This window comes from Lithobates pipiens, unplaced genomic scaffold, assembly GCF_037356315.1.
Source record: "Lithobates pipiens isolate NorthernLeopardFrog02 unplaced genomic scaffold, aLitPip1_a1.2 Scaffold_16, whole genome shotgun sequence".
Classification (NCBI taxonomy): Eukaryota; Metazoa; Chordata; class Amphibia; order Anura; family Ranidae; genus Lithobates; species Lithobates pipiens.
In genome coordinates, this window is record NW_027507748.1 from 387,279,647 (window position 1) to 387,519,056 (window position 239,410).

Below are 239,410 nucleotides of genomic sequence, written 5' to 3' on the forward strand. Positions count from 1 at the left end.
CAGAAATGACACTTCGTGCAGGGACAGTTCTAAGCACGGGAAACATGTGCCCCTTCACAGGCATACTATACACACCTCCCAGGTACGAAATTTAAAGGAATATTACACTTTTTATTGTTTCACTTTAATCATCTTTAAAATAACTGCTCCTGAAAAAACTGCAGTTTTTAAAACTTTTTTTTGCATTGATACATGTCCCCTGGGTGAGGACCCAGGCCCCCAAACACTTTTTAGGACAGTAACTTGCATATTAGCCTTTAAAATTAGCACTTTAGATTTTGAGCGTTCGAGTCCCATAGACTTTAATAGGGTTCTAAAGTTCACACAAAGTTTAGGTCTGTTCGCAGGTTCTGGTTGCGAACTGAACCGGGGGGGGGGGGGGGGGGGGTTCGGCTCATCCTTAGTATATACAATACGTATCCAGTATGTTGTGATTATTGGCGCATGTACAGGTGACTGCATGGAGTGTGCTGTGTATATAGTATCACGTATGTGTGACTGCATGGAGTGTGCTGTGTGTATGCGTGACTGCATGGAGTGTGCTGTGTGTAAAGGAGTGTGTATGCATGGAGTGTGCTGCCCTTAGAAGGGAGTATATGAAAACAAATATGTGTGCAGTGTTTATAGGAGATTGTATGGGGACTGCATGGGGTTTGCTGAGTTTATAGGAGAGTGTATGGGGACTGCATGGAGTTTGCTGCATTTATAGGAGTGTATAGCAGGGGTAGGCATAGCTCCCAAGTTTCCCCGATTTCAAGGGACTGTCCCTGATTTGGAGCAATGTCCCTCTGTCACTTGTTCCCCCTCATTTGGGTCTGATCTAAAGAGTTGTATATAAAATGCACTTTTTATCTTTCAAAAAGTGTTTCCCATTGCTAAACCTTTCACCCAATTTCTAAATGGCTGCATTTGTACATTTTAAAAGCCAATATAAAGGAATAGTAGTGGTTAAAAGAAAGTCCTTGTGGATTTAATTAACCTTTTTTTTGGTAAATTCTCCTTTAAGGGGGTGTGGCAGGGGGGTGTCCTATGCTTACATACATTTGTTAGTAGGTGTCCCTCATTCCCATTTCAAAATGTTGGGAGGTATAGGTAGGCAACCCCCGACACTGGTGCAGCGAATGGTACTTGAAGCCTCTTTTGCTGGCACTCGACACCCTCCCCATCAGCAGAGAAGTGCAGGGAAGTGTCGGGAGACACATATGCATTCCCTGTTTCCAGGAGGAGGAGGAGGACTGTCATTGGCCACTGCTGAAGCCAATCACAGTCATGCTAGCCCCATCTACCAACTGGTAGAAGATGACTCGCTTGGTTGCCACTATCAATCTCAGAATGAAGGGATTTCCCTGTGATTGGTAAAACCACAATCATGTTACAGTTTGTCGAATTACCGCTGAGCTTCTGGGAACTTTGTTGAAATTATTTCTTTGCATTTTTCATTTTTTTATAAACAAAAAAAGAGCAACAATTTTGAAAAAAAAACACATTATTTTTTACATTTTGCTATAATAAATATCCCCCAAAAATATATTTAAAAAAAAATTTTTTTTTCCTCAGTTTAGGCCGATACATATTCTTCTACATTTTTTTGTAAAAAAATCGCAATAAGCAATTATTGATTGGTTTGCACAAAAGTTGTAACGTTTACAAAATAGGGGATAGTTTTATGGCATTTTTATTAATATTTTTTTTTTACTAGTAATGGAGGCGATCAGTGATTTTTATCATGACTGTGACATTATGGCGGACACATCGGAAATTCTTTACACATTTTTGGGACCATTGTCTTTTATACAGCAATCAGTGCTATACAAATGCGCTGATTCCTGTATAAATGAAACTGGCAGTGAAGGGTTTAACCACTAGGTAGCAGTGTAGGGGTTAAGTGAGCCCTGGGGAGTGTTTCTAACTGTGGGGGGGCATAGCTGTGTATGACACGTCACTGATCTCTGCTTCGATCACAGGGAGCAGAGATCAGTGACACTGTCACTAGGCAAAATGGGGAAATGCTTGTTTACATTAGCATCTCCTCGTTCTTCCTCCCCGTGAGATGATCGCAGGTATCCCCGTGGCAACCGAGTCCGGCGGGACCCGCGATCGGACTCATGGAAGTCCCGACCAGTGCACACACGATGGCACGGCAGCAAATTTAAAGGGACGTACCTGTACTATCATTTGCCTGTCCATGCCATTCTGCCGACGTATATTGGCGTGCGCCGGTCAGCATGTGGTTAAGCCACAGCCAGTATTCAGCACAATGAAAATCCCACCCAACTTTTGCTGCGGCGCAGAGCGCTGAACTTTTTCTCAGCTGCAGCGGCCCAACTGTGGGGGACATAAGAGCAGGGGGGTACAGTAATAGGGCAGATAAGCAGGAGGGTTCGGTGATGGGACAGATGAGATGAGGGTTACAGTGCTGGGACTGATGAGCAGGGGGGTTCAGTGTTGGGGCAGATGAGAAGGGGATTCAGTGGTGGGACAGAAAAGCAGGGGGGTAGAGCAGAGTGGCAATTGTGAAAGGAGGTGTATTGGTGGGGCAGAAGAGCAGGGAGAACAGAGGTTGGGCAGAAGAGCAGGGGTTACAAAGGTGAGACATATGTGTCAGAGGTACATTGGTGGGGCATATGAGAAAGTGGGTTACAGTGGTGGGGCAGATGGGTTCACTCTGTTAGGACAGATGAGAAGGTGATTCAGTAGTGAGACAAAAGAGCATGGGGATCCGTCGGTGGAGCAGATGTGCAGGGTTGGACATTGATGGGTCAGATGAGCAGCGGAGTTACAATGGTGGACAGCGGTGGGACAGAAGAGCAGGGGGGTACAGCGGTGGGGCAGATGTGAAAGCAGGTGCATTTGTGAGACAGATGAGTACGGGGTTACAGTGGTTGGGCAGAGGGGCAGGGGGTGCAGAGGTGGGGCAGATGTACAGGGGGGTACAGTGGCGAGGCAGAGGAGAAAGGAGGTACAGTGTTGGGACAGATGAGCAGGGGGAACAGAGGTGGGACAGATTTGTAGGAGGTAAAGTGGTGGGGCAGATGAGCAGATAAGTTTAGTGTTAGGACAGATGAGAAGATGGGTTATTGGCGAGACAGAAGAGCATAGGGATGCGGTGGTGGAACAGATTTGCAGGAAGGTACCGTGGGGCAGATGAGAAAGGGGGAACATTGGTGGGGCAGATGAGCAGGGGGTTACAGGGGGAACTCCGCAGGGAACACTGATGTAAGGGAGAACTCCGCTGGGAACATTGAGGTAAGGGAGAACTCAGCTGGGAACACTGAGGTAAGGGAGAACACCGCTGGGAACACTGAGTTAAGGGAGAACCCCGCTGGCAACACTGAGTTAAGGGAGAACTCTGCTGGAAACACTGAGGTAAGGCAGAACTCTGCTGGGAACACTGAGGTAAGGCAGAACTCTGCTGGGAACACTGAGGTAAGGCAGAACTCCCCAAGGAACACTGAGTTAAGGGAGAACTCATATGGGAACCCTGATGTAAGGGAGAACTCCGCTTGGAACACTGATGAAAGGGAGAACTCCGCTTGGAACACTGATGTAAGGGAGAACTCCACTTGGAACACTGATGTAAGCAGCAGCACTGCATCTAACTCCGCCCCTAAACTGCTCTAGAGACAGGGGATGAGCCCCGTGCATAAGCAGTGTATTTGTCAGGGGAGCTTGCATTGACACAGTGGTGCCAGTGGGAGAGCCAAGGTCTGTTATTCAAGAGGGGGGCAGAGCCGTGAATAGCTATGTATGTGTAAGTGACCTACACTGCATTTTAACCCTTTAAAGTCCACATTTTTCATTGACTTAGCATGACTCAAAATGTGCGCTACCAAACGGTAGAGCAGAAAGTTAAAGGGTTAAGAAAGCCCATCAGAGATCCCCGTTCCCAAGAGCTTGCAATCTATTAAAATGCCATAGAGTTTATCTCTGTTTACTCTTTGTTCTTTTAACAAGTGTGCTTTAGATAGAGCATGTCAAGCCGTAGCTGTGCTCCATGGTGATATGCTGATCGCCCATACGTGCTGCTGCTGGATGGAGCCTAGGTGACCATGAATGAGGGCCCTACAGACTTGGTCATGGGGAGTGACCAAGTCACCAAGTGGTATATCCCCCACACCATTCCATACTCCACTCCATCTCCCCTGGGGACAGGGACCCTCTAGGCCACTAACCTGGGGAAAGGAACCACCCTTCTCTTCTGCCCTGGGGACTGGTATCCCTTCTTCCCTGGGGACAGGGACCCATTCTCCCCTGTGGACAGGGACCCCTTCTCTCCTGGGGACTGGGACACCCATCTCCCCTGAGGACAGGGACCCCTTCTCTCCTGGGGACTGGCATCCATTCTCTCCTGGGGACTGGCATCCATTCTCTCCTGGGGACTGACATGCCTTCTCTCCTGGGGACAGGGACCCCCTTTTCCCCTGGGGACTGGATATATCCCCCACACCATTCCATACTCCACTCCATCTCCCCTGGGGACAGGGACCCTCTAGGCCACTAACCTGGGGAAAGGAACCACCCTTCTCTTCTGCCCTGGGGACTGGTATCCCTTCTTCCCTGGGGACAGGGACACATTCTCCCCTGTGGACAGGGACCCCTTCTCTCCTGGGGACTGGGACACCCATCTCCCCTGAGGACAGGGACCCCTTCTCTCCTGGGGACTGGCATCCATTCTCTCCTGGGGACTGGCATCCATTCTCTCCTGGGGACTGACATGCCTTCTCTCCTGGGGACAGGGACCCCCTTTTCCCCTGGGGACTGGGACCCCTTCTTACCTGGGGACTGGGATCCTATCCAGCCTGGGGAAAGGGAAGCCACCTCCACTAAGAACAGGAACCTGATCACCCTGTGTGTGCCAACCTCACCGCCCTGCCCGATCACCCTGTGTTTGCCAACTTCACTGCCCTGCCCGATCACCCTGTGTGTTCCAACCTCAATGCCTTGCATGATCACACTAACTGTGCCAACCTCATCACATTGTCTGATGTGTCCTGTGTGAGGGCCCTCCTGTGACAGCTCTTATGACTTTACCCCACTGTGTGCTCCTCCTACATGGATACATGGATGTGCTTCCACTACACAACTGACCCCTCTGTGTGCTCCTCCTACATGATTGATCCCTCTGTGTGCTCCCACTACATGTCTGCATACTCTGACCACCTCCTGTATCATGTGCGCATATTCTGACCACCTCCTGTATCCTGTGCGCATCCTCTCACCTCCTGTATCCTGTACACATGTTCTGACTGCCTCCTGTACCATGTCCGCAGCGTCTAACTACCTCCTGTACCATGAAAAACAAAGAAAATAAATTTTTGTGGGACTTTTTAAGTGCCTACATATACAAAAGAAGAAATATATATAGAAAAATATAAATTTTATTCAATTAAAAAATCTATAAACAAGGATAAATTGATCAGTAACAGACACCACTATACGTGTAAATTGTTAAAATGTTAAGGCTTCCTCAGGAGATTCTTTTACAATGAACACTGTAGGTATGGACTGATCACTACAATAAAAAAGATGTATATCAAAACAAACAATAAAGCCCCAAACACACTATCAGTTTTTCTGCTGAGTTTTTCCTTCAGGTTTACCAAAACCATGTAGTGCAAGGGCCTGCCTGATTGCATACACATTGAAATGCCTAAGGTTTGACCTCATATTATATGGTTTTGGTAAATCTGAAAAAAAAAAACTCAGCAGAAAAACTGATAGTGTGTATGGGGCTTTATACAAAGTAAATACATGTAAAAAAAACAACAAAAAAAAACAAATTGAATACATAGTTTAATACAGGACTGTGTGCTAACAAACAAAATGCATGCTCTGATCTGGTACCAACCTTAAAAAGTTCAATGATCATTCAAAACTCTGGAAAAGCAAGGCAGGACCATTTGACAGCATCATAGAGAGGGACAGAAAGGTGTTCTATGACTTTGTCAAGTGTGCCACATGTTGGGTGCTGACTTTGTTCATTTATATCTGTCCTGTGTGTTACAGATTGTACCCCACACTACATTCACAGCAAAGTCACCTGTACTGTGTCTGCAGCCTCTAACCACCTCCTTTCTGCCATCTCTGACTATCTCCTGTCTTTCATCATGTCTACATTCTCTGAGGTGAAGTCTGGCGAAGAATCAAGATTAAGAGCGCCACTGGGATGGGGGATATGGGCAGAGTCAGATGTGTATGGACTGTGGAGAAGAGACTATAGAATAAAACCAGAGCCACCAACTTGGAGCCATCTAACTGAGCCCTGCACAGTACATCTGAGAGGAGGTCAGTGACAGTGTCATCAGACCAGTCAGTCTGAGGTGGGGGGGATCACTGATGTAAGGAGGTAGTGAATACAAAAATGTAAGGGATCACTGATATAAAGGTTTCCCCTTATATAAGTAACCCCCCCCCCCCTTACTTTAGTGTATTCACTCTGCGGAAGGTGGTCTCTGGTCACCAGAGTCCCCCCTCCCACATTAGAGTTCCCAGCATTTCCCTTTACATCAGAGTCTGCAGGATTCCCCCTTACAGTGGAAGGGAACTCAGATGTAAAGGAAAAGGCTGCAGAGTATGATCTGAGGAGGAACTCTAATGTAAGGGGTGCTCTGGTCACCAGAGACCACCTTATATCAGAGTCCACTGCATTTACATCAGTGTTCCCCTTTACATCAGGGTTCGCAGTGTTCCCCCTTGCACTGTAAGATTAAAAGGCATGGAGGCCCAGAGACATGTCCAGGGAATACAGAAGATACATGGGTTAGAAGGGATGAAGGCCCAGACAGTGTGCCATCTTAATAACATCATGGGCCCCTGGGCAAAGTAATGCAATAGGGCCACGCCCAGGGAGATGGTGACCTGTGGCACGCTATGTGCGTGGTGGCAAGGAGAGGGTGTGGCAAAATAATGCTACATAAAGTGTCGCCTATGGAGATTTTTAAAAAACGTTGTTTGTCGACATACCGCAAGTGTGCACAATTTTAAAGCATGACATGTTAGGTATCAATTTGTTCGGCGTAACATCATTCAAATTATACAAAACATTGGGCTAACTTTACTGTTTTTGTAAGTATATTTTTTCCAAGAAAATTGCGTTTGAAAGGCCACTGTGCAAATATAGTGTGACATAAAATATTGCAACGATCGCCATTTTATTCTCTAGGGTCTCTGCTAAAATATATATATATATATATATATATATATATATACACACACACACCATTTGGAGGTTCTACGTAATTTTCTAGCAAAAAATACGGATTTTAACGTGTAAGCAACAAATGTCAGAAAAAAGGCTTAGTCTTTAAGTTGTTAAAGTAAAAAAATATATATATATATATCTTTTACAATTTTCACATTTTCACAAATACCACCAAAAGAAAGCTCTATTTGTGTGAAAAAAAATGATATAAATTTCATTGTGCAGCGTTGCATGACCATGTAATCGCCAGTTAAAGTAGCACAGTGCTAAACAGCAAAAAATGGCCTGGTCACACAGGGGGTAAAATCTTTCGGAGCTGACAAGAAGATTTAAACAGTGATCAAAATCCAGCCAAACCACAGTATGTGTTATAAATAATGTAAGGCTTCCAGCTGAGAAGTATGTTGTAATAACAAACATGCACCGTGTTGAGCACTGTGTTCTCTATAGAGTTTATACAACACTCTGCTGCGTCACCGCATGACCTTCACCTCGGCGACAGCGAAGACATTTTCTAGAAGCCCGTACGTCATTGTGCGCCGAGACGTTCAGGGGGCGTGGTAGCAGTGATGCGCCAGAGGTTTTAAAAGCGCGAGTCGCTCAAGCTGACGCAATCACTTTGACATAGCCGTGTTGAAGGGCGTTTGTAGCATAGTAATAGTACGACAATGCCTAGAGGAAGCCGAAGCCGTACCTCCCGGATGGCCCCGCCAGCCAGGTATGTGTTGTAGTTTGCTTCTTTTCCGAGGACGCTTCGTTACTAGGTCAGTGAGGAGAATAAGCCGGTGTATGTTTATGAAGTCACGTGTGACAGAAAACATGGCTCCTTCACTAGGACTTGTGTATGTATTCCTCTGTGGGCATGGCGCAGGAGAGGGCAGAGCCAGTCTTCCCCCACATGCTCTCACCGTCTGCAGACACTTGTCGGTTGCTGGAATTGTCCATTGGGTTTTAGCATTATCGAATGCCTGTGCTACTCCTCTTCTCAATAGTGGAACTAAACCTTTACTAATAAACATAAGCAGAAAAGACCTGCTATTCTCTTCTGCAATTAAACAATTGTATCTGCTTGTTTGCAGTGTTCTTTAGAACGTTCACGCTGAGCTGTGTGTGCGCAAATTCACATTTGTTCCTGGCATGGTGCCAGTGTTCTATCAGAATTCCGCTACCCATCAGAAAATGTAATGGATGTGACGTTCCGACTAAAAATGCTTACTGCGCATGCGTTCCAACATGGCCGCTATGCGTTCCAGTAGGTTTCCTAATGACAGAATACGAAGGCAGCAGCGGACATCTTGTTACACCCAGCTACGTCTTGTATTTCACACTTATTTTAGCAGCGTACTCACCTTATATCAGGGTGGATTTGATTTAACTGCTTGCCCCGACCAGCCGCTGTCACACTGTGGCAAGGTGGCTTGTTCCCGCTAGTTGCCGTATGTGTACGTCGTCGGCTCATGAACTAAATTTCATGGGCGTGCGCTTACATTGGCCAGTGGGGGAGCCAATCAGTGGGTGCAGCAAACTCGATGTATACCGGCCACCTGCGATAGTTTCCCGTAGTGACAGAACGGGGATCCGCCTGTGTAAACAAGGCAGATATCTGTTCTGATAGGGGAGATCACACAGATCCTGTTTTTCAGCTAAGCAGGAAGATGGATCTGTGTGTTTCCCTAGTCACACAGTCCTCCATACAGTTTGAACTTTCACTTTAATGGGATGGCTGGTAATGCGGCAGTGACATAAGGTAAGGGACGTGACAGCAGCAGGTAAGTGGATGCCCGCTAACAGGCACTGCCATGATGGATCTGAAATGACAGGCGCTCTTTAAAGCGGAGTTCTGCATGCAAAAAAAAGGACACATACCTGTCCAGTGCACCTGAGATGTCACCTGAAGCCGACTCGTCCCACGGCACCGAATGGAGGTGTCGGCATCTTAATTAAAGGAATCAGGAAGTGAAGCCTTGAGGATTCACAGCCTGTTTTCCTATTACGAATGCGCAAGTTCCTCTGCACATTCTGACTGGTCCCTGCTGTGTTCTGGGACCTGTGTGTGTGTGTGTCCCAGAAGACAGCAGGGGGCGGGGAAAAGGAGGGGCCGGACATGGCAGTATCCACAGCAATATTTCGGCAGAAGTGGGAGCAAATACCTGTATTAGGTATCCGCTCCCCCCTAAAAGGTGACAAATATGGGGGGGGGGGTGATGACTGGGTAAGTGGAAGGTTCATTTCTTTGTGGAGCTCCACTTTAAATGTAAGGACTCATTCTTGATGGTAGTTAAAATCTTTAATATTTGCAAACAAAATAAAGGTTTCCTATCTAGAATAATAAGCTGTCAGGTTAGTAAAACATTGATATCAGAACCGATTCAAAAATACAATTTGGAGCGTACATAGATTTGCAAAACAATGAGATAAAATAATATTCCTGAACTTTGTTTTTATCTCATGGTTACTGTGAAATTGTGTGAATGCATCATTGCAGTGCATGTTATCTCAGCTTGCAGAGCTTGGATTCATTGAATGAACTCATTCAATGAATGTAAATATTGCAGAATATACAGCTTCATGCTATATAGCTAAGCCACTTTTCATGCTGAATAAACTAAATTATGTATCTTAACTATAAAACTATAGATAGATTTTTACTCTAAAAGCATTTTCTTAAAATTGATAATCAAAAAAATCTAATTTTTTTTAAATCATTGCTTTCTTTTTCCACCCTGCCTTATATACTGAAATACAGTACTTTTAAATCACTTACTTAATTACACTTTTTTGATTATGAATTTGAAAAGCAGCGACAAGCCTGCATTGAGAAGGTGGCGACAGCCATCTTGGTACGCTCCGCACAGCGCCAAACTGATGAGCATTAAGGGAAGAGGGACATTTTTCGACACCCTCACTCGGCCATGGTGAAATGGTCTGTTTCTGTATATGAGGTGAGTTTACTGCTAAAATAAGTGTCAAATTCAAGACTTGCCTGGGTGTAACAAGATGTCCGCTGTGGCCTTTGTGTTCTGTCAGATTAGGAAACCTTTTGGAATGCATAGCAGTCATGTTGAAGCGCAATAAGCAAATTTTGTTCGCATTGTCACATCCATTGCATTTTCTGATGGGTAGCGGTATTCTGATAGAACACCGGGACAATGACTCCTATGTGCATGCGTCACGTCATCCCTGCTAACCAATCAACAGGTTGGTGGAGTAGTGGTGAGTATTTTGCCCACTGTAGTTCCACTTTATTGCAGAACTGAAAGTGATAAAGTCTTTTTTTTTTTTTCTTTTTTTTTTATAAAAAAAAAAAACATGTTATTACCTGCTCTGTGCAGTGGTTTTGCACAGAGCAGCCCAGATCCTCCTCTTTTCGGATGCCTCTTCTGTGCTCCTAGCTCCTCCCTCCTGTTGAGTGCCCCCAAAGCAAGCGGCTTGCTATGAGAGGAAGCCAAGCCACAGCTCCCTGTGTTCATTCAGACACAGAGCCACAACCTGGCCTCGTCCTCTTTCTCTCCTCATTGGCTGACTGACTTTGAAAGCAGCATGAGCCAATTGCGCCATGCTGCTGTCTCAGCCAATAAATAGGGGAATCCCAGGCAGCCGAGACACTCCTCCAACATCGCTGGATCTAGATGGATCTCAGGTAAGTATTAAGGGGGGCTCAGGGGGCTGCTGCACACAATCGGCTTTTTATCTTAATGCATAGAATGACTTTACAATCAGTTGAAGTTGTACTTTAACCACTTGAAGACCAGGTTTTTGCTGTCACTTTTTGTTTATAAGTTTAACCACTTCAGCCCCAGAAGATTTTACCCCCTTCCTGACCAGAGCACTTTTTGGGATTCGTCACTGCGTTGCTTTAACTGACAATACCACGGCCGTGCGACCTTACACCAAAACAAAATTGATGTCCTTTTTTTTTTCCCCCCCACTAAGAGCTTTCTTTTGGTGGTATTTGATCACCTCTGCGTTTTTTATTTTTTGCAATATAAACAAAAAATATCCTCCAAAAATATATATAAAATTATTATTTTTTCCCTCAGTTTAGGCCGATATGTGTTCTACATATTTTTGGTAAAAAAAATTGCAATAAGTGTATATTGATTAGTTTGCACAAAAGTTATAGCGTCTACAAAATAGGGGATAGTTTTATGGCGTTTTTTTTATTTTTTATTATTATTATTAGTAATGGCGGTGATCTGCAGTTCTTATCATACCAGAGACATTATGGTGGACATATAGGACACTTTTGACACTATTTTGGGACAATTATCAATTATACAGCGATCAGTGCTATAAAAATGCACTGATTACTGTGTAAATGGCACTGGCAGGGAAGGGGTTAAACACTAGGGGGAGATCAAGGGGTTTAGTGTGTCCTAAGGAGTGATTCTAACTGGGGGGGGGGGGTGGGCTACCACTGACATGACAGCGATCACTGCTCCAGATGACAGGGAGCAGTGCTTTGTTTACCCGCGGGCATGGTCACGCTGTACACGGCGGCGGGCATGTGTGCCTGCTAGCCCTGACAATTAAAGGGGACGTACAGGTATGCCCATGTGCCCACCGCTGCCATTGTGCTGACGTATATCGGCGTGCATCGGTTGGCAAGTGGTTAAATCTGTATTTGCTAGAAAATTACTTATAACCCCCAAACATATTTTATATCTATCTATCTATATATATATATATATATATATATAAAATTTGTAGCAGAGACCCTGGGAAATAAAATGGTGATTGTTGCAAATTTTTATTTCACATGGTATTTGTGCAGTAGCTTGTCAAACATAATTTTTTAAGAAAACATATGCTTTAATTAAAAACATATAATATATACCCCAATGTTTTTGTAAAATGTGAAAGATGTTACGCCAAGTAAATAGATAACTAACATGTCACACTTTAACCACTTTCAGACCGGACCATTTTGCTGGTAAATGACCAGAGGTCTTTTTACAATTTGGCACTGCGCTGCTTTAACTGGTAATTGCGCGGTCATGCAATGTTGTACCCAAACGAAATTTGCGTCCTTTTCTTCCCACAAATAGAGCTTTCTTTTGATGGTATTTGATTGCCTCTGCGATTTTTATTTTTTGCGATATAAATGGAAAAAGACCGCAAATTTTGAAAAAAAATGATATTTTCTACTTTTTGTTATTAGAAAAATCCAATAAATTCAATTTTAGTCATACATTTAGGCCAGGCATGTCCAAAGTCCGGCCCGCGGGCCAATCGCGGCCCGCAGTCCGGTTTTGAACGGCCCGCCTGGTGTGCTGCGGGATCAGGGCTGTCAAATGAGCCGATCCCCGGCACTGTGTGAAGCTCCGTCGGCTTCAAAAGTGAAAGTAAAGTGCAGAGGAGTGTGCTGTGCTCTCTGCTTCCCCCTACAGTGCAGTACCCGGCTGAATGAGGAAATGGAATGGAAAGGTACTGTACTACAAGCTAGATTCGTTTTAAAAAGGCTTTATTTATGTGTATGTGTGTGTGTGTGTGTGCATGTGTGTCTGTATGTATGTATGTGTGTGCATGTGTGTCTGTATGTATATGTGTGCATGTCTGTCTGTATGTATGTGCATGTCTGTCTGTATGTATGTGCGTGCATGTGTGTCTGTATGTATATGTGTGCATGTCTGTCTGTATGTATGTGCATGTCTGTCTGTATGTATGTGCGTGCATGTGTGTCTGTATGTGTGTGTGTGTGCATGTGTGTCTGTATGTGTGTGTGTGTGCATGTGTGTCTGTATGTGTGTGTGTGCATGTCTGTATGTATGTATGTGTGTGCATGTCTGTCTGTATGCATGTGTGTGCATGTGTGTCTGTATGTATGTATGTATGTATGTGTGTATGTGTGTGTGTGCATGTGTGTCTGTATGTATCTGTGTGCGTGTGTGTGTGTGTGTGTGTGTGTATGTATGTCTGTGTGTGCGTGTCTGTATGTATGTATGTATGTATGTATGTGTGTATGTATGTGTGTATGTGTGTGTGTGCATGTGTGTCTGTATGTATCTGTGTGCGTGTGTGTGTGCATGTATGTGTGTTTGTATGTGTGTGCAGCATGTGTGTCTGTATGTATCTGTGTGTGTGTGTGTGTGTATGTATGTCTGTATGTGCGTGTATGTCTGTATGTATGTATGTATGTATGTACGTGTGTGCATGTGTCTGTATGTATGTAAGTATATGCATGTGTCTGTATGTGTATGCATGTGTCTGTATGTGTGTATGTCTGTGTGTATGTGTATGCATGTGTGTTACTTTTAATCCAGACCCCCCCCCCCCCCCCCCATTCTTGTACCATCAGAACTGCTTTTGTGGTGCTTGTGTGTGTGATAGCAGCCAGGATTGCTGCTCCTCTGAAAAGCAATCCATATACAGATCGCTTTTCAGAGGCATTTGAAAGGTGGTAAAGAGGCATTATGTTGCCTCCTCACCACCTGTTTTAAGCCCGTATATGTAGCATCACTATACCGCAACTGTGCAGTCTACACAGTTGCGGGGTAGTTGCAGTGCAGGCCCATTCACCCTGAGCATACCTCCAGCTGCAGCCACAGCATGTGTACACCCCCAGCTGCTCCCTCTGCAGCTAAAGGGGGAGAAGTTGGGGGTGGTAAAAACAGCTTAACCATGTAGTTTTACTGCCCCTCCAATAAGCCCTTGGTTCACATCTGCATGGCTGCATGCTGTGTGTAGGGCAGCCCATGCATTTCAATGGGCTTCCATACCCACAAAAATGCAGGGAAAGAAGTCCCAGAGCTTTTTTTTTTTTTTAATTGCGCTGCACCAAAAGCACCCCATGTTTCCAATGTGTGGGGTACCATTAAGACTTAACGGTACCCCTAAAGAACAGAGCATTCGTCTGTGTGTCAGGCAAACGAGCGCGACAAAGGCACGAGAATTTTTGTTGGGCCAGGTATGAGTGCTCGAATGACCGAATTTTAATGGTTCAAAGAATGTCAGGCAAAATGGTCGGCCCTCACACATGTTCACTTCATCGAATCTGGCCCTCTTTGAAAAAAGTTTGGACACCCCTGATTTAGGCCAAAATGTATTCAGCCACATGTCTTTGGTAAAAAAAAAAGTCAATAACTGTATATTTATTGGTTTGCGCAAAAGTTGTCACATCTACAAACTAAGGTACGTTTTCTGGAATTTACGCAGCTTTTAGTTTACGACTGCCTATCTCATTTCTTGAGGTGCTAAAATGGCAGGGCAGTACAAAACCCCTCCAAATGACCCCATTTTGGAAAGTAGACCCCCTAAGGAAATTGAAAAGTGGCATGTTGAGCCCATTGAATATTTTATTTTTTTGCCTCAAGCGATTGAATAATGACAAAAAAAATTTTTTTTTATTTTTTTACACAAAGTTGTCACTAAATGATATATTGCTCACGCATGCCATGGGCATATGTGAAATGACACCCCAAAATAAATTCTGCTGCTTCTCCTGAGTACAGGGATACCACATATGTGGGACTTTTTGGGAGCCTAGCCACGTACGGGGCCCCGAAAACCAAGCACCGCCTTCAGGCTTTCTAAGGGCGTTACAGTTTTGAAGGCCATAAAATGCCAAGATGGCACAACCCCCCCCCCCCCCCAAATGACCCCATTTTGGAAAGTAGACACCCCTAAATTTAGGGGTACACTAGTGAGACTAGGTAATAAATGGCGGGTGCCCTGAAACTATAAAAAAATAACTAACCAACCAGCGTCACCTGTAACAGTTATATGGTGATCACTGGTGAAAGGGTTAACTAGGGGGCAATCGGGGCTTTATGCGGTAGTATATGGGGGTCCCTGGCGCTATAAAAAGCTGCGGCGAACCTAAATACCTACCTGCCTAACTAGCGTCACCTGTGACACTAATACAGCGATCAGAAAAACGATCGCTTATTAGGCTGGGTTCACACTGGAGCGATGCGGGAACGCCACGAATCCGCGGCGGGTTCCCGCATCGCATGCCTCCCGGCGGCAGTTCACACTGCCCTATGCGAACTGCTGGGAGTGTCAGTGAAATGTTAATGACACCCCCAGATCAGTTCGCCTATCGCAGTGTGATCTGCAAACTCGGATCGCATGGTGTGAACACCCATGCGATCCGATTCTGCTGCGGACCAAAAAAAGGGTCCCGTGCGAATTTGCGACGTGTGCGGCGCGAATTCAGTATGGCTGAACTCGAATCGCACAGAGATCGGATGTGATTTGCACTGCAGTGCGGTGCGAATCACATCCGTTCTCATAAGCCGCTGCAATGTGAACCCAGCCTTAGTGACACTGGCGACGGGGGGTGATCACGGGGTTAAACCTTTATTGGGGGGGATAGGGGGGTACCCTAGAGCTAAAGGGGGCTAACCTTAACTGCCCTAACAGTTATTACAGTCACAAATGACACCAATGCAAAAAAAAAAAAAATGCTATTGGTGTCACTGTGATTGGGGGGGTGATCGGGGGGTGAAGGGGGGTTGTGAGTGTGCCTGGCATGTTCTACTGTGAAGTGTCGTGTTGGTGCAACTCACCGATCCTCTCTCCTCGGTGCCGGAACGAAAAATACCGACACCGAGGAGAGATTACATCACTTCCTCTCCTGTGTTTACATTACAGGAGAGGAAGTGATGTCATGCCTCACTTCCATTCGTCAGGAGCGATCGAGAGGGGGTGGCCATGAATGAATGGCCGCCCCCTCATCCCGGATCGCTTCTGAAGGCACCGGGGCACCGGGGGGGGGGCCCGATCGGGCCCCCCACCCGCGGGAAGGCAGGGACGTACATGTACGCCCATATGCCTGCCCGTGCCATTCTGTCGACGTACATTGTCGTGAGGCGGTCGGCAAGTGGTTAAAATTGCGCACACTAATCGAATAGCGACAAAGTATGGTACCTAAAAAGCTCCATAGGCGACACTTTAAGCGCCTTTACAGGTTACCTGTTTAGAGTTACAGAGGTCTAGCGCTAGAATTATTGCTCTCGCGCTAATGTTTGGGGTGGTACCTCACGTGTGGTGCAATACCATTTACTTATGCCTACACTCCCATCTGCACACAAGCACGGAGAGATGGAAGCATGTTACATTTTTTTTTCTTTATTTTACTTTTGTTTTTTACACTGTGCCATTGTCCCTTTATTTTTTTTGGTCACTTTTATTCCTATTACAAGGAATGTAAACATCCATTAGAAATCAGGATGTGACAGATCCTCCTTATGGAGAGATCTGGGGTCAGAAAGACCCCAAATCTCACCTTTACCTTCAACCACTTTCCCACTGGGCACTTATACCCCCTTCCTAACAAGGCCGTTTTTCAGCCTTAAGTGCTATCACACTTTGACAATTGGCCAGTCATGCAGCACTGTACTCATATGGCATTTTTGTCCTTTTTTCCCCCCCTCCCCCACAAATAGAGCTTTCTTTTGGTGGTATTTAATCACCACCGGTTTTGGGGGTTTTTTTGCGCTATAAATTAAAAAAGACCGTAAATTTTGTTTAAAAAAAACATTTTTCTTTGTGTTAAAAAAATTTGCAAATTAGTTATTTTTCTTCATAAATTTTGTCCAAAATTTATACTACTATATATCTTTTTTTTTTTTATTGAATACTGCTACATATCTAAAATCAGTGTATATTATTTGGTCTGTGTGAAAGTAGAGTCTCTACAAACTATGGTGCTCATCACTGAAAATTGATCACATCTGAAATCTCATTTCTTGAGATGCTAACAAGCCAGGAAAGTACAAATACCCCCCAAATGATCCCTTTTTGGAAAGTAGACAATCCAAGGTATTTAGTAAGAGGCATTGTGAGTTTTTTCATTTTCTAATTTTGTTTCGCACAATTCTTTGCAAAATTAAGATTTATTTTATTTATTTCACCACAAAATTGCCGTATTAACAGGTTATTTCTCACATGGCATATTCATACTTGCAGCTTTCTCCCTTTATAGCACCTTTCAGCTCCTGTTTGGAAATGTTATACACGGATCCTAATGCGAGTGCTGTTTGCCACTTTAAACAAGCTGCTAACAGGCTTAAGAAGCTTCAGGTGGTGCTGAAGCCTGCTAGCAGTTTTTTTTTTTTTTTAAGTGGCAGTCAGCATTCTTATTGGGATCGGTTTTCAGCATTTATAAACTGGAGCGGAATGGTACTTTAAAAGCGTCAACAAAGCTTGCTTAACCACTTCAATACAGGGCACTTAAACACCTTCCTGCCCAGACCAATTTTGAGCTTTCAGCGCTGTCGCACTTTGAATAACAATTGCGCGGCCATGCTACACTGTACCCAAATGAAATTTTTATCATTTTTTCCCCACAAATAGAGATTTCTTTTGGTGGTATTTGATCACCTCTACGGTTTTTATTTTTTGCGCTACAAATAAAAATAATACCAAAAATTTTGAAAAAAAATGTTTTTTTTTGTTTCAGTTTCAAAACTTTGTAAATAAGTATGTTTTCTCCTTCACTGATGGGCACTGATGGGGCTACACTGATGGGCACTGATAAGGCGGCACTGATGGGCACCAATGAAGTGGCACTGATGAGGTGGCATTGATGGACACTGATATGTGGCACGGATGGGCGGCACGGATGGTGTGGCACGGATAGCTGGCACGGATGGGCGGCACGGATAGCTGGCACGGATAGCTGGCACGGATAGCTGGCACGGATTGGCACGGATAGCTGGCACGGATAGCTGGCACGGATTGGCACTGATAGCTGGCACGGATTGGCACTGATAGCTGGCACGGATTGGCACTGATAGCTGGCACGGATTGGCACTGATAGCTGGCACGGATTGGCACTGATAGCTGGCACGGATTGGCACTGATAGCTGGCACGGATTGGCACTGATAGCTGGCACGGATTGGCACTGATAGCTGGCACGGATTGGCACTGATAGCTGGCACGGATTGGCATGGGTGGGCGGCACGGATGGGCACGGGTGGGCGGCACGGATGGGCACGGGTGGGCGGCACGGGTGGGCGGCACGGATGGGCACGGGTGGGCGGCACGGGTGGGCGGCACGGATGGGCACGGGTGGGCGGCACAGGTGGGCACGGGTGGGCGGCACAGGTGGGCACTCATAGGCGGCATTGGTGTTATACTATAGTAATGGATGCCAATCAGTGCCAAACAATAATGCATGCCAATCAGTGATGCCCATTGTGGGCACTGATTGGCATCCATTGTGCTGACTGGCATCCCTGTGGTCTAGGGAGGATTACCTTTTCCCTGGTGGTCTGGTGGCGTCCCTGGTGGTCCAGTGTGGGCATCCTCGGGGGGGCTGTGCTGATAATCGATCAGCACAGACCCCCCCTGTCAGAGGAGCAGCCGATCGGCTCTCCTCTAATCGCGTCTGACAGACGCGAGTGAGGGAAAGCCGATCACCGGCTCTTCCCATTTACACTGTGATCAGCCGTGATTGGACACGGCTGATCACGTGGTAAAGAGTCTCCGTCGGAGACTCTTTACCGAGATCGTAGTTGCCGGGTGTCAGACTGACACCCCGCAACAACAGGAGCTGAAAGGTGCTGTAAAGGGAGAAAGCTTCTTGAAAGATTGCTTAAAGTTTTATAAAAGCTTGCTGTCCACACTGCTCTTTTACAAGCTGAAACTTTGGCTATTGGCTCCTGCTGCTGTCAGAGACGTCTTCTAGTAAGATCAGAATCTACACTTTCTGTGACCATCTAGGACCCAGGACCACCTAAATCAACCCACAAATGGTGTTTACCTAAAATATATAAAAGTAGTTCTAATTTTGCATGGTTGGAAATAGAGCTGCACGATTCTGGCCAAAATGAGAATGACAATTTTTTTTTCCTTGGAATAAAAAGATTGCGATTCTCGACGTAAAATCTTTCACAAAAGGGTTAACTTTACTGGTTAGTTTTTTCTTTTTCATTAAACCACCAACTTAATTTCTAGGGCAGGGCTCGACAAACCCCGGGCACCAGGTCACATTTGCGACTAGAATTAGTGACCTGGGGCAGCACAGCTGGGGGTATCCTGTCTCCGTGCAACACCCCCCCCCCCCCCACCGGTAATTGAGGCCGCGGCTTTGAGGCCTTCTGCGGTCCTATGCTTCCTTCTGGAATCTGGTGCCCTCTTGTGGTGGCTGTTGGTATGACGACCAGCAATGCTAATGGAGCTTCCCCTGCTTGTTTCACAGCCGATCACTAAAATGTAAATAAACCGCGATAATGAGATGTTACCGGGTTCTCCTCCTCACCCACCGATCGCGCGTGAGGAGGAGATTGCGGTAACCTCTCGTTACCGCTCACAGTGTACACCAATCATACTGATTACACCAATGACCCCTCATAGTACCTGTCACTGCTGTGTGTTAGAAATATCTTATAAATTGACAACTTTGTGTAAAAAAAATGCTTTTTAATTTTTTTCCACATTTTTTTAAAACTTCTGGAAAAAAATGAACCGTTCAAAAGACTAATTATGACTCACAAATTATACCTTGGGGTGTTTGCTTTCCAAAATGGGGTAATTTTATGGGAAATTCCATTATCCTGGTAATCCAGGGCCTTCAAAAGTGTAATACGTGGTTGAGAAATGAGATGCGTCATTTTTGCTCGTAGAACATCTGAAGGTACTACTTCAATGTTGGTGCTCTGTATGTGGCCAGGCTGTGTAAAAGTCTCACATATGTGGTATCACCATACTCGGGAAAAGTAGAAAAATTTATTTTGGGGTGTAATTTGTTGTATGCATATGCTGTGTGTGCGAAATAACCTGATAATGACAATTTTGTAAAAAAAAAAAATAATAATAATAAAAATCTTCATTTTGCAAAGAATTGTGGGAAAAAATAACTTTAAAAAAACTCACCGTGCTACTTAATTAATACCTTGGAATGTCTACTTTCTAAAAAGGGGTTATTTGTACTTTTTCTGACTTTTTCTGACTTGTTAGTGTCTCAAGAAATGAGATACACCTGATGTACTGAAGGCCTGATCAGATGTGATCAATTTTCAGTGATTGGCACCATAGTTTGTAGACTCTATAACTTTCACAAAGACCAAATAATATACACTAATGTGGGTTATTTTTAACAAAGATATGTAGCAGTATAAATTTTGGCCAAAATTTATGAAGAAAAATTTGTATTTAGCAAAAAATTATTACAGAAACAAAGAAAAAGCAATTTTTTTCACAAAATTTAAGTTTTATTTATAGCACAAAAAATAAACCCACTAGTGGTTAAATACCACTGAAAGAAAGCTCTATTTGTGTGGAAAAAAGGACGCAAGTTTCATATGGGTACAGTGTTGGATGACTGAGTAATTGTCATTCAATCTGTGAGAGCGCTGAAAATTGGTCTGGTCAGGAAGGGGGGTGTAAGTGCCCTGTATTGATGTGGTTAATGAATGGTGACAAATTTTTACCCTTTAAAATCTCCATAGGCGACGTTTAAAAAATTCTACAGGTTGCATGTTTTGAGTTAAAGAGGAGGTCTAGGGCTAGAATTATTGCTTTCGCTCTACCGATCACGGCAATACCTCACCACGTGTGGTTTGAACACCGCTTTCATATGCGGACGCTACTCATGTATGCGTTCGCTTCTGAACACAAGTTTGGTGGGACAGGGCGCGTTTAAAAAATTTTTTTCTTATTTTAACTTTGATTTTTAATTTTTTTCACTGTTCTTTTAAAAAAATTGTTGTCATTTTTATTTCTATTACAAGGAATGTAAAAATCCCTTGTAATAGAAAAGGGCATGACAGGTCCTCTTAAATATGAGATCAGGTCAGAGAGAACTCAGATCGCATATTTACAATAAAATTTAAAAAAAAAAATTCATTTTTGAAAAAAATTAATAAAATGTCCCTCTAAGAGCTATGGGCAATGACTTGGAGACAGGTGTGGGGGGGGGCTGGCTATCTTCCCCTCACTCGTCTCCATGTCAGGCCAGGGACAGGTCCGGATCGGCGTTGCGGACCTGGCTCCTAACTTTTTAGCTGGCACCTAGATTCCAAGCAATTTGTCAAGCCCTGCTCTAGGGTGTCTACTAAAAAAAATATAAAGAATGTTTTGGGGTTCTAAGTAATTTTCTAGCAAAAAGAAAATGATTTTAACTTGAAACCAACAAATGTCAGAAAATGGTTTAGTGTTTAAGTGGTTAAACTTTTTTCACTTACCGTATATACTCGAGTATAGGCCGACCCGAATATAAGCCGAGGCCCCCAATTTACCCCCAAAAAAACTGGAAAACTTATTGACTCGTGTATAAGCCGAGGGTGAGACATGCCTGTCCATCCCTGTGTGTGTGTCCGTCCATCCCTGTGTGTCCGTCCATCCCTGTGTGTCCGTCCATCCCTGTGTGTCCGTCCATCCCTGTGTGTCCGTCCATCCATCCCTGTGTGTGTGTGTGTCCATCCATCCATCCATCCCTGTGTGTGTGTGTCTCCATCCACCCATCCATCCATCCCTGTGTGTGTGTGTCTCCATCCATCCATCCATCCCTGTGTGTGTGTGTCTCCATCCATCCATCCATCCATCCATCCCTGTGTGTGTGTGTCTCCATCCATCCATCCATCCATCCATCCCTGTGTGTGTGTGTCTCCATCCATCCATCCATCCATCCCTGCGTGTGTGTGTCTCCATCCGTGTGTGTGTGTGTGTGTGTGTGTGTCCAGCCTACCTGTGTCCCGAGCCTTTGTCCCGAGCCTCCGTCCCGTGTCGTGCCTTGCCGTCGTGCCTTGCTTTCGTCCCGTCCTGTCCCGTGCCGTGCCTTGCCTTGCCTCCGTCCCGTGCCCTCTTCGTCGGCGGCCATTGTAAAATTCAAAAGCCGCGCCTCCTCCTTCGCCTGTGATAGGCGGAACACTGAATTTCCCAGCAGCCTGTGTTCCGCCTATCACGGACGTCGTATCATCCTCGTCCGTAGTACGAGGATGAGAAGATGCCCGTGATAGGCGGAACACAGGCTGCTGGGAAATTCAGTGTTCCGCCTATCACAGGCGAAGGCGGAGCCGGAGGCGCGGCTTTTGAATCATAGAATGGCCGCTGTCTGTCTGCTCGACACGCTGATCGAGCGGGCAGACAGCGATGACTCGAGTATAAGCCGAGGGGGGCACTTTCAGCCTCAAAAAAGAGGCTGAAAATCTCGGCTTATACTCGAGTATATACGGTAGTCTATTCAGTTGACAAATTGTTACAATATTTATACTTAAGTTCAACTGATAAAGAATGTTTTGATTCTTGGCAGACTGCCCAGTTTTCTTTTCATACACCAGGGGACACAGAGCCATTTTAGTTACTATGTGGGTTATAGGCCACCTTCAGGTGATGGATATTGGCATGCCCTTAGACCAGAAGTGCACTCTCTATATAACCCCTCCCACTACTGGAAGTACCTCAGTTTTTTCGCCAGTGTCTGAGGTGTTGGTCACGAGTAAACGTGTGCTGAGCTCCACTGGAGCAATCCTTGTTGGGGCTAGCCATGTTGACCGGATCCATTCAAAGTGTCTTATTTTTGGCCTGATTGAATGGGACCCAGGCCTTGTATCTGAAGAAACTAGGTTTTGCCTGTGAATGCTTCTCTTTTTAGAGAGCTGCACCCAGGGATCCAGTACTTTTTGGTAGTGAAGCCATACATTTTTAATGGCAGGGTGCTGTTGCAGGTCCAGGTTTGTGGGTTTCCTCTAGGATCCCCTACTCCTGAAAGTTTAACTGAACCCACCGTGAAGGGTGAAGATTGGGTCTGTTGGTTTACCACAGAAAACCCTGCGGTGGGAAAGGTAAGTGGAGTTTTCTAAGAAATATTTTGAATTTTCTTATGAATGTCTATTTAAAAATAATATTGTCATGCCTATGTCACCGCTGGGGGCTGTATTGGGCACTCACCGCCTCATGCTGGAAACAGCGCTGTGTCAGGAGCCAAATACTTCTTCCTCCAGCTGAGCAGCAGATCCTCTGGTAAGCCTAATGGAGGGGGGGGGGGTATTATCTCCCTGACTGTTGCCCCCCTATGCTGCTATTTTTCCCTCAGAGAAGGGGAGAAAGCGATCAGGGATTCGTTTAAAAAAAAAAAGGAAAGCACGATCAGCAGATGCTCGACGGCTTGTAACCCCCACCCACCGCCATGCTCTCTCTGGGTGTGAGAGGACCTGTAGTCCACCGCTCGCGCGGGAAACCTCTTCCTTCATACTGGTGGAGCCGTAGGCAACGTGGGGGTGGTGAGGCTTAACGGCGATACCAGGTGCACATGGAGCCAAGTTTTTAAAAGCACACTATGTGCTGCTGCAGGCTGTGGATGGACACGAGCAAAGAGGTGGCATTACCAGGTTTGGTGACACAGGCATTTCCTTTGACACATTGTTACTGCTTCAGGCTGGGCAATTAATAGCAGCAATTTTGCTCGACTATAGCCCTAGCAGTGTGTGCATTCCTTCTGGTAGTGCCTCTGCTTTGTGCATCAGGCTATGAGTGGAACGGGGACAAGGAACACCTCAAAGGGTTCTAAAGGATCGATTGTTTTGCTACAACCTAAATCCATGTCCAAGAAAATGTCACCCTCCTCTGAGAGTGATGCGGCTGGTCAGAGTGAGCCGTCAGGGGGGACTGGTGTTGCAGCAGCGCTGGACACTTCAGCCCCTTTATTACTCAGGAGGTTTTTTTCTTCTACCATTTTAAGTTTGGAACAGAAGATTGATGCTATGGTCGCCTTCCATAGTGGGTCCAAGCGTAGCAGATCCCCATCCAGTGCTCAGGACCCTCATACTGAGGAGCAAGGGGCAGGGGATCAGGAAGTTTTTCCAAAAGATCAGGAAGTTTTTCCAAAAGATCAGGAAGTTTTTCCAAAAGATCAGGAAGATGCTGATATCTCCTTTTCCAAGGATCCTAATATGGAGGGAGCGGACTCGCAAGAAAGACTGTTGGTACACTCTCTTACTAAGTTGGTTCGCTCAACTTTTCTGCTGCCTGTAGCGCAGTGTATTGATGAGCCCACCTCTGGTTTGGGATCACTAAAGCCTCCCCAATTTGGAGATGCCTTTCCTAGCCATTCATGGCTAAAAAAGCTGATATATTCTGAATGGGAACACCCAGATAAGCAGTTTTTTTTTCCAAAAAAGTTTTCTATACTTTATCCTATGGAGGAGGAATTCTATAAGAAATGGGGGGTTCCAGCAATCGATGCTGCGATAGCCTCGGTTAATAAAAACCTCACTTGTCCTGTAGATAATGCGCAAATGTTGAAGGATCCAACAGATAAAAAGTTGGAATTTATTTTTAAGAACAACATTTTTCTTGCATGTTCAGTGGTGCAGCCAGCTCTTGCGGCGATTGCAGTATATCAGTCCATAAAGGACAAGTTTGTGGAGATATTAATATTATTCCTGATCAGCAGGCTCAGCAATGGGCCGGCATATCAGAAGCACTGTTTTACGGTGGATGCTATGAAAGATTATATTATTCAAGCCTCATGGCTTATGCTAGGACTGGTACATGCACGTAGAATCCTATGGTTGAAAAATTGGTCAGCCGAAGCGCTGTGTAAAAAGCTCTTAGCCAGTTTCCGGTTGGAGACGATTTAGATAAATATATCCAAAGGATTTCACTGGTAAAAGAGAACTTTTCCCATTAGAAGAAGTTTTAAGCATTTTTTCTTTAAACGTGCATCTTCTCCATTGCCAAGAACATCTGCCTTCAGACAGTCTCGACAGCCTCCACCGTCGAGCTCAAGAGGAAGACCTCAGGGGCAGTTCCAGGACTAAAAGAGGACTTGCGGCAGGAAGCCCGCAAAGCAAAATACTAGCCTCCTTATGAAGGGGTGCCCCCGCTCGCTCGGGTGGGGGGAAGGCTTCTACAATTTTCAAAGATCTGGCAGGAACTTTGTCAAGACAGATGGGTGGCTACCTCAGTTTCTCTAGGTAACAAACTAGAGTTCTGAGAATTTCCATCTCCCCATTTTTTAAAATCAAACGTTCCCAGAGATCCAGGGAAGAGGGGAGGTATTTCTTTCTAGCTCTGGATCATCTCTTGTTCTAGAAGGTGATATCAGAGGTTCCCACAGAAGAGCAGGGTTCAGGGTTTTAGTCAAACCTTCATGGTTCCAAAACTGAACGGGGAGGTAAGACCCATTCTAGATCTCAGGGATCTGAACCGGCACTTGAATATCCATTCCTTTCGCATGGAGTCAGTCCGATCGTAGGGGAATTTTTGGCATCAGTCAATATCAAAGATGCCTACCTCCACATGCCGAAATTTCTACACTTCGAGGTAGAAAATTGTCATTTTCAGTTTGTGGCTCTGCCGTTCAGTCTAGCCACTGCACCAGCGCCTCCTTTAGCCAGGTTAAGGGCCCAGGGTGTAACAATTCTCGCCTATCTAGACTATCTGCTTTTAGTAGATCAATCAGTCACCAGTCTAAACCAAAGTTTAATCTCAGCTGTAAGCTACCTGGAATTCCTAGGCTGGATTAAAACCGTCAAGGAGATTACAGTACTTGGGGCTGATCATAGATACCGTTCAAAAGAAGGTATTCTTACCCCAGGCAAGAATCAGCTCCATAAAGGAACTGATTCAACTTGTAAAAACAAAGAGAAGTCCTTCCATTTGGCTGTGTTTGAAATTGTTAGGAAAGATGATGGCCTCCTTCGAGGCCATTCCTTATGCGCAGTTTCATTCAAGTCTGCTGCAAAACACCATTCTGTTGGCCTGGAACAAGAAAGTCCAGGCTTTGGACTTTCCAATGTGCCTATCCCCCGTTGGTATCGAGCAACCTTCAATGGGAAATCCTTTCTACCAGTATCCTGGAAAGTGGTAACAGTGAATGCCAGCCTTCTAGGCTGGGGAGCAGTCCTGGAAGAAACATCTGTCCAGGGGAAGTGTTCCAAGTCAGAAATGACCTTGCCCATCAGTATTCTATAAATTTGGGCAGTACGTCTGACCCTAGAGGCCTGGACGCTCAGACTACGAAATTGTCCTATCACCAAGCGAGCACGAGAAGTTATACAACCCAAAAAGGTGAATCATGTTCTAGCTTGGGCAGAAAGCAACATTCCTTGCCTATCTGCGATTTTCATTCCAGGAATAGAAAATTGGCAGACTACTTGAGTCGCCAACAGTTATTTCCGGTTGAATGGTCCCTTCACCCCATCTTTCTGTCGATATGTCAAAAATTGTGTTTTCCAGATGTGGATCTGTTCGTATCCAGATTCAACAACAGGGTTGACAACTTTGTGTCAAGGACGAGGGATCCGCTGGCATGCGGAACAGATGCCTTGGTCTTTCCATGGGATCCGTTCTTACTGATCTATGCCTTTCTGCTGCTTCCGCGCATTCTCCGCAGGATCAAGCAGGAATGGAAAAGGGTCATTCTGGTGGCCCAGAAGATCTTGGTTTGCCGAGATCATAAAGATGGCCGTAGGGAACCCTTGGAACCTGCCATTGTGGACAGACCTTCTCGCACAAGGTCCAGTATACCATCCTACCTTACAAATGCTAATTTTAATGGTTTGGCTATTGAAACCCACCCTCTAAAGGACCGTGGGTTTGCTCCCTCTGTAGTGTCTACTTTGGTTAATGCTAGGAAGCTGGCCTCCAGAGTCATATACTATCGAGTCTGGATATGTCTCCTGGTGTGGATCCAGGGGTTGGCACCCCAGGAAGTATGTCATACTTGCTTTTCACTCTCTGGTGCGTAGCTTTATTCAGGGGGTAACGCTGATTAATCCTCCCATCAGGGCACCCCTGAAGCCTTGGGATTTTAATTTAGTCTTGTTGGCTTTACAGAAACAGCCTTTTGAGCCTATATGGGAAATTCCCTTGGTTCTTTTTTATGAGAAAAATCTTTTTGGTTGCCATATCCTCTGCCAAAAGGGTATCGGAATTGGTGGCTCTGTCTTGCAAAGAGACATATTTTATTATGCATAAGGATAAGGTGGTATTGCGGCCTCATCCTGAATTCCTACGAAAGGTAGTGACAGGTTTTCATTTAAACCAGGATATTGTTCTGCCTTCCTTTTTTCCCAGAGCCTCGATCTAGGGAAGAGAAGTTGCTACATTCCCTTGATGTAGTGAGAGCAGTCAAGGTCTATTTAAAGGAGACCGCTCAGATTCGTATAACAGATGCTTTGTTTGTACTGCCAGAAGGTCCTAAAAGAGGAGCAGCATCAAAATCTACTATTTCCAAGTGCATTTGTCAAGTGATTGTTCAAGCTTATGGTCTAAAGAAGAAAATTTTCTCCTTTTCATGTTAAAGCGCATACCAACAGGGCTGTTAGTGCCTCTTGGGCGGTGCATTTCCAGGCCTCCATGGCTTAGATCTGCAAGGCCGTAACTTGGTCTTCAGTCCATACATTTACCAGATTTTATCAAATCGATGTAAAAGGTCATGGATATAGCCTTTGGGCATAGTGTACTGTAGGGCGTAGTGTACTGCAGTATAAGTCCTCTAGTCCAGTGGTCATCAACCCTGTCCTCAGGGCCCACTAACAGGCCTGGTTTGCAAGATAACTGAAATACATAACAGGTGATATCATTTGCTGCTCAGTGATTGCAGTATTCTAGTCTGCATCTCTCCAAGGTAATACATAAAATGGGCCCTGAGGACAGGGTTGATGACCACTACTCTAGTCTCTTAATGCCCTACCTTTTTTGTCGTGTCTCCCTCCCTTCAGTTGCCATTGCTATGGGACATCCCACATAGTAACTACTATGGCTCTGTCCCCTGATGTATGGGAAAAAAAACTGCTTACCTGTAATATCCTTTTCTTTGAAATACATCAGGGGACACAGAGGTCCCTCCCTTCTTTGGTATACAAGTATATTGCTTGGCTACAAAACTGAGGTACTCCCAGTAGTGGGAGGGGTTATATAGGGAGCGCACTTCTCATCTTAGTGTGCCAGTGTTCATCACCTGAAGGTGGCCTATAACCCACATAGTAACTACTATGGCTCTGATGTAGGGCTGCAACTAACGATTATTTTCATAATCGATTAGTTGGCCGATTATTGTTTCGATTAATCGAATAATCGGTTAATGACCTAAAAAAAGTAATTTTGCTGCAATTTGCATTTTTACATATTTTTTTGGCCAATTTGTTGTTGGGTAGATTAAAAAAACACAAATTGCTTCAAAAACGCATTATTACATGCTTTTATGCAGCTTCTCCATTGAAGTATATTGAACCAAAAAAACAAAATAGCACAGTTTTGCGTTAAAAAAAAGTATTTTCCAAATACGCAGCAGCTGAAAAAATCATGGATGTGAACGTGTCCCATAGGAAACCATGTAAATGAACTGTAGTGTTTCTGCAAAAAAGCACCAAAAACAGAGGTGTGACCCAGGCCCGATATGTTTAGTAACATAATGGGGTTAAAAAACTAAAATTAGTACAAAGCGCAAATAATCGCTACTGTAAGGGGTTAATTTTTTACTATGGGACAGTGAAAGTAATATTTACAGTAGCGATTTGCTATTTTTGTACTATAAAGGGCTAATTTTCGTTTTTTGTTAACCCCATTATGTTAGTGGCCGATTATTCGATTATGAAAATAGTAATCGATTAATCTCATCGATTAGTTGTCGATTAATCGATTAGTTGTTTCAGCCCTACTCTGATGTACTTCAAAGAAAAGGATTTTACAGGTAAGGTGTTTTTCTCTGCTCTTCTGAAGCCATAGCCCTCAAAAGAAAGGTAGAGAGAATTCTTGGCATAGAAAGAATTGTGAAACATTTTAGTCAAGATCTCGATAAAGATTCTTGACTATTGTGCAGCTCTAGTTGGAAAGAATTCTGGGGTCATGGCAATAATTCGCATTACATTTTTTTTCTAATAGAAGTACAGCCCAAGCTCGTTGGGCTGTACTTCCCCTGTGCATTACAGGAGTGCTGTCGATTCTGCACTCCTGTGACTCGTTTCCAGCAGACAGAAAGCTGAAGCCCACTGTCGGCTGATGTCAGAGCTGGTCCAGGCTGGGAAAAGGTTGCGACAATATGGTCGTAATTCACCCACAACCCTGGACCAGCACCTGGCTTAGCCTCTCAGCAAGCCGCTGAGAGCCTGAGCTGGCTGCTCCCTCCACAGCCCAGCGCTCCAGTGAGTGCAAGGGGCAGAGCAGACAGCATTGACTGACAGCAGCTCTCTGCTCATAAACACTGCCGAAAGTTCGATTCTCAGTGCTCTGATTGGTTCTCAGTCTTGGAGTCGTAGGGGGACAGTTGCAGCATTGGACCCATGCTGCATCCACCTAGGTAAGTGTGATTTTATAAAAATAAAAAAAATACTTCTCTAATTCCAAGTCTCCACTAGATAAATTACAGGGTTACTGTGACTAGCACAGGCAATTCTAATAAAAATGTAATTCTCATGGATACACAGATGGATCCTGTGTTATCTAGATGGATGGAACTGTATGATGAAATGTAGTTGCAATACAAAAGTAATGATGATTCACCGAAGCAGAGTGTGTCAAACTCGTAGTTCAATTAATTTGCATTATTAATACCCATAAAAGTAATTTTAAGCACTTTCATGAACGTTTGTATAACATTAGTAAAACATTCTGTAAAGATAATGTATTACTGACAGTTTTTTCAGTCCTGTATGACTTTTATTAAATAAGCAAAGCTGCTTACATTTCATTTTGCTATGTGACTGTAAAGCTTGAATTGATGGCTCATGAACTGTGACATTCAATTATATGTAAAGTTCATTACTTTTGACAAGTCTGGTTTTGCTTTGCAGCCGAGCACCGGTAATGAGGTCAGCACCACCTCGAGCGGCACACCCACCTGCTGCTGCGGCCCCATCCGCCGTTGGACCTGTAGCAGCCCCTAGACAACCTGGTCTCATGGCACAAATGGCTACTACAGCTGCTGGAGTTGCAGTTGGTTCTGCAGTGGGACACACTCTAGGACATGCGATTACTGGTGGATTTGGTGGTGGCAGTAATTCAGAGCCTGCAAGGGCAGATGTTACCTACCAGGTAAAGGCTGTGATTTTGTTTTTTAATATTGTTCAAACATATGACTTTTTTTTTCTTTCTTTGCCTTTGTTGGGAAGTTTTTCTGTAATTTCACATGAGACCTCTGGATGAAGGGTGAGGATGGGAAGTAAAAGGTCTTTATCACAGTATAGACAAAGTAATAACTTTGTGGAGAATCTAAAAGCACATTAAAACGTATTTGACTGAGGTTGGGCTTTAACCCTTTCACTGCCAGGTCCGTACACACCTGACAGCAGGGGGTGTTACACACAATTTGGTGGCTGCAGCCAAGCAGACTATTGCCTGTCAGGTGGATGCATTTGGGCGGCTGCGCTGCTGCCTGATTGCCTCTACATACTCTCGGTACTGGTGGACCCCCCGCCTTGGAGGTAGGAGAGCAGTCAGCGTCTGTGTCCCTGACTGACGTAGCTGGACTTTTTTGTCCCCTATGTAACACAAAAAAGTGAAAGGGCTTGTAAAGATTCCGTTTTTTTTAGAATTAATGTAAAGGAAAAAGTGTGAAAATATGACAGCGATTGGAAGTCCAAAATAATTATATATATTATATAATATATATATATATTATATAATATATATATATATATATATATATATATATATATATATATATATATATATATATATATTATATAATATATATATATATATATATATATATATATATATATATATATATGTGTGTGTATATATATATATATATATATATATATATATATATATGTGTGTCCTCTGGTATCTATTTGAATCCAAGGGGTCTGATCATCCGGTATCCAAAATTACGGCAACTCTTGCATGAAACTGCTATAGCATATTAAACAGAAGATGGGTACTCTTACCAAGTGTGTTGTACACATCTACCCTATGGCAATGCGTCATGAGCTTGTAACGGCTATTGGACATCCAGCTGATTCTTCTCCCCCTCCAAATGGATCCAATCTTTAACTCTCCCATTAGAGGTCCATGGCTCCAAGTGGCAGGTGAATCCACAGCTTAAGGCTCCAACTTACAAGGCCCAATCCGCGAGGATTCAGTAAAGATCAGAGCATAAAAAAGAGAAGCACATGACGGCGCTCCACATTATGTAGATTAACCAATGAAGGTTTATTATAGAAATTGTAATTCCAGCTTTAAAAAAACACCAAACAGCTGGTGATACAAGATAATAAGCACGTGATATAAAATAAAAGAAAAAGCAATATGGGGAGCAGAGTGTGCTTTCTAGGGCTGAAACAACTAATCGATTAATCGACAACTAATCGATTATGAAATTAATCGATTAATCGGCCAGTAACATAATAGGTTAAAAAAAAACAAAAATGAGCCCCTTATAGTACAAAAAGAGCAAATAATCGCCACTGTAAATATTACTTTCAGTAGTGATTATCTGCTTTTTCTACTATAAAGGGCTAATTTTAGTTTTTTTTAACCTCAATATGTTACTAAACTTGTTAGATCTAGTTCACATCTATGTGTTTTTTGGTGCTTTTTTGCAGAAATGCACTACAGTTCATTAGCATTTTTTTCTATGGGACACGTTCAAATCTGAAAGGGTCAGGGACTTTTAACGCAAAATGGTGCTTTATTGGTTCAATATACTTCATTGGAGAAGCTGCAGAAAAGCATGTAATGAGTTTTTGCAGCAATTTGCATTTTTGCATTTTTTTCGGGCAGATTAAAAAACACAAAGTGCAGTAAAATCACGTGTGCAAAAATCAAAACGTACAGCAAAAGGCACTGCAGAAACAGATCAAAAGCAAACTGCATAGGTGTACCGAGCCTTATGCTGGCCACACAGATCAATTTTCAGATGAGAATATTCAGACGAAAAATCTTTGTACATTCGCTGAATGAAAGAATTTTGTTTGAAATTTTCACTTGTTTTTAAAATGAATGTAATATCTGAACGAAAACCACATACACTGTCTGAAATTTCCTTTGACTAAGACGTTTTCTGTTATTTCAAAATTTTCCCGTCACTGTGGTTGAAAATGAACTTCAATTTGACCCACTTTTTTATTTTATTTTTTTTTTTATTTTATTTTTTTTAGGTTATTAACCGATTCATCGATTAATCAAAATAATAATCGGCCAACTAATCGATTATGAAAATAATCGTTAGTTGCAGCCCTAATGCTTTCCCTACGTGTTTCGACCGGAAAGTCTTTTACTGAGGCATAACCTGACCCCCCCCCCCCAAATATTGCTAATATATATATAGATTTAGACTAAACAATTGAAATGGTATTTGGAGCACCTGAGGGACCGCCCCCACATGGCTGACCCGGAAGTGCACCAACATAACAATACTGACTCTGTAGTACATAATCGAACAAAAGCATTACCGTATTACAGTGCATCATGAACTTGGAACTCATTTTTGACGTATCCAAAACCCAGAATTCGACCATTTAACACACAAGGCATAGCGGGCAGTCTATGGCCTATGGTTTAACGCAAGCAGATAATGACTTGTAAGATGCAATATGTAGTCCATACTAAAAGGTCCTTCTCAGTTCGTGTGAATGAACATATTGCAAAGATTAAGAAGGGTTGTGACAAACATACGGTCCCCCGACATTACTTGGAGCATCACGAAAAGGACCCAAACGGAACCTTATTCCAAATGATCGATACATTTTCTCCACATTGGAGGGGTGAACCTCTTGTCAGAGGGGTTTCGCGCCTTTAAACCTACTGGATACACAAGCTGAGGTGCTACTCGCCCCACGGCATGAACGTTGATTGGGATATCAACTCTTTCATAGACCTGGCGTGAGTGGCACCTCGGCTCCTCTCCTTTAGGTCTCGGGCCTGGTAGATGCCCCGGTTAATTATAGGGTGTCTCCTTTTCATTTCTATGGATAATTGTTCCTGTGGTATTATTTCCTCAGTATTGGGTTTTGATGCATAAATGTCCCTTCATTTAGAAGGAGACATCACGACACAAACTGATGATGTGAGTGGCGTATTATTCCTGCAGATAGATTAGATACTTTACAGGGATTGTCCTATTTTAGTATCATTTTTGCAATGTTAAGTTTGGTTTTCTCTATTACAATTCCTAGTAATGCCCTTGAGGAGGTTTTTACTATGGTGCCCCATGGAGTGCTGTTAGTGGCGCATGAGCCGCTTTATCCATCCATGGGCAGTCCTTCCTGATATAATTTTACATTTTTCTTTATGTACATAAACAAATCCTGGATAGTATCTATGTGCCCAGCTCGGTGTATTGTTTCCATTTGGGAGGCAGGATATTTTTTCACCCCGTCGGTACATTGTTTACATTCGGGAGCCATTATCAGACTTCTGATGTAAACATCCGGTTTTGTGAGCGGAAGTGACCAAGAGCGTCACTTCCGCGTTCCATTTCAGTTTGGATGCGCCTCAGCACGTCATATACGTCCGGAAGTGACGTTTTCGTCGCTTCTAAAAGTGAGGCTTGAGACGCGGGTTGCGCGGACTGTCCACCGCACGCCCGCACAATTGCCCGAATATGAGGCATTATTATGTTAAAGCTGGAGAACAAATATGACACATATATATCGGGAAATTGGATGTGATCTAGGGTTTATGGTGTGATAGATACAGGGAGAGGATAGTCCTGCTTCCGGTTTGAGGGGTGGAGTGCAGGCAGAGTGAACATTTTGTCCATTAGTCGTTACCATAGCCGTTACAAGCTCGTATGACGCATTGCCATAGGGTAGATGTGTCAAACACACGTGGTAAGAGTACCCATCTTCTATTTAATATGCTATAGCAGTTTGATGTAAGAGTTGCCGTAATTTTGGATAAAAATAACAAACATGACTCTTACCTGTTCTGTGCAAGGTTTTTGCACAGAGCAGCCCCGATCCTACTCTTCTGGGGTGCTGCTTTTCCTGGGGGCACCCATGCGGTCGCGCTCCTGTCTGTATCAATGGACGCAAAAGCAGGACTCAGTCCCGTGGGAACTTTACAATCCCTTTTAGGCAAGAAAAACAACGTCGAGGCCCCTCCCCACATATACCAGGGTTAATATATAAGGTTTGGGTTAAATGAGTTAGTGTAACTAAAGGCAACACTTTTATTTTTCATTTTGGATAGAGTAAGGGAGGGCTATAAGCCCTGCCAGGTTTATTTCCCATCTGTGTGTCATCATTGGGGAGATCTACCTTCACTTCCTGTCCTATAGCCAAAACAGGAAGTGCAAAGAAGTTCCTCAACAGTGAGGGAATCCCCAGGTCACCAGAACTAGTGTCCCCATTGAAAGATTTCCCCTCTATTACTTTTCTGGGGACAACAGAATTATTATTTTTTTTTTTTTTAACTTTCATTAATGGTAAACAGAACAAATAGAGGGGGTGAATTTCCCTATTAGGGGCACAGACAGCGATAAAAAAAAAAAACTATCAGATGTTCTAATCCATCTCCACTATATCCAAAACAAAAAAAAGCTTTCTCTTTAGTTACACTTTAAGTGACCAGCCCAGCTGAGGTGTAAGGTTAGGGATCAGTGGCCAGAAACCACAAAGTATGAAAATTAGTTAAATTAAAGCTGTAGTAAACCTTTAAATAAAAATCAAACAAAATTGATCCTGCAAGGCAATATAATGTGCTAGTATGCATCACATACTAGCACATTATGAAGGACTTACCTGGAAGCAAAGCACACTCAGTGCACAGTCACCATTTCCATCTTCAGCTTGTCTTTCTTTCAGTTTCGTGATTTAAAAAAAAAAAAAAAAACATAGGTGGATGCACAGATGCTGCATCTGTCCCCTGCCGCCTCTAAGCCTTTGTACACACGGTCGGACATTCCGATGGAAAATGTCCGATTGGACCGTGTTGTCGGTTAATCCGACTGTGTGTGGCCTCCATCGGACTGTTTCCGTTGGAATATCCGACGGACAAAGTTTGAGAGCTGGGCTATAAAACTTTCCGACAACATGATCCAATCGGACTTTGTCTGATTGTGTGTAGAGAATTCCGATCGGACAAAGTGCCACACATGCTCAGATCAAATTCCTAGACCAAAGCTATTGGCTACTAGCCTGAACATATTCCCGTCTTAACGAAATAACGTCATCACTTTACGTACGATCAGATTTTCCGACAACTTTGTCCAACCGTGTGTATGCAACACAAGTTTCGGACAAAATCCGATGGATTTTGTTGTCGGAATGTCCAACCGCGTGTACAAGGGCAAAGACCGAGAACAGAGTGATCAGATCTTGGTCTTCATTGAGCAGAGAGTGGTGTCTGTCCGTCATCAACTCTGTGCTTTGCCCCTCCAGCACTCATTGGCGCACCGGGCTGTGGGTGGAGGGTGGTAGCGGTTGGCTCACTTAGATGAGAGGCTGAGCCAGCCAATCCTGACATTTTAAGGTTGGGATCCCTCTGGAGCCTTGATGGGCTGAGTGACCTCGGCCAACAGCGAACTTTAGCCTGCTGTCGGCTAAATAAGGGTCACAAGATTGCGGAGCCAAGTGAATTCCCACAGAAAAAGTAAGACCAAGAGAGCTATAGCTATGTTACTTTTATGCAGTAAGGGCTCATGTAGACAGGCATCATTGTTGTACCCTGTCTTTGTATGCAAACACATTGCTGCTCAAACACATGCATTTGAAAGCGCCATAGGGTTATGGCGTATTTGGTTAGCCAATAGAAAGCGCTGGGGGGGGAATTAGGGGTGCAGTGCTGCTGTTTGAGCAGAAAATACATGTCAACATGCTTATAAAATGTTCAAGCCACACATTCGCAAGCATTTTTCTATGGAAGTCTATAGGGCCAAAAACACTTGTAATCTGCCAAAAAGAAGCTTGTGTACTTTTTTGAGTGACAGGCATTTTGCTTCAGGTGACAGAACGCTCATATGTGAACAGGGACCATTGAAATTAATTTGATTTGGCTTGTTGAGCATTTTAGTGTCACAAGCTTCAAGCAGAAAATCGCTCAGGTGTCTAATCCAAACTGAAACATTGAAGTAAATGGGAATCTGCAACTTGAGTTCGGGGAATGCATTTATTTTAACATTTAGGGCAGCTCTTCAATGGATGTCCTTTGATGGGCACAGTGGCAAGTTTTGTCAATTGTGCCTCTTAACCACTTCGCGCCCAGGCCAATTCTGACATTTCTCTCCTACATGTAAAATTCCTAATTTTTTTGCTAGAAAATTACATAGAACCCCCAAACATTATATATGTTTTTTTTAGCTAAGACCCTAGAGAATTCAATGGCGGTCGTCACAACTTTTTATCTCGCACTGTATTTGCGCAGCAATTTTTCGAACACGTTTTTTCATGCTTTAAAAAAAAAAACAGTAAAGATGGCCCAATTTTTTTGCATAATGTGAAAGAGGAGGATACGCCGAGTAAATAGATACCCAACATGTCACGCTTCAAAATTGCACGCGCTCGTGGAATGGCGCCAAACTTTGGTATTTAAAAATTCCCATAGGCGACGCCTTAATTTTTTTTACTGGTTACATGTTTTGGGTTACAGAGGAGGTCTAGAGCTAGAATTATTGCTCTCACTCTAACGTTCGCAGCGATACCTCACATGTGTGGTTTGAACACCGCTTTCATATGTGGGCGGGACTTACATATGCGTTCACTTCTGTGTACGAGCTCACGGAGACAGGGGCGCTTTACGTTTTTTTTTTTTTTATTATTAATTTTATTTTTATTTTTTTAGTTTGACACTTAAAAAAAAATGTGATTTTTATTCCTATTACAAGGAATGTAAACATCCCTTGTAATAGGAATATGGCATGGTCGGACATATTTACAGTGAGATATGGGGTCAATAAGACCCCATATCTCACCTCTAGGCTGGGAAGCGTAAAATAAAAACGATCCTGGCTTCCTAGTCAAAACGGCGCGGTTAATTTGAATACAGAGGCCGGGCAAGACGTCATAACATCGCGCCCGGCCTCCGAACGATCATAGAGACTCCGGGGACGATCTGGTCTGCCGGAAATCTCTATGGTAACTTCCAGGGGCCGGCGGATCCTGTGACCGACTCACCGATGGAAACGGTGAGTGGCTACAAGCACCGGCGGGAGGGGGGGTCCCCCACCGCCCGTAAGAACGATCAACCGGCGGAACAGCCGCTATGATCGTTCTTATGGTGCAGGGAATCACCGGCTGGGCTGAAAACGCCGATATCTGAATGATGTCTGTGGCCTCAGGCATCATTCAGATATAACCACCGAAAGCCCATGACGTCAATAGACGTAGTATGGGTGCCAAGTGGTTAAGAAAGTGAGAATAGTATGCGCTTTGTATATATTCCAACTGAAATGTTTCTTTTTCATACATCATGGGACACAGGCTAATGGTCATTACCTACTGGGTTATACGCCATCTCTAGGTGATGGGCACTGGTAGACAGTCTTAAGAAGTGATCCCCTATGTAACCCCTCCCATACAGGAAGTATATCAGTTTTTTTTTTACCAGTGTCTGCAAGGTGGATGGGCTCTCTGAGCTCTAGGACTCTAGTGCAACAGACGGTTCTTAAACGAATCAAGGGATTTACAGATCGGATCCATTTGACACAGGCTGTATATGCTTAGATAAATGGTACCCAAGCCTCGCAAAGAAGACACAAGATCCTGCAAGGTTTTGCCTGTAATGTGTCCTCCAGGCGCTGGACCCTGCGAAGTGGAAAATTGGACACCACAGGGCTAAGGCATAACTGCGGGGTGCTGTAGAGGTCCAAAGGCGTGGACCCTAAACATTAAAAGGTAGGGGTGTGCACTGAATGGGTTTTTTAGTGCCGAACCCGATACCGAAAATTAAAAATACACTAGGCCGAAAAACGACACCGATCCTGAAAATGACTGTTTTTAAAAAATATTTTTATACAGGAGATGGTCAGAGACTGGGGACATAGTACAAGAGATGGTCACAGACTGGGGACATGGTACAGGAGATGGTCAGAGACTGGGGTCATGGTACAGGAGATGGTCAGAGACTGGGGTCATGGTACAGGAGATGGTCAGAGACTGGGGTCATGGTACGGGAGATGGTCAGACTGGGGACATGGTACGGGAGATGGTCAGAGACTGGGGACATGGTACAGGAGATGGTCAGAGACTGGGGACATGGTACAGGAGATGGTCAGAGACTGTGGACATGGTACAGGAGATAAGCGCAGCCAGTGTTGTCCCCAGCGCAGGGAAGAGAGGAGAGCCGCCTCCGCCGCCTGGTTGAATAGAGCGCCAGGAACATCACAGCTTTAATTTCAATAGCTGTGTGTTCCCGTCGTGCGGTGTCACATACAGCCCCTCCCTCTTGTCCGGGCACTTTGATAGACCGATCACCCGTCCAATCCTTTATCACCAAGGTTGAACTGTCCTCAGCCCTAGCCGGGTTGGAGCACTGGATTGCTGGCATGATTGCTTCCATCCCACAGGGTGACAAGAAGCGTGACAGATCCCCCTGCCCTGAGCCTCTGAGTTTGGAGCAGGAATGGGTTGAGGATGGGGAAGATCTAAAAGCTCAGGATTCTGTGGAGGGCCTGGTGGATGAGTCTGCTTCTGAGCAATTAAGACAAGAAGATATCTAGTTGGTGTCTGATTCTCAGTCGCAGAGGCTTTTGATCCAGACTCTTACTGAGATGGTTCATTCTGCCATTACGTTGCCTCTTGCAGAGGTTACTGAGCCCCCCTAGTCCTCTCTGAGGTCCCTGAGGCCTCTTCAGGCCACACAGGCTTTCCCTTTACACCCACTGTTGGAACAAGAGGTGTATGCTAATTGGGAACATCCTGGCAGGATTTTTAGCCTTAAGAGGTTTTCTCTTTAGAATACACACACCCGCAATGTATTCATTAAGGGGATAGACCGTAGATGAAAGTCAAACAGCATTGCGGGAATAGGAGAGGAGCGGAAGGGGGGGTTAGAGCACTCAAAGCTTTCAGACAGCATGGCGTGTTCAGGCCCGGCGATCCCTCTGATCAATCCAGGTGGACACCAGTTCGGGGTCCTCGAAGAAATGGGTTTGGCCGTCGCACTCCACACGGAGCTTCGCAGGATATAACATGGCATATTTGAGGTGTAGAGCGCGGAGGCGACGTTTAACTTCCTGGAACCTGGACCTTTGTCGCTGCACCTCATTGGAGAAGTCCGGGAAGACGGCCACATGAACGTTGGCATGGGGGATATTCCCCTTCTCTCTAGTCAAGCGGAGGATCTTGTCGCGATCTTTGAAATTTAAGAATTTCGCTATCAGAGTACGCGGCGGAGCTCCTTGGGGAGGAGGACGGGCAGGGATGCGGTGAGCTCTCTCGACTGCAAACATCACAGAGAATGCCTCTCTACCAAAATTGGTTGTCAGGAAGTTCTCAAGGAAGCTTGCCGGGTCGTTGCCCTCAGCATTCTCAGGGAGACCGATAAAGCGGAGGTTACATCTCCGAAGGCGATTTTCCATGTCGTCCTGCTTTGCACTAAGCTGCTGTAGCTGACGACGCACCTCATCAGTGGTATGTTGCAGGGGGTGTAAAATATCTTCCGCTCTGCTGATGCGGGTCTCCGCCTCCACACGATCCCGCAGGGCGGAAAGGTCTTGTCTGATAAGAGAAACATCAATTTTGACCTCCTCGATTTTGGTGGTAAGCGTGCTCTGGCACATGGCAATGGCATCTAGGACCTTGTTAGTGGCCGCTTCGGATCATTCCATATCCGAGGATGCGCCTGCGCCGTCTTTATCCCGCAGGTCTTCTCCAAGCCTGCGGTACTTGGCAAGTTTGTCAGCGGCTTCAGAGCTCTTTTTTGGTGGAGACATACTGCAGGAGAAGAGCAGGAGAATTCCCGGGTGTACCAAGATGGCTGCTGTTCACCAGGCAGGATCTTTAATATCCCCCCTAGGTTTTCTCTTTTATATCCCATGGATGAAAAATTCATTAAGAACTGGAGCATGCCAGCAGTAGATGCAGCAGTCTCTTCCTTAAACGAGAATTTAAAGTGGTTGTAAACCCTTACAAACCACTTTGACTTACAGGTAAGCCTAGATTAAGGGACAGAAGCCGCCCTTTATGGATTTCAATTTTGTGTTTCCTGCCTCTAGAGATAGAGCCTATCTCTCTAGTGCTTACCTGGATAACTCCTAGAAACAGTTAGCAGTAAGTCTAACTCTGGTTTTCAACCTCATCAGAGGTCCCTGCGATTTGCAGTAGAGGAAAGTTATTTTCAGTTTGTGGCTCTACCCTTTGGGCTTGCCACAGCTCCCCAAATGTCATAGCCACCAGTACTGGATCTTTTAAGGGACCAAGGGATCTTGGTGCTCGGGTATCTGGATGACAACCTGCTCAGAGTTCACTCACTACAGGCTCTAGAACAGAGCATAACCTACACAGTGCAATATTTGGAAAGCTTAGGCTGGGTCATAATTACCAAAAAGTCAGCCTTGAGACCAGCTTAAATTCTTAAGTATTTAGGTCTGATTCTAGATACAGTCCAAGCAAGGGTATTTTTGACACCCGGAAGGATCCGTGCCCTGAAGGTTCAGGTGCGTCAGATAAGGGGCACCAGACAACCCTCCATTCGGCTCTGTATGAGTCTTCTAGGGAGGCTGGTGTCTTCCTTCGAGGCAGTGCCCCATGCCCAGTTCCATTCCAGGCCTATACAAAAAGACATCTTGTTGGCTTTTAACAGGAGATGACAAGCCCTGGATTATCCCATGGCTCTGAAAAGATCCCGACCATATGGTTGATATCCACCTAGAACCGACACCTGCTCAGCCTTTCAGAAAGTCGCTGAAAGCCTGGGCCAGTCATTCCTGCCGCCTCCACAGCCCAGCGCTCCATTGAGTGCTGAGGGGAGGAACAGAGAGCTGGTGACTAACAGTAACGAGACTGCTCAGAACAGAGGGGAGAACTGAACGATTAATGTTTGATTGCTCAGTTCTCACTACAGAGCCTCAGAGAAACATATGTGGCATCTGATTGATACTCCATCCACCTAGGTGAATATACATATTTTTTTGTTTAAGTCTATACTAAAGGATAAGTTTACTTTTTTGAAAAAAGAAATGCACTTTTTTTTTTTTTTTTTTGCGGGTAAGAAAATGTGCATTTTCTATTTTTTGTTGCAGGGGCCAGGAAAGCATTGCACCAGCGATCAGCAAATCTGATGTCATGCAGGTCTTCTGCACACTTTTAGTGTATTGGCTCACCCATACATCCCATACGGGTAAGCCGATACTCCCTGACCAGAAGATTCGATGAACTACTACTGCGCTCCACAGTGCCATGGTAGTTCATTGTGAACTTCAAGGCAACGGCCGCTAAGGATTTCAGGGCCTGTAGTTCATTCAGACACATGGAGCTGTGTCTCTGAATGACACGGCTGTGTGGACAGAGCCCCACATGGCTGCGCTATATTCAAATAGTGGCAACTAGTAAAGGGAACTTCTCCCTGTACTGCTTCCGGTTGGGGGGGGGGGGGGGGTTGTTATTGGGTAGCGGCTGTAGCATTGTTCTACCCTAAAAATGTGTGGAACATGTAACATATTCCCAGTGGTGAAATGTACAGTATCCTTTTTTTTTTTTTTTTTTTTTATGCAAGCAGTGTAAGTGCCTGAATCTAATGCCGGCCATACACGGTTCGAATTTCGAAAGAATTTTCTTTCGAAAATCGTATCTAAGAATTTTCGTATGAATTTCGCACCATTAGTGGGCTGCAGCAACAGCCGATTTTCGTGGGGAAATAAAATTTGAGGAATCGGACATGTTGGAAATTTTTAGAAAAACAAACGATTTTCTAATCAATGATGGGAGAATTGTGCGAGAAACGTAATAAGAAAAGAAAATGTACGGAGATAAAAGAAAATGTACGGAGATAAAAGAAAATTCCCAGCCAAGAAAATTCTTTTATATAGCAACATGAGGTGAAATTGAAGGCTTGGTCGGCCGAATTTCGAAAATCAATGGTGGCATCATTGGATCACAAAAAAAATGAATTTTCTGATTTTGAAAAGAAAATTTGTTCGAAATTCGACCGTGTATGGCCTGCATAAGTTTGTATCTGCTTCTTGCCATCCTGTACAGCAGAGCTTTTCCTTCTTGTTTTGTCCTGTCTCAACCTGGAGGAGAGACTGGACCTGTACATGATTATTTACCTGTAGAGGAGAAAGAAAAAGACAGAGCTGCTTAAACCTCAGGAGTTAATGTACAGAAATACCAATTGTTGGGCAGGTAAAATAGCTCCATTATATGTGTTGCTTCTGTTTATTGAGCTGTTTTTCTGGAGTTCAGTTATAACCTACATGAAGAAAAACTGCCTCATTACATATATATATATAAGTACTGACACTTGATAAAGTTACTAACACAGCTGTTGTCTCAAATGAGCACTAATATTTTTATATATTTTTTTTTTTTTTTACAATGCTAGGAACCTGCAGCTCCACAGTCAGCTTATCAACAACAGCAGACTCAGTACACACCATGCCAGTATGAGATGAAACAGTTCTTGGAGTGTGCTCAGAATCAATCTGACCTCAAGCTCTGTGAGGGCTTCAGTGAGGTACTCAAACAGTGTCGATTCGCAAATGGTATGTTCCCTACTTTTCTTGCAGATTTGAATTGCAAGTTGTAATTTTCTGTTGCTTGTGATTAAAGGTAAACTGTGGTGTTTTAAATATGTTGCATTGGTGTGTGTTATAAGGAGATTTGAATGTAAATCCAAATATTAATGTGTTAGAAGATTTTATGAAAATCATTAAATGTAGTTTTACAAACAGCTAACATAAGTACCTGGTCTCTTGTAATCTTCTGCACAGCAGCATTTAGTTTGGGAGATGTAGGGACAGTTATTGCTTATAGAGATGTTTACAGGAGGTAAGAGCCAGGTGCCAACCTCCATAAATCTGGTGGTCAGCAGGCTGTGATCAGGTAAGTGACTAAGCAGCCTTGCTTGACTGCCCTTGAGGAAGTTTCCTCCCTGGCTGTCTATCACAGAACTGACAAAAATAAATGCAAACCTCTGGACTTTGTAAACTGTTCATATATAACATAATACCTATTCATACTCATTGAACTGTTTGCCTGAAGCTCAACCTTAACCCCTTTGTTGCCACTGGCAAAAGGCCTTATGTTAGCCTCAGGAGGTAATTGCACACACATAGAGTAGCCAGGAGTTTGTGTATATTTGTTAAGCCATCTGTCGGCTCTCTGGTGAATTTTCACCCAATCACTTTCACAAGCACAGGAAAGTACCCTTATCCCATGTATCATAGGCGCGACGGGTGTCACTGGGAAGAGCGCAGCTGTGAATGAACTTGGAAATTAGATTTATTATGTAATTTCATGGTTCAAATCTGCATAGGTGTCCATGGGTTAGGGATCTAATGGACTTCTGATTTCAGCAGCAGGATATTGCCCTCCTATGTGATAGCAATAAAGTAAAAAAAAATGAATACAGATCCCCTATAAAGACTTTTAAATCGTTCGCTATGGACAGTGTTGGGTATTCATTTGTTGCTGTTTTAGTGGTATGCACCGTTTTAAAGCTCCAGATATTTTATTGCATAGTTACATTGGTACATGTTAGACCAATGTGAGTCCGCATATGCCATACCTGAGGGATCACTGTTGTAGTCTGTGCTACTACAGCAATTGTCATTGACTTCTGTTTTCCATACTGAGTGGCTGCCCAGCTGCATTTGTTACCACAGGGAGTTACTTGCTCAGCATGGTCAGTAAGCATGGTGTCCAGACTATATGGGCTTTAGCAGTTTGTTTTGAATGACCAAGAATACTTTCCTGAATGTAGAGTACGGCACACAGACTCCTTTAATCACTTTCAGACTGGACCATTTTGCTGGCTTAAGACCAGACCACTTTTTGCGATTCAGCACAACTTTTTGCGATTGTCACTTTAACTGACAATTGCACAGTCGGGCGACGTGGCTCCCCAAAAAAAATTGACGTCCTTTTTTCCCCACAAATAGAGCTTTCTTTTGGTGGTATTTAATTACCCCTGCGGCTTTTATTTTTTGCGCTATAAACAAAAATAGAGCGACAATTTTGAGAAAAAACACTACTTTTTGCTATAATATCCCCCAAAAATATATAAAAAAAACATTTTTTTTCCTCAGTTTAGGCCAATACGTATTCTACTACATATTTTTGGTAAAAAAAGTCGCAATAAGTGATTATTGATTGGTTTGTGCAAAATTTATAGCGTTTACAAAATAGGGGATAGTTTTATGGCATTTTTATTAATTTTTTTTTTTTACTAGTAATGGCAGCGATTTTTATTGTGACTGCGACATTATGGCGGACACATCGGACATTTTTGATACATTTTTGGGACCATTGTTATTTATACAGCAATCAGTGCTATACAAATGCACTGATTCCTGTGTATATTACACTGGCAGTCAAGGGGTTAACCAGGGGGTGGCTGTGTGTCCTAGGGGCGTGTTGCTTACTGTGGGGGGCTGGGCTGTGTGTTAGTGAACACTGATCTCTGTTCCAATCACATGGAGCAGGAAATCTGATATATACTGTTGAAATTTTAGATCTTCCAAAATATTATTAGCTCTGTTCAGGTGGCTGTGATTTCACACCTCAGCCACATTACACAATCAGGGATTGCCTACCTCTGTGTCAACTGCACACTCAGCTAGTAAATAGTTTAAAGTGATTGTAAAGTCATAAGTTTTTTTTTATCTTAATACGCTATCAAAGTCATTAAGCCAATTAGGGGACAGGGCCGAACCCTGGCTCCATGTCTGAATGGACACAGAGTAGCGGCTTGGGTGCCCCCATAGCAAGCTGCTTGCTGTGGGGGCACTCAGCAGGAGCGAGGGGACAGGATCACCAAAGGAGGACCCGAGAAGAGGAGGATCTGGGCTGCTCTGTGCAAAACCATTACACAGGCCAGGTAAGTATGACATGTTTGTTATTTTTAAAGGAAACAAACTGAGACTTTAGGATCACTTTAAGGGTTTATTCACAGCAGTTGAGGTTGGCAAAACTCTGCAGTTGAGCTGCATTTTTTTTGCCTCCCAACTGTTCCCTCTTTATCTGCAGAGGCTGTGGCCAGGGTTGTACACCTTCAGTGCCCGCAATACTTTGCTTTGAGGCTGTAGCAGGCTGCTCTGCAAGCGTACGTGGTTGCTGCAAGCTAGTTTAACATTCAAGGGGTTAATAAATTACTGCTTGCCAAATATTCTCTAAAGAGTGATCTGAACACTTATCGCTCTTCAGATAAAGGCTAATTCCAAACCCATATTTTGGTGAACTTAATGATGCTACTTTGCTTTCCCATAAGCTGGCTGGAGAGGGATGATGTTACTGGAAGCTGTTAAACTAAACCGGGTCAACAAGTGTCTAATGCCTAGCTGTGTGATGCTTACAAAAGCGGCTTAACAGTTCAAGTAGATTGCCTTCTGTGTCCCATAGGGAGATTTTCCCTTCAAGAGGAGCTCCGGGTTCCTGCAGAGAAAATTAAGTCAGCCACTACAAATATTGTAGCTGCTGGCTTTTAATATTAGGACCCTTGTTTAGGAATTCAGCTGTGTCTTCATCCGAGCTGATTTTTCAATCAGCTATTGGATGCTGCCACTGCCGCCATCTCCACTAAGGGAAATTTTCTATACAGCTGGTTTCCTACTGTGCATGCGCGAACCACGCTGCACTCTCTGATTGGACCAGCTGCAGGGGGAGGAGGAGGGGGCCAAACATCCGGCTGAGTTCGCTACGACAAACTCAGCTGGAAGCAGGCACCTGTCATCACCAGGTACCTGCTCCCCCCCCCCCCAAAAAGAGATGGCAAATGTGGCAGTGTAGGGGGGAAAGGAGGCAGATAAGCGGAGCTTCCCCTTTTGGGTGGAGCTCTGCTTTCACTTCTTGTCCCATAGCCAAAACGGAGACAGAGGAAATCCTTCCAAAGTGAGGGAATCCCAGGTGTGTTGCAATAACTAGTGTCCCAACTGGAAGATTTACCCTCTATTGCTATTTGTGATTTTCACTTTTAATGATGAGGGTAAACAGGACAAATTGGCTGAATCTCCCCTAAAGAAAGGGGGGGTACAGATAGCAGGAAAAACTGACAGGTGTTCTAATCCCTCTCTACGCTATCCAAAGCTAAAAATGTTTTGTCTTTAGTTACGTTTTCATGTACAGGTTTCCCTAGAGTTCCATGCTGCAGAAAATGCAGTGCACTCGGTGTGATTTCTTGTTTATTTTTCTCATATACCTTATTACTTGGGTGACATTTCTGCTTTTTTTTTTTCCTGATTGATTCTGTTGTAGATTTTGTGCTCATGAATATATAGTGTTCCAGTGACCTAAATTGGTTGTAAAGTCAGAAGGTTTATCTTAATGCATTCTGTGCATTAAGATAAAAAGCCTTCTGTGTGCAGCAGCCCCTCTAATACCTGAGCCCCATTTCTGTCCAGCAATGTCCATGTGTGTCTTGGTCGTCCAGGACACTCCCTCCTGATTGGCTGAGACACAGCAGCAGTACCATTGGCTCCCGCTGCTGTCAATCAGTCAGTTAGCCAATCCGAAGACAGGGGGTAGGGGCGATCCGCAGCTTCGTGTCTGAATGAACACATGGAGCTACAGCAAGCTGCTTGCTGTGGGGCCACTCAACAGGAGGGGCCAGGAGCACAGAAAAAGCACCTGAGAAGATGACGATCTGCGCTGCTCTGTGCAAATCCACTGCATAGAGCAGTTAAGTATAACATGTTTGTTGTTTTTATTTAAAAAAAAAAAAGAGACTTTACGATCACTTTAACCACCTCAATATTGGGCCAATTCTGACACTTCTCTAATGCCTGTAAAAATCTACTTTTTCTTTGGCTAGTAAATTACTTGGAGCCCCCAAATATTATATGTTTTTTAAACAGAGGATCCACAGAATAAAATGGTGGGTGTGGCAATTTTTTATGTCACACGGTTTTTGCTCAGTGGTTTTTAAAACGCAATTAATTTGGAAAGAATACATTTTAATGGAAAAAAAACAAACGTGAAGTTAGCCTAATTTTTTTTGTATAATATGAAAGAAGATCTTACATTGAGTAAATAGATACCTAACCTGTCTTGCTTTAAAATGGCCCGCGCCCATGGAATGGGAACAAATTATGGTTCTTGAAATTATCAATAGGGTCTGATTGGATGCAGCCAGTAAAAGATCGGGAAGCAGTTATGATGTCACACAGTGGGTGGAACAGCTTCAGTTCCTCTCGCTGTGAGGCCAGAGATGGATGCTGCATCGATACTGGGTTTCCCAAATGCTCAGGAGAGCCCGGTAATGGAGGTCGGTCTGACCCCTTTACGTCACCTGTAAAAGTAATCAAGTTGCTGCCCAGCCGCTCTGATTACTTTTATCGGAAAGAGAATCACCGGCTGTAAAAATAAAAAAAAAATAATTACACCAGGATCATGGTTGTAGCCTTAGCCATGATCCTGATATAAACGCCTCCCTGGCGCAACGTGTATATATACTGTTGCCCGTAGGGAAGCGGTTAAAGGATTATAGGTTCTAGAGTTCTTTAACAAGCTATCCCTCTGATCCTCTATCTAGAGACCATGAAACAATGTTTTTCGTGTTGAATGTTATGACAATTTTGCAAGACTGAAAAAGGGCTGCTTTAATGGGAGGGTCACAGTACTGAGCTCAGAAAGCTCCATGGTGATTATATTACTGGTATATCACTTGGCAGAGACTGGAGACACTACATGAGGCAAGTATGGATTGCTGTTGAGAACCATTTAGCATTTCATTTCCCCAGTATAGACTGCTGGGGGTCCAAGGGCTGCCCAACACTGCATGTGGCCCCTAGGTAATATGCAAATGATTGAGCTTAAATTTAGTGACAGAGCATTGTTTTTTAACAAATCTTTTAAGGTTTAGTCAAAGTGATGTATGTGCTAGTTAAAAATTATAAATATCGCAGTTTTCATTTTACACTTAAATTTTTTTTGTTTTTTGTAGGATTACCATGAGTGTTTTCTTCAACATAACATCAAATTCCTGGGTTGAATGTGCTTCACTTGCAGATCTTCAGAAACCATCATGAAACAGCTGATGATTTCTTAGAGGATTTACTCTTCTAGTGTTATATGCTAATCTGTCATTAGTCATGCCTTTCCAAAACAAACAAAAAATAAAGGTGACACAGAAATTACTACTTGTGATCCACGTCCAGTTCTTGCCATGAGAGGATGTTTAGTCTGCTAATAGTTTAATATTTTTATTGAAATAAATGATTTACAAATCTGGAATGTTGTTGTTGTTGTTGTTTTTTTTTTTGGGGGGGGGATTTCTGCAAACTAGCATATTTTAACACCTTCCTACCCAGCCTATAGCAAAATTACGGTCGGGTGGGGGTTTCATTGTTCTGACTGGACGTCGTTTGACGTCCCTCAGAAAAAAGCTGCTTGTGCACGCCCCCGGGGGCATGCAGCACGGCAATCAGTAGGTGCTGTGTGTCGCTTGGACACAATTAATCTCCAGTCATGGTAAACAGCATATGACGATGGTGTAACTAGGAAGAGGCAGCTATTGGCATGGGGGGGGTCTGCGCTGATACCCAATGCATTTCTTTTCAGTGCAGTCCCACCAGTGCTGCCTGTCGATGCCTCCTTATCAGTGATCCCTATCGGTGCCCATGAAGGCTGCATGTTTGTGAAGCCACATCAGTGAAGGAGAAAAATGACTTTACAAAATTTTGAAACTAAGAAACTTTTTTTTTTTTCAAAATAATTAATCTTTTGTTTTATTTGTTTAGCAACAAATAAAAAAAAAAAACTGTGGTGATTAGATGCCAGCAGATGTTTCTAAAATGGAGTTAAGGAGGAAGTAAACCCTGTTGAGTTTACTTCCTCTTTGATTCCCTGCAAAGGTAAAGGGTAATGGACCACTATGCATCACATAGTAGCCCATTATGTGTCACTTACCTGACACAGGAACCAGCCAAGTCACCGCTGTCCCCTGTAGTCTGGAGCATCCATCTTCTCGGTGGGTCTCGCTGCTCCGCCGCTGTCATTCGGCGAAGCCGCGATGATGTCAGTCCGTGCATGCGCACGGGAGCCGCCACTCGTGGCATATCGCCGTTGACAGCGGCGTGCTCAGTGCGCCTGCGCGCCGCTGTCTACGGCGCATGCGCCCTAGACAGCGGTGCCTGTCTTTCGGCAAATATCTCCTAAACCGTGTAGGTTTAGGAGATATTTCTTGGACCTACAGGTAAGCCTTAATCTAGGCATTTGACAGGCAGTAAGTAGGCATAGTATTGCCTTGTCACTGCCTGTTTTAACCCTCCAAATACTGAACAACAATGCTGTAATAGCACATGTTGCATTGCAGCTCCATTCACTTGATTGAGTTGCGCTCGGTGGGTGTTACTACCTGCTGAAGACAACGGGGTATAACACCTACCACAATGCAAAGCAATGTATGGCAGCTATGGCATATGTAGACCCCAGCCTCTGCCGCAAAAGAACAATTAAAGTTGTTGTAAACTGCTGAAGAATTAAAAAAAGAAAAAGGCTGTAAGACAACGGCATAATGTGCTAGTATGCATCGCATACTAGCACATTATGAAAGACCTTAGAACAAAGCCCTTCCAGTGGTGCCCGCTCACCTCTGAGATGGCTGACATCTTTCCCCTGTGTTTTTTTTCTCAGGAGCTTCTGTTTCCGTCAAGGGCTCTGATGGGTCCAGCACTGTAAGCGGGACCTTCAGAGCGCATGCGCCAATGATGTCATCAACTGCATGCACTCTGAATATATCCTAAACTGTTTAGGAGATATTCACAGTACCTACAGGTAAGCCTTATTTATAGGCTTACCTGTACGTGTAAGTACAAGTGGTGTAACAGAGTTTACAACTACTTTAAGGGGGTGGTAAATGTGCGACTCAACCGTGAGTATTTACTGCTCCACTATTCCATGTGTAAATGAGCCCTTAGGGATATAACGTGCTCAGTCATGTGCTGTAGCTATTATGTCCCATATACTTCATCTCTTCAATAGAGTCCTTTCTGCCTGTTTTATCAAAGACAAACTGAAGTCAAAATGTTTATTTTTTACATAGGATGTGGAAGGGTTGGCACCTGTGTTTATTTTATTTTTTTTGCCATCCCTGGCCCACTTTTGTAAATCTCTACATTGGGTTGACTTGACTGAAAGACTCCTGGGTTACACTGTTGTCTGCAGAGGGATTTGGACACTTGGAAGCAAAAAAATACTGCTAGTGCCAGCCCAGTAAAACCCCCTGCCCCCCCTTACTCCCAGCATGCCTTCGTTTTTTACTAGTGTTCTTGGAACATCTTTTCTCTACTGAGCAAAGTTTAATTTTTTTTGCTATCTAATAATTCTTTAACAAAGATCTTTTTTTCATTGATGTCCCTCTACGTGCTTCGTGAGCTAGTCTCTACTCAGTTATTTGGTGCAGCGTTACCCTAGAAGTAGCTTTGGACACTGTCCCCAGATGCATCAATACTGGACAATCGTGGGGCTTGTCTGCCCTTCAGGCACTGCACTGAGTCCCTTCCCAGACCCAAGTGTACTGTGTGTGTTGACAATGGAGTATTTTTTTGGGTCCAAAGCTTGTGCTGTGACTCTGTCTCTGAAGATTCACTTTGTGAGTAGGCTAGTTGAGTTGAGCACTGGGAGCTACCAAGGTCCTTTGGGCACCTTTCAATTCACAATTTTGTGTTGGTTTACCACAGAAAGCATTAAGATTAAGGGACTGGGTATTCGCATCATCCACTAAGTTGAGTGTGGTCCGGGTGCAGGAGCTATGCTCTTCTCTCACCTAGTCAACATTGGAGAGACGCTTTCCTGCTCCTGATCACGTTTGACCTAGATTATCCTTAATTGGTCATTGCTGCCCCACCTATAAGTGACCTAGTCACCTCCAAACATCCTAACACCTGATTTGTGGGTGTTCAGGCATAGGCTTGTACCCTAAACTTTGTTCCTGACTTGTCAAAAGCCAGATACATGGGGAATAGGTTCTCCAGCACAAGATCCTCCAACAGTCAGGACCAAGAACCAGTTTACCATCCTGCGTCATAATCGCTGGCTATTTTTAAAAATGGAATGGAAATGGGTTGGGGTCCTTCCACTTTACAGGGAGACAGGTTTTGGCCACGTTCAAGAGACAGCGGACCACAGTAACAAGAAAAAGGTTGAACAATCTGTCAAAGGGAAGTTCATACATTTTTGGGAGATGCTCCTAACGTCTACCCACTAAGGGGCAGGACCAGAATATATGTAGAATCGTATCCTTGGCCTTTGAACACCTCCAACAAATGTCTGGGGATTCTGGAAATTGTTCATGGAGTATTACCTGTGTTCTATACCACCTAGATAGTAATTTGAATTTTTTGTAGGGAGGAGGTTAGATTTAGGTCCTGTTTTCATCCAGAGCCCTGGCAGATGAGCATATAAGAATGGACCGTGTTCAGTACACAAGGTCTCAAAGAAAGTGAGGGGTCTCATGGTCTTCAGGAGGAGAGAAGGTAAAAATAATGTGGCATAGTTGCAAGGTTTTCCACAGGTAAGCCCATATCCATCATGAGGGCCAACCTCTGTTCATTATAAAATGGATGGCTTGAAAGATATTTCTATCTAAAAAATCACAAAGTGGACCTGGGTATGTGCTATCAGAAAAGGAAAGGTTGCCCAGGACTGGATAGAGTGGAGAAGGAGCAGGAGAGAGGTTGTATTGCAACAGGGTGGTTTGAACTGTATTTGAAAGCAGGCCCAGATGGTCAGGTGCATTTTGAGGTGTGGGGAACACAACATGGGAGGTGGTGTAAGAGAAAAGGCGTGGGCACTCTTTCTATTGAAGCCCAGCCTTTTAAGCCCTAATGCCTGTGCCAGTCCAGTAAGCAGGTTAAGTGTGCTGCGGCATGATATTTTTGGATATTGGGGAAATGTACCCTTGGCAGTGATGTAAGCAGGTATAGAAACTTTAAGAGTATTGGTATTTCTTTTCATACATAAGGGGACACCGAGCCATAGTTATTATGTGGGATATAGGCCACCTTCAAGTGATGGACACTGGCACGCCCTAAGACAAGAAGTGCACTCCCTATATAACCCCTCACACTACTGAGAGTAACTCAGTTTTTTCGTCAGTGTCTAAGGTGTTAGTCACGAGTAAAGATGTGCTGTGCTGAACTCCACTGGAGCAATCCTTGCTGGGGCTAGCCATGCAGACTGGACCCATTCAAAGTGTCCTTTTGGGCCAAATTGAATGGTACCCGGGCCTCGTATCTGAAGAAATGTGGTTTTCCCTGTGAATGCTTCTCTTTTTAGAGAGGTGGGCCCTGGGATCCAGTACTTTTTTAGTAGTGAGGACATAAAGTTTTTACTGGCAGGGTGCTGTTGCAGGTCCAGGATTGTGGATTTCTTCTAGGATCCCCTGCTCCTGAAGGTTTAACGGAACCCACGTGAAGGGTGAAGATTGGGTCTGTTGGTTACCACAGAAAACCCTGTGGTGGGAAAGGTAAGTGGAGTTTTCTAAGAAATCCTTTGAATTTTATTATGAATGTCTCCTTTAAAAATAATAATGTTGTCATGCATGTGTCACCACTGGGGGCTGTATTGAGCACTCACTGCCTCATTCTGGAAACGGCGCTGTGTCAGGAGCCGAACACTTCCTCCTCCGGCCCAGCAGCAGAGCCTCTGGTAAGCCTAAGGAGGGGTTTGTCTCCCCGCTTGTTGCCCCCCCTCCTGGGGTAAAAGCGCCCGGATTCATTTAAAAAAAGAGGGAAAGAGCAGCGCCATGCTCTCTCTGGGTCTGAGAGTACCTGTAGTCCGCTGCTCGTGCAGGAAAACCCTTCCGTTTGAAATAGGGGTGGAGCCATAGGCAACACGGGGGTGGGGCTAACGGCGTTGGTGTTCTCCGACACCAGGTGCATGTGGAGGCACAGGCTGTGGGGGGACACTAGCAAAGAGGTGGCATTATCAGGTTTTGTGACACCGGCATTTCCTTTGACACATTGTTACTGCTTCAGGTTGGGCATTAATAGCAGCAATTTTGCTTGACTATAGCCATAGCCCTTCTGGTAGTGCCTCTGCTTTGTGCATCAGTCTATGAGAGGAAGGGGAACAAGGAACACCTCAAAGGGTTCTAAAGGATCAATTGTTTTACTACAACCTAAATCCATGTCCAAGAAAATGTCATCCTCCTCTGAGAGTGATGCGGCCATCAGGGGGGGCTGGTGTTGCAGCAGCGCTGGACACTTCAGCTCCTATATATATCACTCAGGAGGTTTTTTCTTCTACCATTTTAAGTTTGGAACAGAAGATTGATGCTATGGTCGCTTTCCATAGTGGATCCAAGTGTAGCAGATCCCCATCCAGTGCTCAGGACCCTCATACTGAGGAGCAGGGGATCAGGAAGTTCTTCCAAAAGATCAGGCGCTTCCGAGGTTCCTAATATGTAGAGAGCAGTCTCACAAGAAAGCCTTGGTACACTCCCTTACTAAGTTGGTTCGCTCAACTTTTTTGCTGCCTGTAGCGCAGTCTATTGATGAGCCCACCTCTGGTTTGGGATCACTAAATCCTCCCCAATTTGGAGATGCCTTTCCTAGCCATTCATGGCTACATAGCTGATATATTCTGAATGGGAACACCCAGATAAGCTGTTTTTTCCTCCAAAAAAGTTTTCTATACTTTATCCTATGGATGAGGAATTCTATAAGAAATGGGGGGTTCCAGCAATCGATGCTGCAGTCTCCTCTGTAAAAAAAAAAAAAAAAACCTCACTTGTCCTGTAGACAATGCACAAATCCGAAGAGACGGTTTACAGCCTGCATGTGTGCTCCTGGAGTGGTGAGATCCCTTCTTCAGACAATGCACAAATGTTGAAGGATCCAACAGATAAAAAGTTGGAATTTCTTTTTAAGAACAACATTTCTCTGGCAAGTTCAGTGGTACAGCCGGCTCTTGCAGCAATTGGAGTATCTCAGTCCATAAAGGACCAGTTTGTAGAGATATTAAGATTATTCCTGATCAGCTGGCCCAGCAATGGGCTGGCATATCAGAAGCACTATGTTTTACAGTGGATGCTATGAAAGATTCTATTATTCAAGCCTCACGGCTTATGCTAGGACTGGTACATACACGCACAGTCCTATGGTTGAAAAATTGGTGAGCCAAAAGCTCTTGGCCAGTTTCCCATTTCATGATAAACGGTTATTTGGAGACGATTTACATAAATGTATCCAAAGGATTTCGAATGGGAAAAGTTCTCTTTTACCAGTGAAAAAGACGTTTAGGCATTTCTCCTTTAAACGTGCATCTTCTCCAGTGCCAGGAGCATCTGCCTCTAGACAGTCTTGACGGCCTCCACCATCGAGCGCAAGAGGAAGACCTCAGGGGCAGTCCCAGTTCAGATCTCAAGGATCTGAACCGGCATTTGAATATCCAGTCCTTTCACATAGAGCCAATCCGATCGGTTGTCTCCATTCTGCAAGGAGGGGACTTTTTGGCATCAATCGATATCAAAGATGACTATCTCCATGTGCCAATATTTCCCGCTCATCAGAAATTTCTATGCTTCGAGGTTTAAAAACGTAATTTTCAGTTTGTGGCTCTGTCGTTCTGTCTAGCCACCGCACCGCGTTTGTTCACAAAGATCCTGGCGCCTCCTTTAGCCAGGTTAAAGTGGTTGTATACCCACATTTTTAACTTTTACCTACAGGAAAGCCTATAATAAGGCTTACCTGTAGGTAAAAAAAATATCTCCTAAACCTGTACGGTTTAGGAGATATTCCCCTCGGTATGTGCCGCTGACTGCAGCGGCGCATGCGCACAAGGGGTTTCTCGCCGTCAAAATCCGGCAGCAGCCGAGCGGCCGGACTGAAATCTCCCGCGCGCATGCGCGGGAGTGACGATATCGCGGCTCCGGCCACTCACAGCGCCGGAGCTGCGATACCCGGAAGAAACGCCGAGGGAGCATGTCAGCTCCCTCGGCGTGGATCGGGCCAGATGTCGGGGCCTCGTTCTAAGGTAAGTATTTCATAATGAGCTAGTATGCGGTGCATACTAGCTCATTATGCCTTTTGCTTTGCAGGTTTAAAAAAAAAAAAAAAAATGTGCGGGTTTTCTACCGCTTTAAGGACTCAGAGTATAACTATCCTAGCCTATCTAGACGATCTGCTTTTAGTAGATCAATCAGTCACTGGTCTAAACCAAAGTTTAATCTCAGCCGTAAACTACCTGGAATTCCTAGGCTGCATTCTCAACCTAGAAAAATCCTCCTTAAAACCATCAAGGAGATTACAGTACTTGGGGCTGATCATAGATACCGTTCAAAAGAAGGTATTCTTACCCCAGGCAAGAGTCAGCTCCATAAAGGAACTGATTCGACTTGTCAAAACAGAGAGAAATCCTTCCATTCGTCTGTGCATGAAATTGTTAGGAAAGATGGTGGCCTCTTTCAAGGCCGTTCCTTGTGCGCAGTTTCATTCAAGACTGCTACAAAACACTATTCTGTAGGCCTGGAACCACAAAGTCAAGGCTTTTGTCAGGCTGGCACTTACCGAACCGATGAGTCCGCTTGGGCAGAGGGTGGTCTCCCGTACGTGTCCGACTTACAACCCCTGATAGAGCAGACAGGTGGCTGAGAGTGCGGAGTGGCCTGTGATATGGCTCCAGGAGCAGGAACTTGCAGGAAGCTTCCGGCAGCAGGTGTGTAGATAGGACACAGGCAAACTGGGTACAGAACAGGAGCAGAGCAGGCAAGTCCGGGTGCAGGCAGGGTACGGCAACAGGCGGGCAGCAGAGGCACAGAAGGAGCAGGCAAAAGAGAGGTCAAACAGGCCGAGGTCAGATGCAGGCAGAGGTCAGCGGTGTCAAGGGAAAGCCGGGTCGTCAGGAGATAAGCAACAGGAACACAGGATACGAACAACGGGACAGGAACCGAGAAGCTGTTGATCAGGCAGCACCTGGGAGATGTCAGTGGCAGACCTAAATAGGCCGTTTGGCGCCAAGCACTGCGCGCGGGCGCGCGCACCCCCGAACGCCGGCAGACACACCAGCGGTACCCGAAGTGCCCACCACAGCGCGCTGACGCGCACCAGCGCCAGCAGGGGCACGTGAGGGCACACACCGACGCGCACCAGCGCCCACAGGAGTGCGCAACACCGCACGCACAGGAACACGCACCCCAGCACGCACCGCAGGACATCGGCGCGCACCAACACGGGCAGCACCGCGACCAACCAGGTAACGACCCTGACAGCTTTAGATTTTCCATTGCGCTTATCCCCCGTGGTGCGTCAGAGCGTCAAATGGTGGTTGATATCCAGCAACCTCCAACAGGGGAAATCCTTTGTACCAGTATCCTGGAAAGTGGTAACAATGGATGCCAGCCTTCTAGGCTGGGTAGCAGTCCTGGAAGAAGCATCTGTCCAGGGGAAGTGGTCCAAGTCAGAAAGGACCTTGCCCATCAATATTCTAGAAATTCAGGCAGTACGTCTGGCCATAGAGGCCTGGATGCTTAGACTACGGAAGTGTCCTGTCATGATTCAATCCGACAATGCCACGGCTGTGGCCTACATCAATCACCAAGGGGCACGAGAAGTTGTGCAGCCCCAAAAGAGATGAATCATTTTCTAGCTTGGGCAGAAAGCAACATTCCTTGCCTATTTGCGATTTTCATTCCAGGGATAGAAAATTAGCATGCGGACTACTTGAGTCGCCAACAATTGTTTCCGGGAGAATGGTCCTTTCACCCCGACATCTTTCTGTCACTATGTAAAAGATGGGGTTTTCCGGACGTGAATCTGTTTGCGTCCAGATTCAACAACAAGGTCAACAACTTTGTGTCAAGGACGAGAGATCCGCTAGTGTGCGGAACAGACACCTTGGTCTTTCCATGGGATCAGTTTTCACTGATCTATGCGTTTCCTCCAGTTCTGCTTCCGCGCCTTCTCCGCTGGATCAAGCAGGAATGGAAAGAGGTGATTTTGGTGGATCCAGCGTGGACCAGAAGATCTTGGTTTGCTAAGATCATAAAAATGGCAGTAGGGAACCCTTGGACCCTGCCACTGTGGCCAGACCTTCTCGCACAAGGTCCGGTATTCCATCCTACTTTACAAATGCTAAATTTAACAGTCTGCCTGTTGAAACTCACATGCTAAAGGACCGTGGGTTATCTCCTTCAGTAGTGTCTACTTTGATTAATGCTAGGAAGCCAGCCTCCAGAGTCATATACTATAGAGTCTGGAAGGCATATGTCTCCTGGTGTAGATCCAAGGGTTGGCACCCCAGGAAGTATGTCATAGGTAGGATCCTTGAATTCCTGCAAATGGGATTGGAAATTAAGCTGGCCTTGAGTACTATCAAGGGCCAGGTCTTGGCCTTATTAGTATTCTTTCAATGGCCTCTTGCTTCTCACTCTGGTACGTAGCTTTATTCAGGGGTAACGCAGATTAATCCTCCCGTCAGGGCATCCCTGAATCCCTGGGATTTGAATTTAGTCTTGCCGGCTTTATAGAAACAGCCTTTTGAGCCCATATGGGAAATTCCCTTGGTTCTTTTGACAAGAAAAATAATCTTTTTGGTTGCCATATCCTCTACCAGAAGGGTATCGGAATTAGCGGCTCTGTCTTGTAAAGAGTCATATTTGATTATGCATTAGGATAATGTGGTATTGCGACCTCATCCTGAATTCCTACCAAAGGTAGTGACAGGTTTTCATTTAAACCAGGATATTGTTCTGCCTTCTTTTTTCCCAGAGCCTCGATCTAGGGAAGAAAGGTCACTACATTCTCTTGATGTAGTGAGAGCAGTCAGTCTATTTAACCACTTGCTTACTGGGCACTTAAACCCCCCTCAGTCCCAGACCAATTTTCAGCGCTGATGCACTTTGAATGACAATTGCGCGGGCATACAACACTGTACCCAAATGAAATTTTTATCATTTTTTTCCCACAAATAGAGCTTTCTTTTGGTGGTATTTAGTTACAGCTCGGAGTTTTATTTTTTGCTAAACAAACAAAAAAAGATGCAAAAAAAAAATAAAAAATCATGTTTTAATAGTTTGTTATAAAATTTTGCAAACGGGTCATTTTTCTCCTTCATTGAAGTGCGCTGATTAGGCGGCACTGATAGGCTGCATTGGTGGGCACTGATGGGCTGCATTGGTGGGCACTGATGGGCTGCATTGGTGGGCACTGATGGGCTGCATTGGTGGGCACTGATAGGCTGCATTGGTGGGCACTGATAGGCTGCACTGGTGGGCACTGATAGGTATAGTTAAGGCGGCACTAATAGGCACAGATAAGGCGGCACTGATGGGCAAAGATGGGCACAGATAAGAGGGCACGGATGGGTGGCACGGATAAGTGGCACGGATGGGTGGCACGGATGGGCACTGATAGGTACCACAGATAGATGGGACTGATGGGCACTGATAGTTGGCACTGATAGGTGGCTCTGATAGGTGGCACTGCTGGGCACTGATGGGCGGCACTGCTGGGCACTGATGGGCGGCACTGGGGTGCAGCACCTTTGAGGCAGATTGGGTGGCACTGTGGGTGGCACTATGGGCACTGACGGGGGGCACTTACTTTTGCTTTTACTTCAGGATGGCACTGCGGGAGGCAGGTGGGCACTGGCAGGTGGCAGGTGGTCCCTTGTATTGATGGCCGTGATCGGGACTGATGTCCCGATCACGGCCGCCGGTGATCGGCTTTTTTTTTTTCTCCTCGCGCTGTCAGCGCGAGGAGGAATAATAGCCGATTACCGGCTCCGTTCTATCACATGATCAGCTGTCATTGGCTGACAGCTGATCACGTGATAAGGGGTCGGGATCGACCCCTTGCACGGATCGGTGATCAGGCGAGTCTCATGGACTCGCCGATCACAGAGCGCGCCGCACGCGCCCCTCAGGGGGCGCGCAGGCCGCTCGTACACGGGACAACGTCAATAGACGTAGTCCCGGAAATGTAGGTCCGCGCTAATGCCGTCATTTGGCAATAGCGCGGATCCCAAGTGGTTAAAGGCGACCGCTCGGATTAGCAAAACAGATGTTTTGTTTGTACTGCCAGAAGGTCCTAAAAGAAGACAGGCAGCATCAAAATCTACTATTTCCAAATGGATTTGTCAAGTGATTGTCCGAGCTTATGGTCTACAGAAGAAAATTCCTCCTTTTCATGTTAAAGCGCACTCCACTATTGCCTTTGGGCGTAGTGTACTGCAGGCTGCAGTATAAGTCCTCTAGCCTCTTAATGCCCTACTTTTTTGTTGATGTGTCTCCCTCCCTTCAGTTGCCATTGCTATTCCATTGCCACATAGTAACTACTATGGCTCTGTGTTTTTTAAAAGCAGCTTACCTGTAAAATCCTTTTCTTTGAAGTGCACGTATATTGCTTGGCTATAAAACTAAGATATTCCCAGTAGTGGGAGGGATTATATCGGGAGTGCACTTCTTGTCTTAGGGCATGCCAGTGTCCTTCACCTGAAGGTGGCCTATAAACCACATAGTAACGACTATGGCTCTGTGTCCCTCGATGTACTTCAAAGAAAAGGATTTTACAGGTAAGCTGTTTTTAAAAATCCTGTTTTTAACCACTTGCCGTCCACCCTATAGGCAAATGACGGTGGCAAAGTGGTTTCAAAATCCTGACCGGACATCATATGACGTGATCAGGATTTTGAGCCGCTGTGCGCCCCCGGGGGCACGCATCGCGACGATCGTTGTTGCGGGGTGTCAGTCTGACACCCTGCAACTACGATCTCGGTAAAGAGTCTCCGAAGGTCTACGATCACAGTGTAAATAGGAAAAGCCGGTGATCGGCTTTTCCTCACTCGCGTCTGTCAGACGCGAGTAGAGGAGAGCCGATCGGCTGCTCCTCTGACGGGGGGGGCTGTGCTGATCGATTATCAGCACAGCCCCCCCGAAGATGCCGGATGCCAATCAGTGCCCACAATGGGCATCACTGTTTGGCATGCATTATTGTTTGGCACTGATTGGCATCCATTAGTACAGTATAACAATACAATGCCACCTTTCAGTGCCCATCCGTGCCGCCTATCAGTGCCCATCCACGCCCACTGTGCCGCCTATCCATGCCCATCTGTGCCGCCTATCCATGCCCATCTGTACCGCTCATCCATGCCAATCCGTGCCAGCTATCAGTGCCAATTTGTGCCACCTATCAGTGCCCATCCGTGCCGCCTATCAGTGCTACATATCAGTGTCCATCAATGCCACCTCATTGGTGCCACATCATTGGTGCCCATCAGTGTAGCCCCATCAGTGCCCATCAGTGAAGGAGAAAACGTACTTATTTACAAAGTTTTGAAGCTGAAACAAAAAAAAACATATTTCTTTTCAAAATTTTCTGTATTTTTTTTATTTGTTTAGCAAAAAATAAAAACCGTAGAGGTGATCAAATACCACCAAAAGAAAGCTCTATTTGTGGGGAAAAAAATTATAAAAATTTCATTTGGGTACAGTGTAGCATGACCGCGCAATTGTCATTCAAATTGCGAGAGTGTTGAAAGCTCAAAATTGGTCTGGGCAGGAAGGTGTTTAACCACTTGAGGACCGCCGTATTGCCATTGTACGTCAGCACAATGGCACAGGCAGGCACAATCACGTACATCTACGTGATTGCCTTCCAGCGGGTGGGGGGTCCGATCGGACCCCCTCCCGCTGTTTACGGCGGTCCGATTCGGTCCAGGAGCGCTCCGTGATGAGGGGATGGCCGTTGGTTTTCGGCCACCCCCTCTGGATCGCTCCTGGCCAATGAGAAGCTTCCTCCCCTGTGTATTGTTTACACAGGAAGGAGGAAGTGATGTCATTCTCCTCGGGGCGGTCTTTTTGACCGGACTACGAGGAGAAGAGTAAAAGTAAGTGTGCACCAACACTACACTGACATGTAGGTACACACAGGCACACAAACCCCCCCCGATCCCCCCCCCCGATCGCCCCCCGATCCCCCCCCCCGCCCCCCCTCCCCCCCCAGTCACAGTGTCACTGATTGCATTGATCATTTCTTTACTGATCAATGCATTCAGTGTCAGTTGTGACAGTAAAAACTGTCAGGACAGTTAGTGTTAGGTCCAGGGTAGCCCCCTATCACCCCCCAATAAAGATTTAACCCCCTGATTGCCCCTAGAGTTAACCCTTTCACCCCCTTTTGCCAGTGTCACTAAGCGATCATTTTTCTGATCGCTGCATGTGTCGCTAGTGTCGCTAGGTAGCTAGTTATTTTTTTAGGTTCACCGCCAGGTTTTTATATCGCTAGGTACCCCGATATACTACCCAATAATGTTTTTAACCCCCTGATTGCCGCTAGTTAACCCTTTCACCCCCTTTTGCCAGTGTCACTAAGCGATCGTTTTTCTGATCGCTGCATTAGTGTCGCTACAGTCGCTAGGTAGCTAGTTATTTTTTTAGGTTCACCGCCAGGTTTTTATAGCGCTAGGTACCCCGATATACTACCCAATAATGTTTTTAACCCCCTGATTGCCGCTAGTTAACCCTTTCACCCCCTTTTGACAGTGTCACTAAGCGATCATTTTTCTGATCGCTGCATGTGTCGCTAGGTAGCTAGTTATTTTTTTAGGTTCACCGCCAGGTTTTTATATCGCTAGGTACCCCGATATACTACCCAATAATGGTTTTAACCCCCTGATTGCCGCTAGTTAACCCTTTCACCCCCTTTTGCCAGTGTCACTAAGCGATCGTTTTTCTGATCGCTGCATTAGTGTCGCTACAGTCGCTAGGTAGCTAGTTATTTTTTTAGGTTCACCGCCAGGTTTTTATAGCGCTAGGTACCCCGATATACTACCCAATAATGGTTTTAACCCCCTGATTTCCGCTAGTTAACCCTTTCACCCCCTTTTGCCAGTGTCACTAAGCGATAATTTTTCTGAGCGCTGCATCAGTGTCGCTAGTGTCGCTAGGTAGCTAGTTATTTTTTTAGGTTCACCGCCAGGTTTTTATAGCGCTAGGTACCCCGATATACTACCCAATAATGGTTTTAACCCCCTGATTGCTGCTAGTTAACCCTTTCACCCCCTTTCACCAGCGATCACAGTATAAGTGTCACTGGTGACGCTGGTTAGCCAGTTAGTTATTTAGGTTCCCCGTCAGGTTTTTATATAGCGCCAGGGACCCCCATATACTACCTAATAAAAATTTGAACCCCCTGATTGCCCCTAGTTAACCCTTTCACCACTGATCACCGTATAAGTGTTACGGGTGACTCTGGTTAGTTTGTTTTTTATAGCATTTTATATTCAAATCCGGAAGGCAGTGCTTGGTTTTCGGGGTCCCGTACGTGGCTAGGCTCCCAAAAAGTCCCCCACATGTGGTATCCCCGTACTCGGGAGAAGCAGCAGAATTTATTTTGGGGTGTAATTTGACTTCTGCCCATAGCATGTGTGAGCAATATATCATTTAGTGACAACTTTGTGCAAAAAAAAAAAAAGTTTGTAATATTCCCGCAACTTTTGGCAAAATATAAAATATTCCATGGACTCAACATGCCTCTCAGTAAATAGCTTGGGGTGTCTACTTTCCAAAATGGGGTCATTTGGGGGGGGTTTGTGCTATTTTGGCATTTTATGGCCTTCGAAACTGTGATAGGTAGCGAGGAGTTAAATCAAAAATTTGCACCCTTAGAAATCCTGAAGGTGGTGATTGGTTTTCGGGGTCCCGTGCGCGACTAGACTCCCAAAAAGTCCCACACATGTGGTATCCCCGTACTCGGGAGAAGCAGCAGAATATATTTTGGGGTGTCATTTCACATATGCCCATAGCATGTGTGAGCAATATATCATTTAGTGACAACTTGGTGCAAAAAAAAAAAGTTTGTAATATTCCCGCAACTTGTGGCAAAATATAAAATATTCCATGGACTCAACATGCCTCTCAGTAAATAGCTTGGGGTGTCTACTTTCCAAAATGGGGTCATTTTGGGGGGTTTTGTGCTATTTTGGCATTTTATGGCCTTCGAAACTGTGATAGGTAGTGAGGAGTTAAATCAAAAATTTGCACCCTTAGAAATCCTGAAGGTGGTGATTGGTTTTCGGGGTGCCGTGCGCGACTAGACTCCCAAAAAGTCCCACACATGTGGTATCCCCATACTCGGGAGAAGTAGCGGAATATATTTTGGGATGCAATTCCACATATAACCATGGCATGTGTGAGCAATATATCATTTAGTGCCAACTTTTTGTAAAAAAAATTTTTTTTTTTTTTTTTTTGTCATTATTCAATCCCTTAGGACAAAAAAAATAAATATTCAATGGGCTCAACATACCCATCAGCAATTTCCTTGGGGTGTCTACTTTCCAAAATGGGGTCATTTGGGGGGGATTTGTACTGCCCTGCCATTTTAGCACCTCAAGAAATGAGATCGGCAGTCATAAATTAAAAGCTGTGTAAATTCCAGAAAATGTACTCTAGTTTGTAGACGCTATAACTTTTGCGCAAACCAAAAAATATACGCTTATTGACATTTTTTTTACTAAAGACATGTGGCTGAATAAATTTTGCCCTCAATGTATGACTAAAATTTAGTTTATTCGATTTTTCTTATAACAAAAAGAAGAAAATATCTTTTTTTTTCAAAATTTTCGCTCTTTTTCCATTTATATCGCAAAAAAAAAAAAATCGCAGAGGCAATCAAATACCATCAAAAGAAAGCTCTATTTGTGGGAAGAAAAGGACGCAAATTTCGTTTGGGTGCAATATTGCATGACCGCGCAATTACCAGTTAAAGCAGCGCAGTGCGAAATTGCAAAAAGACCTCTGGTCCTTAAGGTGTTTATTGGTCCGGAGCTGAAGTGGTTAAGTGCCCAGTATTGAAGTGGTTAAGTATGTTACACTGGCCCAACACCAAAAAAGGCTTTTGCCCCATTTATGGTCACTGGCTTTCATAGCATGGCTATTGAAGGCATACTTCATTTGATGTGGGGAAAGAAACTTTCATCCCTGAAAATTCTCAGTGGCACAAATCCAGATCTTTCTGAAGTCGAGTCTGGATCAACAATTGTCCCTGAGTACCATCAAGGCCCAGATCGCATTCTAAAGACCTCTAGCTTCCCTGTTTCTTAAGATGTTATTACAGGGTGTATCCTTTGTGGCTTGCAAGTGATTTTGGGGGATCAGATTTTGCAATTCAAAAAAGCTGCCCTTTGAACCAATTAGGGACATACCCTTTTCCACTCTCATAAGAATGTGTTTTTTGTTGCCATCGCCTCTGTGAGGCAAGTGCCTGAGCTGGTGACCTTATCCAGGTCAGTCATTTTTCTGTTCTTACACAAGGACAAGGTGGTGTTCAAGTCCAGCACTTCCTTCCTAAGGAAGTTTTGGTTTTTCCCCTCTAACCAAGAGATTGTTCTTCCTTTCCTCTGTCCTGCTCCAGTTCATCAGAAGGAGAGCTTCCCCTATTGACTGCATGTCTACCTCGCAACCACTTAAAATTAAAGACTGCTTCCTGTTCCACCATTTGTCAGTGGCTCAGACAAATCACCATTTAAGTCTATGGATTTAAGGTTTGGGTTTCACCCTCTCTTGTCAGGCCCCACACGGCTATATCTGCGATTGCTCCCTGGACTTTCCGGTATTAGGCTACTCTCATAGTTGAAAGGCTGCCATCTTGTTCTTTGCTCACTTGTTCTCCAAGTTCTGCCAGGTAGATATTTAAGCCTCTTCTTATGCTAGCTTTGGGTATACAGTCCTTCAGCTGCAGGTAGTCCCTTAGGTATGCATTTTTGGTAGGTCAGTTTTGTTTTTTGATGTTGCCCACCCCTCATTTGAACTGCATATTATTGTAAGGAAGGGTTAGAACTTTTGACAGTGCTTTTAACACCAAAACATTGACTAGGCACACAGTTAACCCTTTGATTGCCCCCTGATGTTAACCCCTTTCCAGCCAGTGTCATTAGTACAGTGGCAGTGCATATTTTTAAGCACTGATCACTATATTAGTGTAACTAGTCGTCAGAAGTGCCATTTAGTGCTGCAATATTGCAGTCCTACTATATGTTGCTGATCGCCACCATTATTAATAAAAATAAATAAATATGAATAAAAATATCCTATTGTTTGTAGACACTATAACTTTTGTGCAGACCAATCAATATATGCTTATTGGGATTAGCAGAATACATATTGGCCTAAATTTATGAACATTTCTTTTTTTTTTTAATTGTCGGTCTTTTTTGTTCATAGGGCAAAAAATAAAAAATACAGAGGTGATCAAATACCACCAAAAGAAAGCTCTATTTGTGGGGAAAAAGGACATCATTTTTTTTTTGTTTTATTATTCTTGTACAGTGTCGCACGAACACACAATTGTCAGTTAAAGTAATGCAGGGCCATATCAAAAAATGGCCTGGTCATGAAAGAGGAAAATCTTCCCGGAGGTAAAGTGGTTAAAAATTTTTTTTTTTTTTAAATAACCATTTCATATTTTTCTGCTCTGTGCAATGGTTTTGCACAGAGCAGCCCCAATCATCCTCTTCTCCCCTGCCAACGCTTCTTGCCCCTTTCCTGCTGTCAAGTGCCCCCAGAGCAAACAGCTCGGTATGGGATCCAAGCAGGCACGCTCCCGAGCTGCTGCTCTGCTTGTCCATTCAGACATGGAACTGCAGCTCAGCATCCCGCCCCTTCTCTCTTCTAATTGCCTGTCTGGATGTGATTGACGTCTCTGCCAATGAGGAGGGAGAGTCCAGAGGTCAGATGCTCACGTGCACATTGGTTCGAGAGGGAGTTCAGGTAATTACTGGGGGGGGGGGAGGTTTTTTACTTTCATGCATGAAGGTAAAAAAAAAAAACTTCAACCTTCAGAACCCCTTTAAAGTGACACTAATCCCTGGTTCATACTGGTGCGGCTGTGTGAAATTGCACTTCTTCAGCGCGATTTCAAAGCTGCAGATCAGTGCGATTTGGACCTCCGATTTCATTGCAGCATACATCTAACAGAAGTCTACACAAGTTGCAATGAAATCTAAAAAGTAGTGCAGGAAACTTTAATGTAAAAAAATATATATATTCTATTCAAGAATGTATTCTTAACCCAAAGAAGTATTTTCTACTGTCAGCCTCCTCCACACTTCCAAATTCCTTCTATTTTTCTTTGCTGTTATACGACTTCCTATATGAGGGTGGCCATATTAGTTAACTTTAAATAGAAAAAAATTATTGTGCACGTAGAAAAAAAAAACAAGTAAAAGTAAGCTGCTTACTTAGGGCTTTTGTTGCCAGCGGTTTAGACATGAATGGCTGTTTGTTGAGTTATTTTGAGGGGACAGCAAATGTACACTCTTATATAAGTGATATACTTACTACTTTACATTGTAGCAAAGTGTAATTTCTTTGGTGTTGTTACAGGGGGTGGCCAAAGCATGTGAGTGGATCCCAACTTCATTGTTGCAATCTTTTCACAGACTGGACTGGCTCTGTGACGCCAGCCGACAGCGCTCCGACTGCTACATATACATAGATACATAGTTACATAATAGGCAAAGTTGAAAAAAGACACAAGTCCATCAAGTCCAACCTATGTGTGTGATTTTATGTCAGTATTACATTGTATATCCCTGTATGTTGTGGTTGTTCAGGTGCTTATCTAATCGTTTTTTTGAAATGATCGATGCTCCCCTCTGAAACCACTGCTTGTGGAAGAGAATTCCACATACTTGCCGCTCTTACAGTACCCTCTACGCAGTTTAAGGTTAAACTGCTTTTCTTCTCATTTTAGTGAATGGCCGCGTGTCTTATTAAATTCCCTTACGTGGAAAAATGTTATCCCTATAGTGGGGTCACCAGAATGGTATTTGTATATTGAAATCATATCCCCTCTCAAGCCTCTCTTCTCCAGAAAGAAAAAGTTCAGCATTCGCAACCTTTTCTCATAACTAAAGTCCTCCAGACCTTTTATTAATTTTGTTGCCCTTCTCTGGACGCTCTCCAGTTCTAGCACATCCTTCCTGAGGACTGGTGCCCAGAACTGGACAGCATACTCTAGGTACGGCCGGACCAGTGTCTTGTAGAGTGGGAGAATTGTTGTTTTATCTCTGGAGTTAATCCCCTATTTAATGCATGCCAATATTCTGTTTGCTTGCAGCTGCTTGGCATTGCATGCCATTGCTAAGTCTGTCATCTACTAGGACCCCCACCTGGGGCACCCCACTACCCACCCCTGCCCATTCCGAGTACTCCCCATTTATCACCAACCTCTGAACTCGCCCCTGTAACCAGTTTTCAATCCATGTACTCACCCTATGGTCCATGTCAACGGACCTTACTTTGTACAGTAAACGTTTATGGGGAACCGTGTCAAATGCTTTTGCAAAATCCAGATACACCACGTCTACGGGCCTTCCTTTATCTAGATGGCAACTCACCTCCTCATAGAAGGTTAATAGATTGGTTTGGCAAGAACGATTCTTCATGAATCCATGCTGATTACTGCTAATGAATGATACAGTTGTGATTACTAAAATCTTGTATATAGTCCCTTATCATCCCTTCCAAGAGCTGCTGTGCAAATAATTATTTCCCCCACTGTAGAAAATAACTAATATTCTGGAATTCCTTTCAGTCTCACACTTATAACACAAACAACATTCCCCTGATTTATTTGTTTTTTTTTCCCCTTGCATTATATATTTTTTTCAGTCACAATCTATTCCACTATGTTCCCCCAGACAATGCTCTTGTACATATATTCATATTTCTAACTTTCTTTTGAGGTTTTTATACACGTTTTTCATACTATTGTTGGCATCATAGAGTTTTATTTTAAAAAATTTTTTATTTATTATGGGGAAACAAAAACAAAAAAAGAACCAAATGCAAAATGAAAAGAACTACAGATCCAAAATGGGTTACAAACTTGGACAGTACAGCAGGGTGGCATACCCCAAGCCCTTAGAATCTGGCTAGGTGGAGAAGATATAGAAAACGAAAAGGAGAGTAAAAAACCCCACAGAAGAGGGTTGGGGGGTGTAGATGAACTATCAAATCCTCCATTTTCATCATATGGCAGACCTCAACAACTCCTTCCAGAATCATGTTAGAGTGGCAGCATCTGGGAATAATGGTTCTGGATACAGAAAGGAGAATCTAAGTAGAGATATTTTTTTTTTTTTTAACCAGTGAAATAAAATAGGGGAACACAGAATATAACCAGTTCTGGAGTGCGTGTATTTGTAGATATTTGTCTCAGAAGAGTTTTTTTCAAGAATCATGCTTACATAGGTCAATGCAGCATTCTAGCCCCGCCTGCTCTTAGACTGAGAACTAAGCGATCAAACAGTGCTCGGTTCTCAGAGCTCTGTGAGCAGAAAGCTGAGTCACCACTATCTGCTCTGCAAACCACTCCCCCCCCCTCCCCCTTCTGTTGTGCTGACTTGAGTACTGGGCTGTGGAAGGGAGCTGGAGTGGCTGACTCAGGCTCTCAGTGGTTTGTTGAGAAACTTAGCCAGGTGCTGGTCCAGGGTTGTGGGTGGATCTCAACCATATTGTTGCGATCTTTCCCCAGCCTGGGCTGGCTCTGCTGCATCAGCCGATGGCAGGCTTCAGTCCACTGCTGAAAATGGGTCACAGGAGTGCAAAACGAACTGCACTCCTGTGATCCACAGAACAGCTAAATAAGCTCTGGCTGTACTTCTCCTTTAAAGTGTGAACTTATATATATCCCTATGCAGGGATGGATAATAAATTGTGTGGCACTGTGGCTTAGTTGGTTAAAGGAGAACTATGGGATTTCTTTTTTTTCCTCAAGAATCATACTTACCTAGGTGGTACTTACCTGCATCTGTCCTCTGCAAAACACCGCTGATTGCTCAGTTCTTAGAGCTCCATGAGCAGAGAGCTGGTGACTTCGCCACTGCTCTCTGCTCTCCCTCCCACATCTCTGCTCAGTGGAGAAGTGGGACTGGCTTGCTTAGGAGGCTGTGCCAGGTGTCGGTCTAGGGTTGCGGGTGGATCCCGACCATTTTGTCACAATCTACAGGTTGAAAGGACTCCTTTTCTTCAGTACTGGTCTGGGGATTTCACCTGAAAGGTACTGGCTCTGTCAGGATGAAGGGACTCCTCTTTGGTTTTGGTCTGGAGTGTTTACCTGAGAGCTACTGACTCTGTCAGGATGAGGGGACTCCTTTTCTTCCCTCCACTGTTGAGGTGGCACTGATGGGCACCGATACTTTACCGATTGGGCTGCACTGATAATTAGGGGCACTGATGATCAGTGGTACAAATAAATGGCAATTGCCCCAACCTATAACTGGGCTTAACAGCACGGAGCACATGAACGGGCGATACATGCCAAACAACAACAAAGAAAAATTCCTGCCTCAATTTACCAGCCAGCCCTCAACAATCTGAGTTATCCTGTCCAGTGTTGCCAACCGCTCGTGTTTTTACGGACAGACCGTAAAAACCCAAGCATTTTTTTCCTGCATGTAAAAGCCCGTAAAGTTTAAAGCCTGCCAGTAAAAAACAAGCTGTCGATCTGTGACGCTTCTGGCTTGGAACAGCGCATGTGCAGTTCCGGGCCGGAGCTGGTCGAGAGTCTCCAACCAGCTTCCTTTTCGATCTGAGTGCTGCTGCTATTCTACCATCCCCCTTTCCCACCCGGTGTGCCTTATTTGATTCATCACAGGAGCTGCTGGGAGGGGAAGGAGTGGGAAAGACAGTCTTCAATGGAGCACGGAGTGGAGAGAGACAGTGTAGCAGAAGCCGGTAAGCTGACTGGGCTCAGCAAAACTAAAAATGTGGTGCTCATGTCGGTGTTGGCTTGTAGTGGAGAGGGGAGAGGATGGGCTCTCTGTGGGTTTTCATTGTGCTCAAGGTCAGGTTTTGTCAGTGTTGCAGGGTGTGTTTGGAGTGTGGAACAGCGGGTTTGGCCTGTGTCTAAGGGTACCTGGTCTATCAAGAACAGATCGGCTAGGTAAACCATAATTGTTATACCTTGGGCCCTTAATCTGGCTGGAAGAGGGACCAAAACCTTTATAAACACTCAAGTTGCAGTAGCTGGACCGGAAGCAGAGCTACACACTGAAAATGAAGATTTTCCACCTTGAAAAGTAGATATTACTAGTGAGCGGGGAAATAGGCATATGGAGGTATGTATCGTTGATGTTGATTGACGGCAGAAGTTTTCCTCCTTGTGGAATGGAGGTAACTGATTTGGATTGAGTCCATATGAAAAAAGAGTGATTATATTCAGGAATTGAATTTAGATTTTTGAGATCCAAAATGTCCATTCGGATTTGGCACCGTGAAAAAAAAAAAAAGGTTTGAGTCAAACCCCAACCTCTGTTCTTACATGCGGACCCCTATGATCACCTATTTATTTTTCTCTGGATCCCTAGGAGCGTTTGATCTGAGAAAACGATGAGACGGGAACTCTTGGAACTCCAGTTTATACCCTAGAGCTATTGAGGAAGTCTCCTCAATTCGTCTTCCTGCCAGATCCTTGAGAACTGCAGAAGAATCCACCCTATTCGATTGAACCTGATGGTGGAAGCCGCCATGACTGCCTGAAGGCTGATGCCTCTGGCACAGGAGAAGGAGCTTTAAAACGAAAATACATGTACTCCTTTTCTGGCAAAAAGGGTGCTTTTCACTAGAATTTCTTTGGATGTATTATCCAAAACATCCCCAAATAGCTGTTTCACCGCAAAAAAGGAAGACTAGCCAGAAGCTTCTTACAAGGCACTTCGCAAAGGGTGCAAGGCCCGAAGGACAGAATCTCTCATAGTAAACATAAAGCTGCCTCCTGGGCCTGCTGAGCAGGATAACCTTGAAGACCTGTTTAAACTGGTCTCTCAATGATTAAGCAATTACTGTCAGCGCAGGCTGATAAACTCGATCTGCCAGAAAAAAAAAGTGCTTTGTTTTTTTTTCAATAGTAATTCCACCTTTTTATCCATTGGATCCCTAAGCATTTGAGCATTGTCTGCTGGACAAGTCAAACTTATTCACAGAGGATATAGCAGCGTTAATTGCTTTCCTTTCCCACCGCAGGGTTTTTCTGTGGTAAAACCAACAGACCCAATTTTCACCCTTCACGATGGGTTCGTTAACACACCTTCAAGAACCGGGGACCTTTGGGGTACTTACAATTCTGGACCTGTAATAGCACCCCGCCAGTAAAACTTTATGGCCTTAATACCAAAAGTACTGGATCCCGGGGTCCAGCTCTCTAAAAAGAGAAGCATTTACAAGCAAAACCTTGTTTCTTCGGATACGAGGCCCAGGCACCATTCAATTTGGCCTAAAAGGAATGGATCCAGCTGCATAGCTAGCCCCAGCAAGGATTGCTCCAGTGGAGCTCAGCACAGCACATCTTCACTCATGACCAACACCTTAGACACTAGCGAAAAAACTGAGATGCTCCCGGTATGGGAGGGGTTATATGGGGAGGCAACTTCCTGTGTCCCGTGATGTACGATTAAAGATTATATATATATATATATATATATATATATACACACACAGATGTTTTTTGTATTTATACACTCTCCTCTTCTTAGATCCAACATTGGATACGAATGTGGTGGGGATCCTCTATCCCTCAATGTCTGGAAGAGTGGGGCCCCTGGTGTCTTTTTCTTCCCCTTATGGTTTCCTCTGTGATACGCAGCAGCAAAGGATAAGGACCCTTCCTTCTTCTTTTAACCATTGATGTGATTTCATGCCTTTTTCCCTTGCCTTAAATGGGTCAGTGGATATATTTATACTCTTACTTTGTTACTGTGTAAAGAAAAAATATCACGTTTCTAATATCTTCTCTATTGTAGATAACTATGTTTTGACATTTTTTTTTTGCCCCCGAAGAAGAGAAAGCTATAATGTGTTAAATCTTGAAACGTGTTGGGTTGTCATTGTCTTCATCAGATCTGTATGTCAACTATATAAAATGGTTATCTGTATTTCAATTGCATTCAATTCCTTTTAACAAATTTTGTGTATGGAATATATAAACTCTTTGAAATGATAATTTTTTATATATATATATATATATATATATATATTTACTCTTTAATTTGTTAATGCCCTTTAAAGTCCCATTCAGTGGGGTTTGTATTTTGGGACAGGCAAGTAGAGGTAGAGACTCTGAACACAGCGTGATGACAGAGGCATGTAAACTGACCAGGGTATCATGGATCAGCAGCCATAATTACCATAGTCAGCATACTCAGGGGGGCACAGGAACAGGCAGGAGTAACCAGGTATTTTACAGTATAGAATGGGACAAATGACACTGCAGAAGCACTCTGCTGTTTATTGTGCTTTAAAGGAACAGGCTCTTGTTACCCCAACATTTCATATTTCTGTTATGTGCCTGTTTTACCATGTAGTTGTATTAAAAAGTATTCTGTTCTCTTTATATTGATTATTTTGTGTGGAATACAGTACATGGTGATCCTGCCAGTTCCTCTGCTTTCCCATTGCAGCCTAACCACACTAGGCATGGTAGCACATCTATCCCAGTGTGGTCCGTGTTCTGGCTGTGCTGAGTGCACAACCTGCTTGTCCTCTGATGACCAAGTATTTATAATGTGTGTGTGTGTGTTTATATATACAATACAGTTGTGGGTACTAGAGGACTGAGGTTGAGAACCACTGGTCTAAGGGAACATTTGAATAGTAAAGTTATGAGACCTGCTGTTATTGTCTTCCTGTCATCTGCAGGGCAGAGAGGATGGCAATGGAATACACACAATCATAAGTAAGGACTGAGGACACTAATCCACAGGGATTTTTTTTGGAGAATGTCTTTAAAGGTGAACTAGCCCTTTAACCACTTCAGCCCCGGAAGATTTACCCTCTTAACCAATTATGGAGTTGGTAAGTGGCAGTGAAATTAGAGATGGAAGTTATTCCTTTACATATCACGTTTCCTTGGGTGTACTGGTATAGATGCCACGTTGATGTCACTTTATTGGATGGAGAATTGATATTATTCACTCCGATTTTATTTAATGCTTTAATTGCTAGCGCAACTTATTTTTGATAAGTGTTTTCTACTGTGCAGAGTAGTAATCACTTTTCTTCTTTTTTTTTTTTTTGTTTATATTTTTTACTGGTAATGGTGGCGATATGCGATTTTTAGCAGGACTGCAACATTGCAGTGGACAAATCTGACCCCCAAGTGACACTTTTTGGGGACCAGTTACATTACAGTGGTCAGTGCTAAAAAAAAATGCAATGATCAATATATAAATGACACTGGCAGGGAAGGGGTTAACACTAGGGGGCGAGCAAGAGGTTAACTGTGTTCCCTGCGTGTGTTTTAACTGTGTGAGGATGGGCTTACTGAAACAGCACAGAAATCACTGTTCCTGATCACTAGAAACAGCAGATCTCAGTACTGTTCTGCCAGAATGGGGATGCGCATTGTTTACATAGGCAGATCCCTGTTCTGCCTCTCTGTACTCCGATCCCGGGTGGCCGGTGGAAAACGAGCGCCAACTGTATCTCATGCACCGACCAACGTACAGGTATGTTGGTTTGCGCAGCCAGGCCGCCCTGTCGCAGTATATGTCCGGTGGGCAGTCCTGAAGTAGTTAAGAGAGGACAATTGTCTATTACAACTTGTTTCTGTCCATCTTAGGTTTATAGGGAGCCCCGGCTGGCCACAGTGTAGGGCAGTGGTTCTCAACCTCAGTCCTCAAGTACCCCCAGCGGCTCATAATTTCAGATTTTCCTTTACTTTGCACAGCTGCTGTAAATCAATATCAATGACATGGTATTGATAAGAGCTATTTAAGGGAAAAAGTTCCCAAAACATGGCCCATTGGGGGTACTAGAGGACTGAGGTTAAGAACCACTGGTCTAAGGGAACATTTGAATAGTAAAGTTATGAGACCTGCTGTTATTGTCTTCCATGACAAGAGGAAACTAAGGCTGGGTTCACATACCCTGGCAGAATTTATGATTTCTTGGCCATTTTTCAGAGAATATGAATGATAACACAAACATTTCTTTCACGCATGGTTAGCGTTTGGCTGAAGCCATTTATTATCAATCAAATGTGTTTACTCTTATTAAATGATGATTGCAACAGAAACTACCCAAATGACCCTGATCAAAATTTGACATACCCTGGTGATATTGGGCATGCACACAAGTTGACAAAGGGGTTTGAATGGCTATTAAAGGTAACCATCCTCACCTGTTATCTGTTTGCTTATAATTAGTGTGTATAAAAGGCCAATGCGTTTCTGGTCTCCCGACAGACCCTTGCATCTTTCATCCAGTGCTGCACTGATGTTTCTGGATTCTGAGTCATGGGGAAAGCAAAATAATTGTCAAAGGCTCTGCGGGAAAAAGTAGCTGAACTATATAAAACAGGAAAGGGATATAACAAAAATATCTAAGGAATTGAGAATGGCAGTCAGCAGTATTCAAACTCTAATCAAGAAGTGGAAAATTAGGTGAAATTACAGGACTCTCTGAAAACATGTGGTGTGGCTGTTTCAAGATGCACAATAAGGAGATATTTGAAGAAAGATTGGGCTGCATGGTCGAGCTGCCAGAAGAAAGCCATTACTAATCAAATGCCACAAAGTATCCCGCTTACAATATGCCAAACAGCACAGAGACTCAAAATTCTGGCACAAAGTTATTTGGAGTGATGAGACCAAAATTTAACTTTTTTGGCCACAACTCCAAACGCTACATTTGGAGAGGAGTCAACAGGGCCTATGATGAAAAGGTATGGCGGTGGATTGTTGATGTTTTGGGATGTGTGAGCTTCAAAGGCACAGAAAATGTGGTCAAAATTGACGGCAAGATAAATGCAGTATGTTATCAAAAAATACTGGAGGAACATTTGCATTCATCAGCCAGGAAGCTGCGCATGGGATGTACTTGGACATTCCAACATGACAATGGTCCAAAACACAAGGCCAAGTCAACTTTATTCTGCTGTAGCCAATAACAGGTCAAGGTTCTGAAGTGGCCATCTCAGTCTCCTGACTTCAATATAATTTAGCCACTCTGGGGAGATCTCAAATGTTTAGTTCATGCAAGACAGCCCAACAATTTACAGGAACTGGAGGCTTTTTGCCAAGAGGAATGGGCAGCTTTACCATCTGAGAAGATAAAGAACCTCATCCACAAATACCACAAAAGACTTCAAGCCGTCGTTGATGTTAAAGGGGGCAGTACACTGTATTAAGAACTGAGGTATGTAAACTTTTGATCAGTGTCATTTGGGTAGTTTCTGTTGCCATTATGATTTAAAAAGAATAAACACAGTTGATTGATAATAAAAGGCTTCAGCCAAACACTAACCATGAGTGAAAGAAAAGGTTTTGTGTTATCATTTATATTCTGTGAAAAATGGCCAAGAAATCATAAATTCTGCCAGTGTATGTAAACTTATGAGCACAACTGTGTATGTGAGTTTGCCCACATTCAATTCACATGACAGGCAAGTGTGACCGGCTCTCAATGGAGCCAGTTTACACAGGACCGGGGCAGCCACGAAGCGGTGAAAGTGCAGTGAAAATTCAGACCTGACGCATACATGAACCGGTGAAAAGACACACAGCGGACCCAAGGCACGAACCCGTGGCCACACATATGTCAACCCGGCTGATATATGTGTCTGCTGTACCATGTACTTGTATGAGAAAATTATCCTGTTCTCTTTGTATTGCTTTCTTTGTGTGCAATCCCATGGTTTTCCTGCCAGTCCCCTTGCTTTAAAAAAAAAAAAAAAAAAACTTACCACACCAAGTAATAGAGCACAGGTGATAAATAATATATAGGGGGCACTATTAATTACAAAATTAGCTTGATTAAATTCACTATCCCTAATGATCAATAATCATTTTTACCACTAATCACCAAAATACAACTTATACAATGATCCATTAATGACTCCATTGGACATTCATATTTTTAAAAAAAAAACACAAAAAATCCATACAATAACACCCTGGTGACACCAGATATTACAATGTAAAAATAAAGTCCTTGTATTCCAAAGTGTTCCAATGTATAAATTCTTTAAGCGTAATGTGATTCATACACATAATAGAAGAATGACTCCAAGACCTTCCACGTTCCTCCACGACCTTCCACCTTCACCACAGCCTAGGTAATCGACACCCAAAAGTGACTGCAATATAGTTCAGCGTACCAGATGTTATTGACCACTTTACTGAAAAAGATCAATAATCGCCTCTGCAGGACTGTGCCTGCTCACATATGATGACCTGAAGATGGTTAAGACCTTCCTTCTCACAGACAAATATGGGATATGAAAAACAGATAGAGAGCCTCCATAGTGGAACAAAGTTTTAGTAAAAGTTTTAAAAATTGTTTAGCCAAATGGCTCCTTACTTCTAAAAGTGCTTTTTCCCCGGCACTGGGGCTGCTGTCATTTCTGGGACGAGCTGTGATGGAAATATTTCCGCATTTTCCTCCACGGATGGTGTGCGTTCACACGCTCATGCCACTAACCAAGGGAACTGGATATCCTGCAAAGTAATGTGACCAGGCACTGCCCCAACGTATGTTTTGTTGTTTAACATCTTCAGCAGGGGGGTGTGTAGAGCACAGGCGGTCAGTTATCTAGCTATACAGGGAACTCAGTGTACTCTCCTCCAATGATCAGATTAATTCTGACACGCCCCTGCTGCACAGCCATTCACTGGCAACCTCAGTGTGCTGCTGCTTCTCCTCCCCCAGCTCTTATACAGCTTAGAATAGAGGGAATGTGATCACTTATAAAAAAAAGGTATTTATAATGTTTTTGTTTTCTATCTGTACAGAAAGGTTTTGCCTTTCATTTCTATTTTAAACTGAATGGGTTGTTTTTGCAAAGGCATAGTTTACAATAACTTTAAGTGGCCTGCCAACACTACCTTCCTTGCCCCCCCAATTCCCATAAACACCTTTGATACCAGAGGCTGCCACAGCCTGTATGTTAGTTCAACCATCATAGGTCAATAGGAAAACAGAATGTGAATCAAACTAAAAAAACAGTCACAGTAATTAAGATCAGGCAAATCAGATCACATTAAATTGTTTCCTTACATAAAAAGAGAAGATTTCGATAACTAAAATATTAAATATTTTTATTTTTTGGTCTAAGTGAAATATAAAACATGCCTTTATAGGACTATTCACTACATACAAAAGTCTACTACAAGTATACAGTCAGATGCAGGTTATTACAACCCTTTCTATTGGTTAAAGCTCCAACAGCAGCTTCAGCTATGCAGCTGCAGCACACTCAATACATGCAGGAATCACAATGCCCTTTAGGTCCACAGCACTGCTTTGTGGAAAAACTAGAGAAGCATTCTTCCATAAGGTGAGGCCGGCGTCTCTCAGTTAACAGAACATCAAACATCAGAGGCAGGTCGAAAGGAGTATGAGCACAAGTCAAATACCTGGAAGAGAAAACGAAGCTTAAAAGCACATATAAACCAAATCAGTAAAATCCTATATACTGTAACTTAAAGCTGAATTATTTTTATAGTATACTGTAGTTATATTGATTATGCTTGGACCAATGCAAGTATGCATAAGCCATAACTGTGGAAGCTGCTATAGTAGTCTCTTCTACTACAGTGATCACTGCTATCTTCCGAGTCCTTTGCCAAGTGGCTGCCTTACTGTATAGTGAACAGGGGGGGGAGGATTCTATGAATCACACCACTGTTGAGTGAGTGACCCCCTGTGGTTGCTATGCAGCAAAGCAGTTGTTCGGCACAGGACCCAGAGGATAGCAGTGACTACTGAAGTAGCGGAGGCTACTGTAGTGATTTCCAGCTTCCACAGGGATCCCATATGGCATATGCATATTTTTTTTAATGTTATGTCAATGAACTGTGTTAGCTACTCTATACTTTGAAAATCCCAGCGCAGGTGGCAGCAAGATTCTTGTCCTTGGGTTCCAAGTTCGGCATGCCAATTATGGCTGGTATGAGAGGGTCCTTCTTCTGCTGGAAAGTTGGCAGAAAGAGTCAGGAAATATAGGATGGAGATCAGTGTTGGAATCCCCAAACAGTTTAAGAACCTGAAGATCCTTTTAAGGGCCTAGGTCATGAAAAAATTAGATATTCTGATAACCATGTCACATCAGAATGGTTCTGGCTTCTAAGCCATCTGTGTCACGAACAAGCATACAGATAGGGACTTTTGACACCCATTTACAGCATGAATATTCTCGATTTGTGACTCAAAAGTTCTTAAGTTGGCAGTGGCCGTTTACCACGTGATCGCTCCGTCAAATGATGGAGCGATCACTTGTAAACAAACCGAGGGGAGAGGGGGAGAGATTGCAGCAGCACTGTGGGCTGGATGTGTAGGGCCCACAGCGCTGCTCTGTGACAATATTCTGCCCATACTGTGCAATACAATACTCTGCAACACTGTGCCAATACTGTGCAACACTGGGCCAATACTCTGCAATGAATTTTAACAGGAACAAAGATTTTTTTTTTTTTACCGAATTTTCAGTCTTTTTTGATTTATAGCGCAAAAAATAAAAAACCCAGCAGCGATTAAATACCTTCAAAAGAAAGCTCTATTTGTGTGAAAAAAGGACAAACATTTCATATAGGTCCAGTGTTGCATGACTGAGTAATTGTCATTCAAAGTGTGAGAGCACCGAAAGCTGAAAATTGGTCTGGTTAGGAAGGGGGTTTAAGTGCCCAGTGGTTAAGAGGGTGTGGCAGGGGGTGTGTGCTATGACTACATACTTTTGCTAATAGATGTCCCTCATTCCCATCTCAAAATGTTGGGGAGGTATGTTTTAGTGCTTTTTGCAAATTTGCACTACAGAACGTGTTCCATAGGAAACCATGTCAAATGGACTGTAGTGCAAATCTGCAAAATGCAAAAAGGACAAACTGCATAGGTGTGAATCAGGCCTTAGAGAGCAACCTAAATGCTCCTCTGTGTCAGTGAGCAGCTGCTGTAGGAGATAGGAGGGAATGTCGACCAGGAAGAGGCAATGGAAGCTGGTGGGTGACATCCCAGCTCCCTGAATTCAGCCTCACTGTCAAGCGCTCCCTGACACTGGAGCCACCGGATCATAAAACTGTACCTATTGGAGAGAAAAAAGGAAGAAAGAAAAAAGGTATGCAGCTTGCGTATGGGGAGGGGTAAGGCAACATTTTAAAGAAAACTAGAGGTTATATACTGCCAGGCAACTAGTATTTTCTACAGGCCAACAATGGCCCACCCACTATAGTAAAAAATTATTTAATTCATATACTGAATTGTATTTTGTTTTTTTCCACAAGCCTTTATTTTTCTACACTTTGCATGCAAGCCAAAGTGCCTGGCAAAAGTGACAGTTGCGATAAGCCATTATATTGACAGGGGTGCTTATAACACTCAGCTGTCCATTATACGTTTCTTTCATTGAAAAGGAAATCACTAGGTTGCTGTGACTACTCTTAAGGGTCCATGTACACTGGGCTTAAAAAAAACTCTGGTTCTTTTGGCAGAAAAAAAAAAACACTTGTATAGAGAATTTTTGTACACACGTTTAAATTTCTTCATAAATTTATGTATTCTGCTACATGTCTTGGTAAAAAAAAAAAAAACAATAAAAGTGTATATTAACTGGTTTGCGAGAAAGATATAGCATCTACAAACTATGGTATATATATTGGAATTTATGCAGCTATAGACACTATACTGTAATGGCGGTGATCACCAACTGTGATAGTGTCTGTTAGCGCCAGATTGCCTGCCACCATGTCTGGGAGGGTCACTTATTGACACTGACATCGCTAGTGACACTAATACAGTGATCAGTAATACTGTACACTGACTGTACTGACACTGGCTGGGAAAAGGTTAACATCTAGGGGCAATCAAGGGGTTAACTGTGTCTAAATGTGTAATGTGTGCTGCTTTTACTTTACCATCTGGCTCTTTTTTCTTCCTGCTTTGCGTGGAGAAGAAAGCGCTTGCTATGGGGGCACACCTGCTCAATCCTAAACCGGTGCATCTATTGACACACATTCCATGGCTCAGCCCCACCCCCTGCTCTCTGCTTACAGGATTTAATTGACAGCAGCAGGAGCCAATGGCTCCCCCTGCTGCCTCTAGGAACAGAGAGAGGAGAGAGCCGCTGCAGACAGGCACAGAGCAGTTTTGCACAGAGCAGCCCCAATCCTCTTCTTCTGGGGTCCCCGCCAGTGCTCCTGGCTCCTCCTGCCCTCCAGGTTCCCCTGTAGCAAGCCATTAGCTATGGGGGCAAATGTGCAGACTTGATCCTGAGCTGGGCTGTGCACATCTATGGACACATGCAGCGTGGCTCAGCCCTGCTCTCAAGATTTGATTGACTGCCAGGCCTCCTGTGAGAAGAGGGAAGAGGTCAGCACTGCTGCAAACAAGCATAGTGCTGGATCGAGATCAGGCTCAGTTAACCATTTAGGGGGCTGGGGGGGAAGCTGAAATGGAAAGGTTTTTTTACCTTAAAGTTGAGTTCCATCCAAAAGTGGAAGCTCCACACTTATCTGACTCCCCTCACCCCCCCCCCCCCCCCCCCCAACTCCGATGTCACATTTGGCACCTTTCCGGGGGGGAGCGGGTACCTGTTTTTGACAGATACCCATCTCCATTTCATATAGATCTTGCCGCGGCGAGATCACTTGGAAGTTTGTCCTCCCGCAGCTGGGCCATTCAGAAAGCACAGCGCGCTTCACGCATGCGCAGCAGGGAACTGGCTTTGAAGCCGCAAGGCTACACTGCCGGTTTCCCTTACAGGCAATGGCAGCGGCAGCACCAGAGAGCTGATGGATGGGGTACTGACATTGCTGGATTCCAGGACAGGTAAGTGTCCTAATATTAAAAGTTAGCCGCTAAAGTATGTATAGCTGCTGACTTTTAATTACCACTAAAAGAAAGCTCTGTCTCAAAAAAAGGATCCAAAATGAATCTAAGGCCGCGTACACACGCGCGGACTGTTGGCCCAACTTTGTCCGTCCAACAGTTTGAGCGAACAGTCCGCTCAAACTTAGCATGGACGGACATGGCCACACACGACGGACGAACAGTTTGCTGAAACCGTGCGCGATGACGTGAACGGCACGTACGACGGGACGAAAAATACGACGTCCTATACACTGCATTATAGCTTTCGGCATGAAAATCCTTTCTGAGCATGCGCGAGACTTAGTTGGCCGAACAAGCCTACACACGAGCGGACAGTTTTTCGGAATTTCCGTAAGACCTTGTTCGTCCAACTGTCCGCTGAAACTGTCCGCTGAAGCCCCACACACGAGCGGACTGTCCGCCCAAACACTGTTCAGCGGACAAGGTTGGGCCAACAGTCCGCGCGTGTGTACGCGGCCTAAGTGCAGTATTAACTGAGAATCAGTCAACATATACTGGTACTGAAAACTGTGGCTTGGTACTTAAAGTGGTTGTAAATGTCAGACATGCAATATGAACAAAGCATATCCCTCTACAGTGTATACTTGTCTCGATCTAAAGCACTAAGTGTCATTCCTGTCAACTGCCTAATTTCTCTGCTATCAGCATGAATCACTTCTGACGAGTTTGTCTGACACCAAAAGAACAAAGATGACAAGGAAGGAATCCCCAGCACACAGCCTGTGATTGACAGCCTCAGCTCTGTTCCTATGATCTGTGTGAAGGGGTGTGTCTCTCCCCTCCAATCAGGTCTCAGAGCTCTCCTCAATCACAGAGTGTAATTCAGTTCCCCATCCACTCTTCTCTGACAGCTTAGACATGCTTTATAAATTGTATATTATGTAAGAGAATCTTTATCATCTCTGTGTATCACCCGAGGCTAGACATGCGTAATTAATTTAGTTCCAAATTGAAATTCGGACAAAATTTATGTTGTTCAAATTTCCGAATCGCAATAGTAACGAATTTTAATGAATCCAAAATAAATTAGACCGAAACAAAATTATCTGAATTCGAAAATAAAACATACTGCAATAATTACAGTAAGGTAAAAAGGATGAGGAATCGTACTTAGAGCCAGTTCACACAGGGGCAAATCGCGTCCCGTTCTGTACTATGGAATCGTTCTAATAGGAGCGACTCAAGTTGCTCCAACTTAGAAAAAGGTTCCCTGTACTACTTTTGGGGTGACTTCAGGTGACTTGCATTGATTTCTATACAGAAGTCATTTTGCAAGCCGCCGCTGAAGCTGTGTGCAGGTCGCCTGAGGCAGTCGCGCTGCCCCAGTGTGAACCGAATCTTAGGCTGCTTTATAAAATAGAATAAACTAAAACAGAATAGAAAATAAGGGAATAAAATAGAAGAAAATATAAAATATAGAAAAGAATAATAATAAAAAAAACATATAGAATTATAGAAAGAATATAGCTGTATTCCAAAATCCAAATTTCAAATAGATTTAAAAATAATGAATTTACAAAATAAATCTGAATATACGAAACAAATCAATCTAAAATAACGAACATGACTAACCAAAATTTTTTACTTAAAGGGTAACTCCACTTTAGAAGGAAAAAAAATATATAAAAAAAATATATAAATATAGCGTATACAATTGGAACTCAAATCTTATTGGAACTGAATATTGTTAAAAATTACCTTTCCTTTTTAACCTGCAGCGCTGTAATGTTCTGTAAAATGCAATATGGCTACCTGAAGGAGTTCTGTACATAGAGCAGGGCTTGACAAATTTGCTTGGAATCTAGGTGCCAGCTAAAAAAGTTAGGAGCCAGGTCCGTAACGGCGATCCGGACCTGTCCCTGGCCTGACATGGAGACGAGTGAGGGGAAGATAGCCGCCGCCCCCCCCCCCCCCCTCCCACCTGTCTCCAAGTTATTGCTAGCTCTTAGAGGGACATTTTATTTATTTTAATTTTTTTTCAAATGACAATTTTTTTTAATTGTATTTTAGTGTAAATATGAGATCTGAGGTCTCTCTCACCCCAGATCTCATATTTAAGAGGACCTGTCATTCTTTTTTCTATTACAAGGGATTTTTACATTCCTTGTAATAGGAATAAAAGTGACACCATTTTTTTTTTTAAGTTAAAATAAGAAAAAAAAAATTTTAAACTCGCCCTGTCCCGCCAAGCTTGCGTGCAGAAGCGAACGCATACGTGAGTAGCGCCCGCATACGAAAGCGGTGTTCAAACCACACATGTGAGGTATCCCCGTGATCGGTAGAGTGAGAGAAATAATACTAGCCTTAGACCTCCTCTAACACAAAACATGCAACCTGTAGAATTTTTTAAATGTTGCCTATGGAGATTTTAAAGGGTAAAAGTTTGTCGCCATTCCATGAGCGGGCACAATTTTGAAGCGTGACATGTTGGGTATCAATTTACTCGGCGTAACATTATTTTTCACAATATAAAAAAAAATTGGGCTAACTTTACTGTTGTCTTACTTTTTAATTAAATAAATTATTTTCCCCCAAAAAAGTGCGCTTGTAAGTCTGCTGCGCAAATACGGTGTGACAGACAGTATTGCAACGACAGCCATTTTATTCTCTAGGGTGTTAGAATAAAAAATATATATAATGTTTAGGGGTTCTAAATAAAGGGAAGGAGATAGGCAGGCAATGAAAATAGGGAGGGGAAGCTCCATTAGCATTGCTGGTTGTCATACCAATGGCCACCACAAGAGGACGCCAGATTCCAGAAGGAAGCATAGGACCGCAGAAGGCCTCAAAGCCGTGGCCTCAATTACCAGCCGACGGTGGCACGGCCCGACGCGATCACTCCGGGGGGGGTGCATGGAGACAGGATACCCCCAGCTGTGCTGCCCCATATATATATATGACGGCCTATCTCATTTTCTGAGGCTCTGAAATGTCAGGAAAGTACAAATACCCCCCAAATGACCCCTTTTTGAAAAGTAGACAGTCCAAGGTATTTAGTAAGAGGCATGGTGAGTTTTTTGAAGTTGTCATTTTTTCCCACAATTCTTGGGAAAAAGAAGAATGTTTTTTTTTGCTTTGTTTTTTTACAAAATTGACATAAGTTATTTCTCATACACAGAATATGCATACTTACAATTACACCCCAAAATACATTCTGAAGGGGGCGTGGCCTGGGCATGGAGAGATAAAGACGTTCACTTCTTGAGCTCCCGACCGCCTCTCACCTAATCTGATGACTTTTGCTGTCTAGGCACACTATGTACACCTCGAGAAAACGATCCACGCAGAGGAAAAGTAGACCCACCAGGCCCATGGCTCAAACTCCACAACCGGGGGAGATTGAACGGCTTTTTCAGCTTTCCCAACAAACTCCACCGGGACCCAAGATGGCGGCTACACGTCGCAACATGGAGAGAAACCGTCACTCGCCGGACTTGGGCATGGAGACCTCTCAAGCAGACCCTTATCTCGGCATCCCCCCGGATCTCCACCGGGACACCTCGGAGTACTCTGGGGTAGCCTCACAGACACTCCAGGTGGATGCGGAGCTGCGCTCTTTACTACAAGCTCTCCCCACTAAGGTGGATATCACGACCCTTATAGGCACGGTGGAGGCTGCCCACCGCAAAGAAATAGCCCTTGTGCGAACAGATGTGAAGGATCTTACCGATAGAGTTACGAATAGCGAGACTTCACTGTTGGCTCTAGAGCGATGAATGGCGGTGATGGAGGAGACCCAGGACACCCAGGCGGAGGCGCTGATAACGCAGCAGCTACAACCTACGACTGCGGGGACTACCGGAGGCGACGGGCCCAGAGGACCTGGCGGACACGTCCACAGAGATCTTCTGCAGCATACCAGGTGTTGACTTGCCGACCCACCTGGAATTTGATAGGATCCACAGGGCACTGGGCCCGAAATCCGCCGATCCTGCCAGGCCACGAGATGTAGTCTGCAGACTCCACTATTACAGACACAAAGAGGACATCCTGCGGAGATCCTGGGAGGCTCATGCCCTGGAATTCGATGGTGAAGCCGTGGAAATCCTCCCGGATCTCTCCTGCGCCACCTTGTACAGACGTGCTCTACTGAAGCCACTTTTGGAACTAGCCCGCTGCAGGGGAGCAACCTACCGATGGGGCTATCCATTGTCGGTCGCGTTCCGGAATGACCAGCGGTCCTTTACCCTTCGCAACCTCGAATCACTGCCTGATCTTTTTGCCTTCCTGGGCGCAGACCCTATTGCAGTACCGAACTGGCTAGCTTTTTTGCCCCAAGCTCAGGGATCTGATGCGGGGCAAAGACGCCGTGGAGATCTGCCACCCAGGCAGCAACCGAACCGCCGCAGACCCAGAACGCCCTCGCAGGAGGATTCCCAGGAACTGTAAACTGTAGCCTGCAGCCCTATGTCCCTCCGCTGGAGTCACTGACCATTGGATAACCCCTGGTAATCATGCCTGCTTGCACCACAGACTTGACTTGACTGTCTCCCCCTGTCCGATTCCCGGTAACACTGACCTGGACGGTTTCCCTCCGCAGTGCAGCTGTGAACGCGGCAGCCCTGCCCAGAAAGGTTTCCCTTCTTGTTAACCCAACAGGGGACCCAGCGGGAGTCGCCTCGCCACCACTCTTGCCTGGACTGCTCCTCAGTTAACACCCGGCTGGCCCTACTGCCCTCACGAGGACGTTCTATCCCGACAGGCACAATGGATCCCTCCAGACTTCACTCTTCTACTTGTCTACTCTTTGTGGTCCGGGTGCCTGGCTTTAAGCGCTCACTCCGGATCCTCTACAGACCCTGGGTTGGCGACTCCCTACAGATCCGGGACAGTGTCTTGCCGCCCAAAGCCTCTTCTGCCTATGGGGATGTGAGCGGACACCGACCCTGCTGTGGCGACGGAGAGCCGGGACCCCCAGCGCCGGCAATTCCAAGCCAGAGGACTGACCCAGGTAAGCCTGTCTCCCACAGCCTTTCCAGCCCAGATGTACATTGAATACCCATTGGGGACCGGACGCACCGGCCACTTGGCTGTGGGTGAGGAAGCCCGGGCATTTCATTTAAGGTACCTGACTCTGGAGAATACTAGCAGGCCTGTTGGAACTTCTCTATTTGCTGCTGTCTGCCCATGCCAGCGCCTCCCGGAATGGGGGGAACTGCTGACTCTGTGGGGAGGGGGAGAGGTTGGAGTGGTGGGGGGGTTCCCCCACTTTTTTTTTTTTACCGCGGGTTAATGTATTGACTTATTGCAAAGGTTATGATGGAGGGGAGGTGGGGGATTATTCCGGGAATGTTTAATATATGGGGACCTTCTGAGTATGTGCCGGAGATGGCGAACTGGGCCCACAATCTTAATGGGCGACATCCGCTCTCACTGAGTGGAGATGGACAGCCGGCGATAGTGGGGGAGCGAGTCCGGGAGATGACTGAAGTGATCACAGTCTGCAGGCAGGAACTAGTTACGCTACATGACTTCAGCGGTACATGGGTTATAGCGCGGCTGATCGAGGTTTATTGCACTTTTTATGTTTTCTTTTTTTTCACAATCAAAAGGTTTTATTGAGAGCATATTCAGGTTTACCTTTATGTTTTCTGACTTATCTATTCCTTAAAAGTTTTTTTTTTTTTTGTTTCTTAGTTATTGGATTGGAGGTGTGCATAGTGCACCAGATATTCTTAGAGGTGAGAGGCAGGAGAAGGGAGCTCGCTCTTCCGAATCTTGCCTTACTCACCCCCCAATAGGCTAGCATGTCTTGCTAGTGGGCACGGTTTTGCCCCCGAGGCACTATGTGCAAATAGTTACTATACAGGAGGACACAGGGCAGTAGGACCAATCCTCTACAACTGTTCTTTTACTTTCAACTCTCTCTTTCTCCTCCTCCTACCACTCTTTATTCTACACCCCCCTTTTTTCTCTTTCTTCCCCCCCCTTACCTAAGCCCCCCCACCCGCCCTTCCTCTTAACCTTCCCCCCCACCCGCCCCCCCCTTTCTGATTAACTATGGCATTGCAACATCTCAAAATACTATCGCTTAATGCGAAGGGCCTTAATACACCAGAAAAAAGACGTATCCTGCTAGATGACCTGAAAAGGTACCACGCGGACGTTGCTTTCATTCAGGTAACACATTTGAAACCCAATGCACTACCATATCTACGCAATAGACATTACCTGTTGACATACCACTCTGTTAACCCACTAGCTAAATCAAAGGGAGTCTCCATACCAATATCAGGAAAAATCCTGTGGCACTGCCAAGGCTCCTTGATAGATCCCACTGGCCGGTATGTTTTCCTGAAGGGCCTTATTGGCACTGTCCAAGTGACCTTGGCGACCATATATGCCCCTAACGAGCTTCAGGCCACATTTTTAGAGCAAACTATGGGGAAACTTCAGGATTTTAGGGCGGGACAGCTGCTACTGGGAGGAGACTTTAACGCCCCATTGATCCCTTCCGTGGACACTTCGATGGGCAAGACATCCCTGCCGGTGAACCAGCTCAAGCGGGTTGCGAAGACATTACATAACTCACAACTTATCGATGTCTGGAGGTTACAACACTCTGGGGAACGAGATTACAGGTTCTACTCGCCTATGCACAAGGTTTACACCAGAATTGCCTATTTCCTGATCCCCTGCACCCAGCTACACACGGTGGAGAGTACCTCCATAGAAAGTAGGACGTGGTCAGACCATGCGCCAATATTCCTGACATACAAGCTTTCTGACGTATCCTCCCCCACGCACAAATTTCGGCGCCTTAATGAAAGATTGCTGCAAACCCCAGAGGTGTTTGAGGAAGTGGTTGCGACCTTGCACCACTACTTCCAGGAAAACGATCTACCTGACTGCGAGCCGGGGATTTTGTGGGAGGCCCACAAGACGGTAGTGAGAGGGATCCTTATTAAGCATGGTGCCCGGATTAAAAGAGAACGCACTAAACAACTTGACCAATTGTTAGAGAAACTGCATGCTATTGAAGCTAGACACAAACACGCCCCCACGCAGTCCTCTGAAGCCGACCTGAGGGACACCAGGAAACAGATCACGGACATCCTCCACTATAGAACAAAAAGTAGAAAACACTGCGCTATTTCAAAAGTGAAAAAAGTGACGAGAAGTAGTGAAACTACAACATTTCTGTGAGGAGCACAGCCCAGCTGCTACCACACAAACAAACCAAGTTCACATTAACATATATAAATGAGTGCAGCGCTTAAAGGCACCTATTTCAATAGGTGAAAAAGAATGTGCATATCTGACAAAACAAGTGAATGGAAAAGTCCATAAAATATTTAAGAACAGTCCCAAAATTAATCACTCAGGTGCATCTAGAGCTTTATTAAAGTCCTCAGATGGCATTCAAGGCTAAATATCTTGTCACGTTCTCAGACTTCAAAGCCTCTTCAAAATGGATTATAGGCAAGTAGAGAAGGTAGATACTCTTACCAGATAGGTTGGACACATCCACCGTATAGTAATGTGTCTTACGAGCTTATGGGGGGGGCTCCAGCCACTCACCCCAATGTACCGACCAGATGTTATTTTCCTCTTAGGGTTCCTTAGGGTATCAAGATGGGGAAGATGAATAGGGTTTCCGTACCATGAATTACTGTAGAATTTGGTGCCAGAAGTCTCGTGAGGATTCACCATAAAAGGGACAAAACATAAAAAACGCCTCGCATGGTGAAATACAACCAATGATGGTTTATTGAAAAAAAATTCTGGTAGACAGAACTTAAAAAATATAAAATCACGTAATACATATAAATAAAAACAATTGCAATGTGGGGAGCAAACAAGTGCTGGCCCTACGCGTTTCGACCTCTAAGCCAGGAGCCTCTGGTATTCTTAATTATTTAGTTTATATATTGCAACAATGTGGGGGAGTCAAGCTATGCCCCTGTTGATGACTTAGAGGTCAAAACACGTAGGGCCAGCACTTGTTTGCTCCCCACATTGCAATTGTTTTTATTTATATGTATCAAGGGATTTTATATTTTTTAAGTTCTGTCTATCAGAATTTTTTTTCAATAAACCATCATTGGTTGAATTTCACCATGCAAGGCGTTTTCTATGTTTTGTCCCTTTTATGGTGAATCCTCACGAGACTTCTGGCACCAAATTCTTGGTCCTTCTTTTCCATTCACTTGTTTTGTCAGATATGCACATTCTTTTTCACCTATTGAAATATGTGCCTTTAAGCGCTGCACTCATTTATATATATCCTCCACTATAGGGCTAAGGTGGCCATACAGTTCTGTCGCAAGATGACTTATGAAGCAGGAGACAAATGTGGGAAATGGTTAGCAAGACTGGTTAGGGAACACAAACTATTGACATACATTCCACACATCACTACGGCGGGAGACCGGAAAGTTACTATGCCCACAAGCATCACACAAGAATTCAGAAACTTCCACTCCAGGTTATACAACCTCCCAGCACCGTCACCATCCCCCAGCAGATATGTCTGATTACATTGCGTCGTCCCAACTACCCTCCCTCACACCAGAAACCAGAGAGGAACTAGATTCCCCGATAACTTTACTGGAAATCCAAAGGGCCATAGGGACGATGACGCCAGGGAAGGCCCCGGGACCTGACGGGTATACCCTTTAATATTCTAAAAACCTATCCGCAATACTAGGGCAACACATGCTTAAGTTGTTTAATACAATAGGATCTGGCGGTGGTTTTGCTAGAGATTCCCTGAGCGCCCATATATTGGTAATTCATAAGGAAGGGAAGGACCCAGCGTCTTGTGGTAGCTATATGCCGATATCTCTTCTGAATATAGACCTCAAAATCTATACTAAGATCTTGGCTACCAGGTTGGCAAACCACCTCCATCAACTGATACACCTTGATCAGATAGGCTTCATCCCCTCTAGAGAAGCACGGGATAGCACCACAAAGGTACTAAACCTGCTACATGTTGTGAGAATCGCGGGCACTCCGTGTGTCCTGTTAAATACTTATGCCGAAAAAGCCTTTGATCGAGTGAGCTGCCCGTTCATGTTCTCGGTTCTCCGACATGTAGGTTTGGGAGAAAGAATGATTGATAGGATAGCTGGAGTATATTCTAACCCAACGGCCCAAGTGAAAGCCAATGGGATCCTGTCGGAGCCCTTCTCGATAACTAACGGGACGAGACAGGGGTACTCTCTGTCCCCTCTCCTGTTCGCATTATCCCTATACAAGGGGTGACTGTCGGGCAGTCGCAACACAAGATTTTGGCTTACGCTGATGACATGCTCTTTACGCTAACCAACCTGGGAGTGTCGCTACAGAACCTGATTAGAAAATTTGAAGCTTAGGGGAAATTATCTAACCTGAAGATAAACTTCTCCAAATCAGAGGCTATGGGACAATCAATACCACCACGTATACTCCCTACCCTACAATCTAATTTCCAGTTCAGATGGACATCCACCACCCTGACTTATCTAGGGACTAACATCCCGTCCGACCCCTAATGCCTATATGAGCGCAATTTCCCCCCTCTGTTGGCGAAGGTGAAGTCGCATTTAGACTCATGGCATAAGGGGACTCACTCCTGATTTGGAAGGTGTAACTTGCTGAAAATGAGCATATTGCCAAAGTTTTTGTATCTCTTCCAAGCCCTGCTGATTAAAATACCACCTGCATATTTTAAACAGGTACAAGCTCTGTTCACCCACTGTTTACCCCGGCGGCCCGCAGGAGCGGCGAAATACTGAGGATGTCATATGACGCCCATCTGTGGGTATCATTTGACTATGGCCCGGTATTGAAGTGGTTAAAATTGTGCCCGCTCGTGGAATGGCAACAAACTATGGTACTTAAAAAATCTCCATAGGCAACACTAAAAAATCTTAACGGTTACAGTTTAGAGCTACAGAGGAGGTCTGGTGCTAGAATTAGAATTATTGCTCTAACGATCGTGACGATACCTCACGTGTGTGATTTGAACACACATTTGTAAACGCGACTTACGTATGCGTTTTCTTATATGTGTGAGCATGGGGGGGGTGCTTTACAATTTTTATTTTATTTTTATTTTTTAATGTGATCACTTTTTTTTGTTGTCACAGGGAATGTAAAAACCCCTCCATTGCACATAAAAGCATTCAAAACGCCAAGTTTGGCTGTTTTAAATACTGTCAATTTTTAAATATGGTGCCATTAAGGCTTCAGTAAACTGGAAGTGATGTCATGACATTGCTTCCGGTTTACTAGATCCGAGACCCAAACAAAGCCGGTTGTGGCATTGTTCGGTTCTCCGGCCAGCCGGTGTCCTGTCAGAATAACGCTACCCATCAGAAAATGTAACGGAAGTAACGTTCTGAGCAAAAAGATGCTTACTGCGCATGCACCATGTAGTGAAATAGTCTATTTCAGTATATAAGGTGAGTTAACTCATAAAATAAGTGTGAAATTGAATACTTGCCTGGGTGTAACAAGATGTCTGCTGCCACCTTCGTGTTCTGTCACATTAGAAAATCTATTGAAACACATAGCAGCCATGCACGTCACTTCTCTTGCATTGTCTGATGGGTAGCGGTATTCTGACGTGTCGGCTTTTCGCTTGGGCATCCTGATGTGAAGAAAGAGCCTGGGCAAGTCACGGAAGGCAACGGGAGGGAGACGTCCCCTTCTACTGCTATTGGTAACAATTGAGCGGCTGCTTAGCCGCATCGATTGTTATAAGAAAGCCAACCATTGGCTCGGAAAAATGGTAACCTAAACAAAATTTTATATATATACTCATAAGTTTACATACCTTGGCAGAATTTATGATTTCTTGGCTATTTTTCAGAGAATATGAATGATAACACAAGAATTTTGCTTTCACTCATGGTTAGTGTTTGGCTGAAGCCATTTATTATCAATAAACTGTGTTTACTCTTTTTAAATCATAATGTCAACAAAAACTACCCAAATGACCCTGATCAAAAGTTTACATACGCCAGTGATTTTGGCCTGATAACATGCACACAAGTTGACACAAAGTGGTTTGAATGGCTATTAAAGGTAACTATCCTCTTCGGGGATCTCCTTGCTTGTAAATAGTGTGTGTGTGTGTGTGTGTGTGTGTGTGTGTGTGTGTGTGTGTGTGTGTGTGTGTGTGTGTGTGTGTGTGTGTGTGTGTGTGTGTGTGTGTGTGTATATATATATATATATATAAAAAGTCAATGAGTTTCTGGACTCCTGACAGACCCTTGCATCTTTCATCCAGTGCTGTACTGACATTTCTGGATTCTGAATAATGGGTAAAGCAAAATAATTGTCAAAGGATCTGCGTGAAAAGGTAGTTGAACTGTATAAAACAGGAAAGGGATATAAAAAGATATCAAATCAGCAGTGTTCAAACTCTAATCAAGAAGTGGAAAATAAGGGGTTCTGTTGAAACCAAACCAAGGTCAAGTAGACTAAGTAAAATTTCAGACACAACTGCCAGGAAAATAGTTTGGAATGCAAAGAAACACCCACAAATAACTTCAGGTGAAATACAGGGCTCATGTGGTGTGGCTGTTTGAAGATGCACAATAAGGAGGCACTTGAAAAAAGATTGGCTGCATGGTCGAGTCGCCAGAAGAAAGCCATTACTACACAAATGCCACAAAGTAAACCACTTACAATATGCCAAACGGCGCAGAGACAAGCCTCAACCCTGGCACAAAGTCATATGGAGTGATGAGACCAAAATTTAGCTTTTTGGCCACAATCATAAACACTACATTTGGAGAGTCAACAAGGCCTATGATGAAAGGTACACCATTCCTACTGTGAAACACGGAGGTGGATCGCTGATGTTTTGGGGGATGTGTGAGCTACAAAGGCACAGGAAATTTGGCCAAAATTTATGGCAAGGTGAATGCAGTATGTTATCAAAAAATACTGGAGGAATATTTGCACTCATCAGCCAGGAAGCTGCACATGGGACGTACTTGGACATTCCAACATGACAATGATCCAAAACACAAGGCCAAGTCAACCTGTCATTGGCTACAGCAGAATAAAGTGAAGGTTCTGGAGTTGCCATCTTAGACTCCTGACCTCAGTATCATTGAGCCACTCTGGGGAGATCTCAAATGTGCAGTTCAAGGCAGCCGAAGAATTTACAAGAACTTAAGGCTTTTTGCCAAGGGGAATGGGCAGCTTTACCATCTGAGAAGATAAAGAGCCTCATCCACAAATACCACAAAAGACTTCAAGCTGTCACTGATGTTAAAGTGGGCAATACACAGTATTAGAAACTGGGGTATTTAAACTTTTGATCAGGGTCATTTGGGTATTTTCTGTTGTGATTATGATTTAAAAAGAGTAAACACAGTTGATTGATAATAAATGGATTCAGCCAAACACTAACCATGAGTGAAAGAAAAGGTTTTGTGTTATCATTCATATTCTATGAAAAATGGGCAATAAATCAAATTCGACCAGGGTATGTAAACTTATATATATATATATATATATATATATATTATATAAAACACAACTATATATTTATTGTAAACAACAACAAAAAAACCCTGTCAGACTTAACGATAATGATTGCCTCTGCACTCCACAGGAAGCACAGATCAGACACAATTTAAAAGGCCCCTCCCTTGCCTCTGACCCTCAGTTGTTTGAAGATCAAGTAAACCAATTTCAAAGAGACCTCATCTAACGGTTCAAAGGGAGCTCTGCAGGGCTCAAGTCCTGCGGGAACTCATGGGAACGGAGTTCCTGTACTTTTTCCACAACAGGAACTCAGTTCCTATTAGCAGCTATGTCCTGCAAGACTTTGAAGTATGCAAGCTGTATGGCAGGTGCTACACTAGCAGCCGCCGACACAGCTCGCAATAGTAAGTGCCGCACACCTGACCATTCAGACATTGCCAGTAGGGGGCCCCATGACAGCTTCCACTTCGATCTACCTGTCAATCACAGCTAGCTAACGTGTAGATCAGGTCCCTGCTGCTAAGAGATTGTATTTAGTCAGACCTCTCGTGATGCGCTCCTCCCTGCCGGCCCCTCCTGATTTTCTGTCTCCTCATCCTCCCCCCCTCAGTCTCCTGCATAATTGCTCTGTGTGTCCCGCTGAATCCCCCCCTCCTCTATCTTCAGTGCCATATGATGAGAGAACCCAGAGGAGGCGCACAGCTATTCTGCTCACAGGACATGCAGGGAGAGAGGTGAGCTGAGGGAGGAACATCAGTTTGGGGTGGTAAGCTGAGATCAATACCTAGCAAAGTTTAATGCCAGGAGGGAAGTTTATGTGGAAATAAGTGAAGGGTTGGAATAGCAGCGAGTGTGTGTTGGAGCCCTGCAGAGTTTGCAGCCCCCCAAGCTAACATACATCTCCTAAGCAGGAACACATCACTATCTCCCCAAGCATTCTGTCCAGATAATGTGCAGTTCATTTATGACTTTTCCGTTTAACCCTGTGTTATCCAAACTCTGTTCAATGAAAAGTGTAAACTCACCACATAAACTCTCTATATACAAAATAAAATTCCCCAATAAAGATCAGAACACGATGTTCACATTTGCATGGAAGCACAATTGAATGAATGCTGATTAGACAGTGATTAGATTATAAGACAGTTAAGCTTCATACACACAATACGAAAATTGGATGAAAAATACCACTATTGAAGCGTTTGTGCATAAGAGCGTATCTTTTTTTTTTCTTTTGGTGGGGGAGTGGATCTTGGGTGGGAGTTCCCACACTTTTTCCCCAGGACTTGACCCCTGGAGCTCTGGTAAAAACCTTCAAAACTTAACGAGATAGCCCAGGGGAAAACCATTAAAACAACTTTGAGTGTACGTCTAGTTCTTGCTGAGAGAAATATTTTAATCAAAGGCTCCTCAGTTAGTCTTCTTTCCATGAACAGAGACAGGGCAGCAACCTGAACCCTAAGGGTGCTTACAGAAAGCCCTATTTCCACCCCTTGTTTTAAGAATGCCAGTATACAGGTGATAGAAAAGGAATCAACTCCTGCTTTCTTCTGCCAGGAAAACAAACGTCTTCCAAACTTTCCCTTAAATCTTTCTAGTGACTAACTTACAACTATCTAGAATAGTCTGACTAACTTTAACTTTAGCTGTAGGATGCGCCACTCAGCCTCCAGGCCATCAAAAGGTAGGTCTAAGGGATTGGATGGAGTACTGGCCCTTAACGGAGAAGGTCTCTTCATTCTGGCAGAGGCCGGGGGGGGGGGGGGGGGGGGAATCTATCGAAATTGCTCTCAGTGTGGAGAACTAACTCCTCCTGGACCACCAAATCCTGGGGCAAATCAGGACAACTTCTGCTAGTTCCTGAATAATCTTCTGAATTGCCAGGCGTAAGAGAGGGAATGGAGGGAAGGCATAGGCCAGAGTGAAATCCCATGGGAAAAAGTGCATCTGTCCCCAAGGACCCCGACTCTCTCGCCAGTGATAAGAAAGCTGGAAGCTTCCTGTTGAGACTGGATGTCCAAAGATCCACTTTGCATACACCCCACTCCAATATGGTCTCCTGGAAAGTTTCTTGGTACGGTACACAATTGCTGCAGCAAATACTTATTCTGCTCAAAAAGACTGTCAGAACCACATCTGCAGTCCCGCTGATGTGAACTTCCCTGACCGAATAAACATTGTTCTCTGTTTAGGTAAGAATCTGCTGGCTCAACAATAGAAGCCTATCTGAGTGAGTGTCCCCCTGCTCATTGAGGTATGCCACGGTTGTGGCATTGTCTGAAAAAAAAAAAAAAAGTTTCTTGCATTGGCTCTCACCTCCAGAGCTACTAAAGTCTTCCCCATGGTGAAAAGATCTCTGAAGTTTGACTGAGCTGCCTCCTCTGGCAGCCAGGAGCCCTCAACCTGCCAGTTTTCTGAATGAGCTCCCCACCTCCACAGGCTGGCATCTGTGGTAATTTATATTGGGGAATGCTGTGCCCAAGTTTCCCTCCCTGCAGATGCTCTGGCTGCTCCCACCAGGACAGATTGAGAAAATCTTCTCCTGGAAATTGAACAAGCTGATTGGAAAAGTCTTTTCTGCGATCCCAATGATGCAGAAGGCACGCCTGAAAGAGCCTGGAATGCAATTGGGCCCGTGGCACCCTTAGAATTGCTGCAGACATCTGCCTGCATTTGCCTGCAGGAGTAGCCTGAAACTCTGCATGGAGTGAAGAATGTTTGCTATCTTTTCCCCCCAGAAGAGAAAAACCTTTGGAGACTGAGTTTATCAAGTAACCCAAAAAAAGAGAACATTCTGGGAGGGAAGCAAGCAAGACTTCTTCAGGTTGACCTTCCAGCCCAACTTCTGAAAGGTCTGCTAAATCAACTGTAGATCCTGAAAAAGGCAAAGATCACAAAATCATCCAGAGGTGGAACGATTGAGATCTTTTGTATCTGAAAATAGTCCATGATCTTGGCCATGATTTTCATGAAAAATTTCAGGGCTGCAGAGAGACCAAAATGTAGGGCTCTAAACTGGCAATGCTGTGGACTGTTCTCCGTGAGGATCATAAATCTCAGAAATTACGGCCGGTTCCGGTAGATTGGGATATGAAGATAAGCGTCCTGAAGATCCAGGGTTACCATGAACACTCCTGGAAGCAACAGATATCCGACTGAGTAAATACTTTCCATCCAGAATAGTCTGTAAACTAAGAACCTGTTTGGTATGCTTAAATTGATGACCATTCAAAAGCCGCAGGACATCGGTCTTAAAATTTGCTTTGTTCTGGAAGCTATGAAAAGTTTTCTTACTCTGAGACCTTCCAAAAGACGGGAACCACTTAAGCTGGCCATACACCTATAGATTATCTGCAGATTTTATATGGTTAGATGGAAAAAGTGCAACAGATTTCTCCAAGTACGCTAAACTGTGTGGATGGAGGAATCTCCCACTTTTTCCATCTGACCATAGAAAATCTGCAGATAATCTATAGGTGTATGGCCAGTCTTACTCTTCTCTGAGGAACGAGCTAAGACTTCCTCCAAGGTGGAATTGAGTAAAAGCTTGCCCTCAAAGGAAATCCCACACAGTTTATCCTTGGAGGTTAGATGCCATGTCACCGGAAGTGCGTCATTCTCGCCCATTCTCCTCAACTAAGTCCACTCTGGCAGGACGTACTCCAAATAAAAGGATGCTGGGGAGTGGGAGTCGCTGGTTTAAAGTATAAAATGGCAAGTAACCCATAATAAACAGAAAAAAGGGAACCTTTGTGGTAAAAGAAAAAAAAATATATAGCAAACATAGCCATATATCAAAAGACTGGGTCCACCAACCAGTTGCCAGACCAATGGAGAAAAATGTTTTGGTGTGCACTCCTGGAGGGTCTGAAAACACAAAAAAACTGAGGGTCAGAGGCAAGGGAGGTGCCTTTTAAATTGTGTCTGATTTGTGTTTCCTGTGGAGGGAGGAGTCAATGATCTCGCAAGTAGCTGTCCTGGAAGATGAAGGGGGGGAAAAGGGGCCTGGTATGGATTTTGGGGGGGACCTAATTTTTTTTACAATAAGAAATAAAAAAAATGAACAAAATAAATGTAAAAAAAAAAAGAAAAAGGGAAAAAAAATGTATATTATATATTATATTATTGCTAAAAATAATACATATATGTATAAGCACACACTTGCAGTTGCTGCTACAGTAGGAGTGTGCTTTTGTTTTTTATTAATTTTATGAAAACTGTCCCAAGATTACAGGTCCCAGAATGTCACTGTGATAATGGCATTCCATGGGGACACAGCCATACCTTACCATCTGGAAACCTTTCCTCTAGTGTCAGGAGACACACGCTAATTAGCCCAGGAGGAGTTTCCAAACATTCCCTGTAATTATTTATTTCTCTCTATGGGAATCCCCAGAGCTGTTCACATTCTCACAGTGGTTACTACCAAATGTACAAAGCCTGCAGGAATCCACTACATGATGAAAGAACGCAACTACCAGTGCAGTGCTACAAATCAGGCACTTAACCACTGATCCAAAAACATGAGACTTTTACAGATCTATAAGCCCCCCCCCACAGATTTCTGTCCATGAATAAGGATGAGCTCCGGCGCGTTCGCATACTCCACGTTCAGAGCCTGCCAGGAAGTCTGTGCAGTGCTGCGCTAATCACAAGCAGTGAGACATTACCCCGATGCGCGGCTCCAGAGATCGGGCAATATCTCACTGCCTATGATTAGCTGAGCACTGCGCCGACTTCCTGGCGGGCTCTGCACGTGGAGTATGCGAACACGCCGGAGCTCATCCCTATCCATGAACTACATACATAGGACATATGGTATGGAGTATGGACAGGGGCACCGCAGTCATTTATAAACAGATGATTCTGTAGTCCAGTGGCCATCAACCCTGTCCTCAGGGCCCACTAACAGGCCAGGTTTGCAGGATAACTGAAATACATTACAGGTGATATCATTTGCTGCTCAGTGATTGCAGTATTCTAGTCTGCATCTCCACAAGGTAATACATAAATCCTGGCCTGTTAGTGGGCCCTGAGGACAGGGTTGATGGCCACTGCTGTAAACAAATGACTCTGTAGAAGACATTTAAAAAGGAGGAGCTTTGTCGCCCCCTGGTGGCCTGCGGTAAACAGATGACTCTGTAGAAGAACATTTATGAAGGAGGAGCTTTGTCGCCCCCCGGCCTGCGGTAATAATGACACACGGGCAGTCACCTGAGTAAATATCATGTCTAGCTGGAGGAGCTCCGGCTCCTGCTCCGCTTCACTTCGCTGTTGTGCAGCTTCTCTTCGATCTTCCTCTCGTGTCCGGCTGGTACGTGGCGGTTTCCGTTCTGTTCGATCTCCTTCTTGGTCCTGCCTTTGCCCCCAGCCCCGCAGCCGTATTCCTTCAGGTTGTAGTATTCGTACTGATCATAGTGATTCTGCTCAAACGCGGCCAGACTCTCTACATCGGCGGACATGATCGCTGGATACCCGTCGAAAACACTACAGCGAAGCCTGGAATCCTTGACAGCTGTTAGTCGCACTGTAAACACACCACCTTGATCGGTGATTGGCCGGGCCCTGACGTTTCCAACCCATAAAGGCGGGATTTCTGGTTCTCCTCGCCAATCAGCTGGCAGATTTGGGAAGCACGCCCCCGGTGTCCCTGGAAAGGAGGGGTGTTGACAGTGGTCAGATGACTGCGGTTAGACTGTCTGTGCTGGGTGTACAGTGAAATAATATATGTATTGTGTACTGTAGAGCTCACATGATCGCTGGGGGAGTGGCGTATAGCGGATCATGTGACCTTGCTATTATTTTTACATACAGACAGTTTCCGAAAAGCTGATAAATAAAGAGGAACGTCACCACTGGGTCTTAATCCTGCTGTCAAGATCCTCTTACCTTTTTTGCTGGGTTATGCCCTAATATTATACTTGCCTTTCCCTTGCTGCACAACCATGTCATGAGGGACCAGCTCTCTTTTCCAGGTTCTTGCAGCCAGCCCCTAATAAGTCCCCATTCCTTCACATGCATACTGTCAGTATAGCTCCCAACTGTCCCTGATTTCGAAGGACTGTCCCTCATTCGGAACAATGTCCCTCTGTCCCTCTTTCCTAATTTGTTCCTCATTTTGGTCTGATCTATATAGATGTGTATATAAAATGCACTATTTATCTTTCAAAAAGTGTTTTCCAGAGCTAAACCTTTCATCCAATTTCTAAATTGCTGTATTTGTACATTTCAAAGGCCAGTATAAAGGAATAGTAGGGGTAAAAAAAAAAAAACACTTGTGGGTTTAACCAATCATTTTTTTTTGTACAATTCTCCTTTAAGGGAGGTGTGGCAGTAGGCGTGTCCTATGCCTACGTACTTTTGCTAATAGGTGTCCCTCATTCCCATCTGAGAAAGTTGGGAGGTATGCCCAATTGATTCTGAACAAAGTCCCTCTTTACTCCTCATTTGTTTCTCATGTTGATCTGATCTATATAGTTGTATTTAAAATTCACTTTTTATCTTTCCGAAAATGTTTCCCACTGCTAAACCTTTCATCCAATTTCTAAATTGCTGCACTCGTAACTTTCAAAAGCCATTATAAATGAATAGTAGTGATAAAATGAGCACTTGTGGGTTTAACTTCTTTTTTTTTTTTTTTGGGGATAATTCTCTTTTAAGGGGTGTGTCCTAAGCCTACACACTTTTGCTAATAGGTGTACCTGTTCCCATCTCAAAAAGATGGGAGGTATGCATCAGTGTCCCTTATTTGTGCTGGGAATGTTCTCACCGACAGCTCCCTATCACTGTTAATGATTGGGAGCAAGGGGTTAAGCTAATCAAAGTGATCACATGACCCAGAAGCCCATGTAGCACCTGTAGGAACCTTTAAAGGGCTGCCACCTGCTAGATAGGGTTAAAGTGATTGTAAAGGAAGAAGAAGAATGCCCTGCACCCCCCCCCCCCTTACACCCATACCTACCTGAGCACAATCTCGATCCAGCACTGTGCCCAAGAGCAGTGGCTCTCTCTTCTATCTCCCTCCTCACAGGGTAGATTGACAGCAGTGAGTGCCATTAGCGCCTGCTGCTGTCAATCAAATTCTATGATAAGAAGGGTCAGGGCCGAGCCATGCTGTCTGTGTCTATGGACACAGGCAGCGTGGCTCAGAATCGAGTCTGCGCGAGAGCCCCCATAGGAAGCAGGTTCCTATGGTGGAGTATCAAGAAAAGGACGAGCTAGGAGTGCCGGAGTAACTAGAATTACACAGATCAGGTAAGTATAACATGTTTAATGTTAAAGAAAATGTACCCTTTACAATCACTTTAAATCCTTTTCTACTCTATCCTATCTGAAACAAAAACAGCGTTTTATTGCACAACATGCACTTTATTGCATGTTGAGCTATGCTGAGTGCGAAATAATTAAGGGGGTGAAGATATTTGCCAGCACACCATGGAACAACATAGATAGCATCCAAACGAGTGATTTATTGCATGATGTTGTGATCATGCAATAAATCACTTGTTTGGATGCTATCTATGTCGTTCCATGGTGTGCTGGCAAATATCTTCACCCCCCTTAATTATGCCAAACCAGTACAGGCCACTACTTGCAGTAACAAACACCTGCACCTTCTTCCACCTTGGTGCTTGGAGCCAGCTAATAACCCTTAAAGTGGTTGTAAACCCTTACAAACCACTTTAACCTACAGGTAAGCCTAGATTAAGGCTTACCTGTAGGTCCAAGCAATATCTCCTAAACCTATATGGTTTAGGAGATATTTGCCCGAAAACGGGCACCGCTGTCTACGGCGCATGCGCCGTAGACAGCGGCGCGCAAGCGCACTGAGCGCGGCATTCTCAGCGACGGAGCTGCCGCGCGTGTCGGCTCCCGTGCGCATGCGCGGGAGTGACGTCATCACGGCTTTGCCGAATGACAGCGGCGGAGCTGCAAGACCCCACCAACAAGATGGATGCGGCGGACTACAGGGGACAGCGGCGACTTCGCTGGCTCCTGTGTCAGGTAAGTGACACATAATGGGCTACTATGCGATGCATAGTAGTCCATTATGCTTTGCCTTTGCAGGGAATGAAAGAGGAAGTAAACTCATCAGGGTTTACTTCCTCTTTAAAGCAGATTTCCACCCAAAAGTGGAAGTTCCGCTCATTTGCCTCCTCCCCCTCTGGTGCCACATTTGGCACCTTTCAGGGAGGAGCGGATACCTGTCTTTGACAGGCATCCTGTGCCCACTACTGTGAGACCAGGCCACAGGACACATTACGTAAGCAGCTCGTCTCACTCCTCCTTTCCCACGCTATCGGGCCAGTAGGAGAGCACAGCGGTGCCTTGCGCATGCACAGTAGGAACCCGGCGTGAAGCTGTAATGCTTCACTACTAGGTTCCCTCACCGGCAATCAAGGCGACAGCACCCGACAGCTGATGGAAACATCAGCTGCGGTGCCGACATCGCTGGACTCCAGAACATGTAAGTGTCCTATTATTAAAAGTCAGCAGCTGCAGTATGTGTAGTTGCTGGCTTTTAATTTTTTCAGGGGTGGGCAGACCTCCGCTTTAACCACTAGCCTACCATCCACCATCATATGATGGCAGGACGGTAAGGCTCTTGTTCTGTGAGGATGTCATATGACATGATCCCATTTAAATAGGGCATGCGCGCTATCATGTGCGCGCAGCCCTTTACTGTCGGTGGCGGCGTGTCACGGAGTCACCGCTCATCACCGACAGGGGTGAACAACCACTGGGCGCGGCTATTTACCACGTGATCGATCGTGATGAAGTCACGGCCGATCACAGGTGTTACCGCCCCACTTTGCACAGCTCATGCTAGCAATGAGGAACGCACTCGCCATGCACGTCATTGGCGGCATGTTCCCGGGAACACTGCTTGTCACCGACGGTGGTAACCGCCCATTGGCCGGCGGCTGTGTACCACGTGACCGGCTGTGATCCTTTCACAGCCGATCACTAAATGTCAACAAACCACGGTAACGAGATGCTACCGAGTTCTCCTCCTTACACACCAATCGTGTGTGAGGAGGAGATTGCGGTAACATCTTGTTACCACCTACAGTGTACACCAACACACACTGATTGCACCCCTCCAATAAAGAGGACCTGTCACCACTCATGAAAGTACCTGTCACCACCTATCAAAGTACCTGTCACCGCCTATCAAAGTACCTGTCACAGTTCATCTGAGTGCCTGTCACAGTCCATCTGAGCACCCAAGTACTTGTCACAGTCCATCAGAGTACCTGAGTACCTGTCACAGTCCATATGAGTACCCGAGTACCTGTCACAGTCCATCAGAGTACCCCGAGTACCTATCACAGCCCATATGAGTACCCGAGTACCTGTCAAAGTCCATATGAGTACTCGAGTACCTGTCACTTTCCATATGAGTACCTGAGTACTTGGCACAGTCCATATGAGTACCTGAGTACCTGTCACTGCCTTTCATAGTACCCAAATACCAGTCACAGTCCATCAGAGTACCCAAGTACTTGTCACCAGGCCATCAGAGTACCCGAGTACCTGTCCCCAGCCCATCAGAGTACCCGAATACCAGTCACCAGGCCATCAGATTACCCGAGTACCTGTCACCAGCCCATCAGAGTACCTGAGTTCTTGTCACCAAGCCATCAGAGTACCCGAGTACCAGTCTCGAGCCCGTCAGAGTACCCTAATACCAGTTACTAGCCCATCAGAGTACCCGAGTACCTATCTGTAGCCCATCAGAGTACCCGAGTACTTGTCAAAAATCAGGTGGACTTTAGAAGAAGAAGATGTTTTAAATTTTCCCACCGGAACTCAGCCGGACTGAGAAATCCGTTTGTGTGTATGCTAGTCCAACAGACAAAAACCGACGCTAGGGCAGCTATTGGCTACTGGCTATGAACTTCCTTATTCTAGTCCGGTCGTACGTCATCACGTTCAAATCCGTTGGACTTTGGTGTGACTGTGCATGGCCAAGTCCGTTCATTCGGAAAGTCCGTTGGAACTCTGCCGAAAGTCAGTCGGAACTCCGCCGAAAGTCTGTCGGAAAGACCTTTGGACCGAGTCCCTTCGTTTGTACGTGGCATTACTGTATTTGTGTAAAGTGGCGCATGTGCACCACCTGAGTTCAGGACAGGTCTTCCATTTTAGGCAAGTAGCAGCACATAGCTGTGTACAGCTGCCTTCACCCATTCATGTCTGTGGGCAGCTGTACATGGCACTGGAGGCTTACGGGCACTAAAATACACCCGTTTGTTTATGAATATGCATGAACCCTTACAGCACTGCTACTGCCTGCATACATTTATGTATCAGCTTGCATTCTGCTGAAACCAGTTCAAGTTACCGCCTGCAGCAACAACAACGATGTGCACTTCTACACCATGGTCTTGCCCTTTGGAACTCTTCACTTCAAGACAATACAATGCAAGCCAGGACAATGTGAAGCAATGAGGACTGTGTTCCAGTATCTACAGCTAAGTACACACTTCTGTATTTGTCTGGTGTTGCCACCAATGTTTGAGTTGCACCATCCCACTGATATCAAATACTTGCCCTTCTCCACCCTTCAGCAGCAGGCCATTCAGGGAATACAGAGTCTGCATTGCATGGGTGCTGGATGTACTTCTTCTTTGCACTATCCCTTTAAATATCACAGACATCCATCAATTCATTGACCTATAATTTCCCTGCTATTTAATAACCCTCCAAATGTAAGTTTATCACAGGACAGTAAAAGGACTAAGCCAAGGTTTTCCTCTAATATAAAGACAGCATTTTACTAAGGTATATACAGTATCTCTATAAGTGAGTACACCCCTCACATTTTTGTAAATATTTTATTATATCTTTTCATGTAACAACACTGAAGAAATTACACTTTACTACAAGTGTACAGCTTGTATAACAGTGTAAATTTGCTGTCCCCTCAAAATAATACAACACACAGCCATTAATGTCTAAAAATCTGGCAACAAAAGTGAGTACACCCCTAAGTGAAAATGTCCAAATTGGGCCCAAAGTGTCAATATTTTGTGTGGCCACCATTATTTTCCAGCACTGCCTTAACTCTCTTGGACATGGAGTTCACCAGAGCTTCACAGGTTGCCACTGGAGTCCTCTTCCACTCCTCCAAGATGACATCATGGAGCTGGTGGATGTTAGAGACCTTGCGCTCCTCCACCGTTTGAGGATGCCCCATAGATGCTCAATAGAGTTTAAGTCAGGAGATATGCTTGGCCAGTCCATCCCCTTTACCCTCAGCTTCTTTAGCAAGGCAGTGGTCGTCTTGGAGGTGTGTTTGGGGTAGTTATCATGTTGGAATACTGCCCTGCGGCCCAGTCTCCGAAGGGAGGGGATCATGCTTTGCTTCAGTATGTCACAGTACATGTTGGCATTCATGGTTCCCTCAATGAATTGTAGCTCCCCAGTCACTCGTGCAGCCCCAGACCATGACACTCCCACCACCATGCTTGACTGTAGGCAAGAAACACTTGTCTTTTTACTCCTCACCTGATTGCCGCCACACACGCTTGACACCATCTGAACCAAATACATTTATCTTGGTCTCAATAGACCACAGGACATGGTTCCAGTAATCCATGTCCTTAGTCTGCTTATCTTCAGCAAACTATTTGCAGGCTTTCTTGTGCATCATCTTTAGAAGAGGCTTCCTTCTGGGATATCAGCAATGCAGACCAATTTGATGCAGTGTGTGGCGTATGGTCTGAGCACTGACAGGCTGACCCCCCACCCCTTCAACCTCTGCAGCAATGCTGGCAGCACTCATACGTCTATTTCCCAAAGACAACCTCTGGATATGATGCTGAGCACGTGCACTCAACTTCTTTGGTCGGCCATGGCGAGGCCTATTCTGAGTGGAAACTATCATGTTAACCAGTTCCCGACCGGCGCACGCCGATGTACGTTGGCAGAATGGCACGGGCAGGCAAATGGGCGTACCTGTACGTCCCTTTAAATTTGCTGCCCTGCCATCGTGAGCGCGCTGGTCGGGACCCCCGTGAGTCTGGTCTAGGGTCCCGCGGACTCAATCGCCGTGGGCATACCCGCGATCGTCTCACGGGGCTGCTGAACAGAGAAATGCCGTTGTAAACAGCATCTCCCCGTTCTGCCTAGCAACTAGTGATGCTGATCTCTGCTCCATGTGATTGGAGAAAAGATCAGTGTTCACTAAATGAAAGCCCAGCCCCCCACAGTTAGTAACACACCCCTAGGAACACTTAACCCCTACACTGCCACCCACTGGTTAACCCCTTCACTGTCAGCGTAATTTACACAGGAATCACTGCATTTATATAGCAGTGATTGCTGTATAAATGACAATGGTCCCAAAAATGTGTCAAAAATGTCCGATGTTTCCGCCATAATGTTGCAGTAACAATAAAAATCGCTGATCGCCGCCATTACTAATAAAACAAAATTATTAATAAAAATGCCATAAAACTATCCCCTATTTTGTGAATGTTATGACTTTTGCGCAAACCAATCAATAATCGCTTATTGTGATTTTTTTTAACCAAAAATATGTAGAAGAATACGTATCGGCCTAAACTGAGGGAAAAAATGTTTTTTTATATATTTTTGGGGATATTTATTATAACAAAAAGTAAAAAATAATGCGTTTTTTTCAAAATTGTCACTCTATTTTTGTTTATAGCACAAAAAATAAAAACCGCAGGGGTGATCAAATACCACCAAAAGAAAGCTCCATTTGTGGGAAAATAAGGACGTCAATTTTGTTTGGGAGCCACGTCGCATGACCGTGCAATTGTCAGTTAAAACAACGCAGTGCCGACTCGCAAAAAGTTTGACCAGCCAAATGGTCCGGGGCTAAAGTGGTTAAACCGCTGTATGGTCTTGGCCACCGTGCTGTGGCTCAGTTTCAGGGTCTTGGCAATCTTCCTATAGCCTAGGCCATCTTTATGTAGAGCAACCATTCTTTTTTTCAGATCCTTCTTTGAGAGAGAGAGTTCTTTGCCATGAGGTGCCATGTTGAACTTTCAGTGACCAGTATAAGAGAGTGAGAGTGATAACACCAAATTTAACACACCTGCTCCCCATTCACACCTGAGACCTTGTAACACTAATGAGTCACATGACACCATGGAGGAAAATGGCTAATTGGGCCCAATTTGGAAATTTCTACTTAGGGGTGTACTCACTTTTGTTGCCAGTGGTTTAGACATTAATGGCTGTGTGTTGAGTTATTTTGAGGGGACAGAAAATTTACACTGCTATACAAGCTGTACACTCACTACTTTACAATGTAGCAAAGTGTAATTTATTTAGTGTTGTCACATGAAAAGATATAATAAAATATTTACAAAAATGTGAGGGGTGTATTGCCTTTTGTGAGATACTGTATGTAACCATCTTGGTCCCTGGTGCCCAACCTGTGGCTCTGGATTGCATGTGGCCCTTTGGAACATATTGTCCTCACAGACCCTGCAGACAATAGTCAATTTTCCTTACTAGGTCAGTGGAATACAAATACCCTTTAGACTTTCTTGTAGTAGAATAGTTTTATCCTACTATCACACTATCTTACTTTTTTTCTCTGCTGTCCATTTCTTGTTCTCCTTTTCCCTCTGATCTTTTATAATGGATCTTATAGCGAGAAATATTAAGTCTTTGACAGTTAAGTGGTTTAGGGGTTTGTAGGTAGGACCATACCTAGGGTAATTGTCACCTGAGGTGCCCATTTTCACCTTCTTGCTAGGCTGCTGCCACAGAAATCAATGACGATGTGGGCTGCACATTGTCATTGATTGTTAGGACACAGGCAGATGAGCTGTACAGTGTCATTAGTTATTATGGTGCGCCAGTGCCCTAAGGTTTTCACACAGGGCATACAATACCACACGCCCATGCAGGGGCATGTTTACCCACATGGGGGTGTGCAGTTGAACCACCCCATTAATGTCTATGCAAATGGGTGTACGGATACTCGAATGCACAGTGTGAGATTGGGGACCCACATGGATGTCATATTGGGACAGCTGCTGTATCTGTGCAGCCGCTGTGTCGCAATGGACTTTAAATGGACTGTCTGCATCAGGAAGCACTGAACACTTGTGCATCTCCATGCAGGTAAATACGGGCCTGCATGGGTGTACGGTACTGTGTGTCATGTGTGAACGAGGCCTAACGACCAGCTCAGCAACACTGTCCTGTGTATACGAGACAAGTAAGCTGCAATGAGAACAGAGTGTGGGGTATGGACAGTGTGTCCTCAGTGCTATCTGTGGTAGTTGCCTGACTGGCTGTATGGAGCACACACGTGTGGAAGCATTGACTTCTAAAAGGGCTTGTTTACATGTGCTTCAAAATGTGGCATTGAACACCATTTTTTAAAGCTTTCTGAATGCCAATCGAAGCACCTGTTACTAAATAAAATGGTAAGCTTACAGTCCCGTTTACATGTTGGGTTTGCCTTCCTTCAAAAATTATACCCAATTGTGCTTTCTTGGTGTTTCAATGTGTCTCCAAAGCATCCATAGAAGTCTATGAAAAAGCTCGCTAGCAGCACTTCCAGCTTTTGAGAGGCTTTTATAAGCTTTAGCTTCGCTTTGTTTTGTAGGTATTGCAGGTATGAGCTATCCAAGGATGCACTGGTAAACCAACAAGAAAATCAGAAAGACCTAATCAGTAGTCACTCCGGTTCATGTGTATGTATTCTTGCAGTGTCTGGTGCAGATGTCACATCTGGTGTGAAGCAGGGTCCAGACTGGAGTGAAGCAAAAAGCAGATAGCACACATGGTGTGCAAAATGGGAACACTATAGCGGAAGGTGAGTGGGGACCAGAGAATGAGGACTAAGCAATAGAGGATTAGCAGAGCTGGGAGACCGAAGCAGGAGAAACTAGCAATGTCACACGTGGTGCGCAATATAGTGGGAGGTGTGTGGGGACCAGAGAGAGAGGAGGATCAGCAAACCAGAGGATCAGCAGAGCTGGGGGTTACTGCTGAATAGGGGATCAGCAGAGCGGGGGATCATCAGAGCTGAGGGTACTATTGATCGGGGGATCAGCAAAGCTGGTGATACTACTGAGTGGGACATCAACAGAGCTGGGAGTACTACTGAGCAGGGGATCTGCAGAGCTGGGGATACTACTGATAAGGGGATCACCAAAGCTGGGGATACTACTGAGTGGGACATCAGCAGAGCTATGAGTACTACTGAGTAGGCGATCTTCTGAATGGGCATACTAATAAGCTAGGGATCTGCTGAACAAGGGTAGCAATGAGACGGGGATCTACTGAACAGGGGTAATAATGAGCTGGGGAGCTACTGAATGAGGTAACTAATAAGCTGGAAATCTGCTGAATGAGGGTACTAATAAGCTAGGGATCTTCTGGATGAGGGTACTAATGATCTGGGGTTGTACTGAACAGGAATAATAATGAGCTGGGGATCTGATGAGTGGGGGCACTAAAAAGCTAGGGATCTTCTGAATGAGGGTACCAATGATCTAGGGATCTACTGAACAGGGGTACTACTGAGCTGGGGATCTGCTGAGAGGGGACACTAAAAAGCTAGGGATCTTCTAAACAAGGGTACCAATGAGAAAGGGATCTACTGAACAGGGATAATAATGAGCTGGGGAGCTGCTGAATGAGGTAACTAATAAGCTGGGAATCTGCTGAATGAGGGTACTAATAAGCTAGGGATCTTCTGGATGAGGGTACCAATGATCTGGGGCTCTACTGAATAGGGGTAATAAGGAGCTGGGGATCTTCTGAGTGGGGGCACTAAAAAGCTAGGGATCTTCTGAATGATGGTACCAATGATCTAGGGATCTACTGAACAGGAGTACTACTGAGCTGGGGATCTGCTGAGAGGGGGCAATAAAAAGCTAGGGATCTTCTGAATGAGGGTACCGATGATCTAGGGATCTACTGAACAGGAGTACTACTGAGCTGGGGATCTGCTGAGTGGGGGCACTAAAAAGCTAGGGATCTTCTGAACAAGGGTACCAATGAGAAAGGGATCTACTGAACAGGGGTAATAATGAGCTGGGGAGCTGCTGAATGAGGTAACTAATACGTTGGGAATCTGCTGAATGAGGGTACTAATAAGCTAGGGATCTTCTGGATGAGGGTACCAATGATCTGGGGCTCTACTGAATAGGGGCAATAATGAGCTGGGGATCTGCTGAGTGGGGGTACTAATAAGCTGGGGATCTTCTGAATGAGGGTACCAATGATCTAGGGATCTACTGAACAGGGGTACTACTGAGCTGGGGATTTGCTGAGTGGGGGTACTAATAAGCTGGGGATCTTTTGAATGAGGGTACCAATGATCTGGAGATCTACTAAACAGGGGTGATAATGACCCAGGGATCTGCAGAGTGGGGGTACTAGTAAGCTGATCTGCGGCTTACCCAGTGCGCCTGCGTGCCGCTGTCTATGGCGCATGCGCTGTAGACAGCGGTGGCTGTCTTCAGGTAAATATCTCCTAAACCGTATAGGTTTAGGAGATATTTCTTGAACCTACAGGTAAGCCTTAATCTAGGCTTACCTGTAGGTCAAAGTGGTTTGTAAGGGTTTAATGACCTGGGGATCTGCTGAGTGGGGGTACTACTGAGCTGGGGATCTATTGAATGAGGGTACTAATAAGCTGGGGATCTTCTGGATGGGGGTACCATTGATCTAGGGATCTGGCAATCTACTGGACCCCTTTAAAACAAATAGAAAAACAACACACATACAGGGCATTTGCCAGGCTAAAAGCATCACTGATGCATCAAAACACATGAAAGAAAGCATGCTGAAGCGGTAGGCTCTTTAATGTGTGTTGGAGTGGAAGCAAGTATAAATGAGCTAAACTCTATCAGTGTCACAGCTTGTCCCCAGTCTCAGACAACTCCTATTATACGTCTACTGTGGTACTTTATCACCATTTATTTCTAAGCTTCACACACCCCTTCCCACTCATGGAGTCTCCCACCTCTAACAACCACGTCACTACCACTCTTAGTGACCTCACAGAAACCTCCTTCCCTGATTGGTTCGCTTCCGTAGAGGCACGCCCCCGAATTCCACGCCCACCCAGACGGAGCAGCCCCTCAAACTCTCGTTTGACGTCACGGAACACTCTCCCTCGGATTGGTTCCCTTTAGAACAGGGCCCCGCCCGAGCTCCCCGCCAGGCCCCTTTGTCCACTCGCCTGAGGGAACGTCACTGCTGCGGCTGGAGCGAGCGCTGAGTGTATCTCGCTCCCGCGCGAGATTAGAGCAGGCCGGGGTTAAGATGGCGGCGCCCGTGCTCCGAGTGTCTGTGCCGCGGTGGGAAAGCGGGGCCCGGTACGCGGTGTGCGTCCTCGGCATCGTCCTGGCCCTCTATGCCTTCCACGTGGAGAGGGAGAAGGAGAGGGACCCCGCTTACCAGGCCATGTGTGACATCAGCGAGTGGGTGCGCTGCTCCACTGTCCTCTCCTCCAGGTACCGGCCGGGGAGTATAGTGAGGGGTATGGGCTGACTGAGCACACACCTCCCTGGGAAGGAGGAGAACTCCCCACACACAGTCCTATGTGAGGTGCCGGGCTCCTCCATAGATGGACTGCTGGGTAGGGCTGGGGCCACGTAGCACTGATTGGTGTCAGCCTGTGTCATAGTGATTAGGACCTGTCCTCTGCACTCCCTACTAAGGGAGGACAGATCTATGTGTGCCCCCAGCACCATGCACACATTTCACCCACATTCCACACATTGCTCCTTATGTGTCATCCACCGCTGGCATTAAAAAGCTGCCAGGCTGGTTTGGGCAGGGGGCCATTGACAACCACACCTGCGCTGCCTGATCATTTCAGGTGGCTGAATTCCTATACAAGTGCAGCATCTCCTCACTTAGAGGAGGGGATCCCTGGGCAACGAGCTGACTGCTCATTGTTTACAAGCGGCTGCACCTGTCACCATAGACACTAATGCACTGTAGCCTAGACCAGCCTCACATATCCAATAGTTGTGATCTGTCCTGCAATACATAGAGCCAATGTTGGCCAATTCCTCATTAACCTGGGTGAAATGTAAGCATTTCCTGGCCTGATCCCATTCATACATGGTGCATTCTGTGCACGTTTCCCACGCTGTGTTTAAGGCTGTTTCACACTGGGATTCGCACAGGTACATGCGCTGCGATTTCAGCTTGTTCATTTTGAATGGGCTGAAATTGCACTGCATTTAAAGCAATGCATACATTACTTTTGTAAACTTGCAGCTGCATCCTATAGTACTACTACATGAAGGGGTATATACATCTTTATTGAAGTAGTACTAAAGGCTTAGACTTTTGTTTTTTGCATGGATATACTGTAATCATTTTTTTACTTTGATATTTTTATTTTGTGTAAATGCAAAGCCAATGATAGTAAAAAAAAAAGTACATCAAGCATCAAATACATTAAATATGCACAGTACTGGTAAATGTTTTGTAATGCCTTAGGCTGCATTCACACCTAAGCATATTGTTTTGAATTTTTTTTTTTTATTGGTGTTAATCTGCCTAAAAAGAAGCCTGTGTTTTTTTTTTTTTTTTTTTTTTTTTTTTTTTTTTTTAGCTTCAGGCATTTTGCTTAAGGTGTCAGAACGCTCAGATGTGAACAGGGGCCATTGAAATGAACGGGATTTTGCTTGTTGGGTGTTTGGGAACTTTTGAGACAAGTGTTTTTTACGAGCTGAAAATGCTCAGCCTTATAATTTTTGTAATGTGCTGGGCAAACGGTTGGCTCTATAAAACCTGTATTATAACCCCTTCCTGCCAGGCGTACGCAGATATGCGTATTCGGCTTTCGGGTGTTATACCGGGATGATGCCTGCCGTTATAGGCATCATCCCGATACCATTGTTTAGACTGGGTGATTGGCTTTCCAGGTTTAGCAACTGCCGCACGGCTGGTATACCAGAGGAGCAGAAGGGGATGCCCCCCTTCTTCCCGGGCCTCCCGTTGCACCGGAAGGCCCGACCGAACATCCGCCGCTTCCGGATGAAGCCGGAAACAACTTAGTTCCAGTCTCCTGGATGTAAACACAGAAGTGACGTCACTTCCTGTTTACTCGGCTGCTAATGGCGCTGGATTTAAAAAAAATATATACATTATTCAGATACACCATTTTCTGTGATCTGAATACTTTGAAGTGCAAAGGAAGGATTGGAGGTCTTTTAGACCCCCAATACTTCCATAAAGAGTACCTGTCACCACCTATTAATGTCACAAGGGATGTTTACATTCCTTGTGACAGCAATGAAAGTGATACATTTTTTTTTTTTTTTTTTTTTTAAACTCAGTTTAATAATATAAAAATAAGGGGGGGACAATTTTTTCAAAGCGCCCCCGTCGCCGCAAGCTCGCGCAGCAAAGAAAACGCATATGTAAACGGTGTTCAAGTAACACGTGAGGTATCGCTGCGATTGACAGAGCGAGAGCAATAATTCTAGCACTAGACCTCCTCTGTAACTCTAACCTGGTAACCGTCAAAAAATAACTAAACATATTAAAGCATCGCCTGTGGAGATTTTTAGGTACCAAAGTTTGTCGCCATTCCACGAGTGCGTGCAATTATAAAGTATGACATGTTTGGTATCTACTCGGCGTAACGTTTTTCACATTATAGAAAAAAATTGGGATAGCTGTACTGTATTTTATTTTAATTCGTGAAAGTGTCCCTTTCCCAAAAAGTTGCGTTTAAAACACCGCTGCACAAATACCATGTGACATAAAATATTGCAACAATCGCCTTTTTAGTCTCTAGATTCTTGGAGAGATAGCTATGTATGTATGTATATATATGTGTGTGTGTATATGTATATGTGTGTGTGTGTGTGTGTGTGTATATATATATATATATATATATATATATATATATATATATATATATATATATATATATATATATATATATATATAATATATATATTTTTTTTTTAACTTGTAAACACCAAATGTCAGAAATAGGCTTAGTTGTGAAAGGGATACCTCCAGTCTATATTGGCCTCTGTTTTCAGATGCTGATCTTCCCTGCACAGAGCCCTTAACCACTTCCAGCCCAAGGACATCATATGACGTGATTGACTGTCAGTGGGGATATCTGATGGCTTCATTCAGATATAATTTTCTGCTGGCGATTTTTGTGCACCGTAAGAACGATCAGAGCAGCAGTTCAGCTGCTTGATCGTTTTTGCAGGCGACGTATTTGTGCAGTCAATTTTATTTTTGTGTGTTATTTATATATATATATATATATATATATAATTTCTCAATCACACACTTTATTTTTTATTGTTATTACGAGGGATGTAAACATCCCTTGTAATAGTGCATGACAGGTCCTCTAAGACCCCACATCTCTCCTCCAGACTGAGATCATAACGTCACGGCCGGGCCTTTAAGTCATAGAGATTGCTGAGGCTTGTATGTCCCTTGGCTTTCTCTATGGCTTTGCCTTGGCGAATTCCTTCTCCAGCTCGCCAATTGTTATATATATAATCTGGGTGATACCTGTAGCTGCAGGTATCATTCAGATATTGCCACTGAAAGCCAAGTGTTTAAAGGACACATGACTCAAAAAATAAATAAAAATAAAGCTCCAAAAACCATTCTGAGGTGTTTTCTATTTCAATTGAGAGGGTTGTTTTTGAGGCACTTTTTTTCTAGCTCTAAAGATACATGCTGAGGTTTTTTACCACACTGCCAGTGCACCAGTGATTTTAATGAGCCTTTTAAAGCCTTTTTGATGAGCTTTTCAGGCAGGTGTTTGTGTTTTTTTTTTTATTTTATTTTTTTTATATGCCAAATGGCTTGAAAAACTCCTCCAGTGTGAAAGGGGTCTTAGAATCACTTTAACCATTTCAGCCCCAGAAGATTTGGCTACTGAATGACAGGGCCATTGTTTGTGATTTGGCACTGCGTCGCTTTAACTGACAATTGCGCGACGCTGCACCCAAACAAAATTTACGTCCTCCCCCCCACAAATAGAGCTTTCTTTTGGTGGTATTTGATCGCTTCTGCGGTTTTTATTTTTTGTGCTATAAACAAAAAGAGCATCAATTTTGAAAAACACTATTTTGTACTTTTTGCTATAATAGCCCCCCCTTTTATTTTTTTTCCCCCTAAATTTAGGCCGATATGTATTTAACATAAGTTTTTTTTTTTTTTTTTTTTTTTTTTAACAAAAATAAGCGTATATTGGTTTTTCGCAAAAGTTATAGCGTCTACAAAATGGGGGATTGATTTATAGTATTTTTAATTGGCAGGGAAGGGGTTAACACTAGGGGGAGATCAAGGGGTTAACTGTGTTCCCTAGCGTGTTTATAACTGAAGGGGGAGGGGACTGACTAGAGTAAGTGAAGGATCATGGTTCCTAGTTAATAAGAGTGACAGATCGTGTGTTCCTCTCAGAACAGGGAAGTGTGTGTTTACACACACTCGTCCCTGTTCTGTCTCTTGCACTTGTGGAATCGCGCTGAGCTGACCTGTGGCAGTAAAATTATAGTGGCTGGTCTGCAAGCGGTTAAAGTAGTTATAAAGCTTTACGTGTGTTTTTGTTTAAAAAAATAAATAAAACATGACTATACTTGCCTGCTCTGTGCGATGGTTTTGCACAGAGTAGCCCCGATTCTCCTCTTCGGGGGTCCCCTGCCAGAGATCCAGACCCCTTATCAGGTTCCCGTAGAGAGAACCACGTTCCCGAGTCCCGCTGCGTCTATTGACAGACAGAGCACGACTTGGCCCCACTCTGGTGTCACTGGTTTTTATTGACGGCATCAGGAGCCAATTGCTCCCATGTGTATCAGTCTGCCTAATGAGAGAGATGGTGGTGGGGGCTGCTAGTGCACATCTATGAGCTCAGGTAAGGAAAAGGGTGGGAAGGCTGCTGATTTTTCAGCTTGGTGCATAGAATGCATTAAGGTGAAAAACCTTAGAGGAAGTAAAGGCAGTTAAAAAAAAAAAAAAAAAAAATGCAACCTGCAAGGCAAAGGCATAATGAGCTAGTATGCATGGCAATCTACGGCACATGCGCCGTAGACAGCGGTGGCTGTCTTTTTTTTTTTTTTTGGAAAATATCTCCTAAACAGTATAGGTTTAGGAGATATTTCTTGGACCTACAGGTAAACCTTAATCTAGGCTTACCTGTAGGTCAAAGTGGTTTGTAAGGGTTTACAACTACTTTAAGGCTTTAGAACCACTTTTAAACGACTTCCTTCTCGCCAGGACTACATGTCCTATGAGGCATTGCTCCTCTTACGTTCTCAGGCGCTTGCTGACATGTATTGAACGATGTACTGAGCTGTATGTGTGTGGTACTGTTTCCTGCAATGTAAACAAATGCATTCTGTATGCAGGTCAACTAATCAGTAATGGAAGTAGTTGACAACTATTTTAATTGGTAGTAATCGATTATGTTAATTGGTTGTATCTCTAATCCGTTAACTGTTCTCTTCTGTGAAGCAGTTGTGGTTCCATAAACAGCTGATGGGGGACTTGCTCTCTGTTGAAGGGAATTCCTCCCTTTACCCAGTTGTCACTGAAATAGTTGCCCTAATTGAAAGCTGATTCACCTCTTTTTGGTGACGTTTCTAAAATTTTTGAAATTCCCATCGCCCAGTGAATTGTCATTGGGACCCCCAGCAGAGACGGCAATAAAAACTAGAAAGTGCTTCTCTACTCCTATCCAAAAGTTTTTTTGCTTTATGTTATTTACAGTGTTAAATATAAGAAATATAAAAAAATCCTACTATATTCCTGCTGTAAAGATTTACAAAGTGTTTCCTATTGGCAGTTTTGTCTATAAGCCTTTTTTTGTTTTTTTGCTGTATCGTACAGGGCATGTTTTTGGTCAGCACCTTGAAATATGAAGGCAATGGAACATTCTAAGAGCCAGGCAACTAGAATTAGAAAGGTCAGAAGAGCCTGCCTTTATATTTCTCATGACTTTTTATTTTTTATTTTTTTTTATTTTGCAAGATTTTCCAGACTGTGGGAAATGAACTGTTTTTTTTCCTCAGAGTACTGACAGAAGTGCCCCGGCTGGTTTCTGGGGTGTAACATTTTGGTGGGGATGTGGAGCATCCCTCTCCTGTTATATATTCTTGATGCATTCATTTGCCGTAAGTACACCCTAATTTTAAAATAAAAATGTATGCTTTTACTTTGTAAGTAGTATATTTGCTTTATTGTCTTAACTCTGACACCAACATAACCATTACAGCAAGGGAGTTAATAGCTGAAATCTTTGGAAGTGAGCAAGTGATATTTAGGGAGTCGCCTCTTTAATTCTGTTTCAAATTACTTTGGAGGACTTGCACTATTATAGTGGAGCTTGTCGATTAGCTCTAAACTAGTCTTCCTCAACCAGGGTTCTGTGGAATCTCAAGATACCTCTGTAGATTGTTTGAGATTAAAGTAGAGTTCCATCCAAAAGTGTAACTTTGGATTAAAGACTTCTGACCCAGTTCTCCCAGGTGAAGTGCTCCTCTTCATCTCCCCCCCTCCCTTCTATTATTCTAGGACATGTGAAAGTTTATTTTAAGGGCTACAGGGTGTTTTTATTATGTTGGTACAAAGATTAAGGGCTTACCCTACATGGGGGGAAGCGCAAAAAACGTGCTGGGGGGGGGGGGTGGGAAGGCCTTGTTGCAGGGAGGAGATGGAGGTTTAGTACATAGTTCCATAGTTTAGTACAGCGGCTCTGACCGGAAAAACACTCAATGTGTACCAGGCTTTAGTGTTGAGAGTAGTGATTAGTGCTGCCAACTATAAACCCAACAGGGTGGTTATACTGAAGTGGATAAAAAAAATACACTTCAGTAGAAGCAGCCTTCCCATAAATGTGTAGAAAGTTCAGCAGCAACCAGCTGAATTCCAATCTGTCTGATCGGCTTAAAGTGATTGTAAAGTCTTTTATATATAATTTTTTTTTTTTTTTTTTTAAATTAGCATGTTTTATACTTGCCTCCTCTTTGCAGTTTTTGCACAGAGCAGCCCGAATCCTCCTCTTGTTGGGTCCATCTTTGTTGCTACTGGCCCCTCCCTTCTATCGAGTGCACAATCAGCCAGCAGCTCTGTGTATCTACAGAGACATGGAGCCCCAACCTGGCCCTGCCCCCTTACTCTCGATTGGCTGGCTGGCTGGCTGGCTGACTGACTGACAGCCATGGGGAGCCAGTGGTGCCACTGCTGATCAGGAGTGTCCTGGATGGCTTAGACCAGTGATGGCGAACCTTGGCACCCCAGATGTTTTGGAACTACATTTCCCATGATGCTCATGCACTCTGCATTGTAGTTGAGCATCATGGGAAATGTAGTTCCAAAACATTTGGGGTGCCAATGTTCGCTATCACTGGCTTAGACATTCGTGGATATCACCGGAGAGAGAAGAGGCTAGGGTAAGTAATTCGGGGATGCTGGGGCGCCTGCTACACACAGGTGTGTGTGTGTGTGTGTGTGTGTGTGTGTTTGTTTTTTATTTTTTGCATAGATTGCATTAAGATAAACCATCTGACTTTTCAACTCCAAGTGTTAACATAAACCTTTGCATAAAGTTGTATTTCACAATCCTTTTATTGATCAGTATATCTTACAATTGTTCAAAATCATCCGTCCAAAAGGTTGGTTTACTGTTCTCTGTGTGCCACGTCCACATACAAAATCAGTTAAGCTTATCAGAGCATGCTTTCCTTCCCATGATCTCACCTGAGTCATACTTTCATGTTTTATTGTTATGTAGTTCTTTCTATTTATTTCTAGTAATAACTCATATTCCTAGAGCTGAGGTCAGTTTTATTTTTTGCCTTGTGACCCTTTTCTGTATATACTGTAATGTCTGTCATTTTGAAAACGCACTAATGAATATGAAACATCAAACTGTCCCTTAAGATGTTGTTTTTCAAAATCCCCCATTTTCCATACAGAGAAAAAAAAGGTAGAAAAATACAAAAAAAGCTTTATCCATACAAGGAAAATGCCCCCCTTTCCATTACCATCATTTATTTATTAGTACTCTATTAAAAGCCTAGTATTTGCTAAAGTGGATATTTCTACAAAAGCGCCAACACTTAAACTTTCTGTTACATGGCTGATGTCTTGCGCACACATAATCTTAGCATGATAGTATGATATACTGGGACAAATGGCTGTGTACATCCATGACTGTAGGAGAGGCTCTTTTTAACCACCTATCTAGTATAATTTTTAAGCCCATTTGAAATTATTATTAAATCCTTATTGGAGCATGTGGCAGGGCTGCCCTCTCTTTCCCCCCCCCCCCCCCCTTTGTCATTGTCGCAGAACACCTAGCCTGTGCCACACGTCAGAATGCCTCTATCCACAGTATCCAAACACCCTCCTCCCACAGCAAGCTATCCCTATATGCTGACGACCTCCTGGTCTATCTACAACACACACACACACACAACACACACACACACACACACACACACACACACACACACACACACACTACCTGTTTGGTTCTTTTAGTAACTTGAAACTTAACCAAAACGGAAGCTCTCAACATCGCCCTCCCTCTACAATGTCCTTATTAAGATCAAATTTCTCTTTCCAATGGCAAACAAAAGGAATATCTTACCTAGGGGTTACTATCCCCTACTCTCCCGAATAGGAAAAGATTTGCAAGAGTGGGGAGGATCCCCCATACCATGGTTCAGGCGGATCAATACTCTTAAAATGGACACTCTGCCCAAACTTTTGTACCTCTTCCAAAAAATCCCCATTATAGTCCCCAAATCCTCCTTCACCTCCCTACACTCCCTGGCTATTAGATCCATGGGTTACCTAAGGTAAAATAGACTGCTCACCCTTCTGAAGTTGCGGGGCTGGTCTCCCTGACTTCGAGACCCACTATAAAGCCACCCACATGGCACACATTCTGGAATGGTTTCCTCGTCCCTTCCTGAAGGCGTCCGTCTCGGTAGAGCAAGACTTGGTACCTGTGGACCTCCGCACTCTTATGGGGGTACAAAAATGACTATGCCCATCTACCGGCTCTCTCACCACTAACACTCGCCTCTTAGACTTTGGTATTACAGGAGCTTGTGCTCCATTCTGTCCTCCGACCCATCCCTTTTGACTTCTGTTTGACAACCCTGCTTTCCACCAGGGTGTGGGAGCCATGACATTGGGGCCCTTTAAATGTCCCGATTGGCCTTAAGCACTCCTTTGTACACCCTCTACAGGGGACACTGGCTACATCAGCGGGATCCTGCGACTGGCTCACTGCCCTGCACTTATCCACATTCTCTAAACGCCTACACACTTCTTCCCAAATACACCGCTCCCGTACCGGCTCTTACACATGATCACTTGTCACCTTACACCAGGATGTGGTCTGCGGGTTTCGGAGAGGACATCTCCAGACCGGACTGGCAGACCTTGTTCCATTTTACTCACAAGTCAACAGTATCCTGCTACACTCAGGAAAATAACTGCAGGAGTCTGTCCAGGTGGTACAGGGACCCCCCTCCACCCTCCACATACACAACATTTTCCCATCCACTTCAGCCTCCTGTTGGTGTTGTAACTCCTCTACAGGGACCGGTCTACACGTCTGGTGGGAATGTGAGTAGATCTGCCCCTTCTGGACCCAGTTATTTGGATGTTATAATAGCATTTCTTCATAAATTTTATCGACCTCCCCAAAGATTGCTCTCCTTTTCAATACTCCCCAGGTCTATAACGGCACAGAAACTGAACCTCCTTTTTCTTTTTTTTTTGTTTTGTTTTCAGCGAGACATCTCATTCCATCATATTGGACAACATCACTCCTCCCTTGTCACTTTAGCTCTCGATTATGAATGACACCATGAGAATGGAGGAGATGTTGGCTCTTGATAATGACACTTATAAGTACAAGGTGCTGTGGTCTATTTGGCTCCGCTTCTCTGCCTCCGATAACCCTGATCGGTTCGACAGTATGTTTGAGGTTATCTTGACATGCAACCTAATCACGGGGTGCACTGGAATACACACCGACTGGTCCCCCACCCTCTACCCTAACATCTACTTCTCTATGCAAATGTCTCCTAAGCAGCCTTTTCCCTCTGTGACCTTCTCCCTCCCTCCCTCCCCCTTTATTTCTTTCTCATTTCACGTACCCCTCTGGGTCACCTCTCCTCCCTCCTTACTTTTTTTTTTTTTTTTTTTCTAAAACGTACACATGGTTTTTCGTAATTGACATCAAGGCTCCTCAGCTGGAATTACTCCTTGTAACAGAGGACGGTCTTTCACCCTAGCGCAACAATGTTTGAGGATAGGAGTCAAACTGTGGGTGATAGCCATTGGGCTGACTCGTTACCCATGTTTACTTTTGACTGTCTCTGGATTGTTTAATTTTTTTTTGTGGTATTTTTTATTTTTTTCCCCCAATGTTGTTCACTGTGAAATTGATGCATATATTTTCAACAAATCCTTATTGGAACTTTGGATTAAACCCAAGAACAAAATTTTCTCGAAGTATGACTCGTTCCTTTCCCCCCCCCCCCCCCCCCCCAGGTACTCCACTGATGATGCAACGTTTGTACGGCATGATTTAAGTCAGCAAAAATAACTACTTTTTGAACGTCTAATTTCTCCACATTAAATATTTCAATAGATGTATGTCCTAGTTATAATTTAGAAATATGTTTAAAGGCCCATACACACGATCTGACTTTTTGACAACAAACGTGTAAATTTGCTGTTTTGGAGCAACATCCGACCGTGTGTACGCTCCATCGGACAAACTTTTTTTGGTTTTCATCTGACTTTTGTTGCCTGTTGAACGGACAAACTTTCTGGCAACAAAAGTCACATGGAGCAAAGTCTGATCGTGTTTACAGAAAACCATAGGACTTTTGTACAAAGTACAAACACGCATGCTCAGAACCAATGCAAAAGATCAGACAATACAGAAGTTGACCAAAGGTGGCGGTAAAGAGCAGAAAAACCACGTGATTTGGTGAAAGTTGGCTGAAAAAGTCCTGCTGTGTGTATGCAATACAAGTTCAGTGCCAACTCCCTTTGTACAAAAATCCAAGGGAAAGTTTGTACAAAGTCCTATCGTGTGTATGAGGCTTTACACTCACTGCAGAGTTGGAGCACAGAGCTCCATGAAATCTGTTAGCTGATTGGATGGAAGTGACACACCACCATATAACAGGCTTATAAAGAACAGTGCTGAGTCACCTGCTGTGTACTGGAGGGGTGGGGGCAGGCTGTCCCCCAGGAAACTGAGGTTGTCGCCTTAAGACCCCTTTCACATTGGAGGCATTTTTCAGGTGCTTTACCGCTAAAAATAGCACCTGTAAAGCACCTCATCTGCAAACCCAGTGTGAAAGCCTGATTGCTTTCACACTGGGGCGCTGCGCTGGCAGAATGTCAAAAAAAGACAGCTTTTTGGAGGCACTTTGAGAGCATTATATACACCGCTCCTAAAACGCTTCTAAAATGGCGGTAAAGAGGCCCTAAATCTAGCAGCGCGTTAACACCGCCGCCACCGTGCTGTCAGTGTGAAAGGGCTCTTAGCGTTTTATCAATGACTTGTACAAATAGAAGAGAGATCAGAGAGAAACCAGACTTGGTGCTTTGGATTCAGGCTAGTACACACTATAAAGTAGGGGTCTCCAAACTTTATGAACAAAGGGCCAGTTTACTGTAATTTAGACTTAAAGGGGGCTGGTCTATGGCCAGTTGGGAGTAGAGCATCCCCCTGGCATCAATGAGAGTAAAGAATGTCCCATCATTGGTACTTGGGGAGGAATATTGCTCCATTGTTGGTATTGGGGGAACCAATGGTGCCCCATTATCAGGAGAAAGAATAGTGCCCCATTGTTGGGGTCAGTGTTAGGAATAGTGCCCTATTGGTATTAGTGATGGGAATTATGCCCCAGTGTTTGGGTAGAAGGAATAGTGCCATGTATCAATGGGAGGAGTAGTGTCCCAAGGGCCTGATAAAGGCAAGCAAAGGGCCACCGTTTGAAGACCACTGCTATAGAGAGATGTGCTTTGTTCACTTTTCATGCCTGAGGTTTACAACCACTTTAATTGTTTCCCAAGTAAAAAAAATTTTTCAGATGGCCCAGCTTTGCCACTGCTTTTCCTCCAATTTTAAATTCTGAGTAGTTATTACCTAGCATGCAAGCAAATGAGAGCCTAATAACAATAAATATGTACTTTTCCTGCATGTATTTGTAAAATGTGTAGTGCTATCCCTTTTTAAGATTAATGGATATAACACATGCAATGCAGACACACACAGCAGACTCCACATCTCAATAGAAACTTGGTGATAGTTTACAATCCCCCCCCCCCCCCCCCCAAAAAACTGAGCTTCTCAGGGCAAGTCTGATTGGATACAGGGTGAGTTTCCCCATAGCTAGAGAACTGACCACGGTGTGTACTGCATAGTGTGGTCAGTTTTTAAAAGGAAAGCAAAGGGATTAGCAGGAACACCTGGGATTTAACACAAAGGAAGCAATACAAAGAACGGGATACTTTATTTTTATTTTTTATTTTCTTTTGCATTTTACAGATACATGGTACAGCAAGCACTTATCAGGAATATGAACTGTTGGGGTAGCAAACTTTAAATTCACCATCCTGATTGTGAAATATTAAACGTTTTTCCCTGAAGAGGTAATTTCTGCTGAAACGTGCGTAGAGTGGGCCATGTGATCTAAGGTCACAGTGTGTGTGTGTGCGCGCACTGTATGGGGGAATAGGATGAGCTTTATTTCTTTTGCTTCTTTGTGTACATTATGTTTACGATTCATTTGGATTAATTTTATGGAGTTGCTCTATGTATGGCCTTTTTCTTTGATGCAATACATGAATGGTCTCGGAATGGAAGAGGAATAACCTGAGGCTGTTGGTATGATTTCCTTGCCTTGTGACTAGAGGTCGACCGATATGGGTTTTTTTCTGGCCGATACCGATATTTAGAAATCGCCACGGCTGATGGCTGATATATGATGCCGATTTCTTTTTTTTTTTTTTTTTTTTATTTCCCCCCCCCAATATTCCTCATCTCATATCATCTAACAGTTAGACACCTTTCCTACTGGGACATTTTTCAGGCGCTTTAAAATAGCGCCTGTAAAGTGCCTGCAAAACGGCTCCCCTGCAGTCTGTGTGGAAGCCCCGAGTGCTTTCACACTGAGGAGATGCGCTAGCAGGACGTTAAAAAAAAGTCCTGCAAGCAGCATCTTTCGAGTGGTGTATACTGCTCCTCCACCACTCCTGCCCATTGAAATGAATGGGCACCGCTGCCGAAGCACCTGCAATGCGATTTGGCAGCGGCGCTTCACGGGCACATTTAACCCCTTCCCGGGCCGCTAGCTGGATTATAAGTGCCCCGCTAAAATGACTGTAAAGCGCCACTAAAACTGGCAGCGTTTTACCGTCAACGCCTGCTCGCTCCAGTGTGAAAGCAGCCTTAAGTGATACAGAAAATTTCTTACATTTATTAAACAAAACAAACATCCAAACAGTTCACTTGTATGTATAATTTAGAATGATAGATGGATATAAATATATAATTTTTTTTATATTGCACAAAAACAGGTAATCAAAACTTTTGGATGAAAAAAAAATGGGCTAACTTTACTTTTTTATTTTTTTTTATAAATCTGTTTATTTTTTCCAAAAAAAATTGAGTTTGAAAGACCGCTGCGCAAATACCGTCTGACATAAAATATTGCAACAACCACTATTTTATTCCCTAGGATCTCTGCTAAAAAAATATATATAAGTTTTGGGGGTTCTAAGTGAATTTCTAGCAGAAAATACAGGATTTTTATTTGTAAGCATCAAGTGTCAAAAAAGATTTAGTCTTTAACCACTTGCTTACTGGGCACTTAAACCCCCCTCAGTCCCAGACCAATTTTCAGCTTTCAGCGCTGATGCACTTTGAGTGACAATTGCGCGGGCATACAACACTGTACCCAAATGAAATTTTTATCATTTTTTTCCCACAAATAGAGCTTTCTTTTGGTGGTATTTAGTTACAGCTCGGAGTTTTATTTTTTGCTAAACAAACAAAAAAAGATGCAAAAAAAAAAAAAAAAAAAATCATGTTTTAATAGTTTGTTATAAAATTTTGCAAACGGGTCATTTTTCTCCTTCATTGAAATGGGCTGCATTGGTGGGCACTGATGGGCTGCATTGGTGGGCACTGATGGGCTGCATTGGTGGGCACTGATGGGCTGCATTGGTGGGCACTGATGGGCTGCATTGGTGGGCACTGATGGGCTGCATTGGTGGGCACTGATGGGCTGCATTGGTGGGCACTGATGGGCTGCATTGGTGGGCACTGATGGGCTGCATTGGTGGGCACTGATGGGCTGCATTGGTGGGCACTGATGGGCTGCATTGGTGGGCACTGATGGGCTGCACTGGTGGGCACTGATGGGCAAAGATGGGCACAGATAAGATGGCACGGATGGGTGGCACGGATGGGCACTGATAGGTACCACAGATAGATGGCACTGATGGGCGGCACTGCTGGGCACTGATGGGCGGCACTGCTGGGCACTGATGGGCGGCACTGCTGGGCACTGATGGGCGGCACTGCTGGGCACTGATGGGCGGCACTGCTGGGCACTGATGGGCGGCACTGCGGTGCAGCACCTTTGAGGCAGATTTTGGGTGGCACTGTGGGTGGCACTGTGGGTGGCACTGCTGGGTGGCACTGTGGGTGGCACTGCTGGGTGGCACTGTGGGCACTGCTGGGTGGCACTGTGGGCACTGCTGGGTGGCACTGTGGGCACTGCTGGGTGGCACTGTGGGCACTGCTGGGTGGCACTGTGGGCACTATGGGCACTGCTGGGTGGCACTGACAGGGGGGCACTTACTTTATTTCAGGATGGCACTGCGGGTGGCAGGTGGGCACTGGCAGGGGGCAGGTGTCCGCTTGAATTGTTGGCCGTGATCGGGACTGATGTCCCGAACACGGCCGCCGGCGATCGGCTTTTTTTTTTTCTCCTCGCGCTGTCAGCGCGAGGAGGAATACTAGCCGATTACCGGCTCCGTTTTATCACATGATCAGCTGTCATTGGCTGACAGCTGATCACGTGATAAGGGGTCGGGATCGACCCCTTACACGGATCGGTGATCAGGCGAGTCTCACGGACTCGCCGATCACAGAGCGCGCCGCGCGCGCCCCTCAGGGGGCACGCAGGCCGCTCGTAACCGGGACGACGTCAATAGACGTAGTCCCGGCAATCTAGGTCCGCGCTAATGCCGTCATTCGGCAATAGCGCGGATCCCAAGTGGTTAACCACTTGCTTACTGGGCACTTAAACACCCTTCCTGACCAGACCAATTTTCAGCTTTTGGTGCTCACACTTTGAATGACAATTACTCAGTCATGCAACACTGTACCCAAATAAATCTTGTGTCCTTTTTTTCCCACAAATAGAGCTTTCTTTTGGTGGTATTTGATCACCTCTGGGGTTTTTATTTTTTGCGCTATAAATGAAAAAAGACCGAAAATTTTGAAAAAAAACGCATATTTCTTTGTTTCTGTGATAAAATTTTGCAAATTATATATTTTTTTTCATAAATTTTGGCCGCAATTTATACTGCTACATATCTTTGGTAAAAATAACCCAAATTAGTGGATATTATTTGGTCTTTGTGAAAGTTAGAGTCTATAAGCTGTGGTGCGAATCGCACAAAATTGATCACACCTGATGTACTGGTGGCCTATCATTTCTTGTGACCCGAACAAGTCAGGAAAGTACAAATACCCCCCAAATGACCCCTTTTTTGAAAGTAGACATTCCAAGCTATTTACTAAGATGCATGGTGAGGTTTTTGATGTTGTCATCTTTTTCCCACAATTCTTGGCAAAATGAAGATTTTTTTTTTTTTTTTTTTTTTCTCACAAAATTTTCAATGTAACAGGTTATTTCTCTCACATGGCATGTGTATACCACAAATGACACCCCAAAATACGTTCTGCTACTCCTGAGTATTACGATGCCAAATGTGTGAGACTTTTACACAGCCTGGCCACATGCAGAGGCCCAATATTGAAATAGCACCATCAGGCGTTCTAGGAGCATAAATTACACATTTCATTTCTCAACCACCTATTCAATTTTTGAAGGCCCTGGAGCACCAGGACAATGGAAATGCCCACAAAGTGACCCCACGTGGCACTGACCCCACGTGGCGCTGGCGGGTGGCACTGAGGCTGGCACTGGTGGCGGCGCTGGGGCTGACGGCGCTGGCGGGTGGCGCTGGGGCTGACACACAGATCGCTCTCCCTCCTCACACGCTGTCTCTGTGTGAGGAGGGAGAGACACGGCAATGGGAGATGATCTCATATGTTTACATATGAAATCATCTCCCATTGGCAGCTGCGATCGCGCTGTGAACGGCCGCTTTGATTGGCCGTTCACGGCGATCTGTATTTGCCTGTCTCCGGGAGACACGGCGAATACAATACTTCCGCGATGCGCGCCCCCGGCGGCGCGCATTGCGGTAGTAAACACCAGGCCGTCCAGGGACGGCCAGGCGAAGGAACCCGCCCGCTCTAAGGCCGTCATTCGGCTATAGGGCGGGCAGGAGGAGGTTAAATGGTTAAACTGAGAACTCTACACACTGAGTTGAGTTCATTCATTTAAGTGTAAACATTGTATCTTTTTGATCTTTTCTTGGCAGACTGCCCAGGGAGGAGACAAGTTGCTTCACTCAAGTCTCCAGGCAACTTGCACTGACTTCTATTACTGAAGTCATTTGCAAGTCGCGCTGAATATATCATCGACCTTTTTTAACAGCACAATCGGCCGATTAATTAAAAAAAAAACGCCAAATATCGGCCGATATATCGGTCGACCTCTACTTGTGACTTGCATAATAAGGGATCTTTTGGATTCTATAAGAGGCATATTTTTAGTAGTGGTGGCAGTGAAGGAGTGTTTCCTGATTTGCTGGATGTCTGAGGACTTTAAGTTTTTTATTAAACCCACAATATTAAAATCGGTCTGTATTTGCAGTAAAGCAGTGGTTCTCAACTAGAGGTCGACCGATATGGGTTTTTCTCGATGCCGATATTTAGAAATCGAGGCGGCCGATATATCATGGGGTTTTTATTTTTTTTTGTTTTGTTTTTTTTTTTTTTATCCCCCTTCATCTCATAAAATCTAACACACCTTTTCCCACTGGGGTGTTTTTCAGGCGCTTTTGGGCTAAAAATAGCGCCTGTAAAGTGCCTGAAAAACGGCTCCCCTGCAGTCTGTGTGGAAGCCCTAGTGCTTTCACACTGAGGCGATGCTCTGGCAGGATGTTAAAAAAAAATCCTGCAAGCAGCATTCCTGCACATTTATATTAATGGGCACCACTGCCGAAGCACATACAATTCGATTTGGCAGCGGTGCTTCACGGGCACATTTAACCTCTTCCTCGGCCACTAGCTGGGTTATATGCGCCCCACTATCAGCCGAATAGCGCCGCTGAAATGATGGTAAAGCGCTGCTAAAACTAGCAGTGTTTTACCATAAACGCCTGCCCGCTCCAGTGTGAAAGCAGCCTTAAGGCCGGGTTCACACTGCTGCGGGGGGAGATCCGGATGTGATTCGCACCCGCACTGCAGTGCAAATCACATGCGATCTCCGTAGCGATGAGAGTTCAGCCATACAGATAGTATGGCTGAATTCGCATCGCTCCCGCAGCAAACTCGCACGGGACCCTTTTTTTGGTCCGCAACAGAATCGGATCGCATGGGGGTTCACACCATGCGATCCGATTCCTGTGCGAGTCGGCAGATCGCACTGCGATATGCGGACGGATCTGGGGGTGTCATTAACATATCATTGACACTCCCAGCCGGCCGCATAGGGCAGTGTGAACTGCCGGCGGGAGTAATGCGATGCGGGAAAACGCCGCGGATTCGCTGCGTTCCCGCATCGCAGCGGTGTGAACCCGGCCTTATAAGTGATACAGAAAATTTCTTACATTTACACATTAAACAAAACAAACCTCCAATCAGTTTACTTGTATGTATGATTTAGATTAAAAAAAAACAAAAAAAAAATAACTATATATTAACCACTTTCAGACCGGACCATTTTGCTGGTAAATGACCAGAGGTCTTTTTACACTTTGGCACTGCGCTGCTTTAACTGGTAATTGCGCGGTCATGCAATGTTGTACCCAAACAAAATTTGCGTCCTTTTCTTCCCACAAATAGAGCTTTCTTTTGATGGTATTTGATTGCCTCTGCGATTTTTATTTTTTGCGATATAAACGTAAAAAGACCGCAAATTTTGAAAAAAAAATGATATTTTCTACTTTTTGTTATTAGAAAAATCCAATAAACTCAATTTTAGTCATACATTTAGGCCAAAATGTATTCAGCCACATGTCTTTGGTAAAAAAAAAGTCAATAATTGTATATTTATTGGTTTGCGCAAAAGTTGTCACATCTACAAACTAAGGTACGTTTTCTGGAATTTACGCAGCTTTTAGTTTACGACTGCCTATCTCATTTCTTGAGGTGCTAAAATGGCAGGGCAGTACAAAACCCCCCCAAATGACCCCATTTTGGAAAGTAGACCCCCTAAGGAAATTGATAAGAGGCATGTTGAGCCCATTGAATATTTTATTTTTTTGCCTCAAGCGATTGAATAATGACAAAAAAAAAATTTTTTTTTTTTTTTTTCACAAAGTTGTCACTAAATGATATATTGCTCACGCATGCCATGGGCATATGTGAAATGACACCCCAAAATAAATTCTGCTGCTTCTCCTGAGTACGGGGATACCACATATGTGGGACTTTTTGGGAGCCTAGCCGCGTACGGGGCCCCGAAAACCAAGCACCGCCTTCAGGCTTTCTAAGGGCGTTACAGTTTTGAAGGCCATAAAATGCCAAGATGGCACAAACCCCCCCAAATGACCCCATTTTGGAAAGTAGACACCCCTAAATTTAGGGGTACACTAGTGAGACTAGGTAATAAATGGCGGGTGCCCTGAAACTATAAAAAAAATAACTAACCAACCAGCGTCACCTGTAACAGTTATATGGTGATCACTGGTGAAAGGGTTAACTAGGGGGCAATCAGGGGGCTTTATGCGGTAGTATATGGGGGTCCCTGGCGCTATAAAAAGCTGCGGCGAACCTAAATACCTACCTGCCTAACTAGCGTCACCTGTGACACTAATACAGCGATCAGAAAAACGATCGCTTATTAGGCTGGGTTCACACTGGAGCGATGCGGGAACGCCACGAATGCGCGGCGGGTTCCCGCATCGCATGCCTCCCGGCGGCAGTTCACACTGCCCTATGCGAACTGCTGGGAGTGTCAGTGAAATGTTACTGACACCCCCAGATCAGTTCGCATATCGCAGTGCGATCTGCAAACTCGGATCGCATGGTGTGAACACCCATGCGATCCGATTCTGCTGCGGGCCAAAAAAAGGGTCCCGTGCGAATTTGCGGCGGGTGCGGCGAATGGCTGAACTCGAATCGCACAGAGATCGGATGTGATTTGCACTGCAGTGCGGTGCGAATCACATCCGTTCTCAAACCGCTGCAATCTGAACCCAGCCTTAGTGACACTGGCGACGGGGGGTGATCACGGGGTTAAACCTTTATTGGGGGGGTTAGGGGGGTACCTTAGAACTAAAGGGGGCTAACCCTAACTGCCCTAACAGTTATTAGTCACAAATGACACCCGCCGGGTGATCAGGGGGTTAAACCTTTATTAGGTAATAAATGGCGGGTGCCCTGAAACTATAAAAAAATAACTAACCAACCAGCGTCACCTGTAACAGTTATATGGTGATCACTGGTGAAAGGGTTAACTAGGGGGCAATCAGGGGGCTTTATGCGGTAGTATATGGGGGTCCCTGGCGCTATAAAAAGCTGCGGCGAACCTAAATACCTACCTGCCTAACTAGCGTCACCTGTGACACTAATACGGCGATCAGAAAAATGATCGCTTATTAGGCTGGGTTCACACTGGAGCGATGCGGAAACGCCGCGAATCCGCGGCGGGTTCCCGCATCGCATGCCTCCCGGCGGCAGTTCACACTGCCCTATGCGAACTGCTGGGAGTGTCAGTGAAATGTTACTGACACCCCCAGATCAGTTCGCATATCGCAGTGCGATCTGCAAACTCGGATCGCATGGTGTGAACACCCATGCGATCCGATTCTGCTGCGGGCCAAAAAAAGGGTCCCGTGCGAATTTGCGGCGGGTGCGGCGGGTGTGGCGGGTGCGGCGAATGGCTGAACTCGAATCGCACAGAGATCGGATGTGATTTGCACTGCAGTGCGGTGCGAATCACATTCGTTCTCATAAACCGCTGCAATGTGAACCCAGCCTTAGTGACACTGGCGACGGGGGGTGATCACGGGGTTAAACCTTTATTGGGGGGGTTAGGGGGGTACATCAGAACTAAAGGGGGCTAACCCTAACTGCCCTAACAGTTATTACAGTCACAAATGACACCAATGCAAAAAAAAAAAAAAAAAAAAAAAAATGACATTGGTGTCACTGTGACTGGGGGGCAGGGGTAATTGGGGGGGTGATCGGGGGGTAAAGGGGGGGTGTGAGTGTGCCTGGCATGTTCTACTGTGTGTGTAGAGTGTTGGTGCAACTCACCGATCCGCTCTCCTCCGTGTCGGAACGGAAAATACCGACACGGAGGAGAGAATACATCACTTCCTCTCCTGTGTTTACATTACAGGAGAGGAAGTGATGTCACGGGGGATTTCCATTCGTCGAGAGCGATCGCGAGGGGGTGGCCATGAATGAATGGCCGCCCCCTCATCCCGGATCGCTCTCGAAGAAATGCCGACCGCCGCAGGCACCGGGGGGGGGCCCGATCGGGCCCCCCACCCGCGGGCAGGCAGGGACTTATATATACGCCCATATGCCTGCCCGTGCCATTCTGCCGACGTATATCGTCGTGCGGCGGTCGGCAAGTGGTTAAATAAAAACAGGTAGTCAAAACTTTTGGATGGGAAAAAAAAATGTGCTAACTTTTTACTGTTTTAGGTTTTAATCATTAGTGTGTGTTCCCCCCCCCAAAAAAAAAATTCCATTTGAAAGACCTCTGCGCAAATGCCGTGTGACATAAAATATTGCAACAACCAATATTTTATTCCCTAGGATCTCTGCTAAAAAAAATATAATTTTTGGGGAGTCTGAGTGATTTTCTGGCAGAAAATACAGGATTTTTATTTGTAAGCAACAAGTGTCAGAAAAGATTTAGTCTTTAAATGGTTTAACTGAGATCTCCTACACACTGAGTTGAGTTCATTCATTCAAGTGTAAACATTGTATCTCTTTGCTCTTTTCTTGCCAGACTGCCCAGAGAGGAGTAAAGTCGCTTCACTCAAGACTCAGGCAACTTGCATTGACTTCTATTACAGAAGTCATTTGCAAGTGCCGCTGTAGTTCTAAATCGGGCTTTTTATCAGCACAATCGGCCAATGATGAGTAATTAAAAAACTGCAAATATTGGCCGATATATGGGTCGACCTCTATTGTCAACCCTGGCAAGTACCCTCAACAGGCCATGTGTTGGGAATTTCTCTTAGATTAAATAGCGGTCCAAAACACCAAGCCATTGACACTGATTTAAAGCACCTGTGCAAGATAAAGCAAAAAATGCAAACATGGCCTGTTGTGGTTGAGAACCGCTGCAGTAAAGCATGCTTGTTATACTCGCTCTGCAACCAAGTCCTCTGCATTGTGTTAAAAAAAAAGCTGTTTGATCCTGTCTTTTCTAATCCTCCTTCCACTGATTCCAGAACATGTCTGGATAATACAGAGCCTTTGGAGTCAGGCTGCACATACTGAGTTTGGTGTGCATCGCTAGAGGTGTGTGTGGTTGTTTTTTATTTAATTTTTTTTGTTCCCCCCCCCCCCCCCTCTCCTTGGCACTGTGCTGATCACATGCACTGTCCAGACAAAGGGTCAGGAGTCCTGGACCCTGATAGGACAACTCGGTGCAATATGAAAACTCCTCCTACAAGCTTTACCAGGAACTGATAGAAGTCACAAGACTACTATATACTTCTGATGAGAGGGTATTTAACAGTTTATATTTACTAAAATAATTGCATTTCCATGTTCTGTGTACTTTAGGAGACCAGATATAGTGAATCCATGCTCCTGGGTTTAGTAACGCTTTAGATGATCACAAGAAGTCATTAACTGCTTCGCAACCGCCTACCATAGATATACTGCGGCAGGGTCGCTCTGCTCCAGATCTTATGTACCTATTACGTGATCTAAGGCACGGACATGTGCCACCAGCAGCCCACTCCCGCTGTGATCGCGGGAGCCCAGTGGTGGGTCCCACAGACTGTCCACCAGCACCTGCCGATTGTTCAGTACAAAGGCCAACCAGCTATCTGCCAATGTAAACATGATTGGCGTTCTGTCAGTAGGGAAGGCATTGATCCTGTATTCCTGCAAAACCGCGACAGAACTATGCCTTCCTTTAGTAAAAGCACCTCCCCCACAGTACACAAGCGCTCGATAGGAACACATTTTTTTTAAACCTTTGATTGCCCCTAAGGTTAACCCCTTCCCAGCTATTCAGTGCAGTAAAGGAGATGGGGGTGCTCTGGTGGAGGTGGGTGGCACTTCAGGCAGCACTTTGAGGAGAAGCATCTCTGAAGACATACTGACGCCATCAGCCTTGTGTCCTAGCGTGAACCCTGAACACAGGCCACCTTACTGTCTCTTCGCTCACACACGTATGGAAGAAATACGACAGCTGCTGGACGGCTCTACCCTGCTCTTCATCTGCAGACTGAGCACAGACCCAGATAACAGATGAGGACTCTGTTGACATGCTTTTAATTTTTAAGTGTGTGTGTGTGTGTGTGTGTATGTATGTATGTATATATGTATATGTGTATATGTATATGTGTATATGTGTATATGTGTATATGTGTATATGTGTATATGTGTATATGTGTATATGTATATATGTATATATATATATATATATATATATATATATATATATATATATATATATATATATATATATATATATATATATATATATATATATATATATATATATATATATATATATATATATATATATGTATGTGTGTGTATATATATATATATATATATATATATGTATATATATATATATTCAGGTATATATCTGCTGTATTCTGGGACCTGTGTCCCGTCACCCCCCACCCCCCCCCCCCCCCCCCAATGCTCCGGGGTATACATATGACCGGGCTACTGATGTCTGGATCACAGTATACCGGGCCAGCAACTACCTTGTAACTGCGCAGGAGTAGGTCTGTGATGAGATGTCTCCCAACTCTTCAGGACTGGTAAGTGCGGCTCTCCCCGCTCCCGTGGGGGGAGCAGCTGGGCATTCCCTCGGGGGTCGATTTGGGGGCCACCTCACCTCTATCTTCTCTCCCATGTCCCCATCTCTCCTCCTTCGCTGGGTCTCTCATCTGTAGGGGGCTTTGTGTGGCTAGCGTTGGTCCTTGTCCCGGTCTGGGTGGTCCCAAGAGGTGTCTGTGGAGGTGTTCTGGATTTGTCCTGGCGCTGTCCGGCGGCCATCTTGATTGTGGGAAATGCAGGTTCCCCTTGTGAGCCTCAGCAGTCATCTTCTATAGGATTTTCCTATTAGTTGCATTGGCGGCCATTTTCTTGAAGCCCGAGCGCTCTTTTCACCGCAGTTCTCTTGTGACAGCTTTACATGTGCTCTCACATGCTGTTTCCTGTGTCCACTGTGTATTCAGGACGCTGGATGGCTCTTCCCTGAACGCTGGTGCAAGCCCTGCAGAACATTTCACTGCTATTGGACAGCTGCTGCCGACAGTTTCTTCACTCTGCAACTGAGTAACCTCCTAGGGACTGCAGGCACGGCTAGTAGCATTCACAGAACGCCCCAGGGTGGTGAGTCTGGCGCTAAGTACCCCCCCCCCCCACGCGGCAGCAGGGGGGTGGGACCCTCATAGGACCCACAATAGAGGCGGTGTGTGGAAGGAAAGGTGCACGTAAGAAGTACCTGCCCCCCCCCCCCCCCCCCCGTGTTGGAGCACTTATCACAGCTGTGCGTGATAGCCTGAAGATCCAGGAGCTAGGGGAACCCTCTGCTGATGTACCGGTCCCTTTTGGGTCCCGCAAGCCAGCACGTTCACCTAAGGAGTTCCTGTATTTTGACAAATTCATCTACAGGGAATGGGGTCGCCCGCAAAGGACCTTTTCGGTCCCCAAAAACATGGCGGTGTGTTACCCCTTTGAAGAAAGCCTTCTCAAAAAGGGAGTCGGCTCCTCCGGTCGTGGACTCCCCAGTATCCAGGTTAAATAAAGTAACCACGATCCCAGTTGAGGGGACTCCTGCATTCAAGGATCCCACAGACAGGAAGGTCGAGGCTGGGGCTCGTTCCTTATTTACGGTTATGGGGTCAGCCGTGTGACCTGTACTGGCATCCGCACTGGTGTCGCAAACACTAAGTGGACAAAACTTTTGCACCGCGAATTGGGAGAGCAACAGGCCTTCCCTGTCTGCGTGGAACTAGCAGACCAACTAGTGCAAGGCCTTATGTACGTTTGACGTGGCCATGCATACTCTCCCTCTGTTGTTCAGGGCTTCAGTGTCAGCTGGTGTGCTGAGGCACTTAATTTGGCTAAAATGCTGGTCTGCTGACCAGGCATCCAAGAAAGCCTTGACGGATCTTCCCTTCCTTGGCGACCGGCTCTTTGGAGCCTCGTTGGGTGACATTGTTAACAATGCCACTGATGGTAAGAGTACCCTACTCCCACAGGCCAGGAAGGCAGAAGAGCCACACTGCAGGCAAGGGGGCCCTCCTTTTCCACTCACAATCGGCTTTTTCATCCGCCTGGTGCTTCGGCAAAACTTCCCCAGCCCTACAGGATGCCCATGGACGGTCAGAAGCGTCCCTGGAATCGCACGCCTGCGAACAAAGTGCTACCGCATGAAGGTTTGCCCCCACCCTCATATCGGGTGGGGGGGTTGTCTTCGGGAGTTTGCAGCCCGTTGGACCTCCCAGTTATCTGACCAATGGGTCTGCGATCTGATTTCCATAGGCTACAGGATAGTTTCTCTTGGCCACCAACCAGATTCTTCCCCTCCAGCATACCCGCGTCCCCCGGGAGGCCCTGTTAGGGGTGGTAAGGGACTTGCTGAATCAGGGGGTGCTTGTAACAGTTCCGGAATCGGAACGCTTCCAGGGGTTCTACTCAAATCTATTTGTGGTTCCCAAGAAGGAAGGGGTACGTCCGATCTTGGACTTAAAAGCCCTCAATCACTTTGTAAAAGTGCAGAGGTTCAGAATGGAATCCGCTCGCTCAGTAGTCTCTGCACTCCATCAGTCGGGGAAGCCCACTACCAGTTTGTGGCTCTTCCTTTTGGCTGGCATCAGCCCCCACGAGTCTTTACCAAGGTACTGGCTCCAGTATTGGCGTTGCTGCGACAACGCGGGATCCCGATCGTGGGTTACCCAGACGATCTCTTCCTGGGGGCATCTTCCGCCTCAGAATTAGAGGATGTGGCGATCACTATGCAGACCCTGCAAGAATTTGGGTGGCTGTTGAACCTAAAGAAGTCGGTGGTTGTACCGACTCAGCATCTGGAGTACCTGGGTTTACTATTGGACTCCAGGGAAGCGAGGGTTTTTCTCCCCTCAGACAAATTGCTGACTCTCAGATCTGCGGTCAAGCTACTGATGAGCCGCAAGTGGGCATGGCTCCGCTTTTGCATGCAAGTACTGGGGCTCATGGTGGCCTCCTTCGAGGCAGTCCCTTATGCCCAGTTCCACACCAGAGTCCTGCAGAAGGAGATTTTAACAAAATGGCACAAATCTCTGTTGTCCCTGGATCGGCAGATCCAGGTGAGCTAGCCAGTCAGGGACTCCCTGATCTGGTGGTTGAGGTCCCTGGTGATTCAGTCCGGAAAATCTTTCCTTCCTCTGAAATGGACGGTGATCACTATGGATGCCAGTCTGTCCGGCTGGGGTGGGGTGATGGGGATTCAGTCGGCCCAGGGTCTCTGGTCGACGGAGGAATCCAAGTTGCCGATCCAATCAGAATTGAGAGCGATCAGGCTATGCCTCCACACTTGGTCGAAGTGTCTTCAAGGGCGTCCGATCAGACAACGCCACGGCTGTGGCATACATAAATTCCCAAGGGGGAACAAGAAGCTCAGCCGCTGCTCGAGAGGTCGCTCACATACTTCGGTGGGCAGAGCGACACCTTCCGGCCCTGTCAGCCATTAACATCCCGGGAGTGGAAAATTGGCAGGCGGACTGAGTCGTCAGATGCTGGACCCAGGAGAATGGGCGTTGCATCCAGAGATATTCAGGCTGCTGTGCCTGAAAGCGTCCAATCTTTCACCCTGCTTTACCGTCGCTGGCTTTAACGGTATGGCTATTGAGAGCCAGGTATTGAGGAGCCGGGGTCTGTCGGACTCGGTGATTCCAATTATGCTGCGGGCGTGGAAATCTTCTTCACGGAAGATATACCATCGTACCTGGAAGGCCTACATCTCCATGTGTGAGGAGAGGATGGCATCCGTGCTCCTTTTCTATGTCCAGGATCGTGCTGTTTCTTCAGCAAGGGGTAGACCAGAAATTGGCATTGAGCACCATTTAAGGGGCAAATTGCAGCCCTGGCTGTCTTTTTTTTTTTTTTTTTTTTTTTTTTTTTAGCGAACCCTGGCGTCTTGCTCATTAGTGGGTACCTTTTTTTGTTCAGGGGGTTCGACATGTAGTCCCTCCGGTGCGTCCACCGTTACCCCCATGGGATTGGAGCTGGTTTTGTCAGCGCTTCAGAAGCCGCCGTTTGAGAATATCAGGGAGATTTCCCTGTTGACCCTTTCACAGAAGGTGGTCTTTCTAGTGGCCATCACATCGGCCAGGAGGGTTTCAGAACTGGCGGCCTTGTCATGCAAGTCACCTTATCTGGTCATCCACAGGGATAAGGTGGTGTTGCGTCTGCAACTGTCTTTTCTGCCGAAGGTGGTCTCGGCTTTTCATATCCATGAGTACATTGTATTGCCATCTTTGTGTCCTAAGTCGAAGAACCCCAAAGAGGTGGCCCTTCACGCTCTTGACGTGGTTAGGGCTCTAAGAGTGTACTTGTCTGCCACAGCTCCCTTTCGGTGACTGGTCCGAAGAAGGGTATGGCAGTCTCGTCTGCCATAATTTCCAGGTGGATCAGACAGATCGTAGTACAAGCCTATGCCTTGAAGGGGCAGGTGCCTCCCTTTCCAGTCACGGCCCACTCTACAAGAGCAATCGGAACGTCTTGGGCCTTCCGACACCAATCGTCTGTTGCTCAGGTGTGTAAGGCGGCAACCTGGTCGTCTGTCCATACGTTTACCAAGTTCTACAGGGTAGACGTCATGAGGTGAAGTACAGTAAAAAGGCTTTAATGACTTGGCCTGGTGCCCTCTGCATAACTGGCCCCTGATCAGACAAGGCAGCATAGTGAAATCAGGAGTCGTTGGGGCCCCTTGGGAGCCTCCACCAGGAATTGCTCCCATAAAGCAACCTTATCCAGTGGGTGACTTGGTTTCCTTTCCAATTGGAAGATCCATCAGGACCCCATCATACCAGCAGGGGTACTATATACATCCAGCCATAAGGCTAGAATAATTGCAGAGCAATCTCTACTGGACACCGGGGGAACAGAGGCTACACTTGATCTGATGGAACCATCAGCAGATGTTTAAGCATATAATTTATGCTTAGTTAAACATCGAGTGAAATCCTTGGATGGTAACATGGCAGAGGCTAAATGTGGATGTTGCCTTTTATCCTCCCTACCCCAGGGACATGTGGAGATAAAAAGTCCAAAGATCCAAAGTCTGGTAAGAGGCGTGAGTTGATGTGGGGATGGCCTTTCTGTGAGCACACTTTTTGTTTGCTGATTTTGCACACTGAATCACTGGGATATCTATGTGGAATGTCATTGCATGTGAATCATAATGGTCTGTTATAGAGATAATTGACATTTTACCTATATTACTTTTTCACGTTTTTAATTTTGTATACAAGGTTTATGGATTTGGGATTATTTGGGAAAGCGTCACTTTTGCATGCACTTGTTTTTAGCCAAAAAGCGGTCAGAAAAATCCTGTGAAATTTCAGCAGTGCAAATGGCAATTCCGGGACTGCAGCCTTTTCTTGTCATACGGTGTTTTTTCTTTTGAATACAGTTGCTTGTGTTTTTGAATAGAAAAGGTGGTTGCTTTATTTCTTTAGATTGCTAATCTGAAACAAGTATGCAGTTCTAAAAAGTGAACTTCTTGTTTCAGGTCAGTGATTTAAAGTATTAAAACAAGGGTCTGTATGACAGCTGGGCAACTATAGTTTTCACAAGACCAATTTTAAAAGCAAACTGTTGTGACTGAAAAATGGAGGCTGTGATTTGCTAACCCTGGGCAAATGGATAAATACACGGTTTAACCACTTTAGTACTGTGATATAGCCAAAGGACAGCTACAGTGCGGTCATCTAGTTCTGGGAGGATGTCTTCCCATAACCCTGCTCCCTGTGGCATGCATGCTCCTTCAGACACACCTGATCACAGATGGGGGGGAAGGGGCAATCACATCAGTCCTTTACCTTTTATGATCTGCTGTGTCCAATCACATATAAACAGACTTGGTGGTTATCAGCAGTCCTTTCCTCATGCGCTGTCTCTCTGTATGGAAAGCTTGTCAGCACATTGTTTACACTGATGAGGGCAGTTCTCATCAGTCCCTTGATTATCAGTGCTGTCATCAGCAAAGGAAAAAAGACTTGATTTTTGTTATAAAATTTTGCAAATGGTGTTTTCGGGGCTCGACAAATCCCGGGCGCCAGGTCGCATTTGCGACTAGAATTAGCGACCTGGGGCAGCACAGCTGGGGGTATCCTGTCTCCGTGCACCCCCCCCCCCCCAGCGTGATCGCGTCGGGCCGCGCTGCCGCCGGCCGGTAATTGAGGCCGCGGCTTTGAGGCCTTCTGCGGTCCTATGTTTCCTTCTGGAATCTGGCGCCCTCTAGTGGTGGCTGTTGGTATGACAGACAGCAATGCTAATGGAGCTTTCACTGCCTGCCCATCTCCTCCCCTTTACTTAGAACATTATATATATATATATATATATATATATATATATATATATATATATATATATTTTTTTATTATTCTAACAACCTAGAGAATTAAAATGGTGGTCGTTGCAATATTGTCTGTCACACCGTATTTGTGCAGCGGACTTACAAGTGCACTTTTTTGGGGAAAAATTATTTAATTAAAAAAAAAAAGACCACAGTAAAGTTGGCACAATTTTTTTTTTTATATTGTGAAAAATGTTGCGCCGAGTAAATTGATACCCAACATGTCACGCTTCAAAATTGCGTCCGCTCATGGAATCGCGACAAACATTTACCCTTTAAAATCTACATAGGCAAAGTTTAAAAAATTCTACAGGTTTCATGTTTTGAGTTACAAAGGAGGTCTAGGGCTAGAATTATTGCTCTCGCTCTACCAATAGCGGCGATACCTCACATGTGTGGTTTGAACACCGCTTTTCTATGCGGGCACGTATGCGTTCGCTTCTGCATGCAAGCTTGGCGGGACAGGGCGCATTTAAAAAAAAAAATTTCTTATTTGAACTTTATTTTTTCACTGTTCTTTAACCACTTCCCGACCAGCGCACGTCGACAGAATGGCACGGGCAGGCATATTGGCGTACAGGTACGTCCAATTTTCGATGCCGCCCTGCCATCGGGAGCGTGCCGCCGGCGGCACGCTCCCGCGCTGGTCGGGACCCCCGTGAGTCCAGTCGCGGGACCCGCGGACTCGATCGCCGCGGGCATCCCCGCGATCTTCTCACGGAGCGGCCGAATGGAGGAAATGCTGTATAAACAACATTTCTCCATTCTGCCTAGCAACTAGTGACGCTGATCGCTGCTCCATGTGATTGGAGCAGAGATCAGTGTACACTAAATGAAAGCCCAACCCCCCCACAGTTAGTAACACACCCCTAGGAACACTTAACCCCTACACTGCCACCCACTGGTTAACCCTTTCACTGCCAGTGTCATTTACTCAGGAATCACTGCATTTATATAGCAGTGATTACTGTATAAATGACAATGGTCCCAAAAATGTGTCAAAAATGTCCGATGGGTCCCCCACAATGTCGCAGTCACAATAAAAATCGCAGATCGCCGCCATTACTAGTAAAAAAAAAATAATAAAAAATTATTAATAAAAATGCTATTAAACTATCCCCTATTTTGTAAACGCTATAACTTTTGCGCAAACCAATCAATCGCTTATTGCGATTTTTTTTTTTTTTTTTTTTTTTTTTTTTTTTTTTTTTTTTTTTTTTACCAAAAATATGTAGAATACGTATCTGCCTAAACTGAGGGAAAAAAATATTTTTTTATATATTTTTGGGGGATATTTATTATAACAAAAAGTAAAAAATAATGCGTTTTTTTTTCAAAATTGTCGCTCTATTTTTGTTTATAGCGCAAAAAATAAAAACCGCAGGGGTGATCAAATACCACCAAAAGAAAGCTCTATTTGTGGGAAAAAAAGGATGTCAATTTTGTTTGGGAGCCACGTCGCACGACCGCGCAATTGTCAGTTAAAGCGACGCAGTGCCGAATCGCAAAATGGTCCGGTCTGCAAGTGGTTAAAAGAAAAAAAAAAATTGTCACTTTTATTCTTATTACAAGAAATGTAAAAATCCCTTGTAATAGAAAAAAGCATGACAGGTCCTCTTAAATATGAGATCGGGGGTCAGAGAGACCTCAGATCTCATATTTACACTAAAATGCAATTTAAAAAAAAACAAAAAACAATTCTCATTTGAAAATAAACAAATAAAATGTCCCTCCTAAGAGCTATGGGCAATGACTTGGAGACAGGTGGGGGGCTGGGGGCTATCTTCCCCTCACTCGTCTCCATGTCAGGCCAGGGACAGGTCCGGATTGCCGTTATGGACCTGGCTCCTAACTTTTTTTAGCTGGCTCCTAGATTCCAAGCAAATTTGTCAAGCCCTGGGAGTTTTTTTGTTTGGTTTCAAAATGTTCAGGTTTTTTTATTTATTTTTGCTAAAAAGTGGTGATTACTGCCAAAAAGCTCTGTGTGGTGGGCAATCCCCTTGCAGAGGTTTGTGTTAAACCACTCCCCATGCAGAAATTCCATGCAGGTCTCTTGACTCTGGGTAGTGTCTGGAGATTCAGGATAATGCACAGTTGGTGGCGCTCTCATCATGACGTATATCAGATGGCAGTGGAGGTAGCGAAGGTTTTGGTGCTGCATGGTAAAAATAGCAGAGATGCAGGGGCAATCCAGGGCTCTCCACGTGAAGGCGGAGGCGCTCCTTTTTTTAGGGAAATTTTTCATGGGATATAATGGGGTGCCCATCAGACAGCTACATGACATGGACAATGATGATGTATAGAGTATGTGATTGGAGTGGGATTAACCGGCTGTTATACAATTACATTTGTAGTGTAGCTACACAGGTGAATTGTCCTCTTACCCCCTTTAGGCCTCTTTCACATTAGTGGTTTGATCAGGTTAGTCTTTCAGGCAGACCTGATGAGACCCTCTATTCTCTATGAAGCGGCATATGTAAACCGACTCCTGTTCGTTTACATCTGCCTACCTCCAATCCGGTTTGGCATAAACAAACGGAAGGGAATCTGTTCCCCTCTGACTGCCCATAGAGCAGAGCAGGCTGTGTCCGCTCTGCATGAGTGGACAAAGGCCTTTCATTCGCCTGCTCAGCTCAGTAGATCATTGGACAGATCCCCCTGCTGAGAAAACCATATCCAGCCTGTGTGAAAGGGGTCTTAAAGTTGGTCTTTGAAGTAGTGGGTAGGTAATGGGGGCTTGCTCTTGCGTAGGGATGGGCTTAGTCGTGTTCGGATCCTATTCCCAACCCACCTGAGCAGTCGCGCCAGGAAACAGTCACAGCACACTGCCAGTCATGAGCAGCCTAGATGGGCTGTGGTGTATGTGCAGCTGCGGGTCGGGAAATGCCTCGCTGCCTATGATTGGTGGTATGCAGTGACTGCTTTCTGGTGGGATTTCTCAGGTGAGTCTAGGATCTGAATACCCCTGAGCCCACCCCTACTCGAGTATTTTATGTTCTAGAATAGTATGGATGATGCTGCAGTTTTTAGAATTGATAATTCTTTATATACGGTTGTTGTCCTCAGACACCCTCTAGTGATGTGTCATGTTTGATATCTGGGACGTTAACTTTATTACAAGATCTAACCCTAGAATGATATACATGCACACTTTTTATTTTATTTTTTTATACTGCTATTTGGTTGATGCAGCTATAGAAGTGGACCCAAAGGGTCAGATGTTTCCAAGCTTAAAGCTGCTCAAGCAATAAAGTGATGACCATGGTACAGCCCAATAGCCAGACATGGACATATATGTTTAGAGGTTGTAAACTCTTCAAAAATAAAACCTGTATGTCCATGTCTGGCTATTGGGCTGTACCATGGTCATCACTTCAAATTGGGTGTATTCAGACATTTTTAGATGGGTTTAGAAGCTTCCAAGTGTGGTGTTTTGGTTTCCCCAGAAGCTTGTTTTCTGAATCTGATATATATATTATAATTTTCCTTCATCCTGTAAACACTTAATAAGCCGGTACACGCCTATGTGCAAGGACACATAGGCTTTGATAGAGGTGCTTTTACAGTCTGAAAAAGTCAAATGCCTGTAAAAGGTGTTTTAGAAGCCCTAAAACAAGTGCATCTGTGTAATCGTGCACCTCCAAGTCGTTCACTTTGGTTATACAGGAAAAATGAAATTATCCTCAGTATATTCAGTACCTCACTTAGGCATACGTTGCAAGTGCCTTTTGGCATAGGGGACCAGCTGATTTGTAATACTGCTTCTGAATGGTGGCTATTAATGATGGCTCATGGTCTGCACCAAGCAAGTCCCACTATTTTCCAGCTACATCAGTCAACAATCCATGCCCCAGCTGTGAACAAGCACTTAATACTGAAGTATAGCCTTAGTACATGAATAGACCCAGCTATCCGTTGCAACCAAAATATCAAAGTTAAAATAGTGTACTTCTCAGTCCAATAGGTCATTGATCAGCAATCATGGCTCCTCTATGTCCTAGTCCATCACTTGATGAATCGGTGTTAATTCGCACAAAAGAAGATGTAGCCAGTTAAAGGTCCACCTGACCGGTTTTTCCATAACACCAGCTGCATCAGAGGCTATAGCGGCTGTCTGCACAGGCTGCAGCACAGTATCACTGATATTTTACAAGGTAACAACTGTTTGCAAAAGCATTTTTGTGCACACAAAGTAGATTTATCCTTTTGTGGCGTATTATTTTTACAGTAAGAGTTTTGTCCTTGAAGTAGTGAAGTCTTAATCTTTGTGCTCTGCATACTTAATTCCTTATTAGGAATCTGTTAAAGGAATATAGCAATTGCAATATTAACTTGTTGAATTTTCTTTCCTGCAGATGGGGTCGTGGATTTGGACTTTTGGGTTCCATTTTTGGAAAGGACAGTGTAATGAATCAGCCAAACAGTGTCTTTGGATTTATATTTTATTTACTACAGATGCTTCTTGGTGAGTATTTGTAAAAAGTATACATATGTAAGTATGAAGGCTAACCACAGTGGTTACATGGAAAGAAGCTGCGCTATAAAAGTCTCAATCAATCAAGTTAAGTCATATGAAAAAGTCCATAATAAAAATATATATATTTTTTTTTCTTAATGGCACCACAGTGATTACACACAACAGGAGAGTGCCCAACCACCGTAAAAAGGACCTGCTTACCAGATGGCAGGCATAAAGTGCGGATGGCTATAACCCAGCCGTGGACTTTAGCTTGCAGATGAAAATCTAATCGGTTCCAGCAGACTGGATGGTTACAAATCTCTCTCTCTCACAGTCTATGGAGTCCATTTTTTCACTTGGTCAAATAACCCCAAAAAAAACAGACCATAGCGTGATAGTCTACAGTGTTTTATTATAAAAAAAGGTAATGCATCTGTAAAAAGAATATTTTGCATGGGTTTAAAAGTGATGCCGGCCAGCAGAAAACTGAGCCCTTCCTCCTAGTAAATTGAATGGGGACGTCAGTACGTACCCTCCCAGGCGCCTTTTGTCATATGAGACGTTGTCAATGGGGAACATAATGACTCGCCACCTTTTTATAAAGGGCTAAGCCTTGTTCCGAGTCACGAACGCACCGCTCAAAAACACCATATTAAACATGGGCAATTATCCCCTATTTCAAAGGATTAATAATATCAAATTCAAACGGCTTTACAATAATGGGGAAAAGTAAAAATATATAAAAACATCTCATATAAAATGAAAAGAATAAAAAGAAAGATGGGAGAGAAATGATAATTAAACTCCCATCTATATAGTTGTAAATGCACCAGAAAGGAAGTCCGATGATGAAACATCCATAATTGACTACCTTCAAGTCAATATAATAGAGACCCCATACCCCAAAAGAGTGACATAATTATATCAAATATATCTATATCGTGACCAAAAATAATAGTGATATGCATTTATAATTGTCAGTGTTAATCTCCAAATTAGTATTTTAAGGTATGCAAACATAATATAAAAGTGACTATATTTAAATATATCAAAATGTACATAAAATATAAATGTTGTAAATGGCCATAGTGAATTATAACTAGTGTGGCTCATTAAAATTGTATTTTTATTAAATTACTAATTAAGTACATAACTAACCGAAATAGTACCCGCCTTAATGAGAAATCATAATGGAAAATCAATTCCTTAATTATTTTAGTGAATTAAAAATATTAAATGAAGATATAATTTGTCTATTTAATATATTTTATACCCATAAAATGTATAAGGGAGGGAAAAAAACTTATTGTACCATATACTGGTGTTCCCGAATGAATTTACATTCAGGCTTATGAGTTATCAATAAAAGCATTCACATCAGTGTCAATATTCAACCCATATGGTACACAGGTTATGAATCCAAGCCATTTCAAGTTTAGATCTCTCCCTCACTAGCGAGCTACCCCTCCAATGGGGACTAAACTTGTCTATGCCAAGAAAAATGGTCTTAGAAGGGTCCTTATTATGTTCAAATAAGTAGTGCTTTAATACAGAGGTTTTTAAAGCCCATCTTGATATTGGTGTTCGTTTAGTCTGGCCTACATATTTCAGGCCACAGGGGCACTGTAGCACAAGTGATGAACGGTTTTATTGCGTATTGTCTGTGCTAGTGGAGGTAAAAGTTGTGGTTCGTCTATGGGAACATGCACTCAAAGAGCATAACCTGTGTCCTCTGCACTGGTAAAACCCTGTTAACTGATTTAAAAAATGTAATTTCTCAATGGGTTGATTAAAAATATTTGAGGCTATTTGATTTCTCAAGGAGTGGGGCCCCTTTAACACAACACGAGGTTTATCGGGCAATACCTTCTGTAGGACCCCATCATTGTTGACAATGTGCCAATGCCTATAAACTAATTGTTTAATACTTTTATGTTGTAAAGTGTAAGTGGTCACAAAAAGGACTCCAGAGGAAAAGGTCTCATTCACACGTGGCTCTATAAGTAGGGCATCTCTACTCCTATCCTTAATTGTTTCTAATGTCTCGAGGGGACTCGCTTGAATATCACTTTTCCAGCAATCTATTTGTTAAAACATCAGCCTGCACCAAAAACTCACTTTTGTCAGAGAAATTCCTTTTAAGTCTCATTTGGGACTGAATTTGGCCAAGGACGATGGTGAAAATTGTCGGAATAAATTAATTTCTATCTGTACATTTAAAAAATGTAGATGTAACCAACATGTCTCCCCAATTTGAAATTTTTGAGGTCCAGAAAGTTGCTTTCAGTTTGGCTCCTCTCATAATTTTAAATGTCTACCTCCTTGATTAACATTAAGGGAAAAAGTTTTTTAATTGCTGGGCCCCTGGATTGCAATCATACCACCCTAAATATATATTGTGTGCCACGTCCTTTTCAGACACATATATGAAAATGTAACAAATCTTTTTATTAATGCATATTACAAAAATCTACAAAAAAGTTCCAAAGACACAACTCATTAAAGTGGTTGTAAACCCTTACAAACCACTTTGACCTACAGGTAAGCCTAGATTAAGCGGCGATATGCCGCCATTCGTGGCATATTGTCGCGGTAAACGGCCATATGCCATAAGTGGCGGCTCCCGTGCGCATGCAGGGAGTGACATCATCGCGGCTTCGCCGAATGACAGCGGCGGAGCAGCGAGACCCACCTAGAAGATGGATGCGCCGGACTACAGGGGACAGCGGTGACTTCGCTGGTCCCTGTCTCAGGTAAGTGACACATAATAGACTACTATGCGATGCATAGTAGTCCATTATGCTTTACCTTTGCAGGGAATGAAAGAGGAAGTAAACTCATCAGGGTTTACTTCCTCTTTAAAAACCCATTGTGTTATATATGTTCAAAAAACGGGCCCATGACTTGATCCTAGCATACAGCATTATGTCATATTATTCTTGTGGGAGGTTATTCAAACTATAGTTACACAATCACACTGGTATAAGACATTGATTGCTGAGATGTGTTCATGGGTCCTGGAAATCTAATTTAAATTATGGGTGAATGCTCGACATGTTTCGTGATGCTATCGCTTCCTCAGGAGTCTGAGTAGAAGATACATTTATTACATACAATGCCAACTAAAAATTGCCATATACTTATTCACAATAAGGTGTTTGATTAGATCTGAACAAGTGTCTTTGATAGCCACTCACCACTCTAAAAACCATAGTACACATTCAAGCTCGTCTCAGGTGCCCTGCCAGGTCTCTGCTGCCTCATAACCCCGTTGGTGGAATCATAAAGGGGAGTCACTGCAAGAGTGACCCCCAAAGAAGAGATAAAGGGAGAGACGGACCGAAAATTTCAAGGAAGCAAGCTAGTGTGCGGAAAGACATTAGCGGGGATGTATCCGGTAACTACAAAGAAAAAGCATATAAAGAAATATATATTCAGAGAGAGCGCTAACCCACTTGGACTAATGACCTATAGCATGTAGGTGACAGGACTAACCCCTATCAATTAACAATGGACTTTCTTGTCACTATTTGTTTTAACCACAAAAACGTGTGTATGTATTAAAATAAATAAAGTTCCTCAGACCAGAGAAGGGGAAAAAATTTCAACTCGGGGGTGCCCAACCTTTTGAGGCGCGAGGGCCACTTTAGCGACCCATCACATTTTTGGTAACTGGTTGTGGGCCACAATGAGCATAAAGGGGGCATCTGTGTCCACTCTGCATACGTATAGCAGACAAGGATGCAGCCCACTCTACCCTAAGAGCCCTCAGATCCGCCCAGACAGAAGACAGATTCCCTCCCCACCCCCCTTTTTAGCAGATCGGATTGCAGGTAGGCGGGTGTAAACAGACACAAGTCAGTTTTTTACATCTGCCGCTCTATATAGAGGTGAGTGGAGGGTGTGATTGGGTCCGCCAGAAAATACAGGCGGACCCGATCGTGTGAAAGGGGTTGAAGGCTGCTTTCACATTGATGCACAGCGGTTTACCTGCACCTCGACTGACCTCAATCTTCACTTCCACAGGATACCTGCAGCTGGCTGCTGCTGTCCCGCAGGTGATTATGACTGGTGGCTGCTGCTTGCTGTCCTCCAGGGCCAGTACTACGGGTGGGTGTTGGGACTGCTGTCCCAGATCGTGGGTTCCGGTGTCCCTCCATCCCAAAGCATCAGTTTGACAGAAGCATGAGGCTGCAGTAGAGAGTAGAGCCGATGTTTCCTGTCCCAGGCCGAGTACATTTGGTATCGCTACACCTGTGATGGAGCCGGTGCTATACAGGAAGCATCGGCTCCGCTTCCTCTAGTGGCGGCTCAGTTCTTCCCTGATGCTCGGAGATGGCGGGTCTGGAAACCCGCAATCTGCGCTTGCCGACCCCCCCCCCCCCCCCCCCCCCCATATCTCAAAGCATGACTTAGTGGGCCATATCAGAGGGCGGGACTGGTAGAGCACCCCTGATTTATGACTTAGAATGGTATGCATGGAGCCTTCAAGTCTCTTAAAGTGGTAAGCCGCCTTATAGGCTTACCTGTAGGTAAAAGTAAAAGACTATACAACCGCTTTAAGAAAAATCTGTCTACCAATATGAACTCGATTTAATCTTAAGAGGAGAGGGGGAAAAAAACAGCAAAATGGCTCCTATGTACACACAAAAAATGTAAAATAATATTTTGGCCTACTAAATGAATCTTAACTTCTAGTTCTGATGATGCTGAATAAACTAAATTATGAAATCTGTTTTCTATTTATCTTTTAGATTTTTAATTCAAAAGCATTTTATTGGAATAAATTTGATAAAAATCAAAATTAGTTTTGCCTTTTTGTTTTTAAATTATTGATTTTTATCTACCCTGTTCCTGAGCCCATGCTGTGGTGTCAATCACAGAACCGTGCCTGTGTAGTGCAGGGCTGTCTGAAGATCACCGGCATCCAGTATTGCATTTCCGCCTCGTCCCTTGCACACAAATTTCTCCTGATCCTCAGAATCTGGTAGTATATACTGTGATGATATATTTAGTCTCTGCAATTTTGTGTTGAACTCTCTTTTGAAATTGTTTGCCAATTTTTATATGCAGTTTTTCACAGCTTGGTCAAACTCTACCCAAGTTTACTGATACACTGACTCTCTAACATGCTCTTTTTATACCCAATCATGTTACTGACCTGTTGTCAATTAACCCAATTAGGCCCCGTTCACACCAGTCCGATAAGGTCCGTCTGTCAGTTTTTCAGGTGGACCCTCTATAGAGCAGCAGATGTACATGTTCATGTCTCAGATTATACCTGCCTACATCCAAACAGTTGTGCTAAAAACAGAATAATAGAGATCCAATCCCCTTTCATCTAGCAGATCTGATGGAAGTCGGGTGTAAACAGGTGGTCCATTTATATTTAACCGCCCATAGAGGAGAGCAGGCTGGGTCTGTGTCCGCTCTGCAGAAGTGGAGCGGACACAGACCAATCATCTGCCTGCTTAGTGGGGATCAACTGACAGATCCCTCGTTGAGCATGCGAACTGGTGGATTCAGCCATGTGAAAAAGGACCTTGGCTGCAAAAAATTTTTTTAAGCTCTTCCTTGTTAGTACACTTTGCCAGCTTTTTGTTGACCTGTCCCAACTTTAATATTGGTTTCAGATTTGCTAATCACTGCATTCTGTTTTTTATATAGATTTTTACATGGCGTCCCAACTTTTTGGGAATTGGGGTTGTATGTTAGTATTTTAAATATAATTCACTGGGCAGTCCGAAACCAGTGGAGGAGGTGGCATGCACTTAATGGTTGGCAAGGTAGATGAGCCTGGTAGCATTCATAATAGACTGAAGTGCGTAATTGCCTGTGTAGAAAGGTAGGTCTAGGAGAAGGGAGTTACAATAGATAAGATGAGGGACGACGAGTGAATGAGTAGGTTTAATTTACTCTTTTCATTAGTTAAAAGGTGCAAATTTTAGAGATGTTAGAGGAAATCTTTTGACAGTGATTGATCTGTTTCAGCCCCAAATCCAGAGTCTAGGACTACACCTAGTAACCTGACATGATGGGAGGGGCTGATAGTTCTGTTTTTGATGGAGAAGTCAGGAAGGAGGACATGGACAGATGAATATTACAGCTTAGTTAAAAAAAAAAAAAAAAAAAAAAAATCTGGTTTGACATCCATGCTGATACGCCAGTTAATAATTTAGTAATGCAAGAGCAGACTGAAGGAGTAAGGTGAGCAATAGCGAAAAGTGAATCATGAATTGGGACTTTAACCTCCTCCCACCCGACCACTGTATAGAAACTGCCAGGTGGGTGTCTCATCCTGAGTGGACATTCCTGAACCCCCGGACATGACGCATCTTGGATTGGAGGGCTCTGTGATTGGCATATGTCCCAGTGATCATCTGGCGTGCATGGCTAAGAAAATTAGAATACGCTCTCTCTGTCAGACTTGGATAGCGAGTGAGCCAGTAGAAAGCAGTAGCTCTGAAATGGAAACTGAGGGGGACAGAAACCTAACGGAGGCTCAGGAGTTTTCAAAAATGTGATGGGTAGTTGGGAAATAGTGTAATTTTATGCCTTTTTAGAATGCCTGGCGGTGCTACTTGAATGTTGGGCCTCTGTATGTGGCTAGGCTGTGGAAAAGTCTCTCACCTGTGGTATCGCCATACTCGGGAGTAGCAGAATGTATTTTGGGGCATAATTTTTGGTATGTACATGCCAAGTGTTAGCAATATCTTATGAATTAACAACTTTGTGTTAAATTCTTTATCGTACATCATGGGACACAGAGCACCATATTAATTACTATGTGGGTTATAGGCCACCTTCAGGTGATGGACACTGGCACACCCTAAACAGGAAGTTGCCTCCCTATATAACCCCTCCCATACCAGGAACAGCTCAGTTTTTTTCCCAAAGTGCCACTGAGGCCAAAGTGGATGTTACCAGGGCCTCCTATTCCGACACGAGAGGTTTTGCCTGTAATGCCTCTTTGCAGGGCTGGACCCTGGGACCCAGAGCTTAGGTAATGTAGCATGACCAAAAGTTTTTCCTGACTGGGTGCTTTTATAGGTCCAAGGGAGTGGAACTTCAAGAGAAAGGGACACGGTCCTTGAAGGTTTACAAAACGCAGCCCGCTGTGATGGGTGAATATTGGATCTGTCTGTTAAATCAGCAAATCCTGCAGTAGGGATAAGGTAAGGGAAGAAAACTAGGAACTAATGTCCACCTAGGATTTTTTTCTTTAGGGAAAAATTTTGTCATGCCTTAAGACTCCACTAGAGGGAGTATATGCACTTACCTTAATCTGTTGTTTTCACTTCAGCTCAGTATCAGTCTGTGTGTGGCCAAAGGGGGATTCCTCATGAGGTAAGATCTGCCATGCTTTTCTCCCGCCCTGAAAGGACCAGAAGGGTTAGGGATGCACCGAATGGGTTTTTTTGGTAACGAAACCGATACCGAAAATGAAAAATACACTAGGCCGAAACCGATACTGAAAATGACTGTTTTTAAAAAATATTTTTATACAGGAGGTGGTCAGAGAGTGGGGACATGGTACAGGAGGTGGTCAGAGACTGGCGGCATGATAAAAGATAAGTGTGCTGTCCCCTGTGCAGCCAGAGATGCAGTGAAGAGAGGAGAGCCGCCTGGTTCAATAGAGCTCCGGGAACATCACAGCTTTAATTTCAATAGCTGTGTTCCCCCGTCGCTCGCCGTCGCATACAGCCCCTCCCCCTTGTCCGGGGAACTGTGATAGACAAATCAACCGTCCGATCTGGACGGGTAATCTGTCTATCACAGTTCCCCGGACAAGAGGGAGGGGCTGTATGCGACGGGGAACACACAGCTATTGAAATTAAAGCTGTGATGTTCCCGGTGCTCTATTGAACCAGACGGCCGAGGCGGCTCTCCTGCGTTGTAGATCTCCCATGATGGGCGGCACCAGGGGTGGTGCTCTGCCCCCACTCAGGCCCCGCCCCATTTTCGGCTCAATTATCGGCTGTTTTTTCCTTTCGGCAAATTGCCGAAAAGGGCATTTTTGCCCGATATGTTTTGGCGGCTGAAATTTCGGTGCATCCCTAGTTAGGGTATCAGCGGTTGTTGTACCTCCCCTCCCCCTCCGCAGGGGGTGCAGAGGTCCCGAGTTTTGCTCAGGTTGTGTGTGTGGTTTTCCGCCCCCCCCTCCCCCACGCTTTGGTCCTTGGGCTCTGCCCCTCCTCCCCCCATGTTGGGTCTGCGGACCCGAAAGTCGCCTGCGCGCAGTAACATTTTTCATATGAAAAGGAGGGGACGGGGCCAAGGCACAGAGCCGTGAGCATCCAAGAGGACGCACAGGCTTGAGGATCACACGGATCAGTCTCTCCTTGGTTGATGGTGAGGAGGAGCAAGCAGCCTACACTCAGGACACAGGAGCTGTGGGGCACGTAAGGGCTGCGAGTGGTATTCCTAATATGGGAAGGACATTTTCACAGCAGTAGGCTGAACCTATATATCGGCATTACTCTGTCAGACCATTGTTAGCAATTAGATAGTGCCTCTGCTTTTATGCTTGGGGCTATGAGTACCAAAAAAGACACCACAAAGGTTTCACCCCCAGGCGCTAAGAACTCCAATTGTGTCTCCACACTGTCATCCTTGCCTGAAATGCAAATTATGGCAAGCCAAGGTGAGTCATTGGAACAAATTGGTGGTGGAGCTGCTTCTCTCATCTCCGCCCCTGTATACATGACTGAAGATGCCTTTTCCTCTGCCCTGCAGGCCCTAGAAGGAAGTTTAGTGGCTTTAATCGCATTCTCCATTCAAATGGATAGGAAGCGTGTTGGATCAACCTCTCCCACCTTAGACCCTTTGCAAGGGGAAAGAGTGGGCACAGGATGAGGTGTTACTCAGGTGATCAGGAGGAGAGACAAACAGATGACTCCTCTGTGGAGGAAACAACGGTAGATGAACCCTTTTCAGCCTCGCAGTCAGAGTTGATACAATCTCTTGTGAAGAGGATTTGTTCTACTTTCATGCTACGCTCTAACTTAATCTGCTGAAAGTTCAGTTTCTTCCTTGGGTTCCTTAAAACCTTCACAGCCTTTGCATGCGTTTCCTGTCCATGCATTACTAGAACAGATTATTTTTACTGAATGGGATCACCCGGATAAAAATTTTCTCCCTCCAAAGAGATTCTCAGTTCTCTATCCCATTAAGGAGATATTCACCAAAAAATTGAATGTACCAGTATTGACGCTGCGACTTCCATAGTGAAGAAAAGTCTAACTTGTCCAGTAGACAATGCACAAATGCTTAAGGATCCAACAGATAAAAGGCTGGCTTTCCTGTTAAAATCCTCTTCTTTGGCAGGTGTTGTTTCTCAGCCTGTAGTCGCTGCAATAGGCATCTGTCAATCCCTAAAAGACCAATTTAGACAGACCCTTAAAGAGGTTCCTGTACAACAAGCCTGGGATGTGGCCGAACTACCAAAAGCATTGTTTTGCCATAGATGTAAAGATTCTATTCACCAAGGCATCCTGCCTTGCGCTAGTACACATGCATAGAATCCTGTGGTTAAAAAATTGCTCAGTCGAAGCACCATGCAAAAACTCCTGACTGGTTTCCTTTTCATGGGGATCGGCTATTTGGGGATGATTTGGACAAATACATCCAAACGAGTTCCAGTGGGAAAAGTACTTTTGCCAGTCAAAAACTATAAAAGCCCTTCATTTAAGTGGACATTCTCTTGCACCAGGGGCATCTGCCTCTAGGCAGTGACGACGGCCTATGCCATCAGACTCTAGAGGAAGACCTAAGGGTCAGGCCCAGGCACAAAAGTCCTGGGGCCAGAATCCTGCAAAACAGAATTCTAAAGCCTCATTATGAAGGAGCTCCCCCCCCCCCCCCCAGCGTGGGGGGGGGGGGGACTTCTGCAGTTCTCAGAAGTCTGGCAAGAGGAATTTCAGGACAGATGGGTCATCTCCATGGTAACTCTAAAATACAAACTGGAATTTCCACAGTCTCGTTTTCTGAGGTCAAACGTTCCCAAAGATCCAGGTAAAAATCTATTTCAGGCACTAGACCGATTTTAATGGCTTGGGGTGATCATACAACTTCCCACAAAGGGAGCAAGGTTTCAGGTTTTATTCAAACCTCTTTACAGTACCAATCTAAATTGGTTCCTAAAGATCCGCTCCTTTTGCATGGAGTCGATCAGGTCAGTGGTTTCTATCCTACAAGGAGGAGAAATTCTGGCATCTATCAACATCAGGGATGAATATCTGCATGTTCCTATATTTCCCCCTCACCAAAAGTTTCTGCGGTTTGAGGTAGAACAGCAGCATTTCCAGTTTGTAGACTTGCCCTTCAGGCCAGCTACAGCACCCTGGGTGTTTACAAAAGTCCTGGACCCACATCTAGCCAGGTTAAAGGCACAGGGCATAAGTCTTTGCCGTACCTAGACTATATATTGCTAATAGACCATTCGGTGGCTCGTTTGGAGCAAAGCGTATGCATTACAACCAGTTATCTCTAAAAAGGCTGGAGTACTTGGCTCTGATCATAGAAACAGCCCAGAAAAAGGTGTTCTTGCCTCAGGCAAAGATCAATTCCATAAGAGAGGTGGTATGGATGGTCAGGTCGAATGGAAATCCCTCCATTCACCTTTGCATAAGGTTGTTGGGAAAGATGGTGGCTTAATTTGAAGTGGTTCCCTATGCCCAGTTCCATTCGATACTGTTGTAAAACAGTATCCTGTCTGTTTGGAACAAAACGGTTCACGCTCTAGATTTGCCAAGGAGGCTGTCCCCAAAGTTGTTCCAGAGCCTCGGTGCTCGGTATCTGGGAATCTGCAGAAGGAAAAAGCCTTCATACCAGTTATCTGGAAAGTGGTAACGACAGATACCAACCTTTTTCAGGTTGGGGAGCAGTACTGGAAAAGAGAACTGTCCACGGACAGTGGTCCAGAACTGAAAAAGCCTTGCCCATCAACTTAGAGATTCCAGCTCAGGGTAGTGGACCATATTCTAGCTTGGGGGGGTGGAGAGGGAGGATGTTCCGGTAATTATTGTAGCCCCAGCATGGCCTAGGAGGTCCTGGTATGCAGAAATCGTAAAGATGGTGGTGGAGGATCCATGCTCCCTTCCACTACAGCCAGACCTACTCTAAGTTTGGCTATTGAAGACCACATTCTTAGTCTCTCCGGATCAGTGATTTCTACCTTCATTAATGAAGCCGGCTTCCAGAGTTGGATATTATAGACTCTGGGGGGCTTATGTTTCCTGGTGTAAATCCAAGGGTTGCCACCCTTGGAAATATAATGGTAGAATTCTTGTTTATTCTACAAGTGCAAATGAAGCTGGCCTTGAGTACTGTTAAGGGCCAAGTCTCTGCTTCATCGGTCTTATTGCAGAGATCGCTTGCTTTGCATTCTTTGATGTGGGGTTTTTTATACAAGGGGTAATGCGGCTTATTCCGCCAGTTAGACCACCCTTGAGCCCTTGGGACTTGAACTTCGTTTTTTTTTGTCGGTATTGCAAAAACAGCCCTTTGAACCATTATAGCAATACTCCCTTGATCCTTCTGACAGTGTTTTGGGTTGCTATACCCTCAGCAAAAGGATATCTGAGTTGGCCGCTCTTCCCTGTAAAGAAGCCATATTTAATTAAGGTGGTTTTAGGGTTTCACCTAAACCAAGATATTGTCCTACCGTGTGGTGTGTGGGTTTGTTTTATTTTTTTTCCCCTCCCTCCCCAAAACCAGGGCAGAGAACTCGCTACATTTTAAGGTAGTGAGAGCAGTCAAGGTCTATTTAAAGATGACTGCTCAGGTCTGAAAGACTGAGGTTTTATTATGCTGCCAGAGGGTCATAGGAAGGGACAGGCAGCTTCAAAATCCACTATTAAGTGGATTCGGCAAGTTATAATTCAGGCCTAATGGTTAAAAGGTAAGATTTCACCTTTCATGTCAAAGTGAACTCTACTAGAGCGGTTGGCGCTTCTGGGGCAGTGCATCGCAAGCCTCCATGGCTCAAATCTGCAAAGCCGCAACTTATCTGCGGTCCATACATTCTCCAGATTTTATCAAGTGGATGTAAAAAGGGCATGAGGAGATCGCCTTTGCACGCAGTGTGCTGCAGGCAGCAGTATAAGTCCTCAAGTCTGGCTCCCTACACCTCTTCTGGGGTATATGTATATTGCTTTGCTACAAAAACTGAGGTGTTCCTGGTGTGGGAGGGGTTATATAGGGAGGCAGCTTCCTGTTTAGGGTCTGCCAGTGTCCCATCACCTGAAGGTGGCCTATAACCCACATGGTAATTTACTATGGTGCTCTGTGTACCGTGATGTACTCCAAGAAAAGGATTTTACAGGTAAGCTGTTATAAAAATATTTTTCTTTCCACATTTTCTAAATTTGTGGAAAAATGACCTGTTCAAAGACTCGTTATGCCTCCATAGAATATACATTGGGGTGTTTGCTTTCCAAAATTGGGTCATTTTGTGTGTAGTTCCACAGTCTTGGTGCTCCAGGGCCTTCAAAAATGTGATGGGTAGTCTGGAAACTAAATGTGTAATTTATGCTCCAAGAACACCATGGCGCTCCCTGCGTGTTGGGCCTCTGTATGTGGCCAGACTGTGGGAAAGTCTCACATGCGGGATTGCCATTCTCAGGAGTAGCATAATATATTTTGGGGTGTAATTGCAAGTTTACATATGCCATGTGTGAGAAATAACTTTTAATATAATTTTGTGGGGGGGATTTCTCCAAACAATTGTGGGCAAAAAATTGCGACTTCAAAAACAAACTTGCTATGCCTCTTACTAAATACCTTGGACTGTCATCTTTCAACAAAGGGGTCATTTGGGGGGTGTATTTGTACTGTCCTGACATTTTGGGTCCTCAAGAAATAGGCAGTCAGTACATCAGGATTGATCAATTTTCAGTGATGCGTAGCAAAGCTTGTAGACATCAACTTCCACACAAACCTATTATCGCACTTATCAGGATTTTTTTTTTTTTTTTTTTTTTTTTTTTTTTTTTTTTTTACCAAAGCCATGTAGCAGAAAAAAAAAAGTACTGAATAAATACCACCAAAAAGCTTTGTGTGAACAAAATGCTAAACGTTTTAAATTGGCTACAGAGTAGCATGACTGAGTAATTGTCATTCAAAGTGCGACTGCACAGAAAGCTAAAAATTGATCTGGGAAGGAAGGGGATGAAAGTGCCCAGTATTGAGTGGGTTAAAGGTGTTAAACGCCTCACAGAATGATTACCAATGCACAAACATTTAGTTAAAAGGTTATTACAAAATTAAAAGTTGCATTGGGAGTATATGTACCCCCCAAAATACTTTCACGGCCCATAATCCAACCAAAGCACCCCTAAAGATACAGGTCCTTTCCTGTAAACACATAAATAATGATCTTGTTGTTCAGTACATAATTGTGGTTATACATCAAGATGTCACACAAGGGACGGGGTCACTCATCCCAATGCGTTTTGCCTTGGCTTCTTCAGCGGGTGCAGTTAGAAAAGGTTGCTAGGAAAAAAAAACATACAAAATATACATATACTTTATCATATTTGCTGTTGGCTAAAAATTGCACACATTTGGTTATAATGACTTACAATGAGTATAAAGCAAAACTTGTCTTAGTAGGGTCCAGCGAGCACACTATTCTTTCCCAATGTAGCCAATTGCAGGACCGGTATGAGATGGTATCCAAAAAAACACTGGGTAGATGAGACGGACCGAGAAATCCCACCCAGGAGCCACAAACACAGCTCCTCAAAAAGTGTGGGGGGGGGGGGGGGGGGGAATGGCATCTTATGCTCTCAGATCCGGAGATACAATCAAATATTCCCAATGAGCCACTACATATAGAGAACCCTATTCACAGAAACACAAAACGCACCTTGCATGTCTATATCCTGTAGTGTATTTTGGGTTCAAAGTGAAGACATAGCTACATACCAATGCATAGATCTGAAATGGCATCAAAATAGGCAAACAAGCTCTAATTCAAGACCCATAAATGTTCAGAGCATTTGTTCAATCATTCAAAAGCCGAAGGAAGATGGTAGAATAGGAATTGCCTATAAAATCGGGCTCAATTCGTATACCAGCGCTTCAGATAATAGCTGCTGTTCCAGGATATGCTTCCATATTGTCGCCTATTAAGATGTATACACACCCTGTTTAAGAGTAAATGTGTGCCTCTTAACACCTTCCCTGATGTCCTCACGTCAGGAGAATACCACGGTGCGGGTGGATGTGCTACCGTGCATGCACGTAGGACCTGTGCTGTAGTGGCGGGACAAGTGGCCAAAGCTGTCTATTGCCCAGCTAATCCCCCTACTAGTTCGGAGGAGGAAGGGCAAGAGGCAGGTGCCGGGACGCAAAAACACCACCCCATCCCATCACAAGCACTAAAGCGGAAATGGTTCAAAAATAAACTATGACCTCGCTATCACCAATGCTAACTTGTGGGCGACACTCAATATGACAAATACAAAACACAGAATGTAGAGGAGTAAAGGGGTAGATTAGGGGGGGGCTATAGTGTAAGTGGAGAGGAGATGACAGTTCTAGGTAACAATGAAGCAGTTCTGTGATTGGTGGCGTAGCTAGAAGTTCTTTCACCTGGGGCAAAGGCTCCTGCCCCTGTACAAAAACCAGTTCAATGCCAAACATGCCTAAACAAGCCCCTGATGTCTCAGTTTTTGTACACAAAGTGCCGTGTGCTGAGTGGCTTCCTGTTCGTTCACAAACTATAGCATAGCAAACACAACTGTGTTCATTCAGAAAAGGAAGGAGCCAGTAAATGACAATTTACCCACCTCTTCACCTGCTCTCAAGAGAAGAATGAAACTACTACAGGGATACCTTTACCATGGCGCAGTTGCGTCGCTAGAGGGTGGCATCTGGGACCCATAGCCCTGAGTCCAAGGGGTCCCCAACCACAGGACCCTGGCCCACTACCAAGCCGTTGCCTCTCGGCAGTAGTGCGGTGGGCAGCACGGTCGGAGAATGGACAGGCAGCATGGGAGAGCAGAAAAATTACATCTCTCGCTGCCCGTCGTCCTCTCTGGTGACCCTCATGTAAGGAGCGGCTCTCTAGGGACCCTGAAGTGGGGGCGGCTCTCTTGGGACCCTGATGTAAGTGTATGCCCGCCCAAGCATATGACTTTCTTTACTTTGCTGCTATGGGCTCTAGCCTCAGATCTTTTGTAGACCTAGCAACACCCCTGCCATACTGTAAGCCATGAAGGAAAGGGGGTGTTGGTGGGGTTGCCGGGAGTGCAGAGATGGTAGAATACAAGCTTAAAGGGGGGTGTTATTGGCGTGAGGAAGTGTCTCCATTGACACCCGCCAGCATCCGATCCTGCCCGCTAAAAAACAGACCAATAGGAGTCCGGTCCCCATCAGTCTGGTGGATCAGATGGCAGTCGGTTATAAACACACAGTCCACATCAATCCAAATGCCTATAAAGAACAGCAGCTGTGCAGACAAGGACCTGTCATCTGCCTGCTCAGCGGACATCGCCTAACGGATTCCCCGCCGAGCAGGCTGATCCGTTGGCGGAGTCTGCATGTCTGAAAGGGGCCTAACTCCTACTTTTTTTTTTTTTTTTTTTTTTTTAATGCTTCTGCCTCCACAGTCATATTGCATGCAATGGCATGCAAATGCAATTTCAATACTTTGATAAGACTTTTACCCCTATATTTGCCACCTTTTCGCTCTAGAATTATATCTTCTGATACTTTTGTCTATTTTAATGAAAATCCTGCTAGCTTTAAAAATGCTGTTTTGTGTTTGAACTGATTTATCTTTGTGTTTTTATTTTTTGCAGGTATGACAGTCAGTGCTGTAGCAGCATTGGTGCTAATGTCCTCTTCTATAGTATCAGTGGTAGGGTCCCTCTACCTGGCATACATCCTGTACTTTGTGCTGAAGGACTTCTGTGTTATCTGTGTCGCCACCTATTTGCTGAACTTCATTCTCCTTATCATCAACTACAAACGACTAGTTTACTTGAATGAGGCCTGGAAACAGCAGCTGCAGGATAAACAAGAATGAGGCCTCTTGAACTTTGACTCATGTCTGAAGGACACTGCTTCCTTAATGTTTATTTTGCAGTACATTTTTTTTTATTTTTATTTTTTTTTGGTTGGGGGAAAGACGGTTTCCAAGATGAACAATCTTAACCAAATGATTTTTTTTTTTTTTTTTTTTTTTTTTACTGAAAGGGCCCTGGATATGTGTATTTGCTATTGCACCTCGTAATTGACATGGATGAAGGCGTGATCATTTAGGAATCTGTGACAAGCTTTAACTGTACTTAACAAGTTGTTTTGAATGGCACATTGTCTTTTTGCAGCAAATTTTCTTCTTGTGCCTCCCTCTGGTCAGTGTATGTTTGAGTGTCAAACCTCTGATGCGGGTAATGTTTGGGTTTTTTTTTTTCATTTTTTTTATGTGGCTAGTTGGCTGGATATTCTGTTGCCATGCTTCTGTGGATATTCTAGCCATTTTATGTTTGCAGAAAGCAAATGAACAGCTTTTAACCTTTCACTTGCTTGTCGTTACCACAGCCATATGGGTTTTGCCACGCTGGAGAAATGTACCACAAGGATACACTCTTACAAGGGCGCATCGTTCTTGCACTAGTTTCCAATTAATCTGAGTTTTACAAGGTATCTGTCGTCCCTTTACAATTGACACAGTCTGACAATGTAAGGTTTCATACAAAACAGGAATATACAAGCAAGTTTAAAGGAAGCCATCATATGTGTTTTTTTTTTTTTTTGTTTTTTTTTCTTTTTTCTTTTTTCAATGTTTAGGATACATTTAACCATCCCACATTAAAACTAATGGAAATGTTCCCGGAACTTTAATTGGGTGGTCAGTTTACATTATTAGTTTTCAAAATAATTTTTACTAACCTGCATGATACAGAACCCTTGAGAAAAGCTGATTGAACCTGGTGTGTGTGTGTGTGTTCATAATGTGGTAATACTTGTGTAGTGTGTGCCTGGGAATGCTTAAAATCCAGCACCCAAGAGCATGGGTAATATGGATTATCCTGAGCTAGGTGGTAATGTTGTTCTTTCTAATTTATACAACCAGAGTTGCATTCTGTGTAACTTTTTTTTATTTTGGCAACTTTAGCAAAGTGGTGCAGTTTTCCTCTACTCTGATCATGGTCATATGGCAGTCATGACTGATGCATCAGCTTGGTAACATTAATGTCCAGTTAGGCTTGGTCTATTTGGTCTTCCTGGTTTTACAGCTTGTTGAAAGTCACCTCATTTACTGCACACTCAAATCACAATGCTGCTAATGAGATGGGTAGTCATGGTAGAGCTAGTCCTGAAGCAGTGTCTTCCAGTTCTGGCAGTCCTTTGACTTCAGTGGGCAAGTTTGACAGGCTGTGATGCATTGCAGCTGCGTCATGTGTAATAACGTTTGACTCATGGTTGCAGTGCGGCCCCCTCCTAGGTACATTTTACAGGCAGCGCTCCTTGTCAAACTTGGCATGCATAATTACATTTTCTGGGACGTCGAAGCAAGGCATCACATTAACCTTAGGCCAAGGTCCTAATCTTGGATTACTAATGGGACCCCAGTAGGTATTAAACTGCGCAGCCTTCTTAAAACCCTCCGGTTGGCAATCCCCACATCTTGCCTTGTTGCTAGGTTGTGAAAACTGACACTCACTCCCAACATTGCAGGCGTGAAAACCAATGGTTTGCAAAAAGTCAGGATTTGGAGCTTGCTAACTGGTCGTTTTTCAAGCCAGGCTTCCAGAAGAGCTTAGCTTGCCTACAGGTGCAAGAATAAAATGGGTGAACATTTTTTACGAAGCTGCACAGTTTAATACCTACTGGGGCCCCTTGACCCCATAGGCTATTTCTGGAAAAAGAGGGAACTTACTCTAGGCTTTGACTTTGTAAGCCAAGCTGTGAGAAAATTAAACTGCCACAATGTTTTACTCAATGGTACGGTCTTGGCTGATTTTTCTCTTGTATGATTGAATATTGTGTGACTGTTCTCCCCTCTGACCTGGTAAACACACACCATCATAGAATTTACGGTTGGCTTTCAACTGTCTCTTGCTTCTGGCTGCACCTGTTCATTGTGGCAGCGATTTTATTTTAATTTTTTTTTCTATTCTTGTTCTCATTTAAGTCATGTGTGTAACATTTTGGAGACCACCTGCTAATCCTCATAATTTGAAATGTAAGTCTAGGGTTTAGGGAATCTAGAAATTGTACATATTAAACAAGATTGAAAAAAATATATATATTACAGAAGGCTGTAAATGCTGAACTTCAGGCAAACTGCTAAACAGAGGAAACGCGTGTATGTCTGCCAAAATATCTTTTTATAAATGTTTTCAGTGACATTTGATTCACACATGTGCCACACTGCATAGTGAGGGAAGGGGCTTTGTTCAATGTGACCAGCATTCACCCAGCCCTGATGAATTCTGACCATTTATTACAGCAATTTCCTACGATCCTCAGCTCTAACTTGTCATATTGCAGTATTTTTTTTTGTTCATTTTAGGTTTTTCAGGAAAAAATAAAAATACTGCATTATGGTTGCTAGAGCTAAAAAAAAAAAAAAAAATTGTATTGGAAATTTCTGTTTTGGGGCTATATACAGTCATAATTTGTCCAGGCTTAGCTAATGTTTCACGTTTGTCCCAAGAATTTAGCATACATGTTAGTTGTCCATGCTTATTGGACTATAAAAGAGCAATTCTCATTTGTTGGGAAAGTTCTGTTGACAAGTACCCAGATAGCATGTCCTCTAAATCCTAGTGCCTGAAACTGTTGAATTGGCAAAAACTTTGTGCAGTTCATGTGACCTGACTTCTGCTTCTTTCTGTTGTGAAAAGATCATAAAGGAAAACCAATTGAGAGACGAGTGCTTTTGGTTTCTTGCATCCTCTCCTTAGAAACTGTTAGCTACTGGGATATCACATTGCTCTTATGACTTCAATACTTTATTACTGACCTGGACGAAGTATGCAGTTAGGAACCCCCTTGACTTTTTGGCCTTTCCAGTTGTGTATACTGGTTCATGATCAGTAACGCAGTATTTAAAGCCAATGGTTCAGTATAACCACTGGACAGCAAGCATTATCAGGAAGCTAGCAGAGACCACCTCCATACTTTTCTTACATTTTAGAGTTTTTGCCAACACCTAACCATGCACATATTAGTGTGGCATTCTGCTTTGAGAATTAAATATAAAATAAGGCTTTATCCAACTGGACAGTTTGTAGGTCCTTTACTTGCTGTTCATTTTGCCAGTTATGCGGCTCCAGAGAATTGCTACAAATATTCCAAACATTCCTTTTTATTGGACACTTGTGAAAAAAAACAATCCATGTGCTTTTTAGACCACCATGAAGAAAAACTTTTAAAGATGTACTGCAGATCTAAAATTGGGTTGTGTCCTAGTTGCTGAAATATTGTTAGGGCTTTTTTAGGGTTGGTCATGTTTTATTTATAAAGCTGGTTGTAGATTTTCCTTTAATCAGACTTCCCTTTTTTAAAACGTTCGCTGGAGGAGAAGCTAGGATTCAGTTGCTACAAATTGTGGTTCACATTCTGGGCGGATGGTAGCGATTGCTTGTGTTCTGTAAATGGTGCTAATTTATGAAAGTCGGACCTATGCAGCCTCATAGGAGCTGGACTCTTAAGAGACTTGCTGTGACTGTAGTACCATATTCTTGGATATTTTTCCTTATGTGTAGCCACTCTGTGATCTGCATGGCTTGCTGTTAGAGAAAGTGCCTTCAGCTTTCTGCCTTTATAGAAACTGGAAATGTATTCTAGAGATGCATTTTGTTTAGGTGCAAAACGTACCTTTTCCCTAGCATTCACATTGTACATATTTTGTGACTTTTGCCAGATTTTTGTAAAACATGAAGTACCCCCACATTAGTTGGTCATTGGTACTTATTGTTTTATTTTTATTTTTGTGGCCTGGTCTACAGGTTGACGTTTCTAACCTAAACAAATTCTGATCACTGTCTTGGTGACCAATATCTGTCCAAAATTGCAATTGATGTTTAAGATTTGTGGAATACTTTCTTTCTTTTATACTAAAATACAGAGCATACTGATCAGTGAAAGACTGTTAAGAGTTTCTGCACTATGCCTGTCTTAAGTACTACCTTAGAGGAGGTCCAGCGGGGTTTTTTTTTTTGTTTTGTTTTTTATATTTTTATTTTTTAACAGCAACTACAAACACTGTAGCTGCTGACTTTTAATAAGGACACTAACCTGTCCAGCGAGCCCACGGCTGATCCGTCCATCGGATCGGGTGCCAGTGCCGCCATCCTAACGAAGGGAAACGGTGTATGTGTGAGCCGCATAGCGCTTTGTGAATGGCCCTGCATTCTGGGACACACACGTCCCAGAAAGCATCGGGCCACTCGCTGAAGAGGACAAAGAAACGGCGTCGGAATAGGAAGAGGCAGATTAGGAAGACTGCCTAGCAACAGGGGTTTCTGGTAAGTAAAAAAAATATATATTTTTTTCCTAAAATGTTTTTTTTTTTTTTTTTTTTTGACTATTAATGGATTTTTATTTTAGGGTGGCCCTCCACTTTTAAGCTGGCCATACCTGGATTAAAATTCAACTGGTTCAGCAGGGACCAGCAGCATTTCAATTCATGGATGGGCACTCTGGTTGTATCCCTGGTTTATCGATCAACTTCTGTATAACCACCCTGTGAGGGTTTTTCTCTGGACAAGTAATGCTGCAGACTATGTCTGGAAACGCTGTTCTGACTGCAGAGAAGGCTTCCTGCCTGAAAGCACCATAGCTCAGTGGGAGTGATTCCCCCCAGCCACCTGGAGTGTGTGAATGGGGGAATCGCGTGTGTTTTATTTTTTTTTCCTTTTTAAGCTGTATGAATGGGGGGAAAAAAAGTGTGTGGCCTGCCTTAGTGTGTAAGATTGTGTTTATTTTTTTGGATCTTATTGGTTCCAGTGACAGTTGGGGCAATGTACTGCTTTCTTGAACAAATCCATTATTCAGAGAGCTTCATTTTGTTATCATTCCGATGGGTTACCTGTTTCTGGTGTTATAGGAGTAAAGCCCAACTTAATTACTGCAAATTGTAATGTCTTCAATTGTAGGAATGACCTCGTCTTCTGCACACTCTAAATTGTGTACCATGCTTGTCACTGGCTTTATTCCAATGCATACATTCTAAACTGTGGCCTGATATCAATTCTGCTGTCTGTGTGTATGTATATGTGTGGGTAAAATATTCTATAAAATATATACTGTAATGTAATATTTTATTCTCACAAACATTGACATGCTTTGTGCTACTAACAAATAGTTGCGTTCAGCAAATTGCCACTTTATTATGCCCTTCCCAGTCACTTGCAATATGTCCTAATGTTTTACATTGTGTCATGCTTTTAAAGTTTGTTTAGCTTTTTTTTTTTTTTTTTTTTTTTTTTACTTATTACATATTGCACTGAAAAATGTGGTTGTCCTTCAAGCAACAGGACCATTAAAAACCTGTAGCATAGTGCACTTTTTGAACACATTGGTAGAGGCCTCTCAACATGCAATGTATTATAGAAGAGGTTAATTTCGCCCCTTGAGTAAAATGAGGCACGACCCAAGGGGCTTTATAGCGAGGATTGACCATCTTCATCTGAATCCGATCATGGAAGACTTCTGTTCACCCTTTTTGGTGTTGTATCTTCCTTACTCTTTAAAGTGTTATAGCAAGTGTTACATATTCTAGATTGCTTTCAGACCTGTGTTAATTTATACGAGGTACTGATGTAAGAAAAATGTAGGCTTGTTCAGTAAGGCAAAGTGCAGTAACCCTTGGCACCTAAGCCCTTTTCACTAAGCATTGCAGAAAACTGAAATCTGCCTGCTGTAGGTTGCTGCACTTTGCATATATAATAATCACTATTTGCACAGTCTTCTTGAATAAGCTGTGTTTTGTGAGGATGTTTACTTGAGGAAGCTAGTCTTGATACTGCACAGCCTAGTCTAAAACATTCCAATATTTTAATATTCTTTTAATAAATGTGGGCCAAATACAGCATTTCTTTTCTTGATCACCTGCCAAAACCGTGTCTAGCTTTTTGTTGTTTTTTCTTTTCATACACAATTCAGCAAGGTATTGGTCCAGGCCCCAAAATACCTGCGCAATATCAGCAAAATTCCAGCCGAATCACTTTTTATTTTTCTAATGCAACTGTTGGTACAAAGCCTATTTTGCTTCCTTCTGCCAGGTACCTGTCTCTCTGTACCATAACCCAGCATATTTAAACACTACAAATGTTGGATACTGATTGTTTATTGTGGTGTATGTATAAAATTGATAATAAATTATCATAAAGCAGTAATTTTCTAATATCTAAAGCCTGAAGTATTTTTGGTTTGGCTAATATGTGCTTCCAAGGGTGTAAACATTGGTATTTGTATTGTGCTGTTTCCCCCTAGCCACTACTCTATTTCAAAGTACAGTTAAAGCTTGTCCTTTCCAAAAAAAAAAAAAATTATGCAGGCAATTGCTTTGAGCATGCTTGAATCTATTTGCACTGAATTTTGTCCTGTGCTTGCAATCCATTTGTTGGGTCCAGTTAACCAATGACTTATAGCTGACTTCCAGCACCTCCCGGTACCATCTACAATTAAACACTGTTTTAGATATGTAAACACGGAACAGCTACAACACACACAATGTAGTAGGGGTAGCTAGAAGAAAAATTGGAGTCTCTAAAACTGTGTACATTTGAATGTCATTGGATTACATAAACTGTTAAACCCAATGCCTTGATGTTTCAGAAATCTTCAATTGCCCCCATAATGTGTGTGCCATTCTGTCCATCAATATTACAGGGAATCACATACATGCCTACTTTTTATATAAACGTAAAAGATCAAACAGCATAAGGTAATATATTTGCTTGGGCTATGTGCACAGAATGTAAGTGCATTTTATTATTTTTTATGTTTAGATGTGTGTGGTTGCATGCACTTTATCTAGACACTTCTCCTTTTTAATACAGGGTAGCTTAAAAATGCCCATTTAACATTCTGTATTAAGGGCCGGTTCACACCATAGAAATGCAGTCTGGATGTTCCAGATGCTTTTATGCATGCACGTTTTTGATGCAGTTCAGTGCATTTTTATTTATTTTTGTCCCTAACCTTAAATAAGGAAAAGTGTGTTCCAGTGCCTTTTTACAGCATTCCAGTACAGTCCAGGAAAAATGCTGAGCTCTACTTACAGCAGAAGTAAATCTGTTTTGCAAGATTGTTACAATTGAAAATAATTTTCAATTGTAACAATCCCCCCCGTCAATCTGCTGGAGCTCCCTCCCCGTCCCCATTTTTCCCTTGGTGTCAGGAAAACTAAGCAATTAGGAAATATATTTAAGCCTACATGGAACACATCCCAACTTCTGGAGTATATTAGCACCCCCCCCCCTTGACAACTAATTGACCTGAAATTTTCTGATGCAATTAGGTAATGAAAGCAAATTTGTGCTTTCAGAGTATTGGTAGATTTTGTGACGTTATGCAATGTTTTTTTATTTTTTTATTATTAATGTCACTAATTGCATAAATTATTTTATTTATTTTTTTTTCCTTTTAACGCCTGCCAGTATTTAGTTTTCCATATGACAGTAAAAACCTCCTGCCCAAACTTGGACAAAATTTGGGGATTAGTTGGGACTTCTTGGTTTTTATTGCTTGGGTGGAACTCTGAATTTCCCTCACCTTTCGTCGTAACTCCTGTCGGGTTTCAATATGTTGCTACCCAAAGATTTTCCCTCGCTCCTGGGCTGAAGTACTCAAGAGATGGGGAAATCTTGGAAACTGGGAATCTGACAGCATTAAGAATCTAAAACTCTATTTCATTACCTAGGTAAGTATTTAGACAGGTGCTGCATTTTCTAACTTCTAAAAAAAATTGCAGTAGAGGACCTGTCGCATGGCTTGTTTTTTTTTGTTTTTTTTTCCCTTCCCCTTTTCTTCTTCATGGTTTAATTTAGACTTCTTGCTGGGCTAGGAGATTCTGATAAAGAATACCAAGATCTAAAGATCAAATCTAAAACAAACATGGCAGTTTATACTGAACAATTGATAGAGATTTTGTGACCACCACATATACCCACAATTTTAATTTAATACCTTTTTGTCTTTGTACAATATGTGCACAAAGTGATATATTGCCAAGTTTCAATGTACGTTTTATAAAAAAAAATGCTCTTTAACATTTTGGGTTTTCTTTTTAAAGGAGTAAAATGTTGTAAAATAACCTTGTGCCATCCAGTCTCATAAAGGAATATGTAATTAAAGACCAGCAATAAATATATTTTCCAAGATTGGCCCTTTCACACAATACATCGCTGTTTAAAACTCACACATGTTAACCTGTTAAGACCAGCGTTTCAAGGCTGCTTTTTTCATGTATAATTTTAAGAGAATAGGGCAGGCTGGGAGATTATTTGGCTATAGCTTTACTTTGACTACTCCTTGCAAAATCATTATGTATAATCCAATTTCCCTAAATGGATATGGGAAAAATATGCCAAAAAGCTACATAATGTGTAGTTAATAACCAAAAATGATTTTTAAAATCCTGCTGTTGAAATGGGATTAGGCTTTAGATGACTTTTTTGTGTGGCTAGTGTTAGCAGTGGCTGTACATTAAATATTGAAAAGGCCCTCAAATCCCTACTTTGCAAGGTATTTTCAGATGGAGGGGGGATCCATAATTAGATTTCTAGTGATTAACTTTTTTGTGTATTTAATCACTTAAACCCTGGACCATTTTGCAGGCCAAAGACCAGAGCACTTTTTGTGATTCAGCACTGCGTCGCTTTAACTGACAATTGCGTGGTCGTGCGACGTGGCTCCCAAACTAAAGTGACGTTTTTTTTTTTCCCCTCACAAATAGAGCTTTCTTTTGGGGGTATTTGATCACCCCCTGTGTTTATTTTTTGCACTATAAACAAAAAAAGCGACCATTTTGAGAACGCATTATTTTTTACATTTTAGCTATAATAAATATCCCCCAAAATGTATAAAACACTTTTTTTTTTTATTTTTTTTTTTTTTCTCCCCTCAATTTAGGCTGATATGTATTCTACATATTTTTGGTAAAAAAAAAAAAATCGGAATAAGTGTTTGGTTTGCGCAAAAGATATATAGCGTTTACAAAATAACAGATAGTTTTATGGCAATTTTATAATTTTGTTGTGGTGTTTTTGTTTTTTTAATCGTGACTGCGACATTATGGCAGACACATTTTTTGGGACCATTGTCATTTATACAGCAATCGGTGCTATGCAAATGTAAATGACACTGGCAGTGAAGGGGTTAACCACTAGGGGGCAGTGTAAGGGTTATGTATGTCCTGGGGAGTGATTCTGTGGGGGTGGGCGTGGCTATGTGTGATAAGTCACTGATTTCTGCTCCCGATCATGGAGCTCAGAGATCAGTGTCACTGAGCCGATCGTGGGTATCCACGACTCGACTCCCGGAGGTCTCGCCTGGTGTGCACACGATGGCATGGCGGCAAATTTTAAAGGGATGTACATGTATGCCCATTTGCACAGCCGTGCCATTCTGCCAACGTACATCGGTGTGTGCCGGTCAAAAACCAGTTAAAATTTTATTTTGGCCTTGATAACCCTTAACCACCTCACACCGATATGCATTGTCAGAAGAGCACGTACAGGCACAATAGCGTACCTGTACGTTGCCCTTTAAGAGGTGGCGGGGCCGCGCTTGTGGGAAGCTCTGTGAGTCTGGCGGTGGGTCCCCACGGACTCCATCGCCGCAGGGTTATCTGCGATCGCCTCACAGGCAGCTGTTAATGTAAACAAGCATCTCCCTGTCTAGCAACAGTGACACTGATCTCTGTTCCCTGTGATTGGGGCATAGATCAGTGATGTGTAAAACACAGCCACCTCCCCCACAGTTAGTAACATGCCCCTAGGACACACTTGACCCCTACACTGCCACCTAGTGGTTAACACCTTCACTGCCAGTGTCATTTACACAGGAATTGGTGCATTTGTATAGCACTGATTGCTGTATAAATAACAATGGTCCCAAAAATGTCCGCTGTGTCTGCCATAATGTCACAGTCACTGATCGGCGCCATTTAAAAAGGAAAAAAAAATGTAATAAGTGCCATAAAACTATCCCTTTTTTTGTAAACCCTATAACTTTTGCACAAACCAATCAATCGCTTATTGCGATTTATTTTACCAAAAATATGTAGAAGAATATGTATCGGCCTAAACTGAGGGAAATTTTTTTTCCATATATATTTTTGGGGGCTATTATAGCAAAAAGTAAAAAAAATGATTTTTTTCAAAATTGTCGCTTTTTTTTGTTTATAGCGCAAAAAATAAAAAACTGCAGGCGTGATCAAATACCACCAAAAGATGGCTTTTTGTCGGGGGGGGGAAACAAAGTATGTCAATGTTGTTTGGGAGCCACATTGCACGACCACGCACTTGGCAGTTAAAGCAACGCAGTGCCGAAACACAAAAAGTGCTCTGGTTAGGTAGGGGGTAAATTCTTCCAGGGCTGAAGTGGTTAAGCAATGTGAAACCATTTGGTTGTGCATGATATGACTCTGAAAGTATGCATTCTGCAGCTTCTGTTTTCTACTAAACTAAAAAGTAATGTTACCTCACTGATACATTGCACATTCGCATGACATGTGGGATGCTCATATATTTTTTATTTTTTTTTTTTTTGCTTTTTGCCACCTTCAGTGTAAAGCAAGAAGAAAAAAAATGCTGTGTGAGCTAGGCTGTACACACCAGCTATCAGGTTTGGCATATCGGCAACACCTTTTTATAGTCTACCTTATTGGACTGAAAAAATACAGGGTTAGCCGACTGTGTCCTTCAAGCACTGGGAATGTGCATTGGAGCACATGGTAGAGCTGCAGGGTCCCTGAATGTCTCATTAAAGAGAACCTGGAGCCCAAAAAAATAAAAAATCATCAAGTTAAGTAAAAAAATTTGTTTTGATTGTAAAAAAAAATTTAAATCCCCCCCCCCCCCCCCCCCCTAAAAATTGAGACCTCCATGTCTACGCATGTACAATCCATAAGCATGCGCATCAGGGCCTCTATGCCTGAACACATTGAGTGAGATGCACATTACATATCTTCACGCATGCTGGAATTCTAGCACCAGACCTCCATTATAACACTGAACTAAGCGTTGCCTATGGAAAATAAAGGGTACTGAAGTTTGTCACCATTTCACAGGTACATGCAAATTTTAAGGTTTGACATGTTTGGTATCTATTTACTCGGTGTAACCTTGGCTTTTATATTTTAACAAACTGAGTATTTTATTGTGTCCCTTAAAATTACCTTTAGTGTTTTTTACTGAACCTTTGCAGTAATATCATGACCTAAAAAATTGGGACTACCACTATTTTATTCTCATAGGCCAGTGATGGTAAACCTTGGCACTCCAGCTGTTTTGAAAGTACATTTCCCATGATACTCAACTATGCTGCAGAGTGCATGAGCATCATGGGAAATGTAGTTCCAAAACATGTGGGGTGCCAAGGTTCACCATCACTGTTCTAGGGTGTCTTCTCAGAAAATATACTGTTTGGAGTTTATGTAATTTCAGGCCTAAAATGTTTTGTTTTTTTTTTAAACTTTCAAAAACGGCTCTGGCAGCAAGAGGGTTAAAGGATAAGGTCACCTTTGGGGACTTGTTACATGTTCTACCCGTAAACTTTGTTACCAGGAAGAAAAAAAAACAAAAAACTCCTGGTTCCTAACTTTTTTTTTTTTCTGGCTCCTAGATTCAAAGCAAACTTGTCAAGCCCTGACGTATGCAATACCCTTCTCCTTACTCCTAGGAGAGAGCAGCGCTGACCAGTCTTACAGAAGCGCCTGCACAGGCAGTGTACAGGAGTTGTTTCACACTGGATTATTGCACATATCTGGAAAGGAATGCACAAAGGACATCACAATGCAAACAAAAATACATAAGATTCCTGTATTTAGACAATGTTTAATCACTGACTGCATATATGTCGGCAAAGTGGCACTACTGCACCAGATCACACACCTAGGACATGATCCAACACTTCCTGCTCACACTGTGGTTATACACAGCAGAAGCGAATCTGTGGGTAGCACAGACAGAACAGCAGTCTGCCTATGTAAACATAGCAGATCGCTGTTCTGACAGGAGGGAAGACATGGATCCTGTGTCTTTGCAAAGCAGGGACTAGGGTCCATATCTTCCCCTACTAAAGGCACCTCCCACAGTACACTAAAACACTGGCTAGGTACACAGTTTAACCGCTTCCCAGCCAGTGTAATTAGTACAGTGACAGTGCATATTTTTAGCACTGATCACTATTAATGTCACTGGTCCTCAAAAAGTCAGTGTCTGTACACCACAATATCACAGTCCCGCTGGAAGTCGCTGATCGCTGCCATAACTAGTAAAAAAAAATATAGCGTACACAAACTATGGAATATATAACTTTGCACAAACCAATCGATATACTTGTTTTTTTTTTACCAAAAGTGTAGCATAATACATATTGGCCTACATTGTATGTTTTATAGTGGAAAGTAAACAAAAAAAAAACATTTTTTAAATTGTCAGTCTTTTGTTTAAAGTGCAAAAAAAATTTAAAAATGCAGAAGTGATCAAATACCACCAAAAGAAAGCTCTATTTGTGAGAAATATGAGGCTACTGTTGCTAAACTCCCTTTGAAAATGCTTGTCAGCTGTAAATTTTGCTTACCTGGTGGCTTTCTTTATTTGAGTCAATGACCTAAAAGTGTGAAGGCACAAGTCCATATCTGAAGATTTGCTATGGGTTAGTGGTTAGAAGTACTGAAGCAAATGGGTCAGTATGACAGCCAGGCAATGGGCATTTGGCAAATGCGAAGTCTTTAATAGAAGGACCCGTGTATTACACACCTCCCAAGAAAGTTCCTTTTTTTTTTTTTTAGCATATTTTTAGAATGTTTGCTGCCATCCTTACTTCATCCAGTGTTGGTCTGCAAAACCAGTGCTAGACTGATATTATAACTGTGTGTTCAGAGGCCAACAGACCCGGGCAGAATAAAGCACGATGTGCCTGCTATGCAGATTTTAGCACTGAACATCACTCGATGATGGCCTCTGTTGCTAAATTGAAACCTCACCTGAGACAAATTACCTTAAGTCTAGGTTCAAACTGAATGTGGCCTTGAAATTGACAAAAATAGTGCAGGAACTTCTTTTTAAAATCAGTGTGGCACTGCAAAGTCAGTGTCGCACTGATTTTGAACTATTCCATTGCTGACAATGGGATGCGACTTGTCCAATCGCAAGACAAGTCGCACTGGTGTGAACATGGGCTTAGGGTGCCAAGGCCCAAATTATTCAGTCATGATGATGAAATGGACTGTCACAAACAACTGCTGTCTACTTGAATATGCCTGGTTATGCTGCCACACTTGCAATACTCTCCTGTGGTTCAAGAATTTGGCTTTAGCGTTTAACAAATATGGTTTTTTACCTGTATGAACAGACTTAATGTTTTGATATTAGAAACCTTAAGTTGGGTAATTTTTAAGATTTTAGTGGGCACCTGCTGTCTCAAATTGCAAAGAACATGGCCATGCAGTGCTCCGCCCACACAACTGGCATTCTTTTTTTAGAGTGGTGAATGATGAACTGCAAGTACTGGCTGCCAGCTTGTAGTTCTCAAAACTGCAAGGGCACTGGAGTGCTCTGGTAGTGCATTGATTTCTTCCTGTCATTCAGTAACTGCCTGCCTGTATGAAGTATGGGCTGCCAGTTTGCCGGAGCCTGAACTTGCACCTGGATACAGTGCGTTTTTTAGGTTCCCTTTTTTTTTTCTGTGCAGTTATATTTTATTTTTTTGGACCTGCAGAAAATGTAAATTATTATTTATTAAAAAAAATCGTATTATTTATTTTAAAAAAATCTGGTGCCGCATGACTGCAATTTTTAAAGTTGTTGTTGTTAAGCCTCTTGGTAAATGACATGCAACCCCCTCTTAGTCCTATGCTGCAGTGTATGTGCTTTGTTAAAAAAAAAAAGGGAGAGAAATGCCCATTTCTATGAGAATTCACAGCGGCACTCGTGTGACTCCACTGCTCCCTCTCCTGCTCTGACATCTAGAGTGGGAGGGGCTGAGAATCCTATATCCATCTATCTAATATATATCCATCTATCTAATATAATAATATATATATATATATATATATAATTATTATTATTATTATTATTATTATTTTTTTTTTTTTTTACACTGCAGCACAGAACGTTTTCTAACTGGGGATTGCAATGCACTTGACCCTGTAATTTTGAGGGGGAGCAGGCACACACTGCCACTAGCTGTCAGGGAGGGGAAAGATGAGAGCTGTGGATGACAGAGGCATGTAAACTGACCACGGTGTCAGGGCTCAGCAGTCATGATAAACCTTGGTCCATTTCCAGAGGAGAGTGCACAACCAAGCAGGTGTTTCAGGTGATACGGGGGGGGGGGGGGGGAATTACACATCACAAGCACTGTGCCATTTAACATGCTTTAAAGTAACGGAATCCATTATTATTTTTTTTGACTCATTGGACTTGGATAGCAGGGTTATCTTGAGTAAGGGCAAATGATTTGTATAGCATTTACTTCCTGGTATTTATCTGACTTTATCGCAGGCAGATGGGTGTGCTTAACTGAGACCTTCCCCTGAAGACTTCTGGGATGATTGACAATATTTGCCTAGGCCTGGAGACCAGAAAGTAACTGAAAAAAATGTATAAAAAAATTTGAAAACAAGTAAATCTGGCATACTTTTTCCTCCTTTTTTGCTAATGCTAACAGCAGAAGTATTAAAAAGTAATTGTTGATTGAGAGAGTGAAGTTCTGCTTTAAGCTGAACAGATATTTGATTCATATGACAGTGTGGCCAGACTTGGGCTGTCATGCCCAGTTAGTGCTGCCTAATCTGATTTCCTTTCACTGTTAGAATGATCTTGTTTTTGTGATTTATAAAGATGTTGCTCAATGTAAAGCCCTAGAGTTGCTAGACCTTGTAGTAGAACTAAAGGCAGAACATTTTTTAGTTTTGGATATAGTGGAGATGGATTAGTGCCCTGTTTTGGAGATTCACCCTCTCTTGTCCTGTTTACCTTATTGAAATATAAAATCCCAAATTTTGGGTCGTCCCCAGAAATTTAATGGTGTGTGTGTGCGTGCGTGCGAGATGAGGACATGTTTTGGTTATGGGACAGAAGCGAAGGGAAATCTCTGCACTGGGACACAGATGGTGAAAATCTACCTTAGATTCTCCCTTACTCCAAAATGGAAAAGTTTTTCCTATAGTTCCACTTGAAGTTTCTTTTTTGTGTAAAACTGTTGCAAGCATGGCCAGAAGCTAGGTGTCTGTATGGTAAAGATTTCTCTTAGAATGTACAATTATTCCTGGGTAATGGAAGAAAAGTAACCATCAAATCTCAAGTGCTACAAAATAACCAATCGCATATGTGTTCAGAGCGCTTTGTCAATGGTTCTATAAAACAGAACTTTTATGTAAATATGTAAGACAGGTTTTTGTTGCATATGATTTTGGTATAAAATAAATGTAGAAAACTCTCAGGTATAAATTACTTTTTGTTTTTTTGTATGACTGAGAAATATGGTTCTGTCAAACATGGGAATGCAAGACATTTTTTCTTTTGCCATTTTTTTTTTTTTTTTATTTTTTTTTGCCTTTGGTATCCTATGTTTACTAGGCACCTTGCTGCCTTTGACTGCATGCTATCTGAATACAGTAACAATCGGTGCATATTCCTCTATCCCCACTAGAAATCTTTGACTAGCTTATGTTAGCGGATCTGAGAGAGTCCTCAAAATGTTAGAAGTTCTTATCTGCATCTTTTTTAACTACACAAAGAACTGAAGTAAGAGAACAATTTTCATCAGGGTAGTTTAGCAGCAACTGTATTTCTGTTTTAAAGTAGCTTGACAATTGCATTCTGATGTTTGAGTGTTTTGCTTCTGTAGATCTTTCAAATGCTGCAAGAAGAAAGTTGATGAAACAGACTTGGCCCATGATTTCTGTTAGCATTTGTTTCGATCCCAAATCTCAATGGACATAAACATCGTATTTTCATTTCATCACTAATTCAAGTGACAATTGGGCAGGTTTTTGGTCTGGTACACCATCCAGTTCATTTCTTTCTTACACTGTAAGTCTTGAGTGGCAGAATGTTTCCATATATTTGAACAGCTAAGAGGGAGATGATAGCAATAGTTAAAAAAAAAAGGCAAGTTAACCTGCAGTACTGTTTTGAGTTTGATTATTTCTCAACATCTGCCCGAACACTACATTGGCCCACCACACCGTGCAGCCCTGGCATTTGCAAGCGAATGTAACTTCAGTATGCATGTGCAGCAGTTATATGGAAAAAAGGGGGGGGGGGGAAGCACAGTTTGATAAACACGGACTGCAAAAGAGGTTACTTTGGGCACCAAGAAATATTTCAACGTAAGGTTAATTCATACAAAAATTATATTTTATTTTTATATTAAATTTCATTATTAACCACAATTAAATTACTAAAAAAAAACAAGGGCAATTCATAAAAAATACCCATATAAAAATAGACAGTACATATATCATGAAAGACAGACTACCAACAGGACATAGATAGCACACACAACAAACACAGAAAATGACGCTGGTCCGGACCAATTGCTGTTGGCTGCCGTAAATGAATATTGTATATTAATTAGACCTAGAGAAATGCTTGCAATGTCTTTAAACATTTACCAGGCAGTCAACAGCAAGCTAGGGGGAGAGACTAATATAGAACTACAGCTATTGCTATCAGCCTGGTTACTGAGTTTGTGGCAGAGTGTTCATTTGCTAATTATAAATATAAAGTTCATTCACCAGTATTAGCATAAAAAGTTCCATTTAAATGAATTTTCCATTTAGATCATGCTACTTTGTTTCAAGAAAGTTTTTCAAAAACAAATATCTGTTCCGAAAAGCGACAAAAGGCAGGTATATTGCAAACAGACTGGACTTTTCAGACCCGGAGGCTATTCATTTTAATTGTATCAATGAACGCTACGGTATCCCAATGATTCAACAATAGATTTTAAGTATCCGTGTATGTATCGCATACATTACCACAGCCCTACTGGGCACTGTTGTCCGGTTCTCTGTAAAGATAGAACAGTCCAGTCTTTCAAAACTTGCTCAGCGGGCATGTCATAGGCACTAACAAGCTGTATTTTGCAAAGTCCACAGAGTGTGCCCCACTCACTGGCCGACCACACACCGATCGTTTTATCTTCCAAAATGTGCAGCAGTTATACCATTAGTACCAGCCCAATGGATGAAATAAGAAAAGCTGTGCCTGCAAGAGCTAGTGACAGTGGAGTGCTTGGAAATCACATCTCTACAGTGGGGTGGGGGGGCCAGAGGTAATTGTGCAATAATGTGTAAATGTCATGGGTGTGCCAGGGCTCACCCAAATCTTTTACTTTTAGCATCATTCTATCCTCTCAGTTCAGCATCGGGGCCTGGTGCCAGTGAGCGGAGGCCAAAGCCTTGTACACATGGTATGATTGTTGGCAGGGCATTGTCCTAAAATCTTACTATTAGTATGCTCCTTTTGACAATATTTCGCTCACATGGAATGTGAGTCAAGATCATATAGTCTTTTTGGATCTGGAGAGCAACAAAGATTTGGGTAACTTCAGGTCGGTTAACAATTTTAAACCTACTGATCGTAACGCTTATATCCCCCTGGGGAGTTGTCATCACTGATCTTGGTTGTGCAACATCCCCAGGGGACAATTCATTAGGTTACATCGTAATTGTACAAGGAGTGAGGATTATATATCTCAATCCGAAGTGTTGAGCTCCAGATTTGAACAAAAGGGATATGATCGGTCGGTCTTGAAGGCAGAATTTGAAAAGGTCAAACAGATTGACCTTTAGTCTCCAGTCAACCTAGGGAGACTAATAATAGTGAGCAAAATTTTAGAATGATTTTAGATTACAATGTTCAACATAAAAAATTTGAAAAGAAAGTGTGTAAACATTGGTCCATTTTAAAGCAGGACAACATTTTGGGACCCGTACTACCTACTCGTCCACAGTTTATTTATAAATAAGCTCCCTCTCTGAGGGACCGTCTTCCTCCCAGTGTTCTTAACCCCCCTAGTCCATCAGAGAACCGATTTGTTCTCCTTTTTGGGGGGGGGTTTACGCTTGTGGGCGGTGCAAGCCGTGTAAGCATTCTAAAGTCAACATTAAGAAATGGAAGAAGTTTCTGGCCTCTGCAACTAATAGGGAATACAATATTCGGCAATTGATTACATGTGACATGATCGGAGTGGTTTACATGTTAGAGTGCGAATGTGGGTTACAATATATAGGACGCACTTCTAGACCTGAACATGTTGATAATATTAAAAAAGGTCTGAAAACCCACAATGTGTCCCGACACTTTAAACAATTCCATCAGCAAAACCCTAAAGGCCTAAAGTTTTGGGGGATTGAGAGGGTCACAAAACATTGGAGGGGGGGTCATTTCATACGCCGGTTAAGTCGTAGGGAATCTTACTGGATACATGAGACCAATGTATTAATGCCTGGTGGATTGAATGTCGATTTTGATATTAACTGTTTTATTACTGATCGATTGATTTTGTTTACTTTTTATTGTATTTCTAGTACTATTTAATTTATTGGCTGCAGGTGATGTCGCGTTGATATATGTGTATTATACACATTTTAATATTCTTAATTGTTTTTGAATATTAAGTTTGAAACACATCTTTATTTGCATTCTGTAGGAGGTGGACTTTTGTAAACTCAAGTTTGGAGAAAAAAGTTCATGCTTTGCAATTTAAAAATGTGTTTAATAATGGGGTTCTTATGTATTGGATTTGAGTACGCATTAAGCAGTTTTTATTTATTTGATTACATTATATACATAAGGGGAAGGGATTCATTGTTGCAACGGCAATGTTTGCAAATATTGATATGATTCCTTTTTTAAATTCCGCTCGTTGCTGTGCTTATTTGCATAGTGTGGATAGGCATGATGGGATGAGCCGTTAACATTTGTTTAAATTCACAAGGGCTGCTCCGAGGTCTTTGCCTGTTATCATGTAGATTCGTACTACACGACAGGATGTGTTGTTACCTTGGTAACTTTTGTAAACATGGAGAGGTTGTCCGTCACGTCGTGCTCACCATAAGTGGACGATAGGAACCCCTTATTGTCTATTTATATATTGGGTGTCGCGTAGTTTCCGTGTCCGCTGATGAAGTCCTGCCAATAGGGACGTAATGTACGGACGGAGATCACGTGACGTTACCCGCGGTCATTGATCATTTTAACGATTGTATGAAGCTTCGTTATTGTAAGTGTGTTTTTATGTATATTCATCATTAAAACGTTTTTCTATGGAGAGCACTATGGCCTGTCTTTCTATCCACATGGTCTGAGGAATTGTGAATACTGCTATATACCGATCCAGTGTGGGTATTCCACGAATGTGTCAGTTCATTTGACTCTGAATGGGAGAAAGCTGTGTTTTCGTTTGTGAATTGGTCGGATATTGTCGGAGAGGAGTACAGCGATTGGACGAGTTGATATTTAAGTGCATACGACCCTCTGTAATTTAAAGGGTCCATACGATGAGGTGAGCAGCCAATTTTACCATTGGTGGTGGTCCCCCCCTGGCACTAAGTCACTTTATGCATGAACTGACTGTATACCACTGAAGATTCCTCACGTGGACTTTTTATTAATTTTAATGTTAGTAATCATTTTATTTTAGTTAGAGCGCTGTACCATCTGTTTGATATATTCCTTTTGACAATTGTCCAATTTTCGGTGGACAACGGCTTGATGTCTGATTTTCATCTGTCACACAAGTTGAAAGTACAAACACGCATGCTTAGAATCTGTCCTCACCAAACACAAAATTAGCAGAAGGGGCCCAAAGGGTTGTGCTCAAGCGCTGAAATTCCTTGTAGTAGATCACTACGTTCGTGTTTGTGGCATGACAATTGTGTAGTGTTTTCGTATGCAAGACATGATCCTGACACATGCCCTTTTGACAAAAATCAGATGCTCGGTTGGTTAACAATTGTACTGTGTGTATGAGGCTTTACTCACAAGCTCTGGGCACTTCTGCTCTGCAGCTATTTAAAAAAAAAAAAAATTCAACTTCCCAGGCCTTATTGTTTAGCTAAGGACCCCGGGGGGGCAGAAGGGGGACTGTTTTAGCCACTCTGGGAGAGATGGATATGAGCTTTGGGCTGCACGCACCTATGGTAAGTGTGCTGTGCTAAAATGGATATGCATAAGGAAGAATGGCGAGTTTAGCTAGGGACTGTAGCACCAAACAGGAGGGAGGATTTTACGGATTGCTTTTCCATGCAGACAACTTAAACAAGACCTTGGATTGTCTGTCCTGAAAGTAGAAACAAGTCAAGCCGTGGAATGCGCACAGTACTGAAAAAAAAAACATAATTTTATTATACCAACCAGTGCTTCCAAATAAAACAAGTTCTATCCAAACAATTTCAGCCTCCTGACAGGAGGCAGAAAAGTATAGTTCAGTCAGACTTGGCATAGCAGCAGTTTGAAAAGCATGTTGATATAGGGCTACAGCCAGCAGGCGTGTAACAGCAGGGAAAGATATGAAGTATAATTTTAGATATAACTAAAAAGAAATGTATATCTAATATCTAGACACTCAAGTACATGTCTGTTACTCGTAGTTTTTAGGCACTTAAAATGCATGTATAGATTAAAATGTTTCCTGGAGCATCGTGGCAGCATATGATAGGCTGTGTCCCCCTCACTTGCATTGGAGTGGACTTCTCATACATGCTGCATTGGTGAGGCATGAGGAGTCTGCAGGCCATCACAGCAGATTGTTAACCAGTGCTCCTTGAATTCGAGAATCTTTGAGGGCATTACTAGACTCTCTAAGGCTCTCCTGAAGTGGACTTGGAACAATCTCCTCATAATTCAAGCTGCGTTTGGTACAACACAGCAGTAGGGATGAATTTCCTTAACCATGCATGTAATTTCAGCCTAGGTCACATCTTTTCACTGATTCTAGATTTCCAGGTATCTGCACAAGTTAAAGCCTCAGGCAGTGTCAATAATAACAATAGTTCCATGTTGGCACAGAAGCTTGTGGGTTCCCTTGCTTCTGGTTTTGGTAGTAGAGAGATCAGTGACCTGGTTCTAAGCTTACTCTTACAGAACCATATCCTAACAGCATGGATGCGTAAAGGTTAGAGTACATGGGTCGTTCCCAAGCAATAATAGACCCATTAATGACTACAAGAAAAGTGTCTACAAACCATGTGTATTACCAGATATGGGAAAAGTATTCTGCAGTTCCATTTAGGTTATCTTGGGACACCAGCCTGTCACAACTCGCCCACAGTTTGAACTTTCTTCTGGCAGGCCTGTATAAAGGTCTAAACACAAGTTCCTTAGGAGTGCAAGTTTATCCCTGTCCATTTTTGACATATATGAGGTGGGTTTCAAACCTTGTGGTTTGACGATGCCTGAAAGTGTATACTTTCATGAAACCACCCAGAAAATAAACGTTTTGCAGAATGAACTTTTTGTATGTAGTGTCTAAACTCATTTTTAGAGGCCTGTTCTACCTTCCTGGAGAAATCTGGAACTTGATAGTCCTTCTGCTGGCTGTTATGGTCGGTTAAGTATAGAGTAGAGATCCAAGCCTTTAGTTGTTGCATGCCTCAGTCTTGTATCCAGACAGGGTACCCGTGAGCACTGTAGCTGATTATTTACAGAAATTGCTTTCAACTTTTTATATCAAGCAGGAGATAATGCATACACTCCTATTATCTCAAAGAAGTTCTTTGTTTGGACATAAGCGAAGTCCACACTTAATGATCATTTGTGTAGTTGTGCATGAAATTTATCTTAATTCACCAATCTTCCCTGTGTATTAAAGTTCCCCCCCAAAGAAAAAACATAAGCTGCCATGATTCTCCGGTAAAATGGGAGATTGCATACTTTTTTGTAATTTTCCTTTCCTAGTGTATCTGCATGTTGTTTTTATTTTTTGAAAATGTTTCCAATAAGAACATGGACACGTAGAAAAAAAAAAACATCATACAAAATGGACAGACAGTTCCAAAAGACACAATGATGTAAGGACAATTATACAGTAAAAAGATGGAAAAAAAAAAGTTTAATAAAATTGCAGTGAAGCACTTATAGACATTTGCTGTACATCACTTTGGAAGTTACACCAATGAGACCAGGATTGCCATGCTTTTTCACATGAAGCCTGTGAGGCTGATCTGAATGACAATGATGTCTTATAAAGATAACATTTTTAACCAACTTAATAGCTCCAGATAGATTTGGTGCCAACTGCATTCAGTGTCTGTCTCACTGTAGTGGTTCTGGCTGTAAGATGTGAGTGGCCATTTTGCAGTATGACAGAGGAAAGCTTTTGATACCCAGGTTTAGTAAAAACCAAAACAGGATTAGGGTGATTGAGCACTCCTGTGATTTCGGAGAGAAGTTGGAAGATTTTCCACCAGAAGCTTAACTGCAATTTGCAAGACCACAATGTACAGTAACTACATTCATGCCAGCAGGACCCGATGTTTGACGGGGAAAACAAAGATAACTGATCAGGTGTATAGTACAAAGTGAAAGTGATCAAATCACCTGTGCTAAATAATAGCCTGAAAACATGACCTGATGGGGCACCTTGAGGACTGGAGTTGAGAAACACTGCTTTAGTAGGTAACAGTAAAGTTTATAATTCAACAAGGAGCCAGAGATCTACTAGAGTGTGTGTAGATCTGGGGCTGGTGTTAGAGCTATCTCTATATCTAACCAAAGGATTTTACCAGTAGAGTGAAACCAATATTTGAAGTGATACAATTGAGCAGCTATGTAACAGTCATGAATGTCCATCAGGTCTGCACCTCTAGCATACACATTTTCCATCCTTGTGGTGATAGTTACAAAGAATGGGGTACTGCAAATGAGCTTAAATGCTTAAAGATATCCAGTCGTAAGCTGTACTAGGGGAAAAAAAAAAAACATTTTGAGAAAGGGTAGTATACAATTTTCTGGGGTTTTTTTTTTCTTTTCTTTTTTTTAAGTTTTGGATAGAGTAGGGAAGGATTATAACTCTGTTTTTATTTCTGTTTGTGTTTCTACTACAGCCCCACTTCCAAAAATGTTACAAATGTATTTTAATCACAATAGAAAATATGAAACATATTAAATGTTTAATCTGCGAAAATATACAATTTTAAGAAAAAAAAATACTTTTTGAAATTGATGGCAGCAAGTGTCTCCAAAAATTTGGAACAGGACAACAAAAAACTGGCAAAGTGGTACTAAGGCAGAGCTGGAAGGACGTGTTGCTACCCAGTTGGTTAATTGGCAACAGGTCTGTAATATGATTGGGTATGAACAGTGCATCTGAGTCAGAGTGTCTCTGAAGATGGACAGCGTTTCACCAATTTGTGAAAAGCTGCATCTAAAAATTGTCAAATTCCAGAATAATGTTCATTGACGTAACATTGCAAAGACTTTAAATATATCAATATGGCAACCATGCACTGCTTTCTCCAGACTAGACTTTAGAGTATATGATCAGGCATGAATGGGACAACATTCCTCTCCCAAAACCTGAGCAACTAGTCACCTCAGTTCTCAGCCATTTACAGAGTATTGTACAGAGGGGATGCTACACTGTGGTAAACATGGCCCCGCTCCAACCTTTTTGGAACTGGGGTTGTACTTTTGTTAGCTTTGTGTTACCCTCAATTTCAAAAATATCCAATTTTTTTTCCTTAAAATTGTAAATTTTCTTAGATGAAACATTTGATATTTTCTATTGTTAATAAAATATGGGTTTATAAGATTTGCAAATCATTGCATTCTATTTTTATGTAGATTTTACACAGCGGCCTAACTTTTTTGGAATTAGGGTTGTAGATTATTTATTACTCTTTGTCCTTGTGATCATTGCCACCGAGACAGAAAAAGGAGGGAAAAATGTGCATACCTGTTCTGCTGCTAACTGTATAAGAGCTCTCCACCCTGTGGAAACAAAATAAATCCACCTGTCTTCTCTTTCTGTCCTGAAAAATAGGAAGCCAAGCAAATCTCTCAAGTATGACCCAAGCAGCTAAAATAAACTACTGGCTTTATACGCTTCCTACTCTAAAACGTCAAAAATAGGATTTTGTACCCACCATAAAATCCTTACCTAATAGTCTTAAACCTTTGGGTTATACTGTCAAGTACAGGATGAGACAATGGCACCTGCATGCCTCAGTTTAATAGAAAAGCAGTACCAAAGGTATGATTGAAAACAGGGCGTAGGCTCTATGTCCTTCATGAAAAATTTACAGCAAGTACAAAAATTCAATTGACTTTTACATCTATTCATGGACACAGGAAATCAAACTTATTGGAAATGGAAAAGCAGTCCAACTGAGGGGGTGAAAACTATAGCTATTTTTTTTTTAACTAAGAGCTTCAATGCCTATTAAGAAAAGAGGAGCACCTGCAGCTCAAAGAACCACCTAAAGGACCTTACGCCCAAAGCTAGCATCAGATCAGGCAAATCATTCCCATGGTAAAATTTGAAAAAAAAAAAAAAAGTGAACTGAGAACCAAGCGACAGCCTTACAAACCAGAAAAACAGAGGCTTAATGCTGAAACGCCTAACATGCACTCATGGCCCTGGCAAAGTTAACCTTGACTGGGAAGGGGGGGGGGAACCTAATCCCTGTGTCTAAAAGCTTGCACAATGGTCTGTTTCTTTATCGTACATCATGGGACACAGAGCCATAGTAATAACTATATGGGTATATAGGCCACTTCTAGGTGATGGACACTAGCACACCCTAAGACAGGAAGTTCACTCCCTATCTAACCCCTCCCATTACTGGGAGTACCTCTGTTTTTCACCAGTGTCTTAGGTGTTGGTCATGAGTAAAGATGTGCTAGGCAGAGGCTCCACTGGAGTATTCCTTGCTGGAGCAAGCCTTTGCAACTGGATCCATCCAAAGTGCCATTGAGGTCAAGGTGGTTGGTACCCAGGCCCCATGCTACAAGAAACAAGGTTTTGTCTGCAACACTTCTTTTGAGAGCTGGACCCTGTGGATTCAGTGCTTTGGCCAGATTGCAGTGCCAAAAAGCTTACTGACAGGGTACTATACGGACCCAGGCAGTGGAACCCGAATAAAAAGGGACTCCAGTCCTTGAAGGTTTTTTTTAACGGACCCTGCCATGATGGGCAAAGATTGGATCTGTTTGGTTGTACCACAGAACCCTGCGGCAGGATAAGGTAGGTGGCTGAAGTTTCTCCATCGGGGAATGTTTTTTTTCCTCCCCTCTCCTGGAGCAGGCAGGGGTGATGCTGTATGGTCCGGTGGTTTGCCTCTCCGCTCCCCTTTCCACCGCACTCAGTGGTGGCAGCTCTTCTCTCCCCTGTGCTCTCCTCCTCTGACCCCCCCCCCCCACCCCACATGCTGATCGGATTGGAGGCCTGCGTGTGGGTGGAAATCACTTTTTGAAAAAGAAGAGGGAAGTAGTGAGGAAGTAAGGGGGTATGGCTTAGCGTGGCGTCACAGCGCAGGGCAGATTAGTATATAAAGAAAGCTCCATTTGTCAGTCTCATTTGGACTAACAGAGGGACACTGAAACCATCCTGGGCATGTGAGTGTGGTACACAGGCATTCCCCAAGGCACATTTACTCTGCATCAGGCTGAGCGCATAATAGCAGTAACAATTACTGAACTATTGCTCAGCAGTGGGTGCATTTTTTCCTTGTAAAGTATCTCTGCATTTGTGCTTAGGACTATGCATTCCAGAAGGGGACATAAAAATCCTCAAAGAGGGGACCAAAGGTATCACTTTCAGGCTTCTGAGGACCCTAGTCTCACCCTAGCAAAGCCATACCCCCTGAAGATCCAGTAGCTGATCAAGGTGAGCCATCGTGTTTGTTAATTGTTGCAACTGTTTCCAACACTTCAGCCCGTCTACATTACTGAGGATGTTTTCTCCTCAGCTTTGGTGGGGCAGCACGGGAGAAATCACGATAGGTCCCCTGCTACTGCCCAGGACCCTCAAGCAAAGGATCTGTGGGCAGGAGAGGATGAGGCCCCCTGAGGGGACCGGGAGGAGGCTGACTCCTCTTTTGAAGAATCATTTGTGGAAGAGCCTTTTTCAGCTTCACAATCTGAAAAATTGCTGGTGCAGTCGCTGACAGAAATGGTTCACTCCACATTTAAGCTACCTTTAAATTAATCAGCTAAAAAACCCACTTCTTTGGGTTCCCTAAAGTCTCCCTAGGCCAGTGATGGTGAACCTTGGCACCCCAGATGTTCTGGAACTACATTTCCCATCATGCTCCACTACACTACAGAGTGCAAGAGCATCTTGGGAAATGTAGTTCCAAAACATCTGGGGTGCCAAGGTTCACCATCACTGCCCTAGGCTATGCATGCTTTTCCTGTCCATCCATTGCCTCATGTATTCTTAGTGGGATCACCCAGCTAAACATGTTCTCCCTTCTTAAAATTTCTCTACACTTTATCCTATGGGGGAAAAATTCACAAAAAAAATGTAATATACCAGCAACTGATGCAGCTATTCCCTCTGAATAAAAATGTAACTTGTCCGGTAGACAATGCTCAAATGCTTAAGGATCCAACCAATAAAATATTGGAATTCCTGTTAAAAAGCTAATTTTCTTTGGCAGGAACAGTAATCCAACCTGCAGTGGTGGCAATAGGTGTATGTCAATTCTCGAAGGACCAGTTGAGACAGATGCTCAAGGTCATCCCTGATCAACAGGCACGGGATTTAGCTACCAGGGGCATTATGTTTTGCTACTGACACTATTAAAGATTCTGTCCTTCAGGCTTCACGCATGAAGCTTGTATTTGTGCATATGCGTAGGATCTTATGATTGAAAAATTGGTCAGCTGAAGCACGATGCAAAAAACTCCTGGATGGTTTTCCTTTTCATGGTGAACGGCTGTTTGGAGAGGATTTGGATAAATACATCCATAAAATTTCAAGTGGAAAAAGTACCCTTTTGCCAATTAAGAAAGTAATAAACGCCCTTCATTAAAAAATGGGCTCTTTCTGCAGGGTCAGGGACGTCAGCCTCCAGACAGTCGCGACGGCGTCTGCCGTCAGATTCAAGGGGTAAATCTCAGGGTCAACCCCAGGGACAGAAGTCCTGGGGAAGGAAACCTACAAAGCAGAATGCTGAGGCCTCTTTATGAAGAGGCGCCCCCCCCCCCCCTCCTTGCGCAAGTGGGGGGAGGGGGGGGACAACTTCTGCAGTTCTCAAGGGTCTGGTAGGAAGAATTTCGGGACAGATGGGTGCTCTTCGCAGTAGCTTTGGGTTACAAACTAGAGTTCCGGGAGTTTCCGTTTCCTCAGGTCAAATGTCCCCAAAGATCCAGAGAAAAAGAAGTCTCTCTTTGAAGCTTTAGACCGGCTTTTGTCTCCGAGGGATCATGAAGGTTCCTATGGAAGAGCAGGGGTTGGGGTTTTATTCAAACCTCTTGATGGTGCCAAAACCAAAATGGGGATGCTAGACCCATTGTAGATCTCAAGGATCTGAACCGATTCCTAAATATCGGCTTGTTTCGCATGGAATCAGGTCAGCAGTCTCCATCCTGCAAGGAGGAGAGCTTCTGGCATCAATCGACATCAAGTATGCATACCTGCATGTGCCTATTTTTCCCGCTCATCAGAAATTTCTATGTTTCGAGGTAGAAAAACGAAATTTTCAGTTCGTCACTCTACCTTTCAGTCTAGCCACTGCACCCCGGGTGTTCACAAATTCTAGCCCCTCCTCTGGGTATAACAGTTATTGCATTCCTAGACGACCTGCTCTTGATAGACAGGTCAGTAGCCCACTTAGACAAAAGCTTGGTCAACTACTGCAAAGCCTAGGGTGGGTTCTCAACCTAGAGAAATCTTCCTTTAAAACCATTAAGAAGGCTAGAATACTTTGGGTCTGATCATAGATACAGACCAGAAGAGAGAGTATTTTTGCCACAAGCAAACATCAGTGCCATAAAAGGAGCTTGTCCGGGTCATCAGAGCAAAGAGACCCTCCTATTCGCCTTTGCATGAGGTTGGGGAAGATGGTGGTTTAAAGCCGTTCCCTATGCTCAGTTTCATTAGAGACTGCTGCAACGCAGTATCCTATCCGCTTGGAACAAAAATGTCCAAGCCTTAGACCTCCCAATGCATCCATCTCCACGGCTGTGCCAGAGCATCCATTGGTGGTTAACCAAGAATCTGCAGAAGGGGAAATCCTTCTTACCAGTCACATGCAAAGTGGTAACAGCATGCACCAGCCTTTCGGGGCAGGTGGTCCAGATCCAAAAGGAATTTGCCCATCAATATTCTAGAGATTCTGGCAGCACACTTGGCCCTGAGGGCCTGGACATTCAGATTACAGAATTGTCCTGTCAGGATCCAATCCGACAATGCCACGGCAGTGGCCTATCTCGATTACCAGGGCGCCACAAGAAGTCTTGCGGCCCAGAGAGGTAAATCATATCCTAGCTTGGGCAGAAAATCATGTTCCTTGGCTATCGGCAGTCTTCATTGCTGGAATTGAAAATTGTCAGGCGGACTATTTGAGTCACCAGCAGTAGTTCCTGGAGGAATGGTCCCTTCACCCGATATCTTCCTGGCAATATGCAAGAGATGGGGGATGGGGATCCCGGACATAGACCTATTCGCATCCAGGTAAAACAAAAGGATTGACAACTTTGTGTCAAGAACAAGGGATCCGCTAGCATGTGGGACAGATGCCTTGGTGACCCCGTGGGATCAGTTTTCACCGATTTATGCATTCCCTTCAGTATTCTGCTGCTTCCACGACTTCTTCACAGGATCAAGCAGGAAAGGAAGTTGGTGGTTCTTGTGGCCCAGAAGATCTTGGTATGCAGAGATCGTAAAGATGGTGGTAGGGGACCCATGGACCCTTCCACCACGTTCGGACCTGCTCTCGCAGGGTCCGGTATTCCATCCTACCTTACAAGCGCTAAATTTAATGGTTTGGCTATTGAAACCCACATTCTGAGGAAGCGTGGGATGTCAGGATCAGTTGTATCTACTTTGATTAATGCAAGAAAGCCAGCTTCCATAGTCGTATATTATAGAATCTTGAAGGTAGGTTTCCTGTTGTGAACCCAGAGGTTGGCATCCCAGAAGGTAGGTCATTGGTAGAATCCTTGCCTTTCTACAAATAGGGTTAGAGATGAAGCTGGCCTTGGGTACTATCAAAAGCCAGGTCTTGGCGTTATTGGTATTGTTTCAACAACCCCTTGCTTTGCATTCTTTGGTCCATAACTTTTTACAGGGCGTAATACAACGTTTAATCCAACCCTGAACCCTTGGGACTTGAATTTAATTCTGTTGCTATCACAGAAACAGCCTTTTGAGCCGATATGACATATTCTCTTGGTCCTTTTGACAAGGAAGCTAGTTTTTCGGGTAGCCATATCTTCTGCAAGAATGGTATCAGTTGGCTGCTCTTTCTTGTAAAGAGCCATATTTAATTATTCACAAGGATAGGGCAGTATTGCGTCCTCATCCTAACTTTCTACCGAAGGGAGTGTCCGTTTTTCATCTAAACCAGGATATTGCTCTACCTTCCTTTTTTCCAGAACCCTGTTCTACAGAGGAAAAGTTGCTTCATTCACTGGATGTAGTGAGAGCAGTCAAAATCTACTTGAAAGCGACTGCTCGGATTCGAAAAACAAATGTTTTGTTCGTGCTGCCTAAAGGTCCTAGGAAAGGACAGGCAGCAGCAACGTCTACCATTTCTAAGTGGATTTGGCAATTGTTCAAGCTTATGGTTTGAAGAGGAGGATTCCACCTTTTCAAATCAAAGCTGTGACTGGAGTCACTGATAGGGGCACAGGGTGAATGAGAACCCCACCCTGATCTGTGCTAGTCATACTCAATGCTGTATATACAATGTCTCATTATGTTGTGTACTATTTGCTGTGACTGTATTCTATTGTCTAGTGTGGCTGTCTGCCTCAACTATTATGGGATGTGTAAGTGTCTTGCTGTGAGTAAAGAGGGAGGGGGGGGTTCCTCCAGCAGGCCCCCTGCTTAGACCGTTTACTGATGAGAAGTTAAACACACCTGCCTGTGTGTCCATTGTCATTGGACAATTTAACCCGCCCCGTTTTCCAAGGGTGGGGGGTGGAGAGTGTTTGGAAGTGGGATCTGTATAACATGTGCTTGAAATAAAGAGTCTGTTCCCTGCTGACCCTCAACACGGAGCCTCGTCTCATGGGGGGGGGGGGAAGAGAGAGAGAGACTATTTGTGTGGGTTTCTTCAGATGATTGGAGTGTTTGGTAGCTGCCTTTGTGTTGGGTATGGAATGTCCTAAACAACTTTAACCCCTTTCATACTTGGGGTGTCGTTACAAAAGTGCACTCAACCAGGTCTGTTAGTGCTTTGTGGGCAGTGCATTACCATGCCTCCATGGCTCAATTCTGCAAGGCCGCAACTTGGTCTTCAGTCCATACATTCACTAGATTAGATCAGGTGGATGTAAAAATGCATAAGGATAATGCCTTTGGGAGCAGTGTGCTGCAGTATAGCTCCTCAAGTCTGATAGCACCCTATTTTTTTTTTGTCTCCCTCCCCTCAGATAACTATATGGGATGTACCAGAGCATTACTATGTATGGCTCTGAGTCCCGTAATGTATGATAAAGAAAATAGGCTATTTATAACAAGTTACCTGTAAAATCCTTCTCTTGGGAGTACATTACAGGACACAGAGATCCCTCCCCTCTTTGGTTACATGTGTATTGCTTTGCTACAAAACTGAGGTACTCCCAGTAATGGGAGGGGTTATATAGGGTGTAAACTTCCTGTCTTAGGGTCTGCCAATTTCCATCACCTAAAGGTGGCCTATATAGTCATTACTATGGCTCTGTGCCCCGTGATGTACTCCAAGAAAAGGATTTGACAGGTAAGCTGTAGTGATGGACGAACTTCCGACGGGATGTTTTGCAAACATGGCCAAAAGTGGCGGACCCTATTGACTTTAATGGCAGGCGAACCTTAAAAACCTCCAGGTCATATTTTCAGCCACAAAATACTTACTAGCTGTGCACACAGTCCCACAACATGGACACTAACATAACAAAAGTATTAAGTGAATCTGGGCTCGACAACGACAAGCATTATTTTTTTTAATCTGTGAAATGTTGACAATTCAGGAGCTCATGAAGGCTTTGGAGGAGAGGCAACGTCAGGCCCGGCTATGAAGAGGGTGCAGGAGATAAGTGTCACAGTCAGGGCAGCGCAGTGTCCCAACCTGTGCTTGAGCCCCTGACTCCTCCCTCTGCCTGGCCCTTACCCCCCACCTATGCAGGGCTCCACTGTGGTGGTCCGGAGGTGCCAGTCCAGTGCTGATCCTCAGCCATAGTGCTGGCACTGCCTGCCGATTGGCTTCTCCGCTGCTTTCTCCCTCACAGACGCCAGCACCGCGATGGAGAGCGAGCACCGACGCCAGCACCGCGATGGAGAGCGAGCACCGACGCCAGCACCGCGATGGAGAGCGAGCACCGACGCCAGCACCGCGATGGAGAGCGAGCACCGACGCCAGCACCGCGATGGAGAGCGAGCACCGACGCCAGCACCTTCTGCAACTTCCCACTTTGGCTCAAGCCTGTTGCTCCTGCCCTACCCCTACCACCCCTGCGGAAGAGCCTGCCTCTTCCTCTGCCTGTCATTTTTTAAATGACCCTGTGACAAAAGTCTCTAGTGAAGTGCAGTATATGTGGAAGAAGGTATACAACACCCCGCTTCAATCTGTCGTTTTGGGGGGCGATTGGTCTATCACACCAATTATACTCTTTTCTAATTGCATTAGTCAATCTCTGTAGTATGGCTGTAGAACCGCTCAGCAGTGTCAATGCTGCACAGTGGAAATGTACTATACTATGCTTTCTATATTTGAAAATATTTTATACGTGTATTACACCCCTATATACTGCACACCAAATAGTACACCTATACCAGTTCTTAAAAGGACCTTTGTGGACCTAATAGTAGCTAGCTAGTGAATTGCAGACTGTCCCTGCTCCAAAAACCAAACTGTCCCTCCCTACACTGAGAAACGACAGCTGCAGAATCGGTCAGCAGCACTGCATGCAGTGCACTATAATATGCTTTCTATATTTGAAAGAAAGTATATTATACGTGTATTACAACCCTATATACTGTACACCTATACCAGTCCTTAAAATGACCTTTTGTGGGCCTAGTAGCTAGTGAATTGCAGACTGTCCCTGCTCCAAACACCAAACTGTCCCTCCCTACACTGAGAAAAGGCAGCTGCAGAATCGGTCAGCATTCAGCAGCACAGCAGTGCAGTATAATATACTTTCTATATTTGAAAGAAAGTATATTACAACCCTATATATATATATATACACACTGTACACCTATGCCAGTCCTTAAAAGGACTTTTGTGGACCTAATAGTAATAGCTAGTGATTAGACTGACTGTCCCTTCTCACCACAGCCTCCTTTCCCTACACTGACAAAAGACAGAATGTAAAATGGCCACCAGATCAGTCTATTTATAAGGTGGGGGTATGTCCATGTGCTGAAATGTCTCAATTGGCTGTCCTGTACCCCACGACACATGAATGTGGGTCAAAGTTCTTCACAATGTAAACGCATATGTCCACCGCGAGCAGCGCCAGAAGTCCACCGGTTTGGCGAATCGCGAACGAGCAAAGTTTGCAGCGAACCGCAAGGCCATCTCTAGTAAGCTGTTATAAAAAAATCCTATTTTTAGCCACCTAGAAATGGTGGAACTAGACGCTGGGGCAGCCTTCCTGCACCCATTCGGAATGGCAAAAGTGATGCCATCTTGCTGATTGAAAAAGTGGCAGAGAAAATGCATTAAAGGTTAAGAAAAATAAAAAAAGAAGTTTAGAATTAAGAACCACATTAAGGCTGGGTTCACACATATATGCAAATTGGATGCAGGGAAATTTGCATGACAGGAGACTGTGTACAGCTCTCACACAGTTCCGGACGGCCGCGGTCTGCATTGAAGAAGGGTCCCATGCGTCTTCTGGTCTGCTTCAGGTGCGAAGTCAGGCAAAAATGTGGACCTGATTCGCACCTGAATTGGTGTACAAGGACATACCAGACCCCATGCTGTGAGTTGCTGCTGCTGCAGTATGTGTGAACAGAGCCTAAGACAGACAACCTAAGAAGGAAGGAAGGTCTAAAAAGCCACCTTGTGCCCATGTAGGACCAAAAAAAAAGGTTCCTTACAGGATAAAGCTGAGTGTTTAGTAACTCATTTAGCCAAGGTGATCTCAAGAAGAAAAACTACCTTGTGAGGCAAAGTAGAGTGAGGGGTGTTTTTGGTAGGTTCAAACAAGGGCTTCTAAAGCACAAAAAGGACCAGATTCAAATCCATGGTGGAATAGCAATAGCAAAGATCTAGCCAAACAGCAGTAAGAACAATCTGCAGAAAAGAAAAGATCCAGGACACAGAGAAACTCCTGGGGTGAAAGCCTAGATGCCTTCCATGGTAAATGATAGACTGTGCTAGAAGTGTAATTCCTAGCCCTGAGCATCATAGGGATACCATTTTTGGAAATGCCTCTGTCCCTCAAAACTTGGGCATCAACAACCATGCTGTAAAGCCAAAAAAAAAAAAATCAGGTATTGAGACACATGATCTGGACAGTCTGGCAGAGCCTAGAATGTATGCAAGAAGTCATACCAGATCAGCATACCACACAGAGCTTTTCATCAGAAAATGCGACTGTGTATGCTCCAATTTAATGGAGAATTTAGCTGTCTGAATTTCCGCCAGCCAAAAATTGATAGCATGTTCTAAATTTTCCAGACGGAAAACTTTCTATCGGAAATTCCGATCGTGTGTATGCAATAAGGGGCTGGAGGACCACAGTTATGGGGAACGACTACAAAAAATATCTTTATTCTCCCTGGAGAAGAGTTGCTTATGAGGGGACATGATAGCAATATACAAGTCTCGAAAGAAGACAGCTACAGCCACGCAACAAAGTTGGACAAGAGGCAGTTCATTCTTAAACTGTGTACAGTGTTCTTTACTGTTAAAGTGGTAAGGATGTGGAACACCTTCAATTGGTGTTGTCAGCATAGAGTTTCGATAAATAAAAACAAAAAAAAAATGTACAGATATATTGAAAACAGCAGTGACATACAGGTTGAACTGAACAGACCAGTGTCTTTATTCAACCTTACCAATTATGTCAAATGGTCATCACAGAAATTACTAAAACTATTTTTTTTTTTTTATCAGCATTGAAAACCCGAGTACAAAATGAGTTATAAAATTAAATTAAATTACACAAAATTTCAATATATAAAAATTTTATTCATCAAAACATTGTCGATTGATTCAGTTAAGTGCATAATTATCTAATGCAGATGCCAAAAGCAACCTCAGCAAAAATCAAAAAGTAATTTACTAAATTACATATACATACTAGAAGAATCAACATCCAAAAAATTTAATCTCTTATGTTAGAAAAACAAATATGAATTGTAGGATTGGTGTCCTTCAGTAATAATTATGTACATAATATATACTGCAAAAGTATTGCATTGTGTGCAATTTTAAACATTCAAGGCACTTTTGTATCACAAGTCTTTTTATGTAACAATTGCATTGTGGTTTGGAAGGCTGGGAAGTAAACATTTCAGTACAATACCAGCTGGAGTAATCGTCGAGTAGTCAGCCTCAGTAGGCAGGAATTCTGTAAGCCAGTTTATGGCAGGCTCTGAAAGCATTAAATATTATAAAGGGAAACCACTTAATACCTAGAATTTGGTTGGTAGCGATACCAAGTTTCATTGGCCAGTTTCCAGTATCTGTCCCGCAGAATGAAAGCTGATGTTTTTGGCTGTCGTTGGCGAGTAAAGATGCCTTTTTTGTTGCCAACAACTCTTGTAACGCCTGAGGTGGGAAAATAAAATTATTCAATAGATAATGACAACAGGTTACATTTTTAAACTTGCAACTTTGTAACTGTATCCTGTTAAAAGTATAGTGTAGTGGTCATGTTCCTAATAAAGGCGTACTCACCAACATAGGGGCATAGTGACTAAGACTGGCAATACACAGGACACATTTTCAGAAGAATTTATGAATAGAAAGGACAGTTGTTGCATTCGAATTATAAAAACAATTTACTGAAGACTTAGAGCAATAGGCTAAAACTGTTGTACAGAAAATGATTTGTTTACTTACAAAACACGAATGATACAGAGGTTCCCTGTACATGCCCTGCACAATTATGGACAGCATCTAGCTACCAAAAAGGTACTTGCTCTCATCTCTGTCTTCCCCTACAAATACCTGGTACTTAGGTGTGTTTCCACATTCTCATGTAGCAGAAACGTGCATGGAAATTTGGGGGCACTGATAGTGGACCGGGGCGGAGCAAGACAAGGTCAGGCACCTATGCAGCAGCTGACTTCAGTTTTTTTCACTTACAAAGCTTTGTTCCACACCTAAGCCTCCAAGTGCAACAGTAGTGTTTTCTATCCTTATAAGTTTACCATCTTTGTAAATAATACACTCCTGTTAAAACTGAAAATTAAAGTGATTATAAAACTTTCAGATTAACCACTTGCTGACCACCTCACGCAGATATACTGCAGCAGAATGGCACGGGCAGGCAGAGTAACGTATAAGGGTACGTTACTCTTCCCCCCCCCCCCCCCCCGGTGCTGGAGGCAGTCCGCATCAATCCAGGAGCGATCCGTCCTGAGGAGGCCACCGATTCATGGCCTCTCCCTCACGATCGCTCCTGGCGAATCAGAAGCAGAGGAAGTGATGTCCTCTCTCCTCGTGCAGCCTTTGCGTTCTGGCGCCGGAGGAGAGATGACGTCATAGCGAGTCTGCACCAACACTACACAGGCACAATTAACCCTCCCCTGCACCCCCTGTCAGTGTGACACCAATAGCAATATATTTTTTTTTTTTTTTTACGGATTACTGCATTGGTGTCCTTTGTGTTATAAAAGTGCTAGGTCAGTTAGTGGTAGGCCCCTTTAGATCTAGGATATCCCCTAATAAAGGTTTAACCCCTTGATCACCCCCCCCCCCCCAGTTAACCCTTACATCCCCTATTGCTTTTTTCTGATTGCCGTATTAGTGTCACAGGTGACGCTGGTTAGCCAGGTAGGTATTTAGGTTCACAGTCAGCTTTTGATAGCCTCAGGTACCCCCAATAAAAGGTTTTAACTCCCCAATTGCCCCCTAGATAACCCTTTCACCAGTGATCACCATATAAGTGTTAAGGGTGACGCTGGTTAGTTTATTTTTTATACCCACCGTTTATTACCGAATAAAGGTTTAACCACCTGATCGCCCGGCAGGTGATATCAGTTAGGTTTTAGGGTCAGTTAGAGTCTGAGTCACCCCAGGCAGCGTACGCCTCCCTTAGTGGTATAGCATCTGAACGGATCAATATCTGATCTGATCAAATCTATACTAGCGTCCCCAGGAATTTAGGGTTCCCAAAAACGCAGTGTTAGCCGGATCAGCCCAGATACCTGCTGGCACCTGCGTTTTGCCCCTCCACGCAGCCCACCCAAGTGCAGTATCGATCGATCACTGTCACTTACAAAACACAACACAAAGCTGAAGCGTTCGCAGAGTCAAAAACAGTTTTTTTGGTAGCGTTTGACACAGCTGCTGACAGCCTAGGGGATTTTTTTTTTTTTTAACCTGCGGAGTCTCACTAGTGTACCTGTAAATTTAGAGCCCAAAATGGCAAATCGAAGGTACACTAGTGAAGAGGCCTACACATTTCGGAGCATGACAGATAGTGAAGAGGAAGTAACTCATCTGTCAGATTCAGCCTGAGAATACGATCCTGTAGAGGACAGCGGCTCCATGACAGATAGCTCTGACGACGGAGTTGTGGTCCCCGTCAAGGTCAGGAGTACCAGACCCCGATCTTCTTCTGCTGTTGAGGTGCAAGAACTGCAAGGGCTCTTGTATGGAGCAGAGAAGTACTAGTGCCACGCATCCTCCAGTGGCCTAGTACACCCTGGTCGTAGTCAAACCAGCACTGTAGTAACATGTGGAGACATGGCGAGTCCTATAAGTGCAGTTTAAGCTGGCGAGGTGGCAAGCACAACTAGTGTCCCGCTGCCACCAAGAAGACAAAGACAGGCCCGTCAAGCCCCTAGTGCCCTTCCTGCTGCATTCACCAATCCTAATTGGGAACACACCACTTCTGCAGCACCCGTACTTCCCCCATTCACTGGCCAAACCAGCATTCAGGTGGAAACAGTTGATTTTACATCACTTGATTTTTAGTCGCTGTTTTTCGCTGAAGATCTGCTGGTCAAGTCATCACCGCTAATCCCCAGTCCTCCCTTGCCAGAGATTGGAAACCAACTACGGTTTCCGAATTTAAGACCTTTCTGCGCTTATCCCTCAACATGGGCATAGTTAAAATGGGTATGTGGCGGTCATATTGGTCCACTGACCCAATTTACCATATGCCCGTGTTCTCTGCCTCCATGACCAGGGCAGGATATGAGCAGATCTTGCGGTTTATGAATTTCAACAACAATGAACTCTGTCGTCCTCGTGGAGACCCTGGATACGATTGGCTCTAAAAAATTTAGCCCCTCATAAACAGAAGTCGACCGATATATCTGGCTTTTTTTAATTAATTGGCATCAGCCGATTGTGCTGATAAAAAGGCCGATTATAACTTCAGCGCGACTTGCAAATTACTTCTGTAATAGAAGTCAGTGTAAGTTGCCTGAGTCTTCAGTGGAGTGTCTTATTTCCTCTCTGGGTAATCTGCCAAGAAAACAGCAAAGAGATACAATGTTTACACTTATGAATAAACTGAACCCTGTGTGTAGAGTTCTCAGTTTAACCATTTAAAGACTAAATCTTTTCTGACACTTGTTGCTTACAAGTAAAAATCCTATATTTTCTGCTAGAAAATCACTTGGACCCCCCACAAATTATAGATTTTTTTTTTTAGCAGAGACCCTAAGGAATAAAATAGCAGTTGTTGCAATATTTTATGTCACACGGAATTTGTGCAGAGGTCTTTCAAACGCAATTTTTTTGGGAAAAATGCACTGTTTTTTTTTTTTTTTTTTATATTAAAGCAACAGTAAAGTTAGCCCTTTTTTTGTTAAAAAGTTTTGATTACCTGTTTTTGTGCATTTAATATATAGTTTTTTTTCTAAATTATACATACAAGTGAACTGATTGGAGGTTTGTTTTGTTTAATACATTTTTAAATGTAAGAAATTTGCTGTATCACTTATTACTTAAGGCTGCTTTCACACTGGAGCGGGCAGGCGTTGACATTAAAACACTGCTAGTTTTAGCGGTGCTTTAACGTCATTTTAGCAGCGCTATTCGGCTGCTAGCGGGGCACTTATAACCCAGCTAGCGGCCGAGGAAGAGGTTAAATGCGCTCATGAAGTGCTGCTGCCAAATCGCATTGCATGCGCTTCGGCAGTGGTGCCCATTTATTTCAATGGGCAGGAGTGGTGGAGGAGTGGTATACACCACTCCAAAGGTGCTGCTTGCAGGAATTTTTTTTAACGTCCTGCCAGCGCATAGCCTCAGTGTGAAAGCACTCTGGCTTTCACACAGACTGCAGGGGAGCCGTTTTGCAGGCACTTTACAGGTGCTATTTTTAGCCCAAAAGTGCCTGAAAAAACGCCCCAGTGTGAAAGGTGTCTGTTAGATTTTATGAGATGAAGGGGAAAAAAAAAAACATAAATCGGCATCATATATCGGCCATCGGACGCCATGATTTCTGAATATCGGCATCGGCCAGAGAAAAACCCATATCGGTCAACCTCTACTCGTAAACCACTTCAAGCAATGTTTTGCAGACTTGTCTGCGTTGAGTCCCTGCTTAAGTTTTCTGCCTGCTTGTCTTTCAAACAGTATCTTCCCAGCAAGAATGCCAGATACGGGGTCAAGATGTTTAAGCTCTGCGACAGGGCCAAAGGCTATACATGTAGTTTTATGGTTTACGAGGGACTGCTCATAGGGAGCACTGGCAAGATTGTGTGGGACTTGGTGCCACCCTTACTTGAAAAGGGGTACCATTTGTATGTGGACAATTATTACACAAGCGTGCCACTTTTTAGTCACATGTTTGATCAGATTGGCGCATGTGGCACCGTGCGACCCAATTGCCAGGGCTTTCCCCAGCGGCTTGTAGATTCCTGTCTTAGGCTGGGGGAGAGAGCCTGCTTGAAGTGTAATAACTTGCTCGCTGTGAAGTGGAGACATAAGAATGTTTTCGTTCTTACCTCCCTTCATGCAGACACAACGGTCCAAATTCCTACAGGGACTGCCGTTGTGGAGAAACCCCTCTGTGTCCACGAATATAACCAAAATATGGAAGGGTGGACCTCAATGACTAGTTGTTGGCACCTTACCTAGTTGCCCGTAAGGCCAGACGCTGGTACAAAAAAAGTGTCTATTTCAATTGGCTTTGCTGAAAGCTCATGTGCTAGAAGATGGACTGGATCCTTCCTTAAATTCCAGGAAGAGATCAACAGAGTCCTTCTGTTTCCAGATGGTGCTCCACCTCACCTTCCCAATCCAAATGCAGTAAGCCGGCTGCATGAGAGACATTTTCCGTATGTCCCCCCGAGTACCAACCAACAAGGCCCCCAAAGAAGAAGATGTTGTGTCTGCAGCAAGCGTGGATATAGGCGTGACACCCGCTATTATTGTCCCTCCTGTCCTGACAATACTGGTCTTTGCACTGGTGAATGTTTTGAACGCTACCATACACTAGTTGAGTATAAGCGTAGGGTACAGCACTGCACAGACTAGGACACACTTTAACAGGGTCTCCCAAGATGTCATCGCATTTTGAGAGACCCGAACCTGGAACTGTTACAGTTACATTATAAAAAAAAAAAGTGTAAAAACACAAATATATAAAATAAAAAGACAAAAATAGTTCTCGTTTTATTGTTCTGCTCTTTTTACTGTATTCTATTCTACAATGTTTTGTTATTGTGTTTTATCATGTTTGCTTTTCAGGTATGTAATTTTTTTTTTTATTGTTTACTGTGTTTTATTGTTAACCATTTTTTTTTGTTTTCAGGTACGCCATTCAGCTTTAGCGCGGATTTATTTATCTTGACAGCAACAGCATTTGCTCCTACGATACATAAAGCCGTGACTCCAGCGTTGTAGGAGGTGATTTCACCACCATCGTTAAAAAACAAAATGGTGTATTTATGCCCATCATTAGAAGTGGGTGGACGATGGGAGTTATTCTAATGGTGGGCATACCCACCGATAAATCTTTTTTTTCGTTCAGCCCACAGGCTGCAAAAGGATTACAATATATGCCCAGCAAGTACCAGCAACGTACTGGTATGTTGCTGGACCTCGAGTGGTTATACCAGAATGATGCCTGTGCATTTAGGTATCATCTTGGTATCATTTCAGCGAGTGGTCGGCTTTCATGTAAAAGCAATCATAGTGGCTAATTAGCCTATAGACTGCTTTTACAAGCAGTGGGAGGAAATGACCCCTCCACTGTCTTTCATGGTTTTCTCTGGCTCTCCTGTCCCAACAGGGAACCTGAGAATGCAGCCGGTGGTTCCGCCAGCTGACCATAGAGCCGATCAGAGACCAGAACGGCTCCAATCATCTCTATGGCCTAAGAAACCGGAAGCTACAAGCAGATTCATGACTTTGATTTCGCCAGATGTAAACAGCACCATTGGGAAAGCATTTTATTACACTGATCTTGGTCTGGTCAGAGGAGAGATCTAGGGTCTAACAGACCCCAATAAAAAGGCACCTCTGTCTGCAAACCCCCCCCCCCCCCCCCCCCTGCAAAGGTGAACCCAAGCGTTGGTCTGGCGTCCTACGTAAACAGCAATTGCACCATGCATGTGAGGCATCACCGCGAAGGTCAGATCAAGGGCAGTAATTTTAGCAGTAGACCTCGTCAATAATTCTAAAGTGGTAACCTGTAAAGGCTTTTAAAAATGTATGTAGTTTGTCGCTGCTGCACGTTTGTGCGCTATTTTAAAGCATGTCGTATTAGGTATCCATGTACTCGGTCTAAGATCATTTTTTTTATTTCATCAAGCATTTGGGCAATATAGTGCGTTTTAGTGCATTCAAATTTAAAAAAATGTTTTTTCCACAAAAAATGTGCTTGAAAAAGAAAATAAAACACCTACCATTTTAATCTGTAGGGTCTTTGCTTTAAAAAAATATATGTATTTGGGGGTTCAAAGTAACTTTCTTGCAAAAAATTTTTTTTTTCATATAAACAAAAAGTGTTGGAGTCAATTGGGTGGAGGGGGTTTTGTGCCATCTTGGCATTTTATGACCTTCAAAACTGTGATAGGTAGTGAGGAGTGAAATCAAAAATTTACACCCTTCGAAATCCTGAAAGAGGTGCTTGCTTTTCGGGGAGCCATACGCGGCTAGGCTCCTGAAATGTCTCACAAATGAGGCATGCCTGTACTCAGGAGAAGCAGCAAAATGTATTTTGGGGTTCAATTCCACATATTACTATGGCATGTGTGAGCAATATATATCATTTAATAACTTTTTTTTTTTACAAAATTTGTCATTATTCAATCACTTGGGACAAAGAAAATTTTTATATTTAATGGGCTCAACATGCCTCTCAGCAATTTCCCTGGGGTGTCTACTTTTCAAAATGGGGTCATGGGGGGGGGGGGGTTGTTGTACTGCCCTTCCATTTTAGCACCTCAAGAAATTAGATAGACAGTCATAACCTAAAAGCTGTGTAAATTCCAGAAAATGTACCCTAGTTTGTAGAGGCTATAACTTTTGCACAAACCAATAAATAACAATTAAATTTTTTTTAACCAAAGACATGTGGCTGAATACATTTTAGTCTAAATGTATGACTGAGTTTATTGGATTTTTCAAAAAGTGGAAAATATCATTTTTTTTCAAAATTGTCTTTTTCCATTTATATTGCAAAAAAATAAAAATAAAATAATAATAATAATAAAAAAAAGCTCTATTTGTGCGAACAAAAGGACACAAATTTTGTTTGGGTACAGCACTACATGACCATGCAATTACCAGCTAAAGCAGTGCAAGTGGCAAAATTTTAAAAATTCTTCTGATCTGAAGGCAGCCAAATGGTCCGGGGCTTAAGAGGTTAAAAACAAACAAACATGTCATACTTACCTGCTCTGTGCTTTGGTTTTGCACAGAGCAGTATCAGTCCTCCGCTTCTTGGCAGAGTGCCCCATAGCAAGCCACTTGCTAAGGGGGCACTCATGTATAAGACACACAGAGCACGACTCAGCCCCGACCACTCTTCACTGGCTGCGACTGAAAGCAGCAAGAGTCAATAGCTCCTACTGCCTTGTCTGAGCCAATGGTGAGGGAGAGAGTCTCCGCTCTTGTGCACGTGGCTGTATGGAGAATCAAGCAAGTGGGGGGGGGAGAAATGTGGTGTTTGAGGGAAGCCACGTACTGAAGATTTTACCTTAACCCTTTCATGCCCAAGCCTTTGTCTGACATTTGTTGCTTACAAGTTAAAATCTATATTTTTTCCTAGAAACTACATATTTTTTAAGCAGAGGCCCTAGAGAATAAAACGGCGATCATTGCAATATTTTTTGTCACACAGTATTTGCATAGCGGTCTTTCAAACAATTTTTTTTGGGGGGGGGGGGGGGGGGAAGACAGACACTTTCATGCATTAAAAACAGAGCAAAAAAATAGTAAAGTTAGTCCAATTTTTTTGTATAATGTGAAAGATGACGTTATGCTGAGTAAATAGTGGAATGGTGAGAAGCTACGGTACTTAAAAATCTGCAAAGGTGACACTTGAAAATTTTCTACAGGTTACTAGTTTAGAGTTAGAGGAGGTATTGTGCTAAAATTATTGCTCTCACTCTTAAGATCACGGTGATACCTCACATATGTGGTGTGAACACTGGTTACATTTGCGGGTGCTACTTTTTTTTTTTGTTTATTATTACACTGTCTGATCATTTTATTTGCCGTCACAAGGAATGTAAACATCCTTTGTGACAGTAATAGTCAGTGACAGGTACTCTTTATAGAGGGATCTTAAAAGTGATCAAAACGCTAAAATCAGCATTTTGAAATAATAGGACTTTTTTTTAAATCAGTGCCATAGGCAGCCGAGTAAACCAACAGTGATGTCATGACATCATTTCTGGGTTACTAGATCGGAGACCCAATCACAGCCGATCCAGCTTCATTCAGGTCTTCGGCGTGTCGGCTGGTCGCTTGGGTCTTCTGGTTGCACGGGAGAGGGACGGACGTCCCCTCCCGCTCCTTAAGATAACAGCCTATCGGCTTTTAGTTGCATTGGTTGTTATCAATAGAAGGCCAACCGCTGGCTCTAAAAAAATGCTACCGGGGTGATGCCCACAGCTGCACCCCGATTTAACCTAACCTTAATTTGAATACAGTTGGCGTGAAGGGTTAATGCAGAGACTGCCTTAAGGTTAAAAAAAAAAAAAAAAAAAGCCTTTAGAACCACTTTAAACCGTTAACTTTCTATGTCTATTCAAGGCTTTAAAGTGACTATAGCTACAAAATTAAAGAGCAACTAAAAAAGGCAAAACTTTTTTTTAAGTTTTGGATAGAGTGGAGATGGATTAGAACGCCTGTTAGTTTTTATTGCCGTCTGTGTGTCTTTGTTAGGGAGATCCACTCTCTTTGTCCTGTTTACTGTTACCATTGAAAGTAAGAGAAAATTCCAAATTTTGGGTCGATGTTGGAATAGTAATAAAAAAAAAGGGGAAATCTTACAAACGGAGACACTAGTTCTAGTGACTAGTGCAGGGATTTCCTCTCACTTCCTGTTTTGCCTAAGGGACAGGAAGTAAAGGGAAATCTCCCCTATAGGACAGACGAAAAGGAGAGAGAAAAAATAAAAATAAAAAATAAAAGCACAAAACAACAACAAAACACACACACACACACACCTGACAGTGGTTATAACCCCCCCTTTCTCTGTCCAAAAAACAAAAAAAAATAAAAAAGTTTTGTCTTTTGTTTGAAGCAGCAAAAAGCAATGACGGTAAAAGTGAGGAGTCCCTTTTAATGCAACACGTCTTGAAATGCCGCCACAATGCTACACCCAAGCAGCTGTTAAACCCCCCACCCCAGTGGCTTTTAGGTCATTACAGAACATACAAGCTGTGTGCAGGAACCAGTAAATGCAGTGGGGCAAAAGAGTATTAAACTTATTGGACCACTGAAGTATTTGCAGTGCCCAGGGCAAAGCATCATGGCGGTGCCTTTCGGAGGGCACCTTTAGTGTCTGTTTTTTCAGGCACAGTCTTTTTTTATTTATAGCACAAAAAAAAAAAAAAAAAAAAAAAAAAAAAAAACACTAGTGATTAAATACCACCAACAAAAGAAAGCTCTACTGTAGTGAAAAAAGGGATGCAAATCTCATATGGGTACAGTGTTGTAATGACTAAGTAATTGTCATTTAAAGTGTGAGAGCGCTGAAAGCTGAAAATTGGTATGGGCAGAAAGGGGGTGTAAGTGCACTGTATTGAGGTAGTTAATAATATAGATAATTCTACCCACAAGAGGTGCTAAGAGGGGATTTATAATTGCAGATCAGATACGGATATCCTCAGGACACTGTACTGATTACTAGTGAGGCATAAATTATAGATGCAATGTGGAGTAAAGCCTGGGAAGTCCTTCAAAGTTTTCTCTGCATAATGCTACAGCAAAAGCCTGTCAAAGCTCTGCTTTTTTAAATGTGCTGGAGTATTTTTTCTTTAAAAGCCGACATATAGCCTTGGTAATAATGGCCAAAAAATGTATTTATAAATTGGTTCACAACAATGGGATTCTAAGGAATACTCCTCAGGGAAGATGCTGTAGAAGAAACCACTTGATCTTACCCTGTGCAGTCATAAAGTCTGCAAAGTTCCAGATGAGTTCTCCAATAACAAAGGTTTTCCTCTTCTGGTCAAATACAGAGTGGTAGTTCCTTAAGACCATTTCTTGGTATTCCTCTGTAAACATTACTGGAGGGTCCTGCGGGGAAAAATAAAAGCAGGATTTAGAAACTTTTCCTTGGGCTCTGCAACTAATGCTAGAATGCAGTATGCTGCTCAGCACTGGTCTGTAACACTGCACTCAACAAAAAGCATGCAGGGCCTTATTAATCAAAAGGACTATAGAAACTGGAAGTCAGATTATTTATTTTCTTCTTCCAGATTAAGACCAGTTCTATTTTTTACTGTAATGAATATCAACCATTATACCACAGCATATCAAATAACTACTACTGAAAGTAAAACCACAGCAATGACAGCTTGGATTTGCGATTACAGAAAGCACAAAACATACTTACTTTACACAGTGGACCCAATGTTGATGTAAAATGAGATCAAAAGTAAGCAGAACCTAGAAGTGATAAATTGGGTAGGCAGACCAAAATTCTGTTACTAACTCCAAGTAAAACTGCAGTATTTGCTTAAATAGTAAGCCATTACTGCATTGTACAACAGACTGACAACATGCCTAAGATCTGCTGTGGGTCAAGGATAAATGGAGGACTATGTCACTAGCAGTCCTGTTTCTGATAAGAACGTGGTAGTGACTGGATCAATATACAGGATACAGAGGTAAATAGCCATTTTCTCTGCAGCTTCTAGCTATTATGAAGATGGCAAGTTGCCAGCAACAGCATTTCAAAGTTATAACGTAACAAAAAAGTGACAGATAAAACTAGGAACATTGCATCATATCCCTGGAAAATATATATCAACTCCTAATATAATACATTTTAATTAAGCCTTCAAAACTGTACTCACGCTGTGGAAACCAGGAATGGTGTCTGCTCCATATTCAGACTGTATTATTGGCTTTTGATAAATTTCATGCCACTTGTCAAACTGGGTATTCAGCTGGATCTGAATCACCTCAAGATGGCCTGGGTCATGGTACCATGAGAAGTAGCTATTGACGCAAATCACATCCACATATGGGGCCTGTAAAATATATGCAGCAGTCTATAATTTTTATCCGATGTCAAACTATGCATTTCAGTTCTGGTATCTGGCTTTCTGGCCCTTCTACGACACATGGCACTGATCTGATTATCTTTTGCCACAAAACACTATTGCAATAAGAAAAGACACATTGCAATGAGAGTGACAAGGCATCAATTTGCTGATCTGGCTATACTAGGTATAAACATGACTGAATTTGGCATTCAATAGGAACAATTCTGTTACAAATAGATTAAATCAAATATATACAAATAAACATACTGTAAATATGTTTTCTATTTGTAAAGTAAACCTCTGCTATCTGACATTTGTTGTGATCACTTTATATAGTTTAAAGTGATATTAAACTCTTCTACTTAATCTGTTAATCCTTGCCTATGTTCATGTTTAAGATTGTGATATGACCCACTACTCCCTTCTATTTCAGTGTCAAATGAGTCAGTAGGACCCAGCTGTAACAACCCAGAAGAGGCAGCAAAGCTCCCGATGACATCAGAAGGAAAGATGGCAGCATTGGACCGCGGCTGTGTCTCTCAAACAGTGGTTCAATGCAGGACAAAAGCTGGGTTTACTGGGAAGGTATTTGAATGAAAGACAACCTTGGACAACAAATAAGAGGAGAGGAATTAAAGAAAGCAGGGTGAGTGTGAAGTTCTTCATCAAGAACAAAAATGTAATATATATATATATATATATATATATATATATATATATATATATATTTACATTTTTGTTCTTGATGAAGAACTTCACACTCACCATATTATATATATATATATATATATATATATATATATATATATATATATATATATATATATATATATATATATATATATATATATATATATATATATATAGCAGCTCATCAGATGTGGTGGCCGAATAATTTATCGGTTTTCAGGCTTTTTTTTAGTTTTATTTTCACCAAGCAATCCTGCCAGTAATACACTTCTCATCCTAAGCTGACAATATTCACTCACTCACTCAATGTACTGCATCTACGGAAAAGCAGCAGTCACCCTAGGTATAAAAAAAAAAAAAAAAAAAAGGGTGTATTAGGACTATAGAGCACCTCCTCCTCTCCATAACATAGGGAGAAGCTGTTCTGTAGTTCAGTGGCGACTTGGGCTGGGCTAAAAACACTGGCTGATATTTGCACAGGCAGTTACAGTCTCACTAGATTTACAAGTCTATTTTTATGCCCTTATAGAACATGCTTTCTATGGTTTATTTATCGGACCAGGTGAATGTTTTTTAGGGTCACTGTATTATGGGGATTATTGCTCGAGACACACTTTTATCACAGCCTCCTGGCCCTGATATTTTTTGCTTGACGCAGTCCCACAATATAACAAAAAAAAGAAAAAAAAGAAGGTAAAGAACAACGTACACCTTTATCTTTATCATATCTGGCATTTGTAACATAAGTGACTGGTCTAGTTAAGTCCAGGCTTTTAGTGTGAGAGATCACTGTCCTATGGAAAAAGAAAGATTGCAATTATACACAGGTTCTGAAAAGGAAACAAATCGTGTGGTAAACCAATAAATTGTATAGTCATAAGCAACTGTTCTCCCTAATGTGACATCTACGTAATAATCAACTGTATTGCCAGAGGAATGTCAGTGTATCATAAATGATTTTAAAAGATAAGTTCACCCGATTTTAGGGTGAAACATGCTACTTGTTCCCAGTGCTGCAGTCACCACCTGCTGCCCCCCCCCCCGTGGCAGCAGTACAGGGAGAAGTTCCCTGTACCAGCTGCTCCATCATTCAGACACACAGCTCCATGTGTCTGAATGAACTACAGGCCCCAACATCCTTAGCGGCTGTTGGCTTGTAGTTCTCAATAAACTGCTACATCATAGTGGAGTGTCATGGTAGTTCATTGAATGTTCCTGTCAAGGAGTATCGCTTCCCCCTACAGGATGTATGGGAAACCTGATAAACTGACAGGTCTCTGCAGGTGACCTGCATGGCATCACAGATATTCTGATCGCTGGTGCAATGCTTTTGAGGCTCCTGCAACAAAAAGTAATAAATGCACAAATGTTTTTTTTACCTGCAAGTGAACTTACCCTTTAAAAGTACATTATCATTCTCAATATATGCACCATAAATCACTGCAGTGAAAACCCCCCCCCCCCCAAAAAAAAACAAAAAAAAAAAAAAACACACGTCTACATGTTAAGAGGTGCATTTACTTGGTAGCACAAGACTGGAAACAGACACAGCCTTGCCATCGGATGGCAAGAGCAGCGTAAAACCAAGTCCCAGCCAGACTTCACCCTCTACGCAGCTAAAAAAACCTACTACACCACTCATCAAAACCTCGTCAACTCACTTCTACCCTTAATTCCTCACTTTTCCAGACGCTGCAGTGTTGTCATAATTTTCTACATATAAATAGGAAAAAAAAAAATTGGTAATGGTTTCTCTAAACCATAATACACACAATGGACTTATTCCACTGCTTAGATTAGAAAAAAAAACCAAAACAAAAGAAAAAAACCAAAACATTCTCTACATTCTCCCCCGCGTCAAGATACTAGATGCCGTGCGCGAAAATTGTTGTTACCTTTTTATGGTTTACATTTCATTAATCTCACAGGAATATTAAAGCCATAGGCCATGCAAACATTACATTGCAGCTACTGTATATTTCTATATGCAATTGGTGGATCTTGTTATATCATCGTGTCTGTTAAATGTTACCAGTGTTATTACCATGTTCTACTGTTTTTGAAATTGACATCCGCAATACGTATGTTACCTATTGTGTATGATTTATTAAACATTTTATCTATTCGCCAATCTCATTGCAGACCAGGTGCTTGACATGAAGTCCCACCTCCCCTGTTGCTTGCTTGCCTTTCACTTTTTTTGTCACATTGACAGGGATGGAAATACGCGGCCGTGCCAGGCCATGATTTAATTTAAAGTCCCAAAACCTGCTCTCTATATAAAATCTACAGGGATAAAGATGAAATAGTGACAAAATAATTAGCTCCCTATAGACAACTTACTCTAAAATAGAAAAATAATTAACTATACTCTAAAGAATTCATTACCATTTATGTTACAAATCACAGCCAGGTACCGCATGTGGTAAAATTATCTCTACAGTTCTAAAGAAAGTGCATTTAGGAATGTTTTGGAATGTGATTTATGCAGTGCATCTCCATTAATGAAGCTGATGTTCAGATTCATTGGCAATCACGTATCACTTTACTGCTTGCTACCATGTGGGGGACAAAGATTTAGATTAGAGCATCACAAAAAGCGATACCAAAAGAAAGATCAGCCTCTAGGAGAAAATAAACAGGGCGACATAATGGAAAATAGTCATGAGAGGAATATGTACGCTCCACTGCTGACCTGATGACAAATGTAGTTGTCAGACTTAAAAAGGAGATGTATGGTCACATACACTTTCGTTTTAGAGCATCAGCACTATAATAGCAATACAAAAAAAAAAAACAAAGGTTATTTTTGACAGGCTAATATAAGCTTGCTTGAAAAATCTGCCATCTCTTTCCACAACTTCCCTGCATGCTTTGCAGCTTCTCCTCTGATTATGTCTTTTGTTAATTTTGATCTCCAAGCATATTCCAAGGTACCTTGCTGTCTGCAAGCAGTGATCAACATGCTGACTCCAGCGACGGAAACTTGTCCGCCCAACACCTCTGTAATTCAGAAGACAGGCACTGTTTGTGACACAGCAGTACACAGTCACAGTGAATACGGGTCACTGAATTACAGAATGTAAATATGTAGGGTTTTTAATATATATTTTTCAACTTGAAGATCAAGTATGCAAACCATGTAGTCAACCCAGTTTGTTGAGTCCAGTCCAGTTTGTTGATTCAAAGTACTGATGTCAGTGGACCAACATGACACGACAGCCATGCAACTAGCATTTTTAGGGGTTCAGCATTGGCAGCCTACATATTTATTTCATGACGAGTTACGCAATGTACTTTTTTAGGACTATTGTGATGAACATAGGCAAACTGCTGTTTTTGGAAATATCAACATTCCAAAACATATGACATATTTACCAAAATAACAATTTTATACAGCATTAGTTAAATACACAGTAAAATAAACAAATTCCAACTTACTTAAAATAATAACCTGCTTCACTAAGCTCTGAAGATGGTTCATTGGCAACTGACCACATAACCACAGAAGGATGGTTTTTATCCCTGCGCACTAGCTCCTCCATGACAGTTAAATGATGTTCCAGTGACCGGTTACCAAAGCTTGCACTGACAAGACATAAAACACACACCATGTAATAGTATTAAGATCACATACAAAGAATGGAGAGCGAGAAAGCCAAGAAGTGAATAAATACGGTGCTCTAATCAGAGTCTGAAATAATAATGGTTTCTGCTGTCCCAAAGCAACTATTCAGATTTAGACTGTAAACTTACAATTTGAAGAACATTTTTTTATGACTGCAATTGTGCAATATAAAAAAAAGTGTCCTCCAATTACAGACTAATAAATTAACATCCCCATATGCACAGGACAGACAATCTCTGAGATAACAACACAAATGGGCAACTAAATCAGCCATTTCATTGTGTGCATAATGATATTATGTACATTTAAACTTGGTTAGAATGTAAGGAATTTTACAAGTCTTGTATACCTGTGTGGTGAAACAAGAAACTCTTCTAGTAAAGAGTCTCAGCCCTCGCTCACATTGGAGCAACTTGTCATGCGATTGGACAGGTCAAATCGCATGACAAGTCACACCCTATTGCCAGCAATGGCACTTTTCATATCGGTGCAATGCCAACTTTGTGGTGCCGGTTTGAAAAAGTGGTTCCTGCACTTTTTCCAATGCGACTTGCATAGATACTGCATATCACACTGCCATGCAGCTTTTAAACTGCAATTTCAGATGAAGCTGCACGATTTCAAAGCCACAGTCAATGTGAACAAGGTCTGTATTTTAAATGACAGGTGTTTGGATTACTCCAGTGTCCAGGACATATTGCTTGTGGACATAGCATTCTATATTTTACACAGCAAAGTACTGCATTCAGCAATTCTATTAACACATTTACAGATAAATCAAATAAATACTGGAGAATAAAAAATGGCAATGGTATTAATAGCATTTCTTACGGATATCTTATGCCCACTCCGGGACTTTCATCGATGACCACTATGCCATACTTATCACAAAGGTCCATAATTTCTTCTGCATAAGGGTAATGACTAGTGCGGAAGGAGTTTGCGCCAAGCCACTTCAGCAGGTTAAAGTCCTTGAGAACTGTAGGCCAGTCTAGTCCTTTGCCCCGGATCTGTTTAAATAATCAAAACAGCATTAGTATGTCAAAGTCTACAAGTTAAAGCTGAACTCAAGCCTTCCCTTAGGCCGATGTCACTGCACATTTGAGATTCTCATTTGCATTAAAAGTTGCTTCAAGTCAGACACAGCCCACCAGTTCCTGGCTGGAGGATATAAAACATCAATTAGTTATTTTTACCCCTGCCTGACTGTCTAGGATTTGCCCCTCTCATTCATTGTATTTCAGTTATTTTAAATATGACCATCACATGTAGGTACTACCTAGGGCAATCTGCAGTTTGCCTATGAATGACCACTTCTTCAGACTGACATACACCCATCAAGACAATTTGATGTTTACATTATTCCTCGCAATACCCAGCCCACTGCTTGCATCAGAGCCCATAGCTCTTGACTGGAGTACTGAGGTAGGGAGCTCTGATGTTTTAAGGATTCCATGTATAGCACCCTGCTGGCTCCTCCCACTGGCCATTATTGCCAGGAGAAGCACAAAGAACCAGTCTGTAATAAAAAAAAAAAAAAATAAAAAAAAAAGGATTTATCTGACTGTATGTATAACAAACGTACCGTATATACTCGAGTATAAGCCGAGATTTTCAGCCTCTTTTTTGAGGCTGAAAGTGCCCCCCTCGGCTTATACTCGAGTCATCGCTGTCTGCCTGCTCGATCAGCGTGTCGAGCAGACAGACAGCGGCCATTCTATTCTAATTCAAAAGCCGCGCCTCCGGCTCCGCCTTCGCCTGTGATAGGCGGAACACTGAATTTCCCAGCAGCCTGTGTTCCGCCTATCACGGACATCCGCTCATCCTCGTACTACGGACGAGGATGAAAGGATGGCCGTGATAGGCGGAACACAGACTGCTGGGAAATTGTGTTCCGCCTATCACAGACAGGGAGGCGCGGCATTTGAACAGGAAAATGGGCGCCGACGAAGAGCGGTGATCCTGGGACGGGACCGGACGGAGGCTCGGCTCGGGACGGGACGGGACCGGACGGAGTCTCGGGACGGGACGGGACCGGACCGGACGGAGGCTCGGCTCGGGACGGGACGGGACCGGACGGAGGCTCGGGACCGGACGGAGGCTGGGGACACAGGTAGGCTGGACACACAAGGCCTCACACACACACACACACACACACACACACACACACACACACGGATGGACACACACACAGGGATGGATGGATGGATGGACACACACACAGGGATGGACAGGCATATCTCACCCTCGGCTTATACACGAGTCAATAGGTTTCCCAGTTTTTTGGGGGTAAATTGGGGGCCTCGGCTTATACTCGGGTCGGCCTATACTCGAGTATATACGGTAAAAGCAAAAAACTAATTTGCAAGTTAAGTTACCAAGGCTGCTATCAACATTCTATTTAGAAACATGGAAATTGGCTTTTTAGGCATTTTTACATGAGAAATAACCTCTTTTACCGTTATGCCCATCTATATGTCTACTCTGGGCAAACTGGCCATTGTATTTGTACTGAGATGGAGTTGACAATTGGTTTTGTCAACTGATTTTTAACATTTATTAAAGAAACTATTTTGTAGCAAATCAGGCTGAAGCACCAGGAAACCAGATGCAGTCATTTAATTGAATGCATGTATGAACAGATCACTTAGCACGCACATGCACTAATGTTAGAGCATTTTACTCATTTATTGTAGTCTTCCACTTACATCATAATCTTCATGTTTGTTGACTCCATGGAAGTAGAAAGGCTTTCCATTAATGAGGAACTGCTGTCCTGATACCTGAGCCGTCCTTATCCCAACATGCAAGGTGTAGAAATCTTCACTTTGGCCACTACCTGTATCTGCCATCATCTTCACCTAAAAGTAACCACCATTTATAGAAGTTTACTACCTACATGACTTGCTAGGAAGAAGAAGAAGAAAGAAGAAAGAAGAAAGAAGAAAGAAGAAAGAAGAAAGAAGAAAGAAGAAAGAAGAAAGAAGAAAGAAGAAAGAAGAAAGAAGAAAGAAGAAAGAAGAAAGAAGAAAGAAGAAAGAAGAAAGAAGAAAGAAGAAAGAAGAAAGATCTTTCCAAGTTCATTCTCAAAATTACAGATTTCCAGGCACTTGGAGTATGCACAAGAATTTTTTTTGTGACACTACAGACATCAAAATGTTGCCTCCGCTAACAGATGTCTACATCGTGCAGGCAGCGATGTGGATATCTAGAGAAGGACCCCAGGAAGTAAAGAAGAGGGCAGGATTATTACATGTCCGTGGTACAGGTACATTTCAATTTTATTTTTTTCATACCAGCGGTTAGAGAAGGTGAGAGGGGGTTGCGAATATCCTGGAAGATTAATATTTAAAAATTATTTCACCTTTGTATTTGCTCTCTCTATACAACTGATCACACACTTTACAATTTGACTGTACAGAACTTTACATTTACCAACAACTATGAAAAACAAGGGCCTATCCAAAATACATTGAATATAAAGCTGAACTCTATCTAAATATTTTGTGATTAATAGCAAAGTCATAAGAAAAATAAGAAAAACATTTTTTTTTTTTTTTTTGCAGAAATACTCCCCTTCAAATCAGAAATTGTCCCTTGCAGCCAACCATGCTGGTTGTTCCAATTACTTCCTTTGGGCACAGGCTGTCACGGAGCCACTCCCTGGGGTGACATCATCATAGTGTGTGTTAGGAGTATTACTGCATGGAGCGGTATTCACAAATTACAATAGCCATTCATTGCAGCAGTAAGGACTGCCTCTGCTGCTTTTACTGCTCATTAGTATATGCAAATACATTAATGTCCATAATTTGGGCAGAGGTGCACTTTAACCACTTGACCCCTGGAAGATTTACCCCCCCCCCCTTCATGACCAGGCCACTTTTTGCAATATGGCACTGCGTTAGTTTAACGGACAATTGTGTGGTCATGCAATGCTGTACATAATTTTATTTATGTCAATTTACCTCCACAAATAGAGCTTTCTTTTGGTGGTATTTGAGCATGTCTGCGTTCTTTTTTTGCAAAAAAAATCAACAATTAACCACTTGCCGCCCGCCCTATAGCAAAATGAAAGTGGCAAAGTGGTTTAAAAACACCTGACCGGGCGTCATAGAACATCCTCAGGATTTTGAGCCACTGTGCACCCCCGAGGGCACGCATCGCAGCGATCATTGTTGCGTGGCGTCAGTCTGACACTCCGCAACTACAATCTTGGTAAAGAGTCTCCGACTGAAACTCTTTATCACACGATCAGCCTTGTCCAATCACGGCTGATCACAGTGTAAAAAATAGGAAGAGCCGGTGATCGGCTTTTCCTCACTCGCGTCTGTCAGATCGGCTGCTCCTCTGACGGGGGGGGGGGGGGGGGGGGGGGGGTTCTGTGCATCCTCCCCCCCGAGGATGCCCACACTGGACCACCAGGGACGCCACCAGACCGCCAGGGATGCCCAGCACCAGGTATGCCACCCTAGACCACCAGGGATGCCAGTCAGTGCCCACAATGGATGCCAAACAGTGCCCACAATGGGCATCACTGATTGGCATCCATCAGTACAATATAATACAATGCCGCCCATCAGAGCCCATCCATGCTCATCTGTGCCGCCTTTCCGTGCCCATCCATGCTGCCTATTCGTGCCAATTTGTGCCACCTATCAGTGCCGCCTATCAGTGCCGCCTATCAGTGCCGCCTATCAGTGCCACATATCAGTGCCCGTCAGTGCAGCCCCATCAGTGAAGGAGAAATCGTACTTATTTACAAAGTTTTGAAACTGAAGCAAAAAAATAAAAACCGTAGAGGTGATCAAATACCACCAAAAGAAAGCTCTATTTGTGGGGAAAAAAAATGATAAAAAAATGTAATTTGGGTACAGTGTAGCATGACCGCGCAATTGTCATTCAAAGTGCGACAGTGCTGAAAGCTCAAAATTGGTCTGGGCAGGAAGGTGTTTAACCACTACAATACAGGGCACTTTCGCCCCCTTCCTTCAAAGCCCAATTTTCAGATTTCAGCGTTCTCGCTATTTCAATGACAACATGCTACGCTGTACCCAAATGAAATTTGTATCATTTTGTTCGCACAAATAGAGCTTTATTTTGGTGGTATTTATTCACGACTACGTTTTTTTATTCTTTGTGATATAAGCGAAAAAAAAACTATTTTCTTCTATTTTAAAAGAAATCCAATAAAATCGAATTTTGTCATAAATTTAAGCCAAAATGTATTCTGCTACATGTCTTTGGTAAAAAAAAAAAAATTGGTTAAGTGTATAATAATCGGTTTGTGTGATCACAGACATATGTACGCAAATGATCATGTACATATATGTGTGCAGGTGATCACAGACATGTGTGTGCAGATAATCATTGGGACATGTGATTTTTTTTAGTGGGACATATGTGGGGGACATGTGTTTTTATTATTGGGGACATGTGTGGTGACGTGTGTTTTCATTAGACTGGTGATCAGTGAGCAAAAAGCTGTAAAAAGCTCATACTCACTGATCACCAGCCGGCTGCAGCAATCTGCTCTCCTCTCCTCACGAACTTCTGTGTGAGGAGAGGAGAGCCGATTGCCTAGCAACCGGCTGTTTGTTTATATCACATGATGGCCGTGTGATACGAGCGCATCGGGATCGCGCCGCTGCGTGGGCACGCGCGCAATCCCCCTACTTCTGATGGACGTTCAGGAACATCCACTCAGAAGTAGAGAGCTCCCACCCGGCCGTATATGTACATTGGCCGAGTGGGAAGTAGTTAAAGGGGTTGTAAAGGTAAATTTTTTATTTGCTACATAGGTTCCTTTAAGCTAGTGCATTGTTGGTTCACTTACCTTTTCCTTCGATTTCCCTTCTAAATGTTTTTTTGCTTTGTCTGAATATCTCACTTCCTGTTTCTCCTCAGTAAACTTCTCACCATCATCCGAGTGGTGGTTAGTCAGCCAGAACAGCTTACTGAACAGCTTACTGGGGAGGAACAGGAAGTGAGAAATTCAGACAAAGAAAACAAAGAAAAAAAACATTTAGAAGGGAAATCGAAGGAAAAGATAAGTGAACCAACAATGCACTAGCTTAAAGGAACCTATGTAGAAAATAAAAAAATTACCTTTACAACCCCTTTAAGTGGTATTGAAGTGGTAAAAAAAAAAAAAAATGGAATTTCTTCATAAATTTAGGTTAATATGTACGCTGTTACATGTTTTTGGTCAAAACAAAAAATCCCAATAAGCGTTTATTGGTTTACGCAAATGTTATAGCATCTACAAACTATGGGATATATATATGGAATTCATACATATATATTTTTATTATTATACAGGATTTACATAACGCTAACAGATCTCAGAGGCCATTACATGTGTGTGTGAGGGATAGAGATATATATATATATATATATATATATATATATATATATATATATATATATATATATATATATATATATATATATATATATATATTTATACACACACATATACACACACATACACACACTAGTAATGGCGGCGATCAGCAACTTAAAGGCGGGACTGCGATATTCCGGCGGACAATCGGACAATGACACTTATCAGGAACCAGTGACATTAATAAAGTGTTCAGTAGTAAAATAATACACTGTCACTGTACTAATGACACTGGATGGGAAGGGGTTAAACATCTAGGGGGCTCAAAGCGTTACCTCTGTGTCTAGCTAGTGTTTGTGTGTACTGTATGTGCTGCTTTTACTAGGGGAAGAGATGGATTTTAGTCCCTGCTTTGCAGGAACACAAAAGCCATCTCTTCCCCCCTGTCAGAATGGAACTCTGCCTTGTTTACATAGGCGGAGCTCCGTTCAGCAGCAGGTGCTGGTGGACATTGAGTGCCCGTCACCTGCAGATCTGCTTCTGCTGTGAATAATTACAACAGAAGCAGCGCACGTGCACCCCCTGGCAAACGGAATTGCACAATCACGTATATAGACACGTGGTCCTGCTCACAGCTTCTGCCTTGTAGCAGTAAAAGCGCTATAGGGCAGTCAGCTATGCATGATTATTGGTAAATCTAAGATAATGTACACAATGAGATTGTAATGTGTGCGAGCAGCTTAAAGAAACTACTTATCTGGACCAAACAGTTCTCTTATTCACATCTGCTGAAACAACTTGATATCCAAGCAAAGGGGCTTAAAAAAAAAAAAAAAAAAAAAAAAAAAAAAAAAAGGAAGAGGGCCAGCAGTAAATGTTTTGTCTTACCTCCAAAGAATATAAATATCCAGGGTGTGCAGTCATCAGATAAGGCCACCAAAAATTTGCATTGGGTACTTTTAATTGTCCCAGAGAACCTAACCCTGTGGCTACCTCTTGTCCTTCCTGGTTACGTAGTGTAACAGCCACAGAATAGTAAACTGATCCTGTAACTACAACTTGATAGTTCACCAATCCTAAATAAAAACAAAAATTACCTCCAGATATTTTTCTTCTTAAGTTTTATATATTACTGTATATGTTTATACATATAATTTCAGAATAATGGTATATGGTTCATCACCACACAGTGAACTTTATAGTATGAATAGCATTAACAGTATCAACACAAGTGCTAAAAACTATTATTGCATCCACTGACACTAGTGCTGGGGGTTACCAATGAGTCCACTGACACTAGTGCTGGGGGTTACCAATGAGTCCACTGACACTAGTGCTGGGGGTTACCAATGAGTCCACTGACACTAGTGCTGGGGGTTACCAATGAGTCCACTGACACTAGTGCTGGGGGTTACCAATGAGTCCACTGACACTAGTGCTGGGGGTTACCAATGAGTCCACTGACACTAGTGCTGGGGATTACCAATGAGTCCACTGACACTAGTGCTGGGGATTACCAATGAGTCCACTGACACTAGTGCTGGGGGTTACCAATGAGTCCACTGACACTAGTGCTGGGGGTTACCAATGAGTCCACTGACACTAGTGCTGGGGGTTACTATTGCGTCCACTCACACAAATGTTGTGGGGGCTATTATGAAGTCCACTGACACTACTGTCGGGGGATATTAGACCAATGTTGGGGGTAATTATTGAGTCCACCAAAACCAATCCTCCGCCCACAGTACAAGTAAAGTCCCAGCCTAGAGAGAGGGAGCAGCGTGAAAGCCTTGGATAAGGTGGAGGGGGGGGGGGGGGGGGGTATTCTACTTCACTGCAATGGCAGGCAACAGATGGGATTATTGGCAATGGAGGAGATTATTGGGTTAACTTTCACTGCCACTGACCACCAATGCAGGGGGAGGGGGTTAAGATTTAAACTTTCACTGCCAGTAACCACCAATGAGGGCTGGGTTAGATTTAACTTCCAGTTACTAAAAATGTAACGGTTGGTGTCAGTATCGACTGAAGTGCTAGGGGCCATTATTGTGTCTATTGACACCAAAGCTGGTGGCTACCATTGCATCCACTAATACCAATGCTGGAAATTACCATTGCGTCCACTGACACCAATTTTGAGGGTTATTTTTGCATCCACGGACACCAATCCTAGGGCTTATTATTGGAGTTAAGCAACATCAGTGTTGGGGGTTATTATTGCACTTCCTGACAATGCTGGAGCTTATTGTACTCCAACTACACACACCATTCCAGCAGTAGGCCTGCCAACCTACCATGTGCGCCATAGTTTAGTGAATTCTGGTGGCCACAGGAAGCTTCTGTGTATTTTCGGTGCAGCTCTGTGCTGGTAAAAAAGCTCCTATACTCACTCCAGCTACACTCATGACTCCTACCAATTAGGACTCCAGCAATTAGGGCCCCACTGCAGGCTCAGCCTTGAACAGACAGGCATCAGCAGCATATACAAGACCCTCTGTTGCGTGCTGTCCTGCACTCCACTGGCCCCCAGAATTAGAATAAAGCTCCCTCCAACTCCAGCTGCTGCTCTTTATTAGTGGGAAAGCTGGCATCTAGGATGCTTCACTTTGAGGATCGGTCAGGCACCCAGGGCAGCAAGAATTATCTCCACATATCCAACCCTACTTTAGGAGCCCCATGGGAGTGAAAGACAGTGCACCCCTGATGAGCCATAGCCCCAATCTGCTCCAAGAACTATAGCTTAGCTGGCAGAGCAGACAGGAACTACAAGGGTAGATTTTGTCACAGTCCTAGAGTTCAGCTTCAAGAAAACTATACACATTGAGGGTTCACATACACTTTAACATCTGAATTTCAGGTAAATAGACAGAGAACATATAGAATTTCAGAAACTATCCAATCTCCACTCACCCATGTCAGCAATGATGTCTGTGGTTACAGTGATGTCATCAATATATACTGATGGAGTAGTATAAAGGACTACAGGACGATGAATGCCAGCATAATTAAAAAAATCAAAATCTGTATTTTGTATGAAATATCCTTTGGGATACCTATGAAAAAAAAAAAAAAATGTATATATGTGTAAATATATATATATATATATATATATATATATATATATATATATATATATATATATATATATATATATATATATTTATTTATATTATATTATATTAATATATATTATATATATATATATATATATATATATACATACAATATCAGTAAGCCAAATTTTTCAACCAACCATGGAACAAGCATTTGACCAAATATGGCTGGACCTCTGTTTGAACTTGCTTAATTTCCATACACTTTTAAAGATGAAGTAAACTCTCCCGCTCTGATGCTTCTTTTTATTTAGTCCATTATAATAAGTAATTATCAGACTATAGCCACTGTAATCCAGCCCAAATCGCATATTACTTACTGCTTAAAGAAACTTTAAAAAAAAAAAACTTGTTTCCAGGGGTTAGGCAGCGCCATCTTAAGTATTGTTTTCTGAGTCCACAGTGGAGTGCATTTCCGCCCTTACATTGAGCACTTCCTGTACTGTTAACCAAACCTCCTTCTTAATCCAATGATTCTATGGCAATCCTGCTTCCCTGTTCATAGCTGACTTGTTTTATTTCATAGTATTTACTTGTGCCAATTGTCTAATGTTTGCCTTTGTCACTCTTATCAGCTTCAGCTGATAAGACTGCAGTGATGGCTAGGTTTACACTGCGTGTGATGTCACATGGTGTGTAGGAGGAAGCTCTGAATGATTCTACAGTCTCCTGGGATATCAGTGTTGTGCCGTAGGAAGTCCTGATAACAGATAGACAAGCACATGGAGAGTGTGCTGTAAATCGGGGGAGATCTGGGCATGCTCAGTGACTTCATTCTAAAAAACAAAAAGGATTACAACAATACTAAGCAAGTAAGGAGATATCTCCAAGTAGTGTTCATTAGGGGTTTTTTATGCTGATTTACAGTGGACAAAGTTGTGGGGGAGAGTTCACAACCACTTTAACAAACAAAACACTGTTATATATATATATATATTTTTTTTTTATTATTATTTATTTATATTGTAAGGCAAGCTGGTAATCCTATACATTTACCTTGTAGGGTCATTCATGAATTGGATAGATCCAGGAGGTAAAGTATTTAGTGTTAGGGTGTTATTCACAGCAATAGTAATGCGGCAGGGAATTCCCTTACTACCCTTCAGAATAGTAGTTATGTTGGCTTCAAAAGGTAGGTGCCCTCCTTCATGTTGCGTAACCTGAACTCCATTCACCCACTGTAAATAAATCATATTAACATCAATAAAAACCATAAAATAAAAAAAAAAGCAATGCCATCTCTACACATCTGAACAGTTACAACATATCATGCAGAACAAATGAGCCACCTGAAAACAATCTAAATTCACAAAAGATTTGCTAGAATTCATGTATTTAAAAAAGATATATCCTTCTGGGTACAAATAACGATATATTGTATATTCTGTCATTACAACATAATCCATTTTCTAGTAAACAATTAAAACAACCTATTTCAATTTGCAACTGGCTCACATTTTCTAACGCCAAGAAAAAAATAAATTTCTTAAATTTAAGTGTGGCAGTAGTACATACAATTCCTGCCCATCCGAATGGTTCAGCTATCCCCAGCTCCATCCTTAGGTTGTGTATCGAGCCTTAGATATGTGGAGTATATACTGGCCACAGGTTAACAGGCGTGTCGAGGTTGCCTTTTTTCTCTGGTTACAGTAATGGAATCAATCGTATGATTATATAAAAGGGCAGACTCTTCCCACAAAGCAGTTGTTACTTACCCCGAACCTCCTTTTCTGAGGTCCCTTGTCACTGCATTTTGCTTCTCTACTTTAGTGTCTGCCACCATAGCAATCAGCTTGTGATGGGGGCAGACATGCAGGCTTGCTCCTGAGCTGGGCTGTGTGCATCTATGACACACACGGCCCAAGTTTAGCTCAATCCATCACAGGGCACGGTGCTGGATCAAGCGAGGACTCAGAAAAGTATTTAGAGGGATAAGGAAGCAATGCTGCTATTGGGACTTTTTTTTACCTTAATGTTAAACTTACCTCTTCTGTGCAGTTGGTTTTGCACAGAGCAGCCTGGATCCTCCTTCTCTGGTCCATCTTTGCTGCTCCTAGCCCCTCCCTCCTTTTGAGTGCCCCTCAGCCAGCAGCTTGCTACAGGGGGCATCCAAGCCGAGTCAGAGCTCCGTGCATCCATTCAGACATGGAGCCCCGACCTGGCCCCGCCCTCCCTCTCACTCGATTGGCCAACTTACTTTGACAGCTGCGGGAGCCAAATGGTGCCGCTGCTTTGTCTCTGCCCATCAGGAGGAGTGTCCTGGATGGCTGAGGGGATCGTGGACATCGGAGAGAGATGGGGGTCAGATAAGTATTAGGGGGGCGATGGGGAGGCTGCTACACACAGAAGGTTTATCTTAATGCATAGAATGCATTAAAGAGGAAGTAAACCCTGATGGGTTTACTTCCTCTCTTTGTTTCCCTGCAAAGGCAAAGCATAATGGGCTACTATGCATCGCATAGTAGCCCATTATGTGTCACTTACCTGACACAGGAGTCAGCGATGTCCCCGATTTCCTAGCTGGCTGGAAACGTCCATCTTCCTTCCGGGGTCAAGGACTCTGGCTCTGTGACTGCCTGGAGCCGCGTGCGCGTGGGAGCTGCCAGTCACGGCATGTTTAATGAAAACGGCACACCGTGACCCTTCTAAACTGTGCATGCGCCGAGTACATCGGCGCAGAAGGAATCCTCATACGGAGAATTGTAAAATGTCTCCTAAACCATGTAGGTTTAGGAGATATTTACAGCACCTACATGTAAGCCTTAATCCAGGCTTACCTGTAGGTGAAAGTGTGTACAACCACTTTAACCCCTTCCCACCGAGCGTACGCAGATGTGCATACTCTGCTTCCGGGGGTTATACCGGGATGATGCCGGCACCTGCAGGCATCATCCCGGTACCGATTTTTACAGCGGGCGATCGGCTATCCAGCCATAACAACCGATGCGGCTAAAAGCCGCTTGGCTGTCTTACCGGTGCTCCCGCTCAACCGGGAGCTCCGATGCACGTTCAGATGCCTCCGGCAGCTGGGCAGGGACTGGAATGAATTCGTAAGCGGCTTCATTCCAGTCTCCTAATAGTAAACACGGAAGCGACGTCATGACGTCACTTCCCATTCACTCGGCTGCCAATGGCGCTGGTTTTAAAAAAAATATACAGTATTCAGAATCACCTTTTTTGGCGATCTGAATACATTGAAGTGTAAAGGAGGGACTGGGGGTCTTTTAGACCCCCGATCCCTCCATAAAGAGTAACTGTCACCACCTATTACTGTCACAAGGGATGTTTACATTCCTTGTGACAGCAATAAAAGTGATCCAAAAATTATTATTTTTTAAATAATTTTTTTTAAAGCGCCCGCCGTCCCTGCGAGCTCGCGAAGCAAAGAAAACGCATACGGAAGTCACGCCCCCTTATGTAAACGGTGTTCAAATCACACATGTGAGGTATCGCCGCGATTGTCAGAGCGAGAGCAATAATTCTAGCACTAGACCTCCTCTGTAACTCTAACCTGGTAACCATAAAAAAAATTAAAGCGTCGCCTATTGAGATTTTTAGGTACCGTAGTTTGTCGTCATTCCACGAGTGCATGCAATTATAAAGTGTGATATGTTTGGTATCTATTTACTCGGTGTAACATTATCTTTCACATTATGCAAAAAAAAATGGGCTAATTTTACTGTTTCGTTTTTTAATTCATGACAGTGTACCTTTTCCCAAAAAGTTGCGTTTAAAACACCGCTGCGCAAATACTGTGTGACATAAAATATTGCTACAATCGCCGTTTTATTCTCTCGAGTCTCTAGAGAGCTAAAAAAATATATGTAATGTTTGGGGGTTCCAAGTAATTTTCTAGCAAAAAATATGGATTTTAACTTGTAAACACCAAATGCCAAAAATAGGCTTAGTCATGAAAGGGTTAAGAGAAAAAAAAAATCTGCTTTTACAACTCCATTTACAACCGACTGCCATCCAATCCAAACTGCTAGACAGATGGGGGAAACATCTGTCTGTTTTTAGGGGATCAGATTGATGTTGGTGGATAATGGATGGATTAGGTCCAGCTGTGTGAAAGGGGCCTAATACAACAAACTCAGAGGTAAGTTTGCCATGATGTGCACATTATTGCAAGTGCTCCTGCACCCCCCAGCCCTCTGTTCCGCTTGGGGTTTTCATTTTTTTTCACTAATGCAAAAGACAGTATTTTTTCACAATACAGTATGAAACTGGAGATAAAAGAATAAACAGAAAAAAATAAATAGCACTACAGCTACGAAAACATGTTGATGCCAGTCTGTCAACAAAAACAGGATTTTTATAACAGCTTACCTGTAAAATCATTTTCTTGGAGTGCATCACAGGACACAAAGCACCATAGTAATAATGTGGGTTATAGGCCACCTATAGGTGAATGGACACTGGTATAACCAGAAAGGAAACAGGAAGTGCCCCTCCTTATATAACCCCTCCCATACCAGGAGTACCTTGTTTTTTGTAGCAAAACAATTTATACACATAGCCCAATAAGAGGGGAGGGACCTCTGTGTCCCGTAATGTACTCCAAGAAAAGGATTTTACAGGTAAGCAGTTATAAAACTCCTATTTTCTTTATTGTACATCACAGGACACAGAGCACTATAGTAATAACTATGTGGGATGTCCCAAAGCAATGCCACCTGAGGGGAAGGAGACACAAAGCAAATAGCCGCTGCCAGGCATGAGGACCTATACTGCTGCCTGCAGCACACTGCGACCGAAGGCGGTGTCCTTCTGCCATCTTACATCCATTTGATAAAATCTTGTGAATGTATGCACTGATGACCAAGTAGCGGCCTTGCAACTCTGAGCCACAGAGGCTGGGTGATGCACTGCCCATGAAGCACTGACTGGCCGGGTAGAGTGAGCTTTAATCTTAGGGAGGCACCCCTCAGCCATAAGCCTGACTAATCACCTGACAAATCCACTTAGCAACAGTATATTTCGATGCTGCCTGACCCCTTTCTAGGGCCTTCCGGCAACACAAGCAAAACATCAGTTTTCCGTATCTGAGCAGTTGCTTTCAGAAAGGCCTTAACTGCTCTCACTACATCAAGAGAGTGTGATATATTTCTTCTTCTGCAGAACGAGGTTCTGGGAAAAAAAGAAGGTAAGGAAATATCTTGAATCAGATGAAACCCAGACACTACCTTTTGGCAAAAAGGTTGGGTACAGACGCAGCACTACCTTATCCTTGTGAATGATTAAGTTTGGCTCTTTACAGGAGAAAGCAGCCAATTCTGATATTCTTCTTGGTGGTTATCGCAACTAGGAATACCAATTTCCTTGTCAAACGGATCAAAGGAATATTCTGTATAGGTTCAAAGGGTTGTCTTTGCAACACCAACAAAACCAAATTTAAATTCCCTGGGCACAAGTATATTCTAACTGCCGGAGTTATCCCCCTTGCATGAATGCCCGGATTAAAGAATGCAAAGAAAGTGGCCTTTGAAAAAAAAAAAAAAAAAAAAAAAAAAAATTTTAATAAAAAAAAACACACACTGCCAATGCCGAAACCTGACCCTTGATTGTACTCAAGGCCAGCTTCATTTCTACTCCTATTTGTAGAAAGGCCAGAATTCTTCTGCCCTTTCTACACCAAATGGTGTAGGCCTTCCAGACCCTGTAATAAATGGTCCTGGATGCCGGCTTTCTGGTTACTAGAGGTCGACCGATATGGGTTTTTATCTGGCCGATGCCGATATTTAGAAATCGGGGCAGCCGATGGCCGATATATGATGCCGATTTTTGCGGCCGACACAGCTCCTCTCTAACTAAATGGGTTGTTTAGCCTGCCATTAGGAGAACTAGGCAAAATTGTTACACAATACACAGAACATTCAGTCCCACCCCAGGGGGGCACCCCGCTGCTCCCATCAGACTCAGTACATCAACAAGCAGTATAACGTAGAGCAAAGGAGGGGTGAGTGCTGTGTCGGTCAGTGAATTACAGAAGAAAAGGATATTACGGCGAGTACAAAAATCCTATTTTCTCTTATATTCACCGTCCGACACAGCTCCTCTCTAACTAAATGGGACATCCCCAAGCAGTGCCAAACGAGGGGTGGGAAAAACAGCTCTAAAACTTCATCCACCATGGCAAATAGGAACTAGTGAAACTAAACCCACAAAAACAAACAAAGAAAAAAAAAAAAACACAAAAACAGCAGTGTACAGAGAAACACACCGCCATAATCGGGCATTCTCAACAGGAGAGATCCCCAACACCCCAACCTTCTTGCGGAAGTAATGCAACAGTGCATTAACAAACAGTACTGCGTTTTAATCGAAACCAGGAAAAAAACTCAATTGCAACTACATAGCCGCCTGCAAAACTTTGCGGCCAAAACAGGCATCAGCCGATGCACTGACATCTACCTTGTAGAACTTGGTAAACGTATGGACAGACGACCAGGTCGCCGCCTTACACACCTGAGCGACAGACGCTTGGTGTCGGAAGGCCCAAGACGTTCCGATTGCTCTTGTAGAGTGGGCTGGGACTGGAAAGGGGGGGGGCACCTGCCCCATCAAGGCATAGGCTTGGACTACAATCTGTCTGATCCACTTGGAAATGGTGGCCGACGAGAGCGCCATGCCTGTCTTTGGACCAGCCACTGAAACAAACAGTGAGTCCGACTTCAGAAAGTGAGCCGTGGAAGACAAGTACACCTTCAGAGATTAACCACATCGAGAGCGTGAAGGGCCACCTCCTTGGGGTGCTTCGGATTAGGACACAAAACAATGGTAATACAATGTCCTCATTGATATGAAAAGCCGAAACCACCTTCGGTAGAAAGGACAGTTGCGGACCCAACACCACATTATCCTTGTGGATGACCAGATAAAGCAACTTGCAGGACAAGGCCGCCAATTCCTGATGTGATGGCCACTAGAAAGACCACCTTCTGTGAAAGGGTCAACAGGGGAATCTCCCTGATATTCTAAAACGGTGGCTTCTGAAGCACCGACAACACCAGGTTCAAATCCCATGGAGGTAACGGTGGACGCAACAGAGGGACTACATGTCGTACCCCCTGAACAAAGGGTACTCACCAATGAGTGAGACGCCAGGGGTCGCTAAAAAAAAAATAAAAAAAAAAAAAAAAAAAGACAGCCAGGGCTGAAATTTGCCCCTTAAATGGTTCTCAATGACAATTTCTGGTCTACTCCATGCTGAACAGCATGATCCTGGATATAGAAAAGGAGCGCGGATGCAACCCTTTCTCCTCACACATGGAGATGTAGGCCTTCCAGGTACAATGGTATATCTTCCGTGAAGATTTCCAAGCCCTCAGCATAGTTGGAATCACCGAGTCCGACAGACCCCGGTTCCTCAGCACCTGGCTCTCAATAGCCATGCCGTTAAAGCCAGCGATGGTAAAGCAGGGTTGGACCTTGAGATAGGCGGTCCTCTCTCAGTGGCAGTCGCCAGGGAGCGTCTGTCACCAGTCGCACCAGGTCTGCGTACCAGGGTTGTTGAGGCCAATCTGGGGCAACCAGGATTACTGGAATCCCCTCAACTTCCACTCTGCGAAGCAGATGTGGCAACAGTTTCAGTGGAGGAAAGGCGTAGATCAGCTGGTAATGATCCCACAGAGCCACCAGCGCGTCTCACGCGTCTGCCCACAGATCTCTTGTCCTAGACACGAATCTCGGCACCTTCCGATTGAGACTGGAGGCCAATAGATCTACATCTGGTGTGCCCCATTTCAGGCACTGCAGCTTGAATATCTCCGGATGCAACGCCCATTCTCCTGGGTCCAGCATCTGACGACTCAGATAGCCCGCCTGCCAATTTTCCACCCCCGGGATGTAAATGGTTGACAGGGCCGGAACGTGTCGCTCTGCCCAACGAAGTATGTGAGCGACCTCCCAAGCAGCGGCTGAGCTTTTTGTTCCCCCTTGGTGATTTATGTATGCCACAGCCGTGGCGTTGTCTGACTGAATCCTGATCAGACGCCCTTGAAGACTCATCGACCAAGTGTGGAGGCACTGCCTGATTGCTCTCAATTCGAGCAGATTGATCGGCAACTTGGATTCCTCCGTCGACCAGAGGCCCTGAGCCGACTGAATCCTCATCACTCCACTCCAGCCAGACAGACAGACTGGCACCCATAGTGATCACCGTCCATTTCAGAGGAAGGAACGATTTTTCGGACTGAATCACCGGGGACCTCAACCACCAGATTAGGGAGTCCCTGACTGGTTGGCTCCCCTGGATCTGCCGATCCAGGGACAAAGGGGATTTGTCCCATTTTGTCAATATCTCCTTCTGCAGGACTCTGGTGTGGAACTGGGCATAAGGTACTGCCTCGAAGGAGGCCACCATGAGTCCCAGTACTCGCATGCCAAAGCGGAGCGACGACCACTTGTAGTTCATCAGTAGATTGACTGGAGATCTGAGAGTCAGCAATTTGTCTGAGGGGAGAAAAACCCTCGCTTCCCTGGAGTCCAATATTAACCCCAGGTACTCCAGACACTGAGTTGGTACAACCACCGACTTCTTTAGGTTCAACAGCCACCCAAATTCTTGCAGTGTCTGCATGGTGATCGCCACATCCTCCTCTAATTCTGGAGGTGGAAGATGCTCTCAGGAGGCGATCATATATGTAACCCAGGACCGCGATCCCGTGCTGCCTCAGCAACGCCAACAATGGAGCCAGTACTTTGGTAAAGACTCGGGGGGCTGACATCAGGCCAAAAGGAAGAGCCACAAACTGGTAGTGGGCTTCCCCTACTGCCAAACGCAGAAACTTTTGATGCCAAAGGCATATGGGTATGTGCAGGTAAGCATCCTGGATGTCCAAGGACGCTAGGAAGTCCCCTTGATGGAGTGCAGCGACTACTGAGCGAACTGATTCCATTCTGAACCTCTGCACTTTCACAAAGTGATTGAGGGCTTTTAAGTCCAAGATCGGACGTACCCCTTTGTTCTTGGGAACCACAAAGATTTGAATAGAACCCCTGGAAGCGTTCCGATTCCAGAACCGGTACAATCACCCCAATTCAGCAAGTCCCTTACTGCCCCTAACAGGGCCTCCCGGCGAACCGGGGAAGCGGGTATGCAGGAGGGGAAGAATCTGGTTGGCGGCCAAGAGAGAAAATATCTTGTAGCCTGTGGAAATCAGATCGCAGACCTATTGGTCAGATAACCGGGAGGTCCACCGGGCTGCAAACTCCCGAAGACGAACCCCCACCCGAGATGTGGGTGGGGGCAAACCTTCATGCGGTAGCATTTTGTTCGCAAGCTTGCGGTTCCAGGGACGCTTCTGGCCGTCCGTGGGTGTCCTGTCGGGCTGGGGACGTTTTGCCAAAACACCGGGCGGACGAAAAAGCCGCTTGTGAGCGAAAAAGGAGGGCCCTTGCCTGCGGTGTGGCTTCTTAGCCTTCCTGGCCTGTGGGAGTAGAGTACTCTTACCCCCAGTAGCATTTTTAATAATGTCATCCAATGATGCTCCAAACAGCTGGTCACCAAGGAAGGGAAGATCAGCATTTTAGCCAAATCAGGCACCTCAGCATCACAGCTGACACTGAAGCCCTGGATAACAGAGGGAGAGTATCCAGGGCCACGTCACAAACGTACTTAAGACCTTGCATTAGTTAGTCTGCTAGTTCCACGCAGACAGGGGAGGCGTTTTGCTCTCCCAATTTGCTGTGCAAAAGTCTTTCCCACCAGTGCAGGTCGCACGGCTGACCCCACAACCATAAACAAGGAACGAGACACTACCTCTGCCTTCCTGTCCGTGGGGTCCTTGAATGCAGGAGTCCCCTCAACCGGGATCGTGGTTACTTATTTAACCTGGATACTGGGGGGTCCATGTTTTTGGGAACCGAAAAGGTCCGTTGCGGGCGACCCCATTCCCTGTAGATGAATTTGTCAAAATAAGTCAAATATGGGAACACCTTAGGTGAACGTGCTGGCTTGTGGGACCCAAAAGGGACCGGTACATCAGCAGAGGGATCCGCTGGCTCCTGAATCTTCAGGGTATCACGCACAGCTGTGATAAGTGCTCCAATAAGCGTTTTGTCGCACCCGGAATCATCCTCACTGTCCGAACGGTCCTGGTCAGCCACATCTGATAGGTCAGAGCAGGGGTCACCAGCCGCAGCAGGGCCCCGAGTCCGCATCAGAGCTCTCCCCAGAGGACAGGGGAGCAGGGGCCTCTTATGTGCACATTTCCTTCCACGCGCCGCCTCTATCTTAGCAACGAAAGAGTTAAGGACCGCCATCAGGGTGTCCATTGGCACTGCGCTATCCGCAGATGACCCGGTTTCAATAGCCTGGATTTCGGGGGAAGAAACACCAGTTTCTGAAGCCATGCTGACCCTAGCCTGTCTGCCACCTGCAAGGGGACTTAGGACAGTGAAGGTCCCACCCTCCTGCTGCTGCATGGGGGGTACTTAGCGCCAGACTCACCACCCTGGGGCATTCTGTGAATGCCACTAGCCGTGCCTGTAGTCCCTAGGAGGTTACCCAGTTGCAGAGTGGAGAAAACTGTGTCAGCAGCAGCTGTCTATAATAGCAGTGAAACGTTCTGCAGAGCTTGCTCCAACGTTCAGCAAAGAGCCATCCAGCGTCCTGTACACACAGTGGACACAGGAAACAGCCTGTGAGAGCACATGTAAAGCTGTCACAAGAGAACTGTGGTGAAAAGAGTGCTCGGGCTTCAAGAAAATGGCCGCCAATGCAACTAATAGGAGAATCCCATAGAAGATGGCTGCTGAGGCTCACAAGGGGAACCTGCATTTTCCACAGTCAAGATGGCCGCCGGACAGCGCCATGTGGCGACAGGACAAACCCGGAGCATTGAAGCTCACCGACCAACTCTGGAGCTGAGGCATGTCGTGGCCTGCCAAGCCTTAGCTGCGGCCTGCACACGCTCAATGGCCAGACTGGGGAGACTACAAGGATAACATTAACCAGCCTGTCACCCAGCCGGCAGTTGATGAAAGATCCTGGGATCTTCTATCTTGCGCAAAAAAACATCAAACCTGCAGCAAAAACATGGACCAAAAGGGCCCGCAGGGTTCCTAGGTCATTCTCCTTACTAGGTAAAATAAAAACGGAGTCTGCTGGGAGCAGCAGGGTGGGTTATTAGCACAGGGTCCGCCCCCCTGGGGCGGGACTGAAAGTCCTGTGTATTGTGTAACAATTTTGCCTAGTTCTCCTAATGGCAGGCTAAACAACCCATTTAGTTACAGAGAGGAGCCGTGTCGGTCAGTGAATATAATGCCGTGTACACACGATCGGAATTCTCATTGGAAAAAGCTCTGATGGTTTTCCCGACGGAATTCGGCTCAAGCTGTCTTGCCTACACATGGCCACATCAAATTCCGATCATTTATAAACGTACAACACGTACGACGTGACTAGAAAAAGGAAGTTCAATAGCCAGTAGCCAATAGCTTCTGTCTCGTAGTTGAATCTGAGCATGCGTGATTTTTGGCGTGTCGGAATTGCATACACACGATCGAAATTACGGATAGAAAGTTTTTCCGTCTGGAAAATTGAGAACATGCTATCAATTTTTGGCTGGCAGAAATTCGGACAGCTAAATTCCAATGTAGCATACACACAGTCGCATTTTCCGATGAAAAGCTCTTATCGGTCTTTTTCTGGCCGAAATTCCAATCGTGTGTACACGGCATAAGAGAAAACATTGTTTCTTCTTCCACGAGGCCTGGGTACCATCCATTTTGGCTTTCAAGCACTTTAGATGGATCCGTTTGCACAGCTCCTTGATCCCGTCAGGGATTGATTAGCGGAACTCTTAGCATTTCATCAACCATGACCAAACGACACTGGCAAAAAAAAAAAAACAAAAAAAAAAAAAAAAAACACCGAGGTATTGCCGGTATGGGAGGGTTACTTCCCGTTTTCTTTTTGGTTATACCAGTGTCCATTCACCTAAACGTGGCCTATAACCCACATAGTGATTACTATGGTGACCTGTGTCCCTTGATGTACAATAAAGAAATCAGATGCACTTGGCCCATGTATGACTTCCCTTACACTATTTTGTACATTAAATGAGCAACTCCAGATGTTTAAACCTCTCATACTCACAACAATGGAGTAATAGTGGGCACTGCCAACACGGAGAACAATTCTTGAAGAGTCTTTGTCTTCCAGCCACCTGCTCGGCAGCCAAACTTCCTTCTCATACCAAACCCATCCGATGAAATCTCTTAATGTGACATCCTGAGTAATATCGTTAAAACTGGCAGGTACTGCCATGTCTATAACAGGGCCTGTCTGTAAGATTATAAAAAAGGAGGTGGTCATTATAAATAAGCAACACAAAGTAATAAAAATTACAATTTAGAAAAAAAGAAAAAGAAAAAAGATTTCTAGGGTAACCCCTGTTCAATAGTCCTAGGTCACCAACTCACCTTATAGTGCATCTGTTGTTGTCCTCGTAACTAGTTCAATGTTGCAGAATAAGAGTTATGATTCGCAGAGCCTACCAAATAGGTAGTTACACAATGAAGACAATGCAGAAAAACATTTTATTACAAATAGATAAAAAGGACTGAAGCGATGCCTGTGGAGTTTTTTCGTTATGCCAACTCTTCCACTGGGTGACCTTGCTAAGACACATTTAGACATATTACATTCAAAAAACAGCTTTTGAACATACCCGTCTACACTCAACCCTGTTCCTTGGGCACCATCTCAATGATTTACTCCTCCCTGAATGCTACTGACTCTCCCACTTCCACCTCTTATCCCAATGGGAACCTGACCTAGCAACCTCTATTGACCCTGAGGGGTAGAGTAAGGCCTAGTCTTCCATTGCAAAATGTTCTTTCAAAACTGCTGCCTTAGAGGCAGCATACAAGGTCCTCTTTAGATGGTATTGGATACCAGCCCGTATAGCAAGTTTGAACCCATCATACCTGCGAGAGGTACTTCAGGGGCTGAGGCCAGCACGGTGAGGTTGTGGATATCAGGTCCTGCCCACATTTAACTGTGTTTCTGGTCCAGGGTTTTGGGCTCTTCTACACCTTATTTCATGTGCCCCTCTGCATAGGTGCGAAGCTCACTCTACTACATTGCCCAATTCAGGGCCTATTCTCGTTCCAACAAAAGCTTGCAACCTGTTTACTGCCACCAAACGTGCCATAGCTCGTGCCTGGAAGAAACGTTCTGTCTCGGCTGCGGTGAAGAGCAATTTGACCACTGTAGTGGTTAGCGAAAAGATGACTCGTACCAATATTACAAAATCCCTAGGTTTTAGGTGATCCCACCTATGTTTCTAATTTATGCTCTCTTGTTATAATGTCCCTGCATGGGTGACCAGTTTTTTTGTTATTTTCATGGGGCGGTGCACAGAACACAATAGAACAGCAGGAGAGATGGCTGTACTAATGTTGGATAGTTATTACAATGGCTCCTCCTGAGCTATCAGTTTTTGTTCGTTCAGCCCTGCTAGGTTGAAAAAAAAAAACAAAAAAAAAAACTAGTGTGTATAAGGCTTAAGTCTATTCAGCTATTATAGAAAATGCAGCATCATTCAGCAGAAACTCAGGTTTCCTGTAAACATGTTAAGGTCAATGTACATCTGGCCGACATGTCAATTTCAGGACAAATATACACAATTGATGATAGGTCTGTTTTATGGACACATTAGATGTCTAACTAGGACCTTAATGTCTCCATTGCATCCTGTGATTGCAAACTGCAAATATTCCACAATTTCCTCTGACCTACCAGGACAAAGGAAAAAAAAAAAAAACTGTATTAGGGTAGCAAGGACAACAGAGCACCATTAAGTGAAAGAGCATTGCTGAGAAGTGGCGGTTTTGTGAGGGCCCATTCTCATTACTCGTTTACACAGTCCTAACAAACAGACATGGCACATTCCTCCTGAATTTCATAGTCCAGTTCAGACTACTGAGGTGCAGAGGTCTGTGCTGAATAAAAGCAGTACATGCTTCTATTAGTTGTAATAACCCATGTTGCACTGGAGGCAGTATGGAGTAATATTTTTATAAGGGCCAATTCACACCACAATTTCTGTGTTATGGATGCATTTCTGAATGCATGCATTTGATAAGTTCTACTTTTGTTGACTGCACTAGAACATACTGCATTGGTGTGAACTAGGGCCATTGGAATCCATGTTAAACATGGTCCATGCTTCTTTGACGCAAAATATAAATACCATGGACTGCATCTGGCGTTAACTACCACTAAGCCTATGTTCACACATATGCAGTATGGGAAGAGCAGAGGTCCTTATGCGTTTCCTGCACTGCATTGCACTGTGTTTATGATCCACTACAGGTGTCAATACAAAGTTCACACCCCAAAAGGATCGCAAGTGCAGTGCCGTTTGCCCACACCAGATCGCACGGTACAAAACTATCCAGCGATGCAGTTGTGGTGCAGCTCCAAAAAAAAAAAAAAAGGTGCCTGCATTTTTTCGTGTGATGCAGGGAAAAATAAACAAACAATAGCACCGCACTGAATCTCATGTAAATTGCCCAGGAATGCAGTGCGGTTCCTGTGGGATTCACATGTGGGTTGATAGTGTGAACCAGGGCTTAAAGAAGAGAATTCAGCATGTGGGACACATCCTACTGACGGGTTGTTATGTCTCTTGCGTTGAGGTTTTTTCTGAACTTGGGGCCAGTTCACACCACATGCAGTCCAGTGCGTTTTTTTAGGCATCAGAAACATGGATTATATGGTTTCCAACAGCACAGTTCACATCAGTGCGGTCAATTCCAGAAAAAAAAAAAAAAAAAAAAAAAAAGGAAGAACATGCTGCATTTTTTTTTTTTTGCATTGCACTGTACTGGAATGTGGTAAACCACATCAGATACACACTTAAATGGGGATATGTGCTTTACGCTGCATTTAAGGCGAAGATAAAGAAGGAAAAAAAAAAGGAGGGGGGGGGATGCACTGGAAATGCATAAAATACACACATGCAGAAATGTATCTGGACTGCGTTTCTATGGTGTGAACCGGCCCTTAAGGCTGGGTTCACACTGCTGCGGGGGGAGATCCGGATGTGATTCGCACAGCAAATCACATCCGATCTCCGTAGCGATGCGAGTACAGCCATACAGATAGTATGGCTGAATTCGCATCGCTCCCGCAGCAAACTCGCACGGGACCCTTTTTTTGGTCCGCAACAGAATCGGATCGCATGGGGGTTCACACCATGCGATCCGATTCCTGTGCGAGTCGGCAGATCGCACTGCGATATGCGGACGGATCTGGGGGTGTCATTAACATATCATTGACACTCCCAGCCGTCCGCATAGGGCAGTGTGAACTGCCGGCGGGAGTAATGCGATGCGGGAAAACGCCGCGGATTTGCGGCGTTCCCGCATCGCAGCGGTGTGAACCCGGCCTAAAGGAGAAGTTCACCTGTATACAAAACATAATAAATGCACATCTTTTTGCATTAGGAAAAAAAATAATAATTTGCATTTATTATTATTTTATTACGAGTCTGTGTAAAGCATTGCACCAGCGATCAGCAGATCACTGGTGCCATGCAGGTCTCCTTCACACTGTCAGTGTATCTGCTTACCCACACATTCCATACGGGTCGCTGATAGGAAGACTCAATGTAATACCTAAGTGCCGTGGTAGGTCATTGAGAACTAGAAGCTGATAGCCGCTAAGGTACTTGCAGTTTATTCATACACAGAGCTGTATGTATAAATGACGATGGTGTGTGGGTAAAGCCCCGCGAGGCTGCACTGCTTTCAAAGACTGGCAGCTACTATGGGGAACTTCTCATACTGCTGCCACAGCCGACGGCTACTGCAGCACTGGGAACATGTTACATGTTCCCAAAGGTGAACTTATCCTTTAAATTATAGCTAAAGGCAAAATGTTTGTTTTAGTTTTGGATGAAGTGGAGATGGATTAGAACATCTGTGAGGTTTTTATTGCCGCCTCACTGTATATACGTTTTTGACGTTATATACCAGAGTTATGGCAGTAGCAAGCTATACCTCGGTAATTTTTTTTTTTTTACAGTGGGGATACTCCTTCACATAAAAGTGGTCCCAGCGGTGGATTTGCCACAGGATCATATTATAGGCAGCGGGAGAGGTGCCTCACCCTTTGTAATTTCCACAGCTTACCAGAGAGGTCAGTATTGGCGGAAACTATCTGATTGGGTGGAGAGATGGGCAGGAAATTGAGTGAGGGCAAGATGGCCCCCACTCAAATCTATGCCCTTGGGGCACCGGAGTGATGTCAAAGGTCACTTCTGCAGTCAAAAAGGGGCCATTTTTTTATGTGAAAACATAAAAAATAAAAAAAATGTTATTTTAAGTAATGCTTAAGTGTAAATGTGAGATCTGAGGTCTTTTTGACCCCAGATCTCACATTCAAGAGGCCCTGTCCTGCTTATTTATATTAAAAGGGATGTTTACATTCCTTGTAATAGAAATAAAAGTGATCAAAAAAACATTTTTTTAACCTCCTTAGCGGTAATCCTGAGTGTGGCTCGGGGCGAATTTTCATTACCAAAAGCGTTAACCCCGAGCCACACTCAGGATTGCATTGCAGGATCCAGGCGAAGTTACTTACCTTGTCCCTAGGATCCTGCAATGTCCTCCCACTGTGTCTGCTGGCTGTGTACTTCGCCCGATGTATTACTGTCCCGGGCGCCATTCCCTGCGAGTGACACGACACATGGGGGTGGAGCACGGCAGCAAATTCAAAATAGTGAAAAAAATAAATAAATAAATAAAAAAAAAAAAAACACACACACAGTACACTGTATTCTGTAAGATTACATCACTATCACATTATTTCACATCCCTTTTGTTCCTAGTGCTTTGTCCAGTGTCCTGTATGCAGTTTCATATTATATATACTGTTCTTTCTGCTTGAAAAAGTGGTTTTAGACCAGCTAGAAATCCGTCATCAAACACTGAAAGTAGCGACAGCGACAATTCTGCAACTGAGCAAATTTCAGTGTTTTTGATTACATTATTGAATACATTTTATGAATTATTATTTTTTTATAATTATTTATAATTTATGTTTGCGTGTTTAAAACTTTATCATACTGGGGAGGTCTGCTAGACTCTGGTTTGAACAGATTTAAGTGTTATTCCTAAGAATTACAGGCCTACAATATAAAACGTCAAATTTCCATGCAAAACGATTGTACCGCTCTGCGCATCATAAAAATCTGACATAATCATACCGCCAGGGAGGTTAAAATGGACAGTGTAAAAATTAAAATAAGAAAAAAGTAAAACTCCGTCCATGCTTGCACGCAGAAGTGAACGCATACGTAAGTCACGCCCACATATGTAAATGGGTTCAAACCACACGTGAGGTATCACCGCGATCATTAGAGCAAGAGCAATGATTCTAGTGCTAGATCTCCTCTGTAACTCTAAACAGGTAACCTGTAGAAAATTTTAAAGCACCGCCTATGGAGATTTTTTAAGTACCATAGTTTGTCGCCATTCCACAAACGTTCGCAAATTTAAAGTTTTAGGTATTAACCGGTTCCCGACCAGCGCACGCCGATGTACGTCGGCAGAATGGCACGGGCAGGCATATTGGCGTACAGGTACATCCAATCTTTAATGCCGCCCTGCCATCACCAGCGTGCCGGCGCGCTCGTCGGGACCCCGTGAGTCCGGTCGCGGGTTCCGCAGACTCGATCCCCGCGGGCATACACGCGATCGTCTCATGGGGCGGCTGAACGAGGAAATGCCGTTGTTAACGGCATTTCCCCATTCTGCCTAGCAACTAGTGATGCTGATCTCTGCTCCATGTGATTGGAGCAGAGATCAGTGTTCACTAAATGAAAGCCCAGCCCCCAAAAGTTAGTAACACACCCCTAGGAACACTTAACCCCTACACTGCCACCCACTGGTTAACCCCTTCACTGGCAGTGTCATTTACACAGGAATCACTGCATTTATATAGCAGTGATTACTGTATAAATGACAATGGTCCCAAAAATGTGTCAAAAACATCCGATGTGTCCGCCATAATGTCGCAGTCACAATAAAAAAAAAAAAAAAAAAAAAAAAAAAAAAAAAAAACGCTGATCGCCACCATTACTAGTAAATAAAAAAAAAGGATTAATAAAAATGCCATAAAACTTTTGTAAACGCTATAACTTTTGCGCAAACCAATCAATAATCGCTTATTGCGATTTTTTTACCAAAAATATGTAGAAGAATACGCATCGGCCTAAACTGAGGGAAAAAAAAAATTTTATATATTTTTTGGGGGATATTTATTATAACAAAAAGTAAAAAATAATGCGTTTTTTCAAAATTGTCGCTCTATTTTTGTTTATAGCTCAAAAAATAAAAACCGCAGGGGTGATCAAATACCACCAACAGAAAGCTCTATTTGTGGGAAATAAAAGGACGTCAATTTTGTTTGGGAGCCACGTCGCACCACTGCGCAGTTGTCAGTTAAAATGACGCAGTGCCGAATCGCAAAAAGTGGTCTGGTCTTTGGCCAGCAAAATGGTCCAGGGCTGAAGTGGTTAATTTACATCATCTTTCAAATTATACAAACAAATTGGGCTAACTTTACAGTTTTCTTATTTTTAAAAAAATGAAAAACAAAGTGTATTTTTTCCAAAAATGTGCGTTTGTAAGACCGCTGCGCAAATACAGTGTGACAGAAAGTATTGCAATGACTGCCATTTTATTCTCTAGGGTCTCTGCTTCAAAAAATATATAATGTTTGGAGGTTCTAAGTAATTTTCTAGGGAAAAAAATCCTGATTTTAGCTTGTAAAAACCAAATGTCAGAAATAGGCTTAGGGCTATACTGTAGTAGAGTGTCATGCGAGGTCTTACCGTCCATAGTGGGCTCCTATACCACTCCTTGCGGATGCCTTCATTCCTGTCAGAAGAGGTGTCAGCCCGGAAACTCCACATCCCGCTCAGATCTTTGACTTCCCTGGTGGGGGTCTCCCTGGGATATAACATCCCCCCAGTCACTGCTTGTGCCAGGACAGGGCTGACAATCAGGACACACAGCCAGCTCCATAATGCACACATCCCAGCAGAGGACAGCAATGCTCCCTTTCTTCTTCCTCACATAGAGCTGAGGATCATGTGACCCGCTCTGTCACATGACCCGCCTTGTCACATGGCATCCCTTCTGCTGCCCTTACTTTGTTACCCGGAAACCAGAACGTTTTTCCAAGTCATGTCAGAGGCAGCAACATTAGCTCTTTGTTTTGAATAGTATGTCCCCAGTGAGGAGCTAGAACAAGGGGGCAGTCCGAATAAAATGATCATTAAACCTAGTAGCAGCGCTCATATGTCTCGTCATTTTACAATGGAGTTTGTGCTCTGCTGCCCTCTACAGCCTGCCTCAGCCAATTACATGTTCTGTCTGCTGTAATGACATCAAATCAAATTCTTCCACATATTGCATAGCTCCCAACTCTCTCTCTGATTTC

General features: G+C 43.7%; 3 protein-coding genes across 6 annotated transcripts; 2 read left to right on the forward strand and 1 right to left on the reverse strand.

Moving 5' to 3' along the window:
* The first annotated feature begins 7,756 nt into the window (after positions 1–7,756).
* CHCHD2 (coiled-coil-helix-coiled-coil-helix domain containing 2) lies at positions 7,757–48,367 on the forward strand. Its single transcript, XM_077482264.1, has 4 exons — positions 7,757–7,919; positions 29,888–30,128; positions 42,522–42,681; positions 48,078–48,367. The coding sequence occupies exons 1-4, from the start codon at positions 7,870–7,872 to the stop codon at positions 48,086–48,088; spliced, it is 462 nt and encodes a 153-aa protein (XP_077338390.1). The 5' UTR covers positions 7,757–7,869; the 3' UTR covers positions 48,089–48,367.
* Positions 48,368–110,505: 62,138 nt separating this feature from the next.
* Positions 110,506–206,841, forward strand: VKORC1L1 (vitamin K epoxide reductase complex subunit 1L1). 2 transcript variants are annotated; one of them, XM_077482269.1, is made up of 3 exons: positions 110,506–110,854; positions 143,893–144,002; positions 206,602–206,841. In XM_077482269.1, the coding sequence occupies exons 1-3, from the start codon at positions 110,664–110,666 to the stop codon at positions 206,763–206,765; spliced, it is 465 nt and encodes a 154-aa protein (XP_077338395.1). In that variant the 5' UTR covers positions 110,506–110,663; the 3' UTR covers positions 206,766–206,841. The 2 variants fall into 2 exon arrangements, with proteins under 2 accessions (XP_077338395.1, XP_077338394.1); XM_077482268.1 differs by lacking the exon at positions 206,602–206,841 and adding an exon at positions 159,806–168,346 and having other exon boundaries at positions 110,526–110,854.
* GUSB (glucuronidase beta) lies at positions 175,967–239,188 on the reverse strand. Of its 3 annotated transcripts, none has more exons than XM_077482266.1 (13): positions 238,800–239,187; positions 232,049–232,237; positions 220,942–221,123; positions 219,743–219,885; positions 217,721–217,908; positions 213,195–213,347; positions 211,318–211,496; positions 210,300–210,446; positions 207,568–207,652; positions 205,977–206,153; positions 205,059–205,194; positions 194,949–195,084; positions 175,967–176,271 (listed from the first exon to the last, which is right to left on the reverse strand). In XM_077482266.1, exons 1-13 carry the CDS (start codon positions 239,001–239,003, stop codon positions 176,163–176,165), a joined length of 2,028 nt encoding a protein of 675 aa, XP_077338392.1. In that variant the 5' UTR covers positions 239,004–239,187; the 3' UTR covers positions 175,967–176,162. The 3 variants fall into 3 exon arrangements, with proteins under 3 accessions (XP_077338392.1, XP_077338391.1, XP_077338393.1); XM_077482265.1 differs by lacking the exon at positions 175,967–176,271 and adding an exon at positions 184,020–184,179 and having other exon boundaries at positions 238,800–239,188; XM_077482267.1 differs by lacking the exons at positions 175,967–176,271; positions 232,049–232,237; positions 238,800–239,187 and adding exons at positions 184,020–184,179; positions 221,661–221,679.
* Between the last annotated feature and the right edge of the window lie 222 nt (positions 239,189–239,410).

Excerpts from the sequence above, each read along its gene's own strand:
- CHCHD2 (XM_077482264.1), top strand. The coding sequence starts at position 7,870 with ATGCCTAGAGGAAGCCGAAGCCGTACCTCCCGGATGGCCCCGCCAGCC. Across the intron at positions 7,920-29,887 it reads CGGATGGCCCCGCCAGCCAG|CCGAGCACCGGTAATGAGGT; the intron begins GTATGTGTTGTA and ends TTTGCTTTGCAG. Across the intron at positions 30,129-42,521 it reads GGGCAGATGTTACCTACCAG|GAACCTGCAGCTCCACAGTC; the intron begins GTAAAGGCTGTG and ends TTACAATGCTAG.
- VKORC1L1 (XM_077482268.1), top strand. The coding sequence starts at position 110,664 with ATGGCGGCGCCCGTGCTCCGAGTGTCTGTGCCGCGGTGGGAAAGCGGG. Across the intron at positions 110,855-143,892 it reads TCCACTGTCCTCTCCTCCAG|ATGGGGTCGTGGATTTGGAC; the intron begins GTACCGGCCGGG and ends TCTTTCCTGCAG. Across the intron at positions 144,003-159,805 it reads TTTACTACAGATGCTTCTTG|GTATGACAGTCAGTGCTGTA; the intron begins GTGAGTATTTGT and ends TATTTTTTGCAG.
- GUSB (XM_077482265.1), bottom strand. The coding sequence starts at position 239,003 with ATGTGTGCATTATGGAGCTGGCTGTGTGTCCTGATTGTCAGCCCTGTC. Across the intron at positions 219,886-220,941 it reads TTCATGAATGACCCTACAAG|GTATCCCAAAGGATATTTCA; the intron begins GTAAATGTATAG and ends TTTTTTTCATAG. Across the intron at positions 205,195-205,976 it reads CCATTCCTGGTTTCCACAGC|GACCCTCCAGTAATGTTTAC; the intron begins GTGAGTACAGTT and ends TTTTCCCCGCAG.